This window comes from Hesperophylax consimilis, chromosome 8, assembly GCF_061612785.1.
Source record: "Hesperophylax consimilis isolate HC1 chromosome 8, BYU_Hcon_1.0, whole genome shotgun sequence".
NCBI lineage: Eukaryota > Metazoa > Arthropoda > Insecta > Trichoptera > Limnephilidae > Hesperophylax > Hesperophylax consimilis.
Window position 1 is genome coordinate 9,061,611 of NC_142843.1, and position 253,457 is coordinate 9,315,067.

Genomic DNA, 253,457 nt, shown 5'->3' on the forward strand with positions numbered 1-253,457 from the left:
AATCTAGGCGACCAAATTTTCAAACCAAAAACACATGATTTTGCATTACTACGTATGGCGTCGCTTCACTAGGTATAATCAAAAATAACTGAATAAAAACGACTCAATTTGACTTTCTCATAAGTACGTGAATAATTTTTTGATTTATCGGTTATGAATATCATCACGGTAATCCCTTCCAAACCATAAATTTATGTATTTTGAATTATTCGAGGCAATGCTTAATGTCGTCATAGAATTAATTTTCAATCATGTTTTCATTCTCATGTTTTTATTTATTTCACGATTGAACTACAAAAATTGAAACTTGTTTAGTCACGCAAACGTTGAAGGTAAATATAATTTATTTTAGGAGTCACTTATTCAACTCGTATTGTTTAGAAATAAACATCTAACTTTCAAATACACGTACGATAAAAATTTGGGCTTGAAAATCAGGCATTGAAAATTTGTTAGGTGAAGTTTCTTTCCAGTAAAAAAATATGAAAATAGTTTTAGTTTTAAAATGGTTGAGATAGTTATTTGAGATTTAAGAAAATCCTTTATCAGTCTGGCGATAATCATAATCTACGAATATATTAACGTAAAATAAAGTTAATATTTAAAGTGTAATTACATGAAAGATTGTATTGTGTATGTGACTCTGTTACCTTATGAAGGAAGGAATTGAAAGAAGACAACTCATCACAGATTAATTTATTGAATACAATACACTTCATTATCGATTATAAATTAATATCATAACGTAGCGGATACTTAATTCAATTTAAGAGGCGGGTTCGGATACCCTATTTATTGGATACATTCGCCACGTTTGGTGATTTAGCAGGAGTGCCCGGGTATTTTGGGTGAGGTGTGTTCAGGATATGTGGCGTGCCATATCTGAAGAAGCTGAATGACCCTTAGACCTTTCCAACTAGTTTCTCGATCCATCATCGAGGGATGTGTTCATATGATTCCTCCCCAACCCTCATTTATCTTACCTTCCCGGAAATTCTTCTCCTTTCTTTCTTACAAAGACCCTCCACCCAGCATTCAAAGATGATACAGGCCCTGCGATGTAGTGAGCTCGGGTACTGCACTAAACAATCAGTAAACAGGCTGCGCAATACCAGCTCAGGAAATATACGCAATTAGGAAACATCACAAGAGCATATTTAAGTTGATGCACTACGTCGCGTAATATTTTAAATTGAGCCGCTGTCAATAACAACCCTTACGTAAATGGCAATAAGGTTTAAATTCCCGCTTAACACCATCCGCCTGTTTTGATTTATGCAAGAAAAAAAAACATGGCCAAAATGTGCCTTTTATTTTATTTTGTGGATGTTCAGGCATAAATATTTTTTTTTGCGATCATTTTATAAATAACTTAATTTTCCACAATTTTCAATAAAATCATAACCGAAAATAGGTTCGTAAGTAGGAGATTTTGAACTTTAAAGCAGTTTTCATAGGCCTTTACATTATTTTTTTCTGGGCTTATTAAAAGACTTATCTAAAAAATACTCGATTATTTCAAAGGCCAAATGTATTCCACTAGCAGTATTTAATTAAAGCATCTGAAACATTTCTAGGCGACGAAATTTTCAAACAAAAATACATGATTTTGTATTACTACGTACGGCATCGGCAAGTCAATTTTAAACCGTAGATACCTGTTATTTTCTTTCTCGCCTTAGAGGTAGCTCTGCCGCGGTATGATAACTGTACGTCACAATTTGGTAGATCATAGAAATGCAACAAAACTCACATTGGTAAATCAACAAAATGCTATCATTTTTATTAATGAACATGTCGAAAATTTTGTCAAATCGTTGGATCGGCTATACGGTACTATAAGTCAAATCAGGATATCATTATGTGGAAAGTCAATTTTCCTTAAACATTTTTAGTAAATATTTTAGTCCTTTTTTATATAAAATGATATCTTTAAAATATATAGCATCAACTAAAAGTGCAAAACTTTTTTTTTACATTAAGGTCAAATCACAACATGAAATTACAATGAAATATTTTTATACGGTTAATGTAAATAATGAATTGAAGACGGACTAAAGTATGCCATATCGCGAAACAATTTTGTATATTATTGTAACAGAAAGGAAACTCGTGAGTGTTTTGTTCATGGCAACTAGAAATTCGATCGAAAGGTTGAACTGAGATATTCAAAACTTACTTACATATATTGAGGTATCATATGACTTCCTAAAATAATTTTGCCGAGCCGAACAGTAACTAAAAGAAGTTTTTCCTTGAACTCAGTGTCAAATTCTTAGTTCATTATTTAGATTATATTTCATTGATAGGTACCGCAAATTTTTTTGTCGTATTAAATTATTTAGTCTTGTTTCTTTCTCTCTCTCCTTTCCTATCCCCTGCATCCGTAATCGAGCATAATCTATTTTTTACCCATGTATTCGTGGGTAAGTACTTTCTTGTAAATTCCTACCTTGGCTTTGTGTTTATGTGTATATTCCTGTCTGTTTCCTTTTTTGTTTCATCTTTTTTGTTCCACTTAACCTTCCTTTTTCTATTTTTGTATTGTTATGTATATGAATCTTATAATTATGATTATTTTTATAATTTTTTCGTTTCTTATGTGAAACTTATAACTTTGATATCAAAATACCAATGCAAAATTGTAGCTATTAACTCCCACCTATATATGGTAAGTTCCTCTCGTCCTACAAATAGTTTTGTAACTCGTCCTTCTCGAAATTTACGTCCGGCAACTTTCAAAGTTCTCGTCCTTGTTTTTTCACCCGAATTTCAGCATATTTTTTTTTAATTTCATGATTGTCTTTAAATAAATCTCAAATATGTATGTCTGACCTGTGTGCTATAGTAATCATACGTTCATAAAAAATATAGGTTCATGCTTCACAGTCTAAATGGAAACTGAAAAAAATTTTTTTTTGTAAAATATTAAAAAAGTGCGAAATCCAATATACTTATTGCGCAATCAAATAAATTCACGCAAAGATTTCCAATACACTTTAAAGTTTTAGAGGTAGGTACTTTACGAAAAGGGTACTATCGTGCCTTTTCAATTAGATTTATTTGCGTTTCACGTCAGATTGGACAATGTAACCTTTGTGAGAAAAACATGTTTTTTTAAGATTGTATTTGTAAATAACGTCAATGAATTGTAAACGTAGTCTGTAAATCTTTCGGACCGTTTTAAGGGTCTACCCGTAGCTACTAGAAGGCTTTTATTATTGAACGATGGAGCTTTTTCGGCTTTTACCCGAGGTAAGGCAGATTTCTTCCGAAACAATCAGCCACGAAAATATAAAGCTTCGCGTATAGTTAGATTTATTTTTAAATTTATTAGTATTTGATATATCATTTTTCGAGTTGTAATGGCAACTTAATACTTTAAAATATTTAATTAAAATTTTAAGTATTCATTACTAAAGGGTGTAGCGTGTAAATACAATCTTAAGGATATTTAACCAAAAAAACAATAAGTAAAAATGCATACACGTATATAAAAGAAGACAAATGCAGTAAGATTCACAAGTTTATGTCAATTTGTGTATTCAAAGCATTCGTTTTTTACATTTTTGTCCAGAAGTAATATTTTATGATATTTAAATTCAATAACTAATAAATTAAGAGTGTGTTTGATATTACGTGGAAGTTTTTCATGTTCTCCAACTGTCATTCAATAAGGTATTTTTTAAATATTATTTTGTTGGCTTATGGTATAAGTGGGTTTCCTGTAAATGTTGTTTGTCCGTCGAGTATTTCTCAATTTGAATTTAGAAAGTTTGACATTTGAACGGTCCTTGTTAAACAGCGGTCTTCGGTTGGTTTAGGATGGAAATGGCTGACAAGCATGATAACATGACCGCTTTGCTTGAAGGCTTATCAAATTTTTTATGAAATGTTGAAATTAATTTAAAATAAATTAAAAATTTTAGTTTACAGAAACGCATGTTTCTTTACGTTAAGTGAAATACAGGTATTAATTTATTTAAAATTTCACATATGAATCAATCAAAATTATCGAATAACTTTTCCTACACATGATGGCAGCATGTCAATTCTATAACACTTTGCCATGACGTGAAAATACTATTGAACCAAAGAGCTAGTGAGTTTGGAAAGAAAACTATTTGTCATTGACGTAGCAATAAAGCTCCCCCTTTGTAGCCCGTAGAATATAGTGGATACCGTAGAACCGTAGAGGAACAGTCCAAACACCTCCATTTCCCTCTTCTCCCCTGGTAAGTTTCTCCAGTAACGAGAATGTATTATCTGCAACATCGCGTAAACTAGAGGGAATTATCTCAAAGCACAATGCAAAAGAGGAAGCATGTTTTCAAGCTAACTGTTCGTAAACATATAAGAATGAAGATGGAAAATCTCAGCTAAAGTTTTGGAGCAATAAAGAGCAGTTAATGCTTTTTAATATGATTGTTAAATAAATGCTCTGTTTATTTTATCAATCATATTTATTTTCCACTTCTCTTACTTTTATAATAATAAAACTGATGAACGCTTTGGTCATAAGCTGTTGTCGTTTAGTTCAAAAATTTGAAGAGAAAAAATATACCATAAAACAAAGGATTAATGATTACTATGATAAAACAGGAATCTACTACTGACGCTCTATTGCCAAATGAAAGAAACTGGTTACTATGGTAAAACAGGAATCTACTACTGACGCTCTATTGACGAATAAAATAAACTGGTTACTATGGTAAAACAGGAATCTAATATTATCGTTCTATTGATAAATTAAAGCAACTGAAAGTTGACAAGACAATGTAATATGAGCAAATCTTCATTTTATATTTATTATATTGTTCAAACCTTTAAAAATTAAACAACGATAAATAAAATTAGAAGCGAAATCTGGTTTCAGCGACTTTACTGATATTTAAGTAATCAGAAACAGGTTAATGAATTTAAAAAAGACATGAATTTGTTATTAGCGTTTCATGTTAAAAGTTAATCTTTTACAACACTCGAAAACTGAATATTTTTCATAATAAATTCTGGAAATGTGAAGCAAAAACAATAATCTACTAAAATTAAATGTTTTCACATTGACTATTGGACTAATTTGAAAACAAATCAATCAGCTCCCCAACCCATTGGAAAAAAACTAAAATTAACCCATGTACAAAATTTGCTAGAGTTCTAGAAATTTTGCAAATACTTGTCTTAAAATTGTGTATTCTTTTTTACTACGTGGCAAGTATTTCCTTGAAAGTCGATGTTTCAAGACTTGGAAACAGAAGCTGCAGATGGTTGTATGATATTCTTCTCCTTAAGATTGACTAAAGTGGGATTGAAGAGCAACATTCTGCTTGGAAATGAAAACAAAGGGAAGATTGCTTTTAGCTCAACTGTTTTTCACTTTTAGCACAGTCGAGTTGGAGGAAATGATAAAATAACTACAAGGAATGTGCTGCTAAAAGTGTTAAACAAAGAATGCCTAAAGATAGTTACGAGAGGAGAAAAAATTGAGTCGTTTCAATAAATGTTTATAGCTTTTGGCTCGTCGAACAATTGCAACAAAATTATAGAGATATTCACAATAACTGGAGACATCACCATAGTAAAAAATGTCGTGAATATAAAATATTAATATATAATTAGATATAAAACACGCGACACTGAAAATCAATACGCGTTTTTTTAATTTCTTGCGATTCCCCCCGAAGAGCGAAAATACCATTTTGAAGTTAGTTTTTTTACGATTTTTTTTTTGTTAATTTTTTAAACTAATGTTTATAAGACGAGGTTTTTTATGCATAGCACAAAGAATAACAAATTATTATAAGCAATAATTAATCGTCTGAAATATCCATACAAATTGAACATATCTCCCGAGTAAAAATAAATGCCGCCGACGGGAATTGGACCCGCACCTTCTCATGTCCGGTCAGGTGCTCTGGACCACTGAGCTACGTCGGCTTATTTTATTTTATTTTTACTCAGAAGATATTTTCAATTTGTATGGATATTTCAGGCGATTAATTATTGCTTATATTGGTTAGATTTATTTTGTTTTACAAAGAAAGCAATATTTGTGGATGTGACACTATATAATTTAAAACACGCTTATATATAGGCCAAGAATATGAAGATGATATGTAAGCCCTGACGGAACTAAAGTAATCATAACCTGTTGACTGTCATGTCAAATTCATTCAAAGTGGTATTTTTATTGATTAAGTTTTCCAATTTTATTTTTTTTTCTACTTTCATTTTCATAAAAAAAAATTTAAAAAACTTTGTTTTTGTACAAATGGAACAAACTATATAGTTTCAAATATATTTCAAAACATTCCATAAATATATAAAATTATACAAATAGTTATACGAATACATCAAACATGCATATCATCAATACTAGCAAAATATAAATCCGCAATATATAAATCGATAAGCACATACAAACAAGTAATAAAAACACGTAATTAAAAAAATATGTTAAATTCGTTAAGCAGGTAGTGCTTAATTTCAAACACACAATCCAGCTTCAATAAATTATCTTTTGAAAATTGCATTGTTGAAAGTTTCTTCAGCCTATGTTATATTCATCGAATTGTTACTATTCCACCTGCAATTTTTTTTTTCCTATTTATAAAAAAATATTATTTTATTATTAATATATTTTACGTTTTTTGTGAACATATGTATAAAAAAAATTACAGTCATCATCACACGAAACCTCTCCGAAACGCAGTTACATGATCTATGACTGGACCGCATTTAATTTCTCTTCAAAACGCGTAATACCTGAAAATAGCTGAAAATAACACAATACACGCAGTTTACTCTGGAAACTAGCGTCTCGTCACTGGCTTATTTACCTTCTCAAATTAGCGGCTTTAGTGCCAAAACGATAAAATTGTTTGAAATTTAAATTTGGCAAGCTACGCCTGAAATTTTTTGTGATTTAAACGTTTCACGTGTAGAGTTGGATGGTTTTTTGCTCTTTTTTAATGTGTTTACTAGAAGAATTTTGCTAGTGATTCTCATGTGGGTATAAGATACGACCTTTATTTTCCGTTAGGTTCATTGTGTATATTTGGATTACAGAAAGAATCATAAGGCCCTGTTAGTGAACTAACATACGAAATACATAACGAATCATAAGGCCCTGTTAGTGAACTAACATACTAAATACATAACGAATTATAAGGCCCTGTTAGCAAACTAACATACAAAATAAATAACGAATCATAAGGCCTTGTTAGTGAACTAACATACGAAATACATATCTATTTATAAGGCCCTGTTAGTAAACTAACATACGAAGTATATAACGAAACATTAGGCCCTGTTAGTGAACTAACATACAAAATCAAGTCATTACTATATGTCGCTGGTCGAAAATTTCATCATTGTGAAATTACGGTAAAGGTTCAGTAAAGGCCTTAATTTTTCAATGCTCCCCAGTTTAGCAAGGTCGTTTTGTAACAAATTAATAATTCCAGGTCGCTATTAAGCAATGCGGGTTAAATTCTTCATTACAGTAATAAAAACTCGAAAGTTGTCAGTCTTCGGCCCAATAAAAGAAATATATGCATAGGTACTTAAAATTAAAATATACAGGGTGTTAAGGGACATATTTGACTTACTTCAACCAGTGAATCCTATCATTATTTGGAGAAAAAAGTGTGAATGAAATTTTGGTGTCCAGTGACTTTTTTGGCAAATACTGTTTTTTTTTTTTTTTTTTTAAACCAAACAATTATTTTTTCTTCCACATGACATTACTGGTCACTCAGCCGAGTAACCACCCAACTCCTCTCCCCGATCATAACTGTCCAATACCTAGTGATTTTTTAAATGTTTTACGTTGAAAGCAAAACCAAAAACAAAGGTCACAGGAGAACCAATCTTTAAATAATGTCAGGAACCACTGGTTAAAGTAATTTAGGTACGTTCCTTAACACCTTGTATATTTTAAGTACCTATAAAGAAATTATTTTTTCTTGTGCATGGCTTGTACTTGATGGGTACACCAAAACTAAGCTCTAAACATCATATCTAAAAATATTACTTTTGATAACTGTTCCACTGAATTATTATGTGCATGTGTGTAAAAGTCCATTTGGTTATAAATATATATATTTAAAATATATACCGAAGCACGATCCCTTATTAACGTTTGAAACATCGGTATTACTTGTGCATATACAAACACACAGTTTGCCACAATTCACACATCTGACCTGATGATGAACACTATAACACTGCCTGAAATGTTGGCTAAAAAAGGAAAAATCGCAACACGGTATAATTACTGAAAAAAAAATAACATTAATACTTTTGGTCACGAAAATTTAAAACCATATCTACTGTAAAGATTCAATTTTTCAATCCGTTTATTTTTTTTTGTTTTGTTTAAGAAAGACGGAATCAGTGTACAGTAGCACATTAATCCCTGCGGATGTGTTGTGTCATGAATTTAAATGAAATCGGAGCCATGGAAATGATCAAAGCTTCAAAACAATATCTCTCAATTTTTACCAAATTTACTGCTTTTGGGGTGATTTTTTCCCAAACAGCGCCTAAGGACATGCTATCTTAATCCATGAAACGGAAACGTGCATTGGAAATTTACATAAGTTGATATTTTACGATTTTCAGAAGAAAAAATAATGTTTTTTCAACCGAAAAAAAAACTTTTGGCCAGTTTAAAAATAATGGTGCTTTGTTTTCTTCAAAGTATCTACCCCTATTTAAAAAGAAAAGAAACTCCTTGAATAAACCAAGCGTGATCATTATTCTTTGAAACTCTTATCACAGTATTTTATACTTACATAAAAGTCTAAGTAGATGAACGCACGTTTAGAACTTATCAATAAATGTGTGCATTTTTTCATCTAATTTTTTTATTTTTTTCGAAGCGTTGTGCGGACTTCACGTGGACGGACTTGGAATGGAAAAATTGAAAAAAAATGTAAAAAAGTGACGGAATTGGAAAAATTGTCTTAAAACTCAGGCGAACCTAAAAAGTATTTAATATTTCTAATTGTGCAACTGATTATATTTTATTTATTAATGTCTTACACATTTACAGATAGATTACGTGTCATATTACATAATAAGGTGTCCGGAGGTAAAGTGCACAAACTTCGGGAGGTGATTCTACATGATAGTAAAAGTAAAAAAAATGCATAACTTTTTTTGAAATGTTCATGTTTTAAGGTAGTTTTCAGGTAGAATAGTTGAATTTTTTGTATGGAGAAAATAATATTGGTCTATGGAAATATAGTTTTGTATGGAAAAAAACAACGGAATATCGAAAAAAGTTATTTTTCTTTTTTACTTCTACGATCATGTAAAATCACGTCCCGAAGATTATTTCTTTACCCCCGGAAACCCTATATACAGGGTTTTCCAATAAGAGGTGTTATTTTGAATAGCCCATTATTTCGGTAGATGTTAATTTTTAAGCTGTTTTTTTTAACATTTGACAAGTAAAAACTACGCCATTAATAAAAATGGAACGATACACGCTTTAACAACACATTGAAATTATTAAAATTCACTTGAGTGAATCAAATGCAAATCATCTTGAGTGATGAGGCCCATTTCCATCTTGGTGGCTTCGTCAACAAGCAAAATTGTCGCATCTGGGGCTCGGAAAACCTAAGAGTTATTGTTGAAAAGTCTCTCTTTTCTCAACGTGTGACTGTTTGGTGCGGTTTATGGTCCGGCGGAGTCATTGGACCTTACTTTTTCGAAAATGAGGCTGGAGCAAGAGTTACGGTGAATGGATCGCTATCGAGAGATGATTAATGATTTTTTATGGCCAAAATCGGATGATATTGATCGGGAAAACGTTTATTTTCAACAAAACGGCGCTACGTGCCACACAAGCAACGAAACCATTGATCTTTTACGAATGAATATCAAAATAACACCTCTTATTGGAAAACCCTGTATTATGATACCATGATAATTGATTGATTCATACTGCGTTGAGCAATTTTTGCTAATAAGTCATACTTTACTAATTTAACTTTAATATTTTTAAGAACTACCTATCTATATTTTTAATCAATTATTTTGACATCCTAAATATTAGTTTAAGAGGTTAACCATAGATGGCACATTGCTGTCAATAACGCAGAAATTGAGACTACAATAAATACGATCGCAACTTGTAGGTCGGGGCCCAGAATAATAATTAGTCCATTATTAATAGACAAAAAATATTATTTTACAGTCCAATCTTAGACATATTCACCTTCCGTTATATCTCCTCCCCCCCCCCCCCTTATTAACTAATCCCTAGTCAAGCCTCCACCCCCACTTCAACACTTTGTAATAGATTATGTTCATTTATCATCCTGTAATGTCACATTAGTATATTTACCCTGAGGAAGGAACGGTTGTTTGGAAACCGGTCGGCGTGGTTCGAACAATGTAACATTGTTTTTTTTTAAATAAATATAAATAAAATAAAAAACTACTTATTTATATTTGCTATCCTCCAAGCTAGTAGCCACGTACTAAAAATTAAAACATTAAATAATAATTTGTGTGAAATGAAAAATGTGTGAATTTATTTCCCGAATTAATAATTTACAATTTGTCTTAATGTCAAACATAATTTGATTTCCTTTTACGAGAATATTATATTATTATAATGCTTTAGAGTTTTTCCTGCTCTAATACCATGGATAGGTACTTAACCTTATCCGTAAATAATTTATATTCAAAAACCTCCGACCACTTAAACCAGCCTACCTAAATTTATCTATCGTTGTTTCCTTTTCAATATTGGTCATGTATTATTGATTTGTCTAATATACAAAATAATAATTTTGAATAGGCCATAAAATCCATTCGTTTGAATAAGTGATTATCCCGTAACGCCATAAAAAGGGTTGGTCGGAAATGTTTATTTTATGTGGGGAGGGATGGAATCGGTTTACCCTCCCAACCTTGGAGTAATTCACTCTACGTTTGGGTGAGAGGAAGTATTACGATAAAATAATAAGCTATTAGTAGAGCTGGTGTAACTATATTATTATAGAATTTCTTGTATTTATACAGCACTACGTTTGTTCAAATAGGGGTGTTTATGAAGTTTATGTCTTTAAAAAAAACATGAATCAACCGTTTTAAAGGATAAAATCATGGTTATTCTGCGAAAAGTTGACCTAGCGTTGTAAATAATATTTTTTCCATTTTTCTATTTTTTAATAAATTAAAACTAAAATTTCTTCTGAAATTATAAGATTTTTGAGTAGGTCCTTAAATACAAACCTTCTAAATTATACACCATATAATTTATGAAAGATTTTTTTTATTACTTAAGTCAATTAGTTTGGAAATTAATTGAAATTATTATACAATTAACTTCACTATCTCAATGACAATCATAATTTCACACTTTTTTAAGGCAACATAATATTGAAAAAATGTGGATAAGAGAGTCCAAATAAACACGTCGATTTTACATTTGAAAAAAAGAATCCTTAATGAATCATTAAAATGGTCACCATTTTGAAACGAAAACGGAATGTTCAAACAAATAAAGACATATGAAATGCAAAACAGTCGAGATAAAACTTAAAAAATTCCTTAAAAAAATAAAACTCCTTTTACGATTGTTGTCTTAAAAAAAATTAACTCTTAATGTAAAAAAATGTCAACTTATGAGATTCCACAGAAAAAAAACCCATTGTTGTTCACCTACTTTCTCAATAATCACAACTTATTATCTGTTGATGAAATAAGAGACCTTGGTATAACCTTTGACACTAAATTAACATTCATTGAACATATTAATAATATAACCAGTAAAGCAATAAAAATTTTACGATTTGTCTTACGGATTTCAAAGGATTTTAAAAATTTAAAAACTGTCAAATTACTTTACACTTCACTTGTTAGAAGCCAACTAGAATCTAACACCACCATTTGGAGTCCTTACTACAGTGTACATAAGAATTCCCTTGAGCGAGTCCAACATAATCTTTTAGGTTATATTAATTTTAAATTGGGAATATTCATCGAAAACATTAATTACCCCTCTCTGTTACATTTATTGGGACTCGATACATTAAAAGAAAGAAGAATTTGTTCAAACCTATTTTATTTATTTAAAATCGTTACCAACCAGTTGAACTCCCCTGAACTTATTTCGTTAATATGTTTCCATGTACCTAGTCGATCAGTTTGTTTCAAATTACCCTATCATTGCAACAATACAGGATCTAACGCTGAACTCAATTCCATAATGAATCGCCTGCATGTACTTGGAAATAAATATGTTTTGGATGAATCTATAAACATTGCTAGTTTAACCTCATACAAACACTACTTAATTAAAACTGTCTGTCAGCGCTTCTCAGATTGACTATAATCAAATACAGTTTTAAAGTATTAATTTCTTAACACTCATTACATAATATCCGGGATTTATGATATGTTGTATTGTATTTATAATAACCTACTCATTGTACTTTTTTATGTTGATATTTTTATATATTTTTTATCTATGTATATTCTGTATTCATATGAAAAACAATTGTTATTCTTTTGTAAAAGCCGCTATAATCGGCGTTAATAAATACATTTAAAAAAAATAAGAAATATCTGCCCTCATCCACAGTAATACTGTCTGAAACGTTGGCTAAAGAAAGAGGTAGCGAAACACGGCATAATACCCCGAAAATAAATCACTATGATGCATTATCTAAAGGCTTAAGAAAACAGCAAAGTTTTGTTTTTAACAAAACTACCCGTGATTTTTCATTTACATAAATGTATAGTAAAATATTGGTTTGTTCGTGAATATCTTAACTCAGTTATTTACCAAAAGCCGTACCGCATACTTATCATTTTAAATTGTGGCAACATCAAGGATGACTTTGAAAGTATCTTTCATTCTGGCAGTAGTTACTTTTCATTATGATGTGTGAGCATAACGCAATATTACAAACTTTATGTTGTGTTATTGTATTGTAAACATAATATTATTATGTTTGAACTAGAACAAACCGAAACGAGAGCGATGAGAATGAGTCCTCGTCCCATCAGTAGATTACGCAATAAGTTACGGAATTGGTTTAACGATGCATACATATTTATTTAACTTATTTTAATGTCCACTCTAAATAAACATTGGCGCTCAGCCAAGTTTTTGAAATATTTTCGGCGTAATATAACGAAACGTAATGAGGAATCCGCTGTCTGTCCAGCTTTTCAAATGTCATGGGGTTAAGTTGGTTGATGATTTATCTTCATGCTGATTATTCGTAAACACATTAAGATTCAAGAGAAGAGGATAAAGTCATATCCTGTAGTATTGGTTGACTTATTTAGAATATAAAGCACGCCCCAATCTCAAGGCGATGCACTAGGTAGTAATTTAAAATCATGTGTTTTTGAAATATTTCAGATGCTTTAATTAAATACTGCGAGTAGAATACATCCTGGCCTTTAAAATAATCGAGTATTTTTTAGATAAGTCTTTTTATAAGCCTAAAAAAAATAATGTATAGGCCTATGAAAACTGCTTTAAAGTTCAAAATCTTACGAACTCAATTTCGGTTATGGTTTTATTGTATAATGTGGCAAATTAAGTTATTTATAAAATGATAGAAAAACATTTTAATATTTGTGCCTGAACATCCACAAAATACAATAAAAGGCACTTTTTGGACAGGTTTTTGTCTTGCATGAATCAAAACAGGTGGATGGTGTGAAACGGGAATTTAAGCCTTATCGCCATCTACGTAAGGTGTGTTATTGATAGCGGCTCGATTCAAAATATTACACGACTTATTGCATCGCCTTAAGCGAGAAAAATAAGTTTGTTATAAAGGTATTAACTTAACCGTTTTAACCCCTTGGGCAATCTTGGGAGATATTATTAACAAACAACAAACACCCATAGTGTCTTTTTGGGAGATATATCTCCCACCCTGACACGTTCTCATATAAGTTATGCTATCTCATTTTGTATTTCAGTGAGAAATATGATTTAAACAGTCTTACACAGAGAGAATACCGCGCTTTCAGTTTGCATTAAAAATTTACCATAAGCGCTCCCGATTTTTCAAAAGAGTTCTACAAATGAAACAAAATTCAAATAATTGGCAAGGTTTGCAAATATAAATTTAAAATAAATTTTCATAATAAATAATTAAACAATAACTTTTACAATACCTTTGTCTTATTAAATGTGTTTTTTAGTATCGTGTGAAGTGGTAATTACAGTTTACAAAATAAAAATAGGTAAAAAAAATAATAATTTTCATTGGATATGTCAATTTTTAATACTAATCTGCTTTCAAAAACAATATTTTTTTTAAATACTGTCATTAGCAGCGATTTATCTGGAATTAAATTATATTTGAAAATATTTTCCTTCAGAACCTGTATTTTAACATCCTAAGACCAGTACATTGCAGAATGTCAAACCATCATAATAAGCTGAAAATGTTTATGGGATGATGCAGGATTATACTTGCAAATGATGGAATGGGATGAGATTTGTGAAAACCTGACGCGTTGGACAGTTTTGAACCAACTAACGAGTATTGAGTATTGCTAATTTATTAAGAATCTCTTCAAATTATTGGTTATCCCGTTAAAAACGGGATTGCCCGTTTCCTGATAAACTTTAAGTAAATTCCTAATATGTCGGAACATGTACGTGCATTTTCCTTGATAATATAGTATGACGAAATGTGAAAATAACAGAATTTTTATTAACACATCGTGTTCATGAACGCATACGAGTATATGTTCCGACATCGTGATGATACATTCATATTTCACAAACCCATCAATTCATTCGTTAAGGGCCTGCAATCCCTTATTTTACCGAATTACGAATAATTCTTTGTTTTTTTGTGAAAGCACTATGAAACAATTTGAAGAGTTTTTTTAATTAACTAGCAATACTCTTTTTTCTCCTTGTAATAATCTGCTATTATAACTATTTTAAAGCAAACTTCGAATTTAAGTTTCTTTTTTATCAGAAGTCTTTTCACGATGTTTACTTATCTGATTTTTATGGTCTCTGACTATGAAAATCGCAAAATAATCGAGATGATGCACAAATTGGCAATACTCGACTATTATTAGGTTAACTGGGCGGAACTTTGCTCTATATAGCATTATTTCTCCGCAACGGGGATTCTGCTAATGAAATATTATTTGTTCTCGTTCAATTGGGTAAATAGGTCAGAGTTTTTTCGTTCTACTATAAGGTCGGGTGACACACAAGCAGGATTCAGGAGATCGTTAAAATCTAGGCAAATGCTGTGCACGCGTTTGTGTGAGAATGTATGTTGTCGAAGAAGGGATCAATCTTAATTATTTTTAATGCCACAAATCTTTGAAATACCGGTAAAATTAATTGAAGAATATATGTGACATGATAACAAAAATACCGGTAAAATTAATTGAAGAATATATGTGTCATGATAACAAAAATACCGGTAAAATTAATTGAAGAATATATGTGTCATTATAAAAAAAATAACGGTAAAATTAATTGAATAATAAATGTGTCATGATAGTAAAAATACCGGTAAAATTATTTAAAGAATATATGTGTCATGATAGCAAAAATACCGGTAAAATTAAATTTAAGAATATATGTGTCATGATAACAAAAATACCGGTAAAATTAAAATTAAGAATATATGTGTCATGATAACAAAAATACCGGTAAAACTAATTGAAGAATATATGTGTCATGATAACAAAAATACCAGTAAAATTAAATTTAAGAATATATGTGTCATGATTACAAAAATACCGGTAAAATTAAATTTAAGAATATGTGTGTCATGATAACAAAAATACCTGTAAAATTAATTGAAGAATATATGTGTCATTATAACAAAAATACCAGTGAAATTAATTGAAGAATATATGTGTCATGTTTACAAAAATACGGGTAAAATTAATTGAAGAATTTATGTGTCATGATAACAAAAATACCGGTAAAATTAAATTTAAGAATATATGTGTCATGATTACAAAAATACCGGTAAAATTAAATTTAAGAATATGTGTGTCATGATAACAAAAATACCTGTAAAATTAATTGAAGAATATATGTGTCATTATAACAAAAATACCAGTGAAATTAATTGAAGAATATATGTGTCATGTTTACAAAAATACGGGTAAAATTAATTGAAGAATTTATGTGTCATGATAACAAAAATACCGGTGAAATTAATTGAAGAATATATGTGTCATGATGACAAAAATACCGGTAAAATTAAATTTAAGAATATATGTGTCATGTTTACAAAAATACGGGTAAAATTAATTGAAGAATATATGTGTCATGATAACAAAAATACCGGTAAAATTAATTGAAGAATATATGTGTCATGATAACAAAAATACCGGTGAAATTAATTGAAGAATATATGTGTCATGATAACAAAAATACCGGTGAAATTAATTGAAGAATATATGTGTCATGATGACAAAATACCGGTAAAATTAAATTTAAGAATATATGTGTCATGATAACAAAAATACCCCTAAAATTAAATTTAAGAATATATGTGTCATTATAACAAAAATACCGGTAAAATTAATTGAAGAATATATGTGTCATGATAACAAAAATAGTCGCAGCATCATCTTAATACGTTTATGGAGGGCAAGATTAATAATTCTTGCATTGCTCTCCATTTCCCTGTAAATAAATAGTTCTTAGCGTAGTTATGATAATTTTACAAATTAATTATGTGATTATACACCTACCTAAATATTTTTTTATGATTAATAATTTATACATCGTTTGTAAGCTTTTGTTACTCAATTTAGATTACGTCCATAAAAACACACATGAAATAAACAAGGTACGAAAAAACCTATCTATCTATTTTAAAAACGCTATAAAAAAATCAACCCTTTGAATAAAAATTATTAAATGCTTTAAAAATGACGGCATGTTTACATTATTATAAAATGAATAACATAAAAACTTACCCCAATCAGTTGGTTATGTTTTTTATTCGACACACAAGAGAAAGAGTTAGTGGAATAATTCCACAGAACCGAATCCACACAGCACAATTGTACATTCATAAAACCACAATCAACTTGTGAATATTTCAATTCATATTTGCATGAAATTCCTTCATACCCCGAGGCTCCAAGCTAGAGCGTTCAACCTTTTTCCCGGTACAATGTGTACATACGTTCATACGAGTATCGCCTCTACGCTGTTCGTTTATAAATTGTATGTGGTTAAAACGAGCGCGGTATTCCTTTTGCAGAGAATACCTTACGAGCTTTTCGTTTCATTGTTGCTTTGAGCTTTTTATCGCCGCTTTGTAAGAGTATTACAATGTTGTATTAGAAAACATAGGAAAGTTTTTAGGACCTATCGAACTCTTGTGCGCTTCCTTTTTCAAGGCCGGGCGGGGGAAGGATCTGCCCTGGGAATTTTAATTATGTTTTCTTTAAACTTCTGCCGACATAAGCGACTTTTTTCTTAAGGAGCAAGTTGAAAATAATTAATCCAGCATGTCGAGTATCTTCAATATACTATATTTCATCTTTTATCCAAGAAAGTTGAGTACCTCTAACATCCAAAAATATTCATCCAATAACCACCCATATTATAATAAAGTTATGTAAGGGTATAAATAATAAAGATTAGATATCTAATGTGAAATAAAAGTTGGTGAAAAGAGTCTTTATTGGGGAGAGTGCTCCCATTAAATTGCACCAAACAGTCACTGTTCTCCCTTTTGCCGAAGTCAGACACACATAGGGTTTTTGAGATATTGAAACTGACCAGGTTGCCCTTACCCCAGGAACGAACTTTCTCGAGGTTGTGGTCAACTTTTTGTCTCAAAACTTCCCGAGCTGTTTGGACATCAAAAGTAGAAGAGGCTTGTCAAAACGATAAACCTTGTGAACGGTACTGTCTTTAATTTAGATCGTTGATGTCCAACAAAAACAGCGTCGGCGACAGCACTGATCCTTGTGGCACCCCTGCATTGATATGCTGCAGAGAAGAAGAGTATCGGGTACGAAATGTTGTCACATTAATTTGTCTTCCCAAATCGAATAGCTCAATCAAAGAAAAAAATGAGTATATACTCAAGAGCTCTGTAGTTTAGTAGTTACTTTCCTTGGCTGCAAATCTCTAGTTCAAATCCGAGCGTTCGTAAGTTATTTTTTTTGATTAATTTGATTTATTTCACAATTAATTAATTTAAAATTATACATTTCCAGAGTGGAAGAGACTATCAGTTTCGCTCTAGTGAAAGACCACCATTGAGAATCAAAACATTCCTTGAAATGGCTTTAACCGTATTTGGTGACCAGATCTGAACAGCCAGGTACTTCCCCACTTTCTTCTCTTCCATCTATTTTCCATTCACACTTACTGCAGCCTCCTAACATACTTCATGCTCCATGAAGTACCACACTTCCATATTCCATACTTCCATTTAGTCCATGAAGTTAAAAATTAGATTTTTTCAAATAAATGAAACAATGAACAGATTGTTTGGAATGCAATCAAAAATCTAGTGTGTCTAAAGCAAAATGAAGGCGGTGATTCATTTTTTTATGCATACTCCGGTGACCTTTGATAATTCAACTCCGGAACTCATTCTATTTCAGGAATAAACAAACATATATACGTCGAGAAAAAAAAAATGTTAGATCACTGCATTATTATATTTTTTTCTTTAAATGTTTTTTTACGTACGCACCTATACACTATCTACTCAGTAGTGGTGGAATAAAATCTTAAATTAAATAAATGAGTAAGCAAATTTCTTAAATCCGCGTTAAACCTTTCATGAATTAACCTACTGGAAAAACATATTTAAATGTAATGTTGTAAAACTCCTAATTTGAGTAAGGAAAAAAAAGCAAGCAGAATATAAAATCAATTCTAACTTAGTAGGTACACAAGTATTATGATGATGGGTATCCTTGAAATTTCACAAATAAGCGCGTGCGCACTTTTCTTAAAAATATTTTTTGTAATTGGCATATTTACAATGGTGGACATGAAATCGATAAGAACCCGATTCACAATCTAAATAACATCCAAATGAAATTAGCGTGAAAAAAAAAAACAATTTCGTTTACAATCCCATCTTCCTGCTAAAACATCAGTAGGGCCTTTAGAGTGATGGATGCATAGGCATCCAAATTGATAGACTAGCCCATCGAGGAAAGGTGAACAAACCAAGACAGAATACATGCAACTCAATTTTAATATCACCATTTAGTCCGCAAAAATAAAATATGCCTACGAATTACTGGTCTTTTTTGCAATGGTGAGCAAAATGCTGGCTTCGTAAAAGCCTTAACTACAAACCCCAAATCAGGTGAACAAAATTTCAGGCTTATTTCAAAAACTAAATATTTTGTTCCATTATATAGCTGGACACTTTTACAAATGTGTATAATTTACACACATCTCTTATTATTAGCGTACTACGCAACCCGCTTTGAAGGCGATTCCGAACATTTCGATCCTTCACAGAAAAGTCTCACATGCATTGCGCTGTAAACATTTGCCTTACTTTAGTGAACTTTATTTTTGTGCATAGGGTCGGGATATATTTCAACATGTGCTTTTCGGCGTTCAACGTACGGAGATTATTCAAATTATTCTCAAACCCTCCTGGTTCCAAAAATATGGTAACGTGATTTGCCTCCAGCTCGTCGAAATGATTCCCGGATTTCATGATAGGGCTTGTCTATCGATTTGGATGTCTGTGGATGAATATTTATTTTTACCCGGGCAAAATAACGGAGGCTTTTAGGATCTCATTAAGGTTTATTTAGGAAATAAATACTCGTGTCAAAACCGGTTATTTCTTTTAATTAGTTCCATTCAACCCGTAATCATTTTTGAATTAATTCGAATTTCTTGAATCATTTTGTTTGACATATTATTTATTTGAAGCTGTAAGACATGCATTATTTTAATAATTTTAATTTTGAGAAATTTGATAATATACTGATTTTTCACTCTAATTCGAACGAATTTGTTTCAAATATGATTTAAGATTTTCACGGCCAAAATTATTTTTTTTATTTGTTTTTGGGGTGTTATGCCGTGTTGCGCTAACTCCTTCTTTAGCCAACGTTTCGGACAGCATTGCAGTGTCCATCATCAGGGCAGATGTGTTAGAAGGAGTTAGCGCAACACGGCATAACACCCCAAAAACAAATAACAAAAAAAAAAAAGAATTTGTTTCACTTTCGGGAACAATTCACATGGAATCATCTAATAGAAATCATTGTATATCCCTTAATTTCATAGTGAGAAAGAAGATCTAAACGGCGTTAGAAAGAAAAAACAACATTTTTTCTATTCAAGTAAAGAAACAAACCACACAATAATTAAAATGTCCACATTTATGAAACTAAAAGCTCCGAACGCAACGTGAAAATTATGGAATTATTATTTATTTTTAAATGAAATGACAAAAAAGTGATGCGACAGTAACGCTTTCAATACATTTTTCAAATAAAATGCATGTTTTTTAATATATTTTTCTAACAAAATATGAAAGGTGAGCCAATTTTATTTTAAATTTTTCCATCAAAATTTGTACAAATCAATAATGTTGTTTTTGGTTACAATGGTATAATTTGAAAGCGTGTGTTATCACCAGTTTTTAGTTTTCGGATATTGAAAAATATTCCATTTATTTGAATATTATTGGTAAGGGGAAATTCTCATACATTCTGTCAAAATATGAGGCCTGAGGAATTGTCGTAAGTCACACGTAACAGATAATAGGTAAGCTGATAGTGATTAGTAGTTTTAATCACAATTTATCGTAAGTTTAAAACTAAAACGCTTTTTAAGGATATTTTAGGAGATACCAATTTATCTAATTCACAGTATGCTGCATTTTGCCCAGGCTTGCTTCAGATACGTGTACATATGAATTAATGCTAAAGATAAAATAATAAGCTTGTTTTCCTTAATTATTATGAACTTAACCATGTATTAGTTTGTAAAAACACGTGGTGATGTGTATACTTTTATTCGTCCAGTTGGTCCATTTAGGAAAACGCAAAAAACTCTACTTAAATTATATGTATGATTTATTACAATCCATTTCATTAAACTTGTATCAAGATACCGCATCTCGAATAATTTATGAATTTTGTTGGTCGCATCTCCTTGAGATGTCCAATAAACGTCACCTACGTATTTCAGAACACAATCTACGATTCACACGCGTGCATTATTAATAAATGTATTACTTTCGCGGCTTGAGATCCATTGATAAGTTGTTTCATCGCTTGTCCAATCTTCTAAAGAACTCATAGAAAATATTGCAAGAGAGAAAAAATTAAGCTCAGACATCGTCTAGTAAAGTGGGTAATGTACAATATAAAATTAAAATAATACAAAACCGAGTTTTGGGCAATGAAATCATTAAAATTAACCCTTTCATAATCACAATTTTTAAATCTCAATTATAACGTTTTAGACTTTCTGTCCATACGAAGCTGTAAAAATATTACAGTTGTTAGTTTTGGCGTCATGAAATTTACGGAGCCAACATAGTTAATAAATAAATAAATAGCCTCTTTTTTACTTTAAAATTCACAAGTGAACTAAACGAACTTCAATGTCCATCACGAGCGTTGGAGCTTTGAAATAGTTGTTTATTTGTCATAAAATGACACAAAAAACCAAATTGTTAGTTCCACGTATGGTTCCACTTGTTTTTCTACGAAAAGAGTATTCAAACTCGGGCGAAGCGGGGAAGCAATGCTAGTAACATAATGAAGCGAAAATTGTCACCCATGAAAAAAATGTAAAAACACTAATTAAAAATGTTTTTTTGAAACGTTAAACTAATTAAGCCTACAACACGTCTGCAACTTTTAATTAATATGTAGGGTATTGGTAGACAGCAGTGGCGGCTCGTGACTTTTAAGTGTATTAGAATGCTATTATTAAATAAAATGACGTTACTGATTTATTTTTTTTAGAAAATTAGATTTTTTGTATGAAGATTTTCAGGAAATCGATGCAGTCCAATGCCAAACTGATGTTTCCTGAAAATCTTCACAAAAAAATCGAGTTTTCGAAAAATAAAAAACGTTTTTGGCTACACCAAAATCAATAATGCTAGTTTATTTTATTATTAACACTCTAGTACACCCAAAAGTCACGCGCAGCCACTGGTATGCAGATAGAATGGACAACCACAAAGCCGCTCGGAAAAATAAATCTGCTATTTAATAACTAATCCCCTGACAGAAATTTGTGAACAGAACATTCAAAAATTTATTATTACTTCACCTGTATAATGTATGTTTATTTTTCAATTTACATGACGTACATTTAAAAACGTACATGTAAATTGGTACTTGAATTTATTTTATTTTTATTTATTAATTTAAAAAAAAACATTACATATTACATATTACAGTGAACTTTGGCTGTCCAACTAGGAGATTAACCTGTTTTAGGACAGTCAGAAATAGGCAGATTTATTAAATGCGATTCTTGTTTTGTCTAGTGTATTGACTTTTACTTAATTATTGCTCTTTATAAATAATTTGAAAAGTTTTCTTGGTTGATACAAGAAGTTGCTAACTATATATTTTAAATAATATAATCGTAGAGAATAGACTAAAAGAATATTCAAATATGATAATTCAAAAATAGTAATATAGTTAAAAATTATTGACATGTGAGTTTATCAAAATGAAATTTTACTTTTTATTTAGATGAAATTAATAAGCTAGAGAATCAAAAATAGATAAAGAAAGAAAGGAGATTAAAAGAAAATAGAGAATAAAAATAAGCAAAAAAAAAAAAAGTAGTGAATTAAAAACTATGCAAAAAAGAATCTTGCTTCATTCTCATACCTACTTCGTTTCATAAGTGTGTAACTTTTCCATGCGCGTAATAATGGGCACTTAACGGCAGATTTTGTAATTCTGCAATCTCAAATATAAAAAAGAGACAGATTAGTGACGTCGCCGCATGCTGCATTCCTTGGCAATAAGTGACAACCCCCCCCCCCCCCCCCCTGTCCCAGCCCCGGGACCTCGTGAGTCACGCGCCCGTCCCTCCCATCGCGTCCCTGGCAAGACCCCAGATCAACTCGAGTCTCAAATACCTTATTGTCGTTTTATTATTGCCTAACTACTCTTTGTTTACCGAACATATTCTGGGGATTTAACGCGTAAACAACATTGCTTATCTGTAAACACGAATTAAATAAATAAATAAAAATTATATCTTCACCTATTATTATTATTTTATTTTTTTTTATTTGGTACAATATTCATTTACATTTCAAAGTTTTCCAGTAATGTTGGCCTCACTGGGTGGCTTGCCCGTGCTGAGGCCTTCATTTTATAATATGAAAATATAATCTAAATACAATCTACAATATAAGATAAAATAATACATTTAATAAAAAATCTTGTGTGTTTGTGAGTGATGTGTGTTTATATTGGTTTTGTGTGTTACGTGTAGGTTTTATTTTTATTTTATGCTATGACATTTTGGTAATATTGTCTTTTTTGTTGTTTAATCCATTTTGTAATTTTGTGTGTGAATTTATTTTTATTTTCCTCAATTTTAATTTCAATTTTTAGACTGTTGAAAGCTTTTATGGCATGGTATTGGTAGTGTCTTTGTCCAAAGCTTGAATTTACTGTTGGAGTTTTTATGTTTTCTTTGTACGCTTGTCTAACTGGTCTGTTAGTGTTATTTTGTGTATGTTGAAATTTGTTTTTTTTTGTCAAAAATGTAGTTTAGTAGTGTTTTAACGTATAATTGGCGTATATCTAGTACGTCACAGCTGTTGAATATTTGGTCTGTATCAGTCAGTCTATGTTTTTTTAGTATTACCTTTAAGATCGTTTTCTGTGCGGTTTCTATGTAATTGATAGCCGAGTTTGTTGCTCCTCCCCAAGCAATAATTCCATATTCTATTATTGATTGGCAGAGTGCAAAATATATTGTTTTCAATTGTTTTATTTTATATATGTTTCTTATGTTTAGGAAAATGTGTATGGTTTTGAGAAGTTTATTTGTGATTTGTTTGATGTGAGGTATCCATCTAAGGTTATGGTCAATTACATGTAGAATTTATACATGTAGAATTTATTATTACTTCACCTGTATAATGTATGTTTATTTTTCAATTTACATGACGTACATTTAAAAACGTACATGTAAATTGGTACTTGAATTTATTTTATTTTTATTTATTAATTTAAAAAAAAACATTACATATTACATATTACAGTGAACTTTGGCTGTCCAACTAGGAGATTAACCTGTTTTAGGACAGTCAGAAATAGGCAGATTTATTAAATGCGATTCTTGTTTTGTCTAGTGTATTGACTTTTACTTAATTATTGCTCTTTATAAATAATTTGAAAAGTTTTCTTGGTTGATACAAGAAGTTGCTAACTATATATTTTAAATAATATAACCGTAGAGAATAGACTAAAAGAATATTCAAATATGATAATTCAAAAATAGTAATATAGTTAAAAATTATTGACATGTGAGTTTATCAAAATGAAATTTTACTTTTTATTTAGATGAAATTAATAAGCTAGAGAATCAAAAATAGATAAAGAAAGAAAGGAGATTAAAAGAAAATAGAGAATAAAAATAAGCAAAAAAAAAAAAAGTAGTGAATTAAAAACTATGCAAAAAAGAATCTTGCTTCATTCTCATACCTACTTCGTTTCATAAGTGTGTAACTTTTCCATGCGCGTAATAATGGGCACTTAACGGCAGATTTTGTAATTCTGCAATCTCAAATATAAAAAAGAGACAGATTAGTGACGTCGCCGCATGCTGCATTCCTTGGCAATAAGTGACAACCCCCCCCCCCCCCCCCCCCTGTCCCAGCCCCGGGACCTCGTGAGTCACGCGCCCGTCCCTCCCATCGCGTCCCTGGCAAGACCCCAGATCAACTCGAGTCTCAAATACCTTATTGTCGTTTTATTATTGCCTAACTACTCTTTGTTTACCGAACATATTCTGGGGATTTAACGCGTAAACAACATTGCTTATCTGTAAACACGAATTAAATAAATAAATAAAAATTATATCTTCACCTATTATTATTATTTTATTTTTTTTTATTTGGTACAATATTCATTTACATTTCAAAGTTTTCCAGTAATGTTGGCCTCACTGGGTGGCTTGCCCGTGCTGAGGCCTTCATTTTATAATATGAAAATATAATCTAAATACAATCTACAATATAAGATAAAATAATACATTTAATAAAAAATCTTGTGTGTTTGTGAGTGATGTGTGTTTATATTGGTTTTGTGTGTTACGTGTAGGTTTTATTTTTATTTTATGCTATGACATTTTGGTAATATTGTCTTTTTTGTTGTTTAATCCATTTTGTAATTTTGTGTGTGAATTTATTTTTATTTTCCTCAATTTTAATTTCAATTTTTAGACTGTTGAAAGCTTTTATGGCATGGTATTGGTAGTGTCTTTGTCCAAAGCTTGAATTTACTGTTGGAGTTTTTATGTTTTCTTTGTACGCTTGTCTAACTGGTCTGTTAGTGTTATTTTGTGTATGTTGAAATTTGTTTTTTTTTGTCAAAAATGTAGTTTAGTAGTGTTTTAACGTATAATTGGCGTATATCTAGTACGTCACAGCTGTTGAATATTTGGTCTGTATCAGTCAGTCTATGTTTTTTTAGTATTACCTTTAAGATCGTTTTCTGTGCGGTTTCTATGTAATTGATAGCCGAGTTTGTTGCTCCTCCCCAAGCAATAATTCCATATTCTATTATTGATTGGCAGAGTGCAAAATATATTGTTTTCAATTGTTTTATTTTATATATGTTTCTTATGTTTAGGAAAATGTGTATGGTTTTGAGAAGTTTATTTGTGATTTGTTTGATGTGAGGTATCCATCTAAGGTTATGGTCAATTACATGTAGAATTTATACATGTAGAATTCTTTTATTTTCTTTTCACTACATTAAACTACATTGTGTCTGTATAATATTATGACGTGAACTCAACATCTAAGGTCCTAAGAACATATTTTAGGTTATTACAATTATAAATTGGGTTAAATAAGAGAAGAAAAAAAATTACATTAAAATTTTGAAATCAATAACAATGACCGTCATGTGAACAATCGATTTAATTTTAACTATAATCATATAAATGCAATATTTTCCATTTTCTGTTACTGAAATAGCTGTTTCTCATTGTTTATTTAATGGTACATAGTGTTTTTAAAAAAAAATGTGCCCATTAACCATTAAAACATACCTAATGTTGAAAGCCAAATAATACATAAAATTAAACCACCTAAAAATAATTCATTCCTACTCCACGAAATAATATGATCAAAATGATAAAAAAAATACACAAAATGAAATAAAGATAAACAGAATAATGAAAATAAAAATTAAAAAATCAACGAGTGAACGAAATGAATTCATTAATGTTTCTTTTTTTAGGTTTGTAATAAAGATCAGTAAAAAAAATTATGTGTCTTAATTTGCTCTTTGTCGGTTTTTAAGCCCAAGAGCTTTGGGCACAACGCCAATGAACTTATTGCTTTGCCACGGAGAGCATCACGAGCAAAATGTGCGTTTTAATTCAATATTAAAGAGATTTTGGTGATGGGTCATCAGAAAATTCAAATTTAATATTGTTTCGATAGCTCTTGGAATATTTCCAGTCACGAGTTTCTTGGGTATGAAATATAGAAAAAAAACTTTGAGAAGACGCCACCAGAATAATAAAAGTCCTTCCTTTGGTCTTGGTGTCCTCAGTGTTCCCTCTCCCTGCCAGCATAAAAAACTCCACGTCGAATTGCACCTAGCCCGGAATTGCAACCTGGCAACCTGTGATCAGTGGCGCTGCAGAAATGGTACTGAAGGTATTTCCCGTCCCCTGGTGACAAAGGTTATACAACGGGAAGGTAGGGAGTAAACTATAAGAGATAACCATCGGCTATATGCCCGAACAAATATAATATATAAGTTTTTGAAGCTGCAGGAAACCAACCTTCATTTCCGTGCCATTCAAGAGAATGTATTTCCTGGGACAAACAGATATTCGTTTAGTTTACGATTACATGTATATATTAAAGTGTTTATATTTAATGTAGTAAAATATGATTAACTAAAAAGAAAATTCTCGAAACAACTCAATCTTAACTTTGGTTATAATATCGTAATACTACATTATTCAATTTGCATTTTTTGTCTATTTTCACAGCAATGACAACCAGGTCTCAACGGCTCAAGGCCGAGAAAATTTTGAATTCAGTTAAAAACAAATATTTTTCAAAAACACAAGCCGATGACAGCCTCAAAATAGCGTCGTTAGTAGTCGCAATTATGGCTACGGCGCGGCATGCGCTTCACGGGGGCATTTTTACATTCCCGATAGAAACCGGGCACAAAGACGTCAATCCTTAAAACGTGATTATTATAATAATAGTCTGATTTCAGCATTCTCACCATCGAATGTAATGTATGAGTCATCGTTTTGGGAGGCGGGTACGGGTTCCTCCGCACTTTTTTGGGTAGTCAATACCCCTGCACAGGTCACCCCAAGTGGTTCGTTATGCTTAGTGACTGAGCAAGGGTCTCCAGGATCATGGTGTGAGGTTTGTCCAGGTTGGATGCATAGAGAGCCGGATCTATCGACCTCTTGAGCGAGGGATGAATTCAAACGTTTGTTCCTCCTGGATACAATAACCCTTAAATTCCTACCCACCCCTCACACCTTTTTCCTTCCTAGAACTTCCTCTCCTTTCTTTCCTTAAAAAAAACATTCACACAGCAGTGTGACAGTGAAGGAATTTACTTTTGAATATACACGAAAAAAAAATCATTCATCATCGTCCAGGATTTGGCCTCCTCCGTAAAAGTTTTCACCAGCTCCTGAACTTTGCGCACACGTCTTCTTATCTTGCTCCAATCTTCGTCCACGGAATCCATCCACCTAATGTCCTGTCTGAATTTTGGTCCCTCCCACTAAGCAGTGAATTGCTAATCATTTTCTTATCTTCTTATAGCCTTTCAACATATGGCCTATCAGTATCTACAGTATACTGTATCCAGCCCATTAAAAAAATTGTCACGATCAAAAAAATAACAATTCCTTTCGAATGAACACTGTTAGCACAGTTTAAGAATAATTAGTGATTAAGATTTAGATCTGTCAAACATTTAAACGAAACAAATACACACGTCAAAAATAAACATTGTAATTAATAACATAATTATTCTCGGGGACGCCCGAGGAAGACATGGCACGATCAAGTGAATCAGATACTAGAGTCGGGCCATGTCAATAGTCAGAATAATAGAAGAGTATGTATGAGACGATGTATGAATGTGAATGAGGCAAGAAGTGTGTGCCAAGACCGAGTTGTTTGGCGGTCCGTCCTCTCTGCCTACCCCTGCGGGGAAACGGCGTGATGGTTAGTTAGTTAGTTAGTTAGTTAGTTAGTTATTATGGTACCTACTTTATCGCTTGTCTGAAGTGATTTATACTCATCAGTTCCAATTTTTTCATTGAATTTAAATAATTTTACGTACTACGTAGGAATACAATTTCAAATCACGCATGCGCCTATGCACCGATAACCGGAATCAGTATGTTTAAAATACAATTATATCTTAGATAGATATTTTGAAACATAAGATTTGATTGTTTCAAGCGGTATTAATCATCGGAAATCAAGTCCGTTTAATTCACCGGCAAAGGCTGGAACAATCCTTGATGAAGATCTTGTTTCGGGGAGAGTGGTTTCGTTGATCGGATTTTGATCGACCCCGATTAGTTAAGGCCGCGTTTACTTACCCTTGCTACCTCTGACTTCAATTACAGCTTAAAGTTAGATAAACAAAGAATGGAGGAATGGCCGTAGGCTGAGAGATTCTTGGAATATTTATATCGATATCTTGATATTTTGTTACTTTAGCGATTGAATATATTATTTATAGAAATTTAAACTTTATCGCAAAACTCCAACGCTAGAACTCATCAACGTGTTTTAAATAACATTTACATTATTATTCACGTTTCACTGAAAATAATAAGTACATTTTGTACTTATTTTTGTTTGTATTTTGTATATACTTTTTATTACTATTTTATATCATATTTCCAACTCGGTATTATGATATCGTTTTCATAATTTCAATAAAACGTTTTTATTTTTACATTGGAAACGGAAAAAAAATCTTACGTTAAATCTTCGTTATTTAGATTTACAAATAACTAATGAAATATCACGCGATATTATAATTGTAGGATTTGTGAAGCTGAAAATAATGACTAAATATTTGCTACGAGATATATAGAGACAATTGGAAATTTACCATACGAAAGAAAAAACAGATTTAAATCTGTCAAATGTGTAAACAAAAGTTACACACATTTCCAATAGAATTATTATTACTCAACAGTTTCAATTTTTCACCCAAGCACCGACAGCCGAAATTAATATAATAAAAATTATGAAGTAACATCAACACAACTTATTGTCAACAACATAAAGAATTTTTTTTTTTAACCAACATAGATGAAGATGAGGAAAACATGACGTAACTTACAATAAGACTACCTACAGTCCGCTTCGGGTCAGGAATATCTATTTAGGACGACAGTGAAATAAATACTGTACTTTATATCTCTAGATTAATCATTAATAAAAAAATTAAGACCTAACGATTATTCTATTTGTTTATTTTGCATTAGACCGATTTTTCATGCTGAAAACTGCAGAAATATTTTCTTACTTCAGTTAACAATAAGTTCGCATAAAAATGAAACAAGCTAAGCCGGTTTGTAATACCACTTATTTCTTAAATAATCTTCATATCGACATGATATTTAGAACACTATTATAATAAACTTTCTTAACAACCTACCAAAAGCTTGGAACGTCCATGGTGATTAATCCATCACGAGAATCGCATGGTTTTGAAATAAGATGTACTCGATCAGTTTTGCGTATAAAAGATTTTAATTTATGACAACACATATTGTAAGTTGGGAATTTTTCGTTGGCTGTTTATGTTTTGAAGATGACATCGCCATCGCTCAGATTTTGGCCATTCTCAAACATTGAGTAGCGTCAATTAACATCTAACGTGGAGTATAAACGATTTTCCCCTAGATTTTTATCTTGAGATCTTCAAGGCAGTCTGACTTGTCAACATATGCTTGGAACTTTAGATATCTCCACAAAATAAGTCAGATTAGCTTAGATCAAAGGAGCGAGGAAGCCAGTGAATATTGCCAAATCTGGAGATAAGTCTGCCTGGAAACTGATCCATTAAGACATGTGTAGTTTTTCAAAAAAAAACTGTTGAAATCGATAAATCGAAATTTTGGTAGGGATGGCATCACTGTGCTCTAGGTTCCATGACATAGCGACACCTAAACTTCCCCCTCAAACAGACAAATCAAGTCCACCCCCCACTCTCTAAGGCCAACGACTCGGCCGTATTAGCCAATCAAAAAAACCTGCAGTTTCCGTGACAAACCCTGTATAATTACGTAGAAAGCTCCGTTATGGAATAAACATAGTAATATTATCTATTTACGATGGGGTACAAACTATGCTGAACCTCGTACATAGAATACATTAAAATCATTACTGGCGGGGTTTTACCATCGCAAAACACCAATTAGCTTTATCACTTTCAATTTCATGCCCGACCTGGTCAGCAAATTAAAGTGCTTGGACGTTTTGTCATATTGAGTAATGACTGCTGTTTTTTTTAATAAAACGGGCTTATCAAAACATGACCCAGACTTTCATGGAAGTCCAATGATTAAATTTATAATTTTGCATGATATTATGGAAGACAATTGTGGTAAACTTACAAAACAATTTAATTTACTATTCTTTTACAGAAAGCTACAACAGCAGTCCGCCAATCGAATTAACCTATAATAATAATACTTGGATGACTTGTATAGCGCCGTTTTTGTGCAAAAACACCTCAAGGGCGCTGTACAAACTTATAATACATTTCTACAGTGATCTATGTTATTACTTAACTATTTATGGAGAAAATATACAGTAAAATACTTACCTGGTAGGTCACTTGAGATTAACACCTAATTAACATTTTCTAATTGTTTATTGGCTAAATTTAGATACAGGATTTAGGACTAAATTGAAAAATTGAATATAACTGGATTTTCTCTTAGGAATGGTATATTTAATTTAAGGGTACGACAGCTTAAAAAGGTAAGTTTTTAGTTTAGACCTGAATTCTGTTTGACTTGTTATGGATCTTAGTTCCGGAGGGAGTTTATTCCAAGCCTTCGGCCCAGATACTCCGACAGGGCGATCACCAAACTTAGTATTTGGCTTGCGCATAGGTTCTATCAGTCTGCCTACAGCTGATGATGTTGCTGATCTATATTATTTAGACAATACATTACAAACATGATAATTTCAGGAGTATTAGATACTTTCAATATCGCCCTGGCTAAAAACCATATTCAGAATCGAAACATTGCTTGAAATGACTTTATTCGTGTTTGATCAGAATTGAATAGTCCTCTTCTCTCACTCTCCACATTCAACCTAACAACATCTAGGATGACATAGTCCTACTAGTTCCATACGTTTGGGAGCAGTTTGGATTCTTGCGTTATGTTTACATTATAAAAATTTGACCTAACCTACAAGAGTCACAATTGCCCTAAAATTCGCTGGAATCCCCACTTCAGGTATATTGTGAGGATGAAGAGAGTGGAGAGTGATAGGAAGTACTTACCAGGCTGTTTAGATCTGTTATTAAAACAGTGAAGTTATTCTAAGTTCATATATACATATATCCAAAAGCACGTTGAATGCGTGGTCTTTTAGATTTTACAACAGATGTGTTCTTATTTACGGCCCATAATTTTGGAACTTAGTGGACCAGTTCTGGGAATTTATAGGCGATCTTATTGAGTGTTTTACCAATAAATATAACGCCAACGATTTAATTATAAAAGCGCAAGAAAATTTAGATCGCTCGCGGACTAACGGAAACAAAAACATAAAACGGATTAAGCCGTGAGGTATTTCAAAGTTGTATGCGGAAAAATTGAATAGATTTTTTCAAACTTTTTCGGTGGATGCACCCGTGACCTAACGTATGTACTAACCACGCCATTTCCCGCTGGAGTAAAACATAACTTACCCATGATAAGTTCATATTTAAAATATTAATATCACTGAAGAAGAAGCTGATACTAAAATACAAAACAAACAACAAACAAATAAACTAAATCTAAACGAAACATTGACAGAAAAGACATAGAAAAATAAGAAATGGTTTGTAACCTAGATAGTGTCTCGGATAAACATATCCGATTTTAATTTCTATGGGATACTTTTTGACTTTTTCTAAAAGCTTAACATTTTTTAAAGATTCGGCAAAACAGAGATCCTGGGTTCGATTCCCAGTTGAGACCGTTATCTTTTTATTTTTCTGTCTTGTTCTATTTATGTTTCGTTTTGATTTATTAGTAATATCTTCTTTAATTTTATATTAGGTACATTGATGGGTATAACATTGAAAAGTTATAAAAGAAAAGTAGTTCAATATATTAGTTATTTTAATATCACGTTTTTAATTAAGTAAGTATAGGTAACTATATTCTCTCTTCCTAAATGTAAAGATGGATCAGAAGGAGTGCTACTATAGCGTGCGGACTGCGGACTAGCAATATCATACCAAGTTGGAATATCATGAAATACCGCACTTGATTCGATCAGTGACACCCATCACTTTAATCATTCCTTTTTTGTCCAAATCAATACTGGAGTATTTAGCTTTTTCCATCATACTTAATCATGCTGAAAAATGCATCAGATTTGTTTTTCTGAAATTATACTTACATGTTAAGATATTGTCTAAGGAGATGTTGTTGGGGTGAGTAAATCATATGATACCGGTTATGAACAAAAGTTGATGTTTCGGAAAGACCGCAAGTTTTAGTGAAAGCACCCTTAACCAAAAACCAAATTTTCATTTATTGATATTCCGCACGGTACAGTTTAAACGTCCCGTTAGACCGCACGCTTTACTAAAAACGTGGCTCTTGTTGACCGCACACTATAGAGTAAATCTTCAGTCAATATAGTGGAAATGTCCTTGTGACCGTACGCAATAGTGCTCGCAATAAATCAATCTTTATAAATACCTGCCCAACCCTCAACATCTCTGGACCTGTGTCTGTCGCATTCAAGGACTAACATCGATATATTTAAACATATTATGAATAGACTATTTTGTCGTGTGACTCTGAACTGCTCGTCTATTACGCTGACCGTGGGCGTTGAAAGCCGAGAGTATATCTCTTGCAAGGCTGTTCTTTACTTTGTTACCGTAATCGCGCGAGTGATGCTACTGTTTACCGGGGACGCGGTCATCGCACTCTCCCGCCCCCATCCACAGCGTCTTCATTATTAACACAAACACATTACTCCTTCACTTACCACGGCCGACGGTTTTCACTTTCCTCTGGCCATCACGGATCCTGCGACTGTGACTGTGACTCCACCGAAATGCTTTGATCAATAATTCAGGCCCGACTGCGAGCTATGTGTGCAATATTTCAAACGGATTACTTGTCAACGAAGCAAGGCGTTGAGCCATGGCAAATGTTATTCTTCTTTGACAAGCATAGTGTGTTACTATTTAGATTTTTTATAATTCTCTATAAGCGCTCTGAATGTGAGCTACCGACTCTTCGCGTGCTCCCCAGTGTACAAAATTTCATAATTAAATTTAAAGATAATGGATACATTATCGTTTGATATCATTTAGAGAAATGTTCTTTGTTCGTGATATCCTTTAAAATTATTATTCGTTTTACCAATATTAATTATTCTCATTGGAGAAATATTCTCTATTATTGACGGTGACCGGGTAAATCATCACAATGATAATTCATCACATCTTTAAAAAGTTATATGTCATGGAAAGTGATGAAACAAAAACTTTATTAACTAGGTTAAGTAGGTTAGGTTAGGTTAGGTTAAATTTTTTTTTCATCGTTTCTAATGACTTTTTAAAAGTGTGTTGAATTGTCACTGTATTGAGTTATCATGGAACCATTATTGACATAGGCAAAAACAGTAGGAAATATAATTGCAGACATTTCCTGCAATATTTGCATTTAATTATTTCCTTTTGAGACATTCGCTGTAGGTACTAGGTAATGATATCTTTTCGAGATATGTAAACTGATCCCAACCGTTTGGAGCCAGTGAGACTATGGCATCCCTAATTGGGGTATTTTCTGGGGATAAAGATATCAAGGAGAGGGATGAGATGGAAATGAGGAAAGTGGGGGCGTACCTGGCTATTCAGACCTGGTCACCAAACACGGCTTAAACATTTCAAGCAACGTTATAATTTATTTATTTATTTATTATTACACGCCCTAATGGGCTTTTACACACTACAAAGTTTAATAGTAGAGTATCACAGTTATTATAAATTCTACAAAATTAAAACAATAAAGGAAACATAATACAACGAAAAAAGAAAAAATATATTAAATGTTGTAACAAAGGCATATAATAAAATAAGATACATTAGTAAAAATGATAAGAAGTCTCACATAAATAGATATTCAAAATAAAAATAAAAATAAGTATATTGCGGAAATTATAGATGTCTATTTGTGTCTCGATATATAAAAGATGTGAAATAAAGAATATTTATATTGATTATTTTTAAGATGAAATATATCTCCCAGATCAGAATATTTATTTCCGAGACTGTGAAGTCTTGGAATCGGGGAATTTTGATAAGACAGTGTCTTGGTGTTGTAAAAATAGAAGGGTAGTAAATTTCGGCAAGATCTTTTGGGTATGTGGAATGTGGATGCTGATTAATTGGAGTAACTCAGGACAGTCAATTTTGTAATGCAGTATATTATGTAGTACTATTAAATCTGTGTTAATTCTTCTTTCTGAAAGTTTTAATAGGGACAATTTATCTAGTAAGTATTTATAATCAATGTTTTCTACAGGAATATGCAATTTATAGTTAATATACTTAAGGAACTTATGTTGAATCTTTTCAATGTTATCGGAATGAATATTGTAAAAGGGAGACCATAACGTAGAGTTCTACTCTAGTTGGCATCTAACAAGGGTTTTGTAGAACATGATAAATGTGCCTAAATTATTGAAGTCTTTTGATATTCTCAAAACAAATCCAAGAGTCTTAAGAGCCTTATTGATAATTTTATTAATATGATACACAAAAGTTAGTTTGCTATCGAACAATATACCTAGGTCAATAATTTCACTGACGCAATTTAAGTTTTTATCATTTAATGTATATCGAATGGTAAGTCTCACATCAGGGCGATAATAAGATTATCATCCATTCTGCAATGTGCCGCATACTATATATTATTTTAAATTAACCAATTGTGAAATAACACAAATTAATCAAAAAAAAAACTTTCCCGCAAGGTTCTGAACCCGCGAGCTTCGGATTTCAAGTTGAGAGCCTTAACCTTTGACCACGGAGGCCGACAAAAGCATCAACAATACTCTATTTAGATATTTTCTAAACTTATGATATCTTGTATAAATATTTTCTGAATTAGTGGATATTATACGAAAATCCATATAAACAAAATATAATTTTCTGTAGAACTTTACGCTCACAGCTGTTTGAAGAAAGTGAACCAAACAAACTCGCAAGCCAATATACTACATAATTATCTGAGCGTAACGAAGTCCTACGATTTGCATTTTGTTATTACGTTCCGTTTCTGGTTCAAATTGGCGGACGTTTAAGGTTTCAGTAAAGATTATTTTTTCAAAGGTGAAATCATCGTGTTTATTTGGATTTTCTTATTTGCACTTTTTTCAATATTATGGTACCTCCTGCCTGAAGAATGTTAAAAAAAACTTATTGAGTTGTGACATTTCTTTGAACAAATCGTATAATTCCTTATTTTTAATTTCGTTTACAACTAAGTAGTCATAAATACCCTCTGACTAAATTTTAATTTTAATTTATTAAATAAGAAAAAATTTTAAACATTTTTTTACCAGAGGTTTACTCTCTCTATCACTGTCTTCCACATTTTCTTCTCAACCATTACACTATTGTGAAACATCTCTGGTAAGTTTAAAATATAACGTAAGGGTGGCTTCTCTATCCTGTCCCATCAAACCAACCAAAGATGTCTTTCGCAAATTCAAACATTCAAAGGAATAGACGCCATTTATTGAATGACAGTGTCCATTTTAATTGGAATCCCATCGGCGTTTCCGCTTGTATGGGCGGAACCTTTAAAACGAGAGCATTTATTTTTTATTGTCGTCACTGACCGAATTGCTGATATAAGTACAAGATACATCTGCTAAAAACTATTTTTTTAAAACACCAAGCAATAAAACATTTTGAAGGTTATACCCGGTACAATTGTGACAATCATTTGAAGATTTTCATGTGTGTTTTTTTTATATGAATACCGTACCAGAACTAGAGACCAATCTTTCCGGAATCAGTGAGATAATGCTATGTCCAATCGGGATCTTTTATGAGGATCAATGGAGTAAGGAGGGGAAGTATGTGGGAGAGACGTAGGTTAAAATATCTCTGACTATTTATACCTGATCATAAAATACGGCTAAAGTCATTTCAAGCAAATTATCGATTCTGAATGGTGGTATATCACGAGGGCGATACTGAGATTATGTACCACTCTGGACTGAATCAATTAGAGGGAAAAGAAGGAGAAGAGGAGTGTTGGTAAGTTTTTTACTATTCAGATCTAGTCACTAAAATTTGATTATGTTTTGTACAGATAATCCCATTTCAATCAAAGTTTTGACTCTGAATTTATATCGTACACCAGAGCAAGATTGTTTTTATTTATATAATATATACGAGTAAAATAAAACTATATTATATATATTATTGTAACCGATTAGTAGCCAAGTGGTCCAAAGCGTCGAGCTACTAACTGTAGGTTCTATCCTCTGATTGCTAAGTCATCCATCAAAGTAGGAGAAATCCAAATATTGTAAGGTTATTCACAACCTATATAACATCGACATTTTTTCGGATTAACTGCTCAAATTTAAAAGTGGCATCATGTCAATAATATTATAAACTGTTCAATGCGCATACATATACACATACACTCACACATACAAACTCATACCACAAATGAGACATTACAAGGAAAAATATCATAGGTACCTTGAAATATTTAATGTCTGTAAATTGTTTCAACACTGTATCCAATGTCTTGTTTGTTTCTATAATACAAAATAAATAAATAAAAATTACCAGAAAGTTTTTTTTTGTTTATAAAAATCATTAAATTTAAACTATCTTAGATTAAAAACAAACGGTATTAATTAATAGCTTGAAACATACATTATATATTTACCCTTATTTATTAATTTATTTACGCCCTAATGGGCTTTTACAAAAGTAGTTATAAAGGAATACAGTTGTGTTACATAGTTTACAATAAATTATGATTGTTGATTACATTAAGGTAAATTCAAATTAATAGTGTGGGTTACGGAAAGTTAAATATGTATTAAGGAACATATACATATAAAAACAAAAGTGTATTCACTACGGAGTTGTGAATTCATAAATCTCAGTAAAATGATTAAAAAGATTTCGTTTTATAACTAATACGGAATCTTTAAGCATGTCTACAATATTCAGATTAATATTAATAACTACAATATTATACAGATCATTTGAAATAACATACTGTTGTACACCTTCATTGGACGGTTGGTAAATATACTTTGTAATTTTTTAAATTTTAACCCTCTGTCTGCTGTACATTTACTGATTATCTTACTTACTTCTATCAATATGTTTTATTTGCTATCACTCTGTTAATAAATCATAAATAAAAAAATAATAAATATAAAATTTAAAAAATATATATATGTTTATTATTTAATATTAAAATTAAATGTGTAATTTTACTTTAAGTCGTGCTCCAAATAAACATGAATTTATCACGAGATGGTCACATCGCCAGCATGACGTTTTTATGAGAATGAGAACATAATTTACGGAGTACGTACTAAATGAAGGACTTGAGAAACATTTGCTGTCCGTTCCGTCTCTAATAATTATTTTTATTGTTCGGCCAAATAACTTGATATTAAATGTACGCATTTACATCAAAATAAACATTCATTAATAGTTTTTAGCCCAGTTACTAGTAGCCTATATTGTGCTTCGCGCATATTTTCACCTATTTACTTGCAAATATGCTGTACAAATGATAAAACTTTAAACTTTAAACAAAAAACTTGACATCTTATGTTATTTTTTGACTGCTCATACTTTAAACAAACAATTTGACATCTTATGTTATTTTTTGACTGCTCATACTTTAAACAAACAACTTGACATCTTATGTTATTTTTTGACTGCTCATACTTTAAACAAACAACTTGACATCTTATGTTATTTTTTGACTGCTCATACTTTAAACAAACAACTTGACATCTTATGTTATTTTTTGACTGCTCATACTTTAAACAAACAACTTGACATCTTATGTTATTTTTTGACTGCTCATACTTTAAACAAACAACTTGACATCTTATGTTATTTTTTGACTGCTCATACTTTAAACAAACAACTTGACATCTTATGTTATTTTTTGACTGCTCATACTTTAAACAAACAACTTGACATCTTATGTTATTTTTTGACTGCTCATACTTTAAACAAACAACTTGACATCTTATGTTATTTTTTGACTGCTCATACTTTAAACAAACAACTTGACATCTTATGTTATTTTTTGACTGCTCATACTTTAAACAAACAACTTGACATCTTATGTTATTTTTGACTGCTCATACTTTTAACAAACAACTTGACATCTTATGTTATTTTTGACTGCTCATACTTTTAACAAACAACTTGACATCTTATGTTATTTTTGACTGCTCATACTTTTAACAAACAACTTGACATCTTATGTTATTTTTGACTTGTCCTTCGGCTTGTTAGTCAGGAGCCTTACCACTCGACCACGGAGAGCATAAAAATTGCGGTAATATGGATAGAAAAAAAGCAGTGCATAATTTATGACGCCAGAGTAAGGATGGGTTGTTACGCAGAATTTGAACAATTAATCAAATTTCAACGTTCATTTTCGGGTTCTGTGAAATTCCTATTCAAGTTCTGTTATTATATCACCATAGGCTAGTTTGACAGAACTGAAATATTAACAAAACTTGAAAAATCTTTCACAGAAACCCGTCCTAAGTTTTTTCCCCTTAAAACAAAGATTTTTTCTCACAACATGAACGTGGGAAAGGTAACATAAAAAAATTCAAAATAAAATAGAAAACGTTTCGAAATTTTCATAAAAAGACAAATTTAAAAAATATATATATCCTTTTCTCTAATAATGACTCTCCCTCCTGACAACATCCATTAATCCTTAGAACATTATATTGTTAATATTTCATACATTTAAAATTCATCTAAGACACCACAAAAATAGAATAGCCTTGATAACTGTAATGTATTATATTTAACAGTTGGATTTGTAGGGTGTGATAAATTAATCAAGAAATGATTGCAGAGGAAAATTTTGATATAACATCATCCACTGCCAAATTATTATGCCACTTGTCAAAATAAACTATAGAAGCTGATAAAATAAGTATTTTTATTATAAATTTGTTAAGCTTTGTCTGGGTGCAAATAACTCTTTTGGCACAGCGCTTAAAATCTCATCTATTTATATAAAATACAACGTATTATTTCTGTCTGTCTGTTCTCTTAATTTTGCATAGTTACTTTAGGGACAAAGCGCTAAATGTAAATAATATTCTATTCAATCCATCCTCTTCATCTGATATAAATCTGTGATATGTGATAAGTAGTTATCTAGCTACAAAAGTGATATTTAAGGTGAGTAAATTTTGTGATAAGTAGGTACCTGGCTACAAAAGTGATATTTAAGGTGAGAAAATGTTGTGATAAGTAGGTAGGTACCTAGATAAAAACGTGATATTTAAGGTGAGAAAATTTTGTGATAAGTAGGTACCTATCTAAAAAAGTGATATTTAAGGTGAGAACATTTTGTGATGAGTTGGTACCTAGCTACAAAAGTGATATTTCCTGTGAGAAAATTTTGAAACGTCTGATCAGCTCTGGGTACGCGTGAAAAAGACATGACACGACAAAGTTAATTGAGACTTATATAGCACATGTCTCTTTTCGTTTGTTAAAAAATATGATTTGTATTCTTAAATTATATAAGTCACATTAAACCAACTGTTTTTTTGCAATTTTTAATGGAATACCATTTCTTTTAGGTTATACCCATCAATGTAAAATATGAATTATCAATGACAATGGTGGTTAGAGACGTTGAGCGTTGTCCCAGTAATACAGATATCCTGGATTCGATTCTCAAACACAGAAAAATTAATGATTCATTAAAATCCTGTTAAAACGTGATTATATATAATAAATGTAATAAAAAACTTTTAGTACATTTATTATATATCGTAACACGTATTCATTCACCTGCGTTTGTCCTGATAATATACAATATTAGACTTTTTATGAATCGCGTGTTCCGACGCGACATCGCTATAGTACATTCGTGTTTTACTAAAAGTTCTTTAGGAAACCTGTCAATTCATTCGCTAAAGGCCTGAAATCCTTTTTTAACCGGATTAAGAATAATTTGAAGAGATTATTAATAAATTAGCAATAATTTATAACATGAAGTTTTCTCCGTGTAGTTGATACCGTTTCATTTATGTGTCTTGTACTGTTTCATGTTTCCCTCAGATTCATTAGTATTATTTTCTTCTTCTATGATGATTTATTTAGTGTATATTATATATATTTTATTTTTTTCCTACTGGATGAATGAAAAAATTTCCATTTTTTTCAAATCAAGAATATTCGAAAACGAAAACAAAGGTCGGGTCATGTTAAGAGTAAAAATTATAAAACAATGAAATGATGCATGAATATAAATGAAGTACAAGTAAGTCGTAAGACGGAGTTGTGTGGCGTTTTATCCTCTCTTCTACTGCTTCAGGAAAGAGCGAGTACAATATAAAAACAGTTTTATGATTATTCCACAACACAGCTCCTACTCAAATTGTCTTTCCCTTTTTTTTTGTTCCTTTCCTAAAATTCTTGTCTTAGAAGAAAGAAAATTTGAAAATAGATGACCAACGCTAGTATGTTTGAATATTCTTCGTCTTGGAAAGAATGTTGGTTATTATTTCGCTCCTCGCAACAATCGATGTCGTGAAAATTCCGTAAAATAAGTTAAAATTTAAATTATCATCCCCAAGTTACATACATAAAATAGTGTTGCATAGTGATTACAAAACAGTTCGTATTGTGGAAACAACGGTGCTTATTAGATGTACATCTACAAACTATGAATAGTGCCCACGAAACCTCCCAAAACCACCAGAACTCCAAAAGAAACAAGCACCATTAACAGGTAAAGGTCTACTTTTCCCAATTCCTATTATTCCTTGTGAAAAATAAACAACATCGCTTGACCTTTCTTCTCGTTGAAATACAGTCCATTCCAAGAACCAATCGTCGATACCATACATGGCGTGTGGTTTATTTAGATCCCGCGAGGCTATTTTAAATTAAAATTATATCATTAAAGACAATTATTACAATATGATCACTATTTATCATTATTTGACTTTCTGCATACCTATTAAGAATTTTCGTTTCCAAAGCCGTTCTATATTGTATTTTGGTAAACAAATTGTTCATATGTTTGTAAGCGTTCTCCGGGCCAAATATACAAGCATTGTTTTGTTAAAAACGTGGAAGCAATGCAAACAGTACTGACAACCGTTTGTTTTTCTCCTTTGTTGATAGAGCGAAAACACTTAAAAATATTACTACTTTTAATCTAAATTAAAACGGAGAAGCGTTAAATTACTAAATTACAACCTGCAAACTTTCCTTTGAGAGAACTTTAAGCTTCTAATTTAGTAGTTTTTACTTCGTTCGTAGTTTTTATACCTCACATCTTCCCAGAGAGGAATAAATCATTAAGAACTTGTCTTACGTTCCTTTGCTCCTACTATTTGAATAAAATGAATTAACTCAGACTTGTTATTCTTTTCTTAGCGTAGGTTGGTATCTTTTTATCCCTGTTTACGTGTTTACTATTCTCCATCGAATGCCTAGTTACTGTAAGGTTAAATATATTTTTCAAGTTATTTTTATTATTTGTTTGCTGAAATCACGAGACCTATGGAAATTTGATTGCTATGTTTAACTATAGATTTAAAAATTATTTACTTGATATAGCAAAAGAAAATTTAATAATCTCTAAATTTTAATGACTATAGGACTGACTTTAGATAGGATGGTCTAATTGCCTATAGAGAACTTCGTTCAGATGGGTGAGGGCTGCCAAGAATCGGCTAAACTCAAGTTATAAAGTGTGTTTGCTACGCCTTTACACAAAAGGCTATCCCATCAAAACTGCAGTTTCAACAATTTCATCATTTATAAAAAATATCCGTACATATTCAAATGTGAATTGGACATTACTTAATTCCTTGTCACCTTTTATAAAATTAACGCGGTTGTCTCCACAGATTGTTCTTTCTATAGTCTAAAATTGGGTACTTAGATCACATTTTTGTTGCTGAAACTCTCTATTTAAATATCTTCACTTATTTTTTTTAAATTTATTCTTAAATAAATTAGTATTATAAAAGTATAGTATATTGTCCTCGACGCTAAGAGTTCACCTGTGTTGTGGAGGACTTTTTCAATTTTAAAGTTATATAATAGTAAACAATACAGTGGAGATTAGTTACTCAGAGAAACAATAAAAATTAAAATGTAATATCGATTTTTACATAGTTTTAACAAAAACAAATGCAAAATATAACACAACTAAATAAAGATTGTAGCCAGTTCCATATATGTTTTTTGTAATCTGTAAGATTAGATATTTTATATTGTGTTGGAAGTAAATTGTATAGTTTTATAGCCTGGAATCTGTAGTGTTTTTGTCCAAAGGATGTGTTGGTTTTTGGTATTAGTAGTTGGTGTGCATGTCTTGTTCTAGTATTGCGAGAAATTTGTGAAGTTTTAAATGTGATTAGGTTCTTGTAAAGGAAAATAAGTATTTTTTTAAATATAATTTTTTAATCTTTAACACTGGGAATTTTTTGAATATGGTTGAAGTGGGTGTTAGTATAGGTACTTTAAGTATTACTTTTATTAAGGTTTTCTGAGCTTTATACAGTGTGTCTATGTATTTTTACTGGCATAGCCCCAGGCAATAATGCCGTATTCCACTATGGATTGTGCTATTGCGAGGTACATATTCTTTATATCAAATATGTTTAGTATATTTCTCACGTTTTTGAAAAAGTAAATCAACTTGTTTATCTTTCCTTTAACCGACTCTATATGTCTGTCCCATTTTAAATAACGGTCAAAGTATATACCAAGATATTTGATATTTTCCGTTTGTGTGATTGGAGGACAATTGCATCGCAATTACAATTCTCATCCAAGCATTATGTAAAATTGCCTTCCCTTCGCTCAAATTTTGATATCTTCCGTCTGAAAGTCTGAACTTGACTTCAATATTCTATATAATTGTGCATTTTGCCCATTTGAATAAAATTCACACATAAATTCGATCTTACTCCCTTAACTCCCTTATCAGGAATGATGACTTTGCATGTAATTTGGGAGGATTTGCTAAAGGCGAAGTTTAATGCTAAATCGCTATTTTATATTAATCTTCATAACGAATTGGTTTACATTATTAGTAGAAAAACATATGATTTAGATAAATTGAAGGTTTTTTTATCGTTTCCCTTGAGTAGAATACGAATAAAAAAATAATTACTCAATAAAAAATATAAACGTAAAATACAAAATTGTTTTTTCAATAGGAATGTATTAACGCATAAAAGAAACAACTTTAAAAAATACAATATTAAAGCTAAGATTATCTGTGACAGTTTCCCTTGATTAACTTTTTTTTGCTTTGTTATAAAATTTTTTACAAAATAAATATAAACCACTTATGTGCTTAAAATCGAACGTTTCTATACTCCGTTCGTCAAGCGATTTTAATGCCTGTTACTTATATTTGTGACAATATAAGGCATACTAAGAATATACACATTTTTGGCTTGTAGCTTCCTCTTAAACACCCTTGAAGGGTGAAAGCCAGAAGCATTGGGGAAAAATGGACATTGCTGGACATGGCTTATAAAGAATCTATCAAAATATACTCGTACATGCAAAAGTACAAAATATATATTATAAGAATGAAATGCTTCAATATATATTTACGAATTATTAGATACTCGCGGTAAGCACCAGATTTTATTTTTCTAGACGATGAATAATTAACTTTTCAAAGGATCACTCTAGAAACATTTGAAGTTTTAGTAATACTTTCATCAGAATTAATTAAAATAAACCCCACGGAATTTTCGATTTTCTAGGCTTGCTACGGCAAAGTCGACTGTAGGTCCGTCCATTACGCCAGGCTGCGCGCCGAATATTGCTTTCCAATGACTTTATCACTTATTTCGTTAAGATTCCCATTATATTTCAGAGATTTGAGAAGGCAAATCAACCGCAGGTTTGTCCAGTACACCAGGGCAGCGTGACGCATATTTATATGCACGGCTGCTTCACTTACGTCATTAAGATTCTGGCTTTATCGTCTTAAATAGTGAACGCTCATGTGCAAGACGTCACGAGGCATTCTTCGCACGTGATCACCTCAGAAACTGCGCGAGTGACGTAATCAGTATATCGCAAACATCTGTTATTAATAAACATCTAGCCACCATCTTGTGACGGGAATAAAACGCCACATCCTGATCTGAATAAATATTCGCGTACAATGGAAATGAATATGTTTGACGCAAAAAGCTCTCGGCGAACGCACCTGTCAGACACTGAGGGCGAACATTCCTGGCGAGCTTTTATATATATATATTTTTTTTTTTTTTAAAAGAAAGACAAACATTCCCTGGTTACGAATAACCTGACAATATTTGAAAATCTCCTACTACCACCACAGTAAGCTGAAAATGTTGCTTGTGTTGTGATGGAGGACTTAGCCAGCCGAGGAATTGAACACACCACGCCTGAGTGGGACCCAAGCGCGATGTCAACTCGGCCACCGACCGGTCAATGTCAATATACAACGTTAAGTGAGCAAACTGAGCGAATAATTACTATGGTTAACTTCATTTTCTTCATTTTATGAAAACAAACAATATGCCAGTGTTACGATTTACATTAAAAAAATCCTCATCTCCTTCGCGCATATTTCTGCGTGCGTAAGAAGTGAACATATCACGACTTGCCAAGAATCAGTTAAATTTGTCACCTTTCTTGAAAAGTGAACTTCTAATATGCGATGCAAAATGTAATATATCTGGAGATTGATGCTAGAAATGTAACGGTGTTAAATATTTATTGTCAGTGTGTTTAATTCTCCAAGAGCTTAATCTTTTAAACAAAGCTTTTGTTTTCGTAACAGCTGTTTCGGCTTTCAATGCGATTGTTTGTCGATTTCTTGCAGTTTAATTCTCTTAATTTAATTTAATTAATTGATATGCCGAAAAAAGTTAAGATGTTTACATTAGATCACCTCCAATTTCGGTAATCTTTGGAAGCTAATATATGTATTGATAACATCATTATTTCAAGTTTTACTATACATACTTTCAGATCTTCAACTCAAATTACCAAAAAATGGCAAATTGATCGTTTCTAGCAATAACCACCGAATTTTCAACGGTTTAACCCTTTATAAATCACAATAAGACAAGTGGCAAAGATAATTGCCAGAATCCTATAATATCTTAAGAATGAACTGTAAATATTACATGGCAGAAATCAGTTAGAATGAAATAGAAAAAAAAACTCTCCAACGATGAACTCCGGTATCATTAAAATAGCATTTTTTCGTAGGGTTACTTCTTAATTCTCTAGAAACGATTGTACTTATGTGAATACTGAAAATACTTTTGTGCGTATGTTGTTAAATTTTGTAAACATGAAATTCCTTTTCACTTATGACGTGGGTACGCAGAATTCACACAAATTATACGCTTTAACTTGGACGTCGGTGTGCGGCAAATACGAGAAAAACCAACGAAACCATTTCTCTTGAAAAGCAGTTAGACAGGAGAATGAATTGAGAAGGAATGAAGTAGATACCCACCCACTTAAAATATTCACTTTCACAGATTTAATTATGAAAAGTAATTCTCTTCGCCTCTGGGAAATAAGCCTTTTTAATTAATACACGTTGAGACTTTTTTTTGCCTTCTTACATAATAGTTTCCTTTGATTACTGAATTTTACTCTATATAATAAAATTATTGTTATTTTATTATTATTATTATTATGATTAAGAAAGGGACGCTTAGATGGTTTGGGCATGTAGAGCGAATGAGCGAAGAAAGGATTAAGGAGGATATATAATGCAAATGCGAATGGTAGCAGAAGTCAGGGGACGCCCGAGGAAGACATGGCAACATCAATTGAATCAGATACTCGAGTCGGGCTATGTCAAAGGTCAGAATAATAGAAGAGTATGTGTGATACGATGTATGAATGTGAATGAGGCAAGGAGTGTGTGCCGAGACCGAGTTGTTTGGCGTTACGTCCTGTCTGCCTACCCCTCCGGGGAAACGGCGTGATAGTTAGTTAGATAGTTACTTTCAATAATGGTTTGTCGAAATGTTTTTTTTCCCGAAAAAGAAGTTGTTTCTACTGTCGTAAGTAATTTGTACTAATAACAATTACCTTTCAAAAACGACACGATATTCCAGGAAAGGTTTTAATTTACCAGGAAATGTTATGTTAGGTAATTGTTTAAAATCACAAAGAAAATTTTAACTTAATTGCCTGGAAACCCTTTACTTTAAATCAAATAACTAAGAATTTACCAAAAATTACAATCTCACACCACGAAATGTTTTCAAAGACTGTTTACTTTTTCTCTTCAGTTTCCTGAATATCGTATTTCCAGGTTGAACTACTTCGATGGAATTAACAAAATATTTGGTTTTATTTAATAGAAAGTTAAAATCTATTATCTACTGGTTTCGAAACATAAACTTCCTTAGTTCTTTGTAATTATTGCCCAAAGCGGCAATGTTTTAAAATCAAGGGCATTATTTTTCACATTTGGTTTTCGATGATACAATAGGTCATTTTTCCTTGGATAGCCAGCACACCCAGTATAAAACTATATGTCTATCATGTATCTTGGTCTGCCTAAAAGCCCAGTATCAGTATACCAGTATACTTCGTGTATCACCTTAATATGACTAAACCATTCTTGTGGACTGGATCACCCTATAAGCGTTTTGTTGGAATACGAGGTCGTAGGTCAAGAAATGTATGTCTTGGTTACGTCTGTGTCTCCAATTACCTACTTAACCTAAGAACTTATTATTCCACCAGAACATGTGTTTGCTTCATTTTCTTAGACAGTTGACAGTGGCATGGATTTCAAGAACTTATCGAGGAATCTAAGGACCGATAAAGGTAGCTTTGAAAAATGTTATAACATGGCTATGCTATTAAGCTATACAAAACCCGCTGTAAATAAGTGCAGAACACAAACATAATAAGAAGAACATCATAATTTTATTTACAATGTACAAATATAGAAGAACTAAATAATGGGTTCTATTTCATGTTCTGCAGACGTGCATTCGTGCAATGATATAATTCGTTGTTAATTCATTATTGCATGCTAGAAGTTATTAACTATGGATTTGTTTCACTTGTTAAGACTTTCATTGAGATCATAGACCTTGGGAGGAGTCAAATATTGTTGTGACAGTACATTTGACCCCTTTTCACCCGCAGTTCATGGTAGGTACAAAAGTGTAAAGATGATTATTGAAAAACAGTCACGGGTCAGTAATCCATCACTGTATTGCAAAAAATATTTGTCAACGAGTTTCGTAAGCTATTGAAGCCAAGATCGAACAAATTCTGTCAGGATGAAGCTATGAAAACCCAGATTCGTGAATTGTTGCTAGGCTGAAAGACGTGCTGGAATGATAATAAAGAAGAATAAAATTTGAAATAAATTATAATTGATATTTGGTCATTGTTGCAATTTCAATCAGCATTTTGGTTCTAAATTATCACTCTCACCTGAAATCATGCTGAGAGGATAACCACCTTGCTGCATTTTGAACTCGCGACCTCTACTTTTAAGAAGTTGTGACCCGAGACCATCTCTGATATTACATTCAATGGTCCATCATCCTTACTCGTTACGCCTCCAGCACTGTTAATGTGTTATAACTTATATCCTTTCACTTGGAAGGATTTGCTCGATAATCTCATTTCTGGTGATCTGCGATTTGCGACCTGCGAGTATCTCAAAATATAACAGGTAGTTATTTGGTCAGATTTTCATTCATTCATGTCATGATATTCAGTTTTTTTTTATCAAACTTGGCACTGGTTTTGAGAACCGATATACTCTCCGAACCGAAATATCTTTTCAAGACAATTTCACTTATTCTTTTGACGTTGATTGACGCGACAATATTGGCGAGGAATTTACATTAGCGGTCTGGGCAGGAACCTTTTGAATCAAATTGCCTTTTTATTTGTTTACTTTTGAACGGACCGGTTTTTAGCCCTTTACGGGAACCTTGCTAGAGGCATCATTAGACCAGATAAAAGATGGATAAAAATATTTTTTTGTGTTCACCAAAAATCAGTATTTAATTAAAAAAATTATAAACGCCCGTCTAAGAGGCTATTACATATGAAAAGTAAAAATTATATTTTATTACAGAACATATTTATTATACAAAACTAAACAGCCTCAATAAAAATTTAAGTGATAAATTAAAGATGTCAACTGACAATATAATTATTTACCCCCATAAGTATTCTGAGCATTGAGGAATACATATGGTAGTTAGACCCAAAATATCTGAACTGAAATAAATCACATGTTTGATCGTGTTAGAAATGTGGAGATCCGAAAAGAGAGCAAGGCTGATGTAAGTGTAATGAGTAAGATTAAAAAGACGCTTAGATGGTTTGGGTATGTAGAGTAAGGAGGATAATGCAAATGCGAATGGTAGCAGAAGTCGGGGACGCCCGAGGAAGACATGGCACGATCAAGTGCATCAGAGTCAGGCCATGTCAAGAGTCAGAATAATAGAAGAGTACGTATGAGACGATGTATGAATGTGAATGAGGCAAGAAGTGTATGCCAAGACCGAGTTGTTTGGCGGTCCGTCCTCTCTGCCTACCCCTGCCGGGAAACGGCGTGATGGTTAGTTAGTTAGCTACGTAGCGGAATCCGAAAGATAAAATATATAAAATCGAAATAAGCCTAACGTGAATCGCTATAAAATTCGCTCGAATAAAAGTAAAATAAATCATGGTCCTTGTTATATTGCATAAAGTGTAATTAACGGCCCGTAAAGGTACGAATATAATATTAAATGTCATTTTCAATAAATAAAAATATTGCTCAGAATAATTTTGTTTTAAAAATGATTGTTTTTTACCCCTGATACTATTTTTAGCCGGTCAAAAATACACAGTTAAAAAATGTGCTCTTACTCAAATTGTTACAGCGGAATTCAACCACGTATACAATTTAAAAAAAGACATTTTATTCAAGGACCTATTAGTGCTGTACATCGTATGTACATCCAATGTGTTATTTTTTCACTGCGTCAATGTTACAACAAAGAACATCCGAACTAGGGATAGTATCAATATCATTTTATAATATAAATATTAAATAAAATGCTGTGTTTCACGCTAATACCACGAAACTAAGTGATTCGAAAATTCATTTTTACATTTAACTTATTAATAGTATCTGCCACTACGCCACTACGTTTTAAGGTACATCTTGAACCGTTTGGGGTAGGTTTTAAAAGGTGGAGTATAAGGGGAAATTTTTGAACTTGTTGTCAATAATGTTGGTATTTGGTGACTTAGCTGTAGTCGAGTTCATGGCGTGAGGTTTGCCGATATTTTGGTATCGAGAAGACTGGTTAAGGGGACCTTTTGACCTTTCCAGCCGGACTCTCTCGACTATCGCCTTGCACCGCAGTGGGAGGAATGGATTCATCCGTCCATCCCTTTTTGACACACTGGTCCCCGGATTCCTACTCACCCCTCGTACCTTTTTCCTTCCCACCTTCCTTTCCTTCATATCTATAAAAAATACCACCCGCACCTCATCTCTAAAGATGACACAGGGAAATTATTTTTCTCATGGCTTCCTTTTTATAAATATACAAATCATTGAAATCGAAATGAAACATTATAACCACCAAACAAAAAGGAAAACATTTCATTAATAAATTACCAGAAGAAATAAGAAGCATTAATAATAAAAAACCAATATTGAACCATATAAAAAAATATTTTAGGGAAATCGTTAACAAAAAAAAATGTTTCCCCTAGTTTCACTTGAAAATTTCACAAATTATCCTACTACACTCTATTTATTATCCATAATATATTTATATTTCTTCCTTCCAAATACAATAATTTGTATGGATTTTAATTTTGTATTTTTTTTTTACTTTGTAACCTAGTTATATTATTTTTTTTCGCAAATGTACACTCCTCTTCCATCCACAAACAAATGCTTTTAATAGAAGTGTAGTATAAATTAAGGCGATAACCCTTGCGTAGATGGCGATAAGGTTTAAATTCCCGCTTAACACCATTCGATTGTTTTGATTTATGCAAGAAAAAAACATTGCCAAAAAGTGCCTTTTATTTTATTTTGTGGATGTTCAGGCATAAATATAAATTTTTTTTTTGATCATTTTATAAATAACTTAATTTGACACATTATACAATAAAATCATAACCGAAAATGGGTTCGTAAGTTGGAGTTTTTGAACTTTAAAGCAGTTTTCATAGGCCTTTACATTAATTTTTTATTATTTTTTATCATAAATTTTTTTTTTTTTTTCATTATTTTTTTTTTGGCTCATAAAAAGTCTTATCTAAAAAATACTCGATTATTTCAAAGGCCAAGATGTATTCTACTCGCAGTATTTAATTAAAGCATCTGAAACATTTCTAGGCGACCAAATTTTCAAACCCAAAACAAATGATTTTGCATCACTGCGTATGGCATCGCCTTAAAACAGTATGACTTATAAACATTGTATATTTACTGTAAAACATACAAATAATAAACAAATACAAAATAAATTAAAATTAAAATTATATTAAATTTTTAAAAAGTTTGGATTATTCTATTTAAGGACATGTGGAATGGATGTTTTATTTTCTGAATTTATATTGTAGAAATTCATTATTATCAGAACTACTTGTAAATAAACGAAATGAGCTACTATTCCTATAATGTTTTTTTCGGGAGGAAAAAAGAGCCGTCGACTCGTCAGCCAAGAAGTCGAGTTAATGTCAGTCATCCCCTCCACTCCCTTTCCTCTCTCCATCTGTCACCCTTTCTGCTTTATTTCATTTCCAAGATGGCATCCTTATTTTTTGCCAAAATGTATTTATTTGTGTGTGTGTTGTTGTCGTTTCCACATTGCGTGACTGCTTCCGAATACGTTCGCCGACGCTATAATACGTTATTTTTCCCCAAACGTTAAACAAAATTATTTTTTTAAATAAAAATTATTACATCTATTTATACTACTCATAATATATATTTTCAGATGCTGATATTTTCCATTTATCCTTAGCTCACATAAAAGCATAATAGAAGGAAAAAAAATTACACGGTAAATTACAAATTTCCTTCAACTGATGTGTGTAAGTTTACTAATTGTTTCACAGAATTTGGACAATTCGTAGAAGTTCAAAGCTAATTTTCAAGTTCTGTGTAAGTTCCATTCAAGTTATGTTTAAATTTCAATTCTGAGAAGCAACTGGCCCATAATGACAAAATAATAGAACTTCCACAGAACTTGAACTTTACCTTCGATTTTTTATGAATTGTTCAAATTCTGCAAAACAACCCGTCCTAAGAAATTTTGTTCTTTTTTTTGCTTGTTTTATTTTTTAACATTTTTTTATCTTATTTTTTAATGGATCTGTTATTTTCATATAATTTAATTTTATCTTATTTATTAATCTGTTTTTTTTCTCAATTCCACCATCAATAGTATTACATAAAAGTGTATAATATTTTACAAAAAAAGCGTTGTGGAGAAAATGGGAAATTGTATTTTCCGGGTTCTAAAAATGTATGTGTAATCTTAAACAACACTTATAGAAATGAAAATAAATAAAGTTAAAAAAAAATTTAAAAAAAAATAAAAAAAATAGAAGAGAAACATTAAAAAAAAACAGTGAACACTAGTTTTTATGGATTATCTTAATTAACATACATTATTATCCTCTGTAAATTGATTAATTATATAATTTTTAAAAATATCTGTTTTTTTTATATTCCTATTCAGTAAAATGCATTATACGAGAATACTTCGCCGATTTAAGCAAACTGCAATATGTAAAATATGTGTATAATATTTTACAAAAAAAGCGTTGTGGAGAAAATGGGAAATTGTATTTTCCGGGTTCTAAAAATGTATGTGTAATCTTAAACAACACTTATTTACGTGGATAATCATAAATGAAAACAAAAAAATGCTTAAAATGATCAACGGGACTAATTATTCATTTATTACAGCCCCACATCAAAAATTTACCCAGCAACGAATGTTTTACAGGTTATTTTTCATTCTTTAGCCCTCTCAAAATAATGACTACTTTGAATTATTACAGTACTTGTCTTTCCACCGTCCATGTGCCCATTAATTAGAGTATACACGAATTAAATTGTAATGTCGCAGAATGTACCCAAACAAACGTGACAGCACTATTCAATTAGGTAAAATACGGAGGGCGCAAAATTAGCCCTATACAAAATTTAAAAGAGTTTTCATTATACCGAAAAGTAATTGCGATGTAAACTCTAATCAACTTTAGGGATATGGATACTTTAAAATACGTAAAACCTTCAGGCATCGGCAGGACATTACTAGCCACAAACATCATATTCCATTACAGGCTCTGAAGGACAGATCTTACAGGTGCATCCAAACATTACTAGCCACAAACATCATATTCCATTACAGGCTCTGAAGGACAGATCTGACAGGTGCATCCAAACATTACTAGCCACAAACATCATATTCCATTACAGGCTCTGAAGGACAGATCTGACAGGTGCATCCAAACATTACTAGCCACAAACATCATATTCCATTAGAGGCTCTGAAGGACAGATCTGACAGGTGCATCCAAACATTACTAGCCACAAACATCATATTCCATTAGAGGCTCTGAAGGACAGATCTGACAGGTGCATCCAAACATTACTAGCCACAAACATCATATTCCATTAGAGGCTCTGAAGGACAGATCTGACAGGTGCATCCAAACATTACTAGCCACAAACATCATATTCCATTAGAGGCTCTGAAGGACAGATCTGACAGGTGCATCCAAACATTACTAGCCACAAACATCATATTCCATTAGAGGCTCTGAAGGACAGATCTGACAGGTGCATCCAAACATTACTAGCCACAAACATCATATTCCATTAGAGGCTCTGAAGGACAGATCTGACAGGTGCATCCAAACATTACTAGCCACAAACACCATATTCCATTAGAGGCTCTGAAGGACAGATCTGACAGGTGCATCCAAACATTACTAGCCACAAACACCATATTCCATTAGAGGCTCTGAAGGACAGATCTGACAGGTGCATCCATACATTACTAGCCACAAACACCATATTCCATTAGAGGCTCTGAAGAACAGATCTGACAGGTGCATCCAAACATTACTAGCCACAAACATCATATTTCATTATAGGCTCTGAAGGACAGATCTGACAGGTGTATCCAAACATTACTAGCCACAAACACCATATTCCATTAGAGGCTCTGAAGAACAGATCTGACAGGTGCATCCATACATTACTAGCCACAAACACCATATTCCATTAGAGGCTCTGAAGGACAGATCTGACAGGTGCATCCATACATTACTAGCCACAAACACCATATTCCATTAGAGGCTCTGAAGGACAGATCTCACAGGTGCATCCAAACATTACTAGCCACAAACATCATATTCCATTAGAGGCTCTGAAGGACAGATCTGACAGGTGCATCCAAACATTACTAGCCACAAACACCATATTCCATTAGAGGCTCTGAAGGACAGATCTGACAGGTGTATCCAAACATTACTAGCCACAAACACCATATTCCATTAGAGGCTCTGAAGGACAGATCTGACAGGTGCATCCATACATTACTAGCCACAAACACCATATTCCATTAGAGGCTCTGAAGGACAGATCTGACAGGTGCATCCAAACATTACTAGCCACAAACACCATATTCCATTAGAGGCTCTGAAGGACAGATCTGACAGGTGCATCCATACATTACTAGCCACAAACACCATATTCCATTAGAGGCTCTGAAGGACAGATCTGACAGGTGCATCCAAACATTACTAGCCACAAACATCATATTCCATTAGACGCTCTGAAGGACAGATCTGACAGGTGCATCCAAACATTACTAGCCACAAACACCATATTCCATTAGAGGCTCTGAAGGACAGATCTGACAGGTGCATCCAAACATTACTAGCCACAAACATCATATTCCATTAGAGGCTCTGAAGGACAGATCTGACAGGTGCATCCATACATTACTAGCCACAAACACCATATTCCATTAGAGGCTCTGAAGGACAGATCTGACAGGTGCATCCATACATTACTAGCCACAAACATTATATACCACTAGAGGCTCTGAAGGACTGATCTGACCGGGGCGTCCATACATTATAAAAGTATTTTTATTTTTTTTCTATGTGTAGATATGTGATTTGTTCGTCGTTGTAAAGAAAAATATTTATTCTTCTCAGTTTGTATCTTAGGAGTATTTATACATAATTACATGGATAAAATTTTGTTTGAATATTCAAAGTATATAATTACGAATTGAATCGGATGGGCCAGCAATAACTAATGGTTTTAAATAACTTGATTGTGACTGGATCAAACGTGAAATTAGATCATATACATATTGTGTCATACGTGTTCAGAACTATACCAGCATTTAAATGAAATTAATAAATATTTTTTTTTTGATTTTATGGATTTTTTCGTAATCCTCTAACTATCGAAATCTCTAGATACCGTGTCGCCGACACATAAAAAAATTTGAATCGAAAAAATACTCCAAAAATACTTCTACATTAGATAATAGAGGTCATATTGTCATTAATTTACTACACCTGTGAATAGAGTTGATACCATTCAAATAAAGTAACTAGTAGCTAAATAAAATTTCCAAAAACTGACGTAAACTGACTGCAAACCATAAACTAAACTTACGTTAAACCATATGCTTCGCCTACATATTTCTTAGTAAAAATGATAATCTCATTTTGATCAGATGTTTTTAAAAAATTATCTCGAGCACTTTTCTATGTATGTTAACCATTTCATATGGGGAGGGTAACGAAGGTAGGGGTGATCAAAAATTAAATATCCTTCCCTTAGGGACAGGTGGTTGGGGCACTACGCTCCGAAAGGCTCACGCAAACGCTGTATTATTCACGGTTATTAATAAAGACTGATATTTAAACTAGAAAACCTACATTCACTTTACGTTGTTTTCTTTCCCACCTATGTTATTATTTTAGAAATAATATATACATTTTGAAAAAGCTTAAAAACAATGATTGTTTTTGTGGTTATACAAATTAAATACCTTTTCCTACAAAAATACTGCAAAAGAAATTATTGCAAAAATGTTCTAAGTTCTGTTGGTATTATTGTTGAATCGGTCTTCTAATTGGTAAGTTATCAGACAAAACAAAACAGACATCTATTCAGATTCCAGTATCCTTCCAATCACAATCCTTCCTAAAGATGAAATTACGAGCACTATCCTAAAAATTACCCAACCTTCAACCCACACTAACATCAGACCACTTTACAGTTAAGACATCCACAACCACAATACTCGTAATAACAATAAAATCTTTACTCCCCTAATACACACTACAAAATATAGAATAAAATCTCTGAACTATATTGCCTACACACTCTATAACTCTCTTCCAGCTTCCGCTAGGAGTTCACCTGTGTTGTGGAGGACTTTTTCAATTGTAAAGTTATATAATTCTAAAACAATACAGTGGAGTTGGTTACACAGAGAAACATTAAAAATTAAAATATAAAATCGATTTTCCATAGTTATAACAATAGTTTTTCGATAGGTAGTCCAAAAATAGTGAAATATAAAAAATTAAATATTAAAAGGATTGAAGCCAGTTCCGTGTGTGTTTTTTGTATTTTGTAAGATTAGATGTTTTATATTGTGTTGGAAGTGAATTGTATAGTTTTATAGCCTGGAATCTGTAGTGTTTTTGTCCAAAGGATGTGTTGGTTTTTGGTATTAGTAGTTGGTGTGCATGTCTTGTTCTAGTATTGCGAGAAGTTTGTGAAGTTTTAAATGTGTTTAGGTTCTTGTAAAGGAAAGTAAGTATTTGTTTTGAATATAATTTTTGAATCTTCAACAGAATTTTTTAAATATGGTTGAAGTGGGTGTTAGTATTGGTACTTTCAGTATTACTTTTATTAAGGTTTTCTGAGCTTTATACAGTGTGTCTATGTATGTTTTACTGGCATAGCCCCAGGCAATAATGCCGTATTCCATTATAGATTGTGCTGTTGCGAGGTATATATTCTTAATATCAAATATGTTTAATATATTTCTCAATACTATATTTGTAATCAAGCAAAATTTAATTTTACCAATGTCTTAGTGGATTAGCACCTTGTTGTAAATTCCTTCCTTGGCTTTGTGCTTATGTGTATATCCTTGATTGTTTTTTTTGTTTGTTATACTTCACCTTCGTTTTCTATTTCTGTACAGTATTTTATGTGAAACTTATAATTTTTATATAAAAAAATATCAATTTAAAATAGTACATATTAATTCTCACCGATGCATTGTAAGTTCTTCCCGTCCTAAAATGAGTTTTGTAATTCATCAGGATTGAAAAATAATAACAAGAAATGTATTTACACATTTTATATTGATGAACACGAATTCACCTAATTTGGAGGTATCTATTTAAAAAAAAAATATTGTTATTCGTCAGATGGCAATATTTCATTTGTGTAGGCACTAGGCACTATCAAACTACACTTTCGTAGTGAATTTAAATCACGCAAAATAACAATAAAACACTAGTAAAACTATAAATAAATTGCAAAAATAATGTTTTTTTGACATAAAACACAGAAGGGAGCTGCGTTTAATCTCTCTGTTAGATTTTTAGAAAGGATTTCTGAAGAAAAGTTTACAGATATTCTTTTACATGTTTACTTTTCAATACGTGTGTGTCGGAGTATACACATGTCTTATTCTAAATTATTTATTTCTTATCGTTATAAATAACGTCTCTTTCAATTTTACTTTTCGTTTTATTTATGAACAACAAAAAAGGATGATGGATTGTTCGGAGAATGAATCACATTAGCCTTATAAGAATATTTTGGAATTGTTTCAAGGTGGAACATGAAAAATAATCCAATGAGATTATTTATTTTTCGATTCAATATTTTTACCGACGGTTAAAATCATCGATGCTGAAATATTTCTGAAAATAAGAGACAAAATCAATTACGCGAAAGCAAAGAAGCTGGGAGGCTTTTTAGGTTGCTAAGAGAATCTACAAAAAAAGCTGCTTTCGCGTTACCAAGGTTATTTTACACGTGAATGGATTCTTTTGGAACCTATAACCTTTGATGTGCGAGTTTTCGTGATGATAAGCAGACAAGATATATTTGTATTTTCTATTTTATTTGTATTTCTTTCTTTACTTATTTATTTGATATATCAACTGAGTTTTTACAGATTGCTTAAACGTGAGTGAAAAATCAATCAATTAAATATAAAATTTAATATCAGTCGAAAATACAAAGAAGACATAAATATTTTAATAATACAAAAAAGGGAAAGAGATATATAAGAAAATAGTTGAAGGTAGAATAAGGGAGTAGAAGAAAATATAAGAAAATGGGAGAAGGTATTTTTTACAGTGGGACTATTACACCTACAATTGAGTTTTGTTGTAAGGCTGAAGATAGCGGGTATGGGAGGATGGTGCCTATTCAGATCTGGTAACAAAACAGTGCTAAAGCCATTTCAAGCAACGTTCAATTCTGAAGGGTAGTCTTTCACCAGGGCGATACTGAGAGTATCTTTCACTTTGATGAAGGGAAATACGAATAAATTTTTGGCATAACTTTTGCTAATGATGATTAATGCTGTATGTCCAAGTACTGCGTAAGGGGCGGTTTTTTTCTGTTGCTTCTTAAGCTCGTCTTGACAGATATTTACGTCAGGAAAGCTACTTGATACAACTTGAAGATCGTAAATATCTTTCAAGCCGACCTTAAAAAGCAACTAAAATACCGGCTTTAAGGGCGGGTTTGTTTCAAGAATTTTAACAATTCGTCAAATTTCAAAGTTTATTTTCAAGTTCTGTGAAGGTGCTACTTAAGTCCTGTTGTGATTCCAGTTTTGTGAAGCAACTGGCAAAAAATGATATAATAATAGAACTTGAATAGAACCTTCACGGAACTTGCAAATCAACTATGAAATTTGATGAATTGTTCAAATTCCGTGAAACAACCCGTCCTTAATAATTTATAATATTTTATATATTAGAGAAGGTTTACATTAAGTCGGACCGACACGTTTGTCGTTGCTCGGTTGTCGGCTCTAGCTGTTTACACTATGTAGTGCCGATACAGCAGAATACAAGTTTTTGTAATAACAATGCCGGACCCGACCGTAAAATCGTGATAAACCGTCCGGTAAATATGTCGTCGCCGACAGTTTTATCGGATCCTACTACTAATAATAATAATATGTTTGGATGATTTGTATAGCGCCGTTTTTATACAAAACCACCTCAAGGGCGCTATGTGAACGGTTGCATCAACTATTTTAAAACAAACTATTAAATTAATTGGCAATATACATGTGAACCTGCTCTAATCTGTAGGTACATCATTTAACTATATGTCTACCTTTGTGGTTTTATTAAAAACCGTCCAAATAAACCAGAGAAACTGATTTTCGGTATATTAGTTTCAAACTGTTCTGAGAAATGTTACTTTACCTTTGAAATAATTAGTTCTACAACATTGGTTACAACTCATTAGTTAATTACGAAAGGCTGAAGTTAAATACTGTTATTACGCACTGCGCCATAATGATATTAAATAGCGAAATAATTGAAATCAAACTATCTAATATAGCTTCAAAAAAAGCACAAAAAAATCGTCCCTGGCTATCTGTATACAGTTTGTGTCCGGACCATAACCGCAATGTTTCTTCATTCTCGCATGTTTTTTTCATACGAATTATTCATATTTATGTTTTTTTTTTTCAATATTTTACTAATTTTTAAGCTTTAAAATACTTTAAGTGTTCCTATTTACCATCTCCTCTTTACCATGCCCGGAGTTGCTAAACAATATTCCATTCAATTTACCTGCGCATTCAACACGCTCTTTTGTCCTGTTCAGGGTTGATCAAAGCAAAACGAACAAATTCTTGCCTGAACAGACTATGCAATAATTACAAAAGCGTATTATCCAAGGTTGATATTTTCAGTTGCGAACTTACCAAACACAAATAAAACATACGAAAATATTTCTCTGATGGTTTGTGAATAATGTTTTTGTCTCTATTGTTTATATCTCTATTATGATTTGATTTATATCTACAACCTCTCTCCATTTCTATAAATGTAGTGTTTTGTAAATTTTTCGTTTTATATAATCTTTGTTTTCGTATAAATTTTTTAATTCATATTCCTTTCTCAAAAATTTAAATAACTAATTCCATATTACGCTGTCTCAGTTAAAGTTACAAGGAGGAAATCCATAATTGGTTTTATTTTACTATATAATACTTATGTACAAACTGATTAAATGTAAACTGTCGATTTCCCGAAAATGAATAAATAAATAAATCTCTTGATTAAACAAATTTCTATTCAACGTAATCGCAAATCGCAACATGTAACCGTTTATATGGTGGACGAGAGAGTAAATAAATGTATTCCTCTTTTTGGCAATTAGCGGACATTGTTTCTATTTTAGCGTGACGAGCAATTAGTAATGAATACACGAGCTGAGCGAGCGCGCTAATATTAGGGGAAAATAATATTAACGAGAGAAAAAACATGGAGTAAAATTGTACGACCTTGATAAATAATAATTATAACAATTTAAAGAAAGCAAATTAAAATTCCGCCTAAAGCCACAATAATGACAATGTTGGTAGCTGTTTGTCGAAGTATTACCATTTAAAATGATCGAAAGAGACAGGGTCAAATTAGCACTAAGTGGTAGAGCAATGCCATGACTAATTATTTTTCTGATGTATCTATTTTACAGTTTTCGTTTTGAGAGTCATTAATACTGTCTTAATTTATGCAGTATTACAATTAAAGGTTTTACTCATTAAGATGAAGCTACAAGCCAAAAATGGGTATATTCTTAGTATACCTTATATTGTAGGTAATAGGCATTAAAATCGCTTCACAAACGGAGTCTAGAAACGTTCGATTGCAAGCACAAAACTGGTTTTTATTCATTTTGTAAATATTTTTATGAGAAAGCGGAAAATGTAATCAAGCGAAACTATCACAGATAATCTAAGTTGTTATACCTACTGTATTTTTTAAGTTGTTTCCCTTACGCGTTGGTACATTTCTATTGAAAAAATATTTTTTAGTAGTTTACATTTATATATTTTTTTAAGTAATTTATTTTTTATTTGTATTCTACTCGAGCAACACGATAGGAAAACCTTAGATTTATATAAAACATATTTTTTGGTATTCGTAATGCACACCAATTTGTTATATAGATTAATCAAAATAGTGATTTAGCATTAAGCTTCAAAAATTATTTAACTAAAATAGAACCTAATGAGCAACTTCGTTCAGAATTTCGGGCATCTGATATTTGATTTGACGGCAAAAGGCCAATATTTAGTCATCGAATCACTTATTGTTCGACGTTGGGTTAGGTTAAGTTAGGTCCTTTCCAAACATGTGAATTTGAAATTAGATATGGGGAGGATTAACCAATTCATTTATTGAATATTTAGGATGATTTTTTAATAAGCTTGTAAAATAACTTTGTTTTACTTGGCTTAGTTATTAATCAATAAAATGACAAATTTCAATTTCTACTTTGAATCGGTAAGTTTTATGATTAGGTTTGGTTCTTTTTAATACTGTAATTAAAAATAGACACAACTCACATTTAATAATTCAGAAAATTCACTTTAAATCCTACAGGTGAAATATTTAAATCAAAATTTAGAATAGTTTATTAAGAATATTTTAAACTGTTAAAACAATATGTTTTACGGTTGAATTACGAATTTTGTATTTTCTTAACTAGCCTTACATAAGAGGCTTTGAGGAAACTAATTTACCTCAAGGCCTATGTCATCTTTGTTGATGATGTGTGGAGGTTTTTTTTAGGGAAAGGTAGGAGATGAAGTTCTAGGAAGGAAAAAGGTATGAGGGGTGTGTAGGATTCTAGGTATCAGTGTATCCTGAAGTGACGGACTTATGAATCTATTCCTTGCGCTATGGTACAAGGCTGTGGGTCAAAATCGGTTGGAGAGGTCTAAGGTCTTCCCAAACCAGCCTCTCCCGATCTGGCACGTCACGCAGCTGTTGGGCAGTCACATTCACCCGATGAACCCGGGCACCCCTGCTAAATCACCAAACGTAACGAATCACTTGGAGTGACCTATGGCAGAGGTGTTGGTTATCCAATAAATAGGACGGCGGTACCCAAAACCGCCTTCCAAATTCTATTTGTAAAAACATTAGAAGCAAAAATTATCTTGCGAAGATCTGACGAATCTAGTTTTGCCATGAGCCACGACAAATCCATCAATTTTTTATATTTCATTTAAATAAGAAGTATGTAAAATTTATTTTATCGATAACAAGGTTTTAATAGATAATAAATTTACTTCTAAGCCCCTACTATCAAAAGAGAAATAATTTAACAAAAAGGGATTTTATGGGTCACATTTCTTCAAAACCGGTCCAAAACATAACAAATCTGTGGATACTCTTAGGTACTTCTAAGTAATTTGCTAACCTACCCTTACAGAAAAGATACGCGAGAACCGATTTAAGACGTAAGATTTAAGTAGCATGTTCATATAAACATGTCACAATCATAAAAAAACACTAAAAAGTTCAAGTCAACCAGAAATTTACTAGCAGAGAAAACATTACAGAAAAAACAACAAAGTTATGCCTCCATTGAAACTTAAGTTGTGCTAAAAATATAAAAGATTTACGTATAATATTATTTAAATGCAAAACTTTATTATGTAAAGGCATTATATTTTTGTATTGCCAGTATGATTTTTATCTGCGACACTTCCACGGCAGAATGATTTAGTTTTTCAGCAACACTTTCGCGGCAGAATGATTTAGTTTTTCTGCGACACTTCCACGGCAGAATGATTTAGTTTTTCAATTCTTTTGTAATAGAGTTTGTCGATCTTTTATAGTTTGATAGGTTATAGATGTTGATTTACTTATTGAAATCGCTTACAATAAAGGGTGAGGGAAATGATATTTAATAATTCATAAAGCAGTTTCAAAACTTTTACAAGTATTCATTAAAATACAAAAGAATTTACATAGAGTTGAAGGAGCATAACCATAAATTGATTCTCGCTGTTCTTGATATTTTTAATGCTAAATAGAGATATGTTAACTTCACAAGGGAGGCCCCCAAGAAAATAATCTCCCCCAGGACCGATGTCATCTTTGGAGATGCTGTACATGGTGTCTCTGTGAGGAGAGATATTTTGTAGGAGGAAGGAAATAAAAAAGCTGGCTAATCGTACCACACCGCTGTTGAACTCGAGAAAGAGTCCAAGAATATAACCGTTCTCATGTGACAAATGTCAATCATGTACAAATTTTGCGCACTCGTTTAGTCCCTCTAGTTTTTCGGAGTATCTTCCATTGAAATACCGGTAGAACAAGGACAGAATTTTTACCTGACGCCGGTGCTCTAAAGATACAAAAAATATACATTTGTTAACATGGCGATCTATGTAATTTACCGCCAGTCATGCATAGAGCCAAAAGGTTTTTTTAAAATTATTTTGGGGCTCCAGACCAGAGGTAGCTGCCAAATTCAACAGTGATTTGTACAGGGTCGGTAGTTGTGTACTATTAAAGTATGTGCAGTCCCTGTACAGCGCACAGTACGCCCAAGACTAACTTGACTGGCTTTAATGGAGCCACTGTGCCTGTGGTGGTCACATAGTTAGGTACTACAAGCATATTGATCTCATTTGGTTCGAATCCCGACAGGAGTATTTTCCGGACCTATTGAGAAATCGTTACATCTTACAAAATCCTGAAAGCTTCACAGCTTTCCGGATTTGCCTCACGGCAATTTATTCAGGATTGTGAACCAATAAACCATCCGATGGAAATCCAAAATAAAATATGCATTTCAGATGGATTACTACTGAAATTCGTGTCCTCCGACTACGCTATATGTGTACGTAGACGGCATATTTCTAAAGTAAATAGAATTCATCCTGAAAGTGTAGGAGCCCACGTAATTCAAAGTATAAATCAAATCATTTTTAATTTGTAAAGTTATTTGATACAAAGATATCATATACAAATCTTTTCAGTAAAAAAAATATATGGGTATTTAGAAAACGTTAATCCTACATATACATACTTACAATGGACTGAACACATTAATTTTATCACTAATAAACTAAAACGAGTCTTGCACCTAATAAAATCCAACAAAAACATTTTTCCACCAACAATACTCAGATCAATATATTTTGCACTGTGTCAATCCATTGCCACTTATGGAATATTAGCTTGGGAAAGCGCTACAAACACAATAATTGACCCAATTCAAAAAGTTCAAAAGGCAATAATAAAACTCATACTGCAAGTACCATTCTACACAGACTCAAACAAAATTTTCAAAACTCTAGACGTCATGTCAATAAGACAACTTTACGCCAAAACTGCTCTCCTACATCTCATCCATAATAATCTTCATATTACAAATCAACCAAAAGCCATAATAAAAACCAGGTCATCAACAAATAAAACACTGAACATTCCGATAACACACACCACACACGGACAAAGACACTTTCAATACTACGCAACCAAACTTTTTAACAGTATGCCCATTACTTTGAAACAACTAATGACTACAAATACATCTACAAACTTTCTTAAAAAACATATCGTAGCCTGGATAAAAAATCAAGATATTCACTTTATTCAAAAGATTATAATTCCAAACCAAACATAACCAAAATATAATAAGTAAAATTAAATATTATACACGTTCTTCAAGAATTATCCAAAAATACATACACGCACATATAAATGTGTGTTTTCATGTTTCAATATATGTCTGTGAAAAAAATAAATAAATAAACTACTACAACACATAAATACCTGTCACACTTAATCACAAACACGTTGACACCTCAGCACAGGTTCTCCTAGTGAGGTGTTCACGTAACATACAATATCACCCACACACAGTTTTACCTATATCAACCTATGTTCTTTATTTTTTATACCTTTTTTCTGTACTTTTTTCTCTGTACTACAATATAAACCACTGTAATCATTTGTAAAATGTGTATTCAAGAATAGACATAAATAAATAAAATAAAACATTGCCCTAATATTAAATCGCATTATCATAGAACATAAGGTATAAACGTAATCTACAGGTTTAACAATGGATTGTTAGAAGTCCGGGAGATTTAATATAGGACACAGAGGTAACTGAAAGAAGTCGCGTACGCCACTGGAAGAAATGACAGGGTTAAGAGAATTAAGTACAGTCATGTTGAGATAAGAGATATGAGTATTGGAGTATGTATACGCGTTGATGAAGCTAGGAGTACGTGCGAGCATACAATACATAAGTTTGGTGATATCCCATACAATCTACCTACCACTGTGATAAATGAAATAAAAGTTAGTAATATAGTTATACAGCCCAAAAATACCCGTTGAATAGCTTAAATAAAACATTATTTATAATCAAGATAAAAGCTTCTCCGGAAGGGTTTAGTAAAAGTTACTGATTTCCAATACAAATTGACTGCTAAGCAAGGTTTTAGCCTTAAGTCAGAACAGCAAACATTAGGATTAGGCTGTTGTTTGTCTTACTTGTTGTTTAGTTAGAAGGTGCTTATCTAGTCTCCAGGCTAGAATTAAACATACCTACTACATCGTTAGACAAACTGTACATTTGTCTAGTTTGCCTCGGAGTGCGTTGTATTTGAACAATTTTAACTACAGTTTTCTTTCAATGATATTTGTCAGTAACATAATGAGCTTTGAATATCGATGTAAAAAATGTAACGATTATGCATGGCAACTGTAAGCTTCATATCTTGGAAACTGGATCGTTCAAATCTCAATACGGACAAAAAATTCTGTGGCATGCTAAAAGTTGGGGACTCAAATTACGAGTATACGAGAATATATACGTTGCCAATAACATTATCAATCTTGGAATAACGAGGTATCAAATCGGGGTATAAAATTTACGATATTTAAGGCGTTTTTATTTTCTTTTATACTAGCGAATAAATTTTCTGTGACGATTTAAAATTTGTTATTTTTAAAGTGACATTTTCGTTTTTGATCGGCGTTGCTGACTTCTCACTGGCCAACGTAAGAGATAACACACAGGTAAGAAAGAGCTATATCATTTTCTACGTCAAAATGACTTGTAGTAAGTTGGAACCGTTTTAGATCGTTTTTAACATCAATAATGATGAAAACAATTTAAAATTACAAATTTTCCGCATCTACGTTGATAATAATAAAAATAAACATTTAATCTTTCGCACATTTTCAGCGGTATTTGTAGTTTGTGAAAATATCTTGTAGTTTTAACAGGTTTCTTTCGATAACTTTTGTAGTATTTATTAACTACTGAAAGCAATCGACTCAAAAGTAGTTTTTGCACAAGACCATCAATTAACATATACAATACCTTTATTTCAAAAACTTAATAAAAACTAGCAAAACTAGGTCTGCGGTCCAATAAAGTTAATTTTCTCTTATTTAATAAATCAAAACCAAAATTTCCTCTGAAATCATACCCACTTAACCCAATAAACCAACCATGTTTCGTGTTTTCAAAAATAAAGTTGGTTGTTTCAGGTGGAAAAAAATGTAACAAGCAGTAATTGTTGAATGAAACACTAGTATATATTGAATTATTTCGCGGATAAGAGATAAGCCGCCATAGCTCAGTGGTCAGAGCTGTCGACCGGAAATCGAAAGGACACGGGTTCAAATCCCGTTGGCGTCATGTATCTTTTATCAGGAGATTTTTCAATGTGGATGAGTGTTTCAGGCTAATAATTATTGCTTATAAAAATAATTGTTACCCTTTGTGCTATGCATAAAAAATCTTGTCTTAAATATTAGTTTACCAAAAAAATAATAATGAATAAATATTATATTTGCGGCACTTTTCAGATTGGAAGATACTCTTAGTATCGCCCAGGTGTAAAAACCATAATTCAGAATTGAAATGATGCTTGAAATGATTTTTACTGTCTCTGGTGACCAGATCTTAATAGATCCCTTCTTAATAATTCTCTTCTCCATCTCCTTTCACTCCCCACCACTTTCAGCCTGGCTTAAGGTGGTTGAGAGCGGTTGAGACACTTGTGCGGTATTCGTATTAAAACAAAAATCGCTACATTCAGTAATCTATGTCCAATGACTAAATCTAAATTATCAGGGAGTTAGTTAGTTAGTTGTAGCTTTTATTTCTATTTTATCATCCTCACAACATCTCCAATAACATGCGAGAGCACTAATACCATTATCTAGATTTAATGTATAGATCAATACTTAGGAACTAGAAATGATGAGAATAGGCAAATAAAATATGCTCCAGTGAGGAGGCATTTGATGAAAGAGTCAAGTACATTCGAGAAAGACGTGACATGTACATTTATTGAGCCAAATACTTGAGGCGAGAAACGTATCGTGAAGAGTCCAAAATTGATAGAACAGAATCTACCTGGCTTCGGATTATAAAACGTACATTTATGATATGTAAAGAAAAGTGTATAATATTTATATAAGATATTTAATTTTTTTAATTTAAAAAAGATAGAAACATTCCCGGGTTACGAATAACCTGACAATATTTGAAAATCTCCTACTACCACCAAAGTAAGCTGAAAATGTTGCTTGTGTTGTGATGGAGGGCCAGCCGAGGAATTGAACACACTACGCCTGGGTGGGACCCAAACGCGATGTCAACTCGGCCACCGACCGGTATACTTAATTGACAGTCCTGCCATCGTTGCCACTATTAAATTCTAAGTGGCGAGTAAATACATGCAATACATACACAACTAACTTTCAGACACACTCACTAACCTATAGGATGCACAATCTGGGCAGCAAATTTGGCAGTATTTAAAAAGTTATATAAAGTCATGGAAAGTGATAAAACAAAAACTTTGACTAGATAAAAAAAACTGGGTTATGTAGGTTAGGTTAGTTTAGGTTAGGTTAGGTTAGGTTAAAAAAATCATTTTGATGATTTATCCGGTCACCATTTATTGACTCCATTTATAGAATAAAGCGTTATCTATACCAGCACATTGTTGAATCCTACTAATTATCGTAGCGTCGGTAATATAGTTGTATTGAATTGTTTTATACGTAGTATTGTTCTAGTTCCTATATTATTTTATGGTACTGTTACATTTTTTACTAATATTGCTTCATATTCAGTTTTTCAGCTTACTGTTATATTATGCTTTCAAAATTTTGTGTATAATTTTCGATAGCTAACTTGGTATATTCTGTTCTTAAAATCCATGTAAAAGCCCGGCTGGGCGTAAAATCAAACAAAATAATGTTATAATTACGTACCTAGGTAGTTGGCTTTAATCCTTTAAGGGTATTTATACTGTTCATAGCTTTCAATTCATATAAGGTAGGTGCATAGAAAGGTAAATCGAGCTTTTAGTTTTTTTTTATATTAACTCCACACAGGTGGCCCTGAAGAAAATAATTTCCCTCAGGGCCTATGTCATCTTTGGGGATGCTGTGTGGAGGGTCTTTTTGTGGAGAGGAAGGAGTGAACATGGGTCTTGAAGAGTCCCATGTTGTAGGAGGGAGGAAACACAGAGGCCGGCAGCTCGTTCCACAGCCGAGCTGTTGAACTTAAGAACGAATCGTAGAAGCGAACCGTTCTCATGTGACAAATGCCAACCGTGTACAAATGTTGGGCGCGCGTTTGGCGTGTATCCCGACTAAGCACCGGTGCCGAAGGGATCATTGACGATAGTTCCATTGTAATACCGATAGAACAAGGACAGCATACCTACCTGACGCCTGTGCTCTAAAGATTGCAGTCCGTTTGTTAAGATTGGGGAATCTATCAAACGGACCGCCCGTTTCTGCACAGAGTCAAGGGTTTTTTCAGGTATTTTGGGGATCCGGACCAGAGATGGCTGCCAAATTCGACAGTAGGGCGCACTTGCGATTTGTACAGGGTCAGCAGTTGTGTACTATTAAAGTATCTGCGGGCCCTGTACAGTACGCCCAGCTTCTGAGAGGCCAACTTTACTCTGGCTTCGATGGAGCCCCCGTACCTAAATATAAATAATCAGCTTAGTTGCCTTCCAATCATTTGATCAGCGTTCAATTCACGGGCTTGGCAATTTTCGCAAACATCTAGTTAAATAACACTTTTGTTTTCGGTATGAATGAATACAAATATTGGAAGCAGAAATTACTCCACTTCCGCACAACCGATCTAGCATCCAGCTGAAACTCGGCAATAGATAATAATTGTCGATGACAATGCGTTCCATCAACTTCTGATGGCAATCGCGGATATATCTGAAATTGGATGACATTAGAGCAGTTAATATACGAAATAAATGCTGGTCTTTCCGGATTGACATTTGGTAAGATTGATACAGAACGACTCCAGTTCCTGGGTAGGAAGGTTCAATGCTCAGTCAAACCAATTTTTTAAAATATTTTTGAAGACGCTTTAAAATAAATGTATTGTAATAATTTACTGTGTTATTTTTTAATACATTTATTATTTAATGTTCTGAGATTTTTCACTAGTCTGCGCTAATATAATATTTATATTTTGAAACTATAATATTTATAACGTGCCTAGGTGCGTACCTGAAAATGTATGTAATGTAGGTAAGGACAAATATTTCCGATGCAAATTGATATGTTTGAACGAGAATGTCATCTAGTTATTTATTTTATCGCTTGTGTGTATAAGAGTTATCCATGCAAATGTGTCATGGATGAATTCTTGCAAATGAATAAGCAAATTTTAACTAGGTCAGCGGAATGTAACGATTTTGCAAAACTGATAGTATATCTTATTATAATGTAGCCGCTATTATTGCGTACGAAACAAGGCTGTTAACAGTTTATGGGTAAACTAAAACAAGATGCATTTTTTTAATTGCTACCTGAAAATCTTCCCGTCGACTAATGACTAATTTTAAAGCTTAATGCATGACTCATTACGGAAATGACGTTTCAAGCTGAAAATAGTTTAGTTGACCCACAAAACCCACGCAGAAACTAATGTGCTTGTAGCCTAACATCTAACCTCTGCATCATATAGTCAGATTTCTGATTTATAGTTAACATAAAGATTAGGTTATAAAGTACATTATTGTGGATACCATTTGACAGATCCAATTTATAAAATTGAGCGGACAAATGGATAATGGAGAATTTTTATGACATACGGAGGAGGGTTGAGTAACGCGTTGTATAAATCTTCGAAATATGACAGTTCTTGTTGTTTAGGCGGAACTTCTGTCAAATCATCAAATTCTTTATTCGACAAGTTTCACCACGATTACCTAAATGTAAAATTAGAATTACATGAATTGATTAAATCATTAGAATAACGAAATAATATTTACATATCATATTTCCCGTTGAGGGTGGGTTTTCAATTTTGAGAAAAAGTCAAATTGTTTCTAGACAAAATTAAAACAAGAACTTGTGGAACTTAAACCAGGTTTAATATTCATGAAGCCCATATAAATTATTTTTAATGAAGATACTCATACCACATGTGGTGTAAAGTTTAGAAATTTAGAGTGTGTTGCTCTAAGATCTTCGGAGATATGAACTCTTTAATAAGTAGGTGAACATTATTATCTCAGTCTTCCACGTGAACTTTTCACACAGATACTTTTAAAATACTTTCAATATACATTTAACATGCTTTAACATACATTTCACATTATTTTAACATACGTTAACACACATTGAGATTCTGCCATAAAAAAAGTATTCTTTTAAGTCACTTGTTACAAGTCACCAGCTATTAATATTAGTTATAAGCCACCAGTAATAAATCGAAGTTGTATGTAATATTGATAGGGTATATGTTGAATATAAATTAAGTTGTAAAGAGCCCTTGAGGTGATTTTATTACTAAAACCGCGCTGTGGAAATGATCTAATTATTAACTTACCATAGTTAACATACGTTAAGATATTTTTAACATACCATTAACATAATTTTAAATGCTTTTAACATGCGTTTACACGAGTCAATATACTGTCATAATGCGGCTATAATTATGTGTTTAGTATTAGGTCTTAGTTGTAAGTTACCAGTTTATTCTTGGTTATAAACCAAAAGTAATAAATCGAATTTATAAGTCTAAGAGATAGGGTATTGACTATTATCTCAAAAAAACGGCGCTGTGGAAATGATCCAAATATGAATAAACATACTTTTATTAATTAACACACTTTAACATTCGTTGAGATACTTTTACATACGTTTAACATACTTTAAGATACTTTTCACATGTGTTAAATACGTTATAATACTTTTGCTACTTTTAACACACGTTAACATACTTTACGATACTTTTAACATAAATTAACACCCGTTAAAATATGTTAAGATACTTTATCGAATGTACCTTACAAAACGTATTAAAAATTGCGGTATGGGTACCGCGAAGAAATCAAAATGTTACATAAATCAAGCGTAATACTATTTTAAATGAATACCGCACAAGAGTTCCAACTGCTCCCGACTGTCCGGAACCAATGAGATTACGGCATCCCCAATTGGGGTATGTTACGAGGCTGAAGAAAGTGGGGAAAGGTAAAGGTTGGAAAGTATCTGGCTATATTAATATTTGTTTACAACCACGGCTAGAGCCATTTCAATCAACGATCCTACAGTACAGTATCTCCTACACCTGCAATTTTAAAACCGATCGCAAATACATATATTGTATTTTACACTATTTTATATTTAATTAGTAATAACACATATTGTGTTACTATAATATGCACTGCATTTGCGCAAGCAGGGATTTGAACCCACGACCTCTGGAATATTTAAATTTTTATCGTATACTTTACGAGCGCCCCGGTCTGAACAGTTCAAAGACAGTGGGAATTATATCGCCACCCGATTATGCAAGGTGGTGAGGAGGTTGGTGGTAAGGGATAAATCAAAGGATTTCATTATGTGGGTCTTGCCCGGATTATACAAAGGAAGAAGTATAAACTTACTAGAGATTTTCACAAAAACGAGTCGAAGAAACGACCCGTTCTCACGAAGCCAATATCAACAAACTGTGAACGGGTGTTCCACCCGTGTTCGTCGAGTTTCGCATACGTGCACTGATGCATAGGCGATCAATGCTGCTGCTTTTTAGAGCATGCTCAATTAAAAGAACAGTAGAACAGTCTCAGAATGCTTCGGCGTGATTTTAGTAGAGTATCTTAACCACTTGAAACTGTAGGTCTAATCACAAGTGAGATAATGAAAAAATAAACCCCGGCTGACACAGTATCTCACAGTCTGCGAACAATATTCCAACATCAATCATTTAACCTACCCAGTGCATACACCAACGACTAACAGTACACAATATGGATTCTAAATTTACACCGCGTAAGTCGGTCAGGTTTGAAGATCAAAATGTGCAGCTGTGTGCGTTGCACCTCTCGTGTGTGAGTGCAGTCGGGGCTGTGACGTCACCGTTGCAATACTTGTATATCGGTCGGCGGTGCACCTGCAGTCGTTGCATAATAATTATTGCTGCGGTGAACTGAAAAGCTACGCGACTGAAATCGTTGAAATAAGTTGTTAAGGCAATTGAGTAAGCGATGATGATAACTTTGGCTGGTAACTTATTTTTAACTAGTTTTATGTTATTGTGAAACTAACTTATTAAATTTCTGATCACCAACTTTTTAAATGCATTGGTGGTGGAGTCGCAAATATTTTACGTGACTCAGTTATACTGTAATCGATGTTTGACACAACTATTAGGGAGCTATGGTTAACAGTTAGAATTGGAAAGGGTACTCCTGATCTTTGGTATACGCCATTTCTTGCAACGTTTCGATTCTAAATTGTGGTCCATCACCAGCGTCATATTTTTTTAGAAGAATCTTGTACCTCCAAACACGTAATATAAAACTATTTAATTTTATGCTGAAATATTTAATTTGGATCAATGCTCTCTCGCCTATAAAAAATGTACTATCTACTTATATATGAATGTTATAAATGGGTTGAAGGCTGTACCACCATTATATTAAGATTCTGGGATTAATCCTACAATGGTACTTTGAGATTGAATTCTTAGTTGGTAACCGAGTACAGAGCTTATGGATGCGTGTTTACTAGCTGGGATGTGAGAGAGAGATCAAACTAATAAATGGGCTTTTATACTACCACTTTGTCTCGCTCGGACTGACGTTGTCAAGCGCCTGATTTTATTGACCCACGTGGGGCTTATTAGGTAACGGAATAAAAATTCCAAAAACTGACGTAGGCACTTCTAGCACGTAACCCCAAAATCATTATTATATTCAATATTTATAATATTCAATTTTTTAGAAAAAAAGAGTCGTAATTCATTTTTAAGTTGTGTAATCTTTATGTATTCGTATTGGCAAAAGACGATTGATAAAAAATATTGTTCAACAAATCGCAATAAATCAGATAAAAATGCATTAGTATAATTTAAAACAACAATATTGCTTATTAGACTTAAAAATCAAACCTTTATTTACCTCATTTATAACATTTAATTTTTATTCATTAATTAATTAATTTTATCAATTTATTTTATTTTATTTAGTACACTTGAATATGATCGTATTCGTACGGCAATCTTTCAAACTATGAAAGACATACTTCAATGCAGTTTTAGGAAATATAACGGTATCTATCGCATTTTTATCGTACTGAACAATAATCACATCTGCTGAAATAATCAATATCAAATGAAACGTCAAAACAATACCAACGATGGATGTGACTTGCGCGTGTATTCTATGTCAATCAAATGCATAAAATATCCGTCAACAGCGACAACAAAAAGGCAGTCTACATAAAATGAGGTCTATATAAAATGAGGCATACACAGAAGGCGATCTATGGCAGGACAACGTGTGCCCGGACCCACTAGTAGGTATATAAAATCACATTCAAATGCAATTTTTTTTCAAAATTTCAAAGCAATCAGTGAAGAACTTTCTGAGCTTTAAGATTTCCAACAAAAGAGCACAATAGATAGAAGATAACATATTTTTAGAGCTTTAAGATTTCTAACAAAAGAGCACAATAGATAGAAGATAACATGTTGTTTCTGAGCTTTCAGATTTCTAACAAAAGAGCACAAGAGATAGAAGATAACATGTTGTTTCTGAGCTTTCAGATTTCTAACAAAAGAGCACAAGAGATAGAAGATAACATGTTGTTTCTGAGCTTTCAGATTTCTAACAAAAGAGCACAATAGATAGAAGATAACATGTTTTTCAGACTCTCGACAATTTGACGTAATTATTATCTAAATACGTGTTTCTATAAAGTGAAGTGGACTGTACTATATTAGTTTAGCGCCACTATCATGAAAATATTGGATACTATTTACTTAACATGTAAATGTAATAATAGTTATGGCAAATATCTTATCTGAACTGATTATTTGTTATTCAAGCAAGAATTGTTTGAGATGACATAAATAATAATAATAAATTTATTCCAAAATGTGGGGAGGTTAGTGCAATCCCACACGTCCCATATAGATATACATTTTTTTGTATAATTGATAAAATAAATTAACAAATAAGGACAACTATGCAGGGTGTGGGCTTGAGTGTGCTTGGGCCCAGCGCTCACTCAGGAGTGGCGCTTGGTGCTGGTAGGCTGCGGTCACCAACGTATTGGCGGAGGCCATTAGCCGCATCCTGGCTCCAGTGACCCGGTGTCTCATCAGGCCGGCAAATCCATTTAGTCCTAATTCCGTGAACATTGTCGATGCGCTGCTGTGTGTTCTTTATCCAAATATGATTCTACAGTAGGGTGGAGTGACATTGCAAAAATCAAATCTCGGTATTGTAATAGCTGCCAAAATATGCTTCATGTCATTCATATTCTCGTAAAAATACTTAAAAAAATCTAAACTTATGTCTTCATTCAACAACCTAGCGATTTCGTAACGTAAAAAACGTAAATTTAGCCTTTTTTTCCCAAAATCTGAGTACAGTCTCAAAAATATAAAATAATATTCATTACTTTCAATTGCATTTACCTTATTGAACATTACATGTTTTATAAAAAAAAAAAACACTGCATAAATTGCTCTTAAACTAGTGAGTTTGTGAGCGCTGTGGAGGTGGGGGGGATAATTTCGCTCCTATTGTTTCGTCGCAGAAACTAGATGCGACTTGCATCTAGTTTCGTTTCGGCTACCGCTGACCGTAGACGTGTTAGAATCCTTGTCCGATTCAATTTTAACACATATAATTGTTGTGAAAATGAATGCAAATTACACGAGAAGCAAAATTTTATGTCCAATATTCGGGGCACCAACTGAAATGAACTCTCAAGTGTTACCTACTGTCTCAGAAGTGATTAAACATTATTTGTTCTTACGATATGAGCGTAATCTTAACTCTACAAAAAAACCGTCAGTATTCGAAATAAAAAGTGTTATATCTGCAATTGTTGAAGGAATTTGGAAGCGCGCTTCTATTCCCATTGTTTCACACAATCGAGTGATGAAACTGATCCAAGATCATTATAACGAATACTTAAAACTTAAAAATTGGCCAAAAAAGGTGCATTATTATGTTAAGTTAAATTCTTATAAAATCAAAATGAATAAACTTTTCGATATTGCTTCATGCAAATGTAACAATCTGAATATGTGTTCCTGCGAAAAGACGCGCAAGGTACCCACCAAAGAACAAGCATTCCTTGAAGACCAAAGATCCTCGAGAAAAATGATGCTGGGAGCAATAGACACCGACACAACAAAAAAATTACATCGGAAAATGAGGATGCAAGCTCGTTTATCTGAACTTGCTTCGAAGGTCAGCTCATCTACAGCATCAGCGACAAAACCACGTCAACCCTTTTTGATGAAAACCAATCATTTTCTTCACATTCTTCGCAACCTCCAGAAAGTTCCCGTATGATGTTAAAACTCCCCACTTTGGCCAGAATCTGCGATCAGTATGGTTTGTCAGACAGGTCGGCATCAGCTGTTGCAAGTGCTACATTACAAGATTTTGGCATAGTAACCGAAGACGACTCTAAAATGGTGATTGATAGGAGCAAACTCAGACGAGCTAGACAAACGTGTCGCACTTCTTTAATAAAAACATGGCAGATGTCGTCGGAGTCAACAAAAATTCGAGGTCTATATTTCGATGGAAGGAAGGATAAAACACTGTCTCAGGAAAAAATAGGGGATAGATATCATCGGAGAACGATTTCAGAAGAACATTATTCCATTTTATCTGAGCCGGGGTCTCAATATGTTGGACATGTTACACCATCATCAGGAACTGGCAAAAACATCGCAAAGAGCATGTTACACCATTTAAAAGTGAACGGTTTTAATTTGAATGATTTATCAGCGATTGGATGTGATGGGACTGCTGTCAATACAGGCAAAAGAAATGGAACTATTAGATTCATGGAATTGGAATTAGGTCATCCGTTACAATGGTTTATCTGTCAGCTGCATGCAAACGAACTTCCCCTTCGCCACTTGTTTCAACACTTAGATGGTGCTACAACAGGACCTAAAGGGTTTTCAGGACCTATTGGAAAACTTCTTTCAAGCAGCTCTGAAAACACCGTTATAAATTATTCACCAATACACTTTGAGATGCACAAACTCAACGCAGAGGAATTGAAAAATTTGAGCACGGACCAAAAATACTTGTACGAAATATGTTTTGCAGTTACAACAGGTCACTGCCCACCAAATTTAGCGAACCGTCATCCAGGTAGTATTTGTCACTCACGCTGGTTGACGACAGCAAACTCAATACTTCGATTATATATAGGAACAACTAACCCTTCAGTGAACCTAAAAATTCTTGCTGAATATGTGTTAAAGCATATTATGCTCTGACATGGTTTGAGATAAAGAGGCACCCGTCGTGTAAAGATGGGGCATTACATGTTTTTACTATAATAAAACTCACCCGATATTTGAGCACCGATCTACGAGATATAATTAATCCAGTAATTCAAAGAAACGCCTATTTTTGCCACCCGGAAAATCTGCTACTATCCATGATAATGGATGACAACCTTATTGTAAGAGAATTGGGTTTGAATATGAATAGATGTCCGAGTCCATCTGTTGTTAGAGACTTTATTATTCCAACAATAAACTTTTCAGCAAGTAAATATTACGATATTATCAACTGGCAGGAATGCGAAGTTACACCGCCACCGATACTATCCGAAATCAGTAATGATGACCTAGTCAAAATGATAAATAATTTCGGTGAAGAAAAGGACAGTATTGAATTTCCCAGATTTCCCTGCCACACTCAAGCAGTCGAGAGGTGCATCAAATTAGTTACCCAGGCATCGTTGTCTACAGTTGGGCCTGAAGCAAGAGATGGATTCATTCGGGCGACAATAAAATCTAGGCATATAATGCCCAAATTTTACACCAAATCTCATTTTAAAACACGATAAATATTATAAAACTTCGATAATGTTTAAAAAAATTCTCTTTGTTAAAGTATTTTATTAAATAAAAAAACATGTTTCTCAAAAACACGAAAAAAACAATAAAAAATCAATAATCCTCTTCAAAAAACCAAAAATAGACCCCGCCTTGAAACTATGGTAATTTTATTTTTATTTTCACATGTGTTATGCACCTTATTAGCTATAAAACCCCTAATAAAATTGTATTTTTGCTATGAATATCGCTTGTTTATAATGCTTGGCAGAGTTTTCAGCGACTTTTTTCATACAATTTTTTTCTAAATATAAATGTGCTGGTTGTTGAATAAAGGAACGTTTCGATCGAGTTGATTTTTTTAGACGAAAGAGGTGTTATATAAAGGCAACTTTTTTTTGCTATTACAGTACTGGCATCTTTAAAAAAAAAAGTCCCATACAACGTCACTCCACCCTATTCTACAGGCGTCATTATATTGAATTCGGAGTCGTTCCATCGATCAAATTCGGTAGTGACACCATGTCTCACACGTATACAGGCCAGTACAGAATGCGTTGAACAGTATTTTTAACAGAATTGCTGCATTTGCAAAATCTGCGGGCAATCATATTAGACACTATGCTTAGGTTTCTCTTTTGTCGTTCGATATCGCTATCGTCCGATAGGTCTTGATTAATAATGTGCCCCAAGTATTTCACGTTCGAACATGTACCTATTTATTTTTGCCACGTTAAGATATACGGGGTGCATCTTACTTGTATCTTGACTTTTTCCGTGGTTGAACGCAATCAATTCCGTCTTCTTCGGGTTGTACATCATATTATGCTATTTTCCATATTCTTCACAAGTGTTTAGCAGTAATCTTAATCCCTTGATCGACGGAGCTATGTCTGTGTTTCTTTCAGTATGTTATTATATTTGTTATTATTCATTGTAGACAAGTAAAATAATTGTGCAGTCGATAAGTGTACTTCCAATATGTAAAATTTGTGTTCATTTAATTAGGTACTCATTAGTTAAATTTGCATTCATTTAATTAGATACCTATTAGTAAAATTTGCATTCTAAGCTAAACTGAGACAGACAAAACTATTGTCATTTATTATAACAACCTTAAAAACAGACATATTTTAAATTAAATAAATTTTAAATTACTGCTATAGTTTTTTTTATGAATTTGATTGAATGATATTTCAATTTTTGATACTGACAATTTGTTGTGGAAGCCATTATTATTACTCGTATGTATTGAAAGAATGTAAAACTTTTATTCACTCTTCAAAAATAAAAATAATTTTATAATTATACATTATGATAATCTATTTTTAAATTTATTTTGAAATTTTTAAATTTGGTTTAACTATGGATTGAACTAGATCGGGAAGGCCCGACATTTTTTTAGTATATTAACTGCTGAACATTCGATTTCAGAAAAATACGTGTATTTCCGCATATGTACGTAAATAGAATGCATTGTCATTGACAACAAGTTTATCTGCCGAGTTTCAGCTCGATATGATGTCGGGAAGCGGGTTAAATTCCGCTTCCAAAAATTACCATAAGGATATTTAACCCAGGATCCTTGCCTCGCCGGGGGCACCGCTCTTCCAACTGAGCTAATGGGATCCTTTGGTCATATTTAACTGTATCATACTTCGAATAAGAAAAACCAATATTATCTTCATTTTCTCACCGGACATTTTTATTGGCTGCTATCTTTATGTATGGGGCTCAAAGTTTGGTAGGGTCACGGAGACGCATTTTTTGCTGGGAAAAATGTGTCACCCATCAAATACCGTGTAACGCCACTGTTGCATTCCATCAGCAACACTACCAATAGTCCTACTCCTAGCGTCCACGAGTGGTCTCTTAAGCCCCGCGAGCCCTGGGCAATGTGGCCAATGGCAATACCATCTGCCATAGCAGATAGGAGAGGATGAATGGCGAATCTCCGGCGCCATAAAACCGGAACCCCCCAGCTAAGGGATGGAAACCCCTACAGAAAAACCCTGGCCCTCCTGGTAGGGGGTTGGGCGAGAGGCTAATAACCTCTCCCTGTAAAAGCAACGCTATTACAAATCCTAACACGGAGCCTCGGACAACAACTGAACTTAGGAAAAGACCCGGCAAACGAAATAAGGACTTAAAAATAGCTACCTGGAACGCAAGGACGCTGTATAGAAGTGGAGCCCTAGGAGAGATCACTAGGGAGATGACGAAATATAAAATTGACATAATGGCGGTGCAAGAAACCAGATGGATAGGATCTGAGCCATTTGACACAAGAACGCATACGATACTGCATAGTGGAAATGAAAGACATCATAAATTCGGAGTGGCCTTAATTGTGGACCGGAAAATGGGAAAATGCATATTAGACTTTAAACCCATTAATGAAAGAATGTGCAGCTTACGCATAAAAACGAAATTTCTCAATGTAACATTGATCAACGTACATGCTGAAACGGAAGATAAAAAGGACATAATGAAAGATACATACTATCAGAAACTCGAACAGGTCTACGACACATTACCATCGAACGACATTAAGATGGTAATTGGGGACTTTAACGCCAAGATAGATAGGACAGGATCCTCTGCTCCAACATATTGCAAGAATGAACAGTCTACACAAGCACGCTAATAATAATGGAACCCGAGTGATTGATTTCGCAGAATCAAGAAACTTAATCGTGGCCTTAACTCAATTTCCAAGAAAAGACATACACAAACGGACCTGGACGTCGCCAGATGGTAGACACCATAACCAAATTGATCATGTCCTGATAGAAAGAAGGGGGGCAACGATCATCACAAACGTAAGGATGTATAGGGGTGCCAACTGTGATTCAGACCACTGAAGACCACTGTGATTCAGACCACGGTGGTGGCCACCTATAGGAGCCGAATTGCAAACAACAGAACACGAAAATCACCAACTATTCCAAAAATCAATACGGAAGCTCTAAAAACACCAGAAGGCAAAGAGCAGTATCACAACGCCCTTGTAAATAGACTATCAGATCAGATCACTGAGCAGAACTCCCAAGAATCACTCGAAAAAGATTGGAATGATATAAAAGAAGCAATTGTAAGAGCAGTGGAATCAAGTGTCGGAAACATGCTCAGACAGTCCAGGAACCCGTGGTTTGATGAAGAGTGTGAAAGAAAGATAGCTGAAAAGAATATACTCAGAAAGAAGTACTTGGAAACGTCAACAAGAAACAAAAGACAGGCGTAAGAACAAGCGAGAAAAGAAACGAATAAGCTGATACAGGGAAAGAAAAGAAAATTCTTGAATGATATACTGCTAAAAATGGAACAGGACTTTGTCAATAATAATCCTAGAGAAGCATATAGGGGAGTAAACTTCTTCAAGAAGGGTTTCAAACCAAATACAACACTATGCAAAGACGCTGATGGATCAATCATATCAGATAAGGAACGAATAAAAACAGTGTGGAAAAACTACTTCTATAAACTTCTCAACCCTAATAGCGACCTGAGAAGTCACCCTACCAACATCCCCACTGAATCAAGTAATGAAGAATCAGCGAATCCACCAATAATGCAAGAAATAAATGCTGCACTAAAGAAACTTAAAAACAACAAATCACCTGGGAAAGACAACCTCCCGGCAGAGTTGTTTAAGGGGGGGCTAGGGTTAATTCGTACGAAAAAAGGCATTTTTTTGTGAATTTTTTGTGACAACACAGTTAAAATCTCTTTGTTAAATCTAATAGTACAGTAAAGTATGACATTTTAAGAATGTTGTATAAAATTTTCACGGAGAAATATTAAAAAATACGGCAATGGCAGCAATTATTCGGACGCGTCTCAAAAAAAAGTAGAATGGCGGTGCCCCTCATAACTCGGTGCTGGGTCATCTGAAATCAAAAAAATAAATTTCATTTGTTAGATAATAGTTTTTCCTAGGTAAGGCTAGGAGGGTTTTTCGAAATTTTAATTTTTCACTTTTTTGGAACACTTTGAGGGGAAAAACGCTATTTTTAGTGAAAAAAATCGGCTAATTTGTTATTGTAAAATAATAATTATTAACAAATTTGAAAAAAACTCTCCAGCGTTACCTCGTAAATTATGTACAGAAATAGTTTTTAAAATTTCAAAAGGATCGGTGCAGTAGTTTTGAAGTTATGACGGGCACCGACTTCGAAAACGTGAGTTGTGGGAAAAACGCTTTAAAGTTTTGAACACTAAAAAATCTGGTATTAAACGTTTATAAGCAAATTTTATCGGCTTACCTCACACTGAATCATCAATGCCAGGTCCATAAAGGATGTTGCTATCATCCATGATGTCTAAAGCACCTTTTTGCTCCTGTCTACGACGAATCCTGCCTTCTTTAGTTTGTCTCTCAGCTTCCTGCTCTGCTCGGCTTATACGTATGGTCGGGTAGGGATTAAAATCCGACAGGTATAAAAATACTCGTAACTTCGTCAATTTTGCTCCAATCAACTTGAAATTTGAACACAATATTCTTAACATATTAAGCATTTATTTTAAAAAATTTAAAAAAAATCAAAAAAAAAAAATTTAAAACCCTAGCCCCCTTAAATATGGAAATGAGCATCTGAGAAATCTACTACTCAATTTAATAACTAAAATATGGACACTGGAAAAAATCCAAGAGGAATGGCAAATAAGCATAATATGCCCAATTCACAAGAAAGGTGACAAATCAAAATGCGAAAATCATAGAGGCATATCACTTCTATGCACAGCATATAAAATCTACACCATGATACTGAAACAAAGAATTGATAAATATGCAGAAAACCTACTGGGAGAGTATCAGGCAGGCTTCCGCACCGGTAGATCCACAACAGACCAACTGTTCACCGTCAGACAGATCTTGGCAAAGTGCTGGGAATTTGACATAGACATACACCAACTATTCATTGATTTCAAGCAAGCATATGATAGCATAGATCGGGAGTGTCTATATGACATACTACTACAATTCCAGATTCCACCTAAATTGGTTAGGCTCATAAAAGCCACAATGTCAGACTCAAGATGTCAGGTCAAAATAGACGGAGAATTGTCGGAAGAATTTATAGTATCACAGGGACTTAAACAGGGGGACAGTCTGGCTCCCACTCTCTTCAACATTGTGCTCGAACATGTAATACGAAAAACACTAATAGACACTGGCTTCAATATTTGTTTCAAGAGCAGTCAAGTTGTCGGATATGCGGATGACATCAACATTGTCGGAAGATCAATTTCAGCCATTAAGGAGGTCTTCGACCCTTTAGAAACAGCGGCGCGGGAAGTAGGACTGCGAGTTAATGGTGACAAAACAAAAATGATGGTACAGAGCAGGAACCCCTCACACAGAAGAAGAAGTAGTGCACTATTTAAAGACAACTACTCATACGAAGTGGTCGATCAATTCACCTACCTGGGCTCCAGCCTGACAGAGAACAATGAGGATCCAGCAGAAATCAGAAGGAGAATCACAGCAGCCAACAAAACATACTTCTCTTTGCTGCCAGTGTTTAAGTCACGTAGTGTCCACAGAAAAACCAAAATAACCATATATAAGACCATTGTAAGAACTGTATTGGCATATGGATGTGAGGCGCTGACACTGACGGTAAAGATGGCTGAAATGCTGGATACTTTTGAAAGAAAGGTGCTGAGAAGAATATGTGGACCCGTGAAAGAGGGCAAACAGTGGCGTATCCGGCACAATATAGAATTGAACGATATATATAAGGCCCCTAGCATCTCTGCACACATGAGACTCCTCAGGCTGAGATGGGCTGGGCATGTACAGAGAATGCCGGATACACGCGTCCCAAAAAGAATTCTTACTGGTCACCCATGTGGAAAGAGAAAAGTGGGAAGACCCAGACTGAGGTGGGAAGATGAGGTAAGAGGGGATGCGGCACAGCTTCTCCAGGTGACAAACTGGAAGTCAGCCGCTGAGGACAGGAGAAGTTGGAGGCGACTGTTGCAGGAGGCCAAAGCTCGATATGGGCTGTAGCGCCATCGAAGAATCTTTATGTATGATCGCAAGATTCAACTCAAACTAAACGAAATCTAGTGCTTCAGCAAGTCAAGGGTCCTGAGTTCAAGTCCTAAATATGACCTTATCTTTTTCTGATTTTTCTGTTTCATATTTTTGTTTAAGAATCTCTAATATTGTTTTTAAAAATCGAATATTAAATATTGCAGTTTTACTCATTGAGTTATTCCAAAAATAATAAGCATTGTAATAAAAGCTAATGCATATTACTTTTTTTTTCAATATTTTCTACATGTTTTACAAAATCATTTCTACTGTATTGAACGTAATTATTTTACAATTTAAAAAAAGCGTAAACACTTTTCTACCGAGTTTTTAATCAAAGACCAAAGAAAATTCCCCCGACCTTGATTTTACATTACCAATATAAAATAATATTATCTGTAGCGAATTAATTCTCCGCGGTGCCAAACCAATCCACAATGGTCAGTTGACTACTTCAAACGATAATAGGCCACGATAAGCCGTGGGTATTTAAATATGTCGGAAAATTGGAACAAGTCATGGCATAAACTCGTTTCGATAATAATTCACATTTTGCTAGCAATTTGCGTAGCTGGCAAGAGTTATATTATTTGTATTTTTGGAATAACTTAATGAGTTAAACCTCAAATTGTAACATGTAATCATTGAAAACAATATTGGCGAATCTCAAACAAAAAAATTATTAAAAGGTACGGTCGCATCTAGAAAATGAATCCAGGTCCTTAGCCTTGCTGGGGCTCTGCTCTACCACCGAGCTAGTTTGAGAATCGCTAAAATTGTCTTCAATGATAAAAATATTCATCCTAGACTTGAAGAAAAGTCAATACATGAGGGGCATTTAACCCTCCGTCGGGCGCAGCCGGCCTCAGAGGCCAGCGAAAGACATTTTTTCCCTTTCTAATTCTCAAAGGCGGCCCCCCGCCCCTTCCTTCATTTTACTCGCCTAACTTTAGGAACCTCACACGGTGCCCGTCTTCAGTCAGTCGTCGGTCTTTATGCAGCTCACTTACACCTTCCCTGGCGTCACAGGCCGCCTGCGCCCGATTACGTCACAATTTTGAAGGTGGGTTTTTTAAGGATATTTTTATGTGCAGTTGTTCATTAAACTCAATTATGCTTGTTCTGTATGAAATTTATCAGTATCTTGAGAAATAAGTCCTGTATTGGACCCTAGCCTTTCAGGCAGAGTGCGCCCGATTGAACTATAATTTCAGTTTTTCTCTTTTCTGGCATTTTATATACATATGTTTCTGCCGAAATGGCTAGAAAATATGATCTCTCTCAACGCAATGATGTTAATGATATGGTGAAATTTCTTCTCGATGATGATGCTTCTGAAGATCCAGCTTTGGTTGAAGATTTGGGCGATGAGAGCGATATCGGACAACTAGCTCGGCGAAGTCTGAATACAAGTGGAATGCCGATTCAGTTGAAAATTCGCTTGAAAAGGTTTTTTCCTCACGAGAAAAAAAATCCCACATCCCCTACAACACCTCTCAAAAGGCAAAAGTGTGGAATATGCGTGTTCGAATTAGGATTTAGGAGGATGACGAATTACGAATGTTTAGGTTGTCATCAACCGATCTGTTTACTCCACGTAAACGCGCTGTGCCAAACTTGTTTTTCGGCTGCTGATTTGGGAACCTCATCGTCCGTATCTGGCTACGGCTGTAGTCAATAGAGACTACCACCTACATTACCTTTAAATTTTTATTACTTTAAAACTTTTATTACTTTTATGGAGCTCGGTTTGACCAATTATTTTGAACAGTGTTTTCGAAAAATTGTTTAGTTTATGGTTGGTAATGTTTAATATACTGGTTATTCTGTGTTATATTTGGTTTAATTCCATTCTATAGATCATAGTAAAGACTACCAGACAAGTATTTTGTATTAGAATTAATATAGTGGAAGATGGGGGCTAAAAATATATAGGTGGCCTCTCAGGCCGGGTGCGCCCGATTTCGGTTCGCCCATAGGTGCGCCTGACGGAGGGTTAAATAAAAAGAGACATATTTATCCAAGAAACTATCTAGATAGCATTTAGTTTAGCAAGAATCTTGTGATCATACTTAACTATCCCGCAGCCAAGTAGGGGAGTAGGTAGTACCCAAAAATACTATTCTCTTCATATTAGCTTAAATACTTGACATTTCATTACAGTATTTTACGTATTCCTGCACAAATACATAAGTTACCATTAATAATTGACTGAATAATTAGATTTTCTATAATTTACAAGCCCTTAAGACAGAAGATTTATGGGGTCGTCGGAAGAACCACTTGGTCACAAAAAAATTGTTTTGCATCTTGGCCTGTCTTGAGTTAAAGATAGAAGCCAATAAAAATATGCCATAATCAAGATAACGTTGGTAGTTTTTGGTCGGAGTATGATACTGGGGTCGGATTAGTCCAGTGGTTAGTGCAGCGCCCCCGCAAGGCTCAATTCTTACGTGCGACCTTGTTTTTTTCTATTTCAACTTTCCGTTTGAGAATCGCTGTTATTGTCTTCAATGATTAGTTATATTATTGGTTTTTGTACCCGGTTAAGACTGCGTTTTTTGTTAACTGTTATTATATTTATAATGATGAACAATAGAACATATGAAGGGGTAGTGTAACATAAGCTTTCTATAAATGGTGGAAGATACCGACTTTTGCAAATTGATTTTGTGATGTTCAGTAGGTAGATCTGAATAGCGAGGTACTTCTTAAGATTTCTCTATTAATTCTTCATATCTTACTTTACTTCCTTTCTTCATTCAACGATCTTCAAATTGAATATTATACTTTTCATTACCTACCTCACTCGATGTAACTTTTTTTCTTTGAATTTAAGTATCATATTTAAAAGTAGACTTATTTGTGAGAGCACTGTAGGTTATAACCTACCTTTAATATAATATTTGAACAGAAAATTATTTAATTTATTGTTATCAAGTTTAATTTGTAGAACTCCATTTTAATTTTTATTTTTTACATATTCAATAATATTGTTATTGGGTTTATAAAAACAGTTTATTTTTAAACAAGTTCTGCTGTGTAATTATTATTACGCGTGACAGCTGTTTTGCCATCTGAAGGCATTATCAAACTGTCAACTATCAACAATTTGATAATGCCTTTAGAGGGCGAAACAGCTGTCACGCGTAATAATAATTACACAGCAGAACTTATTTAAAAATAAACTGTTTTTATAAACCCAATAATAATATTATTGAATATATAAAAAATAAAAATAAAATTTAAAAAAATAAAAAATAAAATTATTTTCATTGCCTTTTCCGAAATTTTAATTATTATAACAGCTGATGATTTTCACAGGTCTGTGCTAGTTTTATATATTTAAGATATGTAATTTATTTTAATCTGTAGAAATAACCGTTTCACAAATATTTTCATTATTTTAGTTGCAATATTTTCATCTGCCGCCGCAATTTGCATGCATTGATTGTTCACAAGTAAATTGAACTAAAATTGGAAGACTTTGGTGTAGATACCTTCATCTCAACCCGCAGTAAGAGATACATCTTCTATTAATATGAAGAAGAGTGTCTGTGGCGGGCGGCGTGGATTTGATTTTAAAAAAATATCCGCTTTTATTCCGAGATTAATGAAATCTTACATAACTGACCTTCAAAACAAGATATTTCGAAAAACCACTTCCAGAATTATGAAATTTTTTGTAAATTTCTGTCTATATCTGAATTCAAAAAATCTTTACAAAAACCCGGGCAATGCCGGGGACTTCAGCTAGTCCATTTATATAAAAGTCTCTGTGACGGCTTTGAAATTGACGAAATTTAGCAACCTTGGCCTTCAAAAAAAGAGGAACGCTGCTTTATACATCTGATTTCCAAAAACTCTACTTAAAGCCCGGGGAATGCTGAAGACTTTAGCTAGTAACTGATAAAACAAAATTCATAAATTGCTTACGCATGTTTGATCACAATACATAATTCTGATTTTATTCAATCACACAATGATAAATGGTGTTTGCGACGAAGAGTGATAAGAGGAGTACGTTTGTGGAGTATTCCGGTAAATCAAAAACGTGAGCTGTTTTTCACTTGCGATGATCAAAATGGTATATTTTTCAACATATTTGGTAGCCTTCGCGCGTTTCGCCCAGCGGCATTAATATTTTAGACTTGGATATGAGTTATCCGGCAACGTAACGTCCACGTGTGAAGCTTTGCATGGAGCGAATTTCCCTTTAACCTTTGAATGGTCGCTTCATTAAACTTTGCCTTGGTTTTTTTTCCGCTCCAGTTTTTTGTAGGAATATTTACACGTCCAGTCCAATCATGTACCCACAGAAAATTGCTGATGTACCCACACAGCAGAAGTACCAAGTAATGTGACTAAAGAACTATTGAGGTTGTGGTGTATTACGTTTCCCCTAAAATACAAGAAATAAATTTGATGAATATCTCAAACAAAATGAATAGCTTAGCAAATAATTTTATAACATACTAGCTGTCGTAAAATCTACGGAATAGCCCAGGATTTAGGCAGAGTTTTAGAAAATCAGATGACAGACTGTAATATTCCTCAAATTTTTAATATCAAGTATACAAAATTTCATCAAGCCAAGGGGTGTATTTTAGAAATCTCACGTAGACAGTGTCCTTTTATTCTTTAGAAGGTCAATATTGAAGGTTGGATATTATCAAGGCAATCTTTGTCACTCAAACAAGTTAAGTAGATTAGAAAACAATAAATTGTTGCAACCTGCTCTGCAATGTACAATTGGGTAATCTTGCAATTTCCTTTCCCCATAACGTGACAAATATGGCTATCAACTGACAATCTGAGTCTCTGAAAATTCAGACACTTCGGACACGTTACTCACCAAACCGAAGACTCCATCTCGGAGAAACTCGTGGTCACTGGTAAAGTAGAAGGCGGGAGATCCAGAGGAAAGTCATTAATGCGCAGAAGTGACCAAGTATCACTGGCATAGTACGTCGGTATCCGCAGTAACTCTCCGGTCAGCGCACAACCACGAGGAGTGGAACGTCCTTCCACCAATAAGGAACACCAATCCCCAGCAATAAGGAACCCACTCAAGAAAAGAAGAATATGACAAAAAATAGAATTATCTTGTGTATAATATTGTGTACAGTCACAGATTTTTTTTTATAATTTGATAAACAATTAATTTGAAAGCTCTCATAAATATGCGAAAAAAACTTCAGTACTTTTGTTGGGTAAAAAGCATGACTTTCTGATCATTACCGACTAACTTTCCCCTTTCTCATCAAGTTATAAAAACTTTGTCCTATTCATTACAGATATTATATCAATTAATCAACGGTTTTTTATGGAAAATTTAACGTTTAATTCATATGAATATACGAGTATGATCCTTTTTGTTTATATACCCATCGGTTCTAGGTACCACTGACTGCCGCCACGCAGTTGGCTGGTTTCTGTGACGTACGGAATACGTATAATTTATTGTTTGTGTAAAAAGGTAAACAAACACAGCGGGTTAATCAACGCCTGTCGCTGAAACATGTGCCCAGTGCTGTTCGTAGTTACGATGTTTGTTTCCAACAACTTTACTCGAACTGTATTTTGTTGAAAATTTCTGGCACGTACCTGCTTACCTACTTAAAAATATATACGAAAAAATAAACAAATTCCATTGAAATTATGAAATTGTATGGAATTACCGAAATTATGAAATTGTATGAAATTACCGAAATTATGGAATTGTATTGAATTACCGAAATTATGAAATTGTATTGAATTACCGAAATTATGTAAATTTATTGAATTACCGAAATTCACTTTTAGTAGAAGGTCCATATACATTTGAAACAATATTATCATTATTTATAACAATATGGGATAATTACATGAAAATGGCACATAAAAAATTAATTTATTTATGTGCCAATATAACTTGAGAATGAAATAAACGTAAATAATATTTAATAAGCTTTGCTCGAGTTTCTGGAATCTTTTCTTGAAATCTGGAAAATTTCTCTGTTATCAATTATATTTATATGATTGTGAAAATGAATTTCTTGTAAAATAAAGGAAAAAAAAGAAAATATATACAAAAAAATAGAGATAAAAATTAATTATAGGAAATATGTATAGTAGGTAGGCATCAATACACATCTAATTACAAAAAATATAAATACAGTGTAAAAATAATGAAATCATGTTAGAGACTTACAAATGTGTTATAGAGTTACAGATGATCTTATTTGACATTTAAAAAAAGGGAGATATATCACATAATAATGATAGTTACAATAATTAGGTTTATAATTAAAATCAAACTAGGTAGCAATATTATACAACACAAGTAAACGTAAACTAATATCAATATATCATTTTGCGATTGTAAAAAAAAATACTTACGAAAACATGATTCCTTAATTAGTTCTTAACTGAAACTTAACTAAATTATCATTTTATTAATATCAAAAAGGTTTAATATTAACTCCCCTAATAACACCTACCATAAACAACTTTAATATTCGCATCCGTCTCCGTATTAAAATCCACTTCCGTCCATCGAAATTAACCTTTAAAGTTTATAGGCTCTAATTCTTTGGGTTTTCTTGCACGTTTTAAGGATCAACGTCTTAGCAAAGTGCCACTACGTGATGCGATTAATTTACTAAAAGTAATTTTTCTAAAAACATTTTTAAAAAACCTTTCTCTCGGTGGAAGTACCGTTGTGTTTTAAAGTAAACAAGATAAATCTACACTAAAAACTTTGTGCTACTTTAGAAAACGATAAATTATGAATCTGTGTCTAATTCCGACCCTCAAAGTTTTTGTGAGTCGGCGTAAGTTATTTTCAAGGGTTTTGAAAAGGATTACACCAAAAACAATCAAATGTTAGTGACGCACGATTTCAGTGGCAATGAAAACATAATAAAGTACAACTCACTCAACCAAGTTTGTTTTTTTTATTTCCCTCTCTCACCGGGGAGGTCCCTTAGAGGGGTGTTGCGCCACTTTTTATATCACTCTTTCTCGTTGCACCACTCTTTATTTACCACTCTCCCCCGGGAGGTCCCCTTAGAGGGGTGTTGCGCCACTTTTTATTTCACTCTCTCTCGTTGCACCACTCTTTATTTACCACTCTCCCCGGGAGGTCCCCTTAGAGGGGTGTTGCGCCACTTTTTATTTCACTCTCTCCAGTTGCACCACTTTTAATTTCCCTCTCTCTCCCGGGGAATCCACGAAGAGGGGTGTTGCGCCACTTTTTATTTCACTCTCTCCCGTTGCACCACTCTTTATTTCCCTCTCTCTCCCGGGGAATCCACTTAGAGGGGTGTTGCGTCACTTTTTATTACTCTCTCTCCCTCGGGGAGGTCCCCTTAGAGGGGTTTTTAGCCACTTTTTTGTGCGGACTCTGCAGATCTTCATAATACTATCAAGATGATCCTTTGACCTGAGTTTTGGGAATGCAAGAATGTTGTGATTTTTCAAAACTTAGTTTACTTTTCTTAATGTGAAACCGCACAAGAGTCACAACCAGAGGCGGCTCTAAGGATCCAGTAGTGGTAGGTCATTTGAAAAAAAATGTGTGACTAATCTTTATTTTATATTGTGAAAAAAGTCCATATATTATTATCTATATTTTGACCGGTCGGTGGCCGAGTTGACATCGCGTTTGGGTCCCACCCAGGCGTAGTGTGTTCAACTCCTCGGCTGGCTAAGTCCTCCATCACAACACAAGCAACATTTTCAGCTTACTGTGGTGGTAGTAGGAGATTTTAAAATATTATCAGGTTACTCGTAACCCGGGAATGTTTGTCTTTCTTTTTAAAAGAAAAAAAAAATTGTTAATATAGTAAATTGGAAATTAATACACAATCCATGTATGTACTTACGGCAAATTATTTTTAAGATATTAGGTTTTAATTTAGTTTTGCACAACATTAAAGTAAATAAAATAAGAGTTTGATTCTATTTGACAGTGATCTTTTACGTTTTTTGTTTTTGTTTTCATAACAACATAAATAATTATTCTAAACCTTTCCCGAACTATCCAATTGAAAAACAACCATTGTTCTACACAATACAAGCGTGTAAAATGAAAAACCGACATGTGTTTATGTCACCATCTCTGTAAAACATATAATATTCATCGTGTTGTCTCCCTCACGGTCATGACCTAAGCGTCCCTAATCTTTCTTCGGTACCTAATTTTTACTTCGACAAAAATTATAGTGCCATCTCGTTTATTCTATGGCGCGCATAGGGACAGAAGATGCGAAAGTGGACATTCTTTAAATTGACCCAGCGAATCGAATGGACTTGTGAATGAAAGCTTCTAGCTTCTATTAGAGACAACAGATGTCACTCCTAGTCACTAGCCGCCGCCGCTTGCAGCTTTGCTGTTTCGCAGTACATTTTAAATAAATTAAGAATAAGACCAGTTGTTTTGATGCACATAATTGAATATTATTATTGTTGTCTTTTGGGGGGTCAAACACCAATTGACCTAAGGGAAGAACCGCCACTGGTCACAACTGCTTCCAACTCTCTGGAGCCAACGAGTCTATGGCATCCCCAATTGTGGTTTATTGTGAGGTTGAAGGTAATGGGGAGGCAAAAGAGATGGGGAAGAGGAAAGTTCCTAACTATTCATATCTGATCTCAAATACGGCCAAAGCCATTTCAAACAATGTTTCAATTCTGAATGGTGGTCTTACACTAAGGCAATACGGAGAGTATCTTCCACTCTGGAATGTGCCGCAAATATACTAGATATTATTTTTAATTAGTAAATTACGTACAATATAATTTACTTGCGCACGTATTGTATTTAAACACGTGACCTCTGGCTTTCTAGTAGTACTAAATATTAATTTAATTAAAATGAATTTTAACATCAATTTATTTCCTACATTTTGAAAGTATTATTCCTTTCAACCCGAAACTACATTTATTAAACTTTTGATGTAAAAGATTAAAAAATGCATTCGCCCCCCCCCCCCTTTTTAAATTCATCTACATGAATTTCACCTCTTGTTTTCGTTAATGAATCTGATTGAGCTAAGGCTCAAAAGATAGACTCGTTCTCGATGACAATGCATTTTGTCAACTTGGTGGCAATTATGCACACACACACGGACATGAACGCATTCTTCAGAAATTTGATGGCATTGCAGCAGTTAATATATGAAATAAATGTCAGTCCAGCCGATCGGCATTTGGCTAGGTAGGTAGAGTTGTCGAGTCCAGTTCTTATGTAGGGAGGTTCAATCTTCAGTCAAATAAAAAAAAAAAACTAAAAAAAAATAAAGACATTTTAAAAGAGAAGTATTGTTATAAAATACGTTGTTTTAACAGGTTGATTTTTAAATATATTTACTTGAATTAACTGACACTTAATTTCAAAGCCGATATATTATGCATTCATCGAACCAGAGTTACCCGGGACACACTGAAAATCGAAATTAATATTTTTGATAATTCCCTGAACACGTTAATATGACGGATTTTGTATTTATATTTCATAAACAGGCCGACAATTTATTTTAATTCAAACCACGTTTTGCAAATAAATTATATTATGCCTCCCAAAAAATCAGAATCAATTCAATACTTATCATTTACACAACAATATGAACGGTTGGGTGTCGAGAAATTTCGCATAATTTTCGCAATTGGCCAAACATTTTTCGCGATATTCCGAATTTCGCATTAACCATTTTTAAATCATTCTAAGTGCGCCCTACTGTCGAATTTGGCAGCCATCTCTGGTCCGGAGCCCCAAAATACCTGAAAAAAACCCTTGACTCTGTGCAAAAACGGGCCGTCCGTTTGATAGATTCCCCAATCTTAACAAACGGACTGCAATCTTTAGAGCACAGGCGTCAGGTAGGTATGCTGTCCTTGTTCTATCGGTATTACAATGGAAGATGCTCTGAGGAACTAGCGTCAATGATCCCTTCGGCACCGGTGCGTAGTCGGGATACACGCCAAACGCGCGCCCAACATTTGTACACGGTTGACATTTGTCACATGAGAACGGGTCGCTTCTACGATTCGTTCTTAAGTTCAACAGCTCGGCTGTGGAACGAGCTGCCGGCCTCTGTGTTTCCTCCCTCCTACAACATGGGACTCTTCAAGACCCATGTTTACTCCTTCCTCTCCACAAAAAGACCCTCCACACAGCATCCCCAAAGATGACATAGGCCCTGAGGTAAATTATTTTCTTCAGGGCCTCCTGTGTGGAGTTAATATATAAAAAAAACAGATTTTTTTCATAAAGATTTTCTTACGAAAAATGTAACATAAAAATGAAATAGTTTAATGCATAATTTTAAAAATTGTAAAAAATCAACGGCACGCCCATGCTAATGACGAGGTAACATCATTTTCTTATCTGGTGAAAATGGACTACGTAAACATTTCTGAAGATTAAATAAAACCTACATACTCGCTGACGTATAATTTGCTGTTCTACGCACTAAGATCACAGGAACGAGATAAATTTAATAACTTGGCAAAATACTTTTCTCATATTTCCAGAACTTGCAAAGTAACTTTTTAATTAAAAATAATTGTTATTCTTATAACATTCTTATTACAGAGATGATTTACAAAAATACCAAGAGCCTTCAAAGACCGGCAATATGACGATAGACTCAGGGAACGATTAACAACGTTAAAAGAAAAAAGAAAAAGGGGTGACTTGATTAAGACTTTCAAAAATTTTACCGGAACATTATAGTTGCCCTGGCATCCAAGAAATCTTTACCACCAACAAAATATAAATCTACTTAGACACCAAAAAAAAATTATGAAACACCTTTTGGATTCAATACTGCTTCCTTGCAAATATATTATGCATGGAACAAACTGTAGGGTAAATTATAGTGAGTTTACATCTCCCGAAAATAATGACAACGTTACTTTTACCTACCTTCTTGCGAGGAAAAGCTCGAATGGATTCTTATTTGGATAGAAAAAAGATTAACTTATTTGAAAATTGAAACAACTCAGTCATTCTATCCAAATATTTCATTTTTTATATCGTAATTGTTACATTATCTAGCGATTCCGTTCATTCAATGTTGCTATTGACTTGCCTACCAATGGACAATGGACAATATCAGCGGGAACATAACAAGTCAATCGGTTTAATTGTTGGCAGATGAATCATCTAAATGCGTTTAAGATTGACGATTGATTTTATTAATTCATTTAACATATATATCCAGCTAACAATAAAAACACCCTAATATAATAGAACTTCCTTATTCTTCTGGCGTTAGTAAGATTAGATTGTTAATATTAATTTTAGTTGTAAGTTGCTAAATATTTAAATACTCGTATATATGTCGTTAAGATAGTAGTTATAGGCCTTAGTCGTAAGTCACTAGATATAAGTCTTAGAGATAAGTCAGTAGTTCTAGTATTAACTATTTAAGAAATATATTTGTATAGCACCCTTGAGGCGATTTCTCTGATTGGTCAAATTCAAATAGTATGTTTTGCTTAAATCCCGAAAGGGAGTCTGCAGGCAAAATTCGACCACTCTGCCCCTCTGGCGGTATAAGAACAAACCAAATGACTGGCGCGTATATTTAAATATGCATTTAACAATACGCAAGATTACTGGACCATTAACAAGCGTTTAATATGAAGGTTTCTCCTGGAAGCTTTTCACTTTGTGATAGCATTATTTATTTTATTAAAACATAAATAACTTTTTTTACATCACTTAATTACATACAACCTGTACATGTTACATGAACGAAGTTTACCTCATCAGGGGTAAGTATACATTGAAGTCAAAAATTAAATATAAATTACAATTGGAAAGAAAAAGTGGAAGTAAGGGGGAGGGGCAATAGTGGGCGGTAATAGTGGGTGGTGAGAGTGGGGAGAATTAGGAATTACAATATCGTTAGACCGGAAAGACCAGTTGAGTGGGAAAATATTTAAAAGAGCGTTTATAATTTATTTTTTTTATTAATTATATCTGATTTTATATTAACATGTTTTCTTATTTCTAAAATTTTAAAATTATTTATTTGCAATGCTATATCCTGTGTGAAGTATTTTAAGACCTGATTTTTTATGAAGTGTGATCATTATTCAAAAGATGATCAAACTCAGATTCACTATTTCTATTTAGATATTCGAGATATTCTTTAGTTCTGACTTTAAAGTTTCTATTGGTTCTACATTTGTAAAAGAAATTACAATCATCCCAATTGAGTTTATAAATTCCCAATTTTTTTGTTTGATTATCGATATCTTTATTACTAAGAATATATTTCTTCATTTTGTTAGTAGTGTAAAACGCCGGTTAAATAGTGCCAGGAAAGTTTTTATTTACAATTGTGGAAATATGGCAATCCACAAATAGAATTCTACGCCATTGTTTATATCTATCTTTAGAAATAGGGTAAATTTACCATTTGTAGAGATCATGTTTAATTTTTTTATTTAGTATTTCTACTATCAATTTATTAGAATAACCGTTATAAAATGCTTTTTGTTTTATGAATATATTGTTTTATGGTTATATGCTATTTGTTTTTTCGGGTTTTAAAATACTAAGTACTTCACACAGGATATAAAGCATCGCAAATAAATAATTTATATTTTTAGAAATTAGAAAACATGTTAATATAAAGGCAGATATAATAAACAAGTTTTTTTTCAATAAACTCTCTTTTAAATATTTTCCCACTCAACTGGTCTTTTCCGTCTAACGATATTGTAATTCCTAATTCTGATTAACCCCTCCCACTCTAACCTCCTTCCACTTCTTCCCCCCTTCCACTTCTTCTTTCCAATTGTAATCTATATTTAATTTTTGACTTCGGAGTATACTTACTCCTGATGAGGTGAACTTCGTTCATGAAACATGTGGTGGTTGTATATAATAAACTGATGTAAACAAAGTTATTTAGATTGAAATAAAGTTTAATAAGATTACATTATATTATCTATTTTCGTTGTATATCAATGCATATGTACGCAATAAAATGTTAACATTTTATTTATTGGACAATTTGTATGGCACCGCTTTTGTGAGATATCACCTCAGGGGGGCTATATTGTAATAATCTATTTACAATATATACTCACCCTCTCTCTGTGAATGACCTTATATGTACCTATTAAATGTAACTGTTGTTAGTATCACTTAAACTGGGCGAAGCCCAACCAAGTGCCGCCCGCAGGGCCTAGCAGTAAAAAACTGCTGGTTAACATTATTACTGTTTAACTTACAGTGAAATCACACATGAGCGCATCAGCAGAATGCTTGCTGCCTACTCATTAAAATACACAAGAAATAAACATATTTCTTGTGTATTTTGTTCGAATATTATAATATGGGGTAGTTTGAAAAAAGTGTATTAGTGCTAAATGAGAACCACCTTTTCAACTTCGTAAGATAATATGTCAGATTGTGACAGTACGTTAGATGTCTTATTTGGGGTTTTAAAGATATTTTTATTGTTAAATCGGTTCCATGATAACTCAACACAGTGACAATTCAACACACTTTTAAAAAGTGATATAAAGTCATTAGAAAAGATGAAAAAAAAATAACCTTACCTAACCTAACCTACTTAACCCAGTTAATAAAGTTTTTGTTTCATCACTTTCCATGACTTTACATAACTTTTTAAAGATGTGATGAATTATCATTGTGATGATTTATCCGGTCACCATAAAAAATATGTAAGGATTTAAGTTCATTGTTGTCAAGAGGGACGTGATTATTCACAAAGTGTTCCTTTTCAATAAATTTATTTATTATTACTGTTTTATCTATTTGAGTTATTTCCACAGGGGACATTTTGATAGGAAACATTCTAATTTGGACATTATAACTGGTAAAATTTTGACAGGGAACATTAAAACCGGCCACGCATTTAATGAACCTTATTTTTTTTAATTAAACTTCCATTACTTGCTAACACTTGAACTTTATAACTTAACTGAATGCTACAGAAATGAGATCCCTGAGGCGTATGTTTGGTAAAGCAATGTATGTACGTGTGAGAAATGTGAAAATCCGAAAAGAATGCAAGGCTGATGTAAGCGTAATTAGTAAAAATAAGAAATGGAAGCTAAGATGGTTTGGGCAAGTAGAGCGAAAGAGCGAAGAAAGGAGTGCAAGAAGAATATATGACGCAAATATGAATGGTAGCAGAGGTCGGGGACGTCCGAGGAAGACATGGCACCATCAAGTGAAACAGATACTTGAGTCAGGCATGTCAAGAGATAATAGAAGAAAATGTATGATACGATATATGTTTATTTCAGAAACTTGGCTTCTCGATAATATTTGTGATCCGGAGATTTTTGACGACAGATATAATGTTTTTAGACGTGACAGAAACTATAATCTCACAGGTCAAACATTGGGAGGGGGTGTTCTTATCGCTGTCCAGTCCAAATATAATGTTACTCATCAAACTAGCTGGTCCACACTAGAGGCTGAAGATATATGGGTAACTATTACTTCAACTACCTCTAATAAAAATATTAACATTTGCTGCTCTTACCATCCCCATGGTACGAATCATATTAGAAATCTTAAAGCTCACTTTGAGTCCGCTAGTCAGCTCCGATTGAACTATCCTGATGATGACTTTCTTCTGGTAGGTGATTATAACATTTCTAGACTTATCTGGAATCAAAATTCTGAAAGACAGATGATACCACAAATACCTGTTGACGAAGCCAGCTTTACTGTTATAGACTTTTTATCTCTTTGTGACTTTTTCCAATATAATAACATCTTAAATGTAAATCAACGTGTTCTTGACCTAGCCATTAGCAACATGAACTGCTCATTACAACCTTGCATTCCACCCCTTTTAACTAAAGATTTGCATCACAAATCTTTCAAAATAGAAATAAGACTAAAAAACGAACCTTATTTAATACATCAACCACGACAAGTCTTATTATTTAATTCAGCTGACTACGTCAAGATTAACGAGTTTTTGGAGCAATTTGGCTGGTCGAATATTTTTAGTTCAAGGGGTATGGAAGAAGCAACTGATAAATTCTACGAAATTATTAATGAAGTTATTGATCACTACGTACCATCAAAAACCATTTATCTGTCTCCCAAATATCCCCCGTGGTACACTCCCTACCTAATCAAAATCATCAAAGAAAAGCTAAAGTATCACCGAAAGTTTAAAAATTATTCACACCCCTCAGATTATCATACCTTCTCATTACTCAGGACTCGCCAAAAAAGAACAAAAAAAGAGTGTTATACTAATTATATAAAGAAAGCCGAGTTAAATATAAGGAAAGATGTGAAATATTTTTGGACTTTCGTGAAATCAAAACAGTCATCTTCTGAAGTACCTAATAACGTGTATCACAAAAACATTTCCTCAAGTGATGGTCAACGAATTTGAAATCTTTTTAACGATTACTTCCAATCTGTCTTTATCCCCGATAAAACTACTAATAATACTTCCACAAATATTATTGATACAAGTAATGATGTTACCATAAATTCAATTAATTTTGATTCATTCATTGATATAACTGCACCATTAGTGTTAAAACATCTCAAAAATGTGGACACTAAAAAGAGTGCCGGTTGTGATAAGTTACACCCAATTTTTATTGTTAATTGTGCTGAAACACTAGTTACTCCTGTAACACTACTGTTCCAAAAATCTTTTAAAGAAGGTGTATTTCGGACCATTTGGAAACAAGCTTTTGTTTCACCTGTTTTTAAAAAAGGGGACAAACACAACATTGAAAATTATAGACCTATATCTAAACTATGTATCTTAAGTAAAATCTTGGAAAAAATCGTGTATAACCAACTTTTTGACTCATGCAAAAATACTATTATTAGCCCGCATCAAAATGGTTTTTTTCAAGGCAGATCTGTTGATTCGAACCTAGGACAGTTTACTGATTTTGTTCTTAACTCTATGGATAATGGGAAACAGGTAGATTCCATCTACACAGATTTTTCTAAGGCTTTTGACAAAGTTAATCACGACATACTGTTAAACAAGCTCTCGAAGATTGGTATATGTGGAAATCTTCTGAGATGGTTCTCTTCATATGTTAAAAATAGAAGTCAAGCTGTTGCTTTAAAAGGTTACATGTCACAAATTATAATTATTCCCTCAGGGGTACCGCAAGGCTCCCATCTAGGTCCTCTCTTGTTTATTTTATACATAAACGACATGAATCGTGTTATTAGTAATTCTTGTTTCCTATTTTACGCTGATGATATGAAATTATATAAATGTATTAGCTCCATAGATGATTGCGACCAATTACAAGAAGACCTTCGTAAAATTGAAGAATATTGCAAAAACAATCAACTATATCTAAACATAGATAAATGTAATGTTATTACTTTTACACGAAAATAACATTCAATTTATTATACTTACAAACTAAACCATCTACCTCTACAACGAGTAGAAACAATAAGAGATCTTGGAGTAATACTAGATTCTAGAATGTTATTTAGGGATCATATTGAAAATATTCTAAAAAAAGCTTATAAGCAATTGGGTTTCATTATTCGAATTACAAAGCCTTTTACGGTAGCACACACCCTAATTCTGTTATATATGTCATATGTACGGTCACAACTAGAATTCGCCTCAGTAATTTGGAATCCTCAATATCAAACATATATTGATCGCATTGAAAATATTCAGAACAAATTTATGAAACACCTATCGTATCGTTTTAGTGACCATCGATTTGTCCCTGTCACTTTATATAAACGTAGAAAAATCTCTGATGCATTATTCTTACACAAAATCGTAAACTGCCTAGTTGATTCATCATATCTGTTAGAAAGGATTGCATTTCGTTGCCCCAAGCAAAACACCAGATCGAACGATTTATTTAGAATACCACATTGTAAATCCAAATACGCGCAAAACTCTGTAATAGTACGTATCTGTGAAACTCACAATGCCTCTAGAGATGTAGACATTTTCAACCATAACTTAATATCATATAAAAATCAGCTTAATAAATTAATAAATTAAAATACTTTTATTTTATTCGATTTTTTTGTTGTGAAAAGTACATTATTATCACCCGTAGTGAATAGTATAGCTATGCGAAAAGTTGTATTTTTTCTTTTTGTTTTTAATTTTATGTATTTCTTTATTATGTTTATTTTTTGCCATTTAATATGTTGTGTAGGTAAAAAATACTAAATCTACATTTAATTTAATGGAACTTAATTGGTCTAGAACATATGAATGTTTATTGTTATAATTTTTTTACTGTACGACTGTTTGCTTCCTAAATAAAAGAAATAAAAAAAAAAAAAAAAGAATATGAAATTAGGAGTGTGTGTCAAGACCGAGTTTTTTGGTGGTCCGTCCTCTCTGCCTACCCCTGCGGAGAAACGGCGTGATGGTTAGTTAGTTAGTTAGCTAATTTACAGCTTATTCAATTACTACCATATTCAATTGCAGATGATCAGCATAGAAAACGTATAGCTATTATTTGAAAACCAGACAGAAATTCGATATAGCACCGATATACGAAATTCTCAACACTTACAACTCACAGCGGGTGAACGTGAAACCGAGCTTTATATCATACTTCCTGCTACCTTTTCCACCGATTGAAAAACCTCAAACTGTTCTTATATTCCTCTTTATTGCCTTCTCGTGGAACGGTTCCTCCCGCATTTCCCTTTGAAGCGTCTCAAGTTCCATCACTCTACACCACTCCGACACACATTTCCGCGTGAAATTATTGCCAGACGTTTTGGTTTCCCGATTCAAAGTAACAACAGTTATACGAGTGATTTTCCCGTCCCCTCTGTCACTAAAAGCCTCCCACAAAAAGGCTGTGCTTGCAGTTCAAACTCGTTTCAGGGGTAGGCTTGGTTGTGAAGGTGTTTCATGGGTGTTCAAACAGAGGTTACCTTGAACAAAAAAGCAGTTTTTTAACAAACTAGTCGATTCCATTAAAATTATGTAAATTACAATTATAATTATGTAATAGAATAAAACTACTGTTTCGCGTAAAATATGAGATTTAATTTTTTTTAATTTTTTTTTTATTTTATATTTGAAAAATAATATTTAAATTATGTTTTTGGTGATCAGATCTGAATAGTGCTTCCCCACATCCCTCTTCTTTAAATCTTTCCTTCCCCACTACCTTCAGCCTCACAACCCAATTGAGGATGCCATAGTCTCACTGGCTCCAGATGGTTGGGAACAGTTGGATTTCTTGTGCAGTATTCACATAAAAAATAATTTAATAAATTTCTTTTTTGTGTTTACACTGCCGTGTTTGATTGTTTTCATCAGAAAAAAAAATCTTAAAATTCCTCATATAAAATGAAAAAAGGTATGTTTTGAGATTTTCACGGCCATTTTGCGCAACACGGGTTAATACCCCAAAAACAAAACACTATAAAACAACAAATTTTCTTCAAATGTGAAATTAATACACAGATAAAATAATACTTAGAAAGCAAATGAATTTTTGACAAGCACATGGAACACATTATTTCAAAATTCTACAGAATGCTAGGTTTTTTATTAAGAATATGCAAAGTTTTCAAAAGTGCTAAGACTCTGAAAATTTTGTTTTGTTCATTGGTCAGAAGTCCACTGGAGTATGCTTCCACAATATGGAATCCTCAATATAAGGTATACATAGATTTAGTAGAAAGTATACAGAATAAATTTTCGAAACATTTACTCAAGAAATACAACAAAACTACAAATAATATGTTAACTTTACAAAAAACTCGCACATTGTCAGACCTGTTGTTTCTACATAATCTGCTAAATAATAAAATAGATAGTCCCGAATCGCTATCCGTCATTGGTTTAAATGTTCCAACGAGGCTTACCAGGCACACTACACTTTTTCATATTGAAGCCAACAATACCAATGCAGCAAACAACTCAGTAATTACTCGCGCAATCACATCTTACACCCACTACGAAAAATTACTACATTTAGACATATTTCATGATTCCTTTCTAATATTCAAAACTAACTTATTAAATTGCTTAGCATGACAAATTTCAAAAATTCTTTCACATCATTTTTCAAAACTTCTATGTATTAATAGTCAATTACAATTCGTGAGCTTATTATAATTCTTGTTTTCAATTCATTTATTATTATCTATCCACACACTTCCTTCCTTTTATAACAATCTCAGGCGAAATTACGTATCTAATGATATTTTATGGACATACGTAATAGGTACAACAACTATGTAATAACTAAAAATATCTAACTGTATCTTATTGTACTGTATATGTCCTAACAAATAAATAAATAATCTAATTCGTTCCACACTGAAAAATTGCCGAACAGAAAATCAATTGCAAATCAGTATGCAGAGTTGTGCTAAGTTCCATCACATTTTGTAGGATTTATGTATATTGTATATATGTAGAAAATGGTAAGGTTATGATAATAACATCTTATTATTTATATTTGTAAAAATATCTTATTTAAATGAATATGCTGATCTTGAGTCTGATAATCATAAGACGATAACGATGCTTATGCAAAATTTAATAAAATCTCAGAACAAGAAAAATTATAACCTTGAATAAATCAATTTCATTTTATCATTTATGCAATTAACTTTAATGCAAAAGGCGTCTTCGTGTCTGTGTAATGCGAAAAATAATAAGTACACAGTTGTTTTTCAAACTACGTCACAAATTAACACATGTATGTGTTTTGTAAACTATTTGTTTGAACACATATTTATCAGTGTAGGCAATGTGGGCATGTCTCAAACGAACAGAAAACTATTAATTTTACTTCAATTAAAAAATACATGCGCACAAAGCGAAAGTTGCCAACAGTTTTAACTACTGACCACTGACGGGGTGTAAAAATTCTTTGTTCAAAATAATACGAAACAAACAATCCTTAATTAACTCGGAAGAGTATATTTTTAAAATAAACTTTGAATTTTTGTGCGGCAGCCAAGTTGAAAATTCAAGTCCAACAAAAACTTAATTCCTTGTGGTATTCATACTTACGCCGTTCATTACAGAAAACACGATCTTTCAAAGCACCAGTTTGTTTAATTAAATCTATATGAAGTAAAAGTTTTCATGCTCAGCTTCGGCTATGGTATGTTATATGCTATTTATAACCTTAACGATAGATTAATTTTTGAGTCATCGGTTTTCATATCGGAGGTGATGGAAGAAAACCCTTCAGTGGCACAAGGAGGTCTTGCACGGACGGCCCATAAAGCCCTTTGTCAATACGATATTGACAAAATCCGTCATCTATGGTCAGTTAGCGATATTTGCGAGCACGGTCAGAATATAATTACGACAGTCTATACACAAAAACCGCTATTCTAGCGCGGTCTCCAAGGTGTCGTATTAACGAATGTAGGTGAACTAACTAAGCTCTTAGAATTGACATAAACCGTATACACGATCCATAGACTTAATTCGTTCATAGATTCCGTTCCAACTTAAGAAACAAATGTCATAAGTAAAGGCCTCAAAATTACACTCAGACTACCAATGTAAATTAAAGTTTTTATTTCAATTTGACTTAATCATTTTATTAGTATTTTTCACTGTTACATAGTCGTCTGACGTTTAGAAATGACAATTCATAGACATCTGTCAATTTGCATTATCAATATCACTCTGGGTATCAACAGCTTAAAGCATTGGTAATTACGCCTATCGATCCGATATTTAAAAGTTAAAATTCACTGTGCTAGACCCCCGGGCTACTATATTTGATACTTCTTCGGTTGTATTTTTTTTAGTTCATTGATTTGCCATTTTCTTCAGGACGCAATCAAAAAATAATTCTTCTAATCTATAAAATTTACTTTTGTCGCCTTGGTTATCTGATTTATTGGCCATTTACGTGAGTTTTCTTTACCACGGGTCAAAGATCTGATAAAACAAAATACCTACATATTTTTAATAGGCTTAACTAGTTCTCGCTTTAAAATTATAGGATCATAGCTAAGGTTGCAAGTTAGATTATAGTAAGCAAAAATTGGCTTCATAATATTTTTATTCGCAGTGAAACGATCCGTAAAATGCTCACTTCACTGGAGTATTAAAAAATAATTGTATGGAAGATTTCCATCGGTGTGTAAATGATATTAGTGTTTCCGTTGTATAATCGTGAGGAGTGAAAATTTGATGAGCGAAAAAAACACATTAAAATCGTTTCGAGTAAACAAACGCCTTCCAAAAGTGATGCTAATTTGTAAGTGTATTCGAAGTGAACGCGATAATGAATATTATTACCGACTCGGAATATTCAAAAAGAAGAGACTAGTATATCTACGGAAAAAAACTGAGATTACTACATTGTTACGTTCTTTGATATTTGATATTTAAACTGACGTATCCATAACAGAATCATTTTGTTTGTGACAGATTTCTGTGAAAAACAATCCACGAAATTATTTCACGTGTCAAGATAAATAGATTTTGTTGCCAATTCGTAAAGCCACAAATAAAGGATTCTAACTGCAAAAACAAGTTCTGGCTATACTTTTGGCTCTCCTCATTTTTGTGGGTGACGTATGTTGGTATTAGTATCGTATTATTATTTTATGAAATGGCAATATTTGCCGTATCCCATACGTGCCACGCGTATGCGTAGAGTACCCGTAAACTCAATTAAAATTCAAATACTGCCATTCAAACTCTAAAATACTGGTTCGATACAAACCTTGGACGGCCTTGGACGGCCGGCATAGTCCAGTGGTAACGCATTGGACTGCCATTCCGAAGGTCGCGGGTTCGAACCCGGCGTGCGCAAATAAATTTTATTTGATTAATTTGTGTTATTTCACAATTAATTAATTAAAATAATATATAGTATATTTGCGGCACGTTCCAGAGTGGAAGATACTACCAGTATCGCCCTGGTGTAAGACCACCATTCAGAATTGAAACGTTGCTCCAAATGGCTTTAGCCGTGTTTAGTGACTAGATCTGAATAGCCAGGTACTTCCCCACCTTCCTCTTTCCCTTCCCCACTTACCTTCAGCCTCACAACATCCCCCAATTGGGGATGCCATAGTCTCACTGGCTCCAGACGGGAGCAGTTGGGACTCTTGTGAGGTATTCACTATAAAAAAAAATAAAAAATAAAAAAATAAACCTGCACTCAATTAATAATAACAAAAACTTTATGTTCCTTTCTCAATAACTACGTTCAGAACTTGCCCAAATGTGGAAATAATTATTCACAGTAAAAAAATGTTACAAAACTGTCTTTAACAGCTAATGTACCATGTCAAACCATGCGACTGAAATATAGTGCCTCGGTGTAATTGTAGATTGACATATGAAATGGAATAGAAACATGTGTGAACTTGAAGCGCAATGTTACTTGTATATTTCTTAGATTAAGAAATATCCTTAATTGTTAATCTTTCAATAATTCAGTATGGAATTATTGGAAAGGGTACATTATTACTGGATACGAGTACACTATAATAATATAATAATTAGTTGGAACAGACTTGGAACTCGATTCTCGACGAAGTCATTCCACTCGATAAACGAGTAGTTCGACCCACTCGTTGTTTGAGCGGAATGACTTTTGACGTTTGATGTATATACGTGTGTGCCTTTGACGAGACTCAAGAATAATAATGTCGACTAATGTATGTACTTTCGACGGCGATTGCGAGCGGCCTGGTTGGTAGAATCGATACTCAGGGCCTCGAATATCGACAAAGTCATTCCACTAAACTAGTGGTTCGACCCATTCGTTGTTCGAGTAGAATGACTTTTGACGTTTGGCCTATCTAAGTATCTAACTTCGACGAGACTCAAGAATAATAAGGTCGACCAACGTATGTACTTTAGACGGCGATTGCGTGCGGCCTGGATTGGAGAATCGATACCTTGATTCGTTGACAAAGAATCAAAGTAAATAAAAATTAAAATAAAATTAACGCCTGGGTTGCCAGCATTGATGTTAAAAATTGATAATAATATATTTTACTCCTGTACAAAACTCAAACTATATATTTCACTATTTTTTCTTATGAATTGCATTATGAATTATTGCAACAATATTCTAATTTAAATAAAAATATTAAAAAAATCACATAATCACATAAAATCATAATCATTATAGATCGATTTTTTTAAAGGTCTATATTTTATAATATAAAACATAAATAAATAATTAATTATTGAAGCAAATATTAGCGATTTTCACCGAAAATTTGAAACGGAAAAATCAGAAAAAGATAGGTCACATCTAGGACTTGACCCCAGGATTCTTGCCTTGCCGTGGCACCGCTCTACCAACTGAGCTAATGGGATGGGACCCTATCTCCTTCGTTCATATTTAACTGTATCATACTTCGAATAAGAACTACCAACATTGTCTTAATTTTTATTGGCTTATCTTTAAGAAAGATCTTAAGATTCTACCCGAACTAAATGCAATATAGACAGTGTCTTAGATAAATATATCTTATTTTTAATTTAATGTGTGACATCTATTGACTTTCGAGGACTTTTACTCCAACTAGTCATTCCAAAAATAATATTCATTCTAGACTTGCAGAAAAGGTTCAAGTCCTAGATGTGACCGTATCTTTTTCTGATTTTTCTGTTTCAATTTTTTGTTAGGAATCGCTAATATAGTCTTCAATAATTAAATATTACAATTTGAGGATTTACTCATTAAATTATTCCAAAAATTAATAAATAAATAAAGCAGCTATACCTTTTGATTTATAAAAAAATATTCTGGTCTGTTGAATATGTTAACCCCAAATTCAATTTTTTTTAATTTGGATCATGATATTGCTGATTGCTAAAAGTATAGATGATCTACAGTCTCTCGTGCCTAGGATGAACGAAGTATGCATGAAGAATGAGTTAATGATGAATTTAAGTAAGTCTAAAGTAATGGTGTTTGAAAGAGAGACTATGAAAACAGTGTGCAATATAATTGTGAATGAGGAATACTTGGAGCAGGTGGATGAGTTTGTGTATTTAGAAAGTATGTTTACGAGAGATGGGAAGGCTGACAGAGATATTGAAGAAGGGTAAATGCAGGTAATTCCGTTAATGGAGGACTGAACGCAGTTGGCGCTAACAAAAAATTGTCCAAAGAAGCGAAGTTAGCAGTCCACAACGGAGTGTTGGTACCTAACTTGATGTATGGATTTTTTTTTTTTTTTTTTTTTTTTTTTTTTTTTTTTTTTTTTTTTTTTTTTTTTTTTTTTTTGTGCATCGAGCGCAGAGGATATGGTTGAAGGAGGAGACTAAGGAATGTTGTCGGAAAAGGGACACAATACTTCACTACATCAAGGTATTGCATTCGGAATTAACTTTTAAACTGCATCCATGGGAATTTGATACCCTGGATTACGATACTCGTGAACACATCGGCGGAATTATATCTGATAAATTCAAAACTCAGGAAAATAAACTTAAAAAACTTGTCGAATCTAAAAATAAAAATGTAAAAGTCAATGAATATCAAAGTAATACAAATACGGAGTTTTATATAAAAACTATTAACCTATCAGGTGAAACTTTTGAAGAAGATGAAATAAATTTACTAGATAAAGGCTTCAAATATAAAATAAATTCGGATATCACTAAAAAACAAATTGAATGTTTGGCAATCGACACAGATATTTCTCTGTCTAAAATAAAAAATAACGGCTTACCTAAACAAATAACAGCGGATATATTGAGAAAAACTTTGAAATCAACCAGTAAAAATAAAAATAAATTCAATATAAAAGAAACGGAAATTTTAAATGATATTAAAGCCAAAATTAAAAATAGCGACCTCACAATTACTAAAGCGGATAAGGGAAATTCCGTCGTTATATTAAACAAAATTGATTACTTAAATAAAGTAGAAGCATTCCTAAAACCAGAAGACTTTGAAATCTTAAAAAAGGACCCAACGGACAAAATTTCAGTAAACGTGCGCAACCTAATAAATAATTGCCAATCAATATTCCCAAATAAATTCGCTAGAAGAAGTGCAATGGTGATGAATCCAAGGGCTCCTGCATTATACGGACAACCTAAAATTCACAAGGATAATATCCCCATACGTCCCGTTGTTTCTTTTATAAACGCCCCAACGACAATACTCGCCAAAAAACTTAACTTTCTTTTCAAACAACATACTAAATTCTACCCAAAACATAGCGTTAAAAATTCTCTCGAACTTGTAAATAAAATAAAAAACATTAATCTACCGCACAATTGCCAGTTCATATCTTTAGACGTGGTCAGTCTCTTTAGCAATATCCCTATTCAAGAATGCCTTAAAATCATTGAAGATATTTTAGACGAATCTAATATAAACCCAGTTACTAAAAAAGACTTATTCGATCTATTTAAAATTTGTGTTGAAACTAACTACTTTGAGTTTAATGATAAATTCTATCAACAAAACGACGGATTACCAATGGGATCGCCCCTCAGTCCACTTCTTGCAGAAATATTCATGGATTACATTGAAAAACAAATTTTAAATTCAATCTTTAGCAAACACATAATATACTATGTTCGTTATGTTGACGACATTTTGGTCTGTTGGAAAGGTACCAACAGACAATTAGATCTTTTTGTCACATTTGCTAACTCCATCAACCGTAAAATCTGCTTTACGGTTGAAAGAGAGTGTAATAATAAAATTAATTTTTTAGACCTAACTATCGGTAGAGAAAATAATAAACATACGTTTGAAATTTTCCGTAAGCCTACGTTTACAGATACGACCATTAATTATAAATCTTTACACCCATGGTCACATAAATTATCTGCCTACCACTCAATGGTACATAGGCTTACTAATATCCCACTCGACAAGAAAGCATACGAGAAGGAAAAAAATACAATCCTAACTATTGCTAAAAATAATGGCTTCAAGGGTAGAGACATTGAAAAAATAATTAATAATAACAAACACAAAAATAACCTTAAATTAATTTACCCAACGACTAATAATAAGACGAATAATAAATTCGGGTGTTTAGAATTCATCGGACAGACATCTAATAAAATTGCCAAAGTCCTCAAAAAGTGTGGTTTAGATATTGCCTTCCGCACAAATAACAACTTAGGATCATCTCTTAAAAACTCAAAAAGTAAGGTACTCAAATTACAAAATAGTGGCATTTATAAACTCCAGTGTGACGAATGCAACGCTGTTTATGTTGGACAAACGGGCCGGTCCTTTAACACTAGGTTTAAAGAACATATAAGATCTTTTAAAAATAATAATAAAATACAATCTCAATTTGCCAAACATCTCCTAGATGAAAATCACTCACTTAATGATAATAATAAACCAACTCCGTTACACGTACAAAATAAAGGCCGTAAACTGAATCTTTTAGAGCAATTAGAAATTAACAAAAACTCTAATAATCCGAAAGCTATTCTAATTAATGAACAAACAAATATAATTCGTTCACCCCTACTAGATATCTTCAAACCTAATGCAAATATGAGTGCACTATGAAGTACTTAATTATGCTATTAAAATAACCCTATGAGTCATCGTTTGGGAATAACTAACATAAAGACATTCAGTCAAATTTAAACATTACACTAATTGGGGAAACTTTGCTGGGGTAATAACCATTAATAATTTTTAATATTTTACTTAGAAATCAATTAAGAAATCAGTAAATGAAATTAAAATACCTACCTAGAAATAATATAAATGTATCGTCTGTAAGTGGGCTACCCACAGTTTGATAATGCCTTCAGAGGGCGAAACAGCTGTCACGCGTAATAATAATTACACAGCAGAACTTGTTTAAAAATAAACTGTTTTTATAAACCCAATAATAATATTATTGTATATATAAAAAATAAAAAAATAAAATGGAGTTCTACAAATTAAACTTAATAACAATAAATAAATTGATGTATGGAAGTGAGGCATGGAACTGGCAAAGAAAGGATGAAAGTAGATTAACCCTTGAGACGTTGTTGATTTGCACGGATCAAACCTTCTACAAGCTTCCATTTTTTCAAAGACAATAACAAGCACTATTTCGTTCTCTTTCTGACATAAAAGAAATAATTAATTTTTAGATGAGAGGAAGAGAGATAGATGCATTTTAATAATGTGTGGTCGTTCTGGGACAAATATGGTCTTAGGAGAGTATAATGCGCGCACGGCATTTGGGACTGTTTGGGTCTTAGAAGGTCCCAAGGGTTAAATGCTGTTGAAATGAGATCCCTGAGGCGTATGTGTGGTAAAACCATATTTGATCGTGTGAGGAATGTGGAGATCCGCAAAGAGTGCAAGGCTGATGTAAGCGTAATGAGTAAGATTAAGAAAGGGACGCTTAGATGGTTTGGGCATGTAGAGCGAATGAGCGAAGATAGGAGTGTAAGGAGGATATATGATGCAAATGCGAATGGTAGCAGAAGTCGGGGACGCCCGAGGAAGACATGGCACGATCAAGTGAATCAGATACTCGAGTCGGGCCATGTCAAGAGTCAAAATAATAGAAGATTATGTATGATACGATGTATGAATGTGAATGAGGCAAAAAGTGTGTGCCAAGACCGAGTTGTTTAGCCGTCCGTCCCCTCTACCTACCCCTGTGGAGAAACGGCGTGATGATTAGTTAGTTAGTTATCGAGAGGATGGTGAAATATCTCCAAAATCTCAAAGTCGCAATGCATAATAATCCCAGCGAGAGACCGTACTTGACGACATTGTTATCGTATATTCTGTCTTTTTTTGTTTTCAAACAAGACGCGTGAAAAGGAAGAGGAGGAACGTCCGTACGAACTCTAGCTGGGACTATTTTAACACCTTTTATGTTGTTTAGCGGTCCGTCCTCTCTGCCTACCCCTGCGGGGAAACGGCGTGATGGTTAGTTAGTTATGATATTTAGGATATTTGGTCCAATTGACTCCAATTTAAGAGTCAAGTACAGGTACCGTCGCCCCTGGGATAATTTATTTGATAACTAACACCCCCGCCATAAGTCACCCTTAGTGGTTCGCTACGATTGGTGACTTGGGAGAGGTATCCGGGTTCATGGGGTGAGGTTTGCTTAGGTCTTGGCAGCGGATGCGTTTGCTCACGGACCGGATGGGGAGAAGCTCGTTGAGGGAGACCTTTTGACTTCTCCAGCCGTACTTCTCAAAAACTCAAATTAACTCCCAGATTCCTACCCACTCCTCATACCTTTTTACCTTCCCAGAACTTCCTCTCATTCATTCTGTAAAAAGAACCACTACACAGCGTCCCCAAAGATAAAAGTTTTAGGCCCTCAAAGTTTTATTTCCTCAGGTACTCCTGTGTGGAGCTTATGTACCAAAAAATAAATATTTATATACATTATTCTAGAAAGTATTTAACAGAAATACCTGGCGGTGAACCCCTTAGAACCCCGTAGACAAAACTATATACACCGCGAATAATCTTCCTGAGAAATGCCTATTCTTCAGTGTGTAATATTTCACCTCGGCAGGTGTTACGCCAGGACATATTACAGAATACCACTGAGGTTTCCTGTGATAAATTGCCTTACATAAAGCGCTGTAATCGGGCGTTATGGCTGCGATAGGTTTATTCGTCCTGGATAATATATATGATGTGGTCGATAGCTCGGGGTAGAATGCACGACTGGCAGTCTGATGAATCGAACTGAAATCTCACCCCGGGTTTTTCTTAGATCGATGAGATGTGTAACGGCGATGGAAGAAAATATTATCGCGCTAAATACACTAAATGCAAGACACGAAAATACTTTTCTTTTTTTAGGCATTTTTTAGTAAAGTGCGGCATCAAATAATCGATGCGCGTGAGTGATTTTGAGTTTAATGCACTTCGCGACTAAGACAGTTTGCGACTGTTTGTTTCGGAAGTCAATTCAAGAAGTTAATCGCGCCTCCTATAGATGTCATCGTAGATCAATAAAAATGTATAAATTTTCTTATATAGTATTAAGTCATTCATTAAACTAATACAAAGATTTTTAAATTCTAAAAATTAAAATTAAATTCACTACGTCCAGGTCATTGTGGTTCACCAACTGCGTGGCGGGCCGGATTGTGAGACGCCGGTTGAGGGACACTCTTTGACCTGTCTGAAGGGATGGATTCATACATCTATCACTCCTAAACACACTGAACCTCAAATTCTTACCCACCACTCATGCTTTTTTCCTTCCCAGAACCTCATCTCCTTCATTTCCTTAAAAGACCAACCACACAGCATCCTAAAGTAAATTTTTCCTCCGTGAAAAAAAATATTCATCACGAGACACCTGGCAGATGTAAAACTTCGAAATTGATTTTAATTGAAGTGAGAATGAAAGTAAACAAGTCTTCGTGTTTTTGATACTAAATACTATTTTTTATTATTATTTATATAATTTGCCAACTAGGAATAAAAGACAAAATTTAACATTCTTCTGCAATACATACACAACCAACCATCAGATACTCACTAACCAATAGGATGCACGATCCGGGCAACAAGTTTGGGGGTGCTATTGATATATGTATTGACTCCATTTATAGAACTAAGCATAATCTATACCAGCACTTTTTGAATCTTACAAATTATATTATCGTTGGTAATGTAGTTTTACTGATTTGTCTTATAGTATTGTTCTATTTTCTATATTATTTTATGTTACTGATATAAGTATTTTACTAATATAGTTTCATATTCAGTAAATCAGTTTACTTTTATATCATCCTTTAATTTTAGTTGTATAATTTTCGAAAGCTCACTAGGTAAATACTGTCGGCTGGGCGTTAAACCAAATAAAATAAAATAAAACAATTCTTGTGTTATTATTAAAATATATTAAACATATTTCAATTTAAAAATTAATCAACCTTCAAGACAGATCCAATGCCGATTTTGGATAGAAAAGAAGCAAATATCCCGCACAGACTTTTGGCGGCCGGGCGGAAAGAGCCGACGAGTCACGAGGCTAACCGAAGTTGTCGGTTTTATCCTCCGTCAAAAGATGTTTCACATCAAACAAATATTTTTTTAAATATTGAAGACAATATTAATGATTTCTAAACGAAAATCTGAAACAGAAAATCTGGGACAGATGTGACCGTTTCCTTTTCTGATTTTTCTGTTTCAGATTTTCGTTTAGAAATCATTAATATTGTCTTCAATATTTAAATATTACAATTTGAGGTTTTACTCAATAAAGTTATTCCGAAAAATAAATATTTTTTTATTTAAAAAAAAAACAAAAAACGGCAATTGCAAAAGAAATTAGAGTGCCCTTTCTCTCCGACCAAATACAGACACATTTCAAAATAGTGGACTAGCTACTTTCTGTTGGATATGGCACTGTAAGAACAGATACCACTATAATCATATTTCACTGGGTTTTATGTATTATCCACAAATCTTTAAAACATTATAAGAACAGTGGTGAGATAAGGTTTCTAGTTTTTATTTACTTCCCAACGTAACTTTTATTTATTTCCTATCCGAAACTCAGATAGCCGAGCCGCCAGACTCCTCCTATCTGGGCTGCCCGGGCTTTACCCTCGCAAGCAAATTCCGACTGAAAGGAGGAGTCTGCCTCTATAGTCGAGCTGACGTCAACTGTGTGCGACTATTGAGTCTGGAAAACTCCAGATTCGACGTAATGTGGGTGCGCGTCAATCTTGCCAGTACGGCAAGATTCTACGCATGTCTATACCGCTCACCGAACCATAGCGAATCAGACACTTCCGAGCTCTTCAAACATTTGAGCGATATTATTGATGATCTCTTGCCCCGCTACCCTTCGGCCGAGTTTGTTGTTCTGGGGGACTTCAACGTTCATAACGAACCATGGTTGAAGTTCTCAGGCCCAACGGACTCGGCTGGCCGACAGGCGGAATCCTTTGCCATTTGCTACGGATTAGAGCAATTGGTTCAGGAGCCTTCAAGGGTTCCTGATGTCCAGACTCACCGCTCCAATCTGTTAGACCTATTCTTAACTACTGTGCCACACGGTTATAAGATTGACGTCACAGCGCCTCTGGGATCATCTGACCACTGCCTAGTGACGACATCAATCCCCGTTAGCCTCAGACCAACCAATGAGAGGCTGAGGAGAAAAGTGTGGCACTATAGGTCAGCAGATTGGTTCGGTATGCGGGCCCATTTCAATGCTTTTCCGTGGTCAGCTGTTTGTTTTCGGACTTCGGACCCTTCAAGATGTGCCCAGGAGATTGGTGAAGTCATCAATTCGGCGATGGATGGCTTCATACAATCGACTACTAAAGAAACTGGTGTGGGCTCAAAGCCGTGGTTCAGTCGACAATGCTCCGAAGCAGTTCGACGAAAAAACGCGGCTTACCGAGCCTACAACACATCTCGAACGCCCGAAAGCAGATCAGCATACAACAAATCGGCAAAGGAATGCAAGAGAATCATCAATAGGTCAAAATTCGAACACGACCTGCAGATCAGCAAAAAGCTGGCTGCCTGCCCGCATGGCAGCAGAGCATTCTGGTCGCTTGCGGGCTCAATAGGTCGAAATTTTTGCAAACCCAGTTTGCCACCTCTTACCAGACCTGACGGCTCACTAGCAAACACCGCCACCAAAAAGGCAAACCTTTTAGGGAAAATGTTTGCGGAAAACTCGACCCTCGACGACGGGGGTGCTGTTCCGCCGTCGGTTCCTCACTGCGGCTTCTATATGAAAAAGCTGAGGATCCGGCATCGGGATGTACTCCACGTCATACGGGGGCTCGATGTTAACAAAGCTAGTGGACCTGATGGAATACCTGCCCTGGTATTGCAGAGGTGTGCTGCGGAAATAGTTCCAGTTTTGACAAAGCTCTTCAAAATGTCCCTGAAGTGTGGCACTGTGCCCTCTGGTTGGAAAAAAGCGGTAATTCACCCTATTCCCAAGAAAGGTGACCGCTCCAACCCGGCCAACTACCGCCCCATAGCGATCACATCAGTTCTGTCCAAAGTGATGGAACGTGTGATCAACGACAAACTGCTCACATACCTCGAGAAGAACAAAATTATCAACGACCGTCAATACGGATTCCGGCGGAACCGCTCGTGCGGTGATCTTCTCGCGTATGTGACGCATGTTTGGGGGCGGTGCCTGGAACGTCACGGTGAGACCCAAACGGTCGCACTAGACATATCCAAGGCCTTTGACCGGGTCTGGCACCGAGGACTTGTCAACAAATTGCATTCTTACGGACTTCCCGCATCCCTGTGTACGTGGATTGCTGACTTTTTAAGGGATAGGTCGATTCAGGCGGTTGCTGACGGTTTCACCTCTTCCTCGCACTCCATAAATGCTGGCGTCCCACAGGGATCGGTTCTGTCTCCAACTTTGTTTTTGTTGCACATCAATGACCTTTTGACATGTGCACCGATTCATTGTTACGCGGATGACAGTACAGTTCATGATAGCTTTTTGTTTGACAAGCCCCCAAAGGGCACACAAACTCCAACGGCTCGGAGGGCTTTGAAGCAGAGAATGGACGGTTATCTCGAGAGTATTTCCTCCTGGGGTAAAAATAATCTCGTCGAATTTAATGTTTCAAAGACCCAATCCTGTCTGATTACGTCTAAAAGGGATCCAAATGATAATCTAGTCTCCTTCAACGGAAGCAATCTTCCGAACAGGCCTTCCATTGATATGCTTGGTGTAACTATAAGTGACCAGCTCAGGTACGGGGGCTCCATCGAAGCTAGAGTAAAGTTGGCCTCTCAGAAGCTGGGCGTACTGTACAGGGCCCGCAGATACTTTAATAGTACACAACTGCTCACCCTGTACAAATCGCAAGTGCGCCCTACTGTCGAATTTGGCAGCCATCTCTGGTCTGGAGCCCCAAAATACCTGAAAAAAACCCTTGACTCTGTGCAGAAACGGGCGGTCCGTTTGATAGATTCCCCAATCTTAACAAACGGACTGCAATCTTTAGAGCACAGGCGTCAGGTAGGTATGCTGTCCTTGTTCTATCGGTATTACAATGGAAGATGCTCTGAAGAACTAGCGTCATTGATCCCTTTGGCACCGGTGCGTAGTCGGGATACACGCCAAACGCGCGCCCAACATTTGTACACAGTTGACACTTGTCACATGAGAACGGGTCGCTTCTACGATTCGTTCTTAAGTTCAACAGCTCGGCTGTGGAACGAACTGCCGGCCTCTGTGTTTCCTCCCTCCTACAACATGGGACTCTTCAAGACCCATGTTCACTCCTTCCTCTCCACAAAAAGACCCTCCACAAAGATGACATAGGCCCTGAGGGAAATTATTTTCTTCAGGGCCTCCTGTGTGGAGTAAATATAAAAATAAAAAAAATAAAAAAAATTCACAATAGTTGTGATTTAAAACAATGTTAAAATGTTATACCCGATTATAGTACAAATGCGTTATAAAAAACACAAAAAAAAAGCATTACTTACAAATGTATTACTCACACTAGCGCAGAATGATTAAGTCACAGAATATTATAATATAATTTGTGAAGCTGGAAGTATTTATAAAATATTTGCGACAGGATCACATTTTACCTAATAAGTTAGCCTTTTGAGTGATGATGTTTGCTAGTTCAGGTTTGGTAAGAGGTGGTAGATAGTATTTGCAAAACTGCAGACTGAATATGTTCTTATTGTAAGTACGTGTCTACTTTTTTTTTTTTTTTTATATTTACTCCACACAGGAGGCCCTGAAGAAAATAATTTCCCTCAGGGCCTATGTCATCTTTGGGGATGCTGTGTGGAGGGTCTTTTTGTGGAGAGGAAGGAGTGAACATGGGTCTTGAAGAGTCCCATGTTGTAGGAGGGAGGAAACACAGAGGCCGGCAGTTCGTTCCACAGCCGAGCTGTTGAACTTAAGAACGAATCATAGAAGCGACCCGTTCTCATGTGACAAGTGTCAACTGTGTACAAATGTTGGGCGCGCGTTTGGCGTGTATCCCGACTACGCACCGGTGCCGAAGGGATCAATGACGCTAGTTCCTCAGAGCATCTTCCATTGTAATACCGATAGAACAAGGACAGCATACCTACCTGACGCCTGTGCTCTAAAGATTGCAGTCCGTTTGTTAAGATTGGGGAATCTATCAAACGGACCGCCCGTTTCTGCACAGAGTCAAGGGTTTTTTTCAGGTATTTTGGGGCTCCAGACCAGAGATGGCTGCCAAATTCGACAGTAGGGCGCACTTGCGATTTGTACAGGGTGAGCAGTTGTGTACTATTAAAGTATCTGCGGGCCCTGTACAGTACGCCCAGCTTCTGAGAGGCCAACTTTACTCTAGCTTCGATGGAGCCCCCGTACCTGAGCTGGTCACTTATAGTTACACCAAGCATATCAATGGAAGGCCTGTTCGGAAGATTGCTTCCGTTGAAGGAGACTAGATTATCATTTGGATCCCTTTTAGACGTAATCAGACAGGATTGGGTCTTTGAAACATTAAATTCGACGAGATTATTTTTACCCCAGGAGGAAATACTCTCGAGATAACCGTCCATTCTCTGCTTCAAAGCCCTCCGAGCCGTTGGAGTTTGTGTGCCCTTTGGGGGCTTGTCAAACAAAAAGCTATCATGAACTGTACTGTCATCCGCGTAACAATGAATCGGTGCACATGTCAAAAGGTCATTGATGTGCAACAAAAACAAAGTCGGAGACAGAACCGATCCCTGTGGGACGCCAGCATTTATGGAGTGTGAGGAAGAGGTGAAACCGTCAGCAACCGCCTGAATCGACCTATCCCTTAAAAAGTCAGCAATCCACGTACACATGGATGCGGGAAGTCCGTAAGAATGCAATTTGTTGACAAGTCCTCGGTGCCAGACCCGGTCAAAGGCCTTGGATATGTCTAGTGCGACCGTTTGGGTCTCACCGTGACGTTCCAGGCACCGCCCCCAAACATGCGTCACATACGCGAGAAGATCACCGCACGAGCGGTTCCGCCGGAATCCGTATTGACGGTCGTTGATAATTTTGTTCTTCTCGAGGTATGTGAGCAGTTTGTCGTTGATCACACGTTCCATCACTTTGGACAGAACTGATGTGATCGCTATGGGGCGGTAGTTGGCCGGGTTGGAGCGGTCACCTTTCTTGGGAATAGGGTGAATTACCGCTTTTTTCCAACCAGAGGGCACAGTGCCACACTTCAGGGACATTTTGAAGAGCTTTGTCAAAACTGGAACTATTTCCGCAGCACACCTCTGCAATACCAGGGCAGGTATTCCATCAGGTCCACTAGCTTTGTTAACATCGAGCCCCCGTATGACGTGGAGTACATCCCGATGCCGGATCCTCAGCTTTTTCATATAGAAGCCGCAGTGAGGAACCGACGGCGGAACAGCACCCCCGTCGTCGAGGGTCGAGTTTTCCGCAAACATTTTCCCTAAAAGGTTTGCCTTTTCGGTGGCGGTGTTTGCTAGTGAGCCGTCAGGTCTGGTAAGAGGTGGCAAACTGGGTTTGCAAAAATTTCGACCTATTGAGCCCGCAAGCGACCAGAATGCTCTGCTGCCATGCGGGCAGGCAGCCAGCTTTTTGCTGATCTGCAGGTCGTGTTCGAATTTTGACCTATTGATGATTCTCTTGCATTCCTTTGCCGATTTGTTGTATGCTGATCTGCTTTCGGGCGTTCGAGATGTGTTGTAGGCTCGGTAAGCCGCGTTTTTTCGTCGAACTGCTTCGGAGCATTGTCGACTGAACCACGGCTTTGAGCCCACACCAGTTTCTTTAGTAGTCGATTGTATGAAGCCATCCATCGCCGAATTGATGACTTCACCAATCTCCTGGGCACATCTTGAAGGGTCCGAAGTCCGAAAACAAACAGCTGACCACGGAAAAGCATTGAAATGGGCCCGCATACCGAACCAATCTGCTGACCTATAGTGCCACACTTTTCTCCTCAGCCTCTCATTGGTTGGTCTGAGGCTAACGGGGATTGATGTCGTCACTAGGCAGTGGTCAGATGATCCCAGAGGCGCTGTGACGTCAATCTTATAACCGTGTGGCACAGTAGTTAAGAATAGGTCTAACAGATTGGAGCGGTGAGTCTGGACATCAGGAACCCTTGTAGGCTCCTGAACCAATTGCTCTAATCCGTAGCAAATGGCAAAGGATTCCGCCTGTCGGCCAGCCGAGTCCGTTGGGCCTGAGAACTTCAACCATGGTTCGTTATGAACGTTGAAGTCCCCCAGAACAACAAACTCGGCCGAAGGGTAGCGGGGCAAGAGATCATCAATAGTATCGCTCAAATGTTTGAAGAGCTCGGAAGTGTCTGATTCGCTATGGTTCGGTGAGCGGTATAGACATGCGTAGAATCTTGCCGTACTGGCAAAATTGACGCGCACCCACATTACGTCGAATCTGGAGTTTTCCAGACTCAATAGTCGCACACAGTTGACGTCAGCTCGACTATAGAGGCAGACTCCTCCTTTCAGTCGGAATTTGCTTGCGAGGGTAAAGCCCGGGCAGTCCAGATAGGAGGAGTCTGGCGGCTCGGCTATCTGAGTTTCGGATAGGAAAAGAAGGTTGAAAAAAAGGCTACTTTATCCCTTGTCTAAATTCAAACAATCATCAGTTCTAATTCTGTTAATTTCGAAGCAAATTATATTTTATTACGCAGATATATTTCACATCACGCACAACATCACAGATATCTGAAATTATTAGGTTTGATAATACGTGCTTAGGGGGCGTGAAAATCGAACATAATCTCACGACTCAAAGTCAATATCGTGGACTACTACTGTTCTACCGAGGATTTTTAACACGTATTCGTATCATGTAACCAAAACTTTACACACTAATCATTATTATTCCAAAATTAATTTACTGAAAAGAAACTCGTGTTTTAACACATCTACAAAATCTATATTACAGTTTGGATACCGCAAAAAAACGTTATTTATTTATATTCTTCCTTCCACCCCCCAGTCAAGTGTTTTAGCCTCAGAAGGAATAAAATATATATCCAAAGTAATCTCAAAGTTTTTGTAAATCAACCCCTATGGCAAGAACCGAGCGTGATCCTACGTATTTTCATGCAAATCATATCAGTTTAAAATCTATTCCACTAAACTAGGAGCTAACACTTTCTGTGATATAATATACCTCTGACTTTTAAGATTATTCCGCCGTAGACGTTAACGTCCGTGATTTATTGTTTTATTTGTGTTCCGAATGGAATATGTGGAATATATTAAAACGTGACGGGTTGGATATAATTCAGGGGTAGGTAGATCGTTACCTGCCCTGTCTATAAGGCTAAGAAATGAGGATTGGTCAGCTGGGTCAGGAAGGCTGGCAGGGAAAACAAAGAAAATGTATTTTGGGTGTGTTAAATAAGAATGATTCCTTTCGTAATGATACCCTTGGCTAAAATTGGTTTTCTAAAAGGCGAATAGTTAGTGGATATTCTTGCATTCTTCCCCTTGAATATCAAATTTCACGGTTTGGATAACGACTTGTTTGTTTCAACGTAATTTTCAGATTAAAAAAAATGATAAGGTAGAAAAAAGGTGCATTCTAATTTACTGCAAAAAAGTTTTAATTTTCGGATCCCAGTAAGTAAGGAATTTCCACTTTAAAGAATATTATCAGTTTGGGGAAAGAAGAATATTCGATTATTCATCAATTTTAAATATAAAAACCGGGGTTTTGAATGGTGAGTGGCTGAGTTGACAACGCGGCTGGGTCCCACCAAGGCGTCGTGAGTTCAATTTATTGGCTGGCCAAGTCTTTTATCACGACCCAAGCAAGATTTTGGTGGTAGTATGAGATTTTCAAATAATTGTCAGGTTATTCATAACCCGGGAATGTTTGTCTTTCTTTTATAAAAAAAAGAAGTTATACATAGCTACATAATTCAAGCGATGTATTAAATTTTAATTTGTGGTCTCTCACCAGGACAATAATGATATTATCACAAAGGAATTGATTTATTACAAGCTTCAAAACATATTTGTGATCACGAACTTACCAAACATACAGTATCCACTTTTTAAATTTATTGTATGGTGTGTAAAATAAGCCAGTTTGTGTTGTAATGAGAAATAGTATAATGTGCAAAATCTGAATTTAAAATTTATTACTGTATTTTCCGAGAGTGAATTTTACTTTTAATATGTACCTAGTATATAATATGCATGCAATGCAAATTAATAAATAGGGGTGCTGCAAAAATTAACTTTATAACATTTCTGAAAAAATTATATAGAAATATTAAAAATAATTATGTAAAATCATCTCGAGAATAAAGGACAGACAAATCATCCATGAAAATCCGGCGAAACCGTATAAATTCACGACGCACGAATACTTATATGTGCGAGTAACATTGTAAATTAGTTTTCTAAAACGAATCTATTCCAGACGCATTGGATTATGTATGAACTAAGTAGTGCTAAATTCACTTGCTTCAAGACGCTTCGCGCATGCGTCGGTTGTGCACGGGATGAGTTATACGTCTGCACTGCTCCAACACGTGATTTGCCGTTAGGAGCGTAATCTGTCTCGTTCATCGTTGCGGCAGTCCGAGCTGTATCGTTACCGCCCAATGCTGGCCCTTTAGCATGATAAAACAAAGTTTTGTTCATATCAGAAGATGCGCGACTCATTTGCGCTTGCGCGAGAGTATTGTACTAGAATATAGCTCAATTACTTAATGGCGGAAATGTACTGTTACATCGATGACTGGGGAACAGATGTCGTTGTAAGTTTTGTGAAGACTCTGGCCAAACAGTGCATTGCACAAATGCATTGTTTGCACGTGTTAATAAATGAATACGATTCTATTTTAGTCGGTGTAATAATAAATACATTTCCTGCATTCATGACCTTTGTAACATACTCGTACATAATAATTAAAGCTAATTATTGATCGATAGTAAGAATTCTTTTTTTTTTAACCTTTCCTTACAAAATTTAGCTTTAAGCATTTTTGGCGATAATATGGAAAAGTCAGTAATTAAAATTTCGAGGTCAATTTGATTGCAATATGTACAATTTTACCACATTCGTTTTATAGTAGATAAACGCTTACACCAACGTAATAAAAATATACGTATTATTATAGTAATTTTATATTTAAAATTTTTTTTACAAAAATAAAGTTTATAATAGTTTGTAGTCGTTGGTCACCCTGCCTAAAAAACGTGTTAAACAAGTGCAACGCCATTAAGTTTGCTCAATTGTAGGTGAATAAATAAAATGTTTATAAAATGTCAATTGAGCAAAACCAAACACGGTATAATTTATTTTGTTGACTATTTGCCTTTATAATAAATCATGACAGACGTGAAACATATGCTGCTGTTGCTTTAGCTGAAGGCAATGCCTTTTACCAAAACGATTTTTATTTTTCAGGATTGAAACAAGAAAGTGTGATTAATTGTTTTAGGAACATCTAACTTTTTTACTGCTTATGGTTTGACAAGCAGTTATTACAGAAGTGAGTGCTTGTGTTCTTACTAAGATTATGTCTAATTCTATAAGAGGAGAAAGGAGGATATATATAGGATGACGCAAGTCATCCAAGCGAGAAGTTTTGTGGTGTTGCCAACATTAAAAAACAATATTCACTTAAGCAACATTACCCATTCATCATCCGCCTCTGATCCTTTCGTGGGTTTTCCGCCATATGATTTTTAACCGACTGATTGCTATCTCTAATACGCAGAATTCACACACGGACCTGCTCGGTGGATTTGTCCGTAACTGTAGGAATTCAGTACTCAAGTGCTGAATATTTCCCCTAAATATGTTCTTATCCTTGAGTAGGGGGGGAGGGGTTCGTTTTAGGTTCTAGAGAATTTCAAAGTTTCCTGAAATTTTAATAGAATATTTCAAAATTTCTAAAGACTGGCTTGAGAATTTTGGCTACAAAAACAAAATATCCCTAGATTTTGCGAATTTTCCCGTTCCCTAAAAAGTTTTTTCCAAAAATCTAGTGAAATTTCCTTAGATATATCTGTATATGAGATGCTGCGTCTGTGAATTCTGTGATATAGGCACAGATGCAATGTGGACTTGGTTTGTCCAAAAGGTTTATTTAGCCTGCTCTAAAAAACTAGTAGCATCGATCTCTTGTATACGTGTATCAATGCACGTATACGAAACTCAACGAAAAAAGCAGAACACCCGTTTACAGTAGTTGATATTGGCCTTTGTTTAAGCCGGCTCGTATGTGTAACCAACTACTGGCATCGGTTTCTCTTCCTTCATATAATGCGGGTTTCTTCAAGACCCGCATCAATACATCCCTTCCAACAGCCCCCACCTTAACTCGCCTCAAAACTCTACCCAACCGGGTGCCGATATAGTTTCCCTGTCACTGACAGGGCCGCTCATGTAAGGTGACACGAAAAAAAAATATCCATTAATATTGTATATTGTAAGCAAGCATCTCCTCGTTTAGTAAAACGTCTGACGAAAAAATATTAGACAAATAAATTGCAGCCACAAGGTTGAGCTAAAATACGTCCCAGGACGAAGGCATAACAAAGTAAACTTTAACGAATAAGTTAAAAGAATATTTAAATGCTTAATTTTTGCAGGAAATAAATGAATAATCCTAAAAAAAAACTTGTTTTGAATTAGCACGTTATTTACTTTAATATTATTAGTTCGCGCCTTGGAAACCTTTTCCAATTACTGAATTCCCATTTCGTTCCAAACTAATTCAGTGCCTTATTGCGTATATAAATCTGAATGAGATTCGGACGGCAACACACGTTTCTAAAGGGTGTTAATTCTATTGGGGTTTACAGTTGGCCTAGAAAGTAATTTGAGATGTTTGTACTTTTATGTGGGTAGGTACTCGTTTGCCTACCCGAAAAAAAAGAAAAAAAGCAATAATATCTTTTTACATTACCGTTGAAATTTTCGTATAAGTCATGCGAAATATTTGATTCAAAATCAATGTCTTAGAACGCGTTGTTTCAGAAAATTTGAATGATTCTTAGATTTCAAAGTCAATTTTCAATTTATGTTATTATTTCAGTCCTATTAAGTAACTGGCCTATAACGATAAAATAACAGAACTTCAGTAGCACTTTCACACAACCGAAAAATGAACGTTGAAATTTGATGACTTGTTCAAAATCTATGAAACAACCCATCCTTAGTGTTAATGCATAGTATATCTATAAATTATAATGTTAAAAAAAAAACGAAATGGAAATTTTATGATACAAAAATAAAATTTTAGTCACAATTATTGTATCTTTATATGGTGTAAATATAATATTTGGCACGGACTTTCGATTAGAATTTTTTTACATTAACTTCACGAAAGTATGTAATTTACCTCAGGGTTATGTGAAGCATTTGCATTTGGAAAATATATATTGTTAAGGACATATAATATTTGTGTTCGTAAAACCATTGCCTGGAGGATTTACAATTTTTTTTTATATATTTGTGATGATATGTTTAGGAGATGCAATATTTATTTTAAATATAAAATATAGCTTGTATTCAATGCTTTTCAGTACTTAACTCATTTTCGACCGAATTGGAGATACAATATTTTAACTCTAAGCCATCGGTATTTGATCGGAGACTTAAGCTACAAAATACTAAAAAATCCGAAATGCAGCTGTTTCCCTGCTGAAAGTGCTGCTTGGATAAGTCCTTTGCAAAGCCATTGGTTCCTTACCAGTCCCAAAATTATGTGAAATGATATTAAATTGTATGTGACAAATAAATATTACGCATCCGCTAAACCCGATGGAAAGCATTCCTAAATATATCAAATCTGGGCTTCTAACAAGCAAGTAGATAAGTCAAGCTGGAAAAACTACTCAGCCGTTGCCGTTGGGGCCACCGAGAATATGCCAGTTTCAAACTGGTAAAATTGTAAGTAAAAATAATTCATTCAAAATAAGTTATAATCAGCGATCTCCTATCATCATATAACACATATCAGTTCGTCTGTTTTTGAAAAGGCTAGTTTCTGATATCTTCTTTGTGATATACATTGGGTAGGTAGGACAATATTACACGATTTAATATTGATGTTTCTTATCCATCAAATCTTTGCGATTACCTACCTAATCCATATATACTGCGGGAATAATTTTTTTAGCAAAATACCCCTTGTAATTCTTATAATGGTCTTAGGCGAATAAATTCCGAAAATATTCAGATTTAGAAATAATTCATTTTGAGGCGATGCACCGCGTCGTGTAACATTTGGAATCTGGCAGCCAACAATAAGACTCCTTATGTAGATGGCGATAAAATTTATATTCCCGCTTAAGGCGGAAGCTTAATGCTAAATCACTATTTTGATTAATCTTTACAACGAATTGGTGTACATAAAATATGGTTTAGATAAATTGAAGGTCTATCGTTTCTCTTGAGTAGAATACAAATAAAATAATAAATTAATCAATAAAAAATATAAATGTAAACTACTAAAAAATATTTTTTTCAATAGAAATGTATGAACGCGTAGAGGAAATAACTTAAAAAAATACATTATTATAGCCTAGATTATCTGTGACAGTTTCACTTGATTAACTTTTTTGCTTTCTTATAAAATTATTTACAAAATAAATAAAAATCAGTTTTGTGCTTGAATTGAACGTTTCTAGACTCCGTTTGTCATGCGATTTTAATGCCTATTACCTTTAATATATATTTGTATAGCAAAAATATACACATTTTTGGCTTATAGCTTCCTCTTCACACCAGCTGCCTCTTTTGATTTACGCAAGAAAAAACATAGTTTAAACTGTAAAATTATAACGACTTAGATTTATAAACAAATTGAATTAAATGAATCGCTAAAAAAAATTTTTTTTTGTGAAGTTTAGGCACAAATATGTAAATGGTGAACTTAATTTGCTACATTATACATTAAAATCATGACCAAAAAGGGGTTCGTAAGTAGAAGTATTTGAATTGTCAAGCAATTTTCAGTATTTTATTAAAACATCTAAAATATATCTAAGCAATTGAATTTTCAAACCAAAAACACATGATTTTGTATTACTTCGCTTCACCTTAGAAGAAAAATCTTTATCATAGTGAAAGAAGAGTATTAGAGTACCTTCTTAGTACTGTGTATTATTATAGGGATATATATATAAATGTAGTATTCGGATGGGTGATATAATAGGCGAAAGATTTTTTGAACTTTCTCCGCATTCGCCTAGTGATGAAGGAAATCTTTAAAAACCTTTTGTCAATGAGAAAATTGCCTGCTGTGTGACCTTAATTCATTTTTGATGCGTGTTCACGAAGCAGGGCCTTCAGATTTTTTACTAGAAAATCCTTCAGTTTAATATGGGTTTATTTTTTTACTTACTAAAATTAGAGAAGGGTCGTTTATCCATGTTTTATTATTTGCGATAAAACATTTTTTAGGTAACAATGGAGTTAAAGAAAGGTTCGCAATTGATTATAAGTTATAGTATCCTGTTTAATTTAAGAGGAAAAAACACGAGATGAAGAGAAAACAAAGAGTTTGGCAATTAAAGTAATTGTTTACGTCCAATAATCTACTAGCGCAAACACGTGAAAAATCACGATTTTTGTCAAATCAGTTCCAATTTCGAAACGAAATTTCAAACGTCTTATTTAATGAATAAATTCTTAAACAAACAGGTCCAATTTTGAAAGTCGAGTTCATTGAACCATACAGGACAGACACACACACACAACCGAAATTAGTATATTTGATTGGCAAGTAGGTACTGTATTGCTCGTCTGAATTTTTCACAGAACCAATTACAATTTTCAAAATGACACTTAAATTCAAAACAAGTTTGAGTTCATTGAACCAGACTCATGCAGGACGCACAAGCAGCTAAATTCACAGACATAATTCATATGTCTATGGCTAAATTAGTATTTTTGTTAATGTTTTTTTTTTTTTTAAATGTTCTCTCTTAACTCATAACTCTTAAATCTACTTGTGTTTAATTTTAGCAATCCGTATACTTTTTGAAGGTTAATATCATTTGGAAAACGTTCTGACTCCAAGTAAAATAATATGCAGATGTTGCTTATTTTACTATTGTTCAAATATAGATACCTATATAGAATCTTGGGCGAGATAACTAGGAGTACCTCTAGTAGAAACATAGTAGAACAATAAAGTTTAAGTAGCAGTAAAAAAACAGTTTGTGTACACATGTTTAAAAGTAGGTACCTAGTACCGGCGTTATAATAGACTTAAGAAAAAACATTAAATGGAAACACTTTCCACGATTTATAATAAAATGAAATTTAGACACTCATTTATTCATGTAAGGGCCTAACTGAATTATAATTCTTAAAGTAAAGAAAAGCCTGCCCGAGGCCTAAGGGTTGTCGAAAAGGGGATGATTTCGGCTTAACCTAACCTAATTATAATAAGGCACAACAATGTAGCAAACAGCGTCAATCAAGAACCTTAGCGTTTATGATTTAAAGAATCCTGCAATTATGTAATAAAGTGTTTACTTAGGATGAGCGTATTTAATTGCCTTTAAAATGAATTTATTTTATTTTGACTTTTATCTTTAATCGAGTTTTGTGTAATCAATAGGCACGTCAATTTACTTTGCTAGTATTTGTTAATGCGATTAAAAATTGAAACTTTGCATGAAACAACTTGAAATTTTCAATAATTAAAAAGCACATAATATATTATATTTTTATATTTCGATTCGAAAGATCTGTAAATACATATTTTTGTAGGGAAATGTATGAAGACTATAAAAGTTATAAAAAAAAAATTCCTAAATTTAACAAACAATATCATTGATCGTAATTGACTTCATTATCTTCGTGTGATAATAACTAATGAATAAGTAAGCTTGTTTTTGCTGTGTTCCTTATGATTATAAAATCATGTTCTTTATTCGAAACAATAAAATAAAACAGCATTAAAATTTTCCATTCATTATAAATATTATCATATTACTGTAACCAACTCACGAGTTTCTTTATTTATATCGCTCATTTTTTATGGAAGGTTTTATCGATTTCAAAAGCAACCATGAAATTAACGCGCATTGTTTCTATAATAACATTAACAACTATTGCTATAACTTTCAATACTCATTCTAAAAAATGTCTTTGGTAAGTATTCATTTTTCCAATAAGTTTCTACTTTGAAACATATCTGAGATTTTTTTTCAAAAACAATACAAAATACTCGAATCGATCAGTCGAAATTCACAACTGAATGAAGGATGTACAAGACTTGTTTTATGTGTCTTCTTGAATAGGGAATTTATGCATGAGAATGTGGTTACCAAAAATAAATCGACCACCTTATTGCAATGGTCCAATTATTTTATTTTGTGTAATCATTTTCGAATTCCAAATTATTGATTTTGATGTTTTTCTTTCCGAATCTTTGTTATTTTTCCACTATTGATGATGATATGTAGTTTGATGTTAATGTCAGATAAACCGGACTACTATAATGTGAGGAAAAATTTTTATATTAATATAATTTTTAGTTAACATTGTCGAGTTTCAAATCCATCACCGCTGATCAAAGCTCTTACTCTAATACCATCGAGGTTCTCGATCCTCGTAAAATGTCAATAATGTTTTTAAAAAGTATATCGTATTTGAATAATTTTTCATATAATTTGATACATTAACATACATTTCATATCATTCTTTAATATTCCCTTTTCGAAGACATATTTTTTAAATGAAGAAAAAAATTAAGAGTTTGAAAGGTTGGGAGATTGGATTAACATCTATCAACTTTCCCTCGGTCTATGGAGGCTTAAATTTTTTTATTTTGCTTACCATCTCCTGGCTTTTCGATCAATTATTCAAAAATATTTTTCAGAGAATTCAAATTTTGCAAAATTTTGAAATTGTTCTAAATTATAAATTTATAAATAACTATAACTACTATATTACACCTTTATGAATTTTTTAACATATTCGCTTAGTATCCTCATGTAATATGTTTAGATAACTAGTTAACGCTTTTCATTAATATTTACATAACCAATATATTTCGAATCTGAAATTGATATATTCCAGATTCAACAATATTTTTTACGAATAATCAACATAATACATGGAATAGGTACATACTCAAAATTAATAACGAAATGGAGGGAAACCTATAAAATATTTACATACGTTAATTTACATATTATACTTGTTAGCCTTCTGACAACAATGCTAAATATAATTCCTGTATCAAAGTAAGTAGAACAAATGAAAGAGAATATTCCTTGGTTACGGTTATTTAAAATACAGGGTTTTCCAATAAGAGGTGTTATTTTGATATTCAATCGTAAAAGATCAATGGTCTCGTTGTTTTGTGGCTCGTAACTCCGTTTTGTTGAAAGTAAACGTTGTCCAGATCAATATTATTCAATTCCGGCCATAAAAAATCATTAATCATCTCTCGATAGCGCAATCCATTCACCGTAACTGTTGCTCCAGCCTCATTTTCGAAAAAGTAAGGTCCAATGACTCCGCCGGACCATAAACTGCACCAAACAGTCACACGTTGAGGAAAGAGAAGCTTTTCAATAATAACTTTTGGGTTTTCCGAGTCCCAGATGCGACAATGTTGCTTGTTGACGAAGCCACCGAGGTGGAAATGGGCCTCATCACTCAAGATGATTAGCATTTGATTCACTCAAGTGAATTTTAATAATTTTATTGCGTTGTTGAAGCGTGTATCGTTCCATTTTTATTAATGACATAGTTTTTACTTGTTAAATGTTAAAAAATGACAACTTCAACAGTAACATCTACCGAAATAGCGGGCTATTCAAAATAACACCTCTTATTGGAAAATCCTGTATAATATCGTTGCGGGCATTGACATAAACGTACTAGATTAGCCCTGGAAAGGGGATTTGGATTGAACAAAAATCGATTTCTTCAATGTTTCGTAAGCCATTTATACCATATGCATTATTAACTTAAAATTACATTTATTTCCGTATCGACTTTTGAGTATAATAACCACTGTAATAAGTCAACTTTAAGTGTTAATTAGCTTAACGAATTCGTTCATTCGTTTTTATCGTCTTCTGCAAAGATTCTTTTTGTGTCTAATATATACCAAATCTCGATAAATAAATATATATTATATCACTTTATGTAAATCTATTCACGTCGTAATGTCAAACAACTTCAACATAATAATTTTACCATGCCACACATATATTTACAAAAAACTTTTGTTTTTTATTTTTAAAAAAAAAGTATTTTTTTTATTGTTATTATTAATAAAACATTATTATTTTGAAGTCACGTTAAACTGTTAGGTAACATAACAATCTAAGAACCAATACATTTTTTACATACAAATAATTATTTTAAATCCTAGACTCATATTTAAAGTAGATAAATAAAAATAAAAAACAACAAGAAATCAGAAAAAAGTGGGCTCGTGGAAAATCAGAGAGGGAAAAAAGGTCAGTATTTACAAAAAATGTTTTCGACAACCATTTTTTTCGGCATTTTTTTTTTATTTAGTTTGGAAACATGTTGTAAATTCTAGGTACATTGTAATCTAAGGACTTATCGTATTATGATATGACCATTTTCATTAGTGTGTAATGAATCACAATGCTAAGCCACAGTTACTTTGTGATGAGCGATGACAAGAGAATAGTGTAAAATGTGATGCTAATAAATAATTTATTTGTTTTCTCTCTTTGTATTATTAGGAAATTTCTAGTTATTGTTGTATTTCCTAATGTTTAAATTCAATAGAATCATTAAGCAACCCAGCCTCCGAAAAACAAGCCACACAATTTTGCACGTAAGCCATTCTCATTTACTTTGTATCTCTGGATACTGTAACTCTAGTCTGTAATTTGATGCGCAGTTTGCTAGGCAGACTGAATAATTCGTGGCTGTGAAATTTTTACCACTCCTCGTGTCGACCTATAAATCAAAAGACCAGCCTTTTGCTCTGGCAAATACCATTTCCATCGTAGGCTGTGAGACTGTCTTATATCTCATGGGTTATTTCGGAGTAACTTCAATTTTATTACAATAATATAAGCCATGTGTGGAGGAAATCCTTTGCTCACACCCATTGCCGATTGAGAGAAGACGTTTCAAATATTAAGATTTAGAAGAGATAATTTGAATTCCTTGACTTGAATTTTTATTTTATTTTATTTTTATTTTTTTTTATTATTTAATAAATGTTTACATGTTACATTTTTTTAACTACCATACTAGGCTAATGCCCGTGTTGTGGTAGTTATACATGAAATAATACTAAAGATAACATAAAAGAACTAAATAATACTATTTTATAGAAAAATAAGTATGCAAGTATGAATCACACATGAAATAATAATAAAAATAACTTAAAGCTCGGTCCAGACATGTTCTTTTGTCCGTACCGTACCTCCGTTTCGTACCAGCGTCGCGATCAAGAACGCTAGTTTGGACGCCCGTTCGGTACGGTACGGTGGTACGGCATCTCGATACGGATAGAGGTACGCTCCGATCCATCGCGAGTCGATTTTTCGGCCCGTTCAAAGGCGATACGGTACGGGTCTGCGCCAGTCTGGACGTGTTCGCGGCGTCTTACATCTTTCTCTGTTTTTGAACAATTCTAACTCCCACCAACGTCGCCTTTTTTGTTTTTTTTTCGTTATATTATTGTGAATAACAATGAAGGACGCGCAAGCAATCGTCAAATTCTCAAACACTTCCGCAGTCGACGACATGGTGGGAGGAAATGAACACGCGATGATCGCAGCGACGTTACGGAGATACGGGCTCTTGATCGCGACGCGGATACGAAACGGAGGTACGGTACGGACAAAAGATGATGCGTCCAGAGTTTTTGGATCGCGACGCTGGTACGAAACGGAGGTACGGTACGGACAAAAGAACATGTCTGGACCCAGCTTAAAAGAACTAAAAAATACTATTTTATAGAAACATAAGTATGCAAGTATGAATCATACATGAAATAATAATAAAAATAACTTAGAAGAACTAAAAAATACTATTTTATAGAAACATAATAAAGAAGTAAAGAAAAAAACAAATTTAATGCTAAATATAATTTTGGTACTTGATTGAAAGTATTTATTATTATTATTTATTTTTACTCCCGAGTAAAAATAAATGCCGTCAACGAGCATTGAACCCCCACCTTCTGATGTTCGGTCAGGTGCTCTGGACACTGAGCTACGTCGGCTTATTTCCAACACGCCAAATAATTCAATGTGTGCTAGTACTTCAATCAACAATTACTGTTCATTATATTTTTTCGCCTGTAAACAACCAACTTTATTTTTGTAGGAGAGGTTTTCTTAATACTAAATATCTCACTAGTGCCAGGAGTGTTTAGATAGTTTGAATGGTAGAAGTCGGGGACGCCCGAGGAATACTTAACGCAATATATCTGCACCGGAATAAGTTGCACAGTCGAATTAAAGTCGTTGTAATGTAGTTTTTTAACAGTAACAGTATTGAAAGGTGGATGTATTTCGGGGTCTACTAGTATGTTATAAATAATTTATATGAAAGCCATAACGGTTCACGGACTTTCAGTTAATGATGTAACAAAGATTCATCACTTCAACCTTATAGCGTTATAACTTAACGTTTCCACTTTACAATAATAAAAAGTTACAAGGTTTCTATGTAACAATGTTTCAACGTTACGACGTTCTGACATTACGACTTTACAACGATACTTTGTCATTTCTCTGGAATAGAAAAACAGGCTATTTATTTTCCAATTTAACCGGGCTTGGTGCATGAATCCTGATTTCCGGAAATGGAAAAACAAATTAATTTTTTTGGCAGGAAGTTGGATTTATGACATGAAATACTGTTGGGTGAAAGATGTTGAAGAGAATAGAAATAATAATGGAAAAAAATCAATACTCTTAATTCCAAGGTAACATTATCCCAAAAAGTTTATCACAATATTCAAACAATTGAAACAACAGAATTTTCATATCATTATTGATGGCTTGGTTTCATCCTACAAACATGTGCAATTGGAAAAAATAAAATTTATTTCCCGGAAGTGCACGTGGTATTATATAATAAGATATAACTTTGCGAAACTAAAACTCTGAGGACCATCACAAATTCAACATATATCATAAAAACTATCTCACTCTGTCCTTATGAATATATAAAGCTATTAGACCTCAACAAAACCATTTCATTTCACACTTCATAATAAATTAAATCATTTAATAAAACTTTTTAGGTTCATACAAATTATTTATTCACTTAGTTATTTTATATTTTAATATTTATGCTTCTCTTCCATTAGAGATATTTGATGTTAGTTGAATGTTATGATATGCTGGTGAGTGGGGTTGTACCTACTTTGTGAGGCTAGGGGTAGTAGCCGGTCAACACCTCTTGTTAAATGGGTGCATATAAGGATTGGTCATCATCACAGTGGTCGGCTTTGGTTCCGATGTGGAACCTTTGGACGCCAAATCTTGCCGGGGGCAAGATATGCCGAGACATTGCGCGTATTTCGGCGCGGTTTTTTTTACATTTAACCATTACTCCGCGTATCTCAGGATCGGATGCCTGATTTTACTTTTAAGATTCGTCGCGTACATGCTCCGAACAGTTTTTTTAAATTGCTCCATATAAACTTGGCACTTGACGTTTCAACTGAGTCCTCGCCCAACTGGGCTCCGTTGGAAAGTGTCGAACCTTGCAAGAATAACCTTTTCCCGTTATTTTGTGCCGATTTATGGCTGTCAAAATAACCATAGACAAAAATCAAAATAATAATTAGTACCTAATTATAATTCTTATGTTTCTAGATATTTTCATAACAGTTAGTTGGCTGCTGCCTCTCTCGAGGATTCGAGACATGATCGCTCTTTTCGTGTAACGGGCTCGCTCATTTAGAATAAACTTCCCTCAGCTCTTACTAATATCCAGAATTTGGCTGAATTTAAACAGGCTTTAAAAACAGAATTATTTAAAAATACCTACCATTCATAAATGTTAACTTCTTTTCAATGTCTTATAATATGCCATATTCCCAAGCTTCCTGTAATTGTTTAGTTTCGGTTTCCTCCTTATTTACTTCTGTCTAAGTCTAATATCTCTTCAGAATGGTCGCATTTCTGAGCATAAGCTGCCTCCTGTTTTATATTATGTTTTAGTTTTAAGGGTGACAGATTACGCTATATAACTCCATATTGCTCGCCATCCAATCCTATACATACCTGTCTATAATGTGTTATAAATGTGGGCGTGGCGACGATATGCTCTGTGATCAGCTAGCCAGGCTATATTTGAAAATTATGCGACCCCCTCTCCTATCTACGGTAGAAGAAGGGGTCAGAACAATTTTCGGAGCGCCGTAATTACGCGGCTGTCATCTGTCAAAATGACAGATCCCATACAAAGAAATGAAATTCAGCAGCAGTTCTAAATTGATCTGACCCCCTTTCCTGGGTAAGATTATAGCATAATGTGTCACCTTAACATATAATACTTGTATGCGACGCCCTAATTATGCGCGCATAATATAGCGTAATGTGTCTTAGGCATTAATGTTCTTGTTTTGTATTGTGGTATAGCAGTATTGTTGTTTCTTTTATCATCGCATTGTGTGTACAGTACATTTTATGTCATGTTAGTTATTATTGTCCTGTCCTGTGTTATTTTTTGTTCTCTTGTCATCGCTTTGTATATACTGTACATTTTGTGTTATATTATTTGATCTGTATAAGGTAAGGCGCACTGTAAGAGTAATTTTAAGAATATGATCATCGAATACTGAATTTTTATTTTAAAGTTTGTTATAATAAAGCGCACTTTACAATTAAAATAACACAAAACTACGCTATTTAAATTTTATGTAATTATTATCAATGTTTTCAATTAAATATTTTCATTATCAATCTATTGCCTTGCATTAATGAATTATTTAGAACTAGACTGTTTACTTCATTACTGTTGATCCAAATAAACAAATTCGAGGACGTTAATATCTGCATCTTCAATTACTGCGTACCTATTTCTAAGTTATTTTGCGAGGAAACATTTATACCGTATAATCCATTAGGACCGTACCCCATAATGTGACCTGGGATACTCCCCAGTAAGGTCACATTATTATCAACAAATGTAAAAAAAAAAAAAATTAGATAAACTTTATCAGCCTCACTGGTAAGCGTGTTTTAAATATTACACAATTTATTTTTATAAATTTTAATAGTTTATTGTACTGCTGTATATGATTGTTATATACTCATAATAATCACCATACACTCTTCAAAAATCTCCCTAAAACTCTTCGTTCAAAGTTTGGGTTGAAAAATAAACTAATTAAACATGAAACAGATAACCAAACAGAAAGTTAAATGGTGACTGTCGCAACAGGGACTCAAAGCCATATCCTCTGTTCTTACAGGGACTGGCGTTTGTGTCAGGTCTTAATAGCTATTTATACAATATTTCAATTAAGCTTTTGAGACCTTATCAAATTCAGTTATAATTATCGAAATATTCAATTTGAAAATATTACTAATTCCCATATTTTTGGCGTTATATGTAGATAAATTAATAATATTTTACATAAACAAATAAATTCATATAATGTTTGTTATGAATTCATACGTAAGCTTCCTCCCGGAAGCTCCTGTAATTTATTATTATTTTAGAAATTATAATTACATATCAACGCGAATAATACATTTAAGTTAGTATGAGCAGAACTAGAAGACGACAAATATACTACCAATTTAATAGTGGTTCGTAGTGTTCATACATAGACATATCGTGATTTTTGTTTTTCTCACGAATTTAGTAATATTATGATTTCTTTCAGCAAAATAAATTGCGTGAAAAACGAGAATAATGAAGTGAACAGTATCATATCAGTCTTAAGAATCAGCGCTACGAGCAACAGCAGCAAACCGGATTTCAAATTATTTGTCCCGAAACATGTTTTCGTGCTGCGAAAAATAATATTTCCGTTTCTATTATTTGTGGTATTCTTTCAGGAAAGACAAAAGGCGAGCGGCTTTATATGCAAAGGTTAAATGAAGGTTAGACGAAGGATACGAGACAGAGGAGGAAGCGAATTGAATGAATGGAATACATCCCTACCTCGTGTCTGCCATACGTATGTTTGAGCGAACGTAATACAGCAAAGTGGAAAAATATATTTTTCATGAATAAAATCATTTACATAATAATATAACACTGGAGGGATTGTATGTAATTAATATTTACAAGCGTTTGAAGCCTGGTGCTGGATAAGAAGAACAGAGTATAATTAAATATTGAAGACAATATTAGTGATTCCTAAACGAAAATCTGAAACAGAAAAATCAGAAAAGGAAACGGTCACATCTGGGACACGAACCCAGGACCCAGTCCCAGATGTGACCGTTTCCTTTTCTGATTTTTCTGTTTCAGATTTTCGTTTAGGAATCACTAATATTGTCTTCAATATTTAAATATTACAATTTGAGGTTTTACTCAATAAAGTTATTCCGAAAAACTTAAGAGTATAATTAATTGCCTTCTTCTTCGAACACACGCGTTCTGAAAACAAACAATACCATTCTAGTACACTAAACATTTCAGTTTCTTCAGAACGAACCAAAAACTGAATTGAAAGATTTCCCAGGAAAAATTAAACTGAGCTCCAGTACTTTTTGAACCCAAACAGCATATTATTTCGGTTTGTTTTAGTTGTGTTTCAAACGTGTAGGTCGGACCTTAGGGACTAACGGAAAGAAAATTCATCCCGGAAAAACTTTACGCAATTTACGACCGGCGTACAAAAAGAGTGAAATGTGATTAAAAACGTAATTGCGAAAATCACTAAAAGAGCCGATTTTTTACTCGGTGTCATTATGCTCGCTCTTGAACGAGAACAACGCCGGTGGACCCTCAAGGCCTGGACGGGCCTGCCAATTTACAGGCAAAAGGCAAAATGCGCCGTGCGAGGGGGAAGAGTCGGGCATCGACGCTGCAAGGTCAGGGAGGCGAGGGTCTAGCCGCGTTGCGCGGGGACCGCATTTCCCGGGGATTTTCCCGGCGCCGAGCCCGTTCCGGAGGGAGGGCGGGCGGTGTGGGGGCCGAGCAGCTCAGTTAGAGCCCAGAGCTGCCGCCGGGCGGACGTTCCCCGCCCAAGTCTCCCAGGCACTAGGCACTCTAGGCACGCCCGCCTCCTCAGTCCGCCACCGTACGCCACACGCCACAGCCATTCCTCGGATAACGGCCCGGCGAACAACATAAAGGCCCGCGGCGCACCGACACTGTCAGTTTCCCGAGCGACTGCCGCCCGGCCGGACGCCTGTGAGCGCCGAATATCATCGCGAGTGCACTTCGATATATTTTTTTTACTTCATTTTTTATACAGTTTTTATAATTTCAAAACATTTTTTATTCTAACTTAAAAGTATTAAAATTGTTAAAGATAAAAAAAACACGACCTCTGTGATATAAGAAAGAAATATTAAACTTAAAATTTTAAAAGTACCCTTAAAAAGTTTTAATCGTTTTTTTATCGGTATGTTACCGTTATAATAATCTCTTCTTAATTGTATATTAAAGATATTAGATTGTTAAAAACTAAATTTTTAGTACTATTTTTGTACTTTTTCTTACATTCATTACCTGATACAACCGCCGCGCTAGGATCAACATTGCCAAGGTTGAGAGAATCAGTTCCACCGCAGCTCTGCTGGTCTTCTAGCGAGCAGTCTTACCATCTGCCAACACCAACATCACAACTGTCGATATTGAATATCAACGGGAGCCAACTCAGGTAACTTTCCTAGCATCTTGTGTCCATACTGTCCATATACATGTTCCATTGATCTGTGCACTAACACCGTGCCCTCTCCAGACTACTCTTGCGGCATATGTGTAACATCGACTGTTTTCCATATTCCCGTCTGGAAGTTAAACTAGGTAACTGGGTGGCTAAATTTACCTCCAACCATGTACTATTTGTGACTCCGTGGCCGTGCGGGATACGTTTATGTTCTATATTTACCCTTCGTGGCGTAAATAGTGGACTCGTGTTTGACGCAATATATTACGCTTTGTCAATAGACGGGAAAAAAATAATTATGGTATAAGCTGATTACGCGATTACCTGTAAACAAACTAACATTTGATAAAAATAGGAGTACTTAAGCTGTGCCCTGTACTTACATACAATATCTCAATTATCTTATCTATTTGAACTAGTTATGGAAAACTTTTCGTAACAAAAACAGGTTCAATAATAGAAAATATTTTAATTCACACATACTTTTTTCACGACTACTGTGAATTTTACTAGATTTATTCCGATGTTAGCAAAATTCATAATACGTCATATAGATATCAAGATTTGATTGCATGAACTATTTACTTTGTTTTATAGAACAAAAGACATTTTTCGCTTTGCAAAAACCTTCATTCTTTATAGTAAGATAAATAACACATGACATTTTGTGAAAATCTGGTACAAACCAGATAATATTGACGCGGTGGTATATGAAAAATGTGCCTCTGAGTCAACAATACGGTACAGATAATGTGCTTCTTTTCTACATTTTTTTTTTTATCTAAGAGTTCTAAAACAACGATAAGGTGCTTTTACTAGCGAATAAAGTTTTTTCAAACCAGTGTTTACTGAGAACATAATTCACTTATACGACGTAACGAAGAACTATGAGTATATACTATTAGTTACTACATATCATGTGATATTATGTTTGCTTGTTTTTTAACTTCGTGATATAGAATGCAGACGTACTTTAAAAATCTACCAAGTTGCAAAACTTATAAACAAACAATCCTTCAGAAGACATGAAGCTGAGTCCAAAGTGTTACGTTTGTTTTATTGATTAAAGTTGTAGATCAAACCATTGAACATTACTGTTTATTTTATTGATTGATGAAGTAAGTCCGACTTTTAAACATAACCATTTTGTGACAGTGTATCAGACTCATTCATTTATGGAACTGTTTCTATCATCATTTAATTAACACGCTACAACGGAATTAACAGCAGAAAAGCTGCTATAAATAAGTCGTTTTATGTAAACAAGTACACGAAATGCTTTTATTTGGCGTTATCAGGTAACTGTAGTGCCGTTAATTACACCGTATCGATTTAATCGTATCCCGGAAAGAGCCTTAGGTACACATTTCAGGTGCCGTAACCTCTTGTATTACAGACATAAAATATACAGCCTTATTTGTAAAGGCGTCTGCTCGTGTGGCCGCCGAAATTCGTTTACAAAATCGTTAGTAGTTAAAAAAGTACTGCGCATAAGGTTAAAGAAAATTATTTATATATTTTTTTTTTTATAAGTAAGTCGACAAAAGAGTAAGACCAACGATGATTATAAAAATAAGATAAACTAACATCATCATATTTATTCGCAATTCGTTATTATTTTAATTCAAAACCATAAGAATGATGGGATTTTTTAAATGTTTTAAATCTATATTTATAAGGACAACAATAACAATCAATTTTTCACGTAATGACAAAAAATTCAACACCTTTGGAATGATTGATAATTATCAACAATATATGTATATATTTTTGTCACAAGTATGATCATTCATTAATTTCGGTAACCAGATAAATTTGTCAAGGTCTCACGACTTTGAAGTTCGTATTATAGCCTGATTCAACATAATATTGTTTGTTTCAGATGTTTGCAGACGCATTAAATCATTTTTCCATGACAAAAAAATGTTTTTATTTTACAGACTAGAAATATAACGTTTTGATGAACGTGTTATAATATGGCCTCGCGGACGATGTGTTTACCGCATAAATCACGTACAACTATTAATTAAGCACACGACTGTAATTTTATTTGATTTTAATGATATAACTTTTAATGATTTTCAGTTTCAAAATGTTTATTTTCATATATCATCAGGGTCCACTTCAATAATCAAAGAAAGTGAAAAATTACTTATTTCTAAGTTGTATGTTATCTTTAGTTATTTATATGTTATGGTATTGCTTATAAAAATATAAGTTTTAAGTCGATTTTAATATCTGTTTTAGACTCACCTATTGCATTAGTTATAATTAATAATGTTATATTTTATAAGTTATACGCTATTACTTATAACAACACATGTTTCGCATCAGTTTTTAAATCCGTTAATGCAGTATGTTTTTGGTGTAATAGAATACCAGTTTTCCATCAATAATCAAATATGAGTTACACCTAATATTCATTAGTTAGATGTTACCCTAATACTAAACTGTTTTCATTTCTGTTTACGTTGCAATAGAAATACCTTTAGTTTCCATTTATATAAACAAATTAACTAATATATAAGTTATAAGTTAACTTTCATAAGGTCAGTCGTATAACAACACGCATTGCTAAATTGTATTCATATCCGTTATTGCAGTTTGTTTTTGTTATAATGAAAACATCTTCAGTTTACACATTGCTAATTTAAATAATCTTATTTAGTCATAAGGTGTTTGTTTTCTTGTATTAGTTATTTGTTACATTTCTAACGCAAAATTTTAAGTCTGTTTTTAACCTTGGCTCAGGTGAAACAAAAACATTGCCACGATAAAAGCATAAAGCGAAGTTTGGTTTATTACAACACTGATTAAAATCACATTCATAATATTTACTATTTTATTTTAAATCACACTAACGAAATCGACAGATCACAATCAGTATAAGATTATTTCGAGCCTACTTGTATTTCCCATTTTCGAGCGATGGCGATTCGGAAAAAAAATTACATCTACAGTTTAAGATCAGAATCTTGTGTTCGTTTAAGATATAATCCGGTTTATTTCTATTTCTATATCTAGTTCGCTATTATTCTTAGTATTTTACTTTTGTGTATTACGCATATTGCTATAAAAACGTTAGCAAGTGCGTAAGCGAAATTAATGCGTAAAATTTGTGTTTATATCTTCAGTCAGGATATGAAAGAACACAGTTTACATATCGGTGATAAGAAATCAAACATTTAATGTTTTAAGTAGATATAATCTAACCTTGACCGAGCTTCAATTTTATTGCACACATTTTTCTTATCCTCACCGTTCAAAAGTTTTGCTGCTTCAAGAAACCATTTTTGGCTTTAAAATTCAGAAAAGGAAGTGTATTCAATAACGTACATGTACGGGTACTGCAGCGCGAGTTAAAAAAAAAGTTTAGCATTGAATGTATTTGTGTACTGTTTCATAAAACCCTTCAAGCCATAAAATGAAAACGTAACAGGAGACAATAAAACGAATATATACGGATTCGTTAAACCAACTAAAAATCTTTAAGTTTATATGAAGGAGGTTACTTTTTAAAAATTTTATTTGAAATAAATTGAATTTTATAATTTATTTATTGTTTTGGTGTTTAATTCGTAGAACTCCATTAATTTTTTTTTTTTAAATTTAAAAAAAATCAAATTTAATAGTGTTATAATAATTATTAAGTTCTGCAAGTATTGCAAGTAAAAAATAATAATAATAATAATAATAATTTTATAATATTTGAGGGTTGAGAATTTTCATCTGCGTTTTTTTCTAAATAACCTAAAACAATGTATATATCAATCAGACAAAATTAATTTAGCATGTTGTACTTTGAAGAGAATGAGGGTTGAAGGGTTTTACCAAAACACATTCGAATTGCTTTTAACAGCCCCTTGTCTTGTTTACCCCTAGGAATTTATGGTAGGTACCCCGATGCCAAATAACACAACATAAATAAAACATGTTTCAGGACAGTGAGCATATAAACATAATTTTTTCAAGCAATATTGGCACATGAACACAATTCTGGAATTTTCTAAACTGCGCAACATGGTATTGCTCGTTACAGCTGTGACTTTTTTCAAACTTTCCGAAAATTTCTACAGATGATATTTAATACCTTCACTCGTTGAGATTAGTTAAATTGTTTAACTCTTTTGATTGTCAGCTGGTAAATGGAAAATTCAACAACCTGCTTATCGAGTATGACGATAAGTCGTTCGAGGTTATGTTAAGTAAGGGCATACGGTATACAATACAATAACAATTCACAATATACTCTTGAATAAAAAAAAATCATTTCAAATTCCCAATAGAAAAATGCTAACCACATTTTCAGTAAAAAAACTGTTTTAGAATGCATTATGTACTTATCACTTTAATATTTTATAACAATTCATTTAAAAAACAATGAAATTATCAGTATGAATCACTACAAACTTCTAATGTTATTGCCAAAACACGTGTTATAAAGTTTGCATATTTTAGAACTTCGGAATTCATTTCAGTTCACAACGCCATTCTCATTGTGAACTGTGGGGCTTTAAAATATATATTTAGCTGTCAAAAACTAAGAGAATGCACTTTATTGTTTGTTCCGTATTTTACAATAAATTTGTTAGTCAACATAAGGTTTTTTATGACACGTTCGAAAGATATTATTTTTCATGACAATTCAAAAACGAGTGCAATTGTCATCATTGTTCAAAAGATATTATTTTTCATGACAATTCAAAAACGAGTTTAATTGTCATTCCTTTTGAATGGATTAGCTTTGGAAACAAAAAACAACTAGTTGGCATGTAAAAATAATTGTTTTATGTGATCTCTAATAATGAAACATAATCTCCTTTAATTCACTGACACAGCGCTCCCGTAATAGTGGTAAATGTATACGTATTGTATATTCAATGACACAGCGCACCCGTAATAGTGATAAATCAATACGCATTATATGTTCAATGACACAGCGCGTCCGTAATAGTGGTAAATGTATACGTATTGTATAATCAATTACACAGCGCGCCCGTAATAGTGGTAAATGTATACATATTGTATATTCAATGACACAGCGCGCCCGTAATAGTGATAAATGTATACGTTTTGTATGTTCAATGACACAGTGCGCATTGGATATTATATTGTATTAAATATTAATAATAATAATATTTTATTCCAGAAAGTATCCGAGGTAGTGCAATGCAATAGATTACACATTTCAAAATAATAATAAAAAAATTAAAAAGTAAAAATACATAGCTACATTGAATAAAAATAGAAACGGAAGTGAAAATATTGCACACTTCATTCTGTTCATCTGAATTACGAAGAAGCCACAGCCAAAAATGCTTAAATTCTTAGTGTCCTTATCTCCACGAATATCGGTAGAATTCGTAAAAATCGCTAAGCAAACGGAGTCAATAAACGCTCGATTTGAAGCGTAAAAGTGGTTTTTATTTTTGAATATTTTTATAAGAGAGACAAAAAGTTAATCAAGGGAGATTGTCGAAATATTTTATTTTTAGAGTCGTTTCGTATATGCCTTCATACATTTCTAATAATTAAATACATTTTTTAGTAGCATACTCTTATATTTTTTCTCGAAAGCAAGCGATTGGAAAAGCTTTAATTTATCCAGCACTTTTTAGGTATTCATAATTTAAACCATTTCGTAAAACAGATTAATCTAAAATAGTTGAAGCTTCGCCTTTATATTATTACCATTATTATCATTACTAGAACAGACCTATGAAAAATCACGGGATATTATAATCGTAAAATTTATGAAGCTAAAAGTATTTATAAAATATTTTCCACGTGATCATCTTCCATTAAAAAAAATATTGCCAATATTCTTTAAAATATAATATAATATTTTATTGTTGACAAATTAGAGAAACGTCAGCAAAATTTCTTTCGAATGTGTACACGTTAGTAAACTTGAAAAATGATATTTCAAAAATTTAAACAAAAGAAATACACCTTTTAAATGTGGATTTATTAGTAAAATAAAGATCATTTTCTGATTATAAGTAGGTACCTACCTTACCGCTTTCTGAATCCACAAAAACCTTAAGTTCCATTACGAAGGAATCAAGGAAAACGAAATAAGTTTATTTAATAGTTAGAGATCGTCACATAATATATGTAATTATTTTTTAATTTAATTTAATTATTTTTATTAATTTAATTTAATTATTTAATATTTTATGTAATATAAGTAATATTTATATTACATAAAATGAACAACTTTTTGCATTACCGTTGTTGGAACATTTAAAAAACCAGTCAACAATCAATATAGATTAGCATAAGTATATAAGAAGACCTTTATCAAAGGCTTTACAAATTAAAGTACAATTAAACTGAACAGTTATGTCGGTTTTATCTCTAAATTATACGGGACGTTGAAATTATTCCCATTAATTCCTCCAAATCGCATTGTTATCGTAGAAATTAACCCAAATAATTATCACAACGCAGTTTGCATTCAATTTGCATTGACTTAAGTAGAGTTTATGTTGTTATGCCTATGTTATGCCTCGACCCACGATCCTAATATTTCCTATTATTAGCAGATACTTGTTTAGATAGCTCGCCCTAATACCTTACAAGACCACCATTACGCCTTTTCAAAATATTATACATTGAATATGTATTCTATTTCAATTATCTATAATGCACAAAATTAATTATTAGAATCAACTTTTTTGGTGAGCTCTGGTGTCATGAAATTCGCAGATTTTTATTTCGTTTTCCATTGGCTAGCGACCTTATTTACGTCACGAAATATGGAGCTTTGTAAAACTTGTTAAATGGTCGAAAAATAAGACATATTCAAATACGATAAAATTTTTCATTTAATCGTTAGTGTTAAATAATTAAAAATCTCGAAATCTAATTAGCTAGGTTTGGTGACTAGATTTTAATAGTCAGGTACTTCCCAGCCACTATCTTTCCTATCTCTTTCTCCTACAACTCCCTTCACCCTCAGAACTTTCCCTAAAATAACTGAAGAAACTTTAATCCCATAAATCAAATTTTATGCGAAACCGGTTGATAAATCTATTATAGTAATCAAAACACTGAAAAATAATGGCTTTGTTTCAAATTAATCTAACAATCTTTGCGATTGATAGTACTTTGCAATCACTTTGTTCAAAACTCTTTATGATTCGTTGTATTCTTAAGATTTATTCGTCAAATGACCTCTAGAAATTCCGGTTGTCTTTACTAAAATTCAGTTGCCTCAAGATCGGATTTCGTACCATTTTCTATACCTTATAGTTAGCAACTCCTACATTTTCTATTATGGAATACCTACAATGTACAACGTGCGCACAAAATACAAAATATATCTCTCTACGCTCTACTTTGTTTATACATTAATTTCTAGACGAGATATGCAATCAATAATATCATTTAAACAAAAAGATAAGTTATGTTGAAGCATTTGCATGGTGATGAAAATAATGTAAATGTGTTAGTCAATGATTTGTTATTATTTCTGTCAATTAATCAAAATTACAATATGCTTTATGTTATGAAAGTAAATCTTAGCAAAACTACATTTAAATAATTGGTAAACACTCCTCGATTGATTATTATTTCTAATGTTGTATTCTATTTAAGCATTAGCACCCTGCACAATATTTAATCTAAACAACTATTGAAATTTTCTCCCGTTAAATTCGTTCTTCGAATAAACAAACACCTACAAAAGCTATGAAGTTATTTAAAAAATATTCAACTGAAGACAAATTGAAAGATACCATAAGACGTTTGAAGTAATTTAAAAGTATCATTGATGAAGAAGTAAATACTAACAAACCTAAACGAAACATGGAACAGAACAAGACACAGAAAATAAAAAAGATAACGGTAACAACTAGGAAACAAACACAGGATTTATATCTTACCGGGACTTTGTGTTTTGATCTGTTTCATGTTTTGTTTAGATGTGTTAGTATTATCTTCTTGAATGATATATTACATTGATGGGTATAACCAAAGATATTAGAATAACGAGATATGCTATGTTGGCCGCCGGACCGTAGGCGGAGTACTACCTAATTAGGGTACTTTGAATACTGTCGGGACGTGTACGCACAGAAATGTGTTCTATGTATTAGTGCGGATACCTTAACGTAAGCGAAGGTGTGCAGTAGTATTGGTGAACAAAACCGGCGACACTGGGCAAAACAATTCCACACAGTATGAACTGCTCATAGCACATCTCGTTCTTCTAATATCTTTGGGTATAACCTTCGGACGTTAAAGAAAAGTTGATCCATTGAAAATTTAATATAAAAGTAATTTGCCTGAAAATCATCAAAAACTCTATGAAAGAATTATATGTCGTAAGAATTTCACGGCTTTTTGTCATTTCGTCTTCAATTTTCTATTCAAAGCCATTAATTTTAGCTCGCAAAATGATTTCGGTAATGATTTATAAAGCGTTATAGCATGGTAACCGCAAAAAACCGTGTTCAATAAACATGTCGAAATTCGAGCAAGCCGAGTAGTAATTACTAGTTATTAATAAAGAATCTATTTTAAGTTGGAACTGCAACATCCGTGATCTGACACTGTGCGCCTGAAATATCTCGACGATCATCAAGCACTATTTACAGAGTATGGTTTGTTTATGGCACGATTAATTGGGTTAGAACACCTAGCGAGCGAAGGCCGACCGAACTGTGTACATTATGCTTTATGCTCGTGGTATAGTTTATATTGCCAAAGCGTCACATGTTTCAGACCTGATGCTGGTTGTTTGGCATCTCTAGTCTATATAAATCATGCTCACACCTGATCGAGATGACCTGCTTTAAGGTTAGAAATGTTTAGAATTCTTTAGCTTCGGTGTTTACCAATATGCCAAACATTGTGCGTGAACTGAAACGGTCTAAAGGATAATGGACTTGGTATCATGATCAGCAACTATCTGTAGATTCTACCTTCCTATTCCAGCGATGATCTGTCACTTGTAACTTAGTATCGAAATATCTGTTTATATCATTGTTTTAGCAACTCCCTTTCTAGCCAGACCATGTTACAGCAGCGCGGCTAGCGTTATACAGGGTGTATCGGCAGTAACCCGACAAACTTTAACCAGCTATTCCTTAGCACAATTGGAGTAAAAAATGTTATGGGCACTTTGCTGTCCGGTAGCATTTTTTTTTCAATTAAAAACAAAAAAATTAAAATTTTCCACACTACATCACTGTCATTGGCATTGCTTTTCGTGTTCAACAGCTGTTATAAGCAAGTATGTTGAAAAGTGTCTTCGCTCTTTCGCACACACTAAATAATAATAGTTAAAAATGAGACGAATGGTGCCGTGCCATTTCGTTGTGATTGTAAAAACGCGCCAATATAGGTACACACGTACATTATTCAACGGAATTCGAATAAAATATTGCCAGATGGGTTTTCAAATTTTGACAAAGGATAAAACAGTGGTGACATGTGGTAAAATATGAATAATATTTTTTTTATTAAAAAAAACGTTACCGGACAGCAAAGTGCACATAAGATTTTTACTCCAAATATGCTAAGGAATAGCTGGTTAAAGTTTGTCGGGTACGTGCCGATACACCCTGTATGTATTCTAGTTTGTTCTAATTTTATTCTTAGTTTCGCTGGAACTCTTTGGTTTTCTATTCTGAAACCCAAAATAAGTGACTTTTCCACAATATTATAACACCTAAATCATTGTTATATGTTTCCGGTAGATACCGAGTGGTTAGAAAAATTGATCAAAAAATTCCAAGAATTAAAAATCTAGCCATCTATCCTTCATCTCCTGAACCAGATCAACGGCCATCTTCGACTAGTCCTATATATTTATAGGCGGTATTGGCTTTAGAGCGGACCTACTTGTTCGTGTAATGTCACATCGAATTACATCGATTTTTATGATAATCTATTGCCCGGTGATAATAATGAAGGCTAATGTAAAAAATAAATAAATGATTTCACATTTTAATTAACTAATAACGTGTAATTGTGTTGTTAGTGTGTGACCTTCATCAATCATTTTTTTAACGTGGAATAATTTCAATATTCTAATGCTATCAGTATCGATCAGCAGTGACCTATTACTACATCCTCTGCGCCTATATGCAATGTATATTGTACAGCTGTTTACTGATTGTGTGCAGTTTGAAAACATCGCATGTCCTGTACATGCACGTGAAGCTAGTAAACCATTTCTATTCATACATAGACAATTCGGTTGCAATACTTCTACAGTGCATAATTTATGTCGTATTATTTATTCAATAAAACTACGAGAAAAAGACACTGGTATGCCACCATTAATTATTACCAGCCTTTATTATAGACTTCATTATTTCTTGGAATTGTGTATTTTGCGACCTCTAACACGACTGCAGAATCGTCAAAAATTCAGCAACAGCACGGGACTACTTCAAGATCTTTGAATTAACATTTGCAGATTGAAGTAATGAAACAACCTTTAGAATATAATTAGTTAGACTGTTATTTATATTCGAATCGTTATAACACTTTCTTCACACTTTTTAAAGTTTTTTATACATTTACACAATTTATATAATATACCAGTGCGGTAGAAAAGTGTGACTGATAAAAACACATTTTTAATTATTGTACGGGAAAGAAAAATATATTTGAACAGGTGCAATAACAATTATATAAGTAATACTAAAATAACAATATAATTTGACACTTTCAGCTTTAGAAAAAAACGTTCATTATCCCATCCAGAATGAAACAGTTCCGTTAAATATATTTGCAATACTAGATGAAAATAAAGTATTGGAACATCGATGTACTAGAAATAACGTTCATTAACTCATCCAGAATGAAATAGTTTCATCAAATATATTAGCAATGCTAGATGAAAATAAAGTATTGGAACATCGATGTACTAAAAATGTCAACAACTTCGGATTATTTGTTTCCCAAATGTAAATCAGTCTCATATGAGTTGACAATATTGCCAAACTGAATTAGTATTGTCACAATAATATTAAGATAAATATAAATATATTAATTTATTTATTAACGCCTTAGTGGGCTTTTACACGAAGTAAATTTAAATATAAGTGATAGGTACAGTAAAAATCTGTTGTACATTGTAACAGTGGCTCAGCATGTACATGAATTTGGTTTAAAAAATAAATAAAGTTACAAAACGTATGAACACGCACATTTGAAATAATATAGAAAATTCACCTCTAACGAGAAATAAGCAAATACAAAAGTATTTAAATGAAAAATAAGAATATATAAAAAAAAAATTAAAAAAATCTGTCCACATGGAAAAGCCTGTTAGTGATAGATTTAATTTATTTTGAAGAAGAAAATTCATTTATTTTGTTTTTTTTAAACACTGTTGGTTTGAGTCTAACCGTAAAGTAAATCTTCTTAAAATTATCAATTGATATTCTAGGAAGGTAATAATCGACGGCCTCTGTGTTCGAGGGGTGAATCTCTCGACTAGCAAGCCGGAGGTCACTCAAATCCCGGCGTGCGCAAGTAAATTTTATTTGATTAATTTGCGATATTTCACAAATAAAATAAAATTAATCAAAATATTAATGGAATATTTGCGTCGTTTCAGAGTGGAGGATCTCTCAGTATCGCCCTGGTGTCTGAAAGACCACCATTCAGGATTTAAACGTCGCTTGAAATGGGTTTGGCCGTTTTTGGTGACCAGATCTGAATGCCAAGTCAATTCCCCATCTTCCTCTTCCCATCTCCTTCCGCTCCCCACTACCTTCAGCCGCACAACATACCCTAATTGGAGACGCCATAGTCTCACTGGCTTCAGACGATTGGGAGCATTCGGGACACATTAAAAAAATTCTAATTATAATAGACAACTGAATCATTTCAAAGAACATTAAAAAAAATCTAATTATAATCAACTACTGAATCATTTCAAAGAAGGTCTGTTTCCGTCTGTAAAAAGTCAACATAATTAAATTGATTTGTATTAATAATATCTGTACTGACTCTAATCACATATGATCAAATGAGATGACAATACACTTGGATACATTCTGAATAGGCCTATTATATCTCAGGCATGCGTGTGGCCTCGACTGTTGGTACAATGTATCACAGAGCGACCTCCATTACCAACATAGACTACATACAGTGTCGAACTTCCAATTCGCACCAACATGTATGACATTGGAGCAAAACAATAAACCACTAATCAATTTCAGTTTACAGGCGGGCATTAGAAATTATTAGCGTTTGAATGATAATATTATTATCACTCAATGGTAGCCCTTTTGATGCCAGCGAAATTTCAATGACGGATGATTGCCGCATTTCATCACTTTGTGGGCGGCTCCAGTTATCGGAAGGTTAAAAAAAACTGAAGCGCAACCCAGATGCGATGTTTAAAGATAGTACTCTCGGAATATTAACTACTAAAGCTTGGAATAAACTCCCACATGGACGAACGAATAGCTCAACAGCATTCAGATATCTCTAGGAAATCATTTGCACAATAAAACATACGTTAAAACAAGAAATAGCCGGTGTTACCGTAGAACAAAATAACGATTTCTGTATTATATAACATTCATGTACAAGCATCTAAATTAGACTAGACACGGCATATTCATTTAAAAATAACCCCAACACAATTTTGGTTTGGTTCACATGCACATTTATGAAAAGGCCCACGCATTATTTCGCAATGCGAAATGGGCACTGTGCATTGTGTTTTACCTTTTGTTCGTCTACTTTGCTTCTCAGCTATGCTGGGCAAGTTCATGTTTTCAATCACAAAAATAACTGAGTTCCAAATATTTAAATTTGAATTATGTCCATATTACAACTCCTCTGAAAACAAACTCTCCGTGGTTTCGCATACGAGTTTGAACGCTTGTACAAGGAGTTTAAACAGAGTTGGGTTGTTAAGTTCATCTCCATATTTGTGACGTACGCTACGTGGCGTTATTTTTAAAATGAATTCAACTAGACAGGGCTAATCTAGTGTACAAGCTATTGAATAAATGGTTTATGTTTTGAAATGGGAATTCTAATAAATTTGATGAATTACAACACTCGTTTAAATGATCTTCGACAGAAGGATTTTCACTGACTTGATATTTCTACAGAAATTTCAAAATGATGCATTTGATAGTCTGGAATTGCTTGCATTGAAAAGCTTTTGGATTTCACTACGTAACTCGAGAATTCGGGATTTATTTCAGTGTATAAATTCTGGGACTAACTATCTTGCTATGTATTCCTCATTGCCCTGAATACTAATGAAGGGAAATAATTGTACCGACTCAGTAAATATCTTTAATTCAAAAGATTGTTACTGGGGTAGTTCAGTTTTGTATAATACTCTTATAATACTATTCATTTGTAAAAAGCCTGTAAAAAGGACGTTAAAAAATAAATAAATTAATTGATAAATTTAAACCTATAGGTACTTTTCTTTATCTTTGGTATGAATTGCGCAAGATTTCGAATTGCTGACTATGGTATACCCAATCGGAGTATGTTGTTTGGCTGGAAGGATTGGGAAGGAGGAGAAGATAGACAAAAGGAAGGTGGAGAAGTACGAGTACCTGGCTATTCAATAAGCAACATTTCAATTCTGCAGGTCTACAACATACAACTTTTTCAAAAAATGTTAATTTAAAATAGAATAATTAAGGCAATAGATATGTTATGAACCGTTTCATTTCCATAAGCACATTCTTTATAAATGCCTTAAAAAAAGTTTAATGACAAATCTCTAATATCAAACTAAACTAATATCTCCATCAGCAATCAAAAACACAATGTGTCGCGTTTATGCAAACTTGTTAAGAAAGAGAAGAAACAATTATTATGTCTGTAAATTAAGTTGAATGACCTTTTTAGGTCTTATAATATATTTATTTTTGGAATAACTTAATGAGTAAAACCTCAAATTGTAATATTTAATTATTGAAGACAATATTAGGGATTCTTAAACGAAAATGTTTTCCGTTTCAAATTTTCGTTTAAGAATAGCTAATATTGTCTTCAATAATTACATATACTTGTTGATATCTTAAATATTATAAATTCGCATGGATTTTGACAGCTTTCCTATGAGAGATATTGAAACTTACTTGTAAAAATAAATAACCGTTGTGGACCAATTCCAAAAACTAAAGCGCCGTTGGCAGTAATTTTTACTTAATCGATATTTTCAAGCACTGCTGACTGCGTTTTTGGGTCACCATACACTATGTGCTTCACCCTCTCCCGAGTAGAGGAAAAATACCCCTAGTAACTCCAATAACCCGCGATAGGCCACTCGACTTGATTCAGATTTTATTCAATTATTACAGACCATTCAGCACCAAGCTAAATTGACTAGATAGATACATTGACGGACTACAGCTATTAGATTAGCCCACATATTTTCTGACTTTCTGATTCTGATTCGAATTTTAAAATCGGTTAGATACATTGATGGTACATTATTACAGTTCAATACATAAAACAACCCGTCTGTCTTTTTTGGAATTCTGATTCGAAATTCTAAATCGAATTGATATATTTATAGACAACATCTATAATCTTCATTCGAAGTTCAAAATCCATTAGATATATTTTCAGACTTTCAATACAGTAATCTGTTTATCTTTTTTTAGAATTCAGATTCGAAATTCGAAATCTTTTGATAGCATTTAAAAATATGTGTGAATTGCGTACGGTCATTAGACGCTAGTTGCCTATTCATGCAAAATCGCGAGTTTTTATTCCAGCTTTTTCGCAATCATTTCGATTATTGCGTTTCTCTATTACGAAACTGAAATACGCAACGGTTACTACAAACAGAAAAGTTGCGACACAGTTCAAATTTCGTACCTATCATTTATATTTCAGAGCTCGCTCGTCTGTATCATAATGGTTAATGGTCTACATATTCGTATTTGTCACAGTGGTAAAAACATGATTTTTATTTTCAAAATGTGTTTGGTTAATGCCAGTCTGAAAATTTTTGTATTTTTTAATTTTAAGCTGAATTGTACGTGCCCCTTTTAACCTAACCTAACCTAACCCAACCCTAATAATGTGGAAATCGATAAAATGGGGGTAGTAAAGTATCAGCTGAAGGCTGTTGGTTTGATAGGTTAGGTTAATAGGGGCATTCACATTTGTCGATACAGTTACGTTTATCAGTTTTATTGTGCATTTTATTGAATTATTCACCTATACACGGTGTCCGGGGGTAAGTGCACAAACTTCGGAAAGTGATTTTAAATGATAGTACAAATAAATAAAGTTGAATAGCTTTTTAAAATAGTTGATTTGACTGTCGGAAAAAATAATATTAATAATTATAATACATGGAAAAATAATTTTGAATCGAAAAAAGATAAAGAAGTTTCTAAAAAAGATAAAGAAGTTTCTAAAAAAGATAAAGAAGTTTCTAAAAAAGATAAAGAAGTTTCTAAAAAAGATAAAGAAGTTTCTAAAAAAGAAGATTTATCTTTTTTACTTCTACCATCATTTAAAATGACTCCGTTCACCTTCTGTTTGTGCAATTAAGACCCTGTATAACAGTCTTGACCGAAAATCTATAACATTCTAACAATCTAACGTATCTTATGAAGTTTTGGTTTAGCATTGATAAATAAATACATTAAAGAACTGTTACACAAACTTGTAAAATGTATTCATTCATGGAAACTATAACACTCAACGAAGGAATGAAGATTAGCAAAATTCATTCGCTCGCAAAAGCATTAACCTTTTCTCTTTACTGAGTCAACCTGTAAATCACCCGAGAACTTCACTAGAACTTTTGTTCCAAGGTGGTACTTAAATATTGATTGCGCTGACCACCGAGCGCATTCAAACTTTGTTACTATTATAAGAAACACCCTTTCAATTATATTCTAATTTTCTCCCCCTGTTGGTATAACATCAACGTTACGTATGAACGTTCTTAATATCTAAAGTTATTTTTTGCTTTGCATTGTAAGTGAGTGTTTTTTTATATTTTTTTTTTATTTTATAGTACAAAGTATAGTTATAATACACAATGGAAAGAAAACAATATAACATAAAACAACATAACGACAAAACTTTACTAAGAGTTGATAAGCAATATGTATAATCAGGAAATAAGTTATATTAAAAAACTATTATTTTTTTTTACTAAATATAAACATAATTGATAACAGAGTAATAATTCATAAATGTACAAAATAAAGTTACATTTTATTTTCATAATTATGTATCTGTTTAAGTTTTCAGTTTATACATATTTAAAGAAGTATCGTAAAAGAAATTAAAGTTCATAAAAATAGCATAAAATTATGATAGAATCACAGACATAGGAATAAATAGACGAGAAGATAATGGCGAGGGGTAAAATCAACTGTTGAAGAACGAAGGGCGTAAGGCTGACTGTTATTCGTCAATAAATCAATCTGACAGTAAATAGGCATCTCGCATTATAATATCACCATTTACTTCTTAAAAGTAAAATCTGCTTTTGAATGAATAGACATTTTCACATGGGAGCGCAAATTACTCGCCACGTTATGAACAAATTTGCGAAGTCCAAATTCGGCAAAAAAATTCGGTTCTCTTTTCAGAGTCGAATATTTCGTTTAAGTACTTAGTTAAGACACTTTTATAAATGTTCATAATTTACTTCCCAGCAACCAATCAGCTTTGTGTTTCGCGTCCAGACGTTTCTCGATGTGATAGTAACAACTGATTCATATTATACGATGTGAATATGCTTAAAATAAAGTAAAATAATGCTTATATATGGAATGTAATACGACAATTGGGTTTATTCTCTTTTTCACATCTATTTTTACAAGTTTTCATAGTACAAGTCAACATTTTGCCGTGTTATTTCGTAAAATGAACCGATGATGCCTCGACCATAGTTCGCACAAGAATGATGACGTCACGTTTTCAAATTTCACTTGAGGCCATACGCGAGGACAGCCGGCTCCAATGGAACCGGTATGGGGAGTGGGGATAATACGCTTTTAATCACTTAGGGCAGGTCTACTAATATTCATATGTCTATGGATAGAATGAATGAATGCATGCGCATAAAATTTATCAGGAGTATCTCTTTTCCTTATCCTATGTTACTCTTTCTCTGTCATTTACCTTTGTATTAGTTTAAAGGGAAAATAAAACTCCTAGAAACCTTAAACAACCTCAAATATGTATTACTAGATGACGTGTACCCGGCGTCGCTGGGTTATTCTTAGGAGATAGACAATGATAAATTTTCTGCAGGCCTTTTTAAGATGTATAATTCCGTAGTACATTATTTTGATGTATCAATAACACCCCTTACATAGATGACGATAAGGTTTAAATACACGCTTAACACCATCCGCCTGTTTTTATTTATGCAAGAAAAAAATATGGCTAAAAAGTGCCTTTTATTTTATTTTGTGGATGTTCAGGCATAAATATTTAATTTTTTTTCGATCATTTTATAAATAACTTAATTTTCCACATTATACAATAAAATCATAACCTAAAAGGGTTCGTAAGTAGTAGATTTTGAACTTTAAAGCAGTTTTCATAAGCCTTATACATTATTTTTTCTGGGCTTATAAAAAGATTTATGTAAAAAATACTCGATTATTTCAAAGGCCAAGATGAATTCTACTCGCAGTATTTAATTAAAGCATCTTAAACATTTCTAGGCGACCAAATTTTCAAACCAAAAACACATGATTTTGCATTACTACGTAGTGCATCGCCTTAAGGTTTAGATAGCGTTAGCGATGTAATCGCCCGAAAATATTTTTTACGTCTTGATTGCAAAACATCGACTTTTCTCAACTATTTATAAACATAATATGCATTTTTTATACATATAAACCTTCCGGAAAATATTTTCTAAATGACAGTGAAAATCCTATAAAATTCTTTGCGTAGTTTAGAAGAACTAAGCGCACAAACAGACAGACAAGGATGGCTACATTATTTTATACTGTTTACAGATATAATATATCCTTACATTATAAAGCTTTTTGATTACATCAATTGATTTTGTACTCCTGTGTAAGATCATTTTTGAGTTGTGCTCCCTCTTTTATCTTGATCTAACGATTCGGATACCTTGAATTAACACCATTAGGATAGATGTGTAGATTGCAGAAAGTCTAATTTTAAATCGTGTTTCAGTGATAGGTACCATGTCTAACTAAATCAATTTTCGTCTGCTGCCAGGTGATAATGATAAAATCAAACATACTGTCGTACATTTCATCAGAATCTTCTGACTACTTCTAGCTTTTTGTATTCGGATTCATTTATAATCACAATTGTGTTTCGGCGATAAAATGAACGAAGAAAATACTTTAATTTGTACCTACCTATTCGCTCATGTCTAGTACATTTAAACTCAACTCCCGTTTCATAGGTTTTCTTAAAGTTTAAAATTCTGCAGTAAAAACACGTGCACTTCCTCCCTACCTACAAGCTACGAGGCAACGTCGTGTTGCAAACTTTTCTTTATCAAGTTAACGACTCTAAACTTCTAGTTGTTTTACCTTTGTGCGGTGCAATACTAATTTTCCTTGAGCGGTTTAATTTCTTCATTTATTAAAGGGGGACTTATTGCTTGGTATTCTATGACAACTTGTTCCAACCAACCCAGATTTACAGAAGTAAGAAAAAAACATTCTCTGTTTTTTTTTGCATGGTTTTGTGATTGCTGAAAGAATTGGAGGAAATTAATAAGAATTAAAATAAGAATGTTGAAGTGTTAGAATATTAAAGGCTGATTATTGATTACCAAGTATAATTATACCTATTAATAATAAAATACTTTTTTCATCTAATTACGTTAAATTTTATCTAACCCGATTTGATGAAAGATAGTTGTCACAAATAAACATAATTTTTTTTGAACAGGCCAAGGAAATTAATAAGAATGAAAAGATGATTGTTGAAAAGTGCTTGAATATAAAGGTTAATTATTGATTACCAAACATAATTAACACCACTGAAATTAAGGTACTATTTTTCATAAAATTTCTATGAAAGATGTTGTCACAAATCAACATGATTTTTTTGACAGGCCTGCTAAAAATATATATATTTCGATAATTCAAAACATGTATCTAATTCTCCCAGAGTAAGGGTAAATGTACCTTCCTTCAGTCCTACAGACACGCCCACAATACATTTCTAGGAATCTGTTGATTCTGAATGGTGAGATTTCATCAGAACGATAATGCAATTTTCTTCCATTCTGTCGTAAAAATGTTTTCCTACTTATGTAAGTGTAAAAAATAACTTGCGCAAATACAATACATAATTAAACCCGCTACTACTAGGCATAAATCTAAAAATCTCGCTGCTTTGTCATGGAGATCTTCAAGGTTATTTAAACCATAAAAAAATCTTTCAAGAAACACAATTTAATGTATAACTTTACAGTGGGTATCACGTGTTTCTTTACAACAAATTTTCAGCCGTTGCTATCTACTTAACTTGTACTTTAATTTGACTATGCGAAAATGTCCCCTGTTTGCGATAACAAAGAAATAATTGCATATTTAAAAAGATGGCAACGCTGGGAGGAATTTGAAAGGGGAAACCGGGATAGGGGACAGGAAGGGCCCCCAATGGTCCGTTAACCAAAAATGGGGTCCCGTTTGCTCCCCACTCCACGTCCTATTGGGACACGGAACGGAGAACACTAATTGAATCGCTGAAATATACATACATAATATATGTAGATAGAGATTGAGTCAATCAATTCAACTCACTTCTGTGAGGGTTGAATCAGTGTTTAATTATTGTGTCAATATACATATAATATAATCATACTCTTTCAAAACAAATAGACATAACTACAATATAGATATTACTCATGAATTTTTTTGAGTATTTTTAATTGCAAAAGAACTACCAACTCTTCAATCAGTTTACAAGAAATTCAGTATCACCATGATGAGAGAACACAAATCAGCAAGATTTCTCGAATACTTTATATATTTTTTTATATATAGACCAGATCTGAATAGTCATGTTACTTCCACTCAAAATTTTCTACGGATTCCTAGAAATGGGCGTACATACAATATGAAGACTTGTCTTATTTTCTATTTAAATTTAGATTTTGTTTTCGTGAACGAATGAATGCAAATTTCGGTAGTGGAAATTAACCCAATTCTTGACATCCGATCGAGCTGAAACTCGCCAGATAGACTCGTTGTGGAAGACAATACATTTTTTCAACTTCTGGTGGCAATCACGCATACAAGCGAGCATATACTCATTTCTCTGAAATTGGATGAAATTACAGCAGTTAATATACCAAATAACTGTCAGCCCTACCCGAGTGACATTGACTCCAGTCCCCGGGGAGGAATGTTCAATCCTAAATCAAACCCAAAAATTCCGTTACTGGAAGGAAGGTTTAATTTTCATTCAAACCAAAAAAGCAAATAATAACATATAATATATATTTTATAAACATCTTTCTATTAATAAAAATAGATGTAAGTATAAAAAAACGGTCATCGTTCGAGAGTTGTCACTACGTCAGAACACACACATTCTGATTTTTAGAAATGATTGGATTTTTTTTCATCTAGCATTAGAAACGCAATTTTCATACGACACGCGCGTCAATCTCAAAATGCTCTTTGTAGAATCTTCTAAAGATAAGATTTAGATAAATGTTGACAAAAGCATTTTTCTATCACGATAAAACTGCGGCTCTGTACATCCATATCTAATCATTTTATTGATTTTTCTTTCAATGATGATGAAATAGATACTAAAATCATGCCAGAAAAAAATATTACTAATTGCTATTTATGTACATATAAGTTAATGCTATCCAGTGCAGACATTTTTTCATAATTGAGTTTACGAGATAGCAAGATGTGCATTATGCATCTTTGCAAGTAATGTGGATTTTAAGTCATTTTTTTAATATTTGCCTTCTTGCTTAAATGCACGGTGTAAGTAAGATTCTTTGAAATCATAAAAACAGCTCCAATTTTAAGAAAAGACAATAATCAAAATTAAAGATGAAATCTTAACGGCCTAAGCGAAGAAGCCATGCACACAAATATGCGACGCGCTGTCTTGGTGTCTTGGACAAACCTACGGTTGAATTTTCCGAAAAATATCTTTTAAATTTAGTGCGAATCTTAAACGACATAAGTGATGAAGTCGTGTAAAAACATATTCGGTGCACGGCCGGCATAATTGACGGACTTACGGTCGAATTTTCCCTAGCAAACCTAGAAAATTGATCTTTCCATGGGGTTTATTTTAATTATTTCTGATGAACGTATTACTAAAATCTCAGATATTTCTAGAGGGATCCCTCGGGAAGTTACTAATTCATCGACTAGAAAAATAAAATCACGTTCTTACCGCTAATTTTATAGATGAAAAAGTTTTATTAAATTTTCAACCGTTTTACATAAAATATTCGTAAGGTACTGTTGTTATTAATTTTAAATATAAATAACTTACATCCGTTGGGAATGTTACAAATTTGCGGTAGTTCATTAAAATGTGAACCAAAATTTGAACCCCGTTATTTAGAGTCTTGTTTCGTCTTAAGTGATAACCATCTAACCATCGTGCCATTTACCGCAGGAATAGGCAGATAACGTGAAACGCCGCGAGGGAATCGAAGCATCACATTTTTAATATTTTTATTATGATTTCCTTATTTACTTCTATCATCTCATTCCTATTACTGCATTCATAACCAAACATTTTGTTTTAGCTTTTAAATTATTATCTTGAATTTCCAATCGAATACGCGCACATTCCTAGTTTGTTTACAATTTGGTCTGTTTATTTAATGAATTTTATCTTCAATATTATTTCGTCTTTTAAAATCCGGTCTTTTTCAAAAAACCGCCGGCATGTGTTTTTTTTATCTTGGTTTTAATTTATTGGATAATACTTTAATTATGGTTACTTCGATTGTCCATATTACCTATTTCGATGTGTAAAAATTCGTGCAAAAATTTGTACAGGTGTAAGGTACAATTTGACTCACACTATGTTGTTGCGTTATCGCTTCCTGGTAAAAAATATATTTTGTGTCTTGGCACAAATAAAACGTGTTCTTGCAATGAAATGGCGTATTCGGGACTTAAACCAATAAAAGTAACAATATAAAAAGATTTGTGTTAAGATTATGCGTCAAGCGCTTGTTCAATGTTTTTTTTTTTATGTGGTTCAAATTAAATAAATTTTCCCTATTTTTTTACACTCTGTGGGTACTTCAGGGTTGATGTAATTTGTTTGAATAACGATCACTATTTAACGCGTAGTTAATAAACCTACATCAATGTATGACAAGGGTGAAATGATAAACCATTGCAGAATTCATTCAATAAGCACTACACACTTTGTTCCGCATAATGAAAAGTTATAGGGGTCTTTCAACACCCCTCCGACGCGTGACATCCGCTACGCATAGACCGGGACATTGGAACCCGGAGGGTTAAACCCACGAGGGTTACTAACTGTTAAAACTTTAGCCATACCGTGTTGCCGACATTATTTATTTAAACATTCATTTAAAATTTGGATATTGTGTTATTACATATTTACTAAAGTTAAATAAAAGCTTGAGTGCAATACGGTGTACTCGGATATATTATATGAGTTTTATGTTATATTTTATTAGTTGCAACTACTCGGTTTGGCCCGAATTACTGCACAGTTTTTTAAAATTATTTTACTTGAGACATTATTCAATTAATATTTTGTATTGATGTGGCAAACTGGTATGCGATGTGGTAAACTCTATCAAAACCTTATTCTCCTCTTGACTTAACGTTATCTTTATTGTTTTCGTGCCCTATTTTGTCACAGCTATATTTTTTAAATTATCCTTTATTGTAACATCTCTCCTTGTTTTCATTTTGTATAATATTTGGGCAGACGCATCTGCCGCCATGATCCGGACAAACTTTACCCCATGAATTCGGGCACTCCTGCTAAGTCACGAAATCTATTGAAACACTTGGGGTGACCTATGGCAGAGATGTTAATTATCTAATAAATTGCTCCCGGAGAGGCAGTACAATACCCGCCTCTCAAATTAAAAAAAACTGTCAGAATACTTAACTATTACTATTTATTCTTATCCTTAATCACGGAGGGTCTAAAAATTGACACGATATCTCAGTTCATTAAAACAATATTGGAAATAGCGTCAAATTTGATAATGCACATTTTTTCAGCATTTGATTGCAAAATAGGTTTTTCGAAACATTAATCAACTGTTATAAAAATTACTTTTGTTGTCGTGACAATAAATCATATCTATTTAATGCACGATATCGTATGACCTTTGAAATGTGTGTTGAAAACAGAAATAAAAGAAAAACTGTTCATGCCTACCAAATCTTGACATAACATTTTCGTACGACGAATATTAAACATAATTATTAGTACACGTAGCACTACGCGTACTAATAACAATAAATTTTACACATTACGGACATACTCAAATATTTCTCGGTGATAATTCCGAATGCCACCGTAACTTTCCCCATTTCCAGGCGGAGAGCGTCGCGATGCCCTCGCTAGCGGCCGCTACGTCGCATGCTCCAAGCGTATCACGTACGTGTCACGATACGTCAAGTGTGATAAGAATGTGCAACGTAGTCATTCACTAATTACGACACTCGTCCTTGAATACGGTAATACACTAGCTTATCCGGTAATTTGACGGTAGCTTACGTTCTTAACGTATTCCTGTCCTTAACAAACATTCTTATTATTTTTGTGATACTTTGACATACTAATTTTGACATAATAAAATGATACGTATTTTTTTTTATTTTATTTTACGTTTTCCGTCCCTTGAGATGTAAATGAGATATCGTGAATGATGAATTCTATATAAAATAGTTAAGACGGTAATTCTTTATTCCGAATAAAAGATTTTTAGCTTAATTTGTTTTATTCTATTTCTGAGTACTTTGAAAAAAGCATGACTGTATGAATGTATGTAAAAATGTCAGAAATATGTTTACATCAGTTTTGTGGAACTTTATCACAAATGAGGAATTATGAGGACAGAAAGAGAGAGGGAGGAAGAAGTTTGGAAAATACCTTGCTATTCATATCTCGTAACCATACATATGTGACTCCATTTAAAATAGCGTTGTGTTTCTTAACATAACCTGATAAATAACCTCCCTAAATAATCGAAAAAATAAGGAACTTAAGGGAAAAAATTATGGCTTAAAGAACAAAACAAACTAACACCAACACCAACAAACCCGGATTGTGAATATTTTTTTTTTATTATTTTATACTAGTTGTACCCCGCCACGCGTTGCTGTTGCTAAGTCTGTCTGCTTTTACATTCAACAAATGGCGCTGTTTTTAAAAACACACGCGTATTCGAATGCGACTTTCAAAATTTCAAAGCAATCGGTGAAGAAAACGTTCGGAGATGTAAGATTTTGAACAAACGAACATTTTTATTTATATTTATATAGATTATTCACATAGAATTAATGAAAGTCGTAATTTAAAACTATTACAACTGTAAACGCCCCGTGATTGGTCGGCGGGTTCAGGCAAAACTTACACAGCTACCTCACGGGTCTGTCAGCGGTATGTTTTAGAATGCGGACAATTTTGTGCAAAGTTGCGCTGCGTAAACTCGCACACGGGTTACCACTTCGGTGTACAAATAATATCTAATAAAGAGTTCATGTGTTTTGGAAAACTTGTTAAATAAATATAAATTGGGGTTTCTTGATTTCATGTCGACCATCTGACAACACCGAACTAAGTATGACGTCACGCGTACCCCGTTAAATTTCTATCATTTAGTCGGGCTCTGAAAAACGCAAAATTATGAAAATGCTTTTAACTATGAAATCAACACTTGTTAAAAAATACTGTTATTTAAATTAAAAGGTAAAGATTCATAATTTTTTATAATTGTCTGCAAATCCTTACAATTAAGCACGTGAATGATTTAAATTATACTTAAATTGTAAATTTTACTTACAACTAAACATGCTGGCTTTTGAATTTGCAACTTTAAAATTCATAATCAAGCATACCATACCACGAAGATTGTTTCAAAATAATGTCTTGCAAAAACATTGGTAAAATGACACTATATAAATTAGCTAACTATGCATAATTAATATTGTAGCTATTTTACAGAATTTTTATCATTTTTTTCTGTATTTGCACTGTCAGTTTATCAATAGACACTCGTGTAAGTCCGTATTCTGAACTGAATCAATAAAGATATAAACCTACGTTTAGCAACATTATCTAGAAAAACATTCGAGCAAAGTAAATCCGACAAAAAGCTTCAGTTTAGTGTTCATCAGCTCAAGATCGTTACGACAGAAATAGAACTAGCGGAATGCCGCATTGCTGAATATTGTTGGGGGAAATTTCAAACTTAAATAATGCGATAATATCCGAGTCAACAAAAATATGAAACTTACACGTTTGCTGGATGACTTTAATTCTATGGAATATACCAATAAGCATACACAGACAAAATAAGTACTGCTAATTTATTAAGAATGTCTTCAACCTATTCGTAATCCCGTTACGAGATAACAGGCCCTTAACCCTTTCAGCCCCAGTGTTAATTCAAATTAACATGAACTTTGTGAATTTTTTTACCGTAACGGTAGCAATTTAGAAAAGCCAGTTTTTTTTTTCCTATAGCTTGTATCCTTTTCTATAGCGTCTATTTTTTCCGCTCGGTTGAAATCCTTATTCCCGCCACAACAACAATAAATATTTTGACATCTGCTGATTGTGAGTTTCATCGAATTTCTGCCGTCATTGATTACTTCATTTAAGGTGAGATATCAATATTTTCTACTCGAATTACAAATATTTTATTGAATTAAGATGTGTTCTATAATAATAACATCAGTTCAATTCACTGTTCACAGTAATTTGCCAGAATATTGTAAATGAATTTCAATGTTCATTCAAATTAACACTGGTAGTGACGGAGATGTTTTCTACTGGCGAATTTTTAAAGATTTATTATCCTAGATTATTTCTTTATTTCTGAATGAATTTTAGTTAAAATGTTACTTTTTTGTACCTTAGAGATTATCACTCCATTGTAAATGAGCATTTTTGACATGAAACAGTACAAAATTTAAATGTCAAAAATTTTCAAATTATTTTCAGAAGTATTATCAAGCATTGCATATTTTATATATGTGGAAACAATAATGCGGGTGTGAAAGGGTTAAGCCCCTGTACACCCAATTTCTACCGATTTACAACAAGTTTCTTGTTGCCTCTTTGAAATTATAAAAAAAATGTTATTTTTGAAGATAATATCTATACATTTGTTATGTCGAAACGTTAAATTATATTAAATTCCCTTCATAGAAAATAAACGCAAAGTAAGCTCCGAAAATTATTTAATACACGTTTTGTTCTGCTATTTAATATATCATAGGTATAGCATTTGTCGAGAGATTTTTGCTCTATTTCAAACGAATCGTGTTTTATTAAATATTTTCACCATTTTCGCTTTGTTATTATCTTTTTTTAATATTAGCGCGCTACCTCTAACATTCTTAGTTAGATATCTTCGTTACAAACCATATTTGAATAGTGGAATGAATTATCACGATGTCGGAACACATGTTCATAAATATCATAATATTTTCGCATTTCTTAAATATTTTTTTTACATTAACTCCACACAGGATTCCCTGAAGAAAATAATTTCCCTCAGGGCCTGTGTTATCTTCGGGATGCTGTTGTGGATCTTTTTGAGGAGAGCAAGAAGTGAACACGGGTCTTGAAAAGACCAAGAACTCAAGAACGAGTCGTAGAAGGTCGTTCTCATTTGACTAATGTCAACCATGTACGTATGTTATGCGTGTTTCCCGATAATGCACCGGTGCGAAGGGATCAATGATGCTAGTTCCTCGCAGCATCTTCCATTTGTAATACCGGTAGAATATGGACAACATACCTACCTGACGTATGTGCTCCAAAGATTGTAATCCGCTTGTCAAGATAGGGGAATCTACTAAACGGACCGCCCGTTTCTGCACAGAGTCAAGGGTTTTTTTGCACGAACACGTGTTTATCAGGAAACGGCCTGCAATCCCGTTTTTAACCGGATTAAAAATAATTTGAAGATATTCTTAATGAATCCGCAATATTCATCTGTCTTCGTGTAGTTGGCATACCTAAATACAAAGTAGAAAATTAGTGATCTCGCATTTTCTTTTCTTTGGGTAAAGGCGGAATAAAATTTGTATAGTTTTTCAAGTCTAAAGTTTCTATGCTTATGGCTGTTAACTTTATTTCCATAGAAGGCATTTTGAATTACGATATTTATGGTGCGATCCCGCCTTATCTATTCTATGATCAATTTTAATTTCAAAGTTGAATCAACTTCAACTTTTATTGTATCAATTGACCATAGATTTTCATAAAATAAATCAGGCGAGAACTCAGCATTCGATAAGGCGTTATATTGTTGTTGCCATTTATCAAAAAATGTTCATTTAGAAAACTAGGAATTGAAACTAGGAGAAAGTCGGAATATTAACTAATTATTTTATACACATATTTAAAACAAAATATATACATAAATACAATGTTTATCTGTTTTTATTCAACTCACCTCCACCAACAACTGGAAATGCGTTAAAAATAAAGGTTCTAAAATAGGTGATCAGAATACTAGACATTATTTTATTTTATTTTGTTTTACGACCAGCTGGACATGATAAAGATTATAAGAACAGAGTATACTCAAAGAGCTGTCGAAAATTATACAAAAAATTGAGAGCATGTTAAAATAAATATGAAATAATGTTAGTAAAACTTGTAACCGTAACATAAAATAAAATAGAAAGAAAAACAATGCTAAAATTTTAAAGATTCTGCAAGAACTGATATAGATTATCCTTAATTCTATAAATGGAGTTACATTGGAGTTAAATAATGGACAATTAGTTTAATATTACATTTCTTGTGTTCCTCGTAAAAATGGAACGCAACTAAAAATAATATAAACCCTTAAGAATCAAGGGTGAGGTTCTTGCTGGGTGGTTTCTAAAAACAACTGCCTGTACTATATTAACACTGTTGGTAAGCATGAAGCTAAAAACTAATGTTATATTTAAGTAGTTGTATTTAATTCCAACAGAGCAGAGACTGAAGCCTCACAGTTTGTAAACAAACCATTACTTCACCTAAAAAATAAGCGCTTTTGACCTTTGCATTAAAGTTGAAATTCCGTCGCTTTCCGCATAGAGATTCCGTTGATTGCGCTTTGAAACTGTAAACATACCTGATTGTATTAGATTTTCCGGTCGTTGGTGATCTGATTAGTTTGGAGGCCGTTCATTCTTTAGGTTTCCGCTCAAATGGCAGAGGTTACTCAATTGACTGCAAAAAGTACTATTTTTTACACAAGTCTACTGTGACGTAGTTTCCTGTTTTGAAATAGCATTAATTTTGGACTCTCCCATCTTTTATCTTTGAGCTACCAAACCTTAGCGTCACAGCTTTATAAATAATTTGAGTAAACTTATTTTCGGTTGCCTGTTTTGAAAGCAGTGTGACATCAAAGAAGCGACTATAGAAATGTTTCGTTTCTCGGATGAATAATAATGTAAGTTAACTTTGACATATTTCAAAGTTTCTGAAATTTAACTTTCTTAATATTTCCTATATTCTACGCTGTGAGGCGTAACTAGGAATGCTTTGATATTTAACTCCTGGTTAAATCATCACATCATATCAGATCACGCAAATGCGCCTAAAAGAAGTTAAACAATGGACTAATTCAATATAATATAATTAACTCTCTTTGTTAAAAGAAATAAATAAAATTAATATTTTTTGTGATAATTATGATGTTTGAAATAAATCACACAGAATAAATAGATTTTTTGAAAAAATAATTTGCACGCTAAGCACTTTTAACACGTCCCGGAGACAGTCGGACTACGACACTACTGATGTATCGGGTGATTTAAGGATTAAGGAAACTGTAAAGTTAATAAAGATAAAGATATAGAAGATAAAGATCGAGATGTATACCTAGCTATTCAGAACTGATCACTAAACAAATACATCTCAAATAACCCTTCGGCGATTCGAGGGTATCTCTCGCTAAGGAATGCTATGCGAATTAATTTATTTTCAATTCTAGAAATTGAACCCGCAATTTATGCAGGGAGAAAAATGAATAGGTACGGCTTTTTTATAAAGATACTGTTAAAATGTGATGGCATGAAAATTTCCTGATAAAATATTAGTTATTCAGAATATATCTGAACACGTGGTCACGCAGGTGGCAATGTCCGAATAAATATAATGGAAGAGATGTAAAAATATTATTATTTGTAATAACACGTGTTCGTCCTATACTGATAGGTTGTTCTGAAATTTGTCAAATCATTCGTTATTGGCCTCCAGTCCCGTTTTTAACAGGAAAATAAATAATTTGACCAGATTTTTAGTAATTTAACAATGTTTCATATCAGTAAGTTTTCTCCGTGTGGGTCTGGAATCAGAGAATCTTTGGCTTGGAAGTCATTAGGTGTATTATTATTAGAGGTAAGTAATATTTTTTCATTAATAATCAATCAATTAATGACGGTAAAAAAAATTTCGTCGCATCTAAACACGTTGCTAGATTTAGGATAATATGAAAAAGTTATTATTCTCTTCCCAAACTCCGAAATATCACGATAAAAATATTATATAATTAACACTGGTGTAACCATATTTGTGGTAATAATTTTAAAAGTGCTTTGGTATTTAAGTTTGATGAATTGTAAAACGAAAATAAATTATTTATTACAATTGCATAGGGCAAGCAACAAATGAAAGACACTAATCTTAATTAAGATTAAGTAATAAAATCTGTTATATTTTTCCTGTTTGTCATCAATTAGAATCAGACAACATCGACTTTCTCTCTTAACCACTGACCAAAACTCAATTTATTACACTTGATGGTGCGGATATAATCAAGTTGGTTATACGTTATTTGTTATTCATGTTATTTTGTAAAGTGCTCTTGGCGTTGCGCAAAAACGGCGCTATACAAATCAGACAATTTTATTATTCTTAGGTAGTATTATCTAAGATCTAAGTCATCGGTCACCGTTGTCTATGAATGCCCAGACAGTTGCATAAGGTATATCGAATTGTAAAAAAACGGTTTAATGAAGATTTTGTAAAACTTGTTTGGTATTTTATAAGTTGTTCGGAAATAATTTTATCTTTTATTAATAAAGATTAATGAATGATCGATTACACAGTGAAATAGGAACAAAGCGGATATTTTTTTTTTCTAAACTTGCATTAATTATCAATTACCCACAAAAGCTAGTCCATTCTAAGTAATCATGTAGTAGCCTCCGTGGTCGAGGGGTGTAATGATCTGCCCTTTCTACTTCAAACTTTTCCTTCTCTTCTTTCTACGATACATTTTCCTTAAGTCCCGTAGGTAACTTTTCCATAAGGCTTTGGTTATATATATATCCGGGGTAGGAAGGTCCTCCCTGCCGTCTTTTCTTTATTACACACCCCTTCAAGTGTGTACATCCTAGTTTGTCTACGTGACGTACGACCTTGAACGTACTCATTTCACGTGACGGTTCAGTATAAAAAGGCTTCACCGAACGTTGTGTTGGGTTTTTGTTTCTCGGTTTAGAAACCTAGTTATTTATGTTTTGTGTGGTATCCCTTGGTTCTTTTGAGATAGAGTGAGTTGAATCCATTACCGCTGTTTTTCAAAACCATTTCATAAACCTTATCTTCTAAGTCGCCTGCTCACCCCCCCCTAGCTACTCGATTCTACCTATCGTAGGGTAATGTGAATTAATAAAGTGTTAGATTTTATATATGTGATATACATACGATAAATTTATGGTGTTAGTTGTCGGCGCCATCCATGTATATATTTTGGGAGGGGAAGGAGAGGAAAGGAAATGAATTTTTTTCAAGTTAAGATTGGCTCCTCCGCTTACCAAACAAAACTGATGGATGATAATTTGAGCAAGGCGATCGATATCTGCGTGTCTGGATATCACAACCGGCCGGGTCTCCCCTTGTTCCAAATCGGCAACCTTCACGCCAGAATAAAGAAAACCAGGTCTCTTCACCAATTTCAGAATTGCCCCAATCTCAAACACCTCCAGGATAAACTACTTTACTGAGTGTAGAAGGGGAAAACCATAACATCCCTTTATCACGAATCTAGTCGCGAAAATGTGACACGCAAGGTCCTAAGTTACGTGCCACCTCCAGAAAACGTTGTAACTCCCACGCCGTCGGGGATTTACATCCCTTTCTAGGTCAATACATATATAACACACGACGATCTTGTCGACATTTTGCCCGCTTATTAACGATAGGTTGTGTGCCTACCCATTCAGCCAATTATCATGTGAGATATATGTAAGGTCTACTCGATATGCCAAATTTGGGATGAGGACTGTCTGTATTTTAATATTTGGTTCCAGTATTTATTTTATGAGGTTACTAGCATCCTCGTGTATTAGGTATGGGTAACTCCTACTGAATACCTATCCTCTCAGGTAAGGTATAAACGGATAATTGGTTTGATTTTTTGCATTTAATTTAAAGAGGCCGCCTACCTCTCGAAAGATACCTGTTGAGAAAAGTTGTTCGGTTGGTAGTTTTATTTCGGAGATTACCATCTCCCTCTTTCGACTTTAGATTTGTTTTCGTGCATCCCAATTCGTAACTTAGAAAGTCAAACAATAGATGAAAAGTATTAAATTAGAAAAGTCAAATAACAGAAGAAAAGTTTTCATTTTGTTCCGTCTGGTTGCATCCGAACGCTTTCAATTTGGGACGGCATACGCTAGCAAAACTTCCCCTTTGACTGACTGTACTCCGCGCCTCTCGGCCTATATATGAAAAGTCATTGGCCTGTCTCTCACTCACAGCTGATTGACAATCCGTCTAGGGTATTCCTTTTAATGATAACATTATTTGGGCGGCAGGTGTCGTAAACTTAGTTGTATCCGTCTTTTAAAGGGGGTCCTCTGGAATTTAATAAATAATATAAAAAACTCACCCAGTTAGGCACCTCTCATTCTCAGCGTGAAGCTTACCTGGTTACACTATATAGCTAAATCACTTTAATTTTCGACCTCCTCCCTACGCTTATAAAAGGGTAATTAAATATTCCTGTAAATAAAATTGCACCTCCCTAATCTGTTAGGATTCGAACCCACAGTTAATAATCTATTTGATTCTCTGGGTTTCGGTCTCCGTGGATAGAATGCCATCTCGCCAAATCAATAACTTAGCCCGATTAAACACTTCCTGCCTTTATATGTTCACTTTGTTTTAAAAACGCGATCATTATTTTTATTATTTTCATGTTTTTAAGACAAGCAATCTAGTTCGAACTGTATACGAAATCACGTTTAAATCAACACAACTTTATAACACAATCGCGATTGCACAACACCTGGCGCCCCTGAGGTGGGTTTTTACAAAACGGCGCTCTACAAATTATCCAATTATTATTATTGTCATTATTATTAATTGTTTTCTCACTGAGTCCAACCACTTTCACTTCGCACAAAACCGGTTCAATAATATTTCACTTTAGTTCAAAATTCCACAATACTATTAACACCATCTGAATCCACTAATTCACTGCAATTTCACACAACACTTCTCATTTGTATAGATTTCATGGAGCTGTCAACGCACTCAAGTTCCAAACCTGACTGTCCCTCCGGTCTCTCCTTTCCCGTGGGAATCTGTTTACTCCAGGCCTGTCTGTCCATAAATCTTCTCATATTCTAAACAAAAAAATTTTTGGAGTATGTTTGTCTCGTTTATTTTATGTGAGTATCCAAACATCACAGGGGTAAGGCTCTCGACTAGCAATCCGAAGGTCGCGGGTACAAATCCCGGATAATAAATCTTATTTGATGATTTCTTTTTCTTTTAAAAAGAAAAACAAACATTCCTGGGTTACAAATAACCTGATAATATTTGAAAATCTCCTACTACCACCACAGTAAGCGGAAAATGTTACTTGTGTTGTGATGGGGGACTTAGCGCCGAGGAATTGAATACATTACGCAGGGCTGAAACTCAAACGTGATATCAACTCAGCCACCGACCGGTCATTTGTATTTATTTATACATTTACAGTACATTTTACTACAAGTGATATGGTTTCTGAATTAAATTATGCACAGTTAATAAACTTATTACGCAAGTCCTTAAAATTTTTGTTTTACGTGGAGGGATGGAGAAATTTTTTGTGTTATTTCATAATTTATTCATTAAAAATATTATATAGTATATTTGCTGCATGTTCCAGAGTAGAAGATACTAAGTACCGCCCTGGTGAAATACCACCATTCAGAATTGAAACTTTGGTGACCAGATCTGAATAGTTAGGTACTCCCCCTTCGCCTGCCTGTTCTCCAACTTCTTCCCCTTCCCTCTACCTTCAGCCTAACAACATACCAATTGGGGATACTATAGTCTCACAGGCTCCAAGCGGTTGAGAGCAGTTTGGACTCTTGTACGGTATTTTCATAAAAAATAAGAAAAAGTGGTTTTTCCAACTCTGAAGAAATTGACTTATGATTTATTCTTCCAGTTTCTTCCACACAATATTTTTTATTATATTTTGTTGCCTGTATACTCTATATTAAGGATTATAGTAAACTTCCTACTAAAAACAAATACATATATGACTCTTTCAGACCTGATTAAAAAAGGCAGCGGTAGAACAAATTTGATGCTTGATAACAATTTGTAGAGATATTTGAAAAAACAACAAAAAAAATTAATACTATAGAAGCTATTACTAATTACGTTTGAAAGAAAATTAGGTCTCAGAGGGCGGATTTCAAACAATATGACAAATCGTACACTGTTTACAAAAAGAATTAACCTTTATTCAGTTTAAAAAAATTAAACATTGAAAAATACCATCAAAACATACAGTAAAAAAAGAGATTAACACAAAAATTTAAAATTTCTACAGCTTTAACTAGTAGAAGCAATTGAAAAGCGAAACCCGTCAATATTTATTCGCTATAATTAAAGAGAAACAAATTCATAAATCTATGTATTTTCAAATATACACTCGGTCTAAAAGGGTTGAGAGGAATCATTTTTAATATGTACGAGTGTATTTCTATATTCCTGTCTGCTCGCGCAAGAACAAAATGTGAATTAGGTTGTTTATAAATAAAGTAAATAAATCAAAAAATATTGTACTTCTGTATATTTTTAATAAAGCTTTGATTGAGTGTTTTCCCGCCTACGCTTTTTGGTGGTGCATGGAAAATCCATTAGCTCTCGTGCAAAAATGACCATGCAGTATATTATATAGGTACATGAACAATGAACATCGATTAAACTATATACTTTTAAATAAAAAGGGCAGTTTTGAGAGCCAAATACATTATACTTGTCAAGCATCATCTGACCTGTTAGAAGAAGCTAACATCCGAATTATGCCGCACACTAGAATAAATAGCATCCTGTTTACTTATCATTATCATCATAGAGTATTTGAAATGTGTACATCTATTGGCTAATCTTGTGGCTTGAAGTAACCATAGGTTTTTATATCACGTGTCAAATATGTATTTATTATAATTAGGAACCAACATTAATGACGAAGAATGATAATACCGTATATTATTCCTGCCAGCTTACTATGGATAAATAACAGCTAAGACAATAAAATACCAATGTTGACCGCATCTTATAATATTCGCAGAAAACATCAAACCATTATTTGTGAAAAGACTAAAACAAACGTCTGTATTCTAGAATATTACAATGCTAGTTAGTTCAGACATTAACACTATATTAAATTATCGCTAGACGAGATGAGAAGAATCCAAGGTGACATACCGCACAGCTGCAACACTTCATGCATTTGTCAATTCCATGCATTATACCATGTTCAATTGGTATGCTAATATTTTGAGCTATTTCAATTTGCGCAATTTTCCGCTTCAAATAAATAACATCCCAGTAAATGGAGCTGTGATGCTGGTACTTTAAAGTCATGCATCTGTGGCACTTTATGTAAAATGATTTACATATCTTTGTACTCGGAATGTATAGATCAGCTATTTATACGAAATTTTTTAAAGTAAGTTTTTTTTTATTTCGGTTTTCTCGTGAAATTTTTACATACCCAAATGCTCCTAGCCGTCTATAGCCAATGAGAGTGGCAATCCTAATTGAGGTATGCTGTGAGATTGAAGATAATGGGGAAGAGAATTCGATGGAGAATAGAAAGGTGACTATTCAGTTCACCAAATACGGCTAAAAGCATTTCATGCAACTTTTCATTTCTGAATGGAAGTTTTCCACCAGCGTAATACAAGCATGCAAATGGCTTGCTGGCAGAAGCATAAAGACAAAAAGTTGCAATGTTAGCAAGATAATGCAGAAACCTGAAGCAAATGATGAAGATATTTTTTACGGAAATTATCAGCCTGTAATGATTATTAGAAATAAGTACAAGAATGTTAAAAGATTTCTTCGAAAAGAAATATAACACAGACTCAATAGAAAAAGTAATGTCCTAAAAGCCATTCTGAATACATTTTCAGAACCTATCAGGAGCTTTTGAGAACTTCCGACACACAAGGGTGTAATAAAAAGTAAAATTAAAAATAAAACGGGCTTTTGTGGGTAGTTACTATCTGCTGGAGTTTCACGCCACCTGCCATTTTGCCAAAATAAAGATCGACCCTTGGAATTGGATGTAAAAGTACTCAGGTAATTTGGTAATGCCATCCAAGCCAGATTATCAAACACGCAATTATTTCGGATATCATTTTGCCCAAGGTTGGTGCTAATGCTTATATCGGCGGTAGCTGTATGCTATCTACATGGTTTACAATGTTTGATGTTTTAATTTATTGGCGTTCTAGATAAGCAAAATGATATCAATAAAATATTAGTTTACAATACCAATGATTTCTCTCTCTCTCTCTCAATGCTCAAACTGTGTTTTTTCTTGATCTGGAACTAGTTTCACAAACCTTTGTGTTTTTGTGAATGAAAAAGCAATTCATCATTAACGTTGATATCACCGATCAGCATTTAATGGACCCAAACGTTTCCAAGGTGTGATCTCGCTTTTTATCTCTCATTTGGGTCAATGTGATCTTTTTACCGTAGCAATGAGTCAGTTTTTCGAATGTCACGGCCTGTTCGTGTACCGTGAATTGATTAACTGTTAAACAGTCTAATCCAGCAATAATAGCTCATACAACAGCATTACATGGCCAGTGATTAGATCCTTGAGCACGTACCCACTAAATCATCATCACAGGACAGATGACATCCTCGTATTATAATTACGATGAAAAGCATCCGTTAGCGGCTGCAGCTACTTGCAGTGAGCCGTCAGCAGCCAATTTGCAAGTTATTAATTCCGTTGAAGCAATCGTAAACTTCACTTTAGCGAGACAATTGAATATATTTTAATAATGACAACACGTGATTTGAAACAAATAAAAACAATATCTCCGTTACCGTATTCAGATTTTCCATAGAATAAAGAATAACACGAGACGTGTTTTGTGGGTGTATTTCATGATCTAAGTATAATGCTAATTTGGTCTATATTTCCATATAAAACTGTTTTTCACCATGATTACGATATTCAAATGTGATGGCGATGTACAATTTCAGGCAAGTGTAAAATAGACAGACCGCGTTCAATATGGTCTAGAATCAAAAGGTACAGTTGTTTCCATTCATATTTATATGAAAGACATTTCTGGTTTTCTTATTTATTCTATGAAATTGTCAATATTTCAATCACAGCGCCAAAGCTATCAAAGAATGGTGGTCTAAAATAAACAACAACAACAAAAAAAACCCTCGTAAATATTGAATATGTGGCGCACCGCTCTATGCGTGATGACACCATGCCTTTTCAATACTACACAAGGACTACTACTTACACACTACAAAAGGACTGCTCTATACCAACGCAAGGATACGTCACCTAGTTCAAAGCGTGGTATGCAAACCCCATTCCCGGCGTGTCTCTTCAATAACAGTGTTAAATATGAGGCTGACCTTTCTCAAATTAAAGTATTGTCATTTATAAATGTAATATTCGGAACTTCAACAAACCAACAACAATTATACTTTCTATAAAGGAACAAATGCAGTTTACTATTATTCACGTTCTAACCTAACTTTAAAACGAATGACTGTGTTAGATGCTTCTCCCAAAAGTACGAGACCCGTTTTCTCAAATATAAATACGAAATCAAAATATTTAAAGGATTGGTCAAAAAACATGTTTTCCCAGTTCAACGGGATAAATTTCATCACTGGTTAGTCATAATTTGATTAAGTTTAGGAAACAAGTGTGTTGTAAGTTGTCGTCAGCTTTGCAAGCGTATTCTTGCCGTTGATATTTATGACGGACATTACAGCCAAGAAAACTTGTCCCCGCATTCCCAAGAGATATATCTCAGTCTGCTTTAAAAGTAACTCTGTTCTCTGTGCCAAATTGTGGAATTATAGCAGTGACGATATAATTACTCTGTCTACTGTACATTTTAGTGGAATACTTTGGTTGACGATAGACTATTTCTGACGAAGTACCTTGTAAACAACTTCGTTGTTTGTCGGCTGAGGTTACTCATAATAGGTTAATAAACTTAAAACCACAAATCAAAAACTTAACTGTATTCACTACATTATTTTAGTTTAAATACGTTGTTTGAATTTCACTTATGTTTTCAGTAATGAATTAATGCAAATCCTGGAAGCGGAAATTAACCCACTTCCCGAAAACCGATCCAGCTTAAACTTAGCATAGACTGGTTATCTATGACAATGCTTTCTATCACAGCATTTAATGTACGAAATAAATGTCAGTCCTACCCGAACAGCTTTTGGCGAGGTTGGTAGATGTATTGACTCCAGTTCCTGTGTAGGAAGGCTCAATCCTCGGTTAAAACGGAAAAAAAAATGGTTTAAAGCACATTTTAAAATTGATGGTAAAAAAATGGATGAGTTTGAAAAAAAACAAAATATTATTATTTTTTAATTATGTCACAAAAAAGTATCTAATTCATGTGATCAAAGTATCTACTTCATATGAACAAAGTATCTACTTCATATGATCAAACTATCTACTTCATATGAACAAAGTATCTACTTAACATGAACAAAGTATCTACTTCATATGAACAAAAAATATTTTCTTGTTTTCTGGATAATTTCCTAGGCACTATTCACTGTAGGGATAAACAGCTAGAAATGTATTGTGGGCGTATTCATACGATCAAAGCTAAAATATTTTCCTTAAATTTATTGATAGAATTGATCAAACGTTTTCAAATATCGAAATTATTTCTTGATCAAATAAACTAATTCATCAGTTAGTCTAGGCATAAGAGTCGAAAGGTTTTTTTGTTTATTACATCTAGAGATTATTTATTCAGTGACATTATACGATACAAAATATACAACATTTTACGTGGTTTCATTGAGTAGTTGATTTCACCAACAGTGTCACTGGTTTTCTTTACTACTACTACTACTACTACTGTGAAATTTTAAAACAAGGTTTTCCTTGATTCAAAATTTTACGTATAACCATAATTTATATTTTCACTCACTATTATTTACATTTGCGTTCGCGTTTTCTTTAATTTAATCCAGGAACATTCGTACCGTTTAATATGACGTATTTATATAGTCCCAAACCGTATTAGCCGCCAAATGTTGAGTAAATTAAAGCAAACACATGGAGATCTATGTAGTTAGGTAGGCGTAATTGAAAATTAAATAGTGATGCCATGCGTAAATTAATCAGAGATTTAAGCACGGGGAGCGAGGCGCGTTTGTCAAAAGGCAAAGTTGGAGAATTATGGCTACACCAAAGGCTCTATTTAACTAACCTACCACACGGGTTAATAGTGCCCAGGGGTTTGAAATTCTTACCTTATTAATACTTCTTATAGCATTTATTATTTTGAATACTCGCCAGGATTTTGTGAGTTATAACGATCATTATAACGTTTTCTAAAAATATACTATTATTGACTGCAAAAGTAAGCTGCCTAGTTGAAATACTTCCTTGTGTTCATATGAAGCAGATACTTTGTGATGTGACTTTATAATTTTTTTAAAATAATTTTGTAAACAGCACTTTTATTTTTGTACGTAATGCCGACCGAGTTTCGCTACAATCGTAGCTTCATCTAGGCTGTATAATACTGTATTAAACTTTAAAAATCTAAAAGAACACAATCTTTCCAACCCACTACTATAACCTCTTCTACTAGATCTCAGCCCGATTTCTTGTAACCCATATAAGCTTAGTATATTGATATCACAGGTTACTAGTAGATTTTAGATTTTAAAGTTTAATTTAGTATTATACAGCCCTGATGAAGTGAAACCGGGTCGGCATTAAGTTTAAAAATATAAAAGTGGTGTTTACTAAGTTATTGTTTTATTTTAAATCAAAATATTTTCCCTTCTACATTTACCAAAAATCCTCACATAAAAATCATGTGTTACTTGCCAAAATCACTGCCTTCTAAATCATGAGGTATGATGTGTTACTTTCCAAAATCACTGCCTTATAAATCATGAGGTATGATGTGTTACTTGCCAAAATCACTGCCTTCTAAACCATGAGGTTTAATGTGTTACTTGTCAAAATCACTGCCTTCTTAATAATAAGGTATTATGTGTTACTTGCCTAAATTACTGCCTCCTAAATCATGAATTATGATGTGTTACTTGTCAAAATCACTGCCTTATAAATCATGAGGTATGACGTGTTACTTGACTAAATCACTGCCTCCTAAATCATGAGGTATGATGTGTTACTTGCCAAAATCACTGCCTTCTAAATCATGAGGTTTAATGTGTTACTTGTCAAAATCACTGCCTTCTAAATCATGAGGTATGATGTGTTACTTGACAAAAACACTTCCTTCTAAATCATGAGGTATGATGTGTTACTTGACAAAATCACTGCCTTCTAAATCATGAGGTATGATGTGTTACTTGCCAAAATCACTGCCTTATAAATCCTCCCCTACGATATTTGAACCAAATTGTAGATCTGAAAGGTCACGTCATTCCTTGGAATCCGAAATAAATTGGGAGTAATAATAATAAAGGTTTTTTTTATATATAATGCCGTTCTTTGTAGAAAATCGCTTTCAAAAACACTCACCGTTATAAAAATATCGTATAGATCGATTACTATCAATGAACTGAAATTGTGATCACTCAGGCAGGTACTCTGGTTGTCACAAAAATCAAAATTGAAATTGAAAATGGCAGAGCACAAAATAAATATTGTGAAATATTATGGAAACGTGCGTCTGTATGGCGAGATGGCTCAACTATGACATTGTCTTAATTCTGTTGTTTTACAAATTTTTAGTATACAAGAAAAATAATAATCGTCTTTTAATAATTCGATTTCTTTTAAAATACAAATAATGTTTACCAAAATAACTAAAAACCTTCTCCCAACGCACAGAGAAAAAAGAGTTTAGCTGATTTATTAATATCCTGTTAAAAACTGGATTGCAGGCTAGAATTGTTTGTAATAATTTTGAGTACATTCATAATATGAATTACGCAGCTGCGTTTTTCATGATAATAAACAATGACAAAATGCAAAAAAATCATTTTTTTATGAATATGTGTTCCGACATCTCGAGAATGCATTCGTGTTTTACTGAAAGTTTACTAGGAAATCTGTTAATTCATTCAATGTGATTATTCGTTTATGTATATTTTTCTATTAGTAGGTTTTTAATTTCATATTTTTTATTAGAAATATTGTTGTTAACATAATTTGATTATTTTAACATTTGAAAACAAATTCAAGATATCAAATTGATTTTTTATTCTTCAAAATAAGTTTATCTAATGTGCTTTGATTTCCCAAAGCTGAAAAAATCTCGCGTATGATTAGAAAAGTTTCAAGTCCCAAGAGCACGCGATAGCACACTTAAAGCATTTTGTTCTAAACACCCAACTGTGATTTCACAAACTAAGCAATAATAAATCTCATTTTGTCGATACAATGTTATCGTTCATAATAAAACAACAACGACAAACAAAATATGAAACCTTTTAATCATAATAGCGAACTTCCTGAAGATTGGTGATATAAATGTCATTATTTTGTGTAGTTATGTACTCTTAGTAGGTAATCATAGCCGTTATAAATACATTATTTGATCAGTGGGGTTGCTAAAATCTTGCCCTCCCCATGCAGGCGAAGGTGATATCGATTACCTAACAAATAACGAAGTCATTCAGTGAAAGAATGAATTTTCGAATAGAATAAAAAGCTGTCGTAAAGTTGGAGGATTGTTTTTCCGAAATATGTAGAACCTTTTAAGGTGTTGTCAACTCCATCATGCTTAACATTTTGCCACACAAATATAGATATTTAACGTTTTGCATGTTTAATTAGATAATTCAGATTTTTGTTGTTATTTTGAATTTTTTTAATTTTTAATTTTCTATTTGAAAATTAAAAGAATGACTGCAAATCTTGGTAGATGAAATTGTTGATAATATGACATTATTTAGGGTTCGGAAATGAAAACAACGTGCTTGGCTGTGCTTACAAAACGGAAGAGTTTATTACATTTCATAAACAAGTTAAGTACCCAAAGACATGGTATTTTAGTGGTTAACAGAAATCAACCCATTTCCCGACATCCGATCGAGCTGAAACTCAGCAGATAAACTTGTTGTCGGTGATAACTTTAGGTGGCAATCACGCATATACACGCCGATATATACGCATATCTCTGAAATTGGATAACATTACAGCGGTTAATATATTAATTAAATATCGGTCCTACCTAATCGGGTTTTGGCTCAGTTGTAAGCTTGGTTGAATCAAGTCCCTGAGAAAGACTGTTCAATGCTCAGTCAAAAAAAAAATATTTAAAGATCTATTAATAAACGTAGATGTATTATATTTTTAAAAAATACTCATTTTTACTGGTTGAAATGTTGTACCTAAGATAGCTTAGTAATTTTAAACAATTATGTTTTATTTATAATAATAATTGAACATTAATTTTTTCAGTAGAGTATTAGTTTGTCACATATTTTTCATATTTGTCATGATAATATTGACAAAAAAGTTACTTATTGATGATTACAAAATGAACACCAATGAAAAACCAATTAAGTATTTAATTAAGTACAAATAAGCGACAATAAATAAAGGAAACAAGAACAAATAAAAAATACGATATTATAAGAACTGTGAAAATAGTGAATTTGATTTTCGGATCTTTTAATAAATTCTGCCAGTTTGTCTTTGTATGTTTTCAAGGGACAGTTGGAAATGCTTTTATTTTACATGTGATGTGTATTAATAAATGTTGTGTTTACTTGGATTTACAATGTGGTATATACGATATAAATCATTCGAGTCGTTAATATAGTTATTTAATCAGTATTCTTGTTGCCCTGGCCCTGGCGCATTCCAGACCGGCATTACGCCGCTGTATTTGATCATGGTTGGTTTAATTAGAGACTGCTTGAAGTCGGCCGCCCATCGTTTTTGCCCCCTACGAGTATCTCCGTAACTTTAGTATCCGCCCTCGGCCCGCCCCGCCCCCGCCCTGCAGCCTACAAACGTAGCAATATCCACCTTAATCATAGCATTTAATTACCAACCAACCGCGCGCAGAAAGGGTACCAACATTCACTTAATAACTACCGCAAAATGAGCTAACTATAGACTTTATAAACAGTTATTTTGCCTTTATAGAACTGTGCTTTTACATGTAAATACACAATTTTAGAACAAAATATTACATAATTAAATACAGGGTTTTCCAATAAGAGGTGTTTAAAAAAATTTAAAAATTTTTTAATTTTGAATAGCCCGCTATTTCGGTAGATGTTACTTTTGAAGCTGTCATATTTTAATATTTGACAAGTAAAAACTACGCCATTAATAAAAATGGAACGATACACGCTTCAACAATGCATTGAAATTATTAAAATTCACTTGAGTGAATCAAATGCAAATCTTCTTGAATGATGAGGCCCATTTCCACCTCGGTAGCTTCGTCAACAAGGAAAATTGTCGCATCTGGGTCTCGGAAAACCCAAGAGTTATTTTTTAAAAGCCTCTCTATCCTCAACGTGTGACTGTTTGGTGCGGTTTATGGTCCGGCGGAATCATTGGACCTTACTTTTTAGAAAATCAGGCTGGAGCAACAGTTACTGTGAACGAATTACGCTATCGAGAGATGATTAATGATTTTTCATGGCCGAAATTAGATAGTATTGATCTGGACAACGTTTACTTTCAACAAAACGACGCTACGTGCCACACAAGCAAGTAAATCATTGATCTTTTACGATTGAATATCAAAATAACACCTCTTATTGGAAAACCCTGTACATTGACTTTCTCAGTCGTTCGTACTTTATAAATTTGGATATGATTTGAAATTTACTGAATAATTTTTGGGTTATTTTGCCGTGTTGCGCTTCTTCCTTCTTTAGCCAACGTTTCGAGCATTACGGTGTCCATCATCAGGGGAGATTTTATATTTGGGTATTTAATTTTATATACATAAGCGGAGTTACTTACTGCCAAACTATAGTAATAATACTAGCGCAGACCCATGAAAAATCACGGGATATTAGATTCTAGGATTGATAAGAATTGCATGTTAGCTAAAAAGCGCAGACACTTGAGAAATTATAAAATCTATTACTTATCGAGATTAACCCTAAAAAAATTTAACAAAAGAAATACATATTTCAAACATAGAATCAAAATGTTTTTCTCATCAAGCAAATATTAATAAAAGGTGGGTATATACTGTATCGCTTGTCTGAATTATTGACACATCACATCCAATTTAGAAAATGAAAATGAAAACATTTTTCTGTTCAAATATTATATTAGAGATGGGTGCTTTATCGCTTGTCTAAATTCTTCACACAATCAGTTCCAATTTTTACAATGACAGTTAAATTCAAAACAAATCCGAGTTCATTTAAATCATATTTTTGATTACCTATTGCTTTTTGCTTGCTTTTATATGTCAAATGGTGAAGGTTATATTATTGCTTTTACTATTCTATACTTATAATCTTCACAATATTTTTTTTATATAAACTATGTAAAATGGCAGACCGAACGCCCTCGATTTAACAGGCCATGATAACCAGTCAAACGCTCTATATTTTGTTAACAATACCGCCAATAATTATTTCGTTAACTCTCTTATTCAAACGCCTCATACACTATGTGTCCTATGATACCATGTTACTGCTGCCACTACCTAGTATGTACATAAAAACTTTACATTTCTTTTTAACTACTTTAAGTTTGTATACCTTAGGAGTAGGTATATTCTTATCTTTGTACAACAGGTACCTACAAATAATTATTGTATGCATTTACTATTTACTTGCTGTTATAACATGTCAAATGAATATGGTTATATGTATTATTACTGTTACTATTGTGAACTTACAATCTTCAGAATATTTTTTTATGAACTATTTATGTAAAAGCCAAATGGGAGGATAAATAAATAAAATAAATAAGATTTTTTGCACTATCGTCTGTCAAAGTTTTTTTATGTCCAAACAGCCTGACAAAATGTGTTCTATATAAACAGCTATAAAATTTCATCATCACAATCAACAGACAAAATGGTAACGAATGGATGTCACGATTTGATCATATTGCAAAATTGTGACTGGCTATATAAATAATCATAATGTACTTATTAAATGGAATTTTTCTCGTTTAATTCTGTGAAATCAAATTTAGTTCCAAATTTTCTCAACTTTACCAAGTTTATTATAACAGTTAGATTATATTATCAAATACCTGAGATTAATTACAAAATTAGTTGAGGTTATCAGCAAGTTCTGCAATAAATTACATTTGGTAAACTTGTCGAATTCCGCTACAGGCTCTTCAAAAAACACCTGATTTCAACTTAAATATCTAATGGAGAGAAACAAGTCTGGGGTTTAAGTAAACAGGCCCAAAATAGATTTTTAGGGTTTACTTTATTTTAATAATTAATGCGTATTACATAACATTCAAACTTAATTTTGATTGAGAAAAATTGAACTTCAATGCATCTTTTACCATCTCCCACAACATAAATAGTAATTTCTTGTAGTATTGAACTCTTTTTATTAATTAACTCTTGTAGTAATTAACTCTTTTTAGTTATTAACTCTTGTAGTAATTAACTTGAAACCATGTACTATTCATATTTTTTGATTACTAAGCGTGCAGCAATTGTGAAATAAATGTAACATTGCTGTAGCAAAAGTTTTTGGTTGTTTGTTTAACAACAAAGGCATTTCTGAACGAATGATTACGTATATACTGATCGGAATGGACATCTGTGATAACTTATTCTGAATACCTGAAATATATTGTATGGATTTATGTGTAATGTACTGGTAGACCCAAAAAACGTATCAAGTTAACCTCATTACACTGGAGACCAAATGGTATAAAGACCCAATTAAACACATCAAGTTAATCTCATTACAATGGAGACCAATGTGTATAAACACCCGATTAAACGTATCAAGTTAACCTCATTACAGGGGAGACCAAAGTGTATAAAGACCCGATTAAACATATCAAGTTAACCTCATTACAGGGGAGACCAAAGTGTATAAAGACCCGATTAAACATATCAAGTAAACGTCATTACAGGGGAGACCATAGTGTATAAAGACCCGATTAAACATATCAAGTTAAGCTCATTCCAGGGGAGACCAAAGTGTATAAAGACCCGATTAAAATTAATAGGAACGACGTAGCAAGGGATTGATATTAATTTTGATCCGGATTTGAAGGGTAAAAACAACCAGTTAAACAAATATTGGCTCAAACTCTGTACTGCATCAGTTTACCCATGGTATCATTGATACACTAAAAATAGGAGAAAGCAACTTGGTTCGATTCCTTAATTATCAATCTTCACAATTGTTATGCATATATTAATTATTACTCTACGATTATAAACTACTGGATTTCAGGCCACACATTAACCTTTTTATATTTTTCTAATGGATCCCTTATTCGACAGGAAAATATATTTATCCACATAAATGTACATACATATTATACCTGCTCCCAACCGTCTGGAGAATGATACTGTAGAATCCCCAATTGAAGTATGATGTGAGGCTGGAGGTAGTAGGGAGGTACGGAGATGGGAAATATAAAGGTGAGGAAGTACTTGACTATTTAGATCTCGTCAGCAAACACGGCTAAATCCATTTCAAACATCGTTTCAATTCTGAATTGTGGTGTGGTGATAGTAAGTGTACCTTCCGTTTGAACGTGCCGCAAATATATCATACATTATTTTAAATGAGATAACTTGTGAAATAACATAAATTAAAAAAATAACCGCGACCTCCGTTTTGCTTGTCGAAAGCCTTACCCATTGACCAGGGAGGACTCCATGTTATTGTGCCATTATGTTATTTATGTACATATTATATTTATTCTATGCTACAGCAATCCTATAGATGAGTTTTCGTTTTCAATGGGATTTTAAATTATAATTGATATTTGTTGATTTTATGATGGGGAAATACCGTAAACTATTTAATTAATCTTGTTTTCTGAATACGTAAATATTTTTTAAGAGCATTTTAATTGTTTACCCACATGGAAACCACAAGGAATGCTAATGCTAATTAATGCTAATACTAATCTTGGAATAATTCATTAAATAAAGTGATTTGAAACAAATGTCTGTGCTTATATCGTAATCAATTCGATAAGTGTTTTTTTTTATCCCCAATCATAAAATTACATAAAAAATTTGAATTCATATATATGAAAATGAATGTTTCTCGTTTTGTACCCTATAGACTCAAAAACTATCAGACCGATTTCACTAAAAAAATTAAAGTTTTGTTCTTATTAATGCCAGCATTTGTTTTCCTTTGTGCTTTGCATAAAAACCTTGTCTAATAAACATTAAATTATAATTTTTTTAAATATAATAATAATATTTGACAAGTCAAAATATTTCATCAACAAATGTAGATATAATATGTCCCGACGCCATCTAGTGGGAAATTTAGCACTAACAAAGCCTTTCCTACAAAAATAAAGTTAATTATTTACAGGTGAAAAAATATAATTCGAAATAAAAATAATTGTTGATTGAAATACTAGTACATATTGAATTATTTGGCGAGTTGGTAATAATAAGTGGTCTAGAGCACCTGACCAGACATCAGAAGGTACGGGTTCAATCCCGTTGGCGGCATTTATTTTTACTCAGGAGATATTTTCAATTTTTATGGATATTTCAGGCGACTAATTATTGCTTATAATAATTTGGTAACAATATGATATTCAGTAGTGAATGGTAGAAAAAGTTGGGGGCGCCCAAGGAAGACTCAACGCATTATTTCTGCACTAGATTAAGATAAGGGTCGAATTAAATTAGATGTAAAGTGGTTTTCTAACAATAACAATGTGGATTTCGTGATACTACATGAAATGTAAAGTGGTTTTCTAACAATTACAATGTGGATTTCGTGATACTACATGAAATGTAAAGTGGTTTTCTAACAATTACAATGTGGATTTCGTGATACTACATGAAATGAGCTTTCGAAAAAGTCGGGGACGCTCGGCATGGTACAATCACGTGAAACAAATACTAATGTAAAATGAGGCATACGTGATAAAAGAAGAAAGGAGCGTAAGAAGAAAGTATGATGTGGAAGTGAATGGTAAATTAAGTCCAGGACGCACGATCAACTGAAACAAATAGATTAAAAAACATTTCATTTCTTAACACTAATAATATGTCCATCTTAAAAATGCACCCAGTTTTCAGATACGCTAGAATTCACAATCTCAAAACTTTACTCAAAACCATTCATAACCCCTAGCAACGCCGGGTACTCGTCAGCGAGTAAGTAATAAAAAAGGCTCGGCAATAAAATATGCGATTTAGCCTTATATTTTAATGGGCTCTGCGTTGGAAAATGCGAACTGCCTATAAGGGGAAGTGTATTAAATATGGATTCCACCATTCCACGTTTGTATCTCCACTTCTGGGTACTTCCCCGCGCCATCATTTATAACTTTGATCATTACAAACAGACGATTAAATGATGACGATAACATTACAAAGCCGTTTGTTTCCAGCAGTCACGCGATTCAGGCCTTTTTTACTCAAACTTCCGCAAGGCCGTGAAAAGCAAATGTGCTTTGTGGTTCCCGTGCTCGCGTATTTTCCACGCACAGGGCCAGCTACTAAATTAGTCGTGGTTTATAAATTGACGATTTTTCGCCGTTATAGCCGTGTTTCTGTGATAATAATAAAACTTAGTTAATTAATCGCTTGTTAAAACTTGCGGTCCATTATTATAATAGATTTTTTACATGTATTCTGCGGAGCACGCGTGCTTTTAAAAATAGTGTTGACGTGTTAAAAACATCACTAAATAAAATTCTATTTTGAAAAAAGCTTTTTTTAAGGCAAATGTTAAAAAAATGTCTGTTTCAATTTCGTATTGATGTCAATCAATTAATTATTTCCTTTGTAAAAGATAAGGACAGATTGTTTGTTTCATAGAATTTGAAAAATTTCAAGTTCAGTGTAGGTTCTATTCAAGTTGTGTTATTTTTTCAATTTTTTTAAACAAATGGTCAAAATGATGTAAAAACGAACTTAAATAGAACCTTCACAGATCGTGAAAATCAACTTTGAAATTTTATGAATTCTTCAAATTCTGTAAAATAACCCGTCCTACGTCACTATTATGTCTAAAGAGGAAGCAACAAGCCAAAAATGTGTATATTCTTGGAATACCTTATATTGTAGGTACAAACGGAGTCTAGAAACTTTCAATTTCAAGCACAAAACTGTTTTTTATTTATTTTGTAAAGAATTTTATTAGAAAGCAAAAAAGTTAATCAATTGAAACTGTCACAGATAATCTTAGCTATAATATTGTTTTTTTTTTAAGTTGTTTCCTTCAATATTTCTATTGAAAAAGTATATTTTTTTAGTAGCTTACATTTATATTTTTTACCGAGTAATTTATTTTTTTATTTGCATTCTACTCAAGCGAAACGATATTAAAACCTTTAATTTATCTAAAGCATATTTTTGGTATTCATAATGTACACCAATTCGTTATAAAGATCAAAATAGTGAGTTAGCATTAAGCTTCGCCTTAAGTAGAACGCCAAAAATCAACAATCAAGTACTTGAACTGACAGACATAAGTACTTACAATGTTTTGGAATATATGAATATTATTAAAATGGCGTTATTATTTAAGATACAGTATTATTTGTTACAACATAAGAATGAAAATAAAAATATAATTCTCTTGGATATATTCTTGATTTATGTATGGCAATGCAAACTCAGCCATAATAATTAAGTTTTAACTCGACCGTTTGACATTTCATATGTCTGTCAATGTGTTTGTGTATTTATGTTTTCGAAAATCTGCTGCATCCACTTTATTGTTCAAACAATCCTTAATCTGTGTCTAACTTTGACTAGGAGGCAAACTTTGACTGTGACTCAGTAAAGATTCTCTTTTCAAATGTGAAATCTTCATGTTTATATGGAATTTCTTATTCGCATTTTTTATTATTACGGTACCTACCTTTCTGAAAATTTAAAAATAGAATTTATATTGGATTTAGACGTTTCTTTGGACAAATGGTGTTATAATTCCTAATTTAAAATTTTACAGGCATTTCATAAAATTCAAACAAATCTTATAATTTCAGATGAAATATTGATTTTTGGTTTATTAAACACGTAAAAATAAGACGCATATTTTTTTGCATGCGAGGTCTACTGTTCACAAAACTACTATTTATATTTGTAATGATAACCGTTTTCTTATCTGAACTAGACTAGTCTTTCTCGTAATGATACTAATAATTATTATTATTATTATGGAAAGGTTTATTGTGTCGTGTGCGTAACAGATGCGACATGCTACGACTTGCGTACACTGTGCGTAAATGTCTGGTCCATGCATGAATACTAAATACATAAATTCCTGATATTATCATTTTTTAGAAACATATATGTGCTGGTTATGATCATAAACACATAAATTATCAGAGGGTTTAGATACGTGTTTCTGGCGACGCGACTGAATGATTTAAATCCCATCATACATATATCATGCACGTTTTTATCTAGGCATTGTATCGAACTTGATTTGACATGAATTAGTGATTTTTAAAAATATTTTAACCAATTCTTGTGTGTATAGTACAATCATTAGCATTTTTAACCAGTAAAACTGACGCATTTCATTTTAGTGAAGTTAATTTGACTTGTTTCTGAACGTATCGTAAATCTTCAATCAACAACAGCTATTATATATCTAATGTAAGTAGATAGAGGAAATAAAGGAAAATTAACAACTAATAATTAATTAATAACTAGCATATTACGTGTAATTGTTTGGTACACGACCCTTTTCCCATAATTGAAACCTAACCTAAAAAATATGAGATTGCATTGTATCAAATGTGTTTAGTCATAATTGCTTTTATTTTGTCAAATTACCATTCAAGAAACTATGACTTCAGCAATTTGAGGTACCTTTTGAGACTTTTTATGTGAATACAGCACAAAAGTCCCAACTGCTCTCAACGTTTTGAATCCAGTGGGACTATGACATCCCCATTTGGGGTACGTCGTGAGGCTGATGGAGGTGGGATGGGGAAGGAAATGGGGAAGAGGAAAAAAAATTCTGATCTGGTCACCAAACAGGACTAAAGCCATTTCAAGCAACGTTTCAATTTTGAATGGTAGTCTTACACCAGGGCGATACTGACAGTATGTTCCACTCTGGAGCGTGCCGCAAGTATATTATATATTATTTTCAATGAATAAATTGTAAAATAACACAATTCCAAAATTACTTACGCACGCCGGGATTCGAACCCGCGATATTCGAATTGCTAGTCGAGAGCCTTACCCATCGACCACGGAGGCATTCAAGACTTAATGGCATATGTAGTTGAAAGTGATGGAAATGGGAAGGTTGCGAAATACCTGCCTATTCAGATCTCATCACTAAACACGGTTCGTTTCTGAAGTTTCTGATTTTTCACCATGTTGACACTTATGATACTTAGAATATCATCTTTGTAAAATCTGCTTATTACGTAGAATAAAGAATAACACTAGAAGTGCCTTCCATACAAATTTAAATGGAAAAAATGTTCCATTTAGTCTAAATCCCAGCGCTCTGTCTCACTTACACTTGCCTGACATGGTACATCTCCATCCCATTTGAATTTCGTATACACAGTTTTGTATTGGATATTTTGTGGCATTGGGTACTCTAAAAATACCAAATAATATTTTATTCAAAAACATTCTTCGGATGTTTCAATTAAAAAATATTAAAAATAAAAATTTTAATATTTTTTTGTCAAATATTTGAACCACGAAACACTCCCACAAGGCACTTCTCGTGCTGTTCTTTGTTCTATGGCTTATTTGATTATTAAATAATTTTATTTTGAAAATATCAAGCTATCCTTTTCTACATAAATACGAGTATGTAACAAATGGTTGAAATCATGTAATTAATGAATTTTTTTAATGCTGCTGACAATAAAATAATATAATTTAATTGAACTATTAAAATAATTGTAATATTCTTTTAAGGATTGATATCTCGCTCGATCTATGTACGCACATAATGGGTGAAAAATAATCACTCTATTTACTAATATTTCTCTCTGGAGAAATGAGTATGATTTAACGGGAGTGTTACAGTAATAAAACATTGAATTTCAATTATCAGTAGTGCTATTAAATAATCAATCGAAATAAACTCCGATTAAAATCACCATTAGTGACATTAATCATGTTTACTGTCACTCAATTGCCGCTTCGAAATAATTCTAATCACTAATCGCTTTATGACAATTTTTTAAAATTAATAATGCTGTAATGCGGAATAATAAGTAATAAATTAAACTATCATTCAAACCAGTGCGCAGTGGTGTGACGATAAACTCTCCGGTCCTGGGCAACCATTTTATAAAACCAACCAAAATCCTGTTATTAAGTGAAACTTTTTAATATGATTTGAGATTTTCACGACTTATCGTTAAAATGTCCATCATCTAATGATGTACGTTACAAAATTTCCATGTAATTACGCCATGCAAAACAGTATTCCGGAATGCTTTCATACTCGTACAAGTATTAATTAGTTACTCCTGCCTGAAAGTTTAATACCGCAGTTGTGCGTTAGTTTGCTTATTAAATACATAACGGCAAGATCTCCCGATTACATTAATGCCAAAAGAGGAATTTAAGTATTCATAATGAAATCTTGATATTTTGGGTCATATACATGTTCTGGTTTGGCCCCTACGAGTCCACGCAGCTGCCCTAGCAGCTTAGAGGGTCTTACGCCATTGCTTCAAAATGCATTCTTAGTAACAAAGGCAAATTACATCACGAAACAATTTACAAAATAAACAACGTTTGAAAAAAACATAAATAATAAAAATACTTTATCTTCACTTTAAGCGCTACATGATATAGTTCATTTTGTCGGAAACACTTATTTCCCATGACACTTTTTGTATCTAGAAATAAGAAGTATGAAACGGCAACATTTCAAATCAAAGTACTTCCTTATTAATCAACGAAACGTGTTAATATTATTCAAACAAAAATAAACTCTCACTTTTCCGTTGCGTAACAAAGTTTATTAAGTCTTGAGCTAGATTACATTTTTACTTTATCATTTTTAACAATAAAAAGAGACCTCCAAACAGGATTTTTTACTTGTCAGACTTTGTAGAAGTCTCATTTACATGATACAAAAAAACTTCCAGAGCTTGGAGTTAGTAACCAGTAGCAAGGTCTACCTTGGCACCACAAATCTAAACAAAATGAAAGTATTAGACTGAAAGGAGAACGCAAAGACTTTTGAGCTCTACTACTAAACATTTATAAAACCATTTGAAGCAACGCTACGGTACTCTGAATATCTATCAAGAGATTGAACTTCCCACCCTGGATAGAAGAAAACCCATGCAATCTTTAAAAATTTACTATAGGAATTTACACCTGTTTCCATAATCACAATATTTCGATACGGGCATGTTCTTAGTCTGTAGTCGAAAATCATTTAAAAACATTTGTACAAAAACATTTATAATATGATTAACGATTTTTTTTATAAAATGCCCGTGAAGCAAAAGTTTAATAGTTTTCATTCATTTGCCTATTCATTCTCTTAAATTTGAAATCACAAGTCCAAATGTCCCAAATTTAGCCTCCAAATTAGTCTCTTTTTAGATCAGAGATGTGTCATTTAAGAAATATGTCAAATACCGAGAAAGATATATTTTACAAATCGCAATCACAAATAACGACCGTAACGAGAATATCTAAGCTGCTAAACCTTCCCCAAATGAGTCGTAATTCTCTCAAATGATCGTGCAGTTATTCATACATCGAAAATAACTCAACTAATCGAGTTACAAGAATAAACTCCCTTGTATGTGTGTATGTGTGTCTGCCTGTCTACGTTATTCAGGCTCGTGTATTTAGTATTTGTTAGTCGCCTGTAAGTGTATTTGTTATGCAGTATTCCTACATTAATTCATGAAGGCTCCACAGTAGACATTAAAGTGAAACTATTCAAAACTAATCTGATTTTTTTCTCATTTCGAGCTAATTTCACGTAGAAAATAAGGTCTTGCGTTTTTTTTATTATAATAATGGGTCTTGTTAGTATTCGCGTTTCTGTCTGCGCATTTCTTTTCCGGAAATAACGCAAACTTTCGTTATCCGGAACTGTTAAAAAAAACCCTCTCGAATTGCTTTACAACATTAGGCATTGTTTCGGTTTAGATAAAATAAATAATGCTTGCTTTGATTGATAGGTTGATTGATTGGCAACATTTTTTGATTGATTGATAACTTTGTTTCCATTATTTACTTAGTGATTTGCATAGATCTATCATGCCGAAACTTTTAACGAAATTAAACACAAAAGAGCAAGTATTTTGAAATATCAAAGGTCGCATACAATGATTAATTGTTTAATGTTTAATCCTTTCATTACAATCATGACAAACTTGCGAGAGACAACAAACCAATGATAATACAACATTAAGATCCAACCCTCATCAAAAGTTAAAAGTTAGCAGACACCAGACCTACCTAGACTTATCTTTTGAAAGTGTGCGTCCGAATCCCTTGTAATATACATATATTATATAATAGGCCCTTGCACACAGTTTAAATATAAGTTTAGTCTGTGTGCGTTTATAGTCTGTTTGTGAATGTAGATGTTCGTCTGTGTGCGTTCTCGCTCAGTCGGGCACCGTGCCGTAGCTCGTAGAGGCGAGCAAGGCTAGTGGGCCGGGGTAAGATAGGCGGCTAGAGCGGCGGGTAGGCAATGCTGGCTACAGGCTACGGCCGGCTCGTAGCGCGATCAATAATAACAGTCGTAGCCGCGTAGAGGGGCGACTGGCAGAGGCAACTGGGTCGAGCCCCGACGGCGGTGGAACTGTACCCCAAATGACTTTCAGCAATTGGAAGGTGACTGTTTTATTACTTTTATTGGGCAAAAGTAGCTGACTCGTTACATTGGTGACCATTTTCTGGAACCATACTTATTGGGTGATATAAAGTTTGAAATTAAGTTATCCAAGTTTAAAAAATATATAAAAATCACTTTAATGCCAAAAGTTAACTTTACTTCAGATGATAACTAACAATGGGTAATTTCACAATTTCTTCAAATTTAGAAGAACAATCTGAATATAATTTAACATAATTACTAAATAAAGTAAACATGATATAAACAACTAATTTTATTCAGACGATAACATATCGACGTTAAAATTCAGATCTAAAATCATCAATAATATAATTTAACAATAGTTAAAATTTTATTAAAAAAACGTATTAAAGTATTGTATTCCACTAATGCGAATAACAAAAAATTGTTATTTACAATTATAAATTATATTATCAAACAAAAATCAACATCAAATAAAATAATGTAAAATGAATGAATCCTATGCGAGCCCAAGTTTGCCACCCCGACTGGCCGACCGACCGCTACAGCTGTGATTTACCAAACTGTGTTAGTAAAGTCTTGCGCCGAACCCTCCCTTGCCTGTATACGCCGCTATTACCATTCATTACGTGTACATGTATATTATTCACGTACACACAACCAACCCTGTATATTATATTTACGTCTACGTGTACGTGTTCGCACAGTGGAAGTCAAATAATAATACTCAGCGGTAATACTGACGTAGTTTTGTGAGCAAATCTTTCACGGCTACTGTTCAATTATTTCGGGACAGTTTTTTTCTATGTGAGGATAATCATAATTATTTATAGGACAATGAAGAGTATTCAAACTTTTTTTACATTAGCTTCACACAGGAGGCTTTTGAGAAAAATAAAATTTTATCAGGGACTATGTCATCTTTGAGGATGCCGCGTGGAGGCTCTTTTTAGGGAAAGCGAAGGAGAAGAAGTTCTGGGAAGAAATAATTATATGAGGGGTTGGTACGATTCTGGGGAGTCAATGTGTTCAGAAATGGCGAATGAATGAATCCATCTCTCCCACTGCGATGCAAGTCGATGGGATTCCGGCTGGAGAGGTTAATAGGTCTCTCTCAATAGGTAGGCAAACTCATCGGCCGCCAAGACGTAGACAAACCTCACTCCATGAACACATGCACCCCTACTAAGTTACCAAACGTAGCGAACCAGTTGGGGAGATCTATGGCAGGGGTGTTATCAAATAAATGGTTTCCGGGGCGGCAGTACCTATACCCGCCTCCTAAACTGACAGAAATGGGAATTGGAATGTAATTTTAATACATTTTGATTTTTTAAATATTTCATAATTACTAGCATTATACGCCTTTTACTTGAAGAGATGTTTTATAAAGGTTTTTTACCTTAGAAATCAATAATACTAACGTAAAACTGCAAAATCATGCTGGGCGCAGTAATAACGTCGTTGAGGTAGGTAAATGAGGTAGAGGAACAGGCTTGCTATTATAAAAATGATAGCTTAAGGACGTTAAGCTTTCAGGCTACGGACTTGTAAATTTAAAATCAACTACAACATTTAGGTTAGTTGTTTTAAGAGTTATACTTATTATATTATTTTAGTTTCGTAATCTCACTAACAAGTCCAATGAATGCACACGTACAACTGATAATATTATAATGACAACGTTTTGCAATTATTATTATTTATAAATTCAACGGATTTGAGCAAAATGAATTTAAATTTTTTTACTAAAATACGTTGATATCTTTGAAACAGTGTAATTTAAAGATGTCTTATTTTATCATACCTAATATGGATTCTTCTTTTCTTTCTACAGGACGCACTGTCTAGATCGAATTAACTTATTTTCGCCAAAAAACTGAGAATCAAACTCAAATATTTTTTAATCTTATAAATTTTCTGACATTCACCAATATGCGCTTTAAGCGTCAATATAGCTTAATCAAATTATTTTATTTATAATTGGTTTAGTATATACGCAAGGTAATAAAACATTACAAAAATAATAAAATTTTAAATTGAAGATTTCCTTTAGTTGAGTAATGTGAATTTAACGTGGTACGTATGGCGTACAACCCACACAAACCCTTCCATCTTGATCTGCGAACACCCCCAGCCTGTTTGGCCCAATCGATAGCCGGCGTAGCCTGTCTACGGCCCAGGAACAGCTGTTCGTAGCAAGTTCGGAGCGGAATAAGTTCCCCTTCAAACCGCACTACGTATTACGGAAGGAATTCTCTGGCAACATTAATACTTCCGCAGCACTTTGCTAAACAACCGAGCAACCAACCAACCGCCACGTCAGAACCTTGGCACTTCATTATAATTATATAGACTTGTCGATCTTCAACCTTTGACTATTTGGGCTAGGTTAGATTATCCTAGGTTAAGTAAGAAATACCAACAATTTGAAGCAAAACGTATTTAAATAAAAATTTCAAGGTCTTCAATTAGAAGTTGACGATAGTAATGAAATTAATCTATGAGGTAAATTATTATTTGAGTTCGGTCATATTATTATCAATAGTGTTTCTATGTGGAAAAATCTCTTAATGTTGTGCAATTAAATATAGTATACGATTCGTGGTCAAGATAATGCGCATTCAACGATAATCTATAATTGATTTAATTTAATGCCATTTTGAAATAAATAAATAGAAGAGGTCCTAAATCCGAAATCTGTAGTACTCCAGAAAAAATATTGTTTAGCACAGAACAATGAAATTGAAGATTATTAAAAGTCGTATATTCTGTAAAATTAATATCAAATTTCGGTTTGCTGTCTGGTCTATTAATGACGTCATAATTGGTTTAATGGAAGCATAATTCATTTATGGTTCGTAATAAATTTGTTTCGGTTAGAACAAATCGTTTATTACCAACAGTTTCCAACAAAATCGATCGCTTTCGCACGAGTGAATATTTTTGGACGACGCAACTCCGGGAATTATATTTAGCCGACTTCATCTCACTTTCATCGGTGAATTTCACGGTTAGTTTGTCACTAAGCAATAATATTATAATATGTTTTTATTAAAACTGTCGATTGAAAGTTTTCAATCGTTATAATATAGTGTAAAGATAACGAGGTGAAAATAAAATATAAAATCAAAGTTTAATAATACCATTTATATAATATGCCACATCATACATATTCGCGGTGGGTCTTTTAGGTTACAGAGTTCTAGCTTTGACAACTATGGTTTTTGTAATATGTTTTTCTCATGTAGGTAATAGTACTGTACTACTTTTAACCACTGCATAAAGTACAAATAATTGCTAAGATGAATAAACAAATGGCGTTTAATTTACTTCATCGGTATTGTGTGGAATACTACATTGAATTGGTTACTATATTGCGTAGAAAACTATATTGGGTAGATTAATGCATTCTGTTTCTTACTATGCAAATTTCGTAGATTACCGTATAGATAGTGGTGGTTTCATATTGTGTTAATTATTATATTGGGTAGATTAATGCACAGTGTTTTTTACTACATTTCGTAGATTACTGTACATGTAGTGTTGGTTACTATATTGTGTTGATTAATATATTTGTCACTGCTTAATGTAGATTACTGTATAGGTAGTTTATAACTGTATTGTTTTGATTGTGCATAGTATTTGTTACTACATTGCGTAGATTACTGTACGTACGGGTAGTGTTGGTCGTTATATTGTGTAGATAACTATATTGTGTTCATTATTATATTGGGTAGATTAATGCATAGTATTTATTAGTATATTGCGTAGATTACTGTACGTACGGGTATTGTTGATAGACTACCCGTATTACTAGTGATCACACTATATTGTGTGGATAACTATATTGTGTAGATAACTATATTGTGTTAATTATTAGATTATTGGTTTTGGTTACCATATTGTGTAGACCTGTAGACTACTGCATAAAGTTGGTTACCATATTACATTGACTAACTGGGTTATTTGGTGCTGTTAGTATGTTTTGATGAGTTCTAAAGCTCATTGAATCGGAGATACAGGTAGGTGTACACGATGTCACAACTGAAATCAGTAATTTTAATTGTATCGATTACTGCGTAGTTGTGGTTACTATACAACTGGGTTATTTCTTTATTTGGTGCTTTTGATGAGTTTTTTGTGTGTGCCAGTTACGGAGGTTCCGGCTTGTAAATGGCTCTCACAGACAGCATGGGATCAATACAATGTCGAAGTGATGTCGGTACGAACGCCCAATTCATATTTGCAATGCGAATCCGAGAACCAATTCACTCTGCTCGTAAAAGCTTTCGGCCTGTATTATTTAATTAAAGTCTGCAGATATCATTAAGTTGATTGTTATTAGCATTATTATTGCTGATTTTAAAGGGGTAATCTGAAAATTTAAATTAAAATTAAATGGATTTTTCATTTCTATTTATGAAAATTTAAATTTTCTTTTTATGAAAAATATTGTTTATCTGATTTATATTCACTAACCATAATTATTTTTATAAGAATATCGTACAAAATTAATATTTTCTGGTTCCAGTGATACTAAGGCACGTGTTCCGATGTTATGAATATATTACGAATTTACTAAAAGTTTATCAGGAAGCGGCCTGCGATCCCGTTTTTAAGCGAAATACCAATCATTTGAAGAGATTCTTGGCACTACTAATTTTTCTCTGTGTGCCTAGTATAGTAAAAGTATCTATCTTCCGCTCCGAAAAGCGATAACCAAGTATCATCAAAAAAATTCATATGAATAACGCCCTAGACTCTGGAGCCAGAGGGACTATGGTAAAAGAGAGTTGGAGAGGAAGGAGATTGGGAAGCTCTTCAGATATAGTCACTAAACACAGTTAAAGCCATTTTAAGATATATATAATGTAGCACTCGATTTTTAAAGTTTGGGTACCAAAACCATTAGCATTTGAAAAATAAAATAAAACACAATGATAATCAATTTTAACCTGAAAAACATATTTTCTATCGTACTTTATAAACACGATAAAATCTGAGGTCGTTAAAATCATACATAAAAATACGACAAACAACCTGCGACCTTGAATATGGTAAACGTTAACATTTCAATACTTACCTGTGGAAAACATTAAAATGGTAAAAATAATATTGCGTGGCGTGTTAAAAGCGTCAAATCTGGTTTCCCGTAAAATTATATAATTATTTTAATATTTTTTTTGGAAATATTCACAAGAAAATTATGAAATCTCCATTGTGCCGGTCGACAGTAGACAGTATTATCTGACTCCTATCAGTCACCGATCATTAAAATAATTGCAAAATGCGCAGTGCTCAACAAACGGAAGAATGATTTTAAAACAACTATTTCCTGTATTACCTACCGAACTAAAGCGAAACCTTTTATTCTATCTGACAAGCTTTTGTACCTCGGTTCATATTTTATGAGACAGTTGATGATTTAAAGACTGGGTTATTGTTTTCTAGCGTTCATTAATTTGATTGGATAATATTTGTTGCGTCATGGAACATGGTAATTTACAACTAACGCTGTGCTTTATTTGATTACGCGATGATTCTTTTATTATTACAATATTTTTGTTAACCTTTTGTCGCAAAACAGTTATTTAAAAGATTATTTGTTTGGTAAATAAACAAGGTGTGTAAAAATGTTATTTTTCTTTTTACTTCTGCAATCGTGTAGAATCATCTCCCGAAGTGTATCTCCCGTACGTGTATCCCTGTAAGTGTATCTTCCGTAAGTGTATCTCCTGCAAGTGTATCTCCCGTAAGTGTATCCCCCCGGACACCCTATATAGAACAAACGACATGGCGTCTTAGCTTATTTTTGATATCGAATAGATAGTTTAAAACTGCGTGGCGCATTGTGTAAATAACGTAATGACTAATGACTAAACCTAGTTGTGGATTGATAGATTTTTAACCGAAAGAGATGTGCAAATATCGTAACGATGGAACTCACCATTCGAAAGTATTTCATGAATTTCTGTTTCATAGTAAACATTATTTGATTTCATAGAATTTGTGTTAAAAAATCATTATTTAGGACCGTATGGTAATCCTAGGTTAACATAAAAGTTTTAAGGTGAAAACCCGATAGTTGAATCTATAGGTCTAAATCTTTTTTTTGCTTTTACAAGGAAAATATCTTTGAAGAAAATAAGTATGAATCGAACGTAGCCGGAATGATTATAAGTGAACGAATTATGTTATTACAGCTTGTGAAGTTTGAATTAGCGAATCGATTCATTTTAATGTCACCAGAGCCTCGATTCTCGACGAAGTGATTCGAGTGGAATGACTTTTGACGTTTGGCTTATATAAATATGTACCTTCGAAGAGACTCAAAAATAAAAATTTCGACCAATATATGTACTTTCGATGGCAATTGCGAGCGGCCTGGATTGGAGAATCGATACCCAGGAACCTAATTTAAAAACGGAAAAAATTTGATGAACACTTTTATTAAAAATTTGTGGTTTTTTTATCCACGTGTAGAGGCTACTCAAAGATGTGAATTTAATTAATAATATAGAAGGTTGATTAAATTTGTCAAAGTAAAAACAAACATAATGATGTATTTGTACTTGGGAATCCATTCGTTATCAATGATGCATGAAATATTTTATTTAGTCTGTTACTGCTTTCAATGTGTGCAGGTACTTAGTATTAAGCCACCCACCTATGTCAATATCCATTCTAATCCTAAGCCAGGAATTCATTTAATGGATCTACATTATTCTACAGCGCTGGTCAGTCCGACCTTCTCGATTGATTATACCCCTGCAAGGACAGTGGACCCAACGCCCAACAATCAGCGCTGTTCATATACTTACTCTATAATATAGTGTAATAGCGCATCTATTAGGTACTGGGTATAGTAACCACTACTGCTGACCTTCATTCTTGTGCGTGTAATCTGATGATACTGTCACCTGTCAATGGCAATTCGTTATGCACCAAGAACGTGTAAAAATGGTCAACACTAGGTGACGACAGTACATAAATACAATTTATTGGAATAACTTATGATGTTTACATATATCAATATGCAACAGATCTCAATGAAATACGAAACCGATCAAACCAAGAATGTAACAAAGGTAACGATCAGTAGCGGCACGTGACTTTTAGGTTTTAATAGAGTATAGTTTAGAGTGCTAATATTTAAAAAATTGCTTTGAAAAAATTGATGTTGTTGTAGCTGAAAACAATTTTTTTTTTTTCCAAATTTCAATTTTTTGTATGAAGATTTTCAGGAAATCCGTGCGGCGAAACTGAAATTTCCTGAAAATATAATTTTCGAAAAAAAATAAAAAATCGTTTTTAGCTACGACAACATCAATAATGCCATTATGTTGTAATATTAGCAATCTAGAACACCTTCACGAGTCGCCACTGGTAACGATCGCAATTAGGAATTTGTCTTACCGGAACGACACTATCCTAACTAAGCTACTAAACCCTCTTATATTTGATCATTTTTATTTAAAAATTTCTGGTAATAATATCTTAAATTAATTCCCATATTTTTTAAGGCTGCCATCTCAACGAATGATTGCAAAGTTCTAGAAATTCGAAGTAGCTCAATTTAGTCTCGTTTTAGAGGGGAAAATAACTTTCTCAGAATGGTTGATTTAATTGTTTTAGCTATAATATATAGTGAGGAACTTTCCAAACTGTTATTCATAAATCAAATCTAATTTCTTGGGCACGAAGTGAAGATATCGTCACATTGCTGACAAAGCTGTAATTGCTTGGCTTCGTATTAATCCTTAGCAACTTACGTGAAACCTTCGCACACATTTTGATTCAGAAGGTATTTTTACAGGTTGGATATTACGAGATATTATTCTGATCGTAACACTACTGCCAATAAATAGATTTGTAACATATTACGAGTATAATAATGATATTATACTGATTTATATAGCGCCGTTTTCGTGAAAAATTACCTCGAGGGCCGTGTACAAATATATGCATTGAATAATAGATACAACTGGCTTACAACTAAGATTCATAATTTCTAGTGACTTACATCTAAGACTTGTATCCAGTGACTTACGACTAACGCTCATAACTACTGACTTAAAACTAGTGACTTACATTTGAGACTTATTTCTAGTCACTTACGACTAAGGCTCATAACTACTGACTTACATTTGAGACTTATTTCTAGTCACTTACGACTAAGGCTCATAACTACTGACTTAAAACTAGTGACTTACATTTGAGACTTATTTCCAGTCACTTACGACTAAGGCTCATAACTACTGACTTAAAACTAGTGACTTACATTTGAGACTTATTTCTAGTCACTTACGACTAAGGCTCATAACTACTGATATAAAACTAGAGACTTACATCGAAGACTTATATCTAGTGACTTACAATGTATTTTATGTAAGGATAACTTCAAAGCATTTAAAAAAAAATTGTATGGATTCAATTTACAATATTATGGCATTCAAAATAGCGAACTGTATGTGTCAACCCATTATGGAAATTATATACTAATACTATATTAATAAACAAATCATATTGTTGAACACCAAATATTTTTTTATGTATTCTCAAACGAAAACAATAAATTGCATTGCACAAACACGAACGTTGTTTGTTTTTTTCGTGATTAAACGCGCAACGTGGTTCAATGAGAAACGTGCCGTTTAAATTATATGTGGGATTCACAGCCAAGACGTAAATTACTGCCAATAGCACTCACGACACAGGATGAAGGTCAAATAATAAAATGCAACGATAAAGAAAACAAGCGTAGAAATTCCAATGCATTATTTGCGGACAACTATTGGTTATTTTAGCTTACAACCGCATTTCCAAATGCACCAGATCAAATAGTAAAAATAGCTTTGCTGCAACAGGGGTGTACGGAAAATTTCACGATTTCTTTCGGTCTTGTAAACTTATGCTTCGAACTTTATTTTTGTTAGCCCTATCGATCTTTTGATCTTGAAGTTTGTTGGACTTTAAAAATATGGCATTATGATTGTTATAACAAACATTATTTCAAAGATCGGAAATGTTAGTCTCTACAGTATCTTCAAAATGTAAATTGAATGCAAGTTCTGACCCACAACTAAGTGCTCCAAAAAACTAATTACTGTCTCGGAAGATCGGAAACAAGGAATATTAACAACAACCAAAATTAACAACCAAAACCAACCAACAAAAAGTCTCCCAATTCGGCTGGTCCCCGCGGGAGTTATAGACCACAACCCTCTAACAACAAGAAGAAACAAAATACTCAATATTGCAACTTTAAATACGAGAACCCTTAGAACGGAAGAAAGCCTACACGAGCTAGAAATAGCTCTCGAAGAAATAAAATGGGATATTCTGGGCATTAGTGAGATGCGAAGACTAGGAGAAAAGATTGAGGAACGCATTGACTATATACTATTCCACAAAGGCGAAACAGCCGGCCAAAAAGGCTGTGGGTGTACGGAAAATTTCACGATTTCTTTCGGTCTTGTAAACTTATGCTACGAACTTTTTTTTTGTTAGCCCTATCGATCTTTTGATCTTGAAGTTTGTTGGACTTTAAAAATATGGCATTATGATTGTTATAACAAACATTATTTCAAAGATCGGAAATGATAGTCTCTACAGTATCTTCAAAATGTATAATTATCGTTGCTGAATACAGAAATAACAGTAAAAATCAAAGGCACTTTTGAATACATCTGTTTGAATGCAAATCTTAAAATTAATCCACTTCCCGACATCCGATAGAAAACTTGGCAAATAGACTACTTGTCGATGAAAATACATTCTATTAACTTTTGCTGGCAATCACTTACACACACGCGGACATACTGTACGTTAACATCACAGTAGTTAATGTACGAAATAATAATTCGATCGGCATTTAGCGAATTTGGTAGAGTAGTCGACTGCAGTTCATTGGGTAGGAACGTTCAATTCTCAGTCAAACGAAAAAAATAGATGTATTATAGTTTTTTTTTTAAATCATTGTTTTTTATGGATTTATATTTTAAACTCCTTTGGTTTTGAGGAGTGTGTGTTGAGTTTCAGTATTCAGTGCTAAAAAGGAAAGATTAGATGGGTATCTATATTTTGACAAAAAAACAATTGAAGTTACGCCTTTTTTAAGGGTTCAATTTTGGATCCCGCTAATGCACATTTTAACACTAACAGATATTTCAGAACGTTATAAATCTCTTGGTTCAATCACATAATACCCATTGCATTACCCCATTTTTATTTAGAGTTAATAACCCAATATGCTTCCCCTTTGACATGACATGTGGAATTCAGACCCATATCTTTAAGCATAACGCCATAAGTCCATTACCCCACTAGTAAGACAAATTACTAAACCTGGTGACCCTTATATTGCCACGGTCGATTTGCAATTCAAAATTTGGCATCCAAGACGATTGTAAAATACCGTCAACTGTGAACTATGGAATGATTCTAACCGACAGACATACCAGCACTTAATGAACTGTCGGTGATGCTGCATTTCTAGCAAATATGGAAGTCTTGGCAATGGACTGCATCGGTTTATAAATTACCTAGTCAAATTGTTCAATCAATGAAGAAGATAATATAAACAACATTAATGAAATATGAATATAAAAAGATACAGAAAAAAAGGTAATGGTACCAACTGTGATTTGAACCCAGATTCTCTAGTATTACCGAGACCAACACTTTACCAATCGAGCTACTGAGATCTAATTATAATCAGTCATTTTTATTGGCTGATCAAGTTTCAGTTGCAAGTTGCGACCGTTTCCTTTTAATTATTCTGTGTCTCTCTATTTCATATTTGATTGAGAGTTGTTCATGTTAGTTCTTCGTTATAAAATAAGAACATTGGATTTATTGGATTTTTATAAGATTCTATGTTCCTAATAAATTGGTCTAATTTTTATTAACTGTTAAGCATGGTTGTATCTAGTTCTTTAAATGGTTTTCGAATGGTTTCCGCAAACCTTTTGATCAAAATTAAGGTCCAAAAACATGTTGTCAAAATGAGAAAAAAATGTATCTGATTTCTTAATTTTCTGATCATAACCACCTAAGACCTGCCATCAGCTCGAGGTGACAAAACTATCTGTTAGATTTACCAAAATCGTTATTACTTAGATATTAGTGATTGTTTTTTTCTTTCTGCTTAGTAGGTACGACTTCTTTAATAATGCTTCTATCATAATTTTAAAAACAAAATTAAGATCACCACTTTGTTGAAAAAACTAAAATTGACTGGGACAAGGAAGATTCGGCCATTGTTTCACGTGATTTGGGAGAGCCGATCGACGTGATGCGGAAATTTAAACCTTATGGCGCCCACCGCAAGATTTACGCGACTATACACAATTATTTTCAAGGTCATTTCAGAGCATCCATTGCTTTAACAGCCGACTACGATCCCCTCCTGTCACTAATTGCACCAAAGATATTTTATATACAGAATTTTCCAATAAGAGGTGTTATTTTTATATTCAATCGTAAAAGATCAATGGTTTCGTTGCTTGTGTGGCACGTAGCGCCGTCTTGTTGAAAGTAAACGTTGTCCAGATCAATACCATCCAATTTAGGCCATAAAAATCATTAATTATCTCTCGATAGCGCAATCCATTCACCGTAACTGTTGCTCCAGCCTCATTTTCGAAAAAGTAAAGTCCAATGACTCCGCCGGACCATAAACTGCTCCAAACAGTCACACGTTGAAGATAAAGAGGCTTTCAAATAATAACTCTTGGGTTTTCCGAGCCCCAGATGCGACAATTTTGCTTGTTGACGAAGTCACCGAGGTGGAAATGGGCCTCATCACTCAAGATGATTTGCATTTGATTCACTCAAGTGAATTTTAATAATTTCAATGCGTTGTTGAAGCGTGTATCGTTCCATTTTTATTAATGGCGTAGTTTCTACTTGTCAAATGTCAAAAAATGATAGCTTCAAAAGTAACATCTACTGAAATAGCGGGATATTCAAAATAACACCTCTTATTGGAAAACCCTGTATTATGTTTGTATTGCACAGACTGGCTTGGCAACCATCAACCGTAATGCGTGACAGCTGGACGCGGCAATGACGGATTTGCCAAATGACCCTATTGTCGCACGGCGGACAGCGATGCACTCGCAGTACACGCAATCTCTCGACACATCAATTTAACAGACCCACCGCAAGCAACCAACTCGTTTGCTGTGCTCTAAATTAGATTGTATACGTACATACAACGAGTGCTAAAAACAATTCAATCTCGTGGCATACATAATAACCAAATAGAACAAAACTGCAATATGCAAATGTTGACCTTAGATTGTAGACATTCTGGTACCTATGTGAAATCAGTGTGGAGTGATTAGTTGGAAGTTTGAATTAGTAATCCATAATTAATCGTTTGCAATGACCCGTATACATTATAAACATGGACATTAGTTTTGTTAAACATTGTAATTTAATATTTCACGTAAATAAGTGAATATTTTTTTTTCGTTTTCACGTGTTTTACATAAATGATAATAAACAATGATTTGAAATATGTGAATGAAATTCATTCATGAAAGAATTGGAAATATTTTTTTTGCAAGTAAACGCGTGTTTTGAATTTTAAAAAAAATAAGTAGAATTGTTGTGGTTTAGTTAACGATGCAAAAATAACGTCGTTATTGTTCTAGCGTAATTATATTTTCTTTTAACGAGAAATTTTGCACGGCATTGTTAAATTTTCTGCACGATAAACATTTTTTTTCTGAGTTTTCTTATCTATAATTAAAAAGCACCTTTGACAATATGTACACCGCTTTACCTCAACTAACAAGATATTTCTGTTTGTTCACAGGCCAGGCTCCATATATAGGCTCCAGTGATACGCCGCAACGTACGACAGCAATAACCTTGCTTTGCAAACATAGTTAGTATTTTGATAAGTTAGAAGTTAAGAGATATAGAGAGCAAAATGCATATAGAAGTCCAAGTAGCGCTCAACTTCGTCATTTCCTACCTGTACAACAAACTCCCGAGGCGGAGGGTCAACATCTTCGGGGAGGAACTAGAGAAGGCACTCAAGGACAAGTTCAGGGGGCACTGGTACCCCGAGAAGCCCTTCAAGGGGTCCGCCTTCCGCTGCATCAAGACAGGGGAGCCCCTGGACCCCGTGCTGCAGCGCGCATCTCGGGAGTCAGGGGTACCCGTAAGAGACGTGCTAGAGAACCTGCCCCCTGAACTCGCCGTATGGGTGGACCCCGGAGAGGTCAGCTACCGCATCGGAGAGAAAGGAGCTGTCAAAGTCCTCTTCAGCGAAGACCGGCAAGAAGACAGAAGCGCAGACAGAGAGGTCACCAGGACCTTCAATCCAGAAGCGCAGTGCTTCAGACCCATCGAGGCCGTGTCAGGAGGTCTGGGCGCTCTCAGTCTGTCACCTCGGACTCCGCTGCCGCCCCCTCTGGCCGCCAGCCCTTCCCCGGGCCCTGCCCCCGCTTACAGGGGGTCCCCGGGCCCCACGCCGCCCTTCCTGCCCAGGGCCACCGCACCGCTCACCTTTACTACGGCTACCTTCGCCCAGACCAAGTTCGGCAGTACAAAGCTGAAGACCTCGAGCAAACGTGCTAACAGGTAAATATATATTTCATTATTGGATACTAAATCAAACCGGAACAGATGTGATATCTATGAAATGTGACATTTAATAATCATTTCGATTTGTTTGTTTACCTCCTGGGTGCACTTTTTCTTTTGCTTCTTGTTTTCTGATTCAAAAGTAAAATGAACAAGATTAAAAACAATTCAGAATTGTCTGAAATAATTCATTCTTTATAGCGGAACAAAATATTGACAGATGCAATACCAATGACATTTTTTGTGTGTATTATTCTAAAATGTTTCTTAACATATACATACTGCACTTATTAATATTATATTATATTCATTCTTTATATTGGGTTTTCAATTATGAGAAAATGAGTGAAAATAAAATTAATCTTGTCGAATTCCGCAGCACACTTAATAATATATGCAAAAAATATATAAACAGCACTTAGTTTCAACTTCATTACTACAAGAAATAACCGTAAATATTCGGAATCGCTGGACACGGATTATAAGAAATATTTTTTAATAAAACCTTCCGATTTACCTTAATTACTTTAAAAGGATTCTGACTGCATTTGGGAAATTTTTAATTTTAGTATTTTAATTTTTAATTACGTAAAATGAAAATTCGCTTTCGCTGTATGGGATGACAGCTGGAATAATTTCTGTTTATTACATTTTCGTTTGTTGGTATTCCTGACATGAGTGGCAAGAATTTTAACCATTTACTGTACAAGAGAAGAATGGTTACTTAATTCTTCTAAGGTTATCCACTTCAAGCGTGTGATGGAATTAATCCATTATTTCGCTATTAAATCTCATATCCACCCCTATTATTATACATTGGAATACAACAAGTTGATGGCATTATTATGATATTATTACATCTTCTTCTTCTTCAATGGCGCTACAGCCCATTTCGAGCCTTGGCCTCCTTTAACATGAGCCTCCACCGCCCTCTGTCCTCGGCCGTCGTCTTCCAATCTGCAACATGGAGTAATCCTCTGGCATCTTTCCTGACATCGTCCTCCCATCTCAGCCTAGGTCTGCCCGCCTTTCGTTTGCCTCCCGGGTGTCCTGTTAGAACCTTCTTTGGTACACGTGTGCTTGGCATTCGGTGCACATGTCCGGCCCATCTTAGTCTTTGTTATTTTTACATAAACCTCTCGGCCCATCTTAGACTTTGATATTATTACATAAACCTCTCAAATATCTTTAATAATAAAAGTATGTAATCTGACAGTTCTTCGCTTCTGATGGGGAAGCGGTAAAAGCAATCCCATTCTGAATTTATGTTTTATATTAAAAAGCAATAGTACTTACCTATCAGCTTACGACGAATGCATATATTAAATACAGTAAATATGTAATAAGTTTCCCCGCTTTTCCAGAATGTCTCCGACGGAATTCTCCAACTACATAAAGCAGCGAGCCTTGCAGCAGCAGGCGGCGGGCGGCGGAGGGCGGTCGCTGTCCCCGGGCGGGGAGCCCCCGTGCTACTTCCCGGGGACCGCCTACCCGCCGCCCTACCCGCACCCGCACCCGCACCCGCATCCGCGCTACGGGCCCGAGGCGCCCCCGCCCCCGCCCGCGCCCCCGCGCTACCAGGGCCCGCCGCCCCCGGAGCAGCTGTGGGCCCCGCCCGCAGACCTGGCCCCTCGCTACCAGCCACTGCTGCTGGCCAATTAACCGATCTGTCTAACCCCCCGTCGCCACCCTCACCCCCCTTCTCTCAGCCCACGACATACTCACATTCTTTCAAAAATGTGTAATTTATTTTTTCACCGGCTTTTAACCTAGTGCATAATATGATGTAGCCCCCCCGGCCCCCCGAGCGGGCGCCCCCCTCCCCCCGTGATAGCGGGGGACGGCAGGGCCGGGGGGGCCGCGGGTGAAGAAACTATTCATGTAAATTACAAAACATTTTGTATATTCCTAGTTTTTAGTACTTTTGATGTAAATACGAAAGACATACTTCTTTAACGGTGACAGTGACTCTAGTCGGGACGCGGCCCGCCCTCCATATCACTAGCTGTATAGACTAGCCCTCGCCCCAAGCCCGCTCCCGTCTTATTTTATACTTAGATTTATACGATTTGTTTATATTTTATTTTTTCACAGATTTTTTATTTTTATTATGATATGGATATCGTAAAAAATGTTGTATTTAATTCCATAAATATAAATTTTTAATTTTGTTATTTTGAGTTTTTGTTCATGATTTTGGTTATGCCCGTTCCCTTCCCCCTCCACCCCAACCCTAGGCTAGCGGTACTTGTAGGTCAATTTCCAATATAATAATAATATATCCGTTAACGTGCTGTTGTTAATATTTAGCGTTACCTAACTATAACTATATCTACTTGTATGGAGATAAACTTTTCTAACTTCTATTCGAGATGTTACATTTATCGATCTTGTGAAAGTATTTTTTTATTTTTACTACTCTCTGTGTATTAAATGTACTTAATAAAATATATTCTCACATAATTTTGATAGATGACGATTACGGGTCGCAGAGTTTGCGAGATGCACTTTTCCACATGAAGTGGAAGACAAAAGACGGTAATAATGTTAGCTACAAGCTAGAGATTTCCCAGAACTAATTCTGGTTTATTGTTCTTTCTTTCAAGCAGAAATACACAATCTTATTCATTGAAGTTGACTTCTATTAGAAACCCATACCATGAACTTCTTGTAAGCTATCTCAAGTATTTATCGCTTTAGTTTCTTAACAATATTAGTGGGTATTCCGTAAACTTCCGAAATCATTATATGTTTAGCTTTTGCAGGAAGTCATTCTTAGAATAAGTAAACATTAAGAAAGCGGCGAAGATTTGTAATAACATTGCACGCACTGTTTAGTAATGATTGCTAAAATGTACCTATAATCAAAAGTAGAAATAGAATTGAACTAACTTCGTTGACACCGACAAAGATGTTGAAAGAGTCGATATTCTCGTATAGCAAATATATTTTTTCATATATAAAGTGTTCTAGGCACTAAGTGCAGACTTCTTGGCTGGAATCGTGCAAAAAATATCTAAAATCCAGAATAAATATATGTACGCAATAATCGTAGGCACTTCCTACATAACTCAATGTTATTATACCCACAAGTTATCTATTACTAAGTAACGGTGAGTAGTGCGACCATCTAGCAAATTTTGGACATAGAATGATAAGAATGACTTTTAGATGATTTATTGTTAGGTTGATTGCTTTAAAAAATGGATTGAAAACTTAGTTAACCGCTCTAGGTTCATAATATTGATTTAAAATTATCTGCAAAACTTTTATTGGAACTGTTTTTCCATTTTCTTATGTTTAAAGTACAGGTTTCACCCTGTTACAGTTTACCCTGTAACAGGCATCGTCAGACTGATGATGAAATTCCATTACAAATTAAATAGTAGAAATACTTTTGTAAAGTATTTATTGTATTATGTTGTTATATAAATATGCTATGTTTTCATTTGTAAGGCAGATGAATTATTCATCCTGCGGACAATGTGTAGAAAAAGTCTTGAGAGGGTCTCTCCATATCAAATAAGCAATAATAATTGTATTTTGAGAGCGATCACGATATCTCGTAGGTTATTGCGGACAACTAAAATAAATACAAACTTGTCATGTTGACTTGAGACCAGCTTATCAAATTCCAATCTAAGAGTTGAAATATCGCAGTAGAGATAAACAAGAAAAATTACTTTCTTTTGTGACTATTGACGTGTTTATATATTACCAGACACGCTTTGTCATTGACATGAGTTAGTGAATTTTATACGATTTGCCTACGAGTAGGAACATAATACAATTTGAGTTATGTAATAAATCAAATTGTCTTTTTTACCTTGACTGAAATACGAGTATATCTAACGATAATGGGATTGCGTAGCGTATCTTTCTACGAGTTAAGATTCTGCTATTCACTTTTCTGCCAGAAATCTCAAGTGCGTTTGGAGTGATTTATTTTGCGTGATTATGATTTAATGACTGAATTGAGTATGTTAATAGAACGACACAGTTTTCTTACATAAATACATATTGCGAAGAGTGTTAAAACATACGAGGGAAATCGAAACAAAGCCGGCAATTTCTAGGATTAAAAAACCTGTAATCATTGCCGGATTTATATATATATACCTTCAGAATGTTGGGTCTAAGTCTCTTTTCTGATGGGTGTCATCAGTGAACACTGCAGAAATATGCGGCTAGTGGTCACGTTAAAATATACAGTATTAACTCCAGGTTGGAAGATATCTTACATACCCACTCCAGATAAGAAAATCCGTTCCATTAAATGCAATGACAAAAACAAGTACCTACCTACACTTCTTTCATTGACTTGAAAGATACAATGCTCAACATTCCCCAATAATAAGTCCGGAATACGAGAGAGTGCAAATTAGTTAACTGTAAACATAAAATGTACGTAAGATTCAAACCATGACGAGATAACAAAAGATAGATTTGTAATAGCGATGAATAATTAGGGAGACGTTTAAGCCGAGATACACAAAGCGCCAGTTGTGACATAGATAATATATACTTATATACTACCTTACCTGTTCTCATTTTGGTGTTGTGTGATTTATCAATTTCAATCCATGTGAGTTAGAATAATTAAACATGAGTGTGCTAACTAGAAAACTAACTTCCTACATATTAGCTAAACGAATCGGGCGATGGGGGTTAAACAAACTTACATATATAGCCACAAGCAGAATTATATTAGATTGAAAAAAAATACTTCATTATATTAAAGGTGTTAGATCAAATTTATAGTCCTCAACGATATCCAGACGTCCTGAGAAAAGTTCAATCGGTGTGCGTACGCGTACTATCCGTTTTTTTTTTAAATAACTTACTGTTATTCTATCCGTAATCATTTTAAGTACATGAAACAAGATCATTTTCGCACAATTTGAAAAATAAATATGAACAATTTATTTAAAACAAAACAGATTCGTTAAATATTTATAAATCAATCGGAAATAGTGTTTCAAAATTTGGTTCAGAAAACAAGTTGAATATTTTCTAGAAATAATTTTGATTTTCAAATCAAAAAACAGAGGGAACTGAAAGTGGTTTTCTTCCTGAGAACAAAACAGAGCAACACGAATCATTACTAGATTTTGTAGAAATGAAAATCAAAGGTCAACTGTCTAGAAAATGCATCGGGTTCACAAAAACAAATTTGAAAACAAGAGATGAAATCTTTGATCTGTCTCTTGCATCGTGGTGTAAAAGAATGTGTTGAATGAAACATTACCGCCTATCGCATTGTTATTTTATTATACTATATACTTAACGTATAATATTTGAAGTACGCTTATTATTATGAATCTTAGGAAAGATAATTAATTGAAAATATTAGAATAATTTTATAAAATTGATTCAATCAAGGAATAAATTGTAGATGACTTATAATACCTAATGTAATAATGTAATGTTTATTTACTTTATGTAGAATAATTAAAACGAATCAGAGTTCGTGAAATATTCTTACATAGGGAGTAAATTAATATTCTTATATAATTTCAACCATATTTGGCGTTTCAAAAGACCAAAATTGATTATATTTTGACTGTAGACGAAAAATGAACCTGATTTATGAGATTGAATATTTGTATAGAAAATAGTTTTTTCCATTTTAGGATCTCAATTTTTGCATGTTGCAGGCTGTTTCCAAAATATGATCATGTACAAATTTCAATTATTAAAAATAAACTATACGGTTCTGTTAATGCTGCATGTTAGGTAATTCCGAATACTTACTAATTCAAAAATACCTAACATGCAGCATTAAAAGAACAGTATAGTTAAATAAACTATACGGTTCTGTTAACGCTGCATGTTAGGTAATTCCCCAATACTTACAAATTCGGAATTACCTAACATGCAACATTAAAAGAACAGTATCATTAAATAAACTATACGGTTCTGTTAACGCTGCATGTTAGGTAATTCCGAATATTTACAAATTCGAAAATACCTAACATGCAGCATTAAAAGAACAGTATCGTTAAATAAACTATACGGTTCTGTTAACGCTGCATGTTAGGTAATTCCGAATACTTACATATTCGCTTTCACTAAAGTCTAGTATCAAAGCATACAACCAAAATTCTTTATATTTTCGCATAAGTATTCGCCGTAACATAATATATGAACATATTAAAAATGAATAAATACTGATATTTTTCCAAGTAATTGTTTCTCGGTGTCTGTAGATAGGTTGTTATCTACCTATGGAGTATAATGCATTATCTGTGTATACCTACGTACTCTTAATTCTACTCAAATCTCCTCACGGACAGTAATTATATTAAAATATATAAATGAAATACATCTATATTTATATTCAAACAAAGGTATTTTGGATGTAGCGTTTTTGATATGCGCATAATTTCAATATTTGCGCAATTTATAATCAACCCTTAACTTTTCAGTAGTTGCCTCTGGACGGAAAAGTAAATATCAACCCCTGGAAAATGTAATAACCTTATAAGGACCTTTCCACAAGAGCGACTGTAGTGGGACTTTTAATTGTACCAGTTGATAGAGTTTTGTTGTAAATTGTATAATTTCTGTATAGATCTATTATGAATTATTGTAATAATTATACTATTAATTTTTTATCAATAATTCGTAGGATATGAAGACTACCGGGTGGTTAACTTTAAATAGTGAGAACGGAATTTCCCATCCCGTTTATTAATAAAATATAGTCTATAATTTTTCATATTGTTGTACGAATTTTTAAGTTTATATTAAAATGTTTTGTGCATTCATAAAAATGTCTTTTATTTTAAACCCCACGTAGAAAAACCTATTTCTAAAGAATTTGTGAAGATTCGCGAAAGTGTAAGGTAAAATTTCATAAAGTAAGAACATTTATTTCATTATTCGGCTTCTAATCAATTCATAATTATACTAAATTGCACTTAGGAATTGTGTGTGTGCAATATAGTTATGAATAATGAATACTTTGAGCAGATGGGAAGGCTGATAGAGATATTGAACAAAGGGTAAATGCAGGTAACTCTATTAATAGAGGACTGAACGCCGTTGGCGCTAACAAAAAATTGTCCAAAGAAGCGAAGATAGCAGTCCACAATGGAGTGCTTGTACCTAACCTGATGTACGGAAGTGAGGCATGGAACTGGCAGAGAAAGGATGAAAGTAGACTGAATGCTGTAGAAATGAGATCCCTGAGGCGTATGTGTGAGAAATGTGAAAATCCGCAAAGAGTGCAAGGCTGATGTAAGCGTATTGAGTAAGGTCAAGAAAGGGTGTCGCTTAGATGGTTTGGACATGTAGAGCGAATAGGCGAAGAAAGGAGTGTAAGGAGAATATACGATGCAAATGTGAATGGTAGCAGAAGTCTGGGAAGCCCGAGGAAAACATGGCACGACCAAGTGAATCAGGTACTTGAGTCGGGCCATGTCAAGAGTCATAATGACAGAAGAGTAAGTATGAGATGATGTATGAATGTTAATGAGGCAAGGAGTGTGTGCCAAGACCGAGTTGTTTAGCTGTCCGTCCACTCTGCCTACCCCTGTGGGGAAACGGCGTGATGGTTAGTTAGTTAGTTATCGAGAGGATGGTGAAATACCTCCATAAACTAAAAGTCGCAATGCATAATAATCCCAGCGAGAGACCGTACTTGACGACATTGTTATAGTATATTATGTCTTTTTTGTTTTCAAACAAGACGCGTGAGAAGGAAGAGGACGAACGTCCGTACGAACTCTCGCTGGGACTATTTTAACACCTTTTATGTCCACAGTTTTAATGTAGGGACCTATTTAAACAAACCTTACACTAATTTACCTGTAAAATTCTGTTAATTAATTGCTGAAAAGTAAACGCTGTAAAAAACAAAATTGGCATTGGCTTTGCACATACAACAAGTAAATAAGATGAAACTTTTAAAATATTAACCTAACTTTACGAATAGATTATCTGCCCTCTCTGATTTGTTTCAAAACAATGACATTATAAAAATGTTTATAAGTAATAAAGTTTATAAAAAAAAAAATCTACAATTTTAAAAAATTACAATGATATAATTTATCCAAAATGTGATATGTACAAATAGATAAGACAGTCATTTAAATTTTAGTGTGATTTTGTTTAATGAGCGGGAACGAAATTGCGTTTTCCCTAACAACAAGTACAATCTACGCCATCTACGGTCTACGCCGGTGCTACGGTTGGCGTAGCAGGCTTCAGTTTTCCTGAAGCGGTGGAGGCAGTGCGGATGTCTCGGATCCGGGGTCAGCCTAATGGAAGGTATTGTGATTCATAGGCCGGTGGGGAGAGAAAATCCTCACAGAGAGAACAAAGTCGAGGAATGTTCGATAAATTTCGTTTCTTAAATCATTATTTCTGGGTTTCATCCGAAATGATTTAAGGGTTGGGGTCGGTTTCGGAAGGGGGTCTAACATAAATGGGGCCAGTTCTACGATTCCTTGTTAATTCTTTCAAATATAACAAGAAACAGGATAATATTCTCTTCTCTGATTCGATACGTATTCTAAAGGCTAAACTTTATGCGTCCCAGATGTGACCGTTTCCTTTTCTGATTTTTCTGTTTCAGATTTGCGTTTAAAAATCACTAATATTGTCTTCAATATTTAAACTTTATGCATTACCTATCTACCTAATCTGTAAACAGTAAATATCCAGAGGCGCTCCTCACTGACGTACAAAGTATGTATGTATATATATATATATATAGGTCCCACAACATTTATTGCGTCCGTGCGTAAATCCGTCTTTGGGCGTCCAGCACTTCTAGTTCTTTTTTTTAGATTGTTTTTGTGAATATTGCACTATGTTTTACTCATGATAATCGCTAATATCATATTTTTTTAATATTCATAATAATGCAGGTTTTGATGTTTATTACACTCTCATACATTTCTAGCGTCACGTACATACTCACGTCCGGGTGTATATTTTTTGTATATTGAAGGTTCCTTTTAATATAGGTTTCACGTCCGTTCACTCTAATTTAATTGTTACGTCTGCCATATATTTCTGATTATTCTAATAAAGGTTTCACGTCCATACTGAATAATATATTCTTGCGTCCGAGTGTATATTATTTGTTTGTTACATGGCGTTTTGAAGGTCGATTTAATTTTTACGTCTTCCGTATATACGGCCCTTAAGACTCTTGGATTTGTTTTGAGAGTTTCAAAAGGTAAATTTAGGCCGTTGTTATGCCCCTTATATTATTAAACCCCTTAGGATTACATGACTTATTCTGATATGGGAGATATATTTCACCTTAAAAATAATCAATATAAATATTGTTTATTTTAATTCTTTTATATATCGCGACAAATAGACATCTATAATTTTTGAAATCTTTTCTTTATTTTGAATATCTACTTATGTGAGACTTCTTATCATTTTTACCAATGTATCTTATTTTATTATACGCTTTTGTTGTAACATTTTACTTTTTTTCATTCTATTTTGTTTTCTCTATTGTTTTAATTTTGAAGAATTTATAATAACTGCGATACTCAACTATTAAACTAGAATGTAAACGTCTATTAGGTGTAATAAATAAATTAACAAATAAATAAACAACAAAAAATATTAATTACTTTTCTAGTGAAGTTTTCACGTTCATAGTGAATTAATTAATTAATTACAGCATCTGTGGTTGAGAGATAAGACTCTCGACTCGCAATCCGAAGCCCGTAATCTGACGGTCAAACCCGGCGTGCGCAAATAAATTTTTATTTGTTTGTGTTATTTCACAATTAATACATTAAACATAATATAAAGTGTGTTTGCAGCACGTTCCAGAGTGAAATATACTCTCAGTATCGCCCTGGTGTGTGAACACCATTCCGAATGGAAACGTTATTTCCAAGCTTTTGCCGTGTTTGGTGACCAGATATAAATAGCCAGGTACTTTTTTACATTTCTCTTCCTCATCTTCTTCCCCTCCCCAATACCTTCACCCTAGTACTCAGATTGGGGATGCCACAGTCTCGCTGTTCCAGACGGGAGCGGTTGAGACTCTTGTGCGGTATATAAAAAATATATGTATATATATTTATGTTTTATTTTTTTGACATCCAGAAACACACCAGACCTGACAACAAACTGTCTATTAATAGTGAGAAGTTTGAATGAATATCTTGTTGCACCTTGTATACAAACGTACCTACTGGGCGCAGGCGTGCGACAATTTTTTTTACAACGATATCCTTAGTAAAAATGTATCATTTCATAATGCGCCAGTTCGCTCCATTGCAGAGGGCGGTCGGACATTTTTAGGTCGGGATATCAATTTACCGTCCACTGTAAACCATCTTACAAAAATGTCCACCCGCGCAAGGCGCTTTTTAGTTCTGAGTGCTAAGTGGCAACGTTGTAAATGAACTGAATGTTGCCAAATCTGGGGTTTTGCTTCACCAAGGACTCAAACAATACATAAAAATGTACAAATTCGCCAACGGCCATGGGGACGCAATACTATCGACGAAATGCGTGGACGCAGCACGGCCGTCGTTATGTATACAAAATAATATCTACTCGTGATTGGTCACGAGGATACAATACCATCGACGCAGAACTTCTGTCGTTACGTATTCAATATAATAATATCTGTTTTTATATTTAACTTAATTAGTTCAACCTCAAATTGCAATATTTTAATTAATGAGTTAAACTTATTAATACCATTAAGTTCAAAATAATTTTTTTTATTTTTATTTTTATTTCTTAACATCTTTAGTGTTACAATATTTACAACATAATATTGTTGCTTGTGCTTAGGAGAGGACAACAATATATTTTTACATATTTATATAGCAAATATTATTACAAAAACTATTAATAACCTTACAAGAAAATACAATAAAAGTAATAAAAACAGGTTAGTTATAAATAATACCAAGGAATTATAAGCAGAAACATAATATGTGGAGTTTATTAAGCAGAATTGATTTGAAAGTACCTACAGGGCACACACGCTCATGTAATCTAGTAAAATAAAAATGCTTGTCTTAGAAGAATATGTTCAACATATGTATAATAACATTTTATCTGATTCTATTTTCAATGTAACCAAAATAAATATAAAAACTATATTAAAAATGTATTAAACGTGTACCAAACTGCATAAAATGTTATTATATTATGTAATGACATATATTATGTAGTATTACGTTATAATAATCTTCTGTTTTAATAATCTCCTGTTATAATAATCTCCAGTTAAAATAATCTCATGTTATAATAATCTCCCTCTTGAATAACGTTATATTTTTTACAAAATGAAACAATACTGTGTTTTAAACCACTTTATATTTATTTTATACAATATTTGGGTTCAATCCAAACCGGTCGACGAAATATAAATAAAAATAAAGTGGTTTAAAACAAAGTATTTGTTTCATTTTGTATAATGTCAAGCCACTAAGTGTTTGCTTTCTTCGATAAATTTAATATTTTTTAGTTCTTGTAAGTATAGTTTTTAAATTTTTACATACATAATAGAATAGAATATTGCGGAAATCTGCAATTGGTTTCTCAGTTAGGTAAATTACACGTGTATAAATGAACCACATTGTAAACTGTTGATTTCCCTGAAATAAAATAAATAATTTAAAACAATAAGAAAATTTATTAGGTGGTATTAGAGAATTTTAAATAGTTTTTTTTTGTAACTGTCATAATTTTCCTCAGATATATCCAGGAGTAATTTATTGAATAATTTTATACCGTTAAATAAATAATGATGTTTTGCTGTTGTAGTTCGAACTAGTGGTACGGTATATAATACGGTATATAATATAAATAATTATTTAGCTTAAAATTAGTTATGGAATATTATTTTTATCAAATAAATCTTTATGTAATTGAAGTTCTTAATGTACGAGTATTTTTGTCATAAATTTTTGTGAGAAGGGGAACCGGGAAACCTTGGAAAACATTTATTGTTGGATAGTTATATGGCTTTTTTAAATATGATTTTTATTAATATTTTTTGAATTGTCACAAGTGGACGTAGGTATGATTTATACGCACCCCCCCCCCCGCAAACCACGATTTCATATTTTAGTAGTGTAGAATGTGCAAGTGCAAAACAAATACCATTAAGTATTTTTAATGATACAGTATTTCTAAGTCTAAAAAACATAAAGATGAGTTTTCTCATTCTGTCTACTGTGGAGTTTATTTGACTTTTCCATTTGATGTTATTATCGATAATTATTCCAAGATGTTCACAGCCTAAGCACCCTGATCAAGTTTCTGAAGGAATCGCTTGGGTACCTACTGGACTATAAGGGTATAACGAGCTATGTATTCGATTTATGCGATTATATTAATTGGCTAATTATTTAGATTCATTAATTGACAAACAGTTTGCGTTACATATTGGTATTTCGTTAACATTGATATCAGTAAATTTTTCTTTAGCATAGACTACAATTCCACTACTTTTATTTTTGTGATAATTTGTGACTTATTGTTTGTAGTTTGGAATACTTGGTATATTTTATGTATTGCATGCGAGTGTGCCTCGGATAGTATTAAAAAATCTGGTTGTGGACATAATGTTAAATACATAGGTATACCAGAAGTTCGTCCATGTTTCAAATTATACTCCTTATGTTTAAGTGCAAGATTGTTAGTAGATTTATTATATTGTTCTAGATTTTAGTGCATTCGCTGTATGTTTCACATACGTATTCTTCTATATTTTGATTTTTTGTTGATTTCATTTAAGTTAAAGTTTTCATTGCATTTATGAAGGTGTGATAAAATATATAGTTATAATTCTATGAATATATTAATAATAATACTCACAATTTGTGTTACGATATTCTTGCTAGATTTCAATTCATATCTTGAGGTTTTTATTTTATTCTATAAGATTTATTTTATATTCAGATAATATTCGGGAACTTATAAATTGTTTGTTTAATTGACAACAATATTTAATTTAAAATAAAACAATAACTTTGTAAACACCACTTTTATTTTTTATACTTTGTGCCGACCGGGTTTCGCTCCCAAAAAAAACGCTTTTTCTTTAAAAAAAAACAACAACGGACGCAATACTACCAACGTAATGCGTAAACGCATCACGATCGTCGTTATGCATTAAAAACTACGCAGGATGCTTCTTAGTTCTTAGTGTCAAGCGGCATCGTTGTAAATTAACCCAACGTTGCCAAATCTGATGATTTACTCAACCAAACGCTCAAATAATTTATAAAAATGTACTCGTGAATGGCCATGGGGACGCAGTACTATCGAAGTAATGCGTGGACGCAGCAAAATCGTCGTTATGCATTAAAAACCACGCAAGACGATTCTTAGTTCTGAGTATCAAGCGGCATCGTTGTAAATTAACCAAATGTTGCCAAATCTGATGATTTACTCAACCAAACGCTCAAATAATATTTAACAATGTACTCCAAATGGCCACGAGGACGCAGTACTATCGACGTAATGCGTAGACGCAGCAAGACCGTCGTTATGTATTCATAATAATATTTCAACGTGATCGGCCAGGGGGACGCAATACTATCAAAGTAATGCGTGGATGCAGCATGACCGTCGTTGTATATTCAAAATAATATCTACTCGTGATCGTTCACTGGGACGCAATACTATCGACGTGATGCATGGAAGCATCATGATTATCATTATGAGTTAAAAATAGTATATTCTCATGAGCGGCTACGGGGACGCAGTACTATCGACGTAATGCGTGGACGCAGCACGACCGTCGTTATGTATATAAAATAACATCAACTCGTAATCGGTCTTGAGGACGCAATACTAACGATGTAATGCGTAGACGCAGCATGATCGTCGTTATGTATCGAAAATTATATTACTTCGTGGACGCGGCAAGATCGTAGAAATGAATAAAAACATACACTGCTCGATATATACATCGTGTAGCGAACCTGTCGGCAAAATGTCAAACGTTCAATATTCGTTTCCAGACATTCTGAGACATTTTTTGCTTCCACAAAAATTTTTGCCATACGATTCTACATGGGGTAAGCATCGTTCTGGCCAATTTTGAGGTCAAAACATTGCAGCGTCCGTATATCGGACGCTGTAAGTCGGTGGACGCTGCAATGCTATGGAGTTTTTAGGGGTCGGACGCAACAAATGTAGCGGGATATATATATCGGGATATATGCATCATATATATATATATATATATATATATATATCTATTTTAAGGCGATGCCATACGTAGTTGCAAAATCATGTGTTTTTGGTTTGAAAATTTGGTCGCCTAGAAATGTTTCAGATGCTTTAATTAAATACGGCGAGTAGAATACATCTTGGCCTTTGAAATAATCGAGTATTTTTTAGATAAGTCTTTTTTATAAGCCCAGAAAAAAATAATGTAAAGGCCTATGAAAACTGCTTTAAAGTTCAAAATCTCCTACTTACGAACCCATTTTCGGTTATGATTTTACTGTATAATGTGGCAAATTAAGTTATTTAAAAAATGATTAAAATGAAATATTTATTACCTGAACATCCACAAAATAAAATAAAAGGCACTTTTTGGACATGTTTTTTTCTTGCATAAATCAAAACAGGCGGATGGTGTTAAGCGGGAATTTAAACCTTATCGCCATCTACGTAAGGGTTGTTATCGATAGCGGCTCAATTTAAAATATTACACGGCGTAGTGCATCGCCTTAAAATAAAGTTTTTTTTTATCAAAGAATATAACTAATTTAAAATAATGTACCTATATTAATTGTTAATTGACAAATTTGTCGTGTTCACTTTGCGGTCATCTTACTATCGATGTGACATTTGACGGTGGGTTTTTATCTCTTTTTTAATAAAACCTAAACTAAGAAGCTATTTTGTAAAGTAGATCCTTAGTTTGGGTGTAAGGTAAATATTAACTATTTATGTACGCTCTTAATACGCACAGTAACAACAACAAAAAAGGACATTTAAAAAAATATATTATCTTCAACAACATTAAAAAGGTCGCTTTTTTCAATCTTAGAACTCTAGCTCACATGTCTCGAGTAGCCACTGTTCCTAATGTTCTTCAATGGAATTTTTAAAGGAATTAGGGTCCAATGTTCAAATATTTAATAACTTGCATAATAATAAATTGAATGACATTACTTTTATTTTGTATGTGATGTGTGATCAGCGTAGGTAATGAGTTTGATGCAACAAAAGGAACACAAGAGTTCCATCTGTCAGATTGGAGCATGGACATAAAAAGCCCTGGTGTATTATAGAATTAGTGCGATTTTGCATGAATGGCATTGAAGCCAAATCTAGGGTGAGGGAAAATTGCCTGGCAGCCGTCTTGTGTGACAAACTCTTGAAATGATTTGTTTGCAAAGTAGTGCATAATGAACTATTATAAATTTGGTTTTGTGTTGTTAATGCAGTTACAACGCTTTATGATTTTTTGGGGTATTTGATGACAAGGAATGGGATACGTCATTCAAAAAGTTAAATAGGTTTTGGCATATTTCATACATCTTCCCCCTCACCCCGCAGCTTCAAATTGTTTTCGAATTGCTCTGTCCATGGCATTTTAGGTTTATGGTTTGAAGTGGATCTGTAGCATCATCATTTGGGGAATTTTGTGGTAACGGTAAGGATCTGTGAAAAAGGAAGTTTGGTAAGTCTTACAGGTGGTCTACCAGGTTCTGGATCTGCGGTCTCTGGGTCCAAAGCCAAGGAACTTCACTCTATTGGTATTCTCAAACAGCCGCTTTGATGAGTGGGAAACACCAGAAGATGACAGATATTTTGTTTAACAAAAAGAAATAAGTGCTTAATTCAAACCTAGTTCTGTCAGTCCTACATTCCTAAATCGGCTATAGGTTTCTGTGTATACCGCCTGATTAAACTTCAATCTCCTTCCCATCCTCAAAGCACCTTAAGTTCAGTCCAAGTTTTAATTTACCGGAGTGCACCTAGCTGGGTTGACACCTATCGTATTGTAATATCTTTAATTTTTTTTTTTTATGATAAACTAATGTTTACAAGACAAGGTTTTTATGCATAGCAGAAAAGATAACAAATTATTATAAGCAATAACTATTAGCCTGAAACACGCATACAAATTTTAAAAATCTTAATAGAAAAATAAATGTCACCAACAGGAATTTAACCTACAGCCTTCTGATTGCCGGTCAGCTGCGCTTTATTTAAATTTATTTTTTGAGTATGATTTTTCATAGTTATTTTTTTTTTGGGGTATCATGCCATGATGCGCTAACTCCTTCTTTAGTCAAAGTTTCGGACAGCATTACAGTGTCCATCATCAGGGCAGATGTGTAACCGAAGATTGTGGTGAAGTGTATGCTAATGTAGGATACACTTCACCAGCTTCAATCCACTTAAGAGCTGATATTACACGATAATTTTAAATAGTTTTCTGCATTTAGTTTTGGTGTAGCCGTCAATTATCAGATACCAAGAAGTATTGACAGAAACGCATAGAGCACGCCTAATTACGGAGGCAATTGAAATTCACAAAAATCCCACTAATATCAATAAAGACGGCGGGGTTAAGCTCAATAGTTCTTGGTGTCCGGCAATAGACGGCTACATCAAAACTAAACACAGAAAACCATTTTAAATTATCCTGTTATACCAGCTCTTTGAGCTGGCAACACGGTTTTGCATCTACATACATAAGCACACATTTCACCACAACCTTCGACCTAAATTAGATAATACCCCAAAAATAAATCACTTTTTATCTAATTGTTTACCGGTAATCTTGAGATTTCCCACTTCAAGATTATATTCAGGGTGAATAAAAACAAAGTTGAAGATGGTAAAACAAACACCATTTAGAAATATTAAATACACTTTATTAACTTATTTAATTATCTATAACAACAAGAGGATCAAAATAATGTTTACACTGGAAAAGAGAAATGATCCGTGACCCCCTGTGACTGGCATGACACTTGGAACACTAGCAAACAACATACAACACCTTATAATCATATGACTCCAATACTCCCACATTTCTCTCTAAATGTACATTCAACCACATCCACATACACATACACATAGGTACATTATATATACTTCCCAACTAGTCATCTTTAGACTAAGGCATAGGAAATTCATTCTTCGTTGAATTCTTCATTTTTATATAAACTTTTAGGAGGCTTTGTTCAACTACGTTTTGAGATGACCAAAACGTCCTATTTATGAATATGATTACGATTACACCCTGGTTTATGACACGCATCGTATTAATATTTTACATTTGTAATTTGGCCAATATTTGTGATTTACATCACATCTCACTCCAGTTGTACAAGTTTTAGTTGAAAAAAGAAGATAAACATGAAACGATGAAATAATTTTTAAAATACCATATGTATTGGAGAGACACGGCGAAGATTGATGTGAAAGCTCAGAGGTTAGAGCAGGCGCCCAGATAACACGAGTATATAATATATGCTCAAATGACGTTCTTTTCTAGTGTTTTTTTTTTAATACATACATATTATTTGATGATTTATTAACATTGTTCAAATATTTAATATCAAAAAGAAGAAAAAAAAATCACTGATGAAAAAGACATTGCTTTAGGAGATTTTTCAAATAAACTGAGTTGGTAAAAATGACAACTAAAGTTAGCAACCATTTTCAAAGACATCAGAATAGAAAATTTATATACAGACATATTTATAACAATTGACTTTCCTTTATTATCAACATTAAATCTATTGCTTTACAAACTTTGAGGTGAACAGGTGATAATTACAAACAGTGTGTCAACAATTGTGTCAACTCGGTATTGTGGTTCAATTATTTTATTGCAAATAATAAATAAAATAAAGTTTTTTTCAACCATCAGTCAAATAATTATGCGCCTGTCAGAATCAAAATGTGTCATCAGTGGATAATAATAATCACCATACATCAACATTTTATGGTATACAGAAAAATGGAAGAAAGAATAATTTCAATCAAAAAGTGAAATATCACTAGAAGTAATTTTTTTATATAAATACTTTAGGTTCACATTTATAAAATTTATTAAAAAAAAAAACTCTAAAGAAATGTAATATGAGTGGAACAATGAAATTCTAATCAAAGTAAAGATTTTTAAAAATCTGTAAAATGCAAAAAAAAACCTATAAAATCAACATAAAAATGTTTTGAAGAATTCTTTGAAAAAATTCACTAATTTGCTTAGAAATGAGAAAAAACTAGCGATATAAAAGCATCAGTAATTTTGAATTCATAAGGTGTATCAATCGAAAAATCTTAGCCTAAATTTATTACAGACAAACTTACAATGGTACAATCTAGCATAGGTCCTAGGAAATGTAAGATAATTCATAATATGCAAAATACACAATACTCATTGTATAAAATAACACAAGTTGCGTTCAAATAAATTATTAAACTAGACAAACAAGGAAATATTTAAGTATTAACACCTGTTTTCCTGGCAGTGGAAGGCTTCAGTACTCAACCACCATCTCTGGATCTAAGTTTATCTCCGCTAAGCCAACATTTCTCCCAGTTAAGTATCCACCAAAATAAGATATCGTGAAATGTGATGGGCGTGAAGATTTATTAGACGAAATTCGATGGAGAAAAATAACTTACGAAAAAATCACAAATCAGATGGAAAAACTACAACGTTTTTTTCTATTCATCTCAGATACGCGATTCGAGGGTAAAGGCAAGTAACTAAGGTAATTTGTATCAAACAGAATGATTTCAAATAGAACTTTTGTCGAGTATTTTTACCACAGATAATATTTACATTTCTCGTGTAAAAATGATTGGTTGACTAGGTACAATATTAAAATTACAATTTCTTTAATTTGTGCACGTGTTAAGAGACCGAGTCATCAAAGGCATGACATTACGTTCATTAATTCCCGTAGAAAGCTGAAAACCTACAATAACGTAAACGAATAAACAATATCACCCAAAAAATGAAAATAAATTGGGAGATAAAAGTCAATCAGGATTTTTTTTTAATATAGATCACTTATATTTTCTATTGATTTCTTGATTAGATTTTTGTACATAATTTCACTACATAATGTTCCCCGAGTGTTAAGTTATTTATTTTGAGTAAAAAAAATAAAGATTCTTAAATGATTTGGTACTATGACTTACATTGAAGGGGAAAATTATAGGTATCAAATTGATTTTTGATTTGAAAAATAAACAAAATTTTGACCAGATCACTTGGGTGATATTGTTTACTGTTATGGTATTCGATGTTGTGAAAAAAATAGTGAAAAAATAAATAGATAAAATATTTTGTTGTATTGTAAAAGTTCAAATAAATATAACTGACTTTTTAAATTTAATACCTTATCAATTATCTATCTGACTACTGGGTAAAAATTTTGAAAAAATCTACGCAAAGGAAATACTCGTTTTACATTGATAGTAGTTCACGATCGAGTACAAAGATGGCATGAAAATAAAATATAAGTGACTCTGATAAGTACCATTATTCTATATCTAAACTTATAAATAAAAGGTTTGAGTTACATTGAAATTTGTTTATACAGTAAAAAATTATTTTTTAATTTGTGTAAAGTACACTACTATTTGGCAGGCTCAAAATTTATTGCTTTCCCATCTTACATTTTAATTAGCGGATTAAAGCAACTGTAGCAATACAATAAAATTGTTAGTGGAAACGGCTTTATAACCAAACGCACTGGCCAACTGGCGGATGGTGTTGACATCTGCCGTGTGACAGTACAAACACCTACAAGTCACATAAATCACAAAGTATGACTCAGAATAATAAAAACTACACAACTTACATGGAAACAAAAATGGAATGGTTCACCTTGACAATATAAAGAAACATTCATTCTGTTAACGTTAAGTGTACTTGGTAACAAATTTAGAGAGTTATATCTGACTGAACTCATCAAACTATACTAAATCATTATATACCGACAATAAAAACAATACAATGTGTCCAAATAGTCAAAAATGGATCGAGTTAATTCCTGAATTCACACAGAAAAGGTACAAATGTTTTAATACAACTAGTGAGAGGCTTCCATGTGTCGCTGGAGGCTTTTCTTGTTCATGTAGAAACGATCACACATGTTGCAGGGGAAGAACATCTTCTCACTGTCTGGGGGCGGAGGCAGGTTCTGGTGGCGCGCCCGCATGTGCGCCGTGAGGTACTGCTGGCGCGAAAAGAACATGCCACACTGCGTGCACGAGAAGTGGCGGTGCTGCCACATGTCCTTGTCAGAGGCAAACTCCTCCCCGCACTGCCCGCACTTGTGGCGCGAGCCTCCGACCTCTATCACCCGAGTTCCCACCATATTGCCCGCAGACCCCGTATTGCCCCCGCCTGGGGCCGCTCGCTCCTCGATTACATCCTCAGCGGCGATATTGTGATGCTTCACACAATGACGTCGCAAAGATTTGGCCGAGGTATAGCGCACGTTGCAGAGGTCGCAGCTGTATAGGCGTTCCGGCTGCGGGGGTTGCGGTGCCGGGGACTCTCCTTCCTCGCTCTCCCCTTCTCCGGAGCGAGGATCGTCCCCATCTATCCCGTGCTTGCGCATGTGCACCAGAAGCGTGGATCGCCGTGTGAAACTCTTGTTGCAGATAGGACAGAACACAGAGTTGGGGCGGTGCACTTCCTCCATGTGGCGCATGTAGGCAGCTCGCTTGGTGAACTCCTTCCCACAGGGATGGCAAACTTTGCTTTCGTCAGCCACTCTGGCCTGCATAGCGGCTACCGCTTGCTCATTCCTAGGAACTGTTTGAACCAATTCTACAGTTACTTCGCTGGAAAGCTTTTTCTTCTTGAGTAGGGTCATCTGCACATCAGGTGGCAGCTTGCGCTTAATTTGGAGGGATCCATTGTCTATGATAGGAGTGGAATGTTTGATACGGGGATTTTCAAGGACCTCGTGTTTGCTCACTTTATTGGTCACCTTGTTATGAGGCATCCATAGGCCAGAGCTGCTGAATGCGGCTTTGCCATCGGGTGATCTCAAATGCCAACCTCTGTGGCTCTTGAGGGCGGATATGGAGGTGTAACTCTTATTGCAAATCTCACAGTCAAAGGTCTCGGCGCCCAACTCAGCTTGAACCTGAACACAATTATGATTCTGCAGGGCTGTCATTCCAAGGAACGTCTTCCCGCAAGAGTCGCAAGGGTACCTGGCTTGATACTGCTCTCCCTGGAAAGACCCTTCTTCCTGGGTGCCATCTTCATCATCATCGCTGTAGTTCTCCTCTGGGTCATCAGGTGCAGATTCTGCTTGCAGTTTGTTGGAGTTCCCTCCTTGACTGGCATTGTATCCTAGCAATTCTTTTGCGTGTGCAGCCTTGTAATGTTCATAGAGCTCCAAAGTAGAGTTTAGAGCTTTACTGCATATTTTGCAAGATTGGATGTTGACTTTGTGTACATTTTTCCTATGTCTATAATACGCTCGCTTATCATTAAAGTTAATTTTACAGATAGTACAGCAAGTCCTATTGTCTTGCTTCATACCTTCGTCTTGTAAATTAGGATTGACGATTCCATGCTTTACTCTCTTATGCTTCCAAATGCTACTCTTCACAGCAAACTTCTTGTCACAGAGATCACACTGATAGAGCTGGCCCGCATCTGATACACTGTTGTCAGTCTGATCAAAAGCAGCCGAGGTGAAACTATCGAATTGTGGAATGGACAGACCGGTGCTGTTGTTATGTTCCTCATTAGTGTACTCATCGTCTTCTGTAGAAGCAACATTCATAAAGTGACTTCCACTTCCACTGTTCTCCAGCTCCATCCTTCTCACCACCTCAGGGTGAAGGATCTTTTTGTGTTTCCAGATATTCTTCTTGTGAAGGAAACCTTTCCCACAAATGTCGCAATTGTAAGGGGCGTCGGGCATTAGTTTGGGAGAATTTCTATAATTCAAATTTTGAGCAACAGGTTGACGAACAGCAGTCGGTTGCTTGACCGCTTCACCCGGTTTTTTATTAGTGGTGGGGACCTTAGCGTGAATACGCATGTGGTTGGAGAAAGCTTGCCGACTCTTAAATGATCTCATGCACATCTCACAGAAGAATGGATCAGCAGATCCGTCAACGGTGGCTTCTCCCGGGTGACTCTTCATCATGTGCTCAGAGAGCCGCTGCGGAGAGCTGTAGGAATTTGAGCAAACAGTACACGAATAAAACTTGACACGTAAATGCGTGTTTTTGTGTTCTATGAGTTCTGAGTCTTGTAAGAACTTCTTGTCACATTGGTCGCACTCGTAGGGCGTGTGATTGTGAGCATCTATCTGATGTTGTGTCCAGCCATCGACGGTATCAAACATTGAGGAACAGTCTGTGCAAGAATAGTTGTAGGTGGTCACTTCTTGCTTGACAATGCTTAGATCAATTTGATCTTGATCCATGTCTTGATCAGTCTCATGTTCCCCATCTCCATTGGTTACCCTGTCTGAGTGTTCCTTGTAAATGTGGTGGTTCAATTCGGTGACTGTTTCAAATTTATTATCGCAATGTTGGCACATGTGCGGCCTGTCTTCATTATGGATGGCCTTCAAGTGTTTGACAAGATTGTGGTAGGAGGATGTGTTCTTTTTGCAAATAGGACAATCTGTAGGTCTGCCATCCACTGAACGAGAAAGGTTCTCGGTGGATTGGTCAATGAATCCTCCAGCGTGGATAGAGAGGGCGTGATCGTTGAAGTGCTGCAGGGACCTGAACCTCTCATTGCATAGCTCACAGGCTATATTGACAGTGCACTCTCCATTGCGGATGTGTTTCTTCCACAATCTATTATCCTTGAACCTGTACTTGCAGTGTATGCAGCACAGTGGCACTCTTTGCCCTCCATTCTCATGCACATCCAACACATGTTTCATTATAAACTGTTTGAGCTGGAACTTGGCGGGGCACAATTTGCAAGCGTAGGAGCGAGCATTAAGGATATCTTTGTACTGTGATTTGTTGAGAATGTCTTCTCTACCGGAAGCATCTCCCACTTTATATTCCTCAACGACAGGAGCTTCGGAGATCATACTGTCAGGGATGCCTCCCTCCTCATAGATAAGTTTCCAAGCATCAGTGCAGACATTAGCTCTCATGTGACTGAGGAGGGCTCCAATATGGCCAAAGGTGACTACACAATTGTAGCAGGTGTGTTTGGGAACCCTGTGTCCATTTTTCTGCAAATGCTGGATGACCGCCTTCCTTCTCGGATGAGACTTGTTGCAGCAGTTACACTTCATGGTGTTGACCTGCTCAATAATATCCCTGTATTTTGTCATGAAAGACTTCTGTGTTGGAGTTATGGTCATAGAGTGCAAGGACATTTCTTTAATATCAATGGTATCACTCATGACGTGCTCCTCATCCAAATCATTCTCATTTGATCCTGCATCTGGATGTTCATTTATTTCTACTATAGGAGCGAGGGGGACGTCGGGAAGATCTTCATCTTCATCGTCATCATTGTATTCATCCGCATTATCACTGTCCTGGTTTGCTCCGTCATGAGCTTCTTCTTGCTTGGATTTGTGACTTTCAAATTCTGGAGATACTTCATCGTCTTCCTCTTCAGATTCCTCATCATCACTATGGGCAGAAGTCGGTTCATGAACTTCATCATCGGCAGTTTTATTAGCATCATCATTATTATCCTCAGTGGATTCCGGTTCCTTTTCTTTAGACTCAGCATTTTGAGCATCAACTCCGATAATTTTGTTGATATCAACATCATGAGGAGATATTTGAACTTCTTCGTCCGAATCGACCTCAGCTGCCGAGCCGGACTGGACATGGTTCTCTTCATCATTTTCTTCTTCATCGTCCTCTCCGTCTTCACTGTCCTCATCAGAGTTGTTCACATAGGTGTCGGGTTCAGTAATGATGGTCTCTACTTGGAAAGCTGCCAGTTCAGGCTCAGAAATCAGTGTCTCAGGGCTTTCTGATCCGGAACGCAGAATTTCTGGTTCGGAGACGAGCATTTCAGGTTTGCCTGTTAGGAGAGATTTAAGGATTTCGGGTTGTCGTCCTTTATTTTGTAAATCCGCTAACGACCTTATTCTGACAGGGTAAGAGGGTGCAGCTTGAGAGTGTTTGAACGCTGATTTGGGATTGGCCTTGGGAATCATTTGCATTTTGGGGTTAACGGGGTTAGGCAGGAGGCGTGCCTTGGGGTTGTAGGGGTTGGGGCGGAGCTTGGCGAAGGTGGGGCTGGGGGCCTTGACCTTGTTGGTGTAGCGATCATAGTTGTGCGAGGTGAGCTCGTGCCGCCGCGCGTTGTGCGAGTAGCGGTAGGCGCGGCCACAAACCAGGCAGTCCTTGGAGGCCAGCTGCGCTACGGCTACTGGACGTCGCGCCACTGCGCCTGCTTCCACTGGTACCGTCAATGGCACCACCGCTATACTCTCTTCCTCCACACTGACGTCGTCTTCTTCTTCTACTTCCTATTTAGTCAAAATAATTCATAAATTAACAAGAGTCAATAAAATGTTTTTAGGCATTGAAATTTTTATTTTTTATGGTTACATAACAAAAAATATCTGCGTTGACTTTTCATTTCACTTTGTCCTGTATAATTTATTTGAAAAATTATAATTTATTTGAAAGAACATTAAAATTTAAATCATAATTTTCATTTATTTCAGAAAATTCATTACATACATAATACGTATTATAAAGGAACAGAATAAAATCCATACCAAAAAGCATAGTATTATGGGTTTGGAAATGAACAAGGGAAGTAAAGGTATGGTTTTTGTGTGTAATTCGAAAACGCTGATTCGGAGTTACCTAGTTGTATAATTATCCCGCTATATGTCAGGCAAATGAGTGAAAACAGCAGGGGCGAGAGAGACAAGGCTAATTATTGTATATCAAAGTGAACATATTATTAAAGATTCTACTACATAATATGGAAGGATTTTTTGATATCAAGTGTTTCCTGCAATCATTTTAATATTATTAACCACATAAGGTTTTTTTGTAAGACTGCCTTGAAGGTGAGGTTGAGTAGGAGTCAGGCAATGGTCGTGGCTATGCCGAAGAATTACACCGACTTCTGTAGCCGGCTAGCTACCACGTCAGCCACTCCGAGGCGTGGCGAAATGACAACACGCCGATTACGAAGATTGTGTTTATCAACAAAAAAATATCAACTAAATTATATGAACTTAAATTATACCTTGTATATCCCACTACTACAACTGACGAGTTTGGCCTCTGTTGAATTCCAATAATTTAGTGCAAACTACAATGATTTCTGTTAAATTCGCAGTCTTGTCAGCGGTCTTCAGTGAATTCTATGAATCAGCATATTAGTGTGAATTCTCTCACTGGCTTCTTGAGTTTGATGAATTAGATATAAATGTAGCAATGGTGCATGTGCACTAATACTCGTTTATTGATATCGTCAGTTGTACTCTCAACTATTTAGCACTAACCCCTCAGGCCTCTGGCATATTGATAATTATATTTCTTAAAGATGCTGTCATAAAGTCAGAGAATTTGTGTGTATTTCCGCTTCGCAATAAAATCCAAATAAATGGGATATATCCGAAAACTAAAAACAGTTTTTGGGAGGTGATGAAAGATGCTTTCAAATTTTATTATTAGAAATAAACATAATTTTTTAAATAATCAAATTTTTTAAATCAAACATAATTTTTATATCATTTTCATATCTAAACACTGAATTACAATTATTGATAATGAAAAAACATATTTTATTAGAAACGTATTCTAAACATTATTGCCACTTAACTTTTTTCATTTTGTATAAAAATAATTAATTAAAAAATTCACAAAGTTTCATATTTTTTCTCAAATTGCAGTCGGAACCTTTGGTTTCCTAGAGGTGTACATTTTAATTATTCTGTGGTTAACTTCTAGATTTTAATATAAAGCGTGGTATTTTCTCTTTCTAACACTGTTTATATCATATTTTTAACCATGAGAGTGAGGAAGACAACTATTTCTATACTGTTCCCAAAAGCAAACAAATTGACTCTATGGGTAATTCGCAAAACTGAACAAATTAGCCTCTGAGGGGTTAAACTCAAATAAAATGGTGAACAAAAGCTGTAACTAATGTTTTACTATAAAGTTAGTTAAATTCAAAAGCTTTAACAGGGTGGCCACAAAAAAAGGATTTCAAAATTCCCTGATAATTCCAGGTTTTCCAGGGCAGTTTCTATATTTTTCCCTGATATGTTTTATTTGGTATAAGGACATATCGTTCAAAATTTTATTTTTGAAACACGATTTACAGATACATAAATAAAGGGAATTCCGTTATCTAAAGATTCTAAAGCATTTATTATTTCCTTGCACCACAATGATCTATTCAAAACAAAATACACTTATTACAAATTTATGATATTTCGCCTGAAGACAATTTGTGTACAAATGAAAAGACCAAACAAAAGTAAGTACAGTAGAACCCCGATAATCCCAAAAACGCGTAATTCGAAATTTTCGCCAAAAAAATTTCCGCAGAAAAATTTTTTCATACAAAAATTTTTTTAATTCGAAATTCGTTAATTCGTAATTCAAAATTTATTTTTGTCCGCGCGCGAATATTTGTTGGTGAAATTCGAAAAAATTTGATTTTTGCGAAAATAAATCATAATATTTCGTAAATCTGAATCTAAAAGTCAGCCGTGGCGGTAAAAAGCCGAAAAATGTATTTTTACGTGGTTATACATCGTCCTAATTAGTATTATTATTTTGTAAATCTGAATCGATTTACACTGGAATGTTGTATTTTTTCAAATTTATTTCGAATATCCGAGTTTGAAGGGCCGAGAAAATACGTTTTACGCGGATATGTGTCGTAGTTTTACGAGTTTACACCAAATATCTGTATTTAAAGGGTCGGCCGCGAAATTTCGATTTACGCGTAAATGTATAGTATATTTACGAATTTATTTCGAATATTTGAATTTAAATGGCCCGCTGCGACGGAAATCGGCCGCGAAATCTCGATTTACGCGTAAATATATCGTATTTTTACGAATTTATTTCGAATATCTGAATTTTAAAGGGCCCGCCGCGACGGAAATCGGACGCGAAATTTCAATTTACGCGGAAATATATCGCATTTTTACTAACTTTACTTCGAATATCCGAGAAAATACGGCGCTACGGAAATAGCCGAAAAATTTCGATTCACGCCGAAATATGACATATTTTTACGAATTTACTTCAAATATCTGAACTTAAAAGGCTGATCGCGACGAAAAACTGCCGATAAAATTCGATTTACGCAGAAATATTTCATATTTTTGCGAATTTACATCAAATATCTAATTTAAAGGGTCGGCCGCGACGGAAATAGGCCGCGCATTCTCGATTTACACGGAAATATATCGTATTTTTGCGAATTTTTTTCGAATCGAAATTTTAAGAGCCGGCCGCGACGGAATACGGCCGCGAATTCTCGTTTAACGCGGAAATATATCGTATTTTTACGAATTTAAATTCAGATATTTGAAATAATGGGCCGGCTGCGACGGAAAATTACCGCGAAATCTCGATTTACGCGGAAATATATCGTATTTTTACGAATATCTCAATTTAAAGGGTAGGCCGCGACCGAAATCGGCAGCGAAATCTCGATTCACGCGTAAAAATATAGCATTTTTACGAATTTATTGCGAATATCTGAATTTAAAGGGCCCGCCGCTACGGTAATCGGCCGCGAAAATAAAGAAATAATTGGTATTAATACGAATTTACAGCTAAAATATTTTATTTTTTTTTAATTTGCACCCGGATTTGAAGAAGATTTGTAAAAATGTTGATAATGATGATCTTTAAATTTTATTACGACCGTACTGGGTGTCCGACCCTTTTGACACTTTGTTGTAACTTTGCTAGCTTTTTCTTTACAGATTTCGCACCTACATAGTATAGGGTAAAAACCAAGGCGGGTGGTTTACGACATGATTGTGTTGCAAGGGCTATTTACGAAAATAATAATAAAAAAATACCTACTTATCTAGTTTGTCTTTGTCGGCATATCTTTTGTTACACACGCCGCAAGTAAAAGTAATACAACACAACTTTGGGACTTCACAAATCGTAAATAACGAATTTCGTTTTATTTTTGGAATTCCCTGATATTTTAAGAATATTTTAAAATTCCCTGACATTTCCCTGATAATTCCCGGTTCGGTAAAATTCCCTGATAATTCCCGGTTTTCCCGGTTTTCCAGGTCTGTGGCCACCCTGTTTAACCAATGTTCTATTATAAAGTTAGTTAAATTCTAAATATTAACTAATGTTCTACTACATATAAAGTTGGTTAAATTCAAAAGCTTTAAACAATGTTCTACTATAAAGTTAGTTAAATTCTAACTTTATTATATGCAATTTCGATAGCAAAGGGTGGAAATAAATTTAAAACTATGGGAATAATATCATCACAAATATCCAAAGTCTTAAGAATGCATAAAATGCTTCCTCATTGGTACTCAGTTGCTTCCAGCTGAAGTTGCAACAAAACGTATCAAGTCACTACTTAATTCTTAGCCTAAAATAATTTGCAATTTTTTGTAAAATATATAAATAAATTTAAACCGGTAATTTACTTGTATTTCATGAATAGTGGCCAAATGACTTGTGCAGAGAAAGTATAATCTTTTGTCTCTCATGAAAAGTTACCAAGGGACTTGAGCAGAGATAGGGTAATTTTATGTCTGATGAAAAGCTGCCAAATGACTTATGCAGAGAAAGTAAAATCTTTTGTCTCTCATGGAAAGCTGCCAAATTTGACTTATGCAGAGATGAATTTACATTGACTGTAAGTAGGAATAACAATAATAGGGCTGACAGATTACACTATACGCATCATGCCTTGGCCTATTTCAGCATATGGCTCGCCATACAATCCCAATTGGAATGTATGACGAGAGATATGCCACAGGCTTAAAGCAGTATGACGATATTTAAAACTTCAATGCGCAACATATGCAGAGGGGTTTATAGTGTTCCTTGCAGGCCGGGGTATTACAAGCCACGCAGTAAGATCTGGTTTTACGGTCGGCATTTCTCGGACAGAGTTTACACCTGCGGTGTCTCCTGAGCAACGCATCACTCGATGCCACATTCTTTATGGGACCTCCTCTTATAGCCAGCAGAGGATCCAACTCGAATGATGGCCTATCATCTAAACTGTTGTTCTTAACATGATCATTCATCAGCTCCAACGCCAGACTCCTGATAAAGTTCCTGCGGAAAATAATGTCCGACTGCGTGCGGTTGGTCATCCAGAGAACCTGAGCATTGATCACAGAGATATCCAATAAATGAAAGAACAGAGCTAACGGCCAACGAGAAGTGCGTTTGGCAGTCGTATAACTAGCGGCTAATGTCGCAGCCACCGCTGCTGACCCCCGCCTCTGTTTATACCACACCAGGGCTTCTGGGGCACCACTTTTTGTAAACTTCTTGGTGTTATAATGATCATTTCTCGTGGACAACAGTAAGCAAGCCTTCCTCTTAGGCTGTATGTACGACATCAAAGTTGTGCTGGTATTATCGAAACCAAACAACGATGAGAAATTTTTGTTTTGTTTGCTCGAGAATACATTAGGAACTTCTTTGCGCTTTGATTGGAGAGAGCCTACTAGATGCAAGCCATATTCTTCACTTAGACGATTTGCCAACTTTAATGATGTTATTCTATCTCGAGTCACTATAGTAGCTCCCGTTCCAGTCAGATGACTGACTAAGCGACTTACAACGTTTGAGACAGCATTCAAGCGAGCGATTTCTCCACTTGCCTTTGTCTCTACACACACCTCAAGGTTACTTGTGTAGAATGTATCTGTCTCAATGAGAGAGTAAATCTTTATTCCAGTCTTGGTGTAATGTTTTGATTGCAAGGACTTTCGGAAACAACAATCGCTCTCAAAAGAAATGATTCTTTCATCAATGACCGAACACTCACCGAGATTATACGACTGTTTGCAGTTCAATGTGAACTCTTCTAGGATCTGTCTTATGGGAGAGAGCTTATCGAGTTCCAGTCTATAGTCTCTCGACTTAATATCTTCAAATCTGATGCACTTGAGTAAGAACCTGAATCTATCCAGAGTCATGGCCATCTGAACGACGCTCAGTCCACAGCCATCTCCCCACCAAAGTTCTGACGAATGATAAAAAGCTGGTCTCATTATCCCCGAAAGATACAAAATGCCAAATAATGCTTTGATTTCTGAGCGGCTAGTCAAATTTTCATTCATATCTCCCGTGATGCCGACAGCGGGGTGATTCTTTTCAATATACTCGTTTGTGCTTTCTATAATAATATCTATGATTGATTCGGTGATAAGACAAGACCAAGCTTGAACAGGAGTCTGAAGGCCGTCGGCTGATCCTGCACATCCTGAGATATGTTTCCTTTTGAGCGAGTCTTTGTTCGAATGCTTTGAAGGTTTTTTAGACCACTTGGTGTAGCCATCCTTTGATTTGAATTCGTTTCTGCTGCAGGGGTCTTCTTCGTGCGAGGAGAGATCCTGATCCGAGTCAGAGTCGATCTCGGAGACGTCCAGGTTGTCTTGGTCTTCTCCTGAGTCACTTCCCTCCACGGTCTCGTCCTTGTCAATGAGACTCTGTATTGCAATAACCCGATCCCAATCCGCCCGTGGGTCTATGTTGGTCTGTGGGCCAAAATAAGGCATTCCACCGGTGTAACAAACAACCTCCACAACGAGCATAAGTCAAATCAAAGTCAACACTAAATTAGGAGGTCAAGATAAAATGAGAATGTTTATTCAAAAACACTAACAGGCAAAGATTCCTAATGAGTCATACTATAATGTATATTCAGAGAGAACTTTTGTCATTTTGTTTTTTTTTTTTACTTATCAAATTAATGTAAATACTAGAATGGCTCAGTTACCACACATTAATTAATAATAATGCAATCATTTATCCTCAAAACAAAGGTCACAATTCAGGCATTAGAATTTTGTTTAAATGGAACTATTGTTTTAGGGACATCAGAGGACCACAATAAGTGAATTAAGATATAAGTACCTTTTCATTTCGTGGTGCGAGACCCAAAGAAGCCAGAATGGGGGGGCCCTCGGGTTGTAGTTTTTCTCCTCCGTGGTGATCCTGCAATTAATTAAATGCTTCATTTTAACTATGTCTATGTATCAAGCATACAGCAGAAAATCCGTTAGTCTGAAGTAGCAAAAACTTTCAAACGGTGAACTCTGGCATCATGAAATCTGCACAGCTTTTTCTGTTTGGAATATCTAGGTCTCAATTAGCTGAGTACCCAAACTCGCGTACCCCTTATAGCCAAAATGTCAGTACAGTCCGTACAGTGCAGGCGCATATATAATTATAACCTATGATTAATTATATCTCATGCACCGATGAAATATAATGCAAGCAAGATTTATTTTGACATATTAAATCACGCATATAAATACTGTTAAAAACACATTTATTTGTATTATTTATGTACTTTTGTGTTTTTTTAAACTGTTATTAATTATCTTCCTTGGGTTTGAATATTTTAATTTTAAATTTTTCTTTCTGTATTTTTTTATCGCTTTAGAAAAGTGATAATTATCACTTAATACACAAAAAGTTGATATTTTATCACTTAATGCACAAAATTGTACACTGCAAAATTATATATAATTATGTTGACGAAAAATAATACTACCACCTAATAAAGAAAAAGGAATACAATTAATTAATTAATTTGATCTAGTTTAGTATTACATAAATATGAAAAAATTGATACGATGACAAGTAAAACAAGAAACAGAAAATCAAAATATTTGTACAAAGGAAAGTGTCTGTGGCGGGAGGCGTGGAATGATTTCTATACAGTTATATCAGACTGATGAAATTTTGCACCTTCAAAACAATACGATGGTTTCTCTCTATAAGATATAAGAAAACACCACCCCCATCCCCTTTTCCCACCCTATAAAACAGTATTTTGATACTTGTTGATAAAATTTAGCACACTTGCCGTTCAAAATAAAAGGAATATTATTATCTCGATGTGATTTCGAAAAACTCTGTGTAAAGCCCGGGCAAAACCGACATCAGCTAGCTACAAATAAAAAAACATTCCTTGATTGCAAATGAACAAATCACATTAAGGCAAACGCAATCATTAAATAATATGGTTTCGAATATAATAGCCATTGGAAAGAGGCTAAGCTGCAATGGAGGACAAATGTGTAATAAAATAAGCAATACTGCGCCAAATCATGACGTGAATCGAAGCAATTGTGTTCTGCTATCAGGAAAGCCTGTTCATGATAAAGCCATGTTTTAACTGGGCACAAGTAAACCGACTTTGTGGCAAGTATGTACACTGCACCAATACTTAAGGTATGTTAATATGTATAATATAAAATTTTGCATATTTATGTGTAGGAGCAAAATAAATTGCAGGGCTTATTCTGCTTTCAGGAATCAGAGGGGGAAAATACGATGGTCAAGAAAAAGCCTTTACATGGCATACATATACACTAGCTTGCCCTGGACCACAAAAGCGAACCTACGCGGGAAACCTTTAAATCAACATGAGCCACCTTTTGGACTTGCGATGTTGCGCAAAAACCATCCTGAGTTACTCTTATATTTATTTTTTTGCATTTTATGTATTATAAGCTATAAAAATGAAACTTCTTTCTACGTGTAATCACTGAATTAAGTTGTCTAAGTGTAAAACTTCAGAAGTTTCAACGCGATCGTTGGTCTACATAAAAAAACAATGAGTTAATAATTATTTAAATTTCAGTATCAAGATTATTTAAACGTAGTCTCCTTATTAATTTGATACCAAAAACATAAGAATTGATTCGCTTTGGAGGTCACATTAATGAAAATTACAACTTTTGATTGTAATTATATTTGCACTCTCCGTCCGTTCTACACATTTCTGCAATTGTTTAACGAAATAATATTCTTAAATGACCTTTTTAATTGAAGCTACTGATGTAAGAAAATTATATAATTATTTTAATTAATGAATGCATTGTTTATTTACCTTTGTAAAAATCCCAACACCAACGCGTCTGAGCAGATTTATATTATCATTTCGCAAAATATGTTGGTTTTTTAACCCACATAGCTATGAAAGCCTGTAACTTTTAACATTTCAGGAAGACTATAACTGTTTTTAATATCAATCCAAAGAAGAATAAATCTAAATTAAAAATAGTATTCACATCTCGCATGAAGTTTTAAAAAAATCTTTTATACAGGGTGTATCGGCAAGTACCCGACAAACTTTAACCAGCTATTCCTCAGCACATTTGGAGTAAAAAATGTTATGGGCGCTTTGCTGTCCGGTAACATTTTTTTTCCATTAAAAACAAAAATAAATAAAAAAATCCACACTCCGTCAATGTCATTTGCATTGTATCTCGTGTTCAGCAGCTGTTATTAGCAACTGTGTCAAAAAGTGTCCTCGCTCTTTCGTACACACTAAATAATAATAGTTAAAAATGAGACGAATGGTGCCGTGCCATTTCGTTGTGATTGTAAAAGCGCGCCAACGTAGGTACGTACATACATTATTCAACGAAACTCGAACAAAATATTGCCAGATGGGATTTCAAACTTTGACGAAGGATAAAACATTGGTGACATGTGGTGAAAATATGAATAATAAATTTTTTATTAAAAAAAAATGTTACCGGACAGCAAAGTGCCAATAACATTTTTTACTCCAAATGTGCTAAGGAATAGCTGGTTAAAGTTTGTCGGGTACGTGCCGATACACCCTGTATATTTATAAGATATAAAAAATTTTAAAAAGATTTGATAAAAATTCATTAATTTTTTTTTTTCATGTTGTCTGTTTATCGATTATAAACAAATATTATCTTAATAAACTTATATAGCATAGAAAATAATGTAATGTTCTTTGTAATGCGTTTATGCGTCGCATGGTTTTCAGTTTGTTCCGGGGCAATCGTGACCGTTTTTGGTAGAATGTGAGGCAAGTGAGTCGATATATAAGGTTATCTGCAAATTTTGTTAATAATTTTAACAAAAAGATCTGTCAGCTCCCCTTTCACAGAAAAAATACTAGATCTGGTTAGAAGACCAATATTTGAAAACCGCACATAAAAACGCAAAAAATCAACCTATTTAAACATAGCTTTTTTACTATCCTACAACTATTTTCAATTTTCGACCTGGTTGCACCATTTCATAGGATGAATTTTTGTTTGGTTTGACTGAGGATTGAACGTTCCTCCCATAGGACTGGAGTCAACACACCTAAGCCAAATCCTAATTGGATAGAACAGATATTTATTTCGTATATAGCATGTAATTTTTTAAACATAATGTCATCCAATTTAATTAAAATGCGTATGTGTGTGCGCGCAGATGTATGTGCATGAGTGCCACCAAAATTTGATAGAATTGATTGCATTGTCATCGACGAGTGTGTTTATCTGCCGAGTGAGTTTATTTCCACTTGAAAGATTCCATTTCATTAATTAATTCATTCAAGAAAACAAAATAGATGTATTTAAAAAGGGTTCAATTTCCAATATTTAACGAAGTTCCAAATAATTTACCTACTAATTTTTTTTTACCTTAATTTGACAATGCAAATGAACAACAGTAAGATTACATCAAAATACCTATAAGTTTTACTACTATCAAAATAACTATTTTTTTTATCAATATTTACATCATTTTATTTATACAGTTTCTTGAACATTTTTCACACTGAGTGAAAAACTGTAATAAAAGCAGTCATTTATTTTATTTCAATGTTTGACAACTGTTTTCGAACATTTGTGCCATTAAAAAAATTTCATAACAACTTTTATGATCAGAAAAAAAATGTTTTAGTTTTTATACACCACTAGCTGTACCACGCCACGCGTTGCTGTGACTTAGAGAAACAACATTGTGTGTTGCTTTTACATCCAACAGATGGCGCTGTTTTTCAAATCAAAGCAATCGTTGAAGAACTTTCGGAGATTGAAGATTTTTAACAAACGAACATTTAAATTTTTATTTATATAGATTATTACACTTAAATATACATTGTTGTTAAATCCTGACATAAAATTATGTTACAAACTTTTTTTATATAATTATTATTTATTTATTTAAAAGTGTTGGTCTTTTAATAAATCTGTATTGAAAATTTGATTTTGTTGTCTCAGATAGAATACATAATTCAAAAAAGATAATATCATATTATTATGGCACACAAAAAAACATTATTACTTTGGCTGACAACCACAGGAGTGGTCATGACTGAGGAAACTTGCATAGTCATCTCAGAAACCCAGCCAATTGACTAATATGTGTCAGTAAGCAGGTACCTTGGGCCAGAAGGTGGGTACCTACTTTAGGTATGAAATGTTGCTAGGTATTTAATTATGGAACTTTCGTTTTATCATATTTTTTCTGCCAAATCTGAAGGTACCTGGCTACGAATGACAGTTGTATTTACATTCATCAATTGCAATAAAATAATATATATGGATGTCGATTTCAAATGACAAAGGAAGGTGAATCATGTTGGAACTAGTAATCAGTGATGACCAGATTAAATAGTATCACAGATAGAATCAACAAGCTGCATGTTTATTTAAATATTATTATAATTGGAATGAGGAAAATGAGGTACATACCGGTTCAATCCCTGGGTAGGAGGCATCTATCATTATTTCATCATCTACGATTTCATCAGGAAAGGGTTCCTTCTTGATGTTGACGCTCTAGAAACGTGAGACAATATAGGTTAATAGGGTAAAAAAAAAATTAATTTGTTTTTTTTTTTGTAATAAAAATGATATCCTCAAATATTTCCAGTAAAAATTATGTATTTCATTAAATTCGGCTTCAAAAAACGGTAGGACGAAATGATAACAAACAAGTAAAATTTAGTAAGAAAATACATTTTTCGTAAAGTGACAGATTTTTGACAGATGCGCGTGTAAACACAAAAGTATTAATTTTGACAGCAAACACAATACATGTAGATACGGACCTGGGCCGATGCTTCCGAGTTCACCCAATCCCGCAGTTTGACCTGGGCTTCATTGCACACCTTCTTGAAGGTATGCCAGTTATTGACATTGCACACACACTTGGTGCATATCTGTGTGGGTAGGCCATCCGACTCGATTATCTGCAAACAAAACAAGCTCCAGTCACACAAAGTCAACAAAGACACCTCCAGCTGCAACTACAATACGAGTGCGGGAAACGGCAGGGCAAGGAGAGCAGCAGCGCGACTAGAGTAGATGCGGGACACGGACACGCATCGCCCTTGGCAACTGGCGACCCAACCAACAACCAACCAACCGGTGGTGATGCGCGTCATACTGCAGCTGCCGTGTGCTGTGTCTGCCCGTATCCGCTGTAACGAGAGAAGAGAACAGCACGGCGTCTCCTCGACAGGCGCCGCTCCGCCATATATCCATATACGCGCCTAGCTCTATATACCGCCCTGACCGGCCAAGCCACTGCTCGCCCGCGACAGCTGGACGACCGCGGCCGGCCAATCGATAATGACGAAACGCCTACATACCGCCACGGCCTGAGATCACCCATTCCACTCGACTGATTTCAAGGAAAAAACATCGTCGCTACACACAATACACCCCTCGAGCTTATCGCCTCGAAAATTCCCAACCTCGAGAATATAACGACGCATCATGACTCGAGCGATAACGATGGCACATTTCAAAATGGTGGACACCTTACGAAATCTCCTTGCGGTGAGCGCTGGCTCCGGGGCCTGCAGTTCAGCCGACCTCGACCCACTACTCTTTGGAATTTAGCTTCGTTCTTTAGAAAAAAACACACTGTAACACGAAGAACCTTCGCTTTTACCTTGACGGAGACGCATTCTTCGATCTTAGCCGCCAGCACGGGTGAAGCCGATTCGTCAGAACTGCTGCCACTTGAGAATATCGGGTGAGTTTCTCCTCGCGTTGACAGGCACAGTCTGCACACATTATCTCCTTTGTAGCTGGACGCGGTACGATCCATGGTTTCCGTTGGCACTAGTTCGCGACAAGACACTCGGAGATTGACACCATTACAAAACGTCACAGAACAAAACACTGAACATGATGGTAACAAATGCCGCTGATGATGAGAGAAGTCGATAGGCTTGGATGAGCGAGTTTGAGCTAGAGAGCACCTGTCGTTATGCGCATGACCGCTGCGAGCTACGGCTGCCAACTGAATAAACTCGCACACTCTCCTGTACTTCTGCGCGCGTCAGTGCTGCCAACCCAAAAACTACTGTTGGAAACATCCGTACCCACTTGACGTTAGTCATGTTGGAAATTAATACGCTTCTATTATTTTTACTTCAGTTAAAATTCCCATTTTTCAACAGTTTGATTGATTATAAATTTCTGTCATTCTAATTAACAAACCAAATACATTTTTAATACTAAAGTCTTATATTAGACATTTTTTCAATGTTAAAAATATCTCTTTGAATATTAGAAAGACCTACATCCGAACACAAACCGTCAGGGGAACAAAGTTGGTCAGTGCTTCTCAAACCTAACAATTATAGGTGCTCATCAAAAAAATATTATTATATGAACAGAATTTTATAAACATATCTTTGAGATTGCTTTACTTTACATCTTTTTATAAATCAAGAACTTCCAACATTTTTTAATTGATAATGTTTTCGCTTTGAATTTCAGATTTCGAATACATTTTTTCGTATATCAAAATATATAAAAATCACGTTTGACTTTGTTGTGAAATTTTGTGAATGTGTATGGTTGGTTCCAGCTTGAAATATAGGATAGTGTTCAAACAGATAAGTAGCGCTGTTGTCGAGACCTAAAAAAATCTATGAATTTGAAAAATACATACAACCACACATTTTAACTTCCCTATGTAGAAATCGGTCTGTGGTAGGACAATATCTGCCCGGGCCCACTATCGTATTAATTAAACACACATATGTTCTACTGTTAAGAAAGTTAAATCTCCATTAATCTTTAAATCTTTAAAGTTAATCACAACACTTTCCCCAATAAAAATGTGTTTTATTCAGAATCCTGTTTCTGATGTTTCTAAAGTAGTAGAAAAAAAATTAATTGTGTTAATAAATTATCTTTAAAGTTAATTCTCTTACTTGGGAATGGAATTTCATATCTGCGTCCATTTGCTTGGCCACCTCAACAAAAATATTTAATGTTTTGCTATCCGCATTCACAGAGGTTTTTTTATTGCTCCTTCACTCGTGTTTTTTTTTAGAATAATATTTGGATGATTTTTATGTCTCCGTTTTTGTGTAAAATTACCTCAAGGTCACTGTACAAATAATATATAAAACATTTCTACAATGATCTATGTTATTACTAACTATGGACATAATATACAGTACCATACTTATCTGGTAGGTAACGTATGGTGTGCGGTTGTTTTTATTATAACCTTTATATTTTTTTACAAGTCCACAGTGTATTATTAAGTAAACAATCATAATTACATTTCATCGGTGGTTTTATTATCAAATAATATTTCGAAAACAAGTATATTTAAAACAAAACCCAGCGTTTGACATTCACTGCGCGCCGGGCCTTAGCATTTTTATTGACTCACTAAGTAGGCGCGGGAAATTCAAATTTACGCGCGCTTTCCGTATTTAAATTAGGTTACAAATGTCAGCGAAAATCACGTGGTGCTTGTAAATAATAATATGAACACGTGGTCATATGCTTATTATTGAGCGAATTTAATTATTTTTGTGTTTTATTCGCGTCATAGATTGGGTATTGAATTTAAAATTTGTTTTTTATTGTGAAATGGGGATAATTATGTCGTAATTATAAAGCTTTATTTTTTACGTGGGAAATTATTGTGGACAACTGTAAGTGTAAGTCTCCAGCATAATCAAAAATAGTAAAGATAATGTTCTAAACCACTTCTTAAGCATCTTAAATAAAATCTTCCAGACTGGTATAATGCCTGAATGGAGTTCTCAAATAATCATCCCTATTTTAAAAACAAACAAATCACCAAATTCTGGATCCAACTACAGGCCAATCGCTCTTTCATCCACCCTCAGTAAACTTTATAAAAAATTAATTAAAAACCGATTAGAATTTTTTGTCGAGAGTAAACAGTTTCTCTCTCCATCTCAATTTGGATTTAGGAAAAAAAATCCACTCAAGATAACCTTGCCAACATCAGCAATGATATTAATTTATCAATTCCTAAACAGGAAGTTTATCTTGCCGTCTTTATATACATATAGAAGGCGCCTTTGACAATGTTTCCATCCCAATCCTGAAGAAAAAACTTCTAGGCCTTGGCCTTCCCCCCATGTTTGTCCAATCTATCTATTTCTATATAAATGGAAAAATTTTCATTGAACTTCCAGAACTATCCTCAAAGTAGGTCTATTTGGAAGGTTTTACAACAAGACGATGTATTGTCCCCCTTACTGTATAATATATACACATACGATATGCATGTCACTATTCCTCCACAAGTAAAAGTTATTGAGTTCGCAGATGACATAGCTTTCTTCTTATCATCCAAAATCATCCCTCTCGCCGTCAAATATCTTAACAAAGCCATGAATGCCCTATGCACATGGCTCACGTTAAACGGTCTTTAACTTTCAATCCAAAAGACTCAGTGTGTCACCTTCTCAAACCGCCATAAAAACACCCCCGTTCAAATTTTATTTAAAAATTCTCTAATCCCCAACGCTTCTGAAGTAACATTTTTGGGAGTAACATTTGATAGGAAACTTAAATGGTCTTCCCATATTAATAATTTAGTTACTAAATGCGAAAAAAAATTAAATATCATCAGATCATTATCTGGCGTATGGTGGGGAGCTCACCCTACTTGCATTAAGTTGCTTTACAACGCACTTATTCGAAGCCATCTCGACTATGCCTGCCCACTGTTTAGTACTGCTACAAAAAATGTACTTGATAAATTAGAAAGAATTCAATATGAATCTTTGCGAATAATAACTGGAGCGATGCAATCGTCACCCATCAATTCCCTTCAAGTAGAATGCTCTGATCCTCATCTTTATTTAAGGCGTCAACTATTTGCTGACAAATTTGTTCTTAAATGTTCAAACTCTTAATGTCATCATGTTATCCCCAAAGTCTCGTTGTATAGCCACGTCACCCTATCCTAAACAATTTTAGAAGGGATCGGAATCCTTAAAAGTCATTCCAATCTCCCGGCCCGTAGGTAGGTACTGTCAATAACATGACAAATTGCATCTAAATGGCCTAACTTTTCTCTTTTATTTACTGATGGGTCCAAATCTCCCGACTCTCCTAACTGTGGTATAGGTATTTACGTTTACCACAATAATTCGAATGACAGAATATTTCATTCAATTTTCAATATAATATCAGCGGAGTGCATTGCAATAATAGAATCTCTCAAATACATAATCAAAAATAATTTTGAACGTTCCCTCGTTCTCTATGACTCTCTCAGTTCCCTCCAAAAACTTAAATCCAGTTCCCTTCTTCATCCTGATGATCACTTTGTATGCCTTATTCGAGAAATGATAGCCTCCATTCAAAGGTAATTATCTTACATCTGGTTATGAAGATATTAAGATTTTAATGAAAAATTGAATTGTTTTTCAGTCATTCGTAAAACCGAGCGTTTAGCCAATAATTCTTTAAATATTTTCGGTAGGATAACGTATATTTATTTATATATAATTATACAAAGTATACTATTCAGTGCTCAAAGCTATTTTATTTGTGAAGCAGGTTTGCCACCCCGCCAATATTTATTGGATAACCAACACCACAGCCATAGGTCACCCCAAGTGGTTCGCTTCGTTTGGTGACTTAGCAGGGGTACCCGGATTCATCAGGTGAGATGTGTTCAGGATGCGCCTACCCACCAACTGCGTGACGTGCAGAGATGTGCAAAATGGGTACCCAAAACCATTTGAAATGCAAAATGGAAATGGGTCAAAACTTTTCCATTTGAAAATGCAAAATGCAAAATTGTAATTAGAAAAGCATTTCAAATGCAAACTGCAAAATACCTTTTTTCAAAATGCATTGAAAATGCAAAATGGTTTCTCAAGTCAAACAATTAAAATAATTATAGAATTTTTAAACATTTTTGTCAATTAATAATGGACATCAATGTAGAACAAACATATTACATGATGGTAAATCCAAAAACACCACGACTACAGATTATGAAACCACAAAAAATTTGCGCCGGACTAATGTTGCCAACGTAAAAACATAGAAACTGCTATCTAACATTTAATATTACAGCTTCATGGCCCCATGTTCAGTATTTGAATCAGTATTTTTTGTAATGGTATCACTCAATTAACAGGGCTCATACCAGGGAGCAACTTGACAAATGTAAATTATCTCTCATAGCGAGGTTGAGGACCGACTGATATTTGAGGCTTATGAAAAAATAATGAGTGGAGAAGTAGGAAGAATGTTGCAAAAAAGCATTTAAAATGGAAAATGCACTGAGAAAAGCATTTAAAATGCAAAATGCAAAATGGTTTTTAGAAAAGCATTTAAAATGCATAATGGAAAATACCCATTTTGCATTTTGCATTTCCATTTGAAATGGATTTATTTGAAATAAAGCACATCTCTGGTGACGTGGCAGATCGGGAGAGGCTGGTTTCGGGAGACCCTTTAATCTCCAACTGGTATCTCGACCCGGTGACCGGGTATCTCATCAAAATGACAGTTCAACACACCTACAAAAGTGATAAAAAGTCATGAAAAGTTATGAAACAAAAACTAGGTTAAATAGCTTACATAGGTAACTATTCAACCTAGTTTTTGTTTCATCACTTTTAATGACTCTATATCACTTTTTAACGGTGTGTTTAATCGTCATTTTGATGAAATATCGCGGAACCTCTCGACCCATCGGCGTTGCGCTGCAGTTGGAGCGATATATTCATATGTCCGTCACTCTTGGATACACCGATCCCTTGATTTTTTTTTCTTAAAAAGAACCCTCCACACAGCATCCAAAAATATGACATAGGTCCTGAGGGAAATTATTTTCTTCATGCCTCCTGTGTCGGGTTAATGTAAAAAAAAAATCATCTGAAAATGTTTATTTAAAAAGAATTATAAAAACCTTTTCGTGATTGTTCTTATTCGTTATTTTATGATGTGAATAAAAACGTGGCTATAAATTATCGGATCAGTTAGTCTAGTTTTCTATTTTTTGGCGAGTGATGCTGGAGTAGTGCAAGTCACGAGAATATAACGCACTTATGGCGTGGTCTGTCAGGCATATGTCCTATGGGTACGCTATCAAGAGGATGGTAAAATACCAACACAATATTTATTTAAATATTGAAGACAATATTAGTGATTCTTAAACGCAAATCTGAAACAGAAAAATCAGAAAAGGAAACGGTCACATCTGGGACTCGAACCCAGGACCCTTGTCTTTCCGGGACAATGCTCTACCAACTGCGCTAATGGGACCCTACAATATTTATTTATATACTAAGTTGGATCATGTAACTTTACTAAATGCATTGCTAAATGGCTCTACGTTATTCTTGTAATTTTGAAATCTGACAAAGCCGACATGGGGAATTTCCTCAATTAAGGCGATGCACTACGTAGTAATGCAAAATCATGTGCTTTTGGTTTGAAAATTTGGTCGCCTAGAAATGTTTCAGATGCTTTAATTAAATACTGCGAGTAGAATACATCTTGGCATTTGAAATAATCGAGTATTTTTTAGATAAGTCTTTTTATAAGCCCACCGAAAAATAATATATAAGGCCAATGAAAACTGGTTTAATGTTCAAAATCTCCTACTGGCGAACCCATTTTCGGTTATGATTTTATTGTATAATGTGGCAAATTAAGTTATTTATAAAATGATCGAAAAATTTAATATTTATGCCTGAACATCCACAAAATAAAATAAAAGGCACTTTTTGGCCATGTTTTTTTCTTGCATAAATCATAATTTAATTAAATTAAGCGGGAATTTTAACCTTATTGCCATCTACGTAAGGGCTGTTATTGATAGCGGCTCCATTTAAAATATTACATGACGTAGTGCATCGCCTTAAGCAAGCTAGTGGAGGGCACAATTTATTTTAATGACTGCGGATTTCCAATAAAGATAGAATCAAAAATGCGAAAATCCGAAATTTTCAAAACTATTTTAGTTATTTTCCTAATTTGTAAATTATAATGTCTACATATATAAAAATGAATGTTTCTTTGTTTGTTCCCAATAGACTAAAAAAATACTTTTGTTCGTATTAGTGTCAAGAGTATTTAGAGAGTGATTTTAATGGTGGAAAAAGTTGAGACGCCTGAGAAAGACGTTACGCATTATGTCTGCACTGGAATGATACACGAAGTCGAATAAAAGTCGATAAAATGAAGTTTTTTTAATAGTAACAATGTGGTATAAAGTAGTGAATGGTGAAGTCGGGGATGCCCGATTAATTCATGGCACGATCAAGTGAAACAAAAATTTAAATAAAGTTTTTTTTTTCATTTCTTTAGAATAATATTATTTTCACCTTAAAAATAAATCAAATTTTCAGGTACACTCGAATTATAACCTCAAAACTTTACTCCAAACCATGCATAATCCCGAGCAATGCCGGGCATATGACAGGTATTATATTATAAAATAAAATAAAATACAACATACCAATTATTTTATATTCCTTGTATAAACTACCTGCTCTTGTTTATTGTATAGGATCAAACAATACTACAAAGTTCTGTCGAGTTTCGTCTGAATATTAGAATTAAAAAATTATTGTTATTTTATTACTAATAAACATTTGACCTTGGACTGCCGAGGTGAAAATTTTTAGTAGACAATTTATTTTTAGCCAGTGTTTTAAATAAGCGCGTACATACACAATGCACATGATAACGTTCCCAATAGGCATACCGCTGAGAGCTCCGTTGTTACTTGTAACTTCTCCTTCTTCCTCATTTATGATACATGTAAGAGAAAGTGAAGTTGCAACGGAACTCTCAGCGGCAGGAGTTTAGGGCACTATTTGATGTCTGATTCTTCAGAGCCGAACTGTTGAACTCAAGTATGAGTCGTGGAAACGACCCGTTCTCATGAGATAAATAACCAAGTATAAATGTTGGGCGCGCTTTTGGCAAATTTCCCGACTACGCAGCCGAAGGGATAAATGACATAAGTTCCTTGGAACGAGGATAACATTCCCACCTGACGCCTGTGCTCTAAATAATGCATTTATTTATTTTTTGGAATAACTTTATTGAGTAAAATCTCAAATTGTAATATTTAATTATTGAAGACAATATTAGCGATTTCTAAACGAAAATCTGAAACAGAAAAGGGGTCACATATAGGACAATGCAATTCGTTTGTTAAGACCGGCGGATCTATCAAACTGAACGCGCCGGTTTCAGCACTGAGGCAAGGATTTGTTTCCAAGTATTTTGGCGCTCCAGACCAGAGTAACGTGCATTCCCCTGATATATCCATTGTGACTTCTCCCTCGCTCTCATAAACGATGCATATTATAGAAATAAACAATACCACGGAGCTCTCTTTACGGACTATGCACCTACCTTTTTACCAGGTAGAAAGTTGCCACGCACTCCAACTTCTTCGCTGAAATAACAACCACATGATGCACCCGCCCAAAGGTCTTCAGGTAAAGTCCTAATAAATAATAGCGTCGTGTATTTAGACTCCAGGTGGTTTTACCGAGATTTTGTAGTTCGTGTGTATCTTACTGCCTGTTTACCGGGTATGAAATAGGCATACACTCCAATATCTTATCTTCCTGTCTGTTTACCGGGTATGAAATAGTCATACACTCCAATATCTTATCTTCCAGTCTGTTTAACAGATATGAAATAGACATACACTCCAATATCTTATCTTCCTGTCTGTTTACCGGGTATGAAATAGTCATACACTCCAATCTCGTCATTGAAATAGCAACCACATGACGCACCCGCTCAAAGGTCTTCAGGTAAAGTCCTAGTCAATAACAGTGTTTTTGTTCGTAGAACTGATTTTAGACTCCAGATGGTTTTACCACAATTTGTAGTTCGTATTATATAGGCACATACTCCAACTTCTCTGTTGGTATGCAATCAGGTACAGATCTCGGGTTTTTATCAGTTTGAAGTACCGCCATTTGTAGTTCGTAACTGCCTGTATTTTTACTGGGAATGAAATAGACACGTACTCCAACTTCTGGTAACCACCTAAAACGCCCGCCCAAAGGTCCGCAGGTAAGGAACTAGTCCATTCATTATTACCGCTAGTAGTCCATACCCAAGATTCCTAGAATATGCATGCCTACCTACCTGGACAATGATGGGACGTCTCTGCCGCCCTGGCCGAGGCCATTAGCAAGATAGGTACCTACCTTTAAAGGTGACAGCTGCTGAGCGGAAGGTTTGTTTCAATTCAAAAGACTAGTATAGGTACATTCCAGGGCTTTCAAGTATTCCTACCGGTATCTCGGCATGACATGTTATGACATGATATAATATTGAAGAATATTATATCGAATGTTATATTGATGTATTATAACTTATTATGATCATGTTGTGCGTAATAGTAGGTAGGTTAAATGTAGTGGAATGTTAACCTACGTAAGTGAGTGGAAATATATACCAAAAATAATATTTACAAGCTGATATACCCGGCGTTGCCCGAGGTTATGAATGTTATAGATTAAAGTTTTGAGGTTATGAATACTAGTGTATCTGAAAATTGGGTTAGTGCCAAATCACTATTTTGATTAATCTTTATAACGAATTGGTGTATATTATGAATAAAAAAAATATGCTTGAGATAAATTGAAGGTTTTCCTATCGTTTCACTTGAGTAGAATACAAATATATAATATTTTTTCAATAGAAATGTATGAACGCATAAAGGAAACAACTTAACGAAAATACAGTATTAAAGCTAAGATTATCTGTGAAAGTTTCATTTGATTAACTTTTTTGCTTTCTTATAAAATTATTTTAAAATAAATAAAAAATAATTTTGTGCTTGAAATTGAACGTTTCTAGACTCCGTTTGATAAGCGATTTTAATGCCTATTATCTATAATATAAGGAATACCAAGATACCAATGTCGACTTTAATTCCACTCCGTATTTCATTCCAGTGCAGACATAATGCGTTACGTCTTTCTCAGGCGTCCCGACTTCTTCCACCATTAAAATCACTCTCTAAATACTCTTGAAAATAATACGAACAAAAGTCTTTTTTTAGTCTATTGGGAACAAACAAAGAAACATTAATTTTCAAATATGTAGACATATAGAAGTCTTCCTCGGGAGCCCTAGATTTTTTCTAACATTCATTGCTGCGTACCACATTGTTACTGTTAAAAACTAACATTCATTGCTGCGTACCACATTGTTACTGTTAAAAACTAACATTCATTGCTGCGTACCACATTGTTACTGTTAAAAACTAACATTCATTGCTGCGTACCACATTGTTACTGTTAAAAACTAACATTCATTGCTGCGTACCACATTGTTACTGTTAAAAACTAACATTCATTGCTGCGTACCACATTGTTACTGTTAAAAACTAACATTCATTGCTGCGTACCACATTGTTACTGTTAAAAACTAACACTCATTGCTGCGTACCACATTGTTACTGTTAAAAACTAACATTCATTGCTGCGTACCACATTGTTACTGTTAAAAACTACAGTATATAGACTTTATTTCGACTCGTGTGTACACACATAATAAATGCGAAGAAATTAGCTTAGATTTACCAAAAAAATAATATGAAATAGTGAAAATTGAAAGAAATTGTTCCTTTCGGACTTCAACTATACTTCGAGCTACTTCACGAGCTTACGAGAGGGCGCACAGTGGCTTAAATTTGAGCGCTGGCGCGACATTGACCCCAGATCGGCATGTTCCCGAAATGATTTTTTTTTCACCAATGTGTTCTCAATTAATCACTGACATTAAAAAATCGTTGAAAATAACATCCGAAGCTTACTTACTCGGTAATTACGCACAGAACTAAGATGTTCGGGCGCGCAACTATGCTGCTGTATCTAGGCGAGTTTGAAGGCGTGCGAAATCAGGTTGTTTGCGTACTTATTTTACAAAAAAAGCATTTTTAAAAATCACTTGAGATATTCTTTAAGATACGTGCTTTATTTAAATAACTGAAAAAATATTTTTTTCATAAATTATAACTGTTTCCTTGGTTCAAAGTTTACCTTTTTTCCCAATTTTTTGCCTTTAATGGGGTAGGAATAAAAATCTTCACGAGTCTT

At 33.8% G+C, this 253,457-nt stretch overlaps 2 protein-coding genes across 2 annotated transcripts; one reads left to right on the forward strand and one right to left on the reverse strand.

Annotated features, from left to right (window-relative positions):
* The first annotated feature begins 137,285 nt into the window (after positions 1-137,285).
* On the forward strand, positions 137,286-208,335 carry Tob (Transducer of ERBB2). The gene is made up of 3 exons (XM_089634856.1): positions 137,286-137,950; positions 205,386-206,158; positions 207,526-208,335. The coding sequence occupies exons 2-3, from the start codon at positions 205,503-205,505 to the stop codon at positions 207,821-207,823; spliced, it is 954 nt and encodes a 317-aa protein (XP_089490982.1). The 5' UTR covers positions 137,286-137,950; positions 205,386-205,502; the 3' UTR covers positions 207,824-208,335.
* A 14,657-nt stretch (positions 208,336-222,992) lies between these two features.
* On the reverse strand, positions 222,993-243,419 carry LOC149421532 (uncharacterized). Its single transcript, XM_089634857.1, has 5 exons — positions 243,017-243,419; positions 242,169-242,309; positions 241,810-241,896; positions 237,203-237,283; positions 222,993-230,604 (listed from the first exon to the last, which is right to left on the reverse strand). The coding sequence occupies exons 1-5, from the start codon at positions 243,173-243,175 to the stop codon at positions 226,198-226,200; spliced, it is 4,875 nt and encodes a 1,624-aa protein (XP_089490983.1). The 5' UTR covers positions 243,176-243,419; the 3' UTR covers positions 222,993-226,197.
* Positions 243,420-253,457: the final 10,038 nt, after the last annotated feature.

Coding starts and splice junctions, on each gene's coding strand:
- Tob (XM_089634856.1), top strand. CDS start 205,503: ATGCATATAGAAGTCCAAGTAGCGCTCAACTTCGTCATTTCCTACCTG. Junction 206,159..207,525: donor TCGAGCAAACGTGCTAACAG/GTAAATATATAT, acceptor CCGCTTTTCCAG/AATGTCTCCGACGGAATTCT.
- LOC149421532 (XM_089634857.1), bottom strand. CDS start 243,175: ATGGATCGTACCGCGTCCAGCTACAAAGGAGATAATGTGTGCAGACTG. Junction 237,284..241,809: donor CCTACCCAGGGATTGAACCG/GTATGTACCTCA, acceptor AATTAATTGCAG/GATCACCACGGAGGAGAAAA. Junction 230,605..237,202: donor TCGCACCACGAAATGAAAAG/GTACTTATATCT, acceptor TTGACTAAATAG/GAAGTAGAAGAAGAAGACGA.